The 238,381-nt window shown below is 48.1% G+C and overlaps 13 protein-coding genes and 1 long non-coding RNA gene across 23 annotated transcripts; 7 read left to right on the top strand and 7 right to left on the bottom strand.

Annotated features, from left to right (window-relative positions):
• Positions 1–6,160: 6,160 nt before the first annotated feature.
• Positions 6,161–33,923, bottom strand: CHRDL2 (chordin like 2). Its single transcript, XM_052812969.1, has 11 exons — positions 33,728–33,923; positions 25,579–25,691; positions 25,034–25,127; positions 24,091–24,233; positions 20,539–20,632; positions 19,349–19,404; positions 17,825–17,993; positions 16,711–16,905; positions 13,761–13,943; positions 9,021–9,113; positions 6,161–7,186 (listed from the first exon to the last, which is right to left on the bottom strand). Exons 1-11 carry the CDS (start codon positions 33,807–33,809, stop codon positions 7,107–7,109), a joined length of 1,302 nt encoding a protein of 433 aa, XP_052668929.1. The 5' UTR covers positions 33,810–33,923; the 3' UTR covers positions 6,161–7,106.
• A 12,677-nt stretch (positions 33,924–46,600) lies between these two features.
• RNF169 (ring finger protein 169) lies at positions 46,601–75,109 on the top strand. Its single transcript, XM_052812546.1, has 6 exons — positions 46,601–46,944; positions 59,185–59,261; positions 65,045–65,191; positions 66,111–66,223; positions 66,818–66,917; positions 69,035–75,109. The coding sequence occupies exons 1-6, from the start codon at positions 46,602–46,604 to the stop codon at positions 70,244–70,246; spliced, it is 1,992 nt and encodes a 663-aa protein (XP_052668506.1). The 5' UTR covers position 46,601; the 3' UTR covers positions 70,247–75,109.
• An 878-nt stretch (positions 75,110–75,987) lies between these two features.
• On the bottom strand, positions 75,988–91,729 carry XRRA1 (X-ray radiation resistance associated 1). Its single transcript, XM_052813018.1, has 17 exons — positions 90,443–91,729; positions 89,193–89,347; positions 88,852–88,923; positions 88,004–88,076; positions 87,216–87,313; positions 85,547–85,680; positions 84,813–84,911; positions 83,465–83,724; positions 82,407–82,447; positions 81,512–81,628; positions 80,373–80,466; positions 79,552–79,670; positions 78,864–79,124; positions 78,119–78,284; positions 77,881–77,993; positions 77,178–77,283; positions 75,988–76,338 (listed from the first exon to the last, which is right to left on the bottom strand). Exons 1-17 carry the CDS (start codon positions 90,534–90,536, stop codon positions 76,097–76,099), a joined length of 2,244 nt encoding a protein of 747 aa, XP_052668978.1. The 5' UTR covers positions 90,537–91,729; the 3' UTR covers positions 75,988–76,096.
• An 810-nt stretch (positions 91,730–92,539) lies between these two features.
• Positions 92,540–102,809, top strand: SPCS2 (signal peptidase complex subunit 2). Its single transcript, XM_052812776.1, has 5 exons — positions 92,540–92,635; positions 99,541–99,624; positions 99,968–100,127; positions 101,674–101,809; positions 102,551–102,809. Exons 1-5 carry the CDS (start codon positions 92,597–92,599, stop codon positions 102,735–102,737), a joined length of 606 nt encoding a protein of 201 aa, XP_052668736.1. The 5' UTR covers positions 92,540–92,596; the 3' UTR covers positions 102,738–102,809.
• Positions 102,810–103,644: 835 nt separating this feature from the next.
• Positions 103,645–106,258, top strand: NEU3 (neuraminidase 3). The gene is given in 6 exon segments (XM_052812873.1): positions 103,645–103,681; positions 104,113–104,167; positions 104,283–104,489; positions 104,491–104,517; positions 104,664–105,206; positions 105,208–106,258. Coding segments are annotated over 5 exon segments (1,221 nt in total). The 5' UTR covers positions 103,645–103,681; positions 104,113–104,140; the 3' UTR covers positions 105,625–106,258.
• On the bottom strand, positions 105,750–106,701 carry LOC128153473 (uncharacterized). The gene is made up of 3 exons (XR_008238970.1): positions 106,467–106,701; positions 106,063–106,370; positions 105,750–105,966 (listed from the first exon to the last, which is right to left on the bottom strand). It is a non-coding gene; the product is annotated as an uncharacterized LOC128153473 (long non-coding RNA).
• A 2,060-nt stretch (positions 106,702–108,761) lies between these two features.
• P4HA3 (prolyl 4-hydroxylase subunit alpha 3) lies at positions 108,762–114,703 on the top strand. Its single transcript, XM_052812872.1, is given in 14 exon segments — positions 108,762–108,817; positions 108,819–108,956; positions 109,505–109,647; positions 109,907–110,127; positions 110,891–111,040; positions 111,137–111,188; positions 111,371–111,528; positions 111,613–111,789; positions 112,236–112,300; positions 112,488–112,647; positions 113,090–113,152; positions 113,444–113,512; positions 114,153–114,249; positions 114,443–114,703. Coding segments are annotated over 14 exon segments (1,620 nt in total). The 3' UTR covers positions 114,514–114,703.
• A 1,229-nt stretch (positions 114,704–115,932) lies between these two features.
• Positions 115,933–150,055, bottom strand: PPME1 (protein phosphatase methylesterase 1). Of its 2 annotated transcripts, none has more exons than XM_052812454.1 (14): positions 149,909–150,055; positions 136,217–136,311; positions 133,590–133,681; positions 130,655–130,712; positions 130,069–130,120; positions 128,114–128,268; positions 127,506–127,596; positions 126,684–126,749; positions 125,771–125,903; positions 124,898–125,027; positions 124,158–124,202; positions 123,103–123,167; positions 122,006–122,073; positions 115,933–120,672 (listed from the first exon to the last, which is right to left on the bottom strand). In XM_052812454.1, exons 1-14 carry the CDS (start codon positions 150,004–150,006, stop codon positions 120,654–120,656), a joined length of 1,167 nt encoding a protein of 388 aa, XP_052668414.1. In that variant the 5' UTR covers positions 150,007–150,055; the 3' UTR covers positions 115,933–120,653. The 2 variants fall into 2 exon arrangements, with proteins under 2 accessions (XP_052668414.1, XP_052668416.1); XM_052812456.1 differs by lacking the exon at positions 149,909–150,055 and adding an exon at positions 146,318–146,611.
• Positions 150,056–150,267: 212 nt separating this feature from the next.
• On the top strand, positions 150,268–201,151 carry C2CD3 (C2 domain containing 3 centriole elongation regulator). 6 transcript variants are annotated; one of them, XM_052812375.1, is made up of 33 exons: positions 150,268–150,395; positions 150,509–150,772; positions 151,688–151,845; positions 152,453–152,652; positions 153,093–153,310; positions 154,173–154,305; positions 155,489–155,617; positions 156,859–157,003; positions 157,403–157,563; positions 158,821–159,036; positions 159,503–159,615; positions 161,494–161,612; positions 162,599–162,721; positions 164,840–165,307; positions 166,253–166,404; positions 167,589–167,832; positions 168,394–168,577; positions 169,389–169,569; positions 171,205–171,377; positions 172,318–172,438; positions 173,654–173,922; positions 174,905–174,994; positions 175,902–176,522; positions 177,400–177,717; positions 182,024–182,162; positions 183,667–183,731; positions 185,426–185,631; positions 186,398–186,498; positions 187,437–187,613; positions 188,593–188,810; positions 190,794–191,841; positions 192,511–192,610; positions 200,264–201,151. In XM_052812375.1, exons 1-33 carry the CDS (start codon positions 150,335–150,337, stop codon positions 200,396–200,398), a joined length of 7,050 nt encoding a protein of 2,349 aa, XP_052668335.1. In that variant the 5' UTR covers positions 150,268–150,334; the 3' UTR covers positions 200,399–201,151. The 6 variants fall into 6 exon arrangements, with proteins under 6 accessions (XP_052668335.1, XP_052668339.1, XP_052668337.1 ...); XM_052812379.1 differs by having other exon boundaries at positions 188,668–188,810; XM_052812377.1 differs by having other exon boundaries at positions 187,449–187,613.
• Positions 201,152–201,335: 184 nt separating this feature from the next.
• LOC128153263 (mitochondrial uncoupling protein 3-like) lies at positions 201,336–205,531 on the top strand. 2 transcript variants are annotated; one of them, XM_052812382.1, is made up of 7 exons: positions 201,336–201,938; positions 203,301–203,439; positions 203,601–203,811; positions 204,072–204,269; positions 204,466–204,567; positions 204,647–204,827; positions 205,036–205,531. In XM_052812382.1, the coding sequence occupies exons 2-7, from the start codon at positions 203,314–203,316 to the stop codon at positions 205,139–205,141; spliced, it is 924 nt and encodes a 307-aa protein (XP_052668342.1). In that variant the 5' UTR covers positions 201,336–201,938; positions 203,301–203,313; the 3' UTR covers positions 205,142–205,531. The 2 variants fall into 2 exon arrangements, with proteins under 2 accessions (XP_052668342.1, XP_052668341.1); XM_052812381.1 differs by lacking the exon at positions 201,336–201,938 and adding an exon at positions 202,860–202,975.
• An 814-nt stretch (positions 205,532–206,345) lies between these two features.
• Positions 206,346–211,005, bottom strand: DNAJB13 (DnaJ heat shock protein family (Hsp40) member B13). The gene is made up of 8 exons (XM_052812383.1): positions 210,833–211,005; positions 210,465–210,568; positions 209,968–210,129; positions 209,309–209,466; positions 207,859–207,972; positions 207,303–207,416; positions 207,130–207,206; positions 206,346–206,550 (listed from the first exon to the last, which is right to left on the bottom strand). The coding sequence occupies exons 1-8, from the start codon at positions 210,898–210,900 to the stop codon at positions 206,397–206,399; spliced, it is 951 nt and encodes a 316-aa protein (XP_052668343.1). The 5' UTR covers positions 210,901–211,005; the 3' UTR covers positions 206,346–206,396.
• Positions 211,006–211,665: 660 nt separating this feature from the next.
• On the bottom strand, positions 211,666–225,227 carry PAAF1 (proteasomal ATPase associated factor 1). Its single transcript, XM_052812509.1, has 12 exons — positions 225,104–225,227; positions 224,984–225,024; positions 224,441–224,544; positions 223,936–224,025; positions 219,582–219,680; positions 218,730–218,880; positions 216,397–216,591; positions 215,944–216,035; positions 214,622–214,737; positions 213,475–213,557; positions 212,980–213,062; positions 211,666–212,085 (listed from the first exon to the last, which is right to left on the bottom strand). The coding sequence occupies exons 1-12, from the start codon at positions 225,148–225,150 to the stop codon at positions 212,008–212,010; spliced, it is 1,179 nt and encodes a 392-aa protein (XP_052668469.1). The 5' UTR covers positions 225,151–225,227; the 3' UTR covers positions 211,666–212,007.
• A 17-nt stretch (positions 225,228–225,244) lies between these two features.
• Positions 225,245–226,505, top strand: LOC128153304 (cytochrome c oxidase assembly factor 4 homolog, mitochondrial). 2 transcript variants are annotated; one of them, XM_052812513.1, is made up of 2 exons: positions 225,245–225,326; positions 226,034–226,505. In XM_052812513.1, the coding sequence occupies exon 2, from the start codon at positions 226,046–226,048 to the stop codon at positions 226,316–226,318; it is 273 nt and encodes a 90-aa protein (XP_052668473.1). In that variant the 5' UTR covers positions 225,245–225,326; positions 226,034–226,045; the 3' UTR covers positions 226,319–226,505. The 2 variants fall into 2 exon arrangements, with proteins under 2 accessions (XP_052668473.1, XP_052668472.1); XM_052812512.1 differs by lacking the exon at positions 225,245–225,326 and adding an exon at positions 225,349–225,429.
• Positions 226,506–228,039: 1,534 nt separating this feature from the next.
• On the bottom strand, positions 228,040–235,669 carry MRPL48 (mitochondrial ribosomal protein L48). Of its 2 annotated transcripts, none has more exons than XM_052812511.1 (8): positions 235,577–235,669; positions 234,638–234,690; positions 234,268–234,305; positions 233,211–233,296; positions 232,270–232,442; positions 230,617–230,719; positions 229,709–229,798; positions 228,040–228,296 (listed from the first exon to the last, which is right to left on the bottom strand). In XM_052812511.1, the coding sequence occupies exons 1-8, from the start codon at positions 235,595–235,597 to the stop codon at positions 228,222–228,224; spliced, it is 639 nt and encodes a 212-aa protein (XP_052668471.1). In that variant the 5' UTR covers positions 235,598–235,669; the 3' UTR covers positions 228,040–228,221. The 2 variants fall into 2 exon arrangements, with proteins under 2 accessions (XP_052668471.1, XP_052668470.1); XM_052812510.1 differs by lacking the exon at positions 235,577–235,669 and adding an exon at positions 234,807–235,146.
• Between the last annotated feature and the right edge of the window lie 2,712 nt (positions 235,670–238,381).

Here is a 238,381-nt window from a genome sequence, read left to right on the forward strand (position 1 = left end):
AGCCGGAGGTGGCGTGGGCAGCTCTCCCGCATCCCACGGAGCCGGAGGACCACGGGATGCTCCACCTGCTCCTTTGTACCATCGGTCTGTCCTACCTCCCCTTTGGAAACCCCACGTTTGGGGATGGCCACGTAACAAGTACAGGGCAGAGAGGCCGAGCATCTCACTGGAGGAAAGGGCCCCCGGGGCTGCGGCCGCGCTGTGCCGGTCACATTTCCTCCACCTCCCATCCCTACTTCGGCTCCAGCCCCGCCAGCTGCGGTCTCCGAGGATTTCCCTGTTTTTCTCATCACCCCTTTCTCGGCACCCGTCTTCCAGGCAGCCGGGGGCTTTTTCCAGTGTCCAGATAGTTCTGACTTGCTGGCAAAGCTTTTCTCTGCAGGGATATTTTTGTTTCCCAGTTTTGGGGGTGCCAAGCTTTGACAAAGCTAGAGGCAGGGAAATGCGATCTCGTTTCCCCAGCAGCTTGGACAACCCGCCAGATTAGGTACATCCTGAGCTGCTCCAGCACCCAAAACGGTGCAGAAACAGGAGAAAAGAGTGATTACAGACACATTCTATGTGAGAAGAGACAGGAAATATTAGGACTGTTTAGTCTGGAGAGGAGACAGGTCCACGGTGGCACGAGAACAGCCTGTGAGCCGTGCAGCACGGACGATCCTCTGGTTTCTCCATTTCTCATTGCCGAAAAAGAAAAGGATGTGCAGAGGAGAGCGGATGCGGGGGAAACACTCGCCCTGCGTGGCATGCGGGTCTCTATGGAGAGCTGCAAGCACTGCTTTAAGAGAAATCCCACCCCTTTGGGGAGAAATCCCCCGCTTTGGCTGGGGAAAGGTGATATGAGAACATACATCCCAATTCATTGGGAGATGCTTCATCTACGAGCCAAAAATTCAAACCATCTCCAGAGCTGTGGGCTTCATATGGGACTTTCAGGGCAGCACCAAACCCAACAAAACCTTCTTTTATGTGACTTAATTTCCCCATGACAGAGCCCTAATGGTGCAGTGACACCCCAAATTGAGCAGTGCACATCACCAGCACCAGCTCTCCCATCTTGCCCGGTGGGGAATGAGGCTCCAGCGAACGTAGCCGAGAGGTATTGGCTTCCCCTTCTCTCCTGAGCCGCCTGCGGGGAAGGGGGGCTTCATGCAGATTAAGGTGAAAGTAGATATTTTGCATGACTGAAAATCCGATGCAATGGAAAACAGCAGGAGCCAAGGAAGTGAGTGTAGCTGGCAATTATATAGACATATAGTTTAGAGAAGTGTTTTGACTAACCTGATAATAGAGCATGAAATAGCATGGCTCTGACGTAAGAAAACCCTAAGACCCCAGAGGTAGAGCCAAGATTTCTGATGGTGACTTGCCATCCGTCCCAGAGCACACAGCCACAGGGTAATTCAGGTTGGACGGGACCCCAGGAGGTCCCTGGTCCAATCCCCAGCTCCAAGAAGGGATAGCTTTGAAGTTACATCAGGTTGCTCAGGGTTGCATCCAGGCAAGGGCTGAGTTTCTCCAAGGATGGGATGCCCCTCCTTCCCTTGGTCCCTGTTCCAGCTTTTGATCAGCCTGAAGGGGAAAGCTTTTTTGGCTTATCTTCCAGCTGGACGGGGTCCAGTCTGTCGCTGCCTGCCCAGTACTGGGGACCCCAATTGGACCCAGTGCCCAAATGCTCTCTGCAGAGACCAAAGGTGTCTCAGCACAGGTTGCATCAGCCATGGGATATCTGTTGCAATTATTGCACACAAACCAGATCACAGCAAGAGAAGAGAGGGACTGCAAGAGAGCTGGCAGGAGATACAGGTCCCATAGAAGAAGCAGCAGCAGATATGGGTCCTGCAGAAGAAGTGACAGGAGAGGTGGGTCCTACAGAAGCTGGGGCAGCATTCAAATAAATCACGACATCTTCTCCGAGTGTTGAGAAGGGACAGTGGTGAGGGGACAACTGCCCCAGCCAGGGATGCTGCATTAAACATCCCTTTGTGTTGCTGTTTCCCCCATGGAGCCAAATCCCTTCCAAGGGATGCTGCCGTGGTCCAATTGCACGGATGCACCTGCAAACACCCCGAGGAGCCCACAGTGTGTTCAACAGAGCAGCTACCCAGCAGTGCTCAGAATTAGTCGCATTTAACCCACATGCAAAATGCTGGCAGAGGCTAGGCAAATGAAGGCAGGGTGGCAAAACCCATCGATGCCACCTCAGGCCTCCTGCAAGAGCCCTTCTCCTTGCAGGGCTGGGCATGCTGATGTCCCCCTCCCCTCCTGGCTCAGGCCAGGGCTGGTGTCTGGGTCCGTGCCAGGTTCTCTTGGACAGGACATGTGAAGTCCCAAAGCTCTCAGTGTCATACAAGCTGCATTTTGGTGTTTGCTCTGAGTATTTTTGCTCTCAAGACATCAGGCAACCTCTATGTGACAGCATCAAGGCACGTGCTGCTCCTCCAGCTCGGTGGTGCCACCAGCGGGCGCTGGCTTTCTGCTCACAGGTTTTATCCACATCAGCAAAGGTGGGAGCTGGCTGAAACTCCTTCTCATGCTCTGTGGCTACTTCAAGAGAAACATGGGGAAGGCAGTCCGGAGCAGGAGGACATCAGCCAGGTTATGCAGGGAGGTCTCGGAGAGCTCCACCTTTCCCAAACCTTGCAGCATCTCTGCGGCCACAAGCTGAGGCTTCTCCTTGCTCATAGATGTGCAAACACAGTCAGGATTGCAAGGTTTTGTTCCCAACCCTTGAACGGATCAGAAATGAATCACAACCAGCACAACTGGACCATGACAGGGCTGCAAACCCTGTTAAGAAGCTGTAAGGAAGGTGGCCCAGCTGTAGAGAAAGACTACAAAGGTGCTGAGCTACCTGGGGGTAAGGGGAGCAAATGCAATCATCAGTGATGGTTCATGGAAACTTGGGTCTAGGCATGGCAGGGCCTCAGCTCTGCACACACCGGCAAGGACCGCGTCCCTGCTGGCTCCCCAGCCATGGTGGGATGGGCGCCCACGTGCTCAGGGCTGCAGCAGAGGTGATGGTGGGACACGTTGGATGTCCCCGGGGACCATCCCCTGCAGACCCTGGGAGCAGCCCCCCCCGGCAAAAAACCCTTCGCAGAAAGCCCAGCCCTTCTCTGCAAACTCAGTGTCGCAAGAGATGAAAGGTCCCACGGTGCTGTGCCAGCTCTGCCCCCAAATCAACCCCGTCTTCACGGCTCGGGGTGGAAACGGGGTGATTCCTGCAGAGGCAAACGGACGCAGGGAGGAGGAGCAGGGCGAGGGAGGCGATGCCACCGACCGCGAAACGTTGGCTTCTGATCTGTGGCTGCTGATCCAATTAAAAGGGTTAATCCCCAGAGATGCCCCCGCGGGGAAAGCAGCCTCTAAGAGGTCCCCCGCAGGGAGGTATGGTCATTAGGGCAAGCTCCTGGGACGGACGGGTCTGGCGTATCACTGACACGACTGCAGGAGATTACCCACCGCTTGCGGCCCCGTCCAGCCCCACAGCAAGTCCCGCTGTCCCTCCTCGGCCACACGTCCCCAGGCAGTGCGATGTGCGGAGGTTGGTCGCCAGCCCATGTGCATGTCCCCAGAGCTCCTCTGGGATTTTTTTTTTTTACATTCCTGGGAGAAATGAAGGTCTCCGACACTGGCCAGCATTCAGGGTAAACCAAGCTAAAGCTGATGTTTTCTTCCTCCCATGCCACTGCAGGGAAGGAAAAGCCAGAGGGCCCAAAATGTTATGGCTGGAGAAGGATGGATGGGGAAGGATGGATGGATGGGGAAGGATGGATGAATGGACGGATGGATAAATGAATGGATGGATGCATGGACAGATGGATGGTGAAGGGTGAGGAACCCACCTAAGAAATCCATGGTTGCAGCTCTGCCATCTGAAGGGAGAGCGGAGCCCACCCCTCATGTCCCTGTTGGCTCAGGGATCGCTTCAGATGGGCAAGAGCCCTTCCAGCCTCACCGCAGAGAGCAGAGGGGAGGCTTTTGTGTCTCCTTGGGTGGAGACGAGCTGTTCTGTGCCATCTGTGGCTGCGTCCCTTGGACAGCAGACACCGGCACTGCTCCAGGACCAGTGCAAGGCGAGATGCCTCCGGGCTTATTCCTCCAATCAAACCAGCAAAAATCCATGTTGTCCTGGTTTTCTCTGCCAGGAGCCAGCAGCCGAGATACAGCTCTTGGCTCCTGCCTAACTGGAGCTTGCCCCTTTGGTCTGTGTTGCTGCAGCGAGTGAGGGGGGAACAGCAGCCAAGGTGAAAATGTTTTACTGTTCAATATAAAATTTATGGGGTGCCTTTTATGACAGCGTCCCAAAGCAGGGCTGCAGTAAAGGGATAACTAAAAGGCAGCAGAAAGCCTGACTCGCAACAACAGAGAGCTGGCAGTGGCGTAACGGCTGATGGCAGGGAAGAAGCTGACACCAGAGAAGATGAGATGCTGCTCAGAGGCAGCCAGGGCCAGTGGGTGCAATGGGTCTGGGAGATAAAAGAAGTTATGGGAGGATGGGACAGTCACATCATGCAAATGGCATCTTTGGAGACTTCCACATCTTACTTTTGTGGTAGGTACACTCAGCAGCAGACCCTCTTTGCTAGGATCAACTTCAGTGCAAGGACAATGGCAGCAGCAGGAGCAGTCCACCTCGGAGCATCTGCACCAGGGCAATGCCACCCATGGTTCCCAGGAAAGGACCAGGTGGCAGCATCATCTCTTGCTGGGAAGCTCCTTGGGATGAGAGCACTTCTCCATCTCCGTCTTGCATCTCCATGAAACCTCTCTCCAAAGAAACTCCCTCTTGCCCATCACTGTTAATCTCCAAATTGCCCTGCCCAAGGTAAAGCTCAGCCAGGGGTCCAGGGCGATGCAGCACTGACAGGGCTGATGCAGCTCAGCGGTTACTTCAAACACGCTTTTTAGAAGAAATCTAATGCACCAGGCTCTGGGTAGAGATTACTCAGTGAGGGACGGCAGCCAACCCCATCCACCACCCTCCTGGAGATGGTAGAGGAGCCCTGTGTGCATGGCACTCAGCTGATTTGCACTCTCCTGCCTGTGTCTGGGCTCAGTATAACCTATATGGGCTCAGTATAACCTATACTGGGCTCGGGAACCTATAGATACCTGCAGGAAACCTCACCTGGGCCAGGCGGTGCAGGGTTTGTGCTGGTTTTCTCCAGACCATCCTTAGGAACCCAGCCAGGCAGCTTCATTGCAAACGCCTGCCGCTGCTGGTAAATGAGCGTAAATTGGGCCTCAGCTCTGCTTCAGTTAGAGCATGCGAGAGCGAGTTAATTAGACTGATGAGTGAGGGGTCAGGCTCTGCCTGGGGACTGGCAGCATCCTCCCTGCCAGCACGCGGCTGTAGTCAAGCAGGCGGCCGTGGGGCGAGCGGGTGGCTTCGCCCCACACCATGGGGGACACCCCCAATTCCCAAAGCATCACTGGGATTTTTTTCCCGGTTATATTTAACCGGATCGGCCCTGTCGCCTGGATCATTGCACGGCTCCGGTGAGCCGTGCCGGGTCGGTGCCCACCAGCTGCTCCGATTATCCCCGGTTGCTCCTCGCTGCAGGTCCGCCGGAGCTGCGGACGCTTTGCTCTCTGGCTTCTCTGTCCTTTGGCCGTGCACAGACCTGGTTTCCATCCACATACCGAGCGCGTGGCAGCGACCGCTGTTTTTTGGGAGCATAACGAAGAGAGAAGGGGAAGGCACGGCCGTCCCCGGGGTGGGAGCTGCTCGCATTGATCCTTTTATAGCCCCATGTGAGCAGTTGCCTGTCCAAGAGAGAGCACCTGCACTCACTTAGCAGCTTGCTTGGGCGCCCATCCAGCACGCCAGGACCTCCCGTTTCCTGGCCCGGCTTTGCCCCCAGCCTTCGCGTGACCCCCCGCACCCACTGCCAGCCCCGAGCTCTGTTTTCAGCCCCAAACCGGCTGTGGACCGTAAGCAAGTGGGGCAGGATGATCCCCTGACGATGAGCAAAGCATCCGTGGGATGCTCTCTGCGTGCCTCAATCCCGCATCCCAACCCTGAGGATGTTCCTGGAGTGAGTGCAAGGGGATCAGAACCCACCAGGACGGGGGTCCCAACAGAGCCCCCCGAGTCGGAACACAGACCCTATGGGGAAAGGAGAGCTGGCACAGAATCGAGAAGAGAGACGGCTGAATCAAGAAGACGCTTTAATCAGATTTATCGGACAGATCTGGATCTCCAAATAAATAGATTTATCAAAACAGAATAAAATAAGAAACCAGGGATAAATACATGTACCAAAACAACCTGAAAATCCCCCAAAGCTATTTCCAGACAGGGGGAGGGTGATGCTGCTGCACACCCTCCTCCCCACGCTGCAGAAATGGTCCTGTTCGCCCTTTGGGAGATGCCCCTCCTGTGAATACAGCCCAGTAGATATTATGTAGGATATATATAAATATATAGCATAATAACATGCTTAGTAGCGACCTTAGTGCAGTGTTCTGGGTCTCAGACCCTGTCAGCAGGTGGGTCCTCCCAAAAACTACATCTTCAAGTGACCTGCAAAGAAAGGAAAAGAATCCTCCCAGCTGAAACAGAGGAGAAAAGTCCCAAGATTTTTCAACAAATGCCCTTTGGAGGGTATTCAGCCAAAGAAACCCTTTGCAGATCACAGGGGCTCCAAGAAAAGAAATAAGGATGATTTTTCTCTCCTTGCAGGTCATCTTTATGCCAGCGGTTAGTAAAAAGCATGGTCACATTCTGCTTTACTGCTAGCTCCTGATGCTCTTCAGAAATGCCGGGGTGTCAGGGATGTATCCCACCTCTTCACATCACACCAGGTCTCACATCTCCGCCGTCTTTCCCTCCTCCCTCTGCACACCCGACATCTTCGGTAGCAGGAGACGACGGCCGGCCTCTTGCACTCTCCCCCTGGAGAGAGGCACCTCCACAGCTGTGGCTTCAACGCGGTTCAATTTGGTTCATTTGCTGGAGTTTCTGTACTTTACACTAGTGTATCCTTTATTGCTGTGCCAGTCTATTTAATAATGCAACTTTTTTTTCATATATATGTGTATGTGTGTATGTGTGTGTGTGTGTAGATAAATCAATAGCTAGGTTAAAGTTTTTTTCTTTACAAGTTCTTTGTTTCTTTCTCTGGGCTCTCTGTCATCCTCAGCTCTGATGTCTGGGCTCGGAAGATGTTCCAGTGACCTGGATGAGCAGAGACGGACACTCATTAGCAACAACCCTTGGAGCAGGAAAACACAATTTACCCCACGCATAGCACCCTCTGCACTGGAGGACCCACAAAGACCATGCTGGGAGAGAGGTCTACCCGCAACACTGGCCATGGCCAGAGCAGCTCATCAGTGGTCCCGTAATCCAGTCCTAGACTTTGCCATCTTGCAATTAAAATGGTATTTGAGGTCAAGAGGGGCCCTATATACCTCTTGCAATGCAATTAGCAGCACAATTGACAGCATTTCCAATGCTTTCCCTGGAAACCATTTGCACGCTCTTAAAAGAAAAGGAGCTCAGTCTGAAACAGGGATAAATCCCCCTCTCTGCCTCCTCAAAGGATGCTTTAACATGAGCGGTTAGGGCCATGTCCTCCCTGGCGTGTCTGGGATTCGTGCTGACTCCCTGCCTCTCAGGGGGAAGAAGCATTTTGCTTGTCCTCTGACTCTTCATCAGAAAGCCAAAATTCACGTTTCGCAGGCCATGGGCAGGTATGCTTCTCTCCTCCCTTCTGTCAGCCCCATTTCTTTGGGGTGGGTTAATCAAAACCCCCACATTTGTACCCATTTTTCTGCTGCTGCCCCAGCCTTGGCTCTTCATGCAGGGCTGTGCAACCACATACGGTAGGGGAAGCTCCTGCTGCAGAAGGAGAAGAAACCCCCCTAGAACCCCCCCCAGCCTCACCGGTGAGCTGCAGACTCCCTGCAAAGCCCATGCACTGGAGGGAACTGGGCAATACCCCAAAACTGGGCACAAAGCTCCCCAACCCCTCTCCTTGCCCCCCCCAACCACCATCATCCCCGTATGTGCAGGAGGCGGCTGGAGGTACATTCCCTCTAGGTGGTCACTTCCCCCATAATCCCAGCAAGGATTATGCAGCCCTAATGTCGTTATCCCCGGGGGGGGGCATATTTTCTGGCTGAATTAATCTCCTGTTGTGAAGAAATCACCGGCCAATGCTTTCCTAGAACTTGCGGCAACGGCAGAGGGATGGTTTCACAAGAGGGTTATTTGTCAGGGGAAACTGAGGCAAGAAGAAGGGGGCATGTGCCAGAGACCCCATCAGGGTGCGAATCCCAACTGGGGAGCAGGGACTCAAAAATCCCCCAGGGTTTGGTCAAGAGATGTTGTCTCGAACGGATTGGAGGTGAAAACAAATCTCCACCCTCCCTGGGGCACTGGGTGTGCTGGTATGCACTGGGCAGCAGAGCTGTTCCCGGCTGACCCGATGACCCGTGGGTGCTGGACAATACGGGAATGGCTCCGATCCGAACCTAACCCATTAAACTCTAACCCAGCCCAGGCGAAGAGGCAGCCAGCGGGAAATAGCACGGCAGTTTCACTCCGCACAGGCACTCTCGGCATGTGCACTGGCATTCCTGCTTTTTGTAACATTTACGCACATCCAAGAACATTAAGAATGATTTTTAAAAATATTTCAAGAGTTTATTTTTTTCAAATCCCTTGCATCATTTTTTTTTCCCCTGCAATGCCAGATGGATTAAATATAAAAATCAAACAGTTTTACGGGCTCTGGAGAGACAAAGCCTTTGGATTTCACAAGCGCGCATCCACTTTTAGAAAGCTGGCTGCCCTTTCTGATACCATAAAGTGAAAATGTGACTGCTAACCAGGAGTGTTGCATATGCGTGTGAAGACAGGTCAGCCCCAAGCTGGCTATGTTTGCACAAGCCTTCTCCCTGCGGTTGGCTCCCCACACCGTGCTGGGATTTATGCAGCAAAACACGGGGTTGTTTGGGACAGGGTCTGCCAGAGGAGCGGGGAAAAGGGTTTTTTCTCTCCCTACCTTCGTCCGTCCTGGTGATCAGCCTGAAGTTCTGCGCTTCTTGCTTGAATTCCTGTTTGCTGATCTTCTTGGTCTGTATCAGATGAAATATGCCTGCAGAGGGAAACACAGGGCATCAGACTCTGCGACGCTCAATTTAAGGCTCAGGCAGGTTCGGATGCACACCTCTGTCCCCTCCTGGGATGCAAAAGGGACACTGCCTGCGCGGGATGCCCCAGGGTTCTGGTTCAATGCAGGGCCTGCTGCCGAAGCCTGGTGGGAGTTTGGGAGTGAATCCAGGGCTGGCCAAGGACCAGGAGAAATCTCATTTGAAAACAGTAACTGCTCGCTAAATCAGAACACGGCAGGGACAACTCCACGAAGCAGGTGAAAGCAATAAGATTTTTGTTGCTCCAAAAAGCATCTCACATTGGAGGAGGTCTGATCTCCCCTAAAACTGTAATAGAAATAAAGGTGAGACCAACGGGATCTTGGGATCGCCGTCCTCTCTGCTGACTCTCAACCACCTATCTTCCCCGACCGCAGAGGCCCCTCCATCCTCAGATGTTTTCCTTTCCTGGAAGCAGCCGTGGACCAAAGTTTTCCATCTCTCTGCCCCCAGCCCTGACACTCCTCCAGGACAGAAAAAAACATGAATGACCTCAGCAAAGATCGGTATTTCTGCCTGTGCCAGCATCATCCCGTTAGCGGAGGTGCCTGACTCAGACGTTTGACCCAAGAAAACCAGAACCTGCATTTAGCAACGGAAGCGACCTTTCTGTGGGATTAGGGGTTAGAATATTCATGTTCGCCTGTGAAGCATGACAAACCAGGCAGGTATGCCTGGCATATCCTTCCCCACCTCTCAACCAGGCTCCCTGTGCATCCAGCCTCTCGCTGTCGGCAGATGTGAGAGGCAATGTGGTCCCCCTTATTTGGTTAAGAGATTTTCCCCAATTCCCAGCAGCAATTACACATAAAAAGAGTATGTAACGAATGGGAACCGGCTAGCAATCCATATAAATGAGATGTTATGGACTGTGGAAAATTAATACAGGAAGTCAAAGACATCCGGGGAAATATGTGGATATTTGGACTATTAATAAGTCCTTTAAGTGGGTCAGGAAAAGAAGCCCTACCAGTAACAAAAGAAGATACTGGATGGAGATAATAAAACTGTTAATGACGCAAGAAAGGCACAAGTGTTCAATAAATCCTTCTGGTCTATACTTAGAAAGGAGCAGGAGGGTGTGCTTATAGTCCCTGTGGCTGATGAAGCACTTTCCAGTACATTAGTAACCAAGAGGATATTTTAAACAAGAGCTACAAGAGATAAACATCTTTTAATCAACCGACCTAGATAATGTTCACCCAAGAGCCCTCAGAGAGCTGGCTGAGACCTTTGGCCCCCCGGATGGTCATTTCTGACAGATGCCAGGAGCTGGGAAGCAGCGGAGGAATGCAGACGATGCTCCAGCACGCACAAGGAGAGCACGAGGCAGCGCAGATAAGAATAGCCCACTGCGCCTGCCATCCGCCAAACAGGCATTACAGGATGGGGCTGGTAAAAGGTGACGCCATTTCCCGGCAAGCAGATCCTGTCCAACAGACAGGATCGTTCTTTGCAAAGTTTAGGATGAGATGGAGGGAGGTGGTGGGGCTGTTGGGCACCTATCACCTTCCTTGGTGCTTTTAAAGGGGCTTATAAGAAAGATGGGGACAGACTTTTTGGTAGGGCCTGTAGTGATAGGACAAGGGGTGATGGTTTTAAACTAAAAGAGGGGAGATTCAGACTAGAAATAAGGAAGAAATGTTTTACGCTGAGGGTGGTGAAACCCTGGCCCAGGTTGCCCAGAGAGGTGGTCGATGCCCCATCCCTGGACACATTCAAGGCCAGGTTGGACGGGGCTCTGAGCACCTTGATCTGGTTGAAGATGTCCCTGCCCATGGCAGGGAGGTTGGACGAGATGACCTTGAAAGTTCCCTTCCAACCCAAACCATTCTGTGATTCTATGCTTTAGGCACTGCCTCAGGACCAAAAACCAAGCAGAGTCCAGTAGAGCACGAGGAACGAATTAAGGACCAGCCCCATCTCCAAGGGAGCAAATCATCTTTCCTAATTTTGGAGAGACAAGGGAGAGACAGGCTCTTCCACAGTGCCACTCTACCCATCCTAAAATGGGAGGACAGGACACACCTTCACTGCTTCTCTCTGCCGACTTCGTGGGGAACCAATGTGACTCTTTACGTGTGGTACTTAATGCTGGGCTGGGGAGTGAAGTGAGACTAATTCAAGAAACTGGTCTCAGGACTTCCTAAATCATCTCCAAAACAAAGCCTCAGCAGGTGGATGGAGATGGGAGCATGGGTGTATGAGACCCATCCCAGCAGGACACAAACTTTGACCAGAGCCCTGTACCCCGTTTTGGTCTCTGGACTTCAAGAAAGGCATAGAGACAGTCCAGAGCAGAGCTACGGGAAGGACCAAAGGACCAGAAATTTCTAACATCAAGGAAAGACTGAAAAAAATCAAATGCTTAAACTGTGTAAGAGAGGACAGTGGCAGGGGCTGATGGCTTCTTCAGATGCATCAGAGGAAAGGAGTCTGCTCTTCACATCTGTGGTGGAAAGCATGAGAAGGCATGAGCTTGAGCTGCAGGGAGGCTGCACATTGGGAAAAGTCTTCCCTTAAGAAGGAGTTTGTGGCTCCAGAAGAGATTACATGGCCCATAGAGTCTCCATGGCAGGAGATCCAAGCACATGCCAGAAGAGCGTGAGGATGGCTGCTCTGGAACCCACAGGTCCCCTCCAGCCCAGGTGTGAGGGTACACCAGTGTGGTGAAACACTGGGGATCGCTGAAGGTCCCAGAGCTGCAGATTTTCAGGATAGAAAGGAGTTATTTTTGTTAATTTCTAATCAACAGCCTGGCAGGGTAAACATGGGAAAGAGGTCCGTGGGGGGACCATGCCTCCAGTACAGCCCAGGCCTCCAGCGAGGCAGGGTGAAGGGCAGGAGTTTGAAGGACAGACCCTTCAAGCCATGCTGATCCTGCCTGCTCCTTTGTTTTCCTCACTCCCCATGACAATTCCCGCTCTAAAACATCGGAAAGTCACTTTTCAAAACCCCTGAGGTGTTCAGACCCCTAAAAACATGGGGAAGCCTCCACCACAACTCATGTGGGGGCTGGTCATGCACCACCAGCAAGCTGGGTAAAGCTTTCGGCTGGGTCTTGGCACCGGTTTCTCCTCCCGACTCCTGCCTCGTGGAGGAAACTGTCCCGGCACAGAAATAGATGAGGCCACGTAGGTATCATAAGCCCATACAAAGGCAGATGGACAGGCTCCAGGCGCGACTTGCAGCCTCTTTTCTCCACACACGCTGCTCTGTTGGTAGAGTGATGGACCATGGAGAGGTGGAATCCATATGTGACTGAGCTCATGCTCTTTCCCAATAGTAACACTTCGCTCTGCCAAGCAAAAGAGCTGTGTTGGCCTCGGGGACAAGGGCCTCCCCTGTCCTTGGCTGGCAGGGCTCGGGAGCTCCGTGCAGACGCGAAGCTTTTGGCCTCAGAAGGTGGCAAGAAGGTTTGGGTGGCGACCTCTGCCAAGGAGCGAGGAGAGGAAATGGTGGGGCCCAGACAGTGCAGGCTCAGAGCTGTCCTCCAGCTACAAGGTGCCATTGTGAAGGAGGCTTTGCCGAGGCGGGGGGGAGGACGGGGAGAGGGGCACCATGGAGGATGGAGGGTGGCAGGGGGAGGGTGGAAACATGGTGGCAGCCAGGGCTCCATCTCTGGACTTGATTTCTCCGGCTACTATCCACGTGTGCCCACCCTCGGTGGCTGGGAAGAGCCAGCTCCAGGAGGGCTGAAGTCTCCTTAGGGAGTGAGGTGAGACACAAACATATCCAGAAGACTGGAATATCTGCCTACACGTGTCCAGAAGACACCCAGCTACAGGGGCTGAGAGTCACTGTATCAGCAGGTGGGGTGCGACCAACCTCAAGTGCTCAAGGCACAAGTTTTTGCAAGAGGTAGAGTATGTCCAATGGAGACTTGGGGTTGGGGCACTGCAATGCTTTCCTGGGCCCAAGAGAAACAACACAAATATCTACTGGACCAAGTGTCCCTAGTAGAGACATGCTCCTCTGGTCCATAAGAGTGTTGCACAGCTAAAGGTATGGGGAGAGAGCAAGACGCTGGTGTCATTTGACAGGGTATTTGAGATTCTTTGACCTCTGGAGGGCACACCAACAGGAGCATCCAAATCCACCCATCCAAAAAGTGAACTGGGGGCAATTCATTCCCCTCTGTGTGCACTTTTGCAGCAGCTCTGCAAGCTTTGTTCGCAGTGATGGATGGAGTGGGGGGGGAGAAGAGCAAAAGCAAAAATATGGAGTGACCAGAACAAAGTTTTGGTTTGTATTCCATGTGCATTTGGCATAGAAAAAGATAGGTTTGGAGGAGCAGCCCCATGGCCCTTGCCTTGTTTGCCCACGTGCTGTGCCTCTGGATGGTGTTGCAGCTTGTGGTGGGGTACACTGAGGCCAAAAGTGGTTTCCAGCCCCTGGTCTGCACGCAACTGCAGCAAAAGATTGTGAAAGGGGGGAGTTAGAAAAGCCAACCTGCTGTCAGCAGGTTTCGACTCATTACACAAGGTCTGGAGCACCACTAGAAAAGCCTGAAAAACTGAACAAAGCTTGGAAAGCACCAGTTTTCCACACACACCTCCTCCATTGCTGGCTGGTTTCATTACGGTACTCACCTTTAATCAGCTTCCAGTTGTAGATTTCCACCTCTTCCGCAGGCTCCTTCTCAATCGCGATGGTCCTGAGGATCTCCTTGGAGGTCTCCGAGCTCGGCGGCACAAACATGTACACTAGGACGCGGTTGGGGTTCTTGCCACACCGGGTGGTGACTATTTCATCGGTGGGTTTGACCCTGGTTTCTGGGCAAAAACAAGGACAGAGTTCATTAAATAGGGGCAGGAAGGAGCTTGGAGGAGCCATCTCAGCACCCAGGTCAAGGGAAAGGCATCCTGTTGGGTTTGATGTGGCACAGCTGCATCTCTGAATGGGACCTTGTCTCCCAGGGTCCGATTCCCAGCGCCGAGATCAGCAGCAAAGGGAGATATTGATAAAGGATCTGTGGACCTGCTCATCCCCATATTTTCCATTCCCCTTGATTTTGGCAGCATCTATACCAGCGGGGATGGGGAAAGGGGATTTTCTCCACCTGGATCCCCCGTACCCGCTGCAGGGACCTTGCTGCCATCATCACTGCAAAGCCCAGGCTGGATTCTGAGCTTCTCATCTCGCTCCCATTGCCATCCCGGAGGAGCAATGTCAGCGAAGCGAAAGGATGAGCCCGCAGCACGGGAGCCAGCGCTGTGGCTGGGCTGCCTGGGCAGTGCGCCCGGCTCAGCCCCGCGGGTGGGCTCAGTCCCAGCCCAAGACCCCCCCAGCATGGGGTGCAACGGCGGGGAGACCCACACCAGGAGCACCGGGGGGGACCCTACGTGACTTTTTCAACATCCTTGGTAAAGGAGAGCTGCTAATTTTTTAATTTCTTTTAATGTATCTGGAGTAATTAAGAATCCCCCATGGTTTTGGAAGGAGATTTATTGCCTTTGGTTGTGGTCCTTGGAACGCAGAGGAGCCCAGCTCTGCTGAATTTAGCCTTGTTCTCCCAGTCATTTTGGATGCTGAAGCTTTTTACACTACTCGAAAGAAAGTTTGGCTATAAATAGACGCGTGGGGTTTATTTTAGTAGGACAGTTATTTTAGGCCTGATTCTGCTCTCCCTTGTGCTTTCTGGGGCGGTCCTGAGCTACTCTTCTCAGGGAGGGGATGGAAATTCCAATTTAAAGGGATGCAAAGCAGGGCTTTTTCAGCAACGGGAAGACAAGTGTTCAGGTCTGCAGGCTCAGTGTGACACAAAGGGGACGACCACAGCCCACCACCCTCATCACGGGGTCTGGGTGCAAGAAAACCTCCGTCCCAGACCATTAAACTTCACCCACTCCAGGGCTGCTCTTTGCATCGATCGAGGAAGCCCCACCTTCACGACAGGGAAGGAACCACACGTCCTCGCAGGTACAACAGGTATTTAGCAACCTTGGAGCTTCACGCTGGAGCCACTCCATGGCCAACAGCATTGGGGAGGAGGAGCAGGGACCCAGGGGTCCTGGCCACCAGCTCTGCCCCCAGCAGCCGCGACGGTCTCCCCATCTGACCAGTGCATCGCAGCAATTCCCCTTCGATCAGGATCCCTTTTGCAAATAGAAATCACTCAGCATTTCTCTCCAAGCTACTGGGTACAAAGAAGGAAAGAGGAGGACAGTCATGGAAACTGCCTGGAAAAAGACGATGGGCGAAACCTCTGTGCAGTGAAGCAAAGGACAAGCGTGTAACTTGGCTGAGCAATGTGTATGTGTGTGTGATTGCTATCTATGAGTACTGGAAAGCAAGAAGAAAAACATTTTGGCTGGGTCAGAGTGTTTAACTGGAAATAAATGAAGGCTGAACAGCAGACAAGAGATCCCAGCAGAGAAAGTTGTAGACTTTAAATCAGAAAGACCCACTATAATGGGAATGCAAGACTGAAATGGCTCTGCTCAGTCATCACATCCCATTCCCACCAGGCACCACGTCATAAATCCTGCTCATAAACATATCAGAAACCTTATTAAAACAAGCTGAGCTTCTGCCCTTCGCTCCCTGGGGAGGCCATCCCAGAACCTCCCTGCTCAGAGGCTGGAAAACCTTTAAAATCCCAGCTGAAATTATTTTGCAGCCTGTTTGCCCCCATTCTTAAATGTGACAACGTCCCTTGCTTGTTCTTCCTGGTGAGACCCCTCCACAAAACCACCTTGAAGATGCACATCTGAGGAGATCACCCAGAAACTGCTGCATCTGCAGTTAGGCTCAGAGACACTCAGGTATCTTTAGTCTCTCTAGGAAAGCAGTGGGTGGTCCATCATCTAAACATCTACTGCTGAATGATAGTACAGAGAGGTATAACCTAGAAAACATTCTCCACTGGGAACAGAAGAGCTCATGCCCTGCCACATCTTTGCCAGGTCTGTGGTTTAAGGTAAACAGCTTTCTAAAGACCAAGAAGCAGCTGAGAGATCCAAAACCCATTGAACATGAAAAAAAAAGGTCCTCTCCACCATGTCCCAGTCCCAGCACCAGCCCAGTCCTACCTGGCCCACCCCAATACTTGTGTGCCTAAGCCTCCCCTTCCAGAGATGGGGACCTCAACTCAAATTCAAACAAACCATGAGTGCCACAGATAACCCCGCACCCGGAAAGTGTCCTCCTAATTTCAAACCTACATTTCAGCTGTCACAATTCAACCCTATGATTTCTTGTCCCAGCTGGAGGTCTGGAGAACAGACCATGCCCTCTCCCCAGAAAGCATCTTCTATCTGTCTGAAGACTCTTAGCATGGCCCTTCTTGGGCATCTTTCTCCAACCCACCCAACAGATGCAACCTTTGGGGATGGTGCGGCTTCCTCACCTTGGGTCAGTCCTGCTGCCCTCCAAGACAGGCCAACTCTTACCTCAGTGCTTACCCTGCTGAACTCACCTGGTGTGAATTCAAGTCACCAGCGATGTGAACCCCTACACATCTGTCTGCCTGGGGCTTTAAATCAAGGCTAAAGGAAGGAACTGGAAGGCAGCTGCAGGAGCAGGTGGGATCCTACCTACCTGGACATATTTTACAGCATTTCCCATCTACTTTCTCTGGATAGTCACACGGATACTCCTTGGGGCACGTGATCTTCTGGCAGTCCTGGACACCATCCCTGCAAGTGCAGAGGATGCAGGGCAGGAGGCCGTAGAGCCGGAATACAGGGTGCCACACTTCCCCGTGGGAGTAGGTCTTCCCGTTGTAAACACAAGCTGGAGGAGAGAGAGAAAAGAGTTGCTGGTGGAAATAAATCCTCCTCCTCTTTCTACACCCAAGGTTTGGTGGAGCTCAGGACATCTCACCACCTCGGAAAAGGGTGGCCCTGCTGTCTTGAGGAGCATGGTCCTCTGGCAGCACTTCTGGCAGCAGCAGACACTGGGATCTTGCGGACACTGGGATCTTGCAGCCATCCCACCCGGGAGGTGCCATGGGGCAGGGGGACCAGGCTCCAGGAGATGGAGGCTGCTGGGGTCAACCACCCTGGTGGGGGCAAGTGGTAAGTGTGGGCAGGACCTCACCTGCCTCCAAGCCTCTGCAAGCCCAGGGGCTCTCCAAGGCTGTCACAGGCGTGAAGCACAGTGAAGAGTGCCACCTGCTGACTCCTCCATGAAAATTTTTGGAGGTCCCAAAATTTCCTCCAGGGCTTCATCTCCAAGGTCTGGAAAGAGCCCTTCTGGAGACACAGTGGTGGGAGAGCCCACAAGAGCAGAAGGGACCTGTCTTTTCCCCTTTGGCTCCATGGGATTGCCTCCTCATCTCACTTTCCTACTCTCTCCTCCAGAAGGAGGACCACAGCAGTGGAACAGACCCAGCACGTGGTGGGTAGGTGCAAGGAGGAACATCCTGTACCTCTGCGGCACTGTCCTGGAAGGACCACCTGGAGTCCCAGATCTCCAAAACACCCCAAGGACCAGTCTCCTTCCAACCCTTTTTGGAAAGTGATAGGTTCGTGCAGCCATGGGGCTGTGGGCCACCAGAGCTGAGATAGCTGGGTGAGGCTGGCTGTGGAGGAGTGGGAGGTGGGACTTGGTGGTGGAAAACTGCTGCTGAAACTGATTCCCTGGAGAATTCGAAGTCCTGGAGAAGTCACCTTAGGCCACCTACAGACTGCCTGGCTCTTCCATCCCTTACCTTTCTTGTGCTTCTCTTTCAAGACGATCTTCACAGTCGTGCCACCTCCTCCCTTGGGTTTGAAGCTCCTGGGAATGAACTCCAGGGAAGAACTGAGAACAGTGGACATGGTGGCTCCGGGTGGCTTCCTGCCCATTGCTTCCCCCAAGCACTGGTCTTGCGAGTGCCTCTGTGAGCAGTCAGAGAAAAGAAGGAGACTCAGACCCAGGCAGTTGGGTTGTTCTCACTCCAAAGCATGCTGGAAAAAGCCATGCAGTGTCCTGCACACCTTCCATCAGGAGTGGAAGGTCCAGAGGACACAGGGATGAGCAATGACCCAGGAGCCATCTCGGTGCCTGCCACCACCTAAGGGACCCTGAGCAGTTTGTGCCAATGCCCCACCTTGATGTCCGCCCTATGCTGCAAGCAGGTTACCCTCATTGGGGCAGCACCCTTCTCGTCCCACGCTCAACCCAATGCCCTCAGGTGAGGTCCTACATCACTAACACAGGCAGGCAAATGGGCTGGTCTTTTCTAGATGCGTGCCGGGAAACTGAGGACCAGCATCCGTGCAACCCAACCAGGATCAGAGAGGTAAGGACAGGCTGTATCCTGCCCTCTCACCTGGCTGGCAGCAGGAGGGTTGGTGTGGGACGGCCAGCCAGCAGGACTGAAATCCCTGGAAGAGCCTGGGCTTCCAAGAGCAAACCGCCGGACAAGACATGCAGCACAAAGGGTCCCCTTGTGTCTATTTTGGAGGTTTTATAGGTGGTGGAGGTGTGATGCTGGCGTTTCATCCAGCAGTATGGAAAAGGGCAGGGCCAGGAGCTGTAAGTGACCTAATCCCACAGACCTGGCATGGGCTGCCCAGCTCTGAAATGTCACTGTGAATCAACCCTCAGCAGTCAAGGAGTCACTTTTTCCTTGCTGGGGCTGCCGATAAAAACAGCCTGGGGAAAGCATGCTGGTGGGCAGCTCCAGCACTGGCTGCTCTGTGGGAGCTACGGCTGGGAGGCAGGACACCTTTGAGCCCAGGGTGGAGAGGAGACACCATCTCCTGAAGCAAAAGCCCCCAAAGAGAGATTTGGACCATCTGACCCTATGGATAAAGGTCACATCTGGCTGCCGGTCACCTCTGAGTCTCCTCTGTCCATGTTCCTCAGCTGTTTTAACCTACTGGCCAACCTCAGCCAGGTTGGCCAACAAGGAGGAGAAGTGCCCAAGATTTCCAGTTCCCACATGTCTTTTGCTCTTCCAGAGACATCAGAGATGCATCAGAGGAAGAGGACAGGAGTATTTCCCTGGTGGTCTGAGGTCTCAGCCTATGCTGATAGCCCTCACCTAAAGTCAACTCCCAGACACAATTCATCTGCAAACCAGGTGTCTGTCGTTCTGCTATCCAAGGAACTGACTGCCTTCCTAGAGCTGCTGTGGGTCATTGCTTTGTAGAAGACTATGGCCAAGGGCAAATGGCTTTCTTTGAGCTCTTTAATGGGGCTGTGCTAGAAGTAATAATCTAAGTTTTAAAATGCAAACATCACGTACAACACCTCTGTTTAACTGCAGGGGTTCCTCTTCTGTGGACTTCTCATATGAGCCATCTGCAAGGAAAAAATATTGTCCTGTAAAATGCTGCAGGGCTGAATGAGGATCTGCTCTCTGGGGACCAGCTGACTAAAAGCAGCTCTCTTCAGGGTGCTGGCCCACCTGCGAGGTCTGGAGAGAGAAGAGCTTCGAATATGCAATTCACATCACCCAAAGCCAATTGGGGCCATACCCCAAAACCCCTTTTATCCCCACTGACTATTAACAAGACCTCATCTCCAAGAAAGACATGGCTTTGCAGACTTCTGAAGTTAGGTGGCATGAAAACAGCCCAGAGGTAGAGTATGAGATGATTGAGATGATCTGGCATTAAAAACAAATCCAAAGACATTTTTCACCCAGTCAGTGACATGCCCCACCTGCACCAAAGAAAACTAGGAGAGAGGAACACAAATTGCAGAAGGGGAGAGTTTGGAGGAGGCACCTGGAGAAGGTCATTATGTGACCATGACAAGGAGACCACCATGGCTTTCCAGCTTCATAAATATTTCTCATATTAAAGAGTCATTTTATGCTGTGACTTCATTGTCAGCAAGGTGTGAACCTGCCCATTCGCTCTTGAGTCTGTCTCATCTGGAGACATGGAGCTTGAGTCTCTCCTCACCCTCCCAGGTGTGAGTCAGGGGAAACAGCAGCAAATTCAAGAGTTTCTCCCCCACGGAGAGTTGTAGGAGTGAAACTCAGCCACGCTGTACTGGAGTGGAAGCGGGGGGGTTGTCCCTGACTGTCCTGGAAACTTCCCTGGAACAACAGCAGCATGCACCATCTTTACATGGTCCATACAACCATCTCCATCCTGGTGGGTGAGTGGTCTGGAGGACTTTACCCTCCATGCAGGTCACATCTCTTGCATGATGCACCAGTGGCAGGGCAAAAAGCTCAGCTCTGGCCAGCATATGGGCTGCAGGGAGGCAGGACACAGCTAGGTGTGGGAGGGAAAGCATGCAAGTAAAAAGCTGAGCCCTCATCTTTTGTTTCCTGGTGCAACCAAGACATAGCAAGTGGCCTGATTTACAGCACAGGCTTCCAAAATCCTGCTAAAGTGGCCTGAAACGGCTCCTGCCAGCTGGTGGCAACCAGCTGGGGTCTCCCACCCCTCACTAAGGAGCAGCTCCTGGGCCCCTCATTACCTTTGCAGACCTGGCAGCAGGAATCCGGCACGGTTAGGGGAGAGGAGCACAACAGCTCTGGACAGGTCACCAAGCCGCAGTAAATCTGGCCTTCCTAGGAGGGCAGGAGGAAAAAAAAAGCATTGTCAGCATTATAAAGATCTGGACAGGGCTGTATGTCCCCCGTGTTGGGGTGCCAGCACTTCAAGTTGCAGATCTAGCATAAATCAAAAGACCCCCCCCAACAGTCCATCCTCAGATATCACCAATCATCTAGCAACTGATGAAAGCTGAAAATCTGGTCCTGCCACGCTCTTCACCCTGCAGGGTATAGGACGGTGAGTGGTGTCCTCCCCTGGCATGGCTGGTCCACTGATTGCCAGTCCACATGCTCATGAGTGGAGTGGTCTTCCCCAAAAAGGGGGAGGCAGTGCCTTCCTCTCAGGCATCGTTCGTGCTACTGGATCTGAAACAGCCACAACACACCTGCATAACACCCACCAGTTCGAAGTGGCACAAGAACCTTTTCTCTGACATGTCCCAGGACAAGGACCTGGAGGAGAGAGGTGGAAAGGGGAAGCGTGATGCTGAACCCAGACCCAGGTCCACGGCACAGCTCTGCCTTCCCTCTGTCTTGGGTTATTCATTAACACCAGCGCCAAGCCCACAAAGACATTGGGTCAAGAGCTGTGGATGGACGTTCAGATGTAGACCTTCTTCCACTGACTTGGTGGTTAGTTTGGAAAACATCATTGCTGTAGTGATTCAAGCTGAAAACCACGGGCCAAGGCCAGCTTTGACTTCAGTGCATCCCAGTCAATGGATTTGCACCTGTTTGCTGCAGGGCTAAGGATGTTCAGCAGCCAGACCTCAACAGCAAGGTCCTCTTCTCCAGGCAGCAATTTTCTCTGGGGTATCCCCAAGCTCTCAGTCAACTGAAACCAAGAGGTTAGCCAAGGTTATCCTTAGAAAACCAAACCACCGCAGCTTCTTCCACCATCAAGAAGCCAAGCCGCTGTGCAGGGGACATGAAGAGGAGAAAAGTTTGGTAAATGAGAGGAGCTGGTGGAGGTTGCTGCAAACCAAACCCTGCTCTCTGCTTCAGGGACCTCCATGGGGTTCAGACCTGCAGGGAGCAGGGTTTGGCCATCCAGCCTCTTCCTTCTTTCTCCTTCTGACCGGCAGCTTATGGCAAAGACCTGCCTCGGGCGGGAAAGAGCAAATGTCATAAAAAGCAGGACTTATCCCGGAGGCTCTGGTCTCAGGGCAGTTTTCAAAGAGGTTTAGACCAGCTGTTCACGCAGCTGTTCTAGCAGCTGACAACATCAGACACAGCCCGGCGAGACCCCGCCACTGCAAGGCTCCACAGCCATCCTTTTATTTTCCCTTTTGTATCCAAGGCATTATCCTGCCGAATAAACAGAGCCTGAGCGAAAGCCAGTGCCTCCGAAAGGAACACAGAGCTCCACAGGCTCCTGGGGATGGTGGCAGATGGGGTGGGAAAGCAGGGCCAGGTGGGCACATACAGTCAGATTTGAGGGCTCCTTCCTGGCGTTTGTCCCCAGCCTGGTGGCCTGGCATCCACTTGGGGTCCATAAGAGAGGAACCAGCCTCAAAAGCTGTATAATTTCTACATCTAAGCTATTCCTCTTGCCACCTAGCTCCAAGCCACCTAGCTCCGAGGCTTGCACAAGCACCAAAGGCTCAGAGCAGCTATCCTGGTATCATGGATACTTTATTATCAAGCATCAGCTGATGGTAACCACCATGTGTGTGCTCTTGGCAGGAGAGAGGGAGGTGGTTTGGGCTCTCTCACCCCTTTTTCTTTCCAGGCCAAGCTTAGTCCAATTATTTGCTGCAAGCAAAGCACAGACCAGTGGAGCCTGGTCCCATCCAAGGGCTCTGTACGATGGGCGGTGAAAGCCACGTCTGCAACCCTCTTCTTTTTTATGGCAGAGGCTGCAGCTGGTATGAGCAGTTCCCCACAGCGTCCAAGTCCAGCACTGGAACTTTAAATCCCCCTTCCTCGCTCCCTCTCAAGGAGGAGGAGCTGCTCCATTTATCTCCCAACACTCAGCTCCTGGCACGCACGGCCCACTCCATGCACCTTCCCCATTGCTGCTGGCCAGGCTGCCTCACGCATCCCCAGCAGGGTCAGGACTCGGTTTTTGATGGTTTTTCACAGAATCTCAGCCTGTGGGAGGGGGCTGGGTGGAGTGGAGCCAAGCCCTGTCTCAGGGCATTGCTGGAAGCTCACGGAGAAAGAACATCCCTCCAGTGCTGGCAATCCATCACAGGGATGCACGTTGAGGACCACAGAGCATCCTGGCCACTGTCACAGCCCTCAGGTGGGGCAATCAGGACCATCAAGGAAGATGGGCATGCAATGGTCCTGGAAAGGTCATTGCAACGCTGCATAAAAGGCAGATGCTTCCTGCAAATGTTTTTTGTAGGCAGCCTGGAAAGCACATGCACAGCCCTTCTCCAGGGCACACCTCTGCACACAACGGCCCAGAGGGCTGGTGAACACACTGCAGGAGTTTCCAGACGAGACCAGCTCCTGGTGCTCAAGCATGTCTCAGCCTTGGGTTCAGCTTCCGTTTAAATCCAAGCAAGGGGGATGAAGATGGCTAGATGCCTGCCCATTGGCATCTCTGACTGGTAGGCTCCACTGCCCCGTCTCTCTGCTGTCATCTCCTGGCTGCATCAGGGGGTGAGCTCCAGCCATGCAGGGCAGGAGCTGGCTGCTGGAGGCACCGTGAGACCCAGGCACCCAGCAGCAGTTGGGAGCCACCAAATCCTTTCTGGAGCTCAGCTCAATCTCCCCAGCTCAACACCAGGCTCGACATCCCAAGAACTTCTGAAGCCCAAGAGCTGGCACCTCGCATCTGTGTTGCCTTGCAGGCACACAGCTCCTCCAGGTTCCCCTGGCTGCAAACCCCATCTGCTTTGCAGCAAGCACAAATGCAGAAAAGCTCCCGGTTGTCCTCGCTGCCGGCCATCTGCCATACGATGCCTCAGTGGGGCAGACGGGATAGCTGGATGCTGCGGGAACAGCCCCAGAGCACTGGTCCTCGCAGCAGGCAAATGCACCCACCGGTGTGCTAAATGGGGACAGGGCTGTCCCCCTGCCCACCCCAAGGAGCCCCAGGTGTGTCCACCCAGAACTGCCCTGTGGGCTCTCCAGTGAATAACCCACCCTTGGAGCAGCTTGTTCGTGCTGTTCCTATTGGGGAGGAGATGCAGGTGGGTGCTTTGTGCTCTGACCCCAGGGCCCAGCGGACATTTGCAGCACACCCTACTCGGGGTCAAGGCCAGAAAGCGCATTTGGGCAGAGGGAGAAGCACTCAGCTCTGCGGCGGTCCTTAGTCGCTGGGCAGGGAGGACCCAGCACCATTTCAGCAGAAGTTCAGTCTCCTGCACTGATAACCTGATCCTGACGATAAACCATCCCACCATGGGCTGGTACCCCCCAATGGTCCTCAGGAGGTTTTTGATCTGGTGGGACACTGTTGGGGTGCAGGAGCAGACCCCCAGCCCTCCCCACCTCCCATGAGCTCGCAGGTAGCTTACGGAGCAGCTGCACTGCACACACTGGTTCGGCTGGCGGCTGGGAAAGAGCTCGCTGGTGGTGAACATCTCGCCTTGCTGGTAAGTCGTCCCATTGTACTGGCAGGACTTGACGGGTGCCCGGAGGCCAGAAGGGGAATGTGGCTCTGGAAAAAAAGATGAGAAAGCAGCAGGGTGAGAGCCAGCCCCTACCCGGCTCCCATGTAGTGTGGGCGCTCACGATATTCCCCATCAGTCTGACCCGAAAAGATAAGGAGCTCTTTACACACCACAGTTACCATGAAAAAGTGGCCAGGGCATTGCATGACCCATGGGGATTTATGTACCCAAAAGCTTTTGGAGAATGGGGCTTCCCTGACCATGCTGAATTCATAATAGAGGTAAAACCTGGAAGTATGACCTCCTGGGGTCTTGTCCCACGCCATGCCAGAGTGGTGGCAAAGCTAGTCAAAAACCACATGCGATTTGGGAAATTAGAAAAAAAAAATTAGAAAAAAATGTTTAGCCCTTTTGATCTGACTCCAACTGATGTTGGAGGTCATCACATTCAGGGGAAGGGAAAAATCAAGAATTTTGTTAAAAATCTTCAAATTTTTTTTCCTGTATCCAACACATTTTGCTGGCAAATGATCTGAATAAAGTGCCGGCTTCTGGTTTGTCACTGAACTGTGAACTGACATTTTGTCCCTACAAGGCTCTTGGGATGGGGTGGAGTTGGAGAAAGTGGTCTGGTAGAGAGCCCTTTTCCATCAAAATGACATTTTTTGGGTGGGAAAAAGCAACGCGAGCAGCCTGAGCTGCCGTTGCTGCCGTGACTCTGTGAACAGGGCCAGACCCAGCATCGCTGCACTGCCCCAGGCGTGAGCATTCAAGTGACTGCAGTTGAGGTACGCCCTGCAGGACCACGGCCACCTTGTCACCCCCTCCCCACGAGACGTCCACCCACCGAGACACCGCGGGCAGCACTGCTGGGGGTCTGTGACGGGGCTGGCACACTGCAGAGCCGGGCACTGGATCCGGTAGCACCTGATGTTGGCGTTCTGGGGAGAGACAGAGAGAAAGACGGTTCGTTCAGCTACACGTTCACCCCCTGCAAGAGGAGGAAGATGTTGGATGATGGCCACATTATCACGACAGATTGTGCTGGTGTAGCTCGCCCAGCCAAGGATATCTCCATCCCCGGCTGAAACCCAGCCAGCTCATGGTCTCATCTCTCATCATCAAAGACCACCCATGGTCCCACAGCAGCCCTGACCCACCTCCACCCACAGCCCACCAATGCTACCGAGACAGCTCCCTCACAAGGTCAACCCAACACCCTCAGGGGGATGGGGGCCTTTTTCAAAAGGAAAGCGATTAATCCAGCATTCCTACGGGACTGGAAAGGGCTTCTCTGGTCAAATTAGACACCAGAACCAATCTGCTTAAAAGCTGCCAAAGCGATGCCCCAACGCAGCAGCCACCTCCCGTGGCACCTCACAGGAGACGTGCCTCAGCGCAGCTGCAGCGGATGCAGTACATCAGCCCCTGCGGCTCCAGGTAGGGGTGCCAGCTCTCGCCCGGGCTGTACTTCTTGCCATTGAAGTCGCAGAACATATCTGGCCCTGAAAGTCAACCAGGAGAAGCTATGTCAGAGAAGGGGATGGTCCTTGGGAGAGCTGTCCTTCCTCCGTGATGAGAAGAGCAAGGACAGCTCTGTGCCTTCATGCTCTTTCCCATGAGCGGCACCCCATCCACCAAACCCCAGATGGAATACATTCCCCAAAAGCCTTTTTTTTGGCTATGATTTGTTTTTTTAGGCTGGAACCCATCTGACCCAAACAGCAACTCCTCTGAGTAAGCTGGAATCCCTTTGCAAGCAAGGAACAGAATGGATGTTTTTGAGGCAAAAATTAGAGTTGTCACTCTAAAATAGGTCAGTAGAAGTGCTCACTGGAAGATGGACAGGTGATTTCGGGGCAATGCTATGGGACTGAATTTCCCCCAGGGAGACTGGAAGGGCTGGGAGCGGTGGGGGAGATAGATAGGAGAACCTGAATTTAGGAGACTCTTACCCAAAACAAGAAGAAAAAAAGACATTTTGGGGTAGAAACACATTCTGAAGGAAAATCTTTTGCTCCCCCTAAGAGCTTCAGCTCATTCTCTCAAGGATCCCTGGACAAGCGCGGCCAGCCCAGCATCACGCCTAAGGAGCAGGACTGTGCTGGCTTGCCCCATCCCACCAGGCTCAGGACCTTGGCTTTACCGGGCTTGACATGGCACTGGTCTGGCTGGAGTGGGTTGAACCACACTTTTCAATTATGGGGCTGTCCATGGGGACAGCAAGTTCACCTCATTCACTTTTTGCCCCGAAAAGCATAAAACCATGTATTTTCCTCTTCCTCCTTGATCCTATCATCGTGAAAAGAGCCAGTTTCTAGGTGTGCTCCTGAACTGGAGGTGTCTGTCCCAGAAATGATCCAGCCCTGCCTACAGTGGCATGGATTTAACCTTGCCGTGGCACAGGGAGAGGGATGAGATGGTGCCCAGCACAACTGGTGAAGGAGATCCCCTTCGGAGATCTCCCATCTCCCTGGATTTTAGCAAGTTCCTATCAACCCCCTCCATCTCCAAGTCCTTGGTTACACACCAACCCTTTGGCAGGATGAGCCCAGCCTGCAGCAGGACCTGTGGGACAAACCGTGGCCATAATCACCACCAAAAACCACAGGGCTTTGGCCAGAAAGCCCAATTCAGTCATCCTTAATGTTCACATCAAAAAGCATCGCCTGGTCCTGCAGGACTGAGCTGTGATCCTGGTTGGACCTGCAGGAACCTGGACCCCATAACTCCCACTGCAGCCCGGCAGCTGCTCCTGCTCTCCCATGGCATGTCCCCAAGCCCCAACCAGGCACAGGGATGCACCAGGGCTTAAGCTCTTTCATGAATAAGTACACACCTGCCCACATGTGTTATTAGTGGTTTCAGTGCTTAAAGCCCCACTAAAAACTGAAGGTGATTTAAAAGGTTATGTCATCGAGGGGTTTTGAGGTAGTTTGGGCGATTACGTTGCTCAAAGGCAGTGGAGACATTTACACTCCCTGAAGCATTTATGGGTCTTTTAAAACCTTGCAGTGCCCTGGGGATGCGGAGAGAGGGGAGAGAGCTGTTTTCCAAGGCATGGTGCCCACCTCCCACCACCCGCCACATGAAGTTGGGCAAGCTAGCGGGTGCTGACCCCACTACGCTGCTGGAAGGACTCCTCGATGAATAGCAGAGGGTCCCCAAAACGAGCTCAGTGGCGTTCACCACCTCAATGATGCTAAAAGCCATCCCATGCTCCGCTCTGTCACCTGGGGCAAAGCAGTAGTTTAGAGAGCCTGGCCGGCGTTGTCCCACCTTGCCGAAGATGGAGATGCCACCTGCATAATGTGTTTCTCCCACCAACCAGGCAAAACTCATACAAATTCGCTGTGGTGGGCTGCCATCCCTCCTCCAGCTCCTGACCATCCTCAGGATGAACCCCAGTGATGCTCTACCACGGCCAGACCCTGTGGCCATCAGGAAGGGCAGCCCTATGGGTCTGTCGTGATCCTTATGGGTCCCTTCCAACTCAAGCCCTATGGGTCTGCCAGCAGCCCTGAGCTCCTCGTTGAGCTGATGGCTTCAAGCACATGATTCTCCAAGTTGTACCTTCAAAGGAGGTGGCTACCAGCTGTCCAGACCACCTGGCCCAAGCACAGCAGCGTGCGGCCAGCGTTGCATCTGCAGAGGTGGAGATTTCCAATAACTTTGGGGTGGATGCTATCAGAGGGACAGGCAGAGGCATCTTCCTTCCTTTTCCCTACTCAGGTCTTTACATCATCCCTATAGCTTGCTCCAAACCTCTTGACAAGTCAGCAAAGCCATATTCCGGGCCATGCAAGACATGAGCTTACAGCAAACCACGCAAGAATAGGGAGCATGTGGCTGGAAACTGCAGAAACCCAGAAGAGAGTGAAAAAAAAATCCACAAAACTAAAAAAAAAAAATAATAATCATCATTTTGCAAAAGGGTGAGAAAATGACTTCATTTTTCCCTGCTTGCAGCATCTTCATGAATTACGCTGAGGGTGAAGAAATCAAGTTGCCTTCATGTGACGCGGCCCTGCTCAGCTTGCAGGCTCCCATGCCAGTTGGCTGCTTCGTTCAAACATTTAATCACAAGTGGAGCCCTGGTTTGGGTCCAGCCCTCGAAAGCAGCCTGATTCATGTCTGCAAAGGGCCTGCTGGTAAAATTAAAGCCGACTGGCAGCGCTGGGCAGCAGCAGACACTTGTCCGCATCTCAGTAGCACTATGCCGCGTATTTGGCAAGAGGCGCCGGCTTATTTGGTTAAAAGCAAGCTGGGGATGGATGGAAGGACGAGGCTTAAAAACTGGAGGCTCTGGATCATTTTTTCCCATGCCAGGCTAATAATTTCATTTTCAGAGGTCAAACTTTGGATATCTTCCCAATTCACTTGGAGTGAAAAGCCATTTGTGGCAGTAAATTGCTCCCGTGCCGTTCAGTCTCCTTATTTATTGCGTCTTCGGCAACAGCATGCTCACAAAAGTCACGTTGTTTTACTTCTCATTTTCCAGAGAGGGCTCCTGAGCTGTGGAGCATTTTCAAGGCTGCAGTACCAAAAACCCAGATGAAGCCATCACCTTGTTTTCACTCCCGAGGACCATGCCATCCCTGGACAGGAGAAGACAGCAGGCCAGCCTGGTCCATGCCACCTTGGAGACACAACCAGAGGTTGCCAATTGCAAGCCAGAGGCTCCACGCTTGGAGGTGGCCCTATGGGACCTGGAAGCAGGAGCAGAGGTGGAAAGAGGCAAGTTCCCCATTGCAAACAGCTCCAAGGACAGGTCCCATCTAACCAGTTTCTTCTCAAATACAAGAAGTCCCCGAAACAAGACCCTCCTCTTCCAAGTACCATTATGGGTTGTATGAACCAGAAAAAACTGAAAGCCATGGAAATGATTCCTCTGCCGCCCAGCAGCAAGTCCTGTGGCCTCATGCCCAGAGGAAGGGTGGGAGATGCTGCAGAGAGCAGCTCCTCCACGTGGGAGCTGCTCTGCCTTGCCCACCCCAAGGGGCTCTGCTGGGGACATCATGGAGGAGGAAGGTTTCTTCCTGCCTCCCCCTCCAACAGCCATTTTCTGCCACGGCTCCAGTGTTTTCTTGGGTGAGGACCACCTGGTTACATCCAAATCATTGAATACCCCAGGCCAGGGTCTGGGGCCAGTGGCCTGGCCCTGCTCATGTCCATACCCACCTGCTGGAACCGCCTTGGCCCAGCTGTCCCCAGGCATTTGGCAAAGCCCAATTTGGCACCAGCCAACACCATGTTGGGGAGTGCACCTGCAGCAAGAGCCTGGACACCCCTGGTCAATGCTTGAGGCTGTGCCCAGGCCCTGGTTTACTTTGATTATCATTAATTGTCATTAATTATCATTAATTGCATCCTGGACAGCAAGGAGGGTATGTAATATGAGATGGAAAGTACGATGGGGGGGGAAGGCAAGAGGCTCTTACCAAGAAAAGGGTGATCTCCAGCCACAGCAGGGACAAGAAGAAGCAATCAGCTTGGGAAAAAGCCTGGAAGATTTAGGATAAGTATTGCGGGAAGCTTTCCAGCTACCAGGAGATTGAAACCCCAAGAGACTGTCGCGGAGGCTCTGAGACACTCTATGAATCCGCTGGAGCAGCATCTTCACAAGATCGTCTAGAGACACCAATCCAGGGCAACAAACAGAATGGCGTGGAGAAACCCATCCTGCACTGTGTTCAGTGACTGCTGATGTCTCTCTCACGCCACCAGAATGGCCCCAACGCCTCTTTAGGATGTATCTCAACAGCTTCATACATCAGCCACCAATGAGATGCCATCCCACGTCTTCATGACCTGCTCTAGATCCAGTGAGAGACGACAAAATGAGGGGAGACGAGCAAGACCCCACAGACTCCTTGTTGAACCATCAAACTGGCCGATGTTGGTCAGACCACCCCCAACATCTCTTGGCCTTGGACACAGACAAGTCCCCTTGGGCCAGCATGTCCATGAGATGTGTACCTTGAAGCTCTCCCACCCGCTAGCACAGCCCATTTGAGCTAGTTCCTTGCATCCCTCCACATTTGCAGCAGACAAGGATGTCCCCATGGGTTTCCCAACGTGGTGTGACTCGTCCCACTGCCTGGGCACTTTGACCATGGCTGAACCAGGGGCCAAAACAGGTCAGATGGTCTCCTGCACCGATCCCGAGCATGGCAGCAGGAATCAAGGTGAGCTATTAAACTCGCACGCGTGATGGCTACTGAAAGACCATGTTCTGGTGCCAATTCCTCCTTTGGCTCAGGCTGAGCCGTGCTCACTGCACCTCCCTCTGGATACAGGGACTGATGCTCAACAAAGTCAAGCCACATACACACGTGCAAGACCCTGCCCCTACATCCCCCACTCCCACATCAGGGTTTCCCAGACCCAAGGGTCATTATGGGTTATGGTTGGTTTTAAGCTGGTTTTACATCACTGCTCCATCAGCCCGGGCAACGGCTGCCATTCGCACACCCATTACCCAGCCAGGTGTCCGCACGTAGGGAATCACCACGCATCAGTCCTGACTTACATTGGAGCTCCTCCATGCTACAGGACACTGAGGAGTCCCCAGAGGCGAGTCCCTGCTGCAGGTAAAACCTTGACTCGTGGCTACAGAGGGGCTAATGCACCCGCGAGACCCCAAAGCTTGGAAAGCCCTGTGCCTCAGTTTCCCTAGCAGGGACTTTCACTCCAGGTACCAAACTGGCTCCAACAAGGATGCTACCAAAACATCCCGCCGGTCTCGCCCCACTTCTCTCTCATTTTGTCTCATGGCACAGGGGTTTCTCCCACCTCTGTGTCCCTGGGCAATCCCCCCACAGCTCTCTCCCAAGCAGGGCACATCTGAACCAGGCTCCCAGCCCCAACAGCTTTTTCGGAGGTCACGCACCTGCCAGCCAGCACTGCGCCTGGCGTGCGGGGGTGTGTTTATGCAAACCAGTTTGCAAGTTTTAAGAGCGGCCATAAATAAAGTGTAAAAAGCACTGTCTGGTACAGAAAGTCCAGGCACTCCTATGACAGCCCTGTATTTATGAAGGGCTTAAAATGCAACTTAGCTGAGAAGGGCTGGTTAAAACACACCGGGCCCTTGACATATAGCATCCTAACGACTCCGCTCACATCCAGAGCGCTTCCCATGTGCTCGCCTCACTCAGTCCTGGGCTGGGAATTTCTTCTCAGGACTTTGGGAGCCTGGAAAACTCTGCAGCTCTGCAAATGCAGTCTCATGAAGCATCCCTGAGCTCCCCAGGGTGGAGAAGCCAAGTCCTACACTCGGAGCATCCCCGTGGGCTCTGCGAGCAGCAGACAGGGCCCCGTTTCCCCCCGTTCCTTCCCAAGGGGATGCACGGTTGTCTAAAGCGGGCCATGCAGCCCTCTCCTCTCCCTTACCATGGCTACCGGTAGGATTTATTTTTCATCCTGGTCCTTTCCATCTTGGACTGCTCAGTCCCTCATCACAATGGATCTGAACTTGTAGGACAGATGGATCCCATGAACCCCTTTTTCTCCAGGAACCACGTTGAAAAGAAATGAAACGGCAACTTCCAAGCTCCTGGGGAAAAACCACTGTCCCGCGCTCTCCAGAGATACTGGTGTTTAAATGCCTCCAGCCAAAACATCATTGCGTTCAACTATTGCCGCTGAATTACTCATAGCGGATGGACTGCAGCACATTCGGCCCAGTAACCTGTGCCTCTGATATTGTTTCAGCTGAGAGTGTAAATCCCCTAAAATAGCCTGTTTCTGTGGGCAAATTCTTCTTTTCTGACTTGCCTTCGAGCCCGAGTGTTTCTGCTTCTCACCTATTTTTAGCCACGACACTGTAGGTCTCTTGGCTGATGAGCCTGCTCATAACTAATTTATTCCTGTCTTCATTCTCCCTGAGCGCTTGGCCACAAGAAAAATGTGAGGCAGTGAGCTGCAGAGGTGGATGGTGGAGAAAAGTCCACGATTTGATGAGGACCTTGTCACCAAGACCCCCCCTGCCCTTTACCACAGGGGACCTGGAGCCCCAGCCAAGCCCCCCACACTGCAGGATGCACCCGGCAGCACAGTCAAAGCGATGCGGAGCTGGCGGGCGATCCTGGACCTCCCTGTTCCAACCCTGTCCCTGTCCCACAGTCCCCAGCCCTTCAACACCGTTATAAATCCTGCAAATGGACCCTAGTGCTTCCTCCCAAAGCCGACAAACCCCTACTGCCCCTATTCATCATGGTTTATGCCCAATTTAGGGGCTCTGCTACCATCAGCAGGCACCTCCGAAGAGCAAGCACCTCACCTAGCATCTGTTTCACCTTCTGGAGATGTCTCCATCCTCCTCCTAACCCGGGTACGACAGTTAATGCAGCCCTGGCAGAGGCAGGGAGTCAGACCCACATCCCTCGCACAAGAAACGGATGCTGTGGTCTGAGCTCAGCGGCTTTCGATGAGCGCAGGGGAGGGCAAGTAGCCAAACTCACCTGGATTTTGCTCTCCAAGGCTCTGCACAGCCCCATCCATCCGCCTGCCTTTCCCCCCCAGCACACCCCACCGCTGGGACAAGCAATCCAGTGCTCACATTTTGGGTCGGCGCTCCGGGAGGACGATTATTTGCCGAGTGCCTAATGCACTGCTGGCAGTGGACAAGTCGTAAATCACCCTAATGCAGCCACCGACAGACTCTGCTGGGATTTCGGGACACTAAAGGGGAGAATAAATGTGGGGACATGACGGGTCCTGCTCTGGTTTGCTCGGTGCTCAGGTGGCTTTGTGATATTGTAGGGGTGCCCAGCACCCGCTGGTGGGGTCCCAGTGCTTTGCCCAAGCCAAACCCACCTCCCAGCCCCGATTAATACCTCCAGCACCCTTCAAGCTGCTAAACAGCCCTGGCCAAGTCCTTCAAGCCTTTTTGTAACAAGCAAGTGCTGAGCCTCCCTTCCCTTCCCCATCCCAAATCTTATCGGCCAGCTGGGAGCAGGAGCAAGGAGAGAACAAGGGATGGACATGGAGATGGACCCCGGAGGGACATGGGGAAAAGCCCCAAACTGCCCATGTCCCCATCCACCCTCGGAAGGGAGATGCACCCAGGTGGGGTGGGATCCGTGCAAGGGAAGGGCTGTAATTCACCCCCCCCGCCCTGCACGATTTCTAGCCCACGGAAGGGGGGGTCCCAAACCTTCAGCACGTCCCTGCCAGCCCACGAAACCCCACAGCCCCCTCACCAGCACGCAGCAGCGTGCTCGGCGCTGTACATCCCCGCAAAACAGCCGGGGACAGCAGCAGGTGGAGGGGGACACGGCCACGTCCCCAGGAGCGCAGGATTGCCGTGGTAGGATGGGGGACCTGGCTTGCTGCACGGCTTGGAACATCCTGGCCACGGAGGAGACCGGCACCTGCCATGGCGAGGAGCCTCCCCGTGTCCCTAGCCATGCCGGCAAACCCCCCCCCACCTCCGCCCCCCCGCAAATTTTTGGGGACCCCGGCGATGGGGAAACTGAGGCACGGAGGGAGCCAGCGCAGCCGGGAGGGGAGCAAGGGGGGGGGGGGGGACGGGACTTACGAGCCCGGGCTCGGCTCTCGGAGGCGAAGAGGAGCAGCAGGCACCGGAGGAGGAAGGCGAGGGGACCCGCCCCGGGAAGCATCGCAGCCCGGCGATCGGCGTCCGGGGGGCTTCGGTCCCGGTGCCCGGGGGTGCCGCTGCCCGATGTCCCGGCGCTGGTCCCGGTGCGGTGGCCGGTGATGTCTCGGTCCCGGTGCCGGGGCGGGGGGGGGGGGGGGGGGGGTGTCTTCACTCCCGCTGCCGGTGCCCAGCGGTGCCGCGGTCTCGGTCCCGGTGTCGGAAGCCTCGGGGACGGGGACGGTGCCCCGGGGGTGCCGGTGCCCGGGGGTGCCCGGGGGTGCCGCGGTGCCGGTGCCCGGCGGGGCTCGTCTCGCTCCGATCAAAGGCGCCTCCTTTAGGGAAAGCCGAGGAGTTTGTTTGTTGGTATTAAAGGCGGAGATGGGGGGGGGGGGGGGGGGATGAAGGGGGGGGGGATCCGCAGGGTGGTGGTGGTTTTTTTTTTTTTTTTTAATTATTATTATTTTCTCACTTTTTTTTTTTTTGGGGGGTGTTTTAGGAAATTCCTCGGCGGCGGGAGGGCGGAGGGACGGCGGGCGGGGAGGGGGTGCGGGAGCCGTAGGTTTAACCCCTGCCTCCCTGCAGCCTGGCCGGGGGTCCGCGGTCAAGGCGGGGGGGGGGGGGGGGGTTGGAAGGACCTGCCGGGCTGGACCCCGTCCTGGGGTGCTACCAGCCGGGAGGTGACACTGGTGGGATATATCACCCCCCCTCACAAGGGCCGGCTGCACCCCTTCTCCCTGTTAAACCCCCCCTGGACACCCGGCTCTGAGATGCTTGAGCCCCCCCCCCCCGGGAGAGGTTTAAACCCCACGCTAGGGTTGAGCCCACGCAGATGCATCTACCCCAGCCCGGGGCAAAGCCGGCCCTGTCCCAGTCCGGAGCACCCCATGCTCCGAGTGGGGCAAAGCAGAAATCTGGGCTGCAGCCTCCCCTCCCAGGGCTCCGCTCTGCCACCGAGATCCCCCAGTGCCCTGACTCCTTTCCCAGTAAATCCCAGTTCCCTTCCCAGTGCCATGGATGGGCTCCTGTCTCCCTGGGGCAATGGGGCGTGGGGTGCAGCTAGCCCCCCCCATACTCGCAGCAAGCAAGACAAAGCGGTTGAGTTCCCTCTCCCCACCAGCTGCTTTACATTCCTCCAGCTGCATAAAGCCATCTTAAATGACCAGCGTAGCCCCTGCCTGCAGGAACACCCCCCCCCGGCCCCAAACCACGATCCCAAATCCTCCCTTCCATCACCCCCAGCAGAGCAGAGAGAGCAGCGCTCACACCTCGGCCGCCCTTCGTCTGCGCAGCATGGAGCTGCTGGGCATGAAACACCATCGGTTGGAAAGCCACCGGTCACGCAGTCACCCCTGGAGAAGCCACCTTGCCTCCAGACACGTTGGTCCTGTTCCCACTGCTCCCCAAATCCTGCATGAAGTGGTCCAGCTCTGGCTGCCAGCCCTGCTCTGCCTGCCTGTGGGGCTCAGCTTTCTGCTCTCCAGGACCCTCGTGGAGAAGTTGGGCAGCATCGGATCCTCCCTGAGCAGCCTTGTCCACTCAGCAGCGCTGCTTCCCATGGCCAGAATAACCCAGGGCCACCAGTTTATCATGGAGATGAGTTCCTGCAGTTTCCTTAGACCCCTAAGGCCAGATCTTGCACGGTTTTTCACCCATTTCCCCTTCCCCACCTTCACAACTCATACTTCCAGGGGTGCTTAGAGCAAGACACTTTATTAGCACAAGAAATACAGGCTTTAACGCAGCACTGAATACCTTCATGCCCACGTTCCCCCATTGGGCAGGCTTGGACGGATGTCCCAGACCTCGCAGGAGCCCTGGACTTCTCCTTTGCAAATGGCTTCACCTCTACACCACGGGGTCTCTCTCTTCCCCTCATCTCTTCAATTTCCTCACACCACTGGCCAGGGAGAGACTGTCATCACCTGCGATCCCTTTGGCACCAGCTGACCAGAGAAGATCTCCATCAGCCAAGTTATTCTTTATTTTCCTCCATTAATTCAGGCTTGGGATCAGGCTTTTCAGGGTGTGAGACCTTTGTGCCCGATGCCAACCCACTTGAGAGTGGCACCGAGCCCCCAGTCTGTCAACAGCTCCAAGGCGTCCCCAAACCCCTAATCCCAGTCACACCAGCCACGTGTCTCATTTGGCTTGGAGAGGAAAGCAGTCAAGGGGAATTTCTGCAGCAAAACCTCTTCTTTCCATCCATCTCTTCTTTCCGTCTGGCCCTAGCCCTGCCCCAGGAGCCAGACACATCCCCCTGTACCAAACCACATCTGCAGGTGCCTGTTCCTGGAGCTAGATATGAGACGGGAAAATCTTTGTAATAAAAAACCTGGTTTAACAACAGTTTAAATCATCATCTTTGTTATTTTCTCTTTAAGCTGCTGAGCACAAGAAGTCAAGATGCATTTCTGAACCCGCGTGGGCTGGACACATCTTTCAGGAAGAAGGTGGCAATCACCAAACCATGGCTAGCAAATGCAGACAAGTCCTCACCCCACCTTGGCTCTCTGGTACAGGAATATCTGTGATCCTCAAGGAGCACAGCCCTGTGCGCAGAGCAGGAGACAGAGCTGGGTTATCTGCAGGGATCCTCACAGGTCTACTTGTTTACAAGCTCTAAAAATAATTTCACTGCTCAGTGCCCTCCCCTGGGAATTGTGAGCATGACTCTGCTGAAGGACCAAGTCACTACAGGGGAACGTAAGAGCGCATAACCCAGGGCTGCTCTGCTCATCATCTGGCACCCACCGTCTACAGAAAGCACAAGCAGTACCATTGCTGTTGCATTTCAGGGCTAACCAGAGCAATCCTGACATGACCACACACCTTCAAGACAAACTACAAAGCTGTTTTTTACAGAAGGCAGCAACATGCCTTGTGGATTACAATATCTGATGTGTCAGAGCAACCCAAAGCCCAGGATGGCCCACGCTGCCCACTTCTCCTCTGAGCAATGGGTCGGCACCCCTGCAGCCTCCATGTAGGTCTGGGACAGGGATGCCCAGGTTGGAGGACCTGCATTTTTTCCCCATCTTACAGTCCCCACTGTGTTATCAGTGTGCTGACAGCTCCATGCCTCCATGCAGAGCAGATTCACACCGGCCAGGTTCAATTTACCTAATGGTCCCAGCTTCTCACCATCTAACCCAGCTTCCCTTCTTTCACTGCTCCATTCATTTCCAACTCCCTGCAAATTTTGCTAGCAATGCTCCTCTATTTTCTTCTCATGCCTCGATAAAGATATTAAAGGGGTTTGGGTAAACAGCAGGCTCCTTCCAGCTCCCACCAGGAACAGCCAGTACCTCCTCTCCCAGCTCTTCCCTTGAACAGGGCAGACTTGAAAAGCCCATTTGTAGCATAGGTCTGTGGGCAAGTCATGAAAATGCTTAGAAAAATGGGGACGTGAAGCCCAAGTCAATGAAGTCATTTTGCGTTTCTGCTGTAACAGCAACAGCTGAACTCAGGGCTGTAGATCCTGGCCCCACATCAGGGCTAAAACTTATGGGAAAGTTCAGCCATGTCCTAAGCACAGACCCAGGAAATAAAGGCCAGCCTTGTCAGGAGCAAGGTGCTGTGTTACATCTCTGTTGCATCTCATAAAGAATACATTCACCCTTTGGCAAAAATGAGGCTCTTTATCATCATCTGCAAAGGGATTTGGCTGACAGTTCGATACTGCCAACATCAATCCATCTGTGATCATGAATCAGGCTCCAAAAACCATGGGATTGGCTTGTAAATAATAAAACTTGGGTCCTTTTTATTTGCCTTCTGGTTCCCGAGCCTTTAGGTCAAACTTGCTTCATGTTTTCTGGGCAACTGAGAAGAGGAGACGATTCCTTTTTTTAATTTTTTTTAAATGAAAACTGAGATTCTCCTACAAACTACTGAATAAACAGCGTGGGCTCCAATAACATCCCCCACCACGCAAGCCTCGTGGCAGGATCGTGAGCTGGCCAGACTGCAGGCTGGAGGAGCTGGCTGCACACTGTACTTTTCCCTGGAAGTTTGTAGCCCAATATCCCTAATGCTTGATCCGGCGCGCATCTGGGGGCCAGGAGAAATGCACATGCGAGGGCTGCCAGCTGCAGGTGATGGAGCTGGAAACCTGCAGGACCGTGAACCGTTGCAAGCCGGACTAAAGAAATCTGGCTGCAAGAGTGAGTCCTGTCCCAAGGACAGAGGAGCTGCTGCCTCACTTGACATCGGGCTGCAAAAACACGTAGCCTGATGTGGTTTCTTCTGCCCCAGCATGAAGGCTGCCCATCCCAGGGAATGCAGCAGTAAATCCTGATTATCAGTCATCCCACAGTAAAAAACACAGTCCTCGTTCAAGCCCCGCAGCCAGCCAACCCCACCAACCCTCAGCCAGCTACACAATCCAAGCTGGCACCAACATCCTTTCATCAAGCGGGTAAAATCACCTCCCATGAGTGGATTCTGCTTTTTTTTTTTTTTTTCAAACACGGGCTGTGGCATGAGACCCTGAACAAAACCATCACAGCCTCATGGGAACTGAAGCTGGCGGGAGGGCAGATGCGCTGGCACATGAATTTGGGGTTGCTCAAAGCAGAGGCAAGATTCCTGCTGTAAATCCATAGCCTTCCTCCATCCCCGTTGATGATTAGCGACCATGTCCTTTATTTTTGGCATGCATTCAAGGAGGAGTCGATGCATCCTGCATCAGCATGCCAGAGGCCCAGGCTAGAGTCAGTGGAGATGGAGCCCTCCCATCCCAATGAGACGGACGTGAAATGGGATGACGCCTCTCCACCATATTCCACAGGGTATGGCTAAATTGAGCAAAACCCAAATTTTCTTCGTACTGCAACTTCACAAAACTCCCATCCTATGCTTGGAGCTTCGTGGGTTTCCTCTCCTCGCCTGGGGATTTCAAAGCTGGTTCATGCCACTTGTGCAGAGAGACACAAGCTCACAGTACCTCCCCAGCTGCTGGCTCCAGCCCAGCCTCCCAGGAGGGCACAACTCATATCTTCGAAGTCCCCAAAGAGCAGAAGACATGCCACCGACACTGGCAGCCCGGCCTGAGCCCTGCTGCAGAGTTCAAACCGGACTGAGGCACAGCCCCAACTGATCCCCTCCATCTCCTTTCCCACACCACCTTGTTTCGGTGGGCTTTATCCCTCCTTCCCTCTGCCCTCCTTAAGGAGGGCTCTTCTCACCTTTGTCACTTCTGTTGCACCACCATTGTGCTCTCTCTCTGCAGAAGGATGTTGTCCTGCTAGGAGAGCATCAGCCACAAGCTGGATACCCTGGAAATGCTTTCTATCGGCCTTTTTCCTATTTGTCTCTCTTTTTGGCCTTTCCAGCAGGCAGCAGCTATGAATTCTTCTCCATATCCAAGAGCGGCCACCACAGAGCAGTCAGTCTCCTCCACCCTTCAAAGCCTTGAGCCCACACATGGGTTGAGCAGGAGTGTAAGACTCCTACTCCTGGCCCATCCTGCTCAACAGCCCTCCTCCCTGCAGGCACAGAAGCCACCAGGAGGTAGAGAGGGACATTTGGATAATTGGGGCTGGAGGCTTGGGTGGCTCCATTCTCTGCTGGTCCCTCAGGGCACCATGCAGAGATGGACAGCTGGATGGGGAGGCAAAACATCTCTCTCTGCAGCTTTGCAGAGTCCATCTTGCCTCCCTGCACGATGCCCCGGGAGCTCCTCTCACCGCTGGCTCTGCAGCTCCGATTGGGGTGGGAAGAGGAGAGCTGGCAAGGATCCTTCAGGCTGAGCCTTGGCCTGTTTTTATGCTGTTCCTTCTCCTGCATTAAACCAGTGGTGGAGTAATGCTGCAATTCAGAGCAGTGAAACCACAGGAGAGAAGCTACCTCATTGTCACGACTGACGGTGTAACCCTTGAACTCCTCGCTGGGCTTGCTGCAGCCTGTCTCCTGTGCCACCCCAACCAAGGGCCTGGCTTTGGTTCAGTGATGGCAGGAGATGTGCCTCCAAGCTAGAAGTCAGCATGGAATGTCTCCTGGCGCTGCAAGGAGACACCTCACCTGCAAGCAGCCAGCACCTCCTCATGACACAGCAGCTCGGGGAAGCTGCCTCTGGCTGCAATTCTAATACAAACGTTACTTTACCCAGCATCTGATTTCCTGCTCCCATCCTGATGAGTGATTAACGCCAGCGAGAGCTCCTCCTGAAGGTCTCTTGAAGGCAACTGTGTTTGGGGGACATTCAAGCAGAGCATTCACCGTGGAGCAGTCCCGGAGATTGCTCTGCCCAATGGACCACATGAGAAACTCAGCCTCGCTCAAGAGCTTCATCGCGTCTCATACCACACCTCAAGCTACAAAGACTGTCTACAGAGGACATTACCTCTCCTGAGGACATCACCTCTCCTGAGGACATCACCTTACCTCTCCTGACTCATGCTCTGGGGAAAAGGAGGAGCAGCCTTTTCATCTATCACCCTACAGCGACCTAACGACCTGCAGGACTTGTGCTGGAGGCAACATAATTTGTTACAGCACCTTGAATGCAAAGTGTGTTCCCAAGGGCTTTGTGGAGTTGGAACAGGATCCAGTCAAACCCTGGGACACCACATGCCAGCTCTGGGTTGCCAGCATCTGAGAATGTCTGTTCCCCATGCAAACAGCCGTAACTACTACACAATAAATAGTCTATACTCAGCGGTATAGGGAGGACAGTCAGTAAAAGATTCCCCTCCAGGGATGGAGATCAGCAACCAAATAAGAGGGAGGGGTGAAGAGAGGCCAGGCAAAGCAAAGGAGAAGGACAGAGAGGAAAAATGGGGGAGCACAGTGCCACGGGCCTGTCCATATCTCCTGTATCTGCCGTGACACGTCCCCACCTGCACCCCACGGCAAGTGTCTGGCCAGGGCTGGCATCGTCACTGGGAGGACCACAAAAAGAAACGGTGGTGGCAAAACCCTGCCAGCTCCTCAGGAGAGGTGAGCAGCAGAGAAATGTTCCCTGGCAGGCTGGCCAAGGCAGAGGTTTTGGCTTGGGGTGGCAGGATGCGAGGCTGGAGCCTTGCACGGGCTTAGGATACCCTCTGCAGGCCAGCGCTGAGCTCCGCACATCTCGAATCGTAGGATCACAGAATGGTTTGGGTTGGAAGGGACATTTAAAGATCATCTAATCCAACCCCCTGCCATGGGCAGAGACACCTTCCACTAGACCAGGTTGCTCAAAGCCCTATCCAGCCTGGCCTTGAACACTTCCAGGGATGGGGCAGCCACAACTTCTCTGGGCAACCTCTGCCAGTGTCTCACCACCCTCACCGTAAAGAATTTCTTCCTTGTGTCCAACCTAAACCTGCCGTCTTTCAGTTTAAATCCTCTGCCCCTTGCAGGGGTTTGGGTTGGAAGACAAGCTGCAGACACAGAAACCAAGTTCTGTCCAGGCTGGGCTGGATGCGCAGGCGTGATTTGGGGGAATATCTGGCAGAGATCCCCTTCCAAATCCACTGTCGCTAGGACATCTGCAGAGAGCTAAAGCTCTGCACGGCGGCTTGTCCCATGAGTGGCTTTGGTGGGGAACTGTCTCCCCTTCCCATGTTCTCTGTCCCTCCCTGAGGGCTCCCCAGGCCCCAGCTCCTAAGTCAGGCTGGTCCTGGGGAGCTGGCAGCTTTGTGGGAGGCCTGGGCATCTGTGGGAATAACGCACCCCATCTGACTCTGTCTAGCAGCAGCACCGACAGGACAGGTACCCGAGTTTCTGGACTAAGTCCAGTCCCAGCACCAAACCACTGCCTCCTTCACGTCGTCATTCATCTTAATAAAGTCACTCCAATTTTTTTTTTGTTTCCTGGAGATTAGGGTTTTTTGTCAACCGGTATTTTGTGGATCCCCACAACAGCGATGATCAATGCACTGATATCATTTTAGTCATTCGACAGCTAAATTAGAAACAACTAAAGATAGAAGTGTGGGTGAGATACAGCAAGTAAATGATAACCCCTAGCAAGTTCCTGGCACACATTTAGAGGCTGTTTCTTGGGCACAGATCTTCCCTTCCTCTCTCCGACCATGGGTGTTTCAAGGAGGCCCAAAGGCGTGGGGCTTCACCTCTGTCTCTGCAGCCACATTTTCTCTGCTGCCAACCCAATGTCTAGGGTAGATGAGAGCCTTCATCAGAGAGGGACCTGACACTAAAATATGGTGAAAAAACAGATTGTTTTAGTGCCCCAGTAAATAGATGAAAAGCAGAAGAGAAGCACAAGAGATTTCCATAGCAACCAGTGCAGAGGCTCTGCCTCCTCCGATTCACCTTCCCTGCACACAGATAATCCAGGGGTGCTGGTACGATCACTGACCCTGCTGGAAAGGGATGGCCTTAAAGGAGGTGCGGTGAGCACGTGATGGAGCCAGGCAGACAGAAATCCCCTGCACCAGCTCCTTCGCCAAAGCAAGCACCAAGATCCTCTGAAGGGGGGGGATTCTGAACCTAAGGCTTGCTTAAAAATGCCCCCAAAAATCAGTTCTTCAAGCTGATTCAAGCCCCCGAGTGTAGAAACATGGAAAGCCAAGTCATGCTCTCAGAGTCCTAAGTACAACCGCTATCAGGGTGACATCCAGCCCAAGCACTACTAACATCTGTGTGTCAGGCAATACACAAAAAGCGGAGAGCTCCATTTGACTTTAAAACAAACCACACACAGACTTGATGCACCTTTGGTCTTCCCAGGAAAAAAAGAAAAAAACAAAAAAAAAAAACCACCACCACACATAAAGTCACCCTGGCCAAGCTGAGGGCTAAGAACGAAGTTCTTGCACACCTGAACAAGAACCTGGTAGAAAACAATGTCCTGGGGGAAGCTGCTGAAGCAGCCAGGCTGGAAAGCACAGAGCGCGGAGGGGCAGCAACCAGGGGGCTTCAAAGCCGGACTGTGGCTGGCGCAGCCCTGTGAGAAGAAACATGTTTTCTGAGCTGCACTGGTGTTTGAGATTTCTTCCTCTACTTATCGTAAAGATATGTAACAGAAACAAATACTTGTTCAGACAGGATGGCAGGTAGGGGCAGACATCCCAGAGGGACCAGGCAAAACCCAGGCTTAAATTTCAATAAGAGAAATTCAGACAAAAGTGTGAGATACTAAAAGATTGGGACTGGTCATTTGGGAAGGCTTCAGGGTCCTCACTGCTGGAGACCTTTGAGAAGAGGATGAGCGTACCTGTCAGCGATGGTGAGATGGCCAGGCCTCCTGCCTGCACCGGTGCTGTGCATCTCCCACTCCTCACATTTAACACCCCAACAAGACGTCAACCAACCTCACGAGCCTGCACGCGGCCTCGCTCACGCCAGGCCAGCTCGGAAGTGAGCTGGTGGGCTTTCCAAGCAGATATCCCTCTCAGGCTCATCATGAGGAACCCAGATTTTGAAGCAATTTAGGTGTCTGGAGACAGAGATAGGCACCGGGTGGGATTTTGACAGCATGGAGGCAGTGGCAGCAAGGTGCTCAGCATGGCCACCCTTGCATACCCACCCGCTCCCACTCCTTCCCGGGGTGCCGTGTCATTTGTGGTACATGTCACAGCAATTTGTGGCTCTGCAGACACACAAGCCTGTAGCTGCTAACAAATTAAATAGTCCTTACCCAGGCTAAAGCCACACTGTTAAGAGCTTTTGTCCTTCCCAGAGTGGCCACATCTAAACCACTTTTGAAGAATAAGCTGTGGCCCCAGTAACCTCAAAACCATGCCTGTTTGAGACCAAAACTGTGCCAAGGACCTTTCCAACAATTCACTGGGGATGCACCCTGTGCTCACTTGACTAGTACAGATGTGGCCTTAAAGAGCCGGCTGGCCGAGGGCAGACCTGACTGGGGTTGGAAGTGATAAGGAGGCTGTTTCCCCCCCCCAGTTTCTGGCACAGGGAAGGAGAGGGAAAGCCAGGCTTTGGGGTGTAACACAAAGCCCTTCCCTGGGATCTGACTCACCCCAGCCTCAGGGAGCGGCTGTGCTAAGGTAGCTCCTAGTCTAGACTCCTCTGTTACCAGCCTGAGGCAGGAGGAAGGGATGAGGGTTAACGGGGCCAGCAGAGACACCAAGACAAGAATTATGGGAGATTTATGTCCAACAAAGGAAAAAACCCAACCCTTTGTGATGACAGGGATAGGCTCAGCCAGTCGCCGCACTGAGGGGAGGTGGGTTGCCAGCACCGGAGGTCTTTAAGAACAGGATGAACAAGCATTGCTCAGGAGTGACTCAGGCTGAATTGATCCCGCTGCAGGGAAAGGGGGTGACTGAATAACACCTTGGGGACCTTGCCAGCCCGATTTTCCATGAGTCCTGCACCCCCTTGGGCAATGCCAGGACGTGATATCACACGGATCTGAAACTCCACATAGCATTTGTCTTTAATAATCAGCCACTTAGCTTAGTCCCGTCACCAGCAACGCAGCGGGGAGGTTTGCATTCCCCCAATTCCCGAGGAAAGCACGTGCATCTGGATGCCACAGCTCCTGTCCTCATCTCTTCCCTGCTGGAAGAGTGTCCCTCTACAAACCCTGCCCGGAGGAGGAAGGGGAAAAGGGAAGCCACTGTGAAACAGATCCCAGGAATCTGCTCCTAAGGCAGCTGAAAACCCCACAGGCACGGAGCTGGGGTTCGCTGTACACACCAAGCTCATCCCAGCCGACAGCCAGGACCCCTTGCTCATGCCCACGCCTCACTGTCTTGCTTATTTTCAAAGCCTGTTTGCCTGGCTGTTCACTGCTTCTTTTTCCCTGTCCACCCCGCTCTGGATGCATATGCTCCCCTATGCCAGCTCTGTTTTGCAACCTCTTTCCCACAGCCTCCCTTCCCCAAAAAATCCCCACGAAGATTAAATGTGATTCTGCATCTCTTCCTCCGAGGCTCCCCCATAGGATGTGGCACCTCTCAGGAGGAAAATAGTTTAAAGCCTTTCTCTCTCAGTAAAAGCTGTTTGTTAAATCGTCAGTCTGTTCCATGAGCTTTGAAGCTCTCCTCCTCTTTTGCTAATCACTTAACGCTGCAGGCCAAATGCCATCGGTCTTCCTTCAGAAATGACTGTTCCTCATATTAAGCCTCTGAGGAGTATTTGTTAAATGTCGTTAATGAAAATAATCAACTCTGCATCACTAAACCTTCAAATGCTGACAGCAGCAGATGTACAGCAGTACTGTCCATTCAGCTGCAAGGCTGCATACAGCACCATAGGCAGGAACACGCCTTCATTAAGATTTTTAGCCCGGTTTCTTAGCTTGGGCCAAGGAGGCCTTGCAGGTCTAATGACTTCTTAATCAGCTGAACCTTTCAACTTGCCTGATGGAAAGATAGAAATCTCAAAGATATTGCACGTCAAAATATTCTGTGCACATGGGAGCTAGGTATAAGAAATGTAAATTAGTGCCTTGCACTAAATGGGATACATTACTAGACACTGGACAATCCACAAGGAACAGAGCTTCGTGGGCTCCGTGCGTAAAAGCGCAGCATTTCAACGATGCGGTTTCCTAAACCTCCCTGCCCCTCACCTCCCAGGAGCTCACACCCTAAATTAGGCAAGAGTAGGACCTGCCCCACCACCTCTTTTACCCCTCCTCAGAGAGTTATTTAGCAGAAGTGGAAGACTTGAGATTAATTTTAAGTCCCTGTTTCACACAGCAATAGAAAACGATGGGTTAGGGGTGACCCGAAAGTTTTTGGACACAGGTGTGGGGCTGGGAAGAAGGGGTTAGCCCGAGGCTGCATGTCAGGGATTTGGGTTCCTCCAAACCCCATGGCTGTGGAACTGAGTGCTGCAGCCACCAAGCAAAAACGCTGACTGAATACCTACAAGCAGATATTACCCAGAACGGCTTAAACTAAAGGGTTGGTGTGGTACTGGCCCCTGTGTTCTTGCCAGTTTATAACCTGCTGATCTCTGGAGCTCCTGGGTGTTTACAGCCAGCCAGAAAGCTGAATGGGAGTTCTCCACTGCTTGGCCTGTTGGTGTCCGGGTCAAGCTGTGCTCAAGAAGCACTGAGGAGTCCAAAAAGGAGCATGTGCTGTAGGTACAAGGAAAAAAAATCTGCAAGTAACAGCAAACCGAGATAGAAAAGGATTGTTAGTACACAGGGATTTTGTGGTGTCTTTTTAAAGACCCACCGCTGCATGCTGGTGGAAGATGAAGGGGAGGCTGGAAGCGGCTGGAGGCAGGCAGAGGGCTGTGCCGTGCCCCACAGACACGCTCTGGGGCCGCTCAGAGCCCCCATCCAAGAGGGAGGGTCTTAAAACCTCTGAGAAACCACAGGGATTTGAAGCAGCTCCGTGAAAACTCAGGCCAGCAGGACCAAGCCCAGATTACACCCTTCACCGAACCATCCGGCAAGGCTGAAGTAAAAGAGATCCCACACACACAGCCAAGCGCAGAGGAGGATCTTCCCCACGGCCTAGAGAACAGCAGTTCGCTGAAGGAGCACGCAGCCACCGTGCTCTACGCCCTTCCCGGGGCGATGGAGGGGACGCAGGCCTCCTTCAGGGCCAGTCCCCCCCCTCATGGGGCCACTCGCCCACCACGCAGCCCCTCACACGGGGACCGGGCTCTGTGAGGAGACGCGACCACCACCCCCGCCGCCGCCTCACGGGTAGTGACGGGACGAAGAAGCGGCCCCCCGCCTTTTATAGCCGGGTATCATGAATATTCAACAAGGAGGCGTGGCCGACGCGGAGGCGGGGCCCGCGTGTACTGACGGGGCGCGGTGCTCCTGAACATCAAGCGCGGGGGGGGGGGGGGAGGGGGCGTGTTCCCTTATGAATTATGTGGGTCGTGGGCGGGGCCGCGCGCGCCCCAACGCTCTGTCCCTTCAAAGTGTGAGAAGATGGCGGCGGCGGGCCCCGGCGGCCGGGCCGCGGTGCCGGCGCGGCGGGGGCGGCGGCGGCGTGGGCGGACCGGGGCGGCGGCGGCGGCTGAGGAGGACGAGGTGGTGTTAGCGGTGGCGGATTGCCCGGTATGCCGCCAGGCTCTGGTAGAGGCGGTGACGCCGCCCTGCCGCCACTCGCTTTGCCTCGCCTGCTTCCAGCGCTGCCTGCAGGGCCCGGGCCTCTGCTGCCCGCTCTGCCGCAGCCGCCTCTCCACCTGGGCCCGCCGCCAGCAGGCCCGACCCGAGCCCGCCGCGACGACGGCCGCCGGAGGAGGCGGGGAGCAGCGGCCGCCGGACCAAGGTGCGGCGGCGGCGGCGGCGGCGGCGGCGGGCCTGCCCCTCCCCCTCCCCCTCCCCTCCGGTTCCAACCGCCGCCGGCGGCGCGAGGGGAGGCGGGGGGGGGGGGAGGAGGGAGGGAGGGGGGGGGCGCGGGGCGCGCGCGGGAGTGGTGGGGGGGGTGGTCTCGGCGCCGAGGGGGGCGGAGCCGGCGCGCGGGAGGGTGCGATGAGCCGGCGGGGGCTCAGCCCCGAGGGGGCGGGGCCGGCTCGGCCTGCCAAGGAGGGGGGGGGGAGTGCGATGAGTTTGCGGGGGCTCAGCCTCGTCCCTGCGGGGCTAAGCGGCGGGGGGTGGCGGGGCTGAGCCCGCCTTCCTTTGCGGTGGCAGGAGGGGTAGCCTGGGGACACATACACACGCATGTTTCTCCCCCCACGCCATGCCTGGATCAACATCAGGCTCCCCTCGCCAACAGCATCAGCGATGGGAAGAGGTATGGCGGGGGGCGGCAGCAGGACGGTGCCCCCCTCCATCGAACATCAGCGAGGTGGGAGGCGCGAAGGCCTGGCGGGAGCGGGCTGCTGGCAGCCCCGTTTCTCAGCCCCACACCTGCTTGAACCCCGAAATGGCGAACGGCCAGTTATTTTTATAATAACGTTGCCCAAAAAGTGAATGGTTACGACGGTGCCGCCCCTCGGAAGGGCTGGTAAAAGTCGGGCGGGTTTCTGCCGCGTCGAGCGAGGAAAGCTTTTGCGCCGTGGGAAGCGCCGGTCCCTTGTTGACATCAAAAAAAGTCCATCGTTTCTGAGTTCATGGCTTTGTGTCACGCGTTTCCTCCCCATCTCTCAAGCCGCCAGCCTTCCTCAACTTCTAGAAAACCGCTCCCTGTGTTTTGTTTAAAATAAATCCTCGTTTGAGCCGGTGGCGTGGCTCTTTGCCGCTGAGAGCCAAGGCGCTGTGGAAGATGCCCACCTTGCTGCTGTCAAAACTCCCGGTGCGCCGGGATCTTCTGCCAGCATCGCGGTGCCTGTTGGTCGGAGCGGTGATGCGGCAGCGCTGGCAGAGATCGGCCACCTCCGCTGCACCTACACCAGTGCTTCACTGACGTAGCGACGCTGGTGGGAGCCCTGTAGAGCAGACGAGGCTTTAAGCTACGGATAAACGTCCTTTTAGCCATCCAGCCGTGCCCTAACTGTTCCTTTTTGAGCACGTTACTGGTCTCCCGGTTCATGCTTGTGTCAGCACCCTCTAATTTGCTGCGGGAAAAATTGGCAGGATGAGCTTAAACAGCTTAAATTGGTGGTTTGAACTAACCCCACTAACCTTTGCTGGAAGCGAATTGGGAAGCCTTCGTGCAGAAGGATTTGCTGAATCAATGAACGGACGGGCTGTCCGGAGGGAGCCGAGCCAAACGGCTGGGAGCAGTTCCTCCTCCCCGGCCCAGCCGGAGGAGGGACAACTGAAACTCCCCGAGTCAATCTCTGCTCCAAGGTAGTTGTGTCAGTCATGCTTAAATATACTCGGCTTTGTCCAACCTAGCTTGAATTAGAATATCCAGCCATGCTGCAGGAATGCTTATGCAGTGCCTTGGCCGTATTTTTTTAAGGAAAAGTAGTTTTAATTCTCTGCTTGTCTTGAATTGTCTGAGATGTGTATATTTTGCAGCAAGGCACGCGATCATCTTGTTGGTTGTCATTTCCTGCCTCCCTGAACTTCCTAAAGTTCTGGAAGTGTCTTGGAGAGAATCGTGGAACGTCTTAGCACTGAGAAATGTGGGATGTGACCCCCAAACGCAGACAGACACCTGCACCTGAGTGTCACCTTGTACGGCTTTGTCATGGGCACTCTAAATTGGGCTAGACTAACCCCTACTTGCGCCATACTCTGGTCGCGTTTCGTACCGCAGACCTTGCTGCTGTAGAGCGGTTGAGTTAACAGCCGATGAGATCAGCTAAAATGAGCTGTAATCTTGAATGGCATTCCTGCTGCATTTCTAGCCTAGGCTCAAGCTTGTCCTTAAGCAGCACCAGACGGCTGCGTCGCACTGAAAGCTGTGAAGGTAATCGGCCACTTAGGTTGTAAGTTGGGCTAATGCCATGGAAATCAAAGGCAGTTTATGCATTACGAGTGGTAACCTACTATGTGCAGAGAGAGAGCAGTGGATGTCGTTTATCTCGACATTAGTGAGGCTTATTGGAGAACCACAGAACGGCTGAGGTTGGCAGGGATCTCTGGAGACTGCCTAGTCCAACCCCTGCTCAAAGCAGGGTCAGCAGGAGCAGGTTGCCCAGGACCATGTCCAGTTGGGTTTTGACTGTCTCCAAGGTTGGAGATTCTGTAGCCTCCCTGGGCAACCTGTACTGGTGCTTGACCACCCTGACAGTAAAACGGTGATTTCCTATGTTAAATGGAACTTCTTGTATTTCAATTTGTGCCCATTTCCTCTCGTTCTGTCACTGGGCACCACTGAGAAGAGCCTGGCTCTCTCTTCTCTGCTGTCTTCCAGCAGGTATTTAAACACATGGGTAAGATCCCCCCAAGCCTTCTCTTCTCCAGGCTGAACAGTCCCAGCTCTCTCAGCCTCCTCTTGTATGTCAGATACTCTAGTCCCTTAATGGTCTTTGTGGCCCTTCACTGGTCAAGATAAACAACATCCACTGCTCTCCACTCATCCACTAGGCCAGTCATCTTATCACGGAAGACTACTGCATTGGTTAAGCATGCTTTCTTTTTCATAAATCCAAGCTGACTACTTCCCAAACACCTCCTTGTCCTTGTCTAGAAGTGGTTTCCAGGAATAGTTGCTCCATCACCTTCCCCGGAATCAAGGTGGAGCCGGCCCTGTCATTCCTCCTCCTTGCCTTTTTTGAAGGGAGGAGCGACATTTGCTTTCTTCCAGGCCTGAAGAACCTCTCCTGATCACCATGACCCTTCAAAGATAATCAAGAGTGGCCTCACAATGACGTTGGCCAGCTCCCTCAGCACTCCTGGGTGCAACCCATTAGGTCCCACGGACTTGTGTATGTCTAGTTTGTTTAAATGTTCCCTAACCTGATCCTCCCTCCAGCGAGGGTGGGTCTTCCTTGTTCCAGCCTTTCCCCCATGTCTCAGGGGCCTGGGATTCCTGAAGCTGGTCTTAGAATCACAGAATGGTTTGGGTTGGAAGGGACCTTCAAAGATCATCTCTTTCCAACCCCCCTGCCGTGGACAGGGACACCTTCCACTAGACCAGGTTGCTCAAAGCCCCATCCAACCTGGCCTTGAACACTTCCAGGGATGGGGCATCAACCACCTCTCTGAGCAACCTGTGCCAGTCTCACCTCCCTCATTGTAAAACATTTCTTCCTTATGGCCAGTCTAAGCCTGCCATCTTTCAGTTTAAACCGTTGCCCCTTGTCCTGTCACTACGGGCCCTGGTAAAAAGTCTCTCTCCATCTGTTTTATAAACCCCCTGTATATACCAAAAGGAGGCAATGGGCACAAACTGAGACACAAGAAGTTTCACTTGCCCTAAGAAAAAAACCTTTCACTGTGCAGGTGACCAAGCACTGGCACAGGTTGCCCAGGGAGGTTTTGGAGTCTCCATCCTCGGAGATGGACATGGACCTGGCCAGCCTACTCCTGGTGACCCTGCTTGAGCAGAGGGGTTTGGTCCCCAGAGGTCTTCGCAAACCTCAGCTATTCTGTGATTCTGTTATCAAACACTGACTAAGCTGATGTATTCAATTAAATAACTTAAAATCTGCAAATTCTTAAAAACTGCTTGGTATGACCTCTTGACATACCTTGATTATTCCAGCTTAAATTGGCTAATTAATCACAGTTTCAAGTCTCAATTTTTGTCATTCACTTTGGTATTCGTACATAATAGTGGACTTAAGGAGCTCTCAGACCTTGGCTGAGATTGGGGATTCTGCATTAGGTGCATACAAATACTTATGAAGACAAAGTCCTTGTCATGACACTTGTCAAACAAAACCAGGTAGACGTAAGCAGAGACAACGCGTACTTGCTGCCTGTGTTGTGTCCTAGCGTGGGCTGCGTTTGCTTGCCTGCTCCTGGGCACCAGATGCCCTTCGAGCTGCCCTGCTGCCTTCAGCCTGGCCCTCCAGCTGCTGCTCCAGAAGGGTCTGGGTGGCCCGTAGGTCCCACGTGGGCATCTCGAAGCACCATATAGCACCTGGAAAGGCACCCTAGATGCTGGTATAAAACCAAATTTTGAGCTAAAGATGCAGTAGTGGCTGTAATAATTTGCTAAGTAAGATTTCTTACATTAAAACTGTTGCCTGGTGAAAGACTTGGAAAGCAGAGAGGTGCAGCAGATGGGAGGCTTGGAGACTGTGGGTATGTGTTTGAGGATTCAGCTAGCCAAGAAGAAGAAAGAACATAACATGTTCACGGCGAGGTGCTCAGCCTGCTTTGCAAGAAAATAAGTACCTTCATATTTCTCCCAAGGAATATGGAATACCCTATGAATCAAGACAAAAGAAAAGGGTCTTGTGAAAAAGGACAAGCAGATGAGATTGTGGCTGTATCTTCTCAGGCAGCAGGCACAAGGCCCACCTTCAGTATCAGATACCCGCATTGATAGATTTTTGCCCGTCAGTCCTGACGTTACTGTCCCAGATTATAGATGACTTCAGGGAGCTTGGAAAATTGCTGAAGGACAAGTGTTCCCCCGTGAACTGGGAAACAGAAATTCAATTTTGCAAGGAGAGGGCTTGTTAAGCTGGTCAAGAGCTTTAAACTCCTAATATGAAAGTGGTCTGGGAGGGAGAGAATAAAATGACTGCTTTTGGAAGGGACAGGGGAAGTCTGCTCCCGTACACCAAGGCAGGATCGAGCGTACCTAAACCATTCCTCATAGACATCTGAGTCATCTGTTCATACAGAGGTGGCAGAAGGGGATCCCATGGCCACCTTTGTTTCAGCCTCTGAACACTTGAAAAATTTTGCCTAATATCTAATCAAAATCTCCTTTGTTATAAACGCAGCTGATTTCTTTTGTTTCTCTTCTGCCCGGTAGCTATGCAGAACAATTAATAACTGATGCTTTTATACGAGGGGTAGGGTGTTTTTGCCAGACTTCTAACATGACTTCCCCCTCCTTCCTCCAAGTCTTTTTTTGGCTGTGGTTTCCCTCTTTCCCCACTGGACCAGACCAGTCTAGTTCTTGAGCATTTCCTGGTGATTCCTTAATTTCCTGTCATTTCTGTTCTGTAGTCTGTCAGCAGTTTTTTTGTCTCAAGACCACAGTGCTAAGAGTTTAGAAACAGCAATCCCGATGAAGCCTTTCCCTGCTATGTGAAAAGCAGTGATTTACTCATCATGTCAAGCTGATTAAAGTTGGCACCACCTCTTTTTTCCTCCTTGTCACAGCATTGGTGTTGTATGGCTCTTTGAAGGGGATGGGTTAAATTTAAGATTGCCCAGGAAAAGAAATAAGGTAGGGGTGCCTCTGCATGGACAGTAACAACTGTGCCATGAGACTCTCAGAGTGCTTGCACCTCCGTCTCCTCCTTCGCTGTCCTCTCTCCAGTCATCCACAATACTTAAATTATTTTTAATCTACCATTCAAGCCGTTAATGAAGAGAGTGATTAGGACCAGACCCAGCACTAGCCCCAGCGGCCAATGTGAGAGGCTGTCCTGGCATGGCAGTGGATCATTAACTCTTGGAAAGTAATTTTTCAGCTAGATGTGCATCCATCTGAATAGTGGTTATACCTAGACTAGCTTTTTTTTCTCACTGTGCGTCTAAGAATGTTCTTTTTTATGTGCTTCTAAATGAAAAAGACAAAACATGTTTGGCGTACTCTTACTCAGGGTGCTGAGGACGGGGTTATCCTGCAAAACAGGGATATATCCAGATAATACGGGAACTAGAGGGTGAGCTGGGAATCGGCATGCAAGGAAACCTCATGGAATGAGCCTGCGTCTGCTGGAATTTCAGCTCCGTCTCGGGACCAGCCCTGCTGTACCCAACCTGGCAGCTCTGCAGGGTTGCATGTGTGTCTGGCAGCTCCAGGAGAGCACGCAAGCTTTAGTGTTTGTGCAATGCTGTGCCTGAGCTGAAGTGGTCTCCATGAGCCCCAAGGGTGTTGGCACTAAACTGTGTCTAGCAAAATTTCTTAACCCGTCTTCATGAGGTTAAGAGCTATCGCTCCTTGCCCCGCTCCCACTCCTGACAGCTTCCTCATCTAGGACTCTTGAGCTTCTTCCCTTCGATGCCTTCACACCATACTCCTACCTCCCCAGCCAGCTCTTCTCCTCCTTTCTCCACAGAGGCATCAGGGCAGGATTTTGAGTTCCTTTGCAGTAGCTCCTAGTCTTGTATTTTCTTGCTTTATTTCTTTATGCATTTCTATCCAGAGCAAGTTTTGGACAGTGCAGGAGGCAGTTCCTGCACGGGCTGCTCAAAAGTACGTGGGTGACCCCTAACACAGCGCATCCTGCTAGTCCTTAACTCTCTCTGTAAAGAAAAATTGTGGACATCTTGGTCTCTACAGCAGGTAAAATACCCTCTCATGCCCAAGAGATGAACTCATATTGTTACTTGTTTCCCTCTCATCCCCTAATTATCCCATCAAAGAAGGAGATTGGATTGAATTAATGCAAGTTGTTCTTACAGAGTTGGTGTTAGTTTGTCTGCCTGTTACCTCCCAGATACTTGCTAATGAACTAACAATTGGTTGTAGTACCCGTTCGCATATTGAAACTAAGCCTGCTGACTTACAGTTTTCAAGTAGCTGCTTCCCCTCTCCTTCCCCTACTTCTCCATGACCTTAAAGAAAACCCCTTTGCTCCAGGAAGCCTCGAAGACAACCACAAACAGTTCAGAACTTACCAAGGGGGATTTCACCAGCTTTCTAAAGCCACCTCTTCTCCCTCTTGCATCCCCAGACAGCCTCTCCATCTTCCATCTTCCTTTATTCAAAGCCTCTTCCTGGGGGTTGCTACCAGCAGGAACACATCTTTTGGATTTATACCCAATATGGCTCGAACAACTCCCATCTTCGCCGAGACTGGCTCTCAGCACACCATGCAGAGGCATCGACCGGTTCTCGGCTGCGTCCCTGGAGGGGTCTATCCATTTACAGTCTATTGTATTCTCGAACTTGGTACATTCCTTTTAGCTTAAATGGCCTTTCATCTATTTATACTACCGTACAACTCACAAATTTTATAAATTCTATCCTAAGACCTATTTACGGTACATGCATTGTGTGAATCCCTCAGCCTTGCATTCATTGTTAGCTGTCCATAGAAACCAGGCAAGTCACACCATTCATACGGATGAGAAACAGTATTCAAGAGAGTTCTTCCGAAATACCCTTCCTTTGCACTTTTTGTGCCATCTTTATTTACTTCTTGTTTCTGCGGTCCTGTTTCTTAAAGTACCTGATCACAGTTAATTTTTGGTAAACACCAAAGTATCGCTCTTCTGAATACTTAAGCTTTCACTGTGTCAGTTACTTCTCTGCCCTCTCCCCTTTAACTGATGGACTTTATTGTTTTCTGTCTTGCTTTTAATGCATGTCTAGATCCACTTTTTGGTGGCTTTGTGTGCCTTTTCCCAGGTCCCTAAGCCAAGCTTTTGAAAATGAAGAAACGGAACAAGACGTGTAGGGGAAAGCAATGCTTTCTGTGCCCGGCATCAGTGCTAGGGGAGCCGGGTCGCTCTGTTTGGAACATAAATCAAGGAAAATTAGGTAATTCTCCCTTTGTACTCCGCTCTGGTGAAACCCCACCTGCAGTTCTGCATCCAGCTCTGGGGTCCTCAGCACAGGAGAGACGTGGACCTGTTGGAGCGGGTCCAGAGGAGGGACACAAGAATGAACAGAGGGATGGAGAACCTCTCCTGTGGGGAAAGGCTGAGAGAGTTGGGATTGTTCAGCCTGGAGAAGAGAAGGCTCTGGGGAGACCTTACTGCAGCCTTTTTACCAAGGCCTGTAGTGACAGGACAAGGGGCAACGGCTTTCAGTTTAAAGAGGGTAAGTTTAGATTAGACATAAGGAGGAAATTCTTTACGATGAGGGTGGTGAGACACTGGCACAGGTTGCCAAGAGAAGTTGGGGGTGCCCCATGATTGGAAGTGTTCAAGGTCAGGTTGGACGGGGCTTTGAGCAACCGGATCTAGTGGAAGATCATAGAATCATGGAATCATTTAGGTTAGAAAAGACCTTTAAGATCATCGAGTCCAACCATAAACTTAACAACGTCAAGTCCACCACTAAATGTCCTTACCCATGGCAGGGGGGTTGGACTAGATGATCTTCAAAGGTCCCTTCCAACCCAAACCATTCTGTGATTCTGTGAAAATCTGTTGGGAAGACTTGTCTCAAGGAGATTATTGAAATTATTGGTACTAGCCTATTTAGGATGTAGCAAGTGAGGCAGAAATGACAGTATATTAATAGCTATCAACCACATTAACATTTTTCTAGTGTCATCTCCTGCTTCAGCTGGAACTCCAGGCTCAGAACTAGATTAAATCTATTTTTGTCCCATTTGGCTGTGTGTGAGAACTAGTCTGGAGCCTGTTGTGGTACAGGAACTGCTTTGGGGTGAAAAAACTTCTTTGGAGGGTTGCATTTTTTTTCAGTAGATATTGGTCTTAGCTTGATTGAGTTTCTGTCTCTGGTTTGCTGTGACCACAGATGCCCGTGGCAGGGCAGGAGAAGGGGGCTGGCGATGCCGCATGTTGTCCTACCAGTATGTGACAGCCCAAGGTCTTCCTGCAGCTCCAACCTTACTGATTCTTCCACTTACAAAAAAGTTGCAGATTTGTGGCCGAAATGGTTTGAGTTTTAATTTGTTATTTCCAAATATGCCCCGATCCACCAACGCTGAAATATATATATATGCAGTATGCCATTGGCATATCTTCATGCAATTTAGTTAACATCCTTTTAAAAGAACTAGAGTAACTACTCTTGTTGGAAAACTGTTTCCAAACCTCTCTGTAGTCAGAAAACTTCTAACTTCTTGGTTTATGTTTTGAAAACATTAAGATCTCATCTTCATCTCCAAGTATAAACACTAACTGCTGGAAGTTAAAAGGAGAACCAGTGAAAACCTCAAGGTTTTGATTATCCCTGCCAGGGATAAAGGGGAGAAGGAAGCTACAAAGTCTGCTGAAAGTTTCTGTAGAAGCTGGGGGTGAGGGGGATTCGCAGCCACGGGTGGCAGAGCTTTGACTTGCCGGATGGCATCGGTTTGACAAAACCCAGGAGCCTCTGAACAACAGACAGGGAACCGAAGGGTTTCTGAGTCGAGTTCAACTTATTTTTCTTCAACCCCTGTTGCTGAATTCACCAGATGGATGTTTCTGAATCTTTTGCCAGTAAATATAAAATCTGCTGGTCAGGAGTGCGGATTAACAGTGACGGTGTGTAATGCACGCTTCTGTGCTAACGTTGAAAGGATGGAGTCATTCAAGGGGATTGAGGCTACAAGTCAAATGCCTCTCATAAAGAGAACCAGCGTTAAATAATTAGAAAATCTTTTGTCTTCTCAAATAGTGCAGAAATCAATTGTTTTTTCCAAGATTGAGCACAACACGATGAAACTCTTGTCTGCCAGCATAAAAGAGCAGGATGCCAGGTTAGATCCTGCCACTGTGACTGTTTCAGTGCTATCACCCTGCTTGGAAGGAGCATCCCAGTGCCGACCTTCCCAACAGCCCTTCCAAGTCAGCTTCATTTAGAAACCGTTTCTGTTGACCCACAGCTCGCTTGAGAGGAAGAGCAAGCAGGAACTTTGCTGCAAAATCAAGTAAAAGGCCATATCTTCCATCATCTTAGCCATTTCCGTTGTTCTCCTAGGTTGTAGCACACATCGAAACAGCTGAGCAGCCTTGTCCTGACCTGAACATCCAGAATTAGCACGGGGAGGTGTGCTGGAGGAACACGTGTGATCATTTTGCCTTCCTCCCCACCTGCATCCTGGTGCAAGGACCGGTCTGGTTCGATTTGCAGCGGTTCTGTGCTGATAGAAGCATCCTTGGCTGGGGGCAGCCACCGCGCAGCATCGCTTTGCCCCAGAAGCTACATGGGGGTGTTTTAAACGTAGATATACAGTTGTGCATACATTTTTGGTTTCATCTCTTCTACACAGAGTTAGAAATTTGGGGTCTTGTCTCTTTTGACCCATCTGTAAAATATACAAGTGGTGCATAAAGACACTATAGATAAAATTGCTTCCAACTAGTGTTAGTCCACTTCAGCTAAACCAGCACAACTTTATAGATAAATGTTGTTCCATTATTCAAAATCTCTGGCTTGCTGCACCCATGTAAGCAATGAAACAGTTGATGTGGCTTGTCTTTACTGCTGCATGTTTCCCTCGGGTTAGCTCATATGCTTTTATTACCCTGGAGGAAAAAAATACACCTTTTTAGCTATGAAGGTAAGGTCTGAGACAAGCCTTAAACATTCAGAAGTAATTGAAGTTTGCTGTAGGGGCGTTACAGATTGCTGCTGCACTTGGGACTGTCTGTGTGGAAGTTCAGCTTGATAAAATTCACAAAGAACTGGAACTGCTCAAGGACACAATTGAAAAAACATTTTGAGAAGCCAGTTTCCAGCGCAGCCGGTTGCAGGCGCAGAAGCAGGAGCAAGGAATGCAGCCTGGCCTCCCCAGCATTGCCACCGCTTGGGATTTTTATCACACATGTTGGGACATTTTGGATGTTTTCCTTTAAAAACAAGCCTAGCTCGCACAGGCGTGCGAGTAAAAGGGAATAGCAGCTCTTTCTTTAAAAAAAAAAAAAGCTTTATAATCTTTATGCTTGATGTTTGATTACCAGAGATTTTTTCCCCCCCTTTTAAAGCAAGTATTAAAGAAATACTCGGTGATTTGTTCAGCTCTGGCATTGGCAGCATTCCCTCTCCGGAGCTACTTGAGCAGGAAGCTCCGGAGTTTGCACTCACACTCAACCAGTGAGGTGGGAGTGAAGTTATGGAGCTGTCCTCTAAGAACTTTAAAAGCAAACTGGTAGAAGGCAGGACAGGTGAAAACAGGATTTAGTCAGTCTTTAAATGGCATGTTTCAGCACCAGGACTGTGACCTGTCCCCAGGGAGGATGCACACGTGGCCATGAACCGGAGGATTGCTGGGTGTTTGATTTACATACCCCACCATGAACTTTTTATTTCAGGCCAATGTGTTTGAGGAATAAAACCGCTTTCTAAATAAAACATGCAGTGGAGCTGCTGGTTTATACCCCTTAATTTTAGCAAGCTGGGAAAAGGAAATACCACTGAATTTTCCTCCTTGCTCTTACCCATTTCATCCTGAGCGTAGCACATTGGGATGATGAGCTGTGCTGCACCCTGCCTGGACTTCTGATACAGGCTGAGCCAGGACGGTTGTTCAGGGGTTGTTGTTTTATTCCGGTTGTTCCCTTTTCCATCCAGGCTCCTCTGACTGTAGTGAAACTTGCCCAGACTTGTGCTGCACAGAAGCGGGAGGGAGCTTTGAGGCCAACATAAAGAAGAGAGTCATTTGGGGAGTAACGAACTCTAGGGATGGAGGTTAAACTATAACCCCGTGCCAATACGCTTTTGGTTCCTGAATTCCCGAGGGGGAAGGGAGGAAGCGGGAGCAGGATGGGGAATTCCTGCCGGACAGAGCAGCCCGCCTGCCCAGCTTCGAAATACTGACCTCAGGGAGCGTATTGCAAGCAGAACAAAAGCTGTGCTTGCTCTGGACTGGTGGGACAGCACTGCAAACAGCTGCAAAGGGGAAAGGGATGTGGAGGAGTAAAAACACTGTTTATATACAAAATAGAGAGCATTCTCGATGTGTTCGTTTAAATGGCAGAAGGGCAGGGGTGTGAATTTGGGGTGTTGTGTTGCTGCTGTCAGCCTGTGTTTTTTGGGCGTCTGGCTGGAGCAGACGCTTACAGCCTGGTTTTATTTCTAGGACTCAGGTTCCCTGTGACATCTCAGGGCTGTTACTTAACCTTTGTATTTACATCCTCCTGATACTCCCCTGATTACTTAACTGCTTGTCAAGAACTCTTGAGGATCTCAAAATAAACTATAGAAGTGCAAAATGGTATTACTTGGCCATCCTCCTCCCAATGTTTCTGTATGTTAAACAGAGCTTTGATAGCAGTGTCATAATATAAACATATGTGCTTGAAAAAATGCTGCAGAACCTCTTGTGCAGTCCATGGAGAGCTTACCCTTTTTGGGAAATAATGGACAACCCCAGTCATCATACACTAAAAAGTGTTTCCTTTTTTTCCCTTCTCTTTCCAGACTTCATATTCAGAGCACCCATTAAATTAAGCAAACCAGGGGAACTCCGAGAAGAATATGAAAGCCAGCTAAGGAAGGTACGGTATTCTGTGTAATTGCGGTTTTTCTTCGAGAATAACTTGGATTTCCTGTAGGAATGCCATTCTACCTATAAGGAAACTTGAAGAGCTCTTTATTCCTGCTCTGTAACAAAGGTCATTTATTCCCTTTATGCTGTTCAGCCAGTTCAGGAAAATGTTGGCAGTAATCGAGCAAGTAGAAGCCAGATTTTGCTGTCTTAGGCTGCCTTCCAGAACATGGAAATGTACCTTCCTTGGTGGACCTCGAGCAACTGTTCCGTTGTACAGGGTTTATTAGAGCATCAGTATTTGTGGATGTAATTCCATAAAGGCTTTTGCAGCATAAGGCATCTCCTGCAGTAATGTCGTTCTCAGAAACAATCTATTCCAAACTAGAGCTTTCTGTCTATTTTTAGGCAAGAAAAACAATGTCATTTAAAGACAAAAAACTGAGAAGGGAAGAAAAGCTTTTCAGCTGTTTTGGAGTTAAAGTTTGGGAAAATATTTTTTACATTTAAAAAGGGATTTTTTCTTAATCTAAATCATTGAAATGTCTCCAGTGGCTAGTCATTTATGGAAATTGGCTGCTTTTTAAGTGAGAAAAATTGCTGTAAAAGCAATGACTGCTGCAGCCGAGCGGATAATGATTTCCATTGCAACCCGTCTCGTGAGAGTTGCCCATAACTTGCTAAAACATTCGTGCCTGCCACTCATAGCTCCTGCGTCTGTCGTCCCTTGCTCTGCCTGGACCCGCGCACCATCCTGCTGAAACATGGACTCTGCCCTGCTGCTGGTGTCTGTGTCAATAGATTTAATCACTGTCCCGGGGCCTTGATCTCTGTGATGGTGTTTTGCTTTGAGATGGGTCCAACCTCTTGCTGATTAGTTTACCTGCTGGGGAAAAGGAACAGGGGATTTTTCATCATTGAAGCATTTTCTTTGCGTTTTTCACTTGAAGATCTCAACAACTGTAGAAAGGGCTGGGAAGCTGATGTTTAGTTAGAATAGCCTTGTCCACTCAGTGATGCTAAGTAGGGAAATACTGCTTAGATGATATTTAAAGTAAATAACTTGTCTGGAAAAAGCATGTGTGTGAGGAGACAATGAAAAATGTGGAACAGTCTTCTTTCCTGCTTCTCTATGCATGGAGTTAGCAGTGACACTGATGGGCAGTGTTGCTACAGGTTATTAGGATAACTTTGGCTGACTGTGACCTTTCATTAAGTGATCTTAAGGAATGCAAACTCTTCTCTGGTCCAGGTGACACTTGCTAGGTAGGCAAGCAGGCTTTGTGCGTAAAGTGTTGTGACTTGCAGCAATTTGAGCGACAATGAGACACTTTGTTGAGAAACAGTTGTTTAGGCAGCAGCATAAGACTTAAGTGCACAGAAATCTTATTCATATAAAAATATAGTTTATTAATTAACTTAAACATGCATCACTGTATCTGGCAATTTAATTTTTTTTCACTGTAACCTTCAGGATGAGTATACTCAGGGTATCTTTGGCTTAAAGAAGAAATAAAGCTTTTTATGTAGTTATTAACTGTAAACCTTGCTAGGGTTTTATAAATCTCTCTGTAAAGTGAGTGGGAGACTTTCCGTGATGATATAGGAGCTCACTCATCATTGATCCTGCCAGACTTGTTGCTTGATGTCTTCAATCCATCCACAAGGCCAGAATTTCCCGGGTGTCCAGAGGAGCAGGAACCGCCTGAGTTCACTGAGGCAGGATCTTAGCTCTGCAGTTAGTCCAGGTGCCTCCAGACTGATGCATATCTGGATCTTCTGGAAGGATTAAACCATCTTCTCTCCCATGGTCCATAAAACGTTTATAGGAGCATTGCATCTGTGCAGGACAAAATGGGTACTTTGTCACCTCTTGTTAATCCTGATCATTCCATTACCAACTTTAAATATTATATATAAAGTTCAAGTAAGCACATTTAAAGCATAGTCAGACTGCAGCTGAAGAGGTTTTTGCATCTACTGCTTGTCTTCAGAAAAAAGATACCACATGCAGTCCAGTGCCAACACTTCTCACTTCCCCACCAGTCAAAAGGAAATACTTTAACAAGTTTCTGGCATTTTGGGCATGTTTTTGTCTTGTTCCTGTTCAGCCTGCTGCCTTCCCCTTTTTGTTCACTGGCAGATGGAAGATAGGTTTCTTCCCCTGCTGACTTAAACTGACTTTTTATGAACCTTGTCTGAAAGAGCTTTGGGGGCGGGGAGTTCTCTGAATCATCATCTAAGAGGAAAGGGCAATGTAATTTTGCTGACAAAAAAGGCAACTGATGATGCACTTGCGCTTTTTCCTTATTCCAGGCAAAATTGTGACTGTTGCCACTTAGTGAGAGTTACTTGGTGTCTCTGAACTTCCGAATTAGGCAGGAGGAGACGAGAACTCAGTTTTGGGAATCGAAGCTTGTGTATAACTGGGCTTCCCTCTGTGTCTTGAGGCAAGAGGTTTCATGTAAGCTTCCCTGCCCGTGAAACGAGGATAACCGGTGCTGGCTTTGCTCCTGAGGAAGGGAGAGGAGTGTTCAAAAGCTTTTACATCTCCCAGATGTGAGTTGTTTTATAAATCTTAGCTCTTGACCTGCTTCCCAGCCTTTTGCAGTTGAAAACAAAAGTAGTTACCATAATTATGTACTGAAGAATTTTTATTTGAAGTGGATAATCTTGTAGTGCAATTTTCTCAACTGGCTTTCAGCATGAGATGAAATGTTTGCTCTCTGTGCAGGATGGCGAGATTTTTTTTCCTCTTTTAGGCAGTGCACTTGGTGCTCTTGTATTTTATATTTTTCCAAAGGAGGATGTTGTTTCTGTGTACTAAAAAATCCTGTTAAACTCTTTCTATCACAAGTAGTCTATTGCTTGTAATCACATGCAATCAGGAGGGAAACTCCTACCTGAGGCATGTGCTGACATGCAGCTTTCTAGCAGCATGGGTAGACGGAGCAGGCTCAGGGAGTGAGCAAGCAAACCTGGACAGTTTATGGAGTGAAGAGAAGATGTCAAACGTGAGTTTACCAAACTTTTGGAAATGAATGTTAGTATTAAGAATGATGTTCCTGAAATGCTCATTTCTTGACTAATTCTTGAGCAAAAAATTAGTGATTGCTTGTACAGCATTTTTTCCTGCAGTTCCAGTGTCCAAAAGGGCTACAGACAGGTTAAAATGCATTTTCTGATAACCATGCTGCTAATAGCAACTGATGGTCCTGCATCCAGTATTTCAAAGCTGCTACTCAGATAACCTAAGGTACTTTTCCCAGGGTAGATGTTTCACACCGGCTTGTTTCAGTTTCTAGTCTTCATGTCCTGGCACAGCGTTGCCACGTTTGTAAGTAAATTCTCTGGGAGATAATTTACATTAGGCTACTTAAAATGATTTTTTTTTTAACAAATTTTATCATTACAGTTTGCTTTTGTTTGCAACCTGAATTCAGGACGTAAATTCCTTTTTGTATCCCGTTAATTAGGATTAGGATCCTGTTGTTGCTTTTTTCACTGTCAGCAGAGCCTGTGCTTGCACCTCCCATTAACTGTGCCGCGGGTTTGCCCAAAATCTTTAAATATTCCTGTATGTTGTTACATATGTGTGTGGCTTTAGATTTGGGAATTGAGTATAATTGTATAAGTTAGACAAAAAAGTGAAGATTTCCATATAGCTGTCTTCCATGTGAAAAATAAGGAAGGGACACAAGTGTTGGGTATTATTTCAGCTGGCCAAAAAAAGTAATCTTTATGATAAATCTTGATGTGAACTTGTTTTTCAGATACTTAAAAGAGGCTCCTTAAAGTGCAGAAATACTGTTTGTGAAACGTACAGCAGACTATTCATCATGTCTGCATCATGTGGCCATAATCTATATTAGTCAGACACTGTGTTGTAGTTATTGCTTGAGATTATTAATAGATCAGGAACTTAAAGATACATCTTAAAACAACTCTAAACGAGAAGTCAAACCAGTCTTTGAAAACATTTGCTAAACACTCACAATCAGCCAAACAGTGGGGGTTTTTCCTGGTTTCTACCTTCTCTCCTCCTACCTCTCTCTTCCTCATCTCTGGGTGTTCGGATTCAGTAGGATTCGGGTCCTTCCCAGTCTGAAGATCGTGACGTGTTTTTCATGTAATGCATCGTGAACACTGTTTTCTTTGCCATCCACATGTCCGTGCTTTTTTTTCCCATCCTTCGGCAGGGAAGAAAAATACTAAATATTTTGGGAAGAACGAGGAGTTGTTGCAACCTCACCCTTTATGTGAAGTGCCTTTCACTGCCTTTATGTGCAGTGCTGTAGGATCAGTGCTTGAGCTGCCTGTGGATGCCTTGAGCTTTACTGGAGGGCACCAGGTCCCACAGCACTGCCCTCCTGGGAGGCGAGGGGGAAATTGCGGCGGTGTGAGAAGATAGGAGGGAACGTAACAGGGCAGCTTCTTAAGCATCTGAGATGCCTACACTCAAATAGGAGGAATAAACAGAGGCATTTGAATTTCTAGTGCTTAGCCATAGCTGTGATTCATCAGCATGATGGAGATCTGTCAGTCAAAGGTCAGGCTTGTTGTCCCAGACGAGGATAGCTTATGCACAGAGGTTGGGTGGAAGAAGGAGGGAGGACCTGGTATATATACATATATATGTAGACTATTCATGGCCTATGTGTAAGCCTGAAGTTGAGGAAGAGGTGAGAGACAAGCTGGGTGAATGGCTGGGTAATGAGTGAGAAGGGAGCTGGGTGACGTTAGCCTGGGCAGGGACAATCAGCTGGTGTTATCTGAAGTATGTACTGCAGAGCCTGTTCATCAGGAAAAGGTTGTGGAAAGGAGGAAAAAAGGGGGTTTGTTGGTTCTGAGTAGCAAGTCTGCAGAAAAGAGGTCCTGGCAGAAATGGGGAGTTTGCTTCCTTAGGTAAGGGGGAGCAAAATAATGCAGCAGGACAGGCAGCCCATCAGAGTCATGGATCGTGCTGGGGATGGTCCTTTGGTTCAGGAAGAAAGAAGTCTCTGCAGGGAGAGCCTGGCCAGGAGAAGCCTGTGGACACTAAAGTTGACCTTGGTTGGTTAAAAGGGATCACTAAGTGGTGGATTGTGCTTTTCAGAGGGAAGGAAAGTGTTTGCACTTCTCTGTGTCCTAGTGTCCTAGATCTGGCATTCACCTGCACTTCTCATCCGCATTTGCACTTCAGCTGGTAAACTGAATTCAAGCTTTGGGCCTCCAGTTGGCCATTGGAGGGTTAGGTAATCTCTCTGGATCTTCTCCATCCCAATGCGTCAATGAAACAATAGGATTTCATATAGTGTGTAGGTTTCAACATGGGAATTGCTGTATCTAACCAATTTTAATTTAGGTGATGCTGTCTATATGTCTGCGAGAGTGTGTGTACTGTGTCACAGGCCATTTGAAGACTAAAATTGAAATGTCTTAGCTTGCATGAAACTACTGTTTGCACATTTTTATTTGTAGTATGATTATCTACAAGTAGACAAAAGCTTTTGTCTCTCTATTTTAGAAGGTAGTGTGGCGGAGAAGTCTTTGTCAAACCCTGGACCTAACAGTGCCTTTGCTGTTTTGCAAAGAAGATAATATCAACGATATTTGTGTAGAGTGCACAAACTTGAAACTAGGAACAAACCAATCTTCACATTATTGCGAGAGGGAGGCAGTGGCTCTACTCTAGAGAAATGAAGACACAGAATTAAATTATGTGGCCAGACTCTTGGAAAATCACTTGTTGGCAACCAGGTGTAAGACTTAAAATATTTTTAAATACGCTGTCTCTTTTGTCATTATTTCCAGCTGAGAGAAGAAAAACTACAAGAAGAAAAAGCTTCCGAGGATCTGATTCACAAGTTCATTCTAGATGACATGGAAGTAGGAAAAAGAAAAATGGAAGAACAGCAGAAAAAAGATGAACCTTTAGTGCTTAAAGTGAACCAAGAGTGTGTAAGTAAGCTTGAGCTTCTCTTTCCTATCCACATCATAGACACTGACTGGTAGGTGAAATGCTGCTAAGACAGTCCTGGAACAAGAACTAGGTTTTTTAAAGCCCCTGACTAGCTGAGTATCTCCTGTTCCTGCCCGTTGAAACTGGGAGCTCTCATCCTTTGACATAGGGAGCTTTCCAGGGTTATTTGATTGACTTCTTTATAGACCTTGAAGGCTATGAGCTAAAGATCCATGTTGGTGAGAACTGTCTTCTAAGGTTTGTTATGACTACAGTTGTTCTTCTGGAGGTTTCTGTCCCCCCTTTTACCCACTGCACTTGTGACTGAAGGTGCAGCTCTTCCAAACATAGCAGATACATCTGTAGGGGTAACTGCTCTGCTTTGTATATCCTTGGTCTTCAGGCATATATGCATTTCCATGAACATTTCTCCATTAATCTTCTTCAGTGTAGGCGTACGATACTGTAGTCCAACAGATTCTTCATGCTGAGTTTTGCCTATTTCTCATTTCAGTTGTGAGACTCCGCAGGAAACGTTTTCAAGATTTAAAGACTGATAGGCTCATATGTGGGTACTGAATAACGTCTCATAGTACCTTTCTTGTAGGATTTTCTCAACGTTTCCTTGATCAATAAATTAACTTTCTTCGATGACAGACAGCTATACATAGGTGCTATGTGTTTATTTTTGCGTTATTTATGCTTTTGGGGCCAGCCTCTGAGCTGTTACAGCTCCAGTGAAGAGAGCTGAACGAGCATGCGTATCTGCTGGCAGTTTGCATTCTCGGTTTGTGTCCTCTTGGTGTAATCAGGGCGGGGGCTTTTGGAATCTTTAATATCTTTGCAAGAAAGAGCTTTATTTTCCAAGTGATTCTTTTTGTCGTACGTATCAGCTAACTCTTCCTTGATTGACTTCAGTTTCCTGAGCGTCTCTCAGATTCAGAGAATGAAGAACCATTCCAGGGCAAGCAAACACATCGGTCGGCTTTTGTTTCCAAGACCAGTGCCTACTCCTTTGCTTTCCTTTCAGGGTAAGATGCTGAGACTTGATTCAAACCTATTAATGTCCGTTACAGATGTTCTTTTGACTGTTGTTCTAAACATACCTGAGATGCTTTAAATTTAATTAAAATGGTTTTCCAAAATCCAAAATAAGTAGTATTTTTTCTGGAATTTTAGAACAGACTAACTGGTAGAATATAGCATCTGTCTGATTACCTCCTACCTGTTATAAAATCCTAGGAGTTAAGTTAGTGTTGACAGTGAAAGCTTAACAGTGAAAGCTGTTGCATGATGCAGTGGAAGCAGCTGAGTAACTAAGTGTGTTTTCACATGAGAAGCACAGGGGTTTCCACAGCGTCGTCATTAGCTCTGACCTCAATTAGTTATAAGCCATAGGTGGAGGTGTCAGTGTGTTTAGTGCAGAGCCCTTGAACGCAGACCAGGACTCTGTGGCAGATCCAAGATTCCTGGATCCCTTTACCCCAAGGGCGTAGGAGGCATCTCTTAAAGCCGGGCGCTGCCAAGGCTGATGCTTCCCCCACGGGTAGCTGCTGCCAGGGCTGTTGGGCTGGTTGTTCCTAAGGTCATGAACAATCTCCTGTTTTCACCCGTCTGCTTTTCAGGAACCTAACCGCCAAGGTGGAAAGGAGTCGGAGCTGCAATGACACCATTCAGGAGAGATCAAAGAGCAGGCAGAGATCAGTCCCAGCCAACAAAACAAAGGTACCGGCTGCATCTGGAAGCATAGGATTTCTGTGTGTAAATGTTCTTATCTGTGGTTACACAGCACTGGTAATCTGGAGATAAAAAATACTGTGTTTATGGTGCTGCTGGTGCTGCGTTATCACCATGGGGCCAATCATTTCCTTGCAGCTCACAATAAAAACCGGCTAGGTTAGAAATTACTAAGCAAAAAAGTAGACAGCTTACAGAGTTGTTTGTTAGCATTGGAGGATAATTGGAATTTGGAAGGGTACTCATCATGCTTTTGTTTGCTAATAAATTTTCTTTTCAAGGCTGAATCCTCAGCCAATTAAAGAAAGATCTTTTAGAAGTTTAGAAAAAAATCCTCTCTTCCTCCCTCTTTCTCTCCTGTTCTTTCCAAAGCTGTTTAAACAGAGCAAAACTCGTTGCTCTCCTGATGTTAGGATACTTTCTTTTGCACTTTCACGCTATGGGAAGAGCTGACCTGCTCTTGCTTCCTGTCGCATCCAGCAGAATTAACCGTACCTGTTACCCTGTGCAACAGGCCTGGCTTTTCATGCACTGCCAGCTTCAAAATGAGTGGTGATCATGAAGCACAGCTGAAAATTTGAGCCGGAGGTTTTTCAGGCTCTTCCAGCAGTAATCGCTGGGTACCTTCCACTCATTGGAGATGACCTTTGCAAACACCTTTCCTTGCACTGTGCCTGGCAGCACCACTGACCCCTCTGGCCCTGCCAGCAGAAGCAAATTTTGCACGTTTGCTCTTGTACTAATCTCTGTAGTACGGAGGTCCTCTGCCTCCTTTCCGATGTGCCTCTCTGGCCCGTGGGGTCCTGGTGGCTGGCAACAGCAGCTTAAGTTATGAAAGCTGTGAGTTAGCCTGGAACAGCTCCAGCGCTGCTCTGCCGGGGCTGCTTGCTAGGGTGTTCCACCTCCTCATGCTGACACCCCTGCTTCTTGGGCTCAGTTTCATCCCAGATGGAGAAGGGGAGGGTTCAATTCCAGAGATCCCATAAGGAACAAAAGCCTCTGCAATCCTTTGGAAGGTCAGTTTGGTTGGGGAAATGGTAAAATCCCCACTGGGCACGCTAAGTTGACCCCAGTGATCACCTAGCTACACATCTCTGAGGTTATGGGCACGGACCATGGTCAGAGAGTCTGTATTTAAAAACCTGGTCCAGTTCCCATCTAAGCTGACAGGAGCTGGACTGAGCTCAAAGCAAGGGTGTATAACTGTCCTGCCTCCTCAGGACATTTGTTTTTTAAGTAGATGGTTTATGGACCTGGCCAATTAAGACTTGCACTACCAGGGTGTCCCACAAATTTGTTTTGGCCCCAGAATAAGCTAGTAGAACCAACTGTCTTTCGGGCTAAGCAGGGAAAGGTTATCACTGTCTCAAACTAGCTGCTGGATAAAATAATTTCATCTTGGAGAAGAAAAATACCATTTGCAGTGGTGTATGTGCAGCTTTTATTTCTGATTTTTTTGTGGCTGGATTCTGTTGCATTCCAAGTGTAACAGCATTAGGGGATGGTCTTGGAGACGACAAGAAATGTTGCTCTTAAGCTCTGCTAGAGGCTGTCTCAGGCAGTGTCCAGTGTGGTGGCCGTGGTGTGGTCCAGGACCACTTGTCAAAGTTGCTCCACCAATCTGCCTCAGGCACATACACAGCTTTTCTCATGACGTTTTGCAGTGCAGTGTGTTAAACCTGGGCCAAGTATTCATTCTTTCTCTCCTACAGCTTGGTAGGGAGCAAAAAATCCTTTGGAGATCATTTCCCTTGAAAAGCGTGGCTTCCTTCAGCCATGGTGGTGCAGTGCTTCTCGGCTTCTCCTTGTCTTGCCTTGCTTCAAGCATTTTGCCATCCGAGTGGTTGCCATTTGTGGCAAGAACAGCTCTTACACTGAAATAAATTTGAGACCAAGACCGTGCTGGACTCCGGTGTCCTCTGCTTATGTTATATATTGGCCATGAAAGGTGCCATGACCAGCAGAGGCTGTTCCAGAGAGCTCTCCAGCTGGTCTGCTGCAGGAGCTGAGCGTGGTAGCCACACATTCTCCTGTTCTCCTCCTGCACACTTGTCCGTATTCTTCTCGATGACAATCTTTTTGAGCTGTGGTGCCTTGCCTTGCAGGTGCCACCCGTCACCAGCACGTCGACGCCGCTGGTTGGAGTTTTGTCGTCCACCCAAAACAACCGCTGCCTCTCCGCCCCAGACCTGACGGCAGAGAAGCGCCTGGTTCTCAACCCCGTTTCGTCCCTCTCGGCCCTGCACAAGCCAGAGCGATCCATCAGCCCCGAGAGCAACGACAGCATCTCGGAAGAGCTCAACCACTTCAAGCCTATCGTCTGCTCCCCATGCACTCCTCCAAAGAGGCTTCCTGACGGCAGAGTCCTGAGCCCTCTCATTATCAAGTCTACCCCGAGAAACCTGAACCGGAGCTTGCAGAAGCCGACCACCTATGAGGCCAGTCCTAGAATACTGAAAAAATGGGAGCAGATATTTCAGGAGCGCCAGATCAAAAAGACTCTGTCTAAAGCAACCCTTACGTCCTTGGCTTCGGAGCCCGGAGAAGACGTTATAGTTCCTGACATCACCAACTCCAGCACTTGCACTAAAGAGCAGCCACAAATACAGGATGATCACCTTCCACCTGACACAACAGGAGACCCTCGCCCTGAGCTGGATTTCTTTCCTTCCATCAGTGAAACGAAGCTGGGAAGAGGGATTGAGAAGAACAGAGATTCACAGGCCTTAACAACAGATGACAGTGCTGCCGAACCAGGTGCGAGATCAAATGTCACCTCCATAAACAGACGAGTGTCCGAAGTCCCTGACCTAAAGGTGAACACGTTCATGGACAAATCCTGTCTTAGTCTTGGCCCAAAAATGCTGAGCAGAAGACTCATGGGTGTCAGTGCATCGCTGCCTGACAACAGCACACTAGGAGTCCCCATCAAGCCATCGGGAAAAAAGCAGCTGAAATACCTGAACAAAAGCGAATTGATCAACGTGCAGAACAGCACCTGCAATTCCGTTGAGAACATCATTGGGGAACAGCCCCCATCGCTGAGACGGGGCCGAAAGAGACGCTGCAAAACAAAGCACTTGGAGCACAATGGCTCCGTCAAAAGACTGAGGCACGCGGCAGGGGAGGTGGGCTTGCCTCCGGAGGATCGCTTGGTACGGGAGATGGAGCAGAAGCTCCAGCAAGAGGAGGAGGACAGGAGGTTGGCCCTGCACCTGCAGCGGATTTTCGACAGCGAAAACAGGACAGTGGATAGGCGGAAAGTCAGAGTCGATCGGTATCTGCTGCGGTCAAAGAGCACTCTGGGTGCTAAGTAGCACTGTTGGACAATGTTGCCTTTCTAGAGGACAATGAGGTTTATCAGATTATCTTATAGGAAAACTATTTTTTGTCATACTTCCACCCACAACAATTGTTTTTTGGTTTTGGTGGTAAGACATATGTAGGTCCAGTTCAGAGAGAAGCCAGAGTCCTTTCAGATTAAAAAAAAAAAAGAGAGAGAGAGAAAAAAATCCTCCAGCTTTCTGGTCCATTGGTCTGAAAGAAGTGTCCGTCGTCCTCGTGAATACACTGCAACGCCTCTACATGCAGTCGGTGACATTTGGGTTCCCCAGCTAGGAGGGTTGTGTGAGCAGCACATGGGGTATGGGGTAAGGACCTTGGCCGTTCCTTGCCTTGCTGCTTCAGTAAGCCAAGAGAAATCAGAGCTCTGCTCGTGGAGAGGAAAGTAGGCTTTTTCTGTCCTCTCTGCCTGCCCCGTTTTCTTCCTTACGCTGCAGCTGGCTGCGGTGGTCAGACCGTTACCGACGTCAGCGTGTTCGAGTGACCTGACTCGAGGGCTGTTGGGGAGGGAGGCTGATCCTTATTTCTGCTAGGAAGTACCAAATAGATCCACCCATAGTACTTATAAATGAATGTATCTCACTGTCTGCACCGGCAGTACAGATCATAGGTTACTTTCTTTAAGTAGAAGGCCAAATGCAGTGAAGAAAGACATAAAGTAAGGATTTTACTAAGAAGCCTTATAGGAATTTGCACATTCATGTTAACGACACAGCAGAGGGCTCGGGTAGAGCAGCTGGGAGCCATGCGCTGGGGGCTGTGACCCAGGGAGCAAATGCAGCTTTTCTCCTGGTCCCTGCCTCTTCGGAGGCAAGAGGGTTTCATGTTCTTCCCACTAACATTGAAATCTAGAAAGGGAAACCCTGGCCGGGTGATTTCGGGAAGGACGTTCTCCCTGCTGACACGTACGTACCCTGCAGGTTCTTGCTCAGTTAAGAGATCTCTCAGCACACCTAAGACCTGTCCTTACATGTCCAAGAGCAGCCCGAGGAGGCATCCCAAGGTATCTGACGCATCGCCGTCCTCTCCGAGGCACCTGATGGGTTGGCAGTAGAGCTGGGACAGGAGCCCAGCCCTCCCGGCCCGTGGGCACACAGAGGTGGGCACTCAGGGCGATGCAAGCCTGCCCTGCCCCTGCTCCGAGCTAGCCATCTTCAGGTTCAAACCACTAAGAAAGCTCAGGTGAGCGACGCACTAAAAATTTCCACTTAAAGGCATTAAGCAGGGCACGGCAACCTGGACCAGAGCTAGCTCGGAGCCTGGGCTTGGTGGAGCATGTGTTGTCTGCCCAGATGTGGCCTTCAGTGGCAGCCCACCCTCTGGGCTCTTTGTGTTTCTAACGCTCTTCCCTATCATCCATTATCAGCACAACAATTTCGTTGATTATTTCCAGTAACCGGGATCAAAAAACATCAGCTCAGCTTGATACTTGAAAGCTGCCTTGCAGTGTATTCACTGGGGACCCTCGGTGCCTGCAGGGACCTTCGTCCAGGGCGGAGGCTGCGGCGTTAACGATCTTGCTGACCTCTGTGCCAGATGAGGAGCAGTATTTTTCAGGACGTAACTGAAGCACAGTGCTGGGGCAAACTTGCTGTGACCCATGGTGTGAAGGGAAGACAACTAATGCATTTAAACAGATTAATCTGATCTAAGAGAATGGTCATTGCCCAGTTTCCTCTATCTAAAAAATGGTTTAATTTCTCCCTCCATCTTAAACGATTAAAAAAAAAAAAAATGAAAACTGATTTTCTTTTTCTCTCCTGGCATACTTGCATAGCTGCAAGGACCCTGGCGCTTTTTTCCCAATTGAACTGGATTTTTTTTTAAAAAAAAGAAATCTTATATTTTAATGGATAAAATTTATATATTTTAAATACTATATTTCAACAGATTGACACTTTCGTTTTGAGAAATCTTATAGCAATGATTCCGTAATATATATCTCTATCTCTGTATCTCCTTAACACACAAACTACTGGATGTTTAAAGTCATACCTAGGGCCGGCTAGACCTGGCCTGCTCTGCCTACCCACTGTGGCTCGTGGGTGATGGCTTTCTGTGCCCTCTCACATGCTACAGCCTTGTTAGGTGCTGATTGAAGCAGGCGCTTTTGACCCAAACCGAATCCTGCTCCTGTATCCGGCTGTGAATTGGAAGGAAATTAAGTAATTAGAGCCTTGACAGACCTAGAAGAGCAGCGCAGAGAGAAGTAGTGGTGGCCTGGATCTGCCCTTTGTAGTGAAATAAGCTCAGGAGGGAAACTCACAGCTTTTACTCAGAATTCATGCCATTTTTTCCCAACATTTTGAGCTAAAGCATGCACTTCTCAAGTGCATCTAGATATATAATTATTTTTACAGGCCTCCTTCTCCCTGCCCCTTCCCTGCGGTTAATCCCTTGAGCCCGAATCAGACTTCCCTAAACAGTTTTCCTTTTTTCTTGCGGTGCTTGTGCGGGTTTCATCCAGGCTTGGGCTGCTGGGCGCGCTCTGAGCAAGCCTACACCACAAAAAACTAGATTTACATGCTGAATGTATCCTGTCTTTCCCCTCTTAAAGTAGATTTCGCAGTCCAATGCACCAGGCCAGTGTCTTAAATATCTTCTTTTTAAAAGATTACATAAATATTTAGTTTTTTGTGTGTTAATTTCCTCTTTCTAAATCTGAGCTGGGTGGAAACGTGGGAGGCAATGCCTGAGCTGGAGCTGTCCTCAGCCAAAAAAGATTAATGGGACCCCTCACACCCCCGGCTTCCCAAACCTCGCCTTCACTGGGCAGCCGGCTGCCCCCAAAACAGAGCGCTGCTCAGCTCCCTAAGCATCACGCACAGTCCGTTGCATCCACATTGAAGGAGACCTTTGGACGTGGTGTTGCAGTCACGTCGTGGAAGGGTTGCGGTTGCAGCATCTTTTGGTAAAGCATCAGGGTAGGATCGATCTTTTCTCATGAGGTTGTGCACCCACAGGTTTTTAGTCCGATGGAGCTGCTGGCTGCATTTCTACATTTGCTTCTCCATCTAGTTGCTTAAGGACTGGGGAAAACATGGGCTGTTTTTCAGCCGGCTTGCCTAGACCCTCTCGCCTTCTTCCTGAGCTAGCAAGAACATGACTGCCCTCGGCTGAAATCTACCCGAGGCAGTGTCGGGTTTGAGACTTGAGGCGATGTGAAGCTAGGATGAATGTTTTATTAATTTAACACTCTGTAAGTTTGTGTAAGCTTGCACAAAAAAAAAAATTGTATATAATTACACTTAAAAGAGCAGGAATTCCCAGCCTCTACCCTTTAAAGGTCAGGTGTGACGCTACCTTTGCCACAAGTAATGCCAGCTGAGAAGTAAAATACCTCTTGCTGAACGGTGGATGCAGCACAAGATCTGCAGAGGCCCTAAGATGAAACCAAGTATTTATTTATGCTTACATGAAAGTCATTTCTAATCCTCCTCCTTTCTGCAGCCACCTTCTCTCTGGGATGAAGGCAGTCCTTGCCGGCTGTGGGACAGCACGGGCATGCGAGTATCCTCCCAAAATGGGAAGCTGTCTTCTCTTGTGAGAAAAAAACAGGTCAAGAGATTGCACTGCTGGTAGCGCTGGAGGGGCTGGGGTTGGTTTGACGACAGAAGGACCGTGTCTGCCAAAGATGCCACCGACTCTGGAAAGTTGCTTTCTGACCCTCCGGAGCTGTGTGCCTGGGAAAAGCCGTACGGAAAGGTCCGAGTTTGGAGTCAGTGAGATCAGATAAATGAAGGAAAAGTGCCAAAAGAAGGGATCATGCCAGATGATTGTATAATGTTGTTCTATATTGTCAGTATTTTTCTTCAAATGCTATTGTACATGCAGTGCACAGTAGTCATGAAGTGTAGCTTGAACAAGCGCTTCTTTGTATTTTCTCAGTGAAAGCAAAGGGGGAGGTTGAAGCCTTAAAGACTATCACTGATTTTAAAAACAAGCCTTTACCAATGTTCTGAGGACAGACCCCAGGGCTCCGCCTGGACCCTCCAACAGCCCTGTGCCATCTCCCAGTTGTCCGGCAAAAGGTTGACAAGGAGCTTGTCCCATGCGTGGGGGGAAGCGTTTCACGAAAACCCATCCCCTCTCGCCCCTTGGGGCACCCGAGATGCAAACTAACGACTGTTGGATGCCACGATCTCGTATGGCACCGTGATGGAGACCCATGGGATGTCCCCATGGAAGGCAGCTGGGTGGAACTGGGACGCGATGCCGGTTTGAACTACAGTGCGGAAGCTGGGATGATCCCCACGTGTCGCACACATCTGACACAAACCTTTCTCTTCCCCAAGTCTGTAAAACACCGCAAAGCATCAGCTCTAGAATTAGCTCTTCACTATGCAAACAGAAAAACCTTCAGCTGGTTACAAAGGGGTTTGTGTATGCCTGGTTTCCTTGGTGTTTACTGTCAAACTGTTTAAAACAAATCTAGATGTTGCTACACTTTTTTTCCAATAATGCTTTAAATTGTTGTGCTTTCGTGTTCTCCTCAGCTCGCCAGCGGAGCACTGGGGTGGTAAAAGACTTACGGTCATTTTGGGTCTCAGCTGAACCAGCGTGGCTTCATCCGAATGTTTTAAAAAGCGATGGAAGTTACTGAAGGACTGTTGACTTGCATGTGTAAAATGTGTGGGTAAAATGACATGCAGGCGTCTGTCATGTTGTGGCTTCTGTTATTTGGAACAGAGTAAATCCTGCTTGTGAAAAAATTGTCACAAACCAGAAATATGCCAACTGTGTACAAATAACATGTACATTTTAACGGCAACGAGGACTTTTAACTGCAGGACAAAGGCCGAGGTTAAAACAGAATAAAACCAGGTTCTGACAGTGAACTACCTGTTTCTGCTGAAGTTGCTGCGCTTGGAAACAAGCGGGATCCTACTGCTGCTGATCCCCAACGAGTTACAGTTGCCTTTGGCTGAATGAGGTTGTTGATTACTGTTTTGCAGGGGGAAAAAAAAAAAAAAAAAAAAGGTGAAGGTGAGTATAATGACATATTTTTCATGTAGGTAAGCAGCCAGTGGGAAGTGAGCATCCTCCATCACTCCCCATCGCTTGTCCCACCCCCCCCATTTGCACTGACACAGCTGTTTTTAGGGGTGCCAGACCGGGGGATGGATTTGGGTTTTTGAATAACTATTTTGTGCCCAGCTCGGCTCCCTCAGCGCACTCGGGTCCGGCTGGTTGGGCATGTACCTGCGGCGGGCTGGGGCTCCGTGCTCAGAGCTATCACAAGCAACGCTGGCAGCGCTGCCCTGGCACGAGACAGATTTTCCCCAGCACTTGGCTGCGGGACAGACCGATGCTGGGAGAGGGGGCGAGAGCTGAGAGAACTGGGCAGCTCGTATTAGCTTGCCACTTCGTTAATGATAGTGGTGTTGCTGCTCGCCTGCAAGCCCTCCTTGTACGGCCCGTCAGTCAGTGCAGAGCCCCATCGTGAGCTGTGCTCATCACAGGACAGGGCAGTGGCAGCACTCTCTGCCCTGTTCATTTCTGGGTAAAACCTCCCTGCAATGCCCAGAGAATGCGGTAGTTTTTCTTACAAGTCAGTTTTTGTGCAGGGATGGGTGAGCACACACCTTGTTTTGCAGGAACTGCAGAGTACAACAGGGAGCAGACATGGTTTTCATGTGCTGTCATTGCAGCGTGGTGGCTGTATCGGTGCTTCCAAGCTGGTAGTCGCTGTCGTCGTCATGGCACTGGATTTTCCAGCCTCAGGAGGGGAAAAATAGCTCCAAACAAGTTACAAAATAACATACATGTTATCCAAGAGGACCAAGATGTGGGATGCTTTATTCAACCCCTGGCTGTACTGCGGACTAAACTTTGGGCACCTTCTTGGCCACTCTCTTCCTTGGCAGCTGTAGCTGTTTGGGGCTCCCCTGCTTGGATGTTGCCTCTGCGAGAAGGGCTTTTACCACCTGCACCTCGTCCGACGGCTTGGCCATCTCCTCACCGATGGCTGCAGGGGGGATCTCAAACACCTCCTGGAATTCCTCCATCAGCTTCCGTGCCTCCCGGTATGCCCTGGGTCTGGATTTCCTCTTTTGCAAAACAGACGCTGGAAAAGGCCAGGGGTGAGAGCAAGAGCAATGGGATGGGCCAGCTCCTTGGCTGCAATATTTGATCTTCCCTCCCGTGCCTCTGCCTGCCAGCGGCCCCAGCTCTCTCCCGTCCCCGCAGCACGGGGCACGTCACCGTGGCAGGGACACAAAGGTGGCTGCTGGGATGCAGCTCTATCCTGGCACCCACACAAAACACATAAGCCCCAAAAGCAAAGGCACCGGTGGTCTTGAGCAACTCAAGAGTGAGACAGATGTGCTGGGCTCAAGCCTGGGCAGTGGCTCTTACTATAGCCTGCAAAAAGTGCCTCAATTTCTTGCCTCTTTTTCCTCCTCTCTTCCCCAGTCGGTGCAGGGAAAAGAGAGCACTGGGGAGTAGCCAGGTCCTGCTTGCACTAGCAGTTCAGGATTGTACCACCATCGGAGCTGGGATGGAGATAAAACATGGCCAGTGCTCGGAGGCCCAAGTCCTGCTTCATATCAGGGGGGCAAAACCACTTTTACTCCAAGGCTGTTCTCCCAACAGCTGGGTTTGGGGTGGGGTTAATCCAGCTGTGGATCTAAGGGACCGCAGCAGTGTCTGTTGCTTTTACTCCTCTGTTAACTAGTAGCCGGAGTATCGGGGTCCAACCTCGCGGTGGGCTGAGGATGTTCAGCCGACGAAGCCCTTGTCCTCTCTGCCGGGACATGGGGGGAGGCTGCTGGAATGGGGGGGACCCTCATTCCCAACTCGGCCGCACCCCAGGGCCTGGCCAGCTCAGGGACACTTTTACGTTCAGATCCTGCCCCTGCCTATGCGGTGCTGTCAACAGGAGAGACTGGGAATGCAGGAACATACCCAAGGGGACTTCAGTGATGGTCGAGGTGTTTCTCATGGCCATCAGGATTCCTTCCAGGACCTCCGCTCTTGTCTTGCGGGTGGGAGGGCCAGGCATCCTCCCATGCTGCAAGGAAGACCAGGAGGCTGCAGCGTGCCTCCCCTCCACCCTCCAGGCTGATAATCCTCCACCTCCTTTTCTTGCCCCCTCTCCCAAACTAACATGGGCCTGTGCATCTGCACGAGGTAGGTGAGACAGTCTCTTTTTTTTTGGACCAAGCTGGTGCAGTTTGGACATCAACTTAAGATTATTGAGCAACACTGGATCAGCTTTCCGCAACCGCAGAGCACTGCAGTGGATTCAGGCACTGGAATTCTACTACAACCCATCCCATAGACCCAGCTCGAAGGCCGTTTGCTCCATCTCCCTTGGGACAGGGCTGGCTTTCTCCAGGGGCTTGGTGACAAGCAGTTCCCCTCACGCTGCCCAGGGGATAGCACGGCTCTTGGCCATTTACCAGCCCCAGTGTGCTGAGCTGCCCCATCCCTGCAGGTCAGTTGCCATGGGAGCTGCATGCACTATGCCATGAGGGAGAGAACAGCGAGGCGCTGGGATCAGGAACTGGGGCCAAGCCCACGCTCAGGCTCTCAGCATTCATCCAAACACGTGGGTTGATCCAGATATAGATTCAACCAGTCTGCCTTTGGAACTTTGGCTCTTTACCTTTTTCTGAGGCACATAGGGCTTCTGCATGCTGTCCAGTTGTGGCTTGATGTCCCGGTAAACAAGGGGATGTTTCAGGATGTAGTACAGCGCCTGCACGTTTTTCTGTATCCCTGTGAACCGGAGGGAAAAGGGGACAACAAAAGCCTTTGCTGCTTCTTTCTTCGTCAGTGGACCATACTGCTCATCAACCTGCCAAGGCTTTTCTAAGCAGAAGCCCTCTGCTATCTTCACTCACCAACTGGTTCGATAAAATCTGGGTCTGTATCTCCACCGAGCAGCTCCTCATAGCCTTTGTATCGCTCTGGAACCACCTGGGAGCTTCCTTCTCCCCTCTGCTCACTCCTCTTCTCCAGCCTGCCCTCTGCCACAGGTCTCAGCAGGGGTCTGGACACATCCTCCACCTCAAAGCAGCAAAATAAAGGAATTCACAGCAGCCCTTTCTTACCAGTCAAGCTGATGGAGTCAGCCAGAGCCTGTCATGCTGTGGCCAGAGGTCTCACCCGGTGGCACTGAGCCACGCAGCCACCATCTCATCCCATCTCTGCTCAGCGGCACCGGACACAGAGGAGAGAGGGGCCATCCCCATCCTGGCACAGACTTTTTTTTTTCCCTGATAGTCCCAAGATTTTCAGGGAAATCAAGTCAAAAAGCTGCCCTGGTAAGCTCTAGGAGGAAGTTTTCCAGCAGATGCTGCAGGGACGATGCTGGACTGATGAGCTCCTGCAGTTGGGGCTACCCACCAAGCCAGCACAGCCCTGTGCCACCCTGCGAAATAGGCCACCAATTCTTGTTCTTGGTCACAACGTTGCATTTATGCTTCTTGCTAGTACTTCCTTAAATCCCTTGCAATGAAAGGAGGGTTATAACCACTGGTACCCACAGCACATGCACACAGTTCATTCACTTAGGAAACAAAGATCCATCCGTGGACCATTTCTGGACAAGCCCTGCAGTCCTGAACACTTACAGCCCGGCCTCACCTGCGTCATGAAGAAGGATGCAAAGTCGTCCTCGGCTGAGCCAGGAGGAGGCCCGGAGTCACATTCCCCTTCCCCCAGCGCCGTCCACTGGCTGCCAGCTGGGGTCACGGAGCTGGTGGGGGGCAGCGGCTGGGCCGGACTCAGAGGTGCTGCATCTCTCACAGCTTCTACCGCAGCTGGAAGCTGTTTCCACAGAAAGGTCTTGGCAGGAGCTTCCAGCATCAGCGGCTGCTTCGTGACTTTGGGGAGATGCGACGTGACCTGGGGAGAAGGAATGGATGTCCATGTATGCTGCCACGAGTGTCAGCGTGGGGTCGGGTCTGATGGCTGGAGGCTGCTCCTTACAGGACAGGGAGTGCCGGGGCAGCCCTGGCTCCAGGGACACCCTGGCAGCATCTTCAGTCCCATAGGATCCGTCAGCCAAGGCCGATGGGCAGGCCTGAACCCAAAAACCCAGTAACAAACCCTGCCTGGGGCAGCAATAAGGGGGTGGTTGGACTTCCCAGCCTTATCCTGAGCAAAATACCTCCAATCCTTCTCACCCTTCCCTCCATCCTTCCAAGCCCACTGGGATCCATGTGTCCCACCAGCTCTTCCCATGCTCCCCAGCAAGTTGGTTCCTAGGCAATCCTGCCCTGAATATTTCAGCAGGGGTTTCATCCCACTCCTGAAGCACATCCCTCCTTACCTTGCGGCTGGCTTTGAGAGGGATGGAGAAGTGCCACTTCTCCGGGGCTAGGCTCTTCTGTCGGACAAGTTTAATTCCCAGATTGTGCTGGAGGAGCCGAGTCAGCAGAGGCAGCTGCCCTGGAGGAGCAGAGGTTTACCAGAGCTGCAGGCAGCTGGTGGAGAGCCCATGCCCAGCGCCTTCACCAGCAGCACGCTGTGCCAACTAACCCCAGGCTCAGCTCAGGGACCACAGTAGAAGCCACCCAGTTTTGTAGGAAGGTGCTTTAGCCTTAAGAACATATATCAGACTGGGCTACGTGCCACCAAGGCCAGAGGAGCATTCCCGACCTGTTTTATTTACTAGTCTACATGTAGCTTGTGCAGGGGAGCAACACCATTGCAACGTTTCGTCAGTATCCTTCTGGCTACCTTCGAACATTGCCTGTTGAGGCCACGGGCACGTTTGGGGTTTATCCCTCCTGCTCAGACAGCTGCTGCAGGAGGAAACCTGGACCAACTTCAGACAAGCCCTTTGTGGCATGAACACCATTTGGAGAGCAAAATTTAGCCTGAGACTGCACTGCCGCAGTCACTGATGAGCTATTACGGACTTTGCTGGGGCTGGGAGCAGCAGCAGGGCATTAATGGTGTTTGCAAGAGCAGTGTTCATCTGCGTTGCTCTTTAGAGAGCAGAAATGATTAAAGCATCTCTTTGGGGGCCAGGGCCAGCATGGCTGGAATGTCTGAACACCAAAAGGCAACGTGGTCACTGTCCCAGAGAGCTAACAGTGAAGGAGGGACAGAGAAGGAGTGCCCCACAGAGCTGGGCTCATACTGTACCGCTCCGGGTGGTGGTAAGAGGGTTGTTGTGAAATGTCAGCTCCTTCAGGCACGGGAAGAAAGCTACAGGTAAAAGAGCTGTCTCATCTGCGATCTGCAAGATAAAATAGTTTACTGTTTGCTGTAAGCGCTGAGTCAAGCTGGAGGCTGTTGATTTTCTTCCCAACCCTCCCACCAAAGCGTGTTCCTCTAATGCCTGGGGACCCTGGCACTGGGCAGATACATGCAGTGGGGAGAAGGAGCAGGGACATGGCATCCCTTAACGAGAGATGCCCAGCAGCTCTACTGCCTGTGATTGCAGAGGACAGAGGCAGTGCTCCCCTCTCCCTCTTCCACACTACAGCCAGAGGACTGGTGCCTCCAACGCTCAGAAGAGCTGCAAGGTAGAGAGGCAGGACTTTTTTTTGCAGCTGCAGCTCTTCTGAGCAGGAAAAAAGTCCTGCCTCTCTACTCTACCATCCAAACCACAGCCTGGCCAGGGCATGGCAGCCAGAAACCAGCTCACCAAGGCAGTGACCTAAAACAGGGTGATGACACGTGGGGAACGGCAGCAGAGCTCACTTCGCAAGCAAGCAGAGCCACCCCATCACGTCCCAGGGGATGCCCCTCACTGAGCAGTGGTAAGTCGGCACTGACAGCTCACCCGGCTGGGAAGCAGCATGAGTTAAGCCCTGGGCAGGAGCCAAAAGCACCAGGAAGGGGAGGTTAAATGAATGTGTGTTACTTGTCTGTTGGGGCACACTGAGAACCCGATGTGACTCAGCAGGTAGGTATAACCTGGCACTAAAACAGCACTAAGTTCTTGATGAGGCATCACCATCCACCATGCAGCTCCAGCAAAGGATCAGTCCAGGAGGAGGGCGGTCCTTCACATATCCCATTCTCTGATTAAATCCCTGAATATGCAAGGCTTTAGACAAGCTGGGTGCAATTCAGCTGCCCAAATAGGTATCCTATCCCACCTGAGAGATCCTGGATGTCTGACACATTCCCCTGGGCTGGCAGATGGACACAGGAGCAGGGGAGAGCTGTGCCATTCTGCAGTGGCAGCTAAAGGCCAGGATGTCTCCCAGGGCACTAATGCCACGCTCAGGCAGCTGAACCTTTACACCTATCCAGAGCCACAGGACCCACGTCACCTTGTTGAAGGCCAGGCTGAGATGCTTCAGTTCAGGAAAGGGAGCACGAACATCCCTGTGCATGGAGGGAGCTGGCAGACTCTTAGAGACAGATGGTTCTCCCTCCCTGGGAACAACCTTAAAGAGAGGAGGAAGAAGGTGAGCAGAGACACTACTCCAGAGGCTCTGGTGGCAGAAGACACCTCCAGTGGCAGGATACCACCCTCCTGAGCCCAAACAAAGCTATAATTTGAAGAGCTTTTGGTTCAGACCCACTTCAGAGCTTGCCTTGTGGCAGCTTGGTTTGGCCTCTGCATTACTGTGGGAGCCCTGCAGGGAGTCACGTCAAATGCACCAAACTCCATCATTCAGCACTGAAAACATGCGCGGGCATGGGAGGAAGCAGCTATGCTCTCTGGCAGTGTGCGTGTGCATGCACGTGTGTTACACTAGAACATCCTGCAAGTGCTCAGCATCTCTGAAGCTCAGCCCCTTACTCAAGTTCTAATAAAAATCGGGGTCTTTGGCTTCAAACATCTCATTCTGAAGAGCATCATGTAAATAAATCTGAGGGGAAAAATTACAGGGCTAAGAATGAAAGAACTCCCAGCTCCTGAGCTTCGGTCCCCACCTGAGCCACAGAACACACTTCCCCGTGCAGGGAGGGCACACAGTCACAAGCAAATGGCAAACCAGGTTTTATTGGAAAGTGATATGAGTTTAAGCTCTGGTGTCCCTTGGTTATGGGAAAATTTGCTCCTGATCTCCCTGATGAGAGACAATACTCACTGCAAGCCTTGCAGGCACCCAGGGTCCTGTCTGTACCCACAGGCTTATTGAAACTCAGCTGAGAGGCTTGGGGAAGGAAAGTTTTGGAGCTCACACCCCAAATCACAGATCAGCCAACGGTTCTTACCAGCACTGGGCGTTCCTGAGGGTCAGAACTGAAAACAACCTCTGCAATGAAACACAAGCAAAATGAGGGTTTCTACGCGAAGCTGAGTGCTGGGCCAGCCCCAGCCATGGCAAGGCTGGGATTACCCTGGAAAAGCAAATCAGCATCAGGCAGGATCTGGCTCAACGGCAAGATGTGCCCAAGGTGAGGGGGAATCAGACCCACTGTAGCAGGCTTGCTGACTGCTCCTTCACTCCAGATGAGGCCCACATCCCTCAAACAATGCAGAAACCCTGCTACTGGCCTCAGGGCAGCCAGGAGCTCCCCACAGGTGGATTTTGATTTGGAGTCTCACCCGTGAGCACAAGGCCTTTCCCACATCATGCTGCTACCACCAGGCTAGCACCAGAAGTTGCACTGTTGCCTGCTCCACAAATACCTAACAACAGGCACTGCTGCAGCAAGCCAAGAGACAGGAGAAGTGCTCAGAGGAGCCCCACCGGCAGCCTCCATCACAGCCTGGTCTACACAGGAGACACCAGGCAGCCTCTGGATCCATCCCATCACGTGGCCCAGCATCACGCTTCAGTAAAGACATCCAGAGGGGAGAGCTGACCTACCCCAGGAATGCAGACCTGTGCATGGGCGACCTAGTCACACAACCTTCCTGCCCTCTGCCTGTCCAGCATCCACAGTAATCCACTTCCTAACCTGAATTATTTCCCCATTTTTACCAGTTTTCCTCCCAGTCAGCATGAAATGCCTCCTTTGGAGCAAGCTACCCTGGAGAAGGCCAGGAGAGAGAAAGGGGCGCTTCTACCCAAACCATGGGAGATTGTCTGGTTTAGGGTGATTCATGTCCAGTAAGCACCCATTGCTCCCAGGAAATTCAGAGGGACTGTACACATTTGCTGAACTAAAACGGTCCCATGTATCCCTCCCTCACCATTTTAATTTTGTCAAGCAGCTTCACTTACTAGTAAACATCCAGCAGACCCTTACCCTGACATAACTGAGCCCTCTCCCACTGAAACATCCCACGGTTTCAGTGCAGGCAAAGAGAGGCAGGCGCTGCTCACCCGTCCTGTCTGGATCCCTGTTGTTCTGTAACACGACATATTCAAGCTCTACTTTCTTCGCTTCCAGCTCTGCTGGCACCTCCATGTCCTCCTGCTGCGGCAGCCGGGGCTGCTGCCAGAGGCTGCTCAGAGACTTGTACCACTCTGCTCTGAAGCTGTCGCCGTCCAGCGCTGGGTGGAGGAAGAACTGCCGGTTCTCTGCTTGGTGCAGGTAGGGGACAGCCAAAATCCTGTTCCTGTCCAGATTCAGCTCCCTCAGGCTATTGGAAGAGGAACTGCATGAGAAACTCCACAATTGCTATCGGTGTACGCACCCGGCCATCTGTTCACCCTGGCACCTGCAGGGCAGGGAGCTGGCCCTCGACCTGCCTCCTCTCTGAGCTTCCCAGCAGCAGTGCAGAGGCATCCGTGACACCTCTCCAAACCCCAACCACAGGCTCAGTTCTTGGTGCAGCCTGGCATTGCCCCTGAAGCCAGTAACTTTGGTCCCCCACACCAGCCTGAGGGTCACCTAGCTCTAAGTTCACCTCCTGATGAGAATTTAATGGACAAGGAGACGTCCTGGCAGTTCATTAAATCACCCAGGGCTCTGAGGAGCTGTGGTCCTACTGGGATTCCATAAGAATGTTCCACCTTCCCATGGAAGTATAACATCACCAGTGCACTTGCCCAAGGTCACAAAACAGCTCAGGGAAGAGCAGAAACCCAAACATCCAGACTCCAGCCCTGCAGTCTCGTGCCTAAAGCTCGCCCACTCCCCCTCCTCTCAGGAACACTGTGGACAATGTGCAGTTTCCTCCAGGAACGTCTTGGCAGAGCCAGGGCAACAAGCCAGATCTAATTCACAGCACTGGAAGCACCAGGGGAACATCAGAAGCTCTCTGCACTGTCCCCAAACTCAGCCCAGCCCAGCTGAGGGGCATGCGAGTTGTCCCCCTTCCTAGTGACTCGTCTCTGGCTGAATCACAAAAGCCCACATTAAACAGAGGGACCTGATCTGCAGCCTTTCCTAGTGCTGCTGTGCTGAAATAATGATGAATCTGGGATGAAGAAGGGAAAAAGGAGAAAGCAACTGCCATTTCTCAAATCAGGCCTGGAGATCAGCAAACACCCAGGGCAGGAGCTGAATTACCAGCCACCTGCTGGGTTTGGCCAGCTTGTGCTTTGCAGCAGGCTGTTTTCTTCCGTTCAGTCCCATTTGCAATACGAGAGAGACTAAACAGGGAAGTATCTGAGTGAGTCACAAAGATTTTGTTTTTCATTTTAAGCCTGCTACTGTGCAACAGCTGACAGAGGCAGCTGCAAGCCCCCAAAAGCCAGAGCCATCTGCTGCCAGGTGCTTCCTTACCTGCAGAGATGAGACAGGCTCACAAAGACGCTTGGGTCTGACAGACGATTGTCATCCAGCGACAAGACCTCCAGAGATGGAAACCTTAAATGAGCAGAGCTGCAGATGCAAAGAGGCTCATTAATAACATGCTCAAGCAAAGAGAGGTGAAAAACACATCATTTGCTGTCACTGCTAGAAGATGTATCCACTGAGAGACTGGGCTGGGGCTGTTTTCATTCTTTTAATAGAAAACTGATATCCTACCTCAAAGCAGCTACATTGAATCAGTCCAAAGGACCATTTAGCTCAGCACTGTATCTTCAAGGATGGCAAACAGTGGATACCTTGGCATGGCAACTGTGGCTAAGCTATACGTGAAGGGTCTAATTAACAACAAATAAATAGCATCCTACTCACGTGGCTTGGCCACACAACAGGCCTCCTGAATCACTGTCCAGAGGTTCCTCTCCAGCTGCTGATGACAGCAGATACCTTGGGTGATCTGGAGCTGAGCTGGGATAACACTTCCCTGCCACCCAGCACCAACCATTAGGTTATTTGATCTTCCAGTTTGCAAGGGAAGAGCTCTGCTGCCTGGACTGATAAATCAATTCCAGGCTGCCCACCCTCACCGCTCACCACTGCCTTGCCAGCGTCACTGCTCCATCACCCTGCCTGCCTGCCCGGTGCATCCTGCCGGCATGCCGGCAGCTCCCTACCAAACCGAACCATCACTTGCTGTGTGCACTTACTCCCATGAGCCTGCCAGGTCCAGAGGCAGGGACCGAAGCCCGTTGGCTGTCAAGCGAAGGACTTTGAGCTGGGACAAATCTCCCAATGTCCAAATGTCCTGGGGGGACAAGTTATTGTAGGAGAGATCCAGATCCTGAGGGAAATAGAAGAAACAATCCCCTGGAGTAAAGAACAATCTCTGTTGGCTTTCCCCAGGTAGATATTAAATATTTACAGGACACTTTCAGTCATGCTACCACCTGCCCTAGAGTGATGCCATGAACATCTCTGACTTGCAGGGACTTACAGCGGTGGGACTCTGCACCTTGGCAGAAGTGCTCAGGGCTGGTCCCCCACTCACACATGTGACTGATGAGACAACAGCCAGGAGAAAGCCAAGGAGCAGACCCTGCTGGGAGCGAGGACAAGGATTTCTAGGATACGTGAACAGGAATAGCTTTGCTGGGGCATTAAAATAGGCTGCATTTTCCTAGGAGGAGCTCAAAGCACTTTCCAAATCAATTTAATATGAATTTCCAATCAGCCTTCCCAGGGCTGATTTCTCTAGGCTGTCAGTAAATGAGATCCCGGACACTGGTCATCAATGAAGCTGAGATCCACGGGGGCATGGCAGGAAGGAGAATTTAGGTAGGTCCCATCCCCACATTTCATAGCTGATGCCAGTGACAGGGCTGCTCACAGAGAGGCACACAGGGATAGACAGGATCAACCCTGGCCTCATGAGCCTTGGAAATTTGGTTACCCATCACCTGGGCATGTGCCCACTGACTGAGTCAAACCCTTGAGTGGGTTACCAACAATGCATGGGAAAAACGTGAGAGAAGCTCTCCTACATTTCATGGATTTGGGGACCTCCCAAAGCCTGCAGGCAGGAGGGAGGCCAGGATCCAAGCGTACAGACCTGACAGCTGAGCCACCAACAATTCTTTGAATAAGACAAGAAGAAAGAAACCTTTTAAGACAAAACTTTATATCCAGCAGCAATCAGAAACCAGAGAAATCCAGACAAGGACACCTCAAAGAGAGCAAACCTAGATAAAGTCAGTTCAGCTGAGCCAGAGCCTGAGATCTCTATAGCAGAGACCCACTCCAAGCTGGAGGGAAAGGACGACTAAAGCCATCATACCAGGCACAGTTGCTTGTTCTTAGGACCTGCTTTGTCTCTTTTTTAAAGAAAAAAACAAACTGACCCCTTTGCTGTGTTAGAAATGCAGCCCATAAGTTGGGGAAACTGCAAACACCTATCTGAAGAGGAGGAGGATGGAACGATGGGATGCAGAGAGGTAGAGCACAGTGTGGAGGGGGATGGGGAGCTGTCGGGGACCACACAGCATCAGGGAGGCGAGGGATGCCATGGGTGACTGACACACTGCAGGGAGAGGATCCTACAGCAAAGGGGGTAGCCCATCACAGGGGAAATGATTCCTGTGGCAAGGGGCTGAGCAATGGGGATCTGTGAGGGATTGCTCTGCAGGAGGAAGCAAGATGTGAAGGTCCTTGAGGGACACAGTGGAAAGGCCTTCCTGGAGTCACAAGGAAGCAGGAAGAGAGAATGACGCTGCAGTTTCAGAGAACTCATGCTGCAGGGACATACGTCAACGCTATATGTAGGCTTCAGCATGACAGCTGGTAGGAGATGAATAAGGTCTCAGAGCCCACTCATCTTACTTCCAAATGCAGGAAGTCTCCAGTGGTGATTTTCAGATTTCTTAGTCTGTTCAAGGAAAGTTCCAGTTCCCGCAGTCCTGGAAACTTCCGAAATGGCTCTGCAAGGGTGGAAAAGAAAATGCTCCAGTGAGTGAAGAACAGCAGTGACAGAACAAACCATGTCTTATCTCGGCCTGGAATGGACCAAAACCAGCAAGAACGAGAGTACTAGTATTATCAGTGGGCATGTTTGAAAGAAAATGCCAGCTCAGTTAGATGGTTGGCCGTACAATACACGATGCATCACCAACCTACTCCTTAGACATCTGGTTTGCTTTCATGCATTTGCTCTCCCGCCCAGATTGGATTATTGCTTGAAGCCACTAATGACACATTTAGCTTATATGTTTTACTAGTTATAAACGGATTTCCATTTTTTCTTCTTCAAATTAACTGAGCCCATGACACTGGATTTGGATTCACCTCCCAGTTCTACCATTAACCTTCTGAGCCTTTGGGACAAGTCATTTCATTATTCCATGCTTCTATATATTAAATGGGGATTTTCTTTGTAAAGAGCTTTGTTTTCTAATAATGAAAAGGATACCACAGTGGCACACAATTATCATTACAATAAAGGGAATTAGCACAAGGATTTCAGCTCAGTAACAGGAAGGAAGCAATTCTGCAAAAAAGTACTGCATGCGTATCTTAAACCTCTTTGTAAAGCTCTAGACCTTTGTTCAGACAAGCATAAGCTTCCCCAGCTTGAAATGCAGCGTCTATTTTTTGGTAATGCAATCCCTTACCTAGTGTCAGCAGGTTCTCAGCAGCATTTATGAAAGCAACGCAATCAAATTTCTCAAAATCATCCTCTTTAGCCTGAAAAATACAGAAAAAAGAAATCATCCCACTCCAGCCCTAAACGGATCTGAAACAACTGGATCTCTCCTTTTCTCAGAATGCTTAAATCATAGCATTTCCCATAATTAGGTCTTCATTTGTTTTTCTGACTAAGGAGAGCACCCCTCAGAGTATGCATTTAATGCACAGCTGCCTCAGCGACCAACATCCAGAAGACCTGGATTAGTTGAGCCCCAAAGCAAAGTGTGTCCTCACTACTGACCTCGCTCCCCTACGTGTGTCGCAGGGCTCCTGGGCCATATCTCATACCTATGTGTGACCCAACAAACGTAGCCATCCTACGATTTAGCACATCTGTCCTTCAGAGCACCAGGAGGGAAGCCTAAAAAGACCCTAAAAACCTATCAGCACCTCAGCTCATTTTCTCTTTGCACTGCAAGTTAGTTATGAACCCAAATAAAAGTCGCTTCTCAAGCTGAAGTTGAACTCCTACCAAAGCTGAGATAAACATCCCTAAACCCAAAGAAGAGCATTTTTGCAAGGGGATGTAAGTGGGGAAGGATCTACAACTGATGAAGACCAAGTTAATTTATGTTATGAAGACACGATCCAAAAGTTTGTAGGACAAATCCTCCAAGCCTGTTCACAGCTGTCTGGCCCACCTTCCTGTACAGGAAATATGCCTGCTTCTAATGTGTGTCTTCTCTGATCTCTGGACACTCATGTGCCAGCATGGTGAATTTTTCAACTTTTAAGGCAGTTCCTTAATGCTTCCTGAGTCTCTGATACTCACAGAGACCAGATTTTGGCTGCTTATGTTCACAGAGCACAGGTCAGAGGGGTTCTTCAAACAGTGGTGCTTCATCTGGGAAAAAAACAAAGAAAACCCCACAAATGGTTAGTCCTACAGCAATTCTCTATGTCGTGTCCTGGGACCTGAGCCCCAAAACCAGACCTCAGCTACCCCCAGGTGAGGGGGGCACCTGGTGCCTTGGATCATGGGAAGGGGGGAGAAGGTGGCACGGAGATGGGGAGGGAGAGGCAGCTGCAGAGTCCATCCACCAGCAGGATCTCCCCAGCTGCACAAAGTGCTATCAGGAAGTTTAGGCAATAACAGAGGAAATCTGCACTGACCAGAAATGGCTCATCTAGGACACTGTCTTTGTTATTTTCTTCCATGGAGGCAGACTCTGGGGGCTTTCTCCTCTGCTGTGGTGTCTTCCCGGTGGTCCCCTTCTCAGTCCAAGCCCTCGGGGTAGCTCTGCGTGTCAGCACCCAGCGCCCAGACCCTGGCACAACAACGGACCAAGGCAGAGGAGATGGTATGGTGAACATGCAACCCTCTAAATGTGCCCTTCTCAGAGTAGCTGCACTCTGCCTGGTGTTTCAGCCTAACACTGAAATCCATCATTTTAAAATCCCCTATATTAGGAAATACTAGAGTATAAAATGTTCAGTGACCATAAATTTAAGGTAGGAACCTTAAAGCTATAGCCAGATCCACGGAAAAGGAGAAACGTGCTACTTTATAGATGGTAATAGAGCCATAGGTTGCAGACATGGAAACGTGGGCTGGAAGAGCCTTCTGGAGATCTCCAATCCAAACTCCCACCCAAAGCAGGATCATCAGCAATGTTAGATCAGTCAGTTTTGACTTTGTCTAGTGATTCTACCACCTCCCAGGGTAACCTGGCCCAGAGCTGCACCTCCTCCCAGCAAAGAATTTTCTCCTAACGTCCAACCTAAACCTCCCAAGGTGAAATTTTTGGCTTAGTTATGCCATCTGCCACCATTAAGAGGAGTTTGTAGCTGTCCTTCAGGTAGCTGTAAGCCACAATCTCCCCTTGGACTCCACTTGGCCAGATAAAAAACAAACTCAGCACCCTCAGCCTCTCCTAGAAAGTCTTGTGCTCCAGACACCTGACCAGCCTGGTAGACCTCTCCACCATTTCCCAAATCTTAGAAGACATTTCTGCTATTTCTAAGAATTTCACCAATGTAAGTCTCAAAGCCCAGAGAAAAAGGAGAAGCTCTAGCTCAGAAAAGCTGTTGGAGAACCACGCCGTGCTAGCCACATGCCTGCCTGAAGCTTCCCTCCTGCTGGCATGTGGAAATGGCTGCTGGACCCCTCATTTAACATGTGTCCTAGACATCCTGCCCTCTTCATTTCAATGAAGCATTAAACAATTTTAAGACTTTCTGGGCACTGTTTTAAGTTCTGTTATCAACTGTTATCTGTCATCAGCTGGGATGTTGATACGAGAAACCACAGCTGAATGTACCCTCTATCTGGCCCAACAACAGGGTGGATGGTGGACCTGCCCCTATGGACACAACACTGTTCTGCAGGGTGACTTCACCAGCAGCACTTGAAGAAGCGTCACCTTCTTTACTTGCACACAAAATGTTCCTGGCAGGGAAGCAGTTAGTTGCATAGTTGCTTCCATCACCCATTTTATACTGTCCTGTCATAGCCATCTTGACTGCAGCGTTCCTGGGGAGAGTGAGAAAGAAATAAATGGGTTAAAATTTTCACTGGCTCTAATATTACTTTGATTTAAACAGCTTTTTCCAAGTGTAGCCACAAATGAAGTGTTAGCCTGTAGGCAAAGGAACGCTGTCAGGGACACATGAGGAGCATCACCTCCTAAAACGGAGAAGTAAATGAGGTGCCAGGAATACATGCATTATTTTCCACCTCAAGATAGCAAAACGCAGACACCGGCGTGTGCGTGAGTCCAGCTGTGTGGACAATGACTCACGGGATTTCTGCTTTACCCCTCATTCCTCCTTCCCCTGTCTCCTTTCCCTTGGCACTTGTGGGGATTCCGGGAAAAGAACCACACCGGTCACCGCTCCCCACACCTCAGAAATAAACTTCAAAGGCACTGCATCGCTCTCATCCTGTGCCCCTGTAGCGGGACATGGTCTCCCAGTGCCATCTGATGGTGTCTCCACACCCAGACACCGCTCTGACATACCACAGCACAGTTTGACTATGGTGTTTTTGCACGGTGCCGGTATTTGGGGTAGCTTTCCCCTGCAACAGGCGCACGCTGTGTGTTCATGCACCAATATAAGCGGGAGGGCAGCTGTGTGCAACGTTGCCATGGCATGGCACTGGCGCTGGCCGGGCAAAACGCTGCTTTGCCACCACGCAGCGACGCTCAGTGCAACACAGATGCTGGCACTGCCGGTACACCGAGATGGCATTGGCATGAGGTACACCAGGACACCGGCTGGGGCACACACCTGTGTGTCCTGGTACACACTCTGATACACACGCAGAGCCCCAAATCTACATGAATCTGTACAACCCCTACACACACGCTCCCCACGCATACCCCACTCACGCGCACACCCCATCGTGAACACGCACCACCCTCACTCCTGACACACATCCCCGTGCCGGTTCCCCTACCCTGACACACACAACCACCACACGTACACCCTCACGTGGACACCCATACACACACCACTCACACAGCCGCACACGTACTGGATACACCCCCACACGTGAGCCCATACACCCACACATCCAACACACGCTCCTGCAACTACACCCCCCCCAACACACACCCAGACACCCCAGCTGCCCACGACCACCCTCGCACACCCCTTTCCCACATACACTCCCACTCATCCCGTTGTATAACACCCCCCCAGAAACACTTAACACACGCATCTATACACCCTGCTGACGTGTACCCCTACACACCCCCACACAGTTACACGTCCACACCACCCACCCCAACAGCCCCCACAGACACACACCCCCAAACCCACCCATGAACACCCTCACACACCCCACTACGCACATACACCTTCCTCACATGCACGCACCCCCCCAAACCCACCCATGAACACCCTCACACACCCCATTCTCACACACACAAACACCCCCCCACTCCTCACATACACCTCCTAAATACACCCCACCACACACACAGCCCACGTCCTTAACACCCCAAAACACTGACGCTCACACACACACACACACCCGCGACACCACAGACACCCACTCCTGACACCCCCCTCACATACACCCCACTCACGACACCACAGACACCCACTCCTCACACCCCCCTCACATACACCCCACTCACGACACCACAGACACCCACTCCTCACATACACCCCACCACCACCATAGAGTTCACGGTCCTCCACGGCCCAGAGAGACCCCGCAAGCGGCTTCCCCCTCACCCTCCCCGGGCCCCAGACCCAGGCAACCCGCCCGGTCGGCGGTGCCCACCCCTCACCCCGCGGACCGGGGGCCGCCCCAGCCGCTCTCCCGGCCCCGTTCCCCTAACGGGCCCCGCACCGCCGCCGCTGCCGCCTCCTCCTCCCCTCCACGCCGCTCCGTCGCCATAACAACAGGGAACGCGGGCGGGGGAGGGCGGACTACAATTCCCAGCGTGCAACGCGGCGGTGAGGCAGCGGCTTTTCCGCCCGCCCGCTCCCGTCGGCCCCCGCGCGCAACCAATCAGGAGCGAACAGGTTGCGCGGTGAGGGCGGGGGCGGAGGGTGGTGAGAAGATGGCGGCCAAAGGCGGCAGGAACGGGTTGCTCGATAAGGTACCGTGCCGCGGGCCGCCTGGGGCCCGGCCCTGCCGGGGTTCCCCTTCCCGGCGGTGCCGTCTTTCTCCTCAGCGGCGTCCCTAGAGCCGAGCCGGCGCTGGGCTGAGCCGCAGCCGCCCTGAGCTCGGGCCTTAGTGTCCCGTCCCGTCCCCCCCCCCACCCCGCCGCCTTGCTGAGGGGCATCCCCCGCCTCAGCTGTGGGGAGCTCCTCCGCCCGGCAGCGCCGTACCCCGTCGCTGCCACCCGTAGCTGCCTCCTTGTAGGAGTTGGGCAGTAGTAAATGGCAGAAGAGGCCCCGGGGGGGGAGCGGGGAGGAAGGAAGCGTCCCGCGGGTAGGGGACCGCTTCTTTTCTTTTTTTTTTTTTTTTTTTTCCTGCCAGCATGGCTGGTTTTAGTCCAGCCGTCCTGACAAAAGCCCGGCTAGTGGTACAGCTGCGCTCCTCCCGGCGGGTGTTTTGCCAGGAAAATAACGCTGGACATGGCAGAGATGTCAGGTGGAGCAGAGCGTACCGTAAAAGTCTGTTGATAAGCCTAGTCTTGTCTCAGTAGTTTAAAGGAACTTGCTTGCGGAGCGGCTTTGATCTCGGCTGAGTTTTAAGCGGTTGTGTCACAGCTCTTTGTGGTATTTGGCAGCCTGGTAGCTGAAACCGAAGACCTGGAGGCATTTTTTTTTCCCACAAGAAGATGGAAGCAGTTGCATCTGTATCTCTGGGTGCAAGAGGGTGTATCTTCAGAGTGGTATATTTGGCATCTTTCATTGAAATTCAGAATACAGGTGCCTGCAATTGAAAACACTGATTTTCATTCATTTATGTATATTCATTATTTCTAAAGGGTATCGTTTTCTCGCATCTGTTTTAGATGACGTTATCCTTACTATCCCTACGAATTTGGTGGTTTTTCTTTAGAACAGTAGATCAAGTTGTTGAGCGAGTGCTTTTAGGGAAAGGTGTGCTAATTAATTATTTCTGGCTGTCTCCTGCAAATGTGCTCAGCTTTCGGTTTTGAAATGACAGCGCTTTGTGGTTAAACTTCAAGAATTCTGGAAAGTATCACGCTCTCGAGGCATTCCTGTTCCTTCTGCTGCGCTCTGTGGATGCTGAGGTGTAGTTATTTCAGAAGGAAAAGGAGTCGTTGGTGAGGGAAATACGCTGTTGGTGTGGGAGCTGAATCCTCTAGTGAGAAACCATTGAATAGTTTCAGCAGGGCTTCTAACTGAAGTACATACACACACTTGATAATATTCTGTCTCCTTTTCCCTCTCTCCTCCATGCTGATCTGTGTGCCTTCGTTTCCTCCCCCTGGATGATTTAAATGAAATCTGGTCATTTCTGTGAACCGGTATATGTATTTCTGAGGTATTATCTGGAGAATTGTGGCCTTAGGTCCATAATTTGCTCAAGCTTTTCTCAAACGGAGAAATAATGGGTTATCAGTGAGGCTTTGAAGTCTTAGGACAGGTTGCTTGTTCAGTGTATCTTTTCGTACTTTGCTAGTAAGCTAAATCAGATTGAGATCAGGGAGATTTGTGTTTTAACTATCCCATCTTTTTGTCCTTCTCATGTTCTTTAAGTGTTTGTGATAATCGGGTAGCTCCCCCTGACCTCTCCTCACTTTACCAGGACCACCTAAGAGTGCACACCCTCTGAATTCAAAATGGTGTGCAGCAGCGGCTACAGTCATCTCAAACACCCTGAGATTTCACCCATTTAGCACAACACTAAGTTATTAACCACATTCTGCCCCTACTAGAGCAGAAACTTCTAAGGTTTTGCAAGTTCCAGGACTAAAACCACTTCCTGGCTACCAACTGCTGCGACTGCCTTCCGCTCCTGTGCGTCAGAAGGAGCTGTCTGGTACTAGGGGACGTTGACTGTGAGTACAGTCAGGCAGCACTGGTATTTTGGGGAGAGCGAGGTCCAGAGTTCCTTCCTCTGAGATAATTGGAGCTGAGAATGGACGCACTGACTCCCTGGAGTTTGCTACAACTCTTCCTTCAAGAGGAAGAGGAGGGAACTGAAGTGCAGTGAGGTGTCCCTGGACTGCGCCACTTGCAAATCCTGCTTCTGCTGGGGTCGTGGTATGCGGTGTCACTTATTTTAGAATTTATGTCGGGGGGGTTGGGACCTGTGGTTTGGGACTCGCTGCTCTGTTGGGCTGCAGCCCAACCTACAGGAAAAGGCAATCAGCTGCAGTGTCAGCTGTGTGCCTTCAGGGAGTCGATGTGCATCATCATCTGAGGCTCTTCCAACCTCCCTCAGCTGCAGCATTGCGTGTCCTGGTTTGAGGAGTTTCTGATTTTAGGCTTTAGGAAGGGGAGGTTACTTTCTTTTCATCCTTGCAACAGAAAACACAGAACAGATGCAGAAATGTTATTCCCCTTGAAGAGTTTATATAGTCTACACTGGTGCTCCTCTTGCAGTGGCAACAAATCTTTTTTACTGTATGATTTGATTATTTATGTTTGTAATACCCACAGTGTGCCATAAACTTCAGAGCAATATTTGAAGAGACAAGCTAGCTACCCAGAAGATGTTGCAGGCTAAAATTGGATGTGATATAAATGAGGCTGACAGTAGCAGCAGAAGGAATAAGGCAGGGGCAAAAAAAGTTAAGTTTGTGCCATGTCTGTCTTCTGTGATGTGAAACATCTTGAAATTTCTCCCGTAGGATTTTTCTGTGCCTTGTGCTTATGAGGGCGCTTTGTGAGGGGATTTAAATGAAGGTGATAGCTTGACAAATGAGCCCTGTGAGCTCTCAGATCCTGTGGTGTCTGCTGTGAAAGCAAGCACTTGTTTTGCTGTCCCTTTTTTTGGAGCTAACAGCAGAATACTCCCCCGCTGCAATCCAGCTGCAGGCACCATCTTTACTTGGATGTGAACAGCTGGGGCCCTTGTGTGCTTCTGGTGTCAGACTGGTTTTGCAGCTTTCTGAAATTGCATTTCTGACCACTGGCTATATTTCAGCCTTTCCTCTGAAACCTTGTTCTTACACGGGTATGCTTTCAAGTACCAAATCCACTTCCAAGCTGTGCCTCGCTGTAGAACACCATATTTGCTTTCCATTCATAGTATGGGATGTGTTCAGGACAAGTATGATAAACTTTCACTTGGTTTTTAAAAAGGAGTCAAAACACACCCAAACTAAAAAACTGTTTCAAACTGGTTGGGTTCCCCCCCCCCCCCCCCCCATCAGGCTGGAACCAAAATCTGAGCTTTTCTTTTGAAGCCTTTGGAGCTCGCACCTGAAGTGCTCAAAATGAATTACTGGTTGAAAAATACCATCCACTAGCCAGAGGAGCAGATGTGTTTGCATCTGCCAGGCTCCACAGGACATCGGTGCAGCTTCACCTTCCCTCCCCACCTCCGCAGGCAAGGCGGGGCAGTTCTGCAGACTCAAGAGGGGGTGGAGGCTTTCCCCCCCGTTTGAGGGCGAGCACTTGGTGGTAGGGGCCAAATCTCTGTCTCTCTTCCAAGCTGAAGGTGGGGATGGCCATCAGTCAAAGGTTGTGCCCACAGTTGCACTGGTGTATAGACATCAATGTACAGATGTGCATATGTTTCTGTGCACATCTGGACACAGAGGTGGCATGGATGTTGATTGTTTTCTTTGAGCACCTCCTTGTGCTCATCTTCCACAGCACTGGCACTCCGGGTGCCAGTGCAGTGTCCCAGCCTCTCCCTACCTCTTCGGTCCTGCAGATCAGCCTGGAAGAATTAAGAGAAGCAGCAGCAGCACTGCGGTGCTGTACCGTGTTAGAAGTAACCTCATGGGAACATCACGACCAAGGTAAAGGGAGGGCTAAAGCTTCTCCCTGGCTGAAGTCCCAAACCACAGATGTGTCCCCATTACAAGGTCCCTTCTGATGTGAACTGCCCTGAGATTATCAAGCTGTTACTGTCTTGAAACAGAACAGCCTTAGTCACAGGGAAGCCTGAACAAGAACTGAAGAACTGCTGGTTCAGCTCCTTGCTTTAGGCGGTCTAAGTTTAGATTTTTTTTTTTTTTTTTTCCCCAGTAACAGCTTTATTTCAAAAAATATGTCATGTGGGCTTTACATCTACCCCTGAAAGTGCTGGTTCTCTGTTAGAGATTGATATCAGTTAAATATCACTGATGTTATCTGGCAATTCCAGTGTCAGGTGGTTTGGGACAGAGAGCAAGAAGCAAGAATCCAGTTCTCGCTCTGTCACGGGTTTCCTGGATATACGTTATTATGCCAGTGTCTCATATATGTTATTACGGCAGTGCCTTGACTCATTTTACATACAGATATTCCCCTCTGTGCAAATCCCTTCTGCAAGTGAAGTGTTAGCAATCCTGTGCTCCAGGGCTGGTTTCCAGGGTGCCTATAAAATAGCTTTAAAATGTTGAGGGTTTTTAAAAAAAAAAAAAGCCTGGGGCTTTATTTTCATTTATTTCTTGATTCCCAAGCTTTTCTCCTTGGTGTTTTCCAACTATTCTGTCTTCAAATATATCTAGAAAGCTGTTAGTTTTATTTGGGAGGGGAGGAGGAGAAATTTTAGCATAAGCCTTGATTCCATCCTCTTGGGCTTTAGGAATTAAAACCAGACATAATAAGATTGATTAAAAACTTGAGCATTGACAAGGAGATAGTTGCATTGTGCTTTAATACCAGGAAAACTGCTGTTGCCAAAAGCAAAGATTCCAATATTAGATATTTAATTGTAAAACATATCACAAAAACACCACTTGAGTAATATCTTCTCAAGTACCTCTGGATTCTTGCTCTCGCTTAGGAACAAGCTGTAGAACACTGTCATATTTTATACTAAGGATTGTCTTGTTTTAGCCCTAGAAATGTGGAAAACTTATTCAAAATATTTGCTCAGATATATTTTTTACTTCTTCAAAATGATTCCTTTAGTGGCTGTTGGAAGAAAAACATCACAGCTGTACTTAAAGGCAGATCTGGTCTGAAGGAAGGCTTCAAATGGCCTGTGGAGGTTCCTTGCGGTGTCAAAAACTTTTCACTCATTTTGTTCTTTATTACTTGTAAAAAGCATCAGGGGGAAGAGTTAACCAGCTATAAAGACTGAGCCTCTTCATGGAGTTTTATCAATAACAAAAACAAATTCTGCAGGCTGAATGATGCCTTCCCTCCTGGGTAAGGCTTGCCTTCGCTTGACCTGTACGACTACAATAAAGGACAGAATATTTCCCCACAGTTGCATCCGAGTTCAGGGTTCAGTTATTGGAGTATCCAGTAGTGAATCCAGCTGTGCTGTGTCTTGCATGTGTCTTACTAGTCAGTATTTTTGTCTTTTAAAATAACAGGACTTTTCTGCACCCTGCAAGAATAATTCTGTAGCTGATGCTGTTTCAGGAGAGTACTCTGTTTTAGGGTTTTGCTAAGCAGAGTACATTTTCATGTTGACAGGCTTGTTGGCTTTCCTTCCACTCCCTCATGAGAAATGGAGGCTGCACCTGGGAGCAGTGAGGTCAAATCCGAATGAGTTTCTCGAAAGCTTTTTTGATTTATCTGTAGGATAAGGAAACAGGGATTGGGTGTTGGTGTTATTACTTAGAGATTTCTGACTTCCAGTTCACTAATTAGGAAAAAAAGGTATTTTTCTCCTCTCCCTAGTCTAGCTCTTGATACTTCAATCTTCGGGAATCTCAAAGGGCAAGAAATAAAACTGTTGTAGATGCTTTTATAAGGAAAAATAAATAGTTGAAAGAATTCTTCTGTATCCTTTCATGGCAAAGTGTTTGGCTTTCAATTGTTATGTGTAATGTGTCAATGTGTCAATTAACCCTAGAAAAAAATGCTACAAAAAGTAACCACCTAAAATATTTTGTAACTTTGTTGCGAGTGCTCTTTCCCAGTTGTCTGTGTCTTTTAAATGCTTCTGGCTGTTACTTTTGTCCCTCATAAACCAACTACTGCATGTGCACACACAGCGATGCTTGTTGTGCACCTAATAATTCATACCTGCAGAGCCTGAAGGATAATCAGGCTTTTCCCTGTGCGAGTGTAGGGGAAGTAGATCAGGTTTTACATCTTACTTTAAAATGGTTTCATTCCTGCCAGAGAAGGGAAATGAGCTCTTCTGACAGGTAGTTAATAAATCCAACTTCTGAGCTTCAGGAGCAGGAAATAAAATGAGTGAAGTTGAGAATTGCTTCTAATGGCAGCTAAAATTCAAGCTCTGACTTAAAATACACACGGCTCAAACTCATGTGTCTGACCGTGGCTAAAAGGAATAGCGTCACCAAAACATAATATAGTTCAGAGGAAAATTAACCCCTTTGAAAAGCTGAGCTGTTGTATCTGAGATTCGTTATTGATGAAGGACCCGCTTCTGAGGAAAATCTGAATATGGAAGAGCGACAGAGTCTTTTGCTTTCGTTCTGGAGGATAATCTGACTGAAACTTCATTTCTTGTTTGTGCCTTTATATTCTTGCCTTGTACTCGGATTGTTAAGGGTGCCCTGAAATTTTCCTCCTCTCATCAGTCCCCAAAGAGTCTGTTTGTAACAGCTTGGCTGAAAAGCGTGAACAACCTCAAAAGCAAGAATTAAGTCATAACTGACACTTTCTGTGGATGGCAGCAGGAGCAGCAAAACACAGAATCGATATTAGGATAGAACTGATGTAAAAAGTCACTTCACCAAATACCTTCAGTACCCACGACAAGATGTATAAGCTTAAATCTGCAAGGGTAATGACACATTGGTGCCATGGTAGAGGTGATTTTTGGTGCGATACTGCTGTGTAACAGGCCCTGGATTCCCTCCATCTCTGGTCAGGTTTTCCCAAACAGGTAGGTATTTTCTGGGCTGCCTCCTATCTTTGTGCTCACGACAGGAACAAGCATATTGAAATGAAAGGCTAACCTGTGCCAAATTCTCTTAACTCCATTTGGTTTCCATTGCAGTGGAAGATTGACGACAAGCCGGTAAAAATTGACAAATGGGACGGTTCAGCTGTGAAAAATTCTTTGGACGATTCTGCCAAAAAGGTATGTTCTGCGACTGCTGATTTCTCCCTCTTGGGAAACACTCTATTTTTTTAGATTTCTACATTTAGTTTAAAAACTCTGTAAACTTTTTTGATTTGATTGTGAAGTGCCCATAGTCGTGCTGGTTCTGTGGCATCTCTTCTGATTCCCATGGCTAAAGCAGTGGTTGTTCTTGGAGTATCAGCGATTATTACGATGTCTGAGGAAGACATTAAATCTGCATAAAGCTTCTGCTTAGTTTACCCCTATAATCAAGACTTGTTTTATCTAAATCCTTTCCAGAAGCGGTTTGTCAAATTTATGAAAAGCCCAAAATAAACTCAGCTGCGTGTTTCTCCCGCAGGTTCTCCTGGAGAAGTACAAGTACGTTGAAAATTTTCGTTTGATCGACGGCCGCCTCATCATCTGCACAATCTCTTGTCTCTTCGCAATTGTAGCTTTGATTTGGGACTACCTGCACCCTTTCCCTGAATCCAAACCTGTTCTTGCCTTTTGTGTTGTATCATATCCTTTACATATGTTTTCTTTTTTATACCGGAAGGGTTTTATTTTCCCCATAAAGCACAAGAAAACCCTTCTCTGTATTCTCATTTTCAGGCCTGTGGGAATTTTACTGCCTGTGGTGTGGTGATCAGCTGAAAATCAAATAGTTTTCATGTGATGGCAAAACTCCGGCCTGTCTGGGTGCAATGCACTTAAATTTGGGTGATCTGGGGGTCCAGCCTTCCCCTGCAGCGGCGTGGAAGCCTGGACAGCACTTCAGCTCACGTCAGAGGAGTCAGCAGCTGCTGGGCAGCTGATCTGCTCTCCAGGCTCCTGACTGGGTTGGGCAGATTCCTCAGGTCTCGGACGCCAACTGCGTAGAGACTCCTCCACCTAGGTGTGTTCATCTCAAACTGAAAATCAGCCCTTGAAAGCTTCGGCGGTTTGCTTTGTGTTTTGGTTTGGGTTTTTTTTGTTTGGTTTGTTTTTTTTTTTTTTTTTCAACTTTACCTATAGCCTGGTTACAGAGACACCTGCTCTTCCCTAATATGACAGATCAGGTACCAAGAGTGAAGAGTAAAATGGAGGTAATTCTTGCCAGCACCTCTGCTGAAAAGGAGCAGACACTGCATTTAGGAGGGTAGCGCTACAAATTGGGGTTTAAATGTTTAGATACCAACTCCGTTTAGAATCAACTCTTAAATTTCCAGTATTACAGCACGGCTGGGGTGGGGGTTTTTTTCCCTATTTAGGCTCAGAGTGTCAGCATGACACTGATTTCCCTGCAGCTCCTCTAGCAAGACAGACGCCTGTAGAGGTTTTACAACAAATGTATGTGACAGATGAGCGGTGCTTTCCAAGAGCTGCTGACGGGCCCGCTTTGAAGGGCGGTTTGGATGGTACCAGTGAGATGGTGTGAACTGGTAGCCTGGAAACTTATTGCTGGCCTGGGAGTCACTGTACCGCTAACAGCTGCGTGATCGTGGGCAAGTCATTTCGTTGGTCCAGGCTACAGTTCGTCTGGTTGGCTTTGGGCACAAATGTTGAGATAATTAGTCTTGCAGCCACTTAAAATTATTTAATTCCAACAATGAGAAAGATTAATTGCTTTATCTGTGCTTAGGAGGAATGCACAGCAATTAATTCTGTGACTCATTTGGTCTCACCTTTTCCCACCATCTCCCAACAGATGTTGCTCCAAAAATTTAGCAAAGTAATTGAAAATAGCATTTCGTTGTTGTGATTTCCGCTTTACTTCATGGTTTCACGAACGAAGCATTTTATGTGGCTGGAGAGATCCCTTTCAGGAAGGGGTGTAGGGAGTTGTCGCTTTCCCCGCCGCTTCCAGGCATCGATTTATGCTCTTGTGCAACAGCAAAGATTTAAGAAAGTGTCCCAATTATTATTTAATTTCTCATGCTAACAAGGCATCAGTCAAGCTTCCTGTTTGGAATGGTAATGTCATGAGAGGCGGTTAAACGATGGTGTCTGAGGGGATCCAAGCAATTTCTCTGCCTAATTTCTATTTCTAATTGCAACTTCTTAGTTTCCTTAACTTTTTTGGCACATATTTTGTGATGATGGGAATCCTGACTATCTATACCTCATACAAAGAAAAGAGTATTTTCCTCGTAGCTCACAGAAAAGACCCTGCGGGGATGGACCCCGACGACGTTTGGCAGCTCTCCTCCAGCCTCAAACGGTATCGTTGGCTCTGGCAGACCGGGCTTAGCGAGCGGGAGTGCGGCGGTGCGGTACCGGCACGGCTTCGGTTTGCCTGTGCTGCGCACGGCTGTAGCTACCGCATGCTCTACGGTGGGGCAGAAAAGCTGCATTTTGGATAACTCCTAAACAAAATGGGGGAAAATATTGGTGTCTTTGCAATAGTGGGGTGTCTGCACTGGGCATGTGAGCTTTCTGCAAAGGATCGGCTACTGTGCCACGATCTTTGCGGCTTCCCAGGCAACTCGTGATTAATACTCACCGCAGAATGTTATTACTCAGAAGTAACAGCGATCTGTGACGGGCTCGCCGGTCTCGTGTGCACTGTTTCCATCCGTATCTCTCTGTAGGATCACCCTAAATATTTTCCTTTATTTTTATACCTACAAATCTGTTTCATTCCATCAAAATCTAGATGTCCCAATCTAGAAATGGGAACAGTGCCAAGGCAGTTATCTGCCACAAACGTTCACATTTTGCTTCTCTTTAATTGGGGCGGGGGAATTGATCACAAAAAATATAAAAATACTGAATTGTGTTACAGTTAACACCTGCATGTTGTAGCTGTTAGTGTCCATGTGGGGTGCTGGGGGCGGGGACCTCCATTCCTAGGGGCTTTCCCCTTAACAAAGATGAGGATTTCTCGTCAGCTTTTTCTTGGTGTCTCAGCTGAGCCAGACTTAACAAATTCTGCTCTGAAATCTCTCTGCCCTTCCTGCAGGTTTGATGACAAGTACACCCTGAAGCTGACTTTCATCAGCGGGAAAACCAAACAGCAGAGGGAAGCCGAGTTCACCAAATCCATCGCAAAATTCTTCGATAACAACGGGACGTTAGTCATGGAGGCCTACGAGCCGGAGGTGTCCAAGCTGCACGATAGTCTGGCCCTGGAGAGGAAAACAAAATGATTTCTGACACCGGCTGCCTCCTGGGAACGTGCTAAATTAACACCAATAAAGTAAAATAGCAAAGAAAGTGAATCATTGCCTCTGTTTTTGTCCTGAAATCCTATTCCGTTTTGGATGAGCAGGGTTTTTAATCTTGGATCCAAGGTTTTTGAAGCTATGGAAAACCTTGGTCTGTGTCCCTGCCTTTCTTGTGGTGGACCGCAGAGGAGGATTTGCCCGTGGGGACCCTCAGGAGGGGGGACTTGTCACCCACGATGCCACCCTGGCTTCCTCCGTTTTTACCTGGCAGTGCTTTATCGGATGGCTCCATGCCATGTAGCGCCTGGGATTTACCATTCGCATTTCACTAACGTCGCCTTTCCCTTTTGCGGTAGGAATTCAGGACAAAACCCTTCTGTAAAGCAACTGTCTGCTTGCAAACAAGTTTTCTTTATTTTTGTATTTATCTAATTGGGGGTAGAGGACTGTTTTATATAAAAAAAAACCTTTTATGTGTTGGGGGGGGGGGGAAGACAAATATGCTACTTCTGTATGTTCTGCCCGCGATGCTTATCTACAAGGTAAAAAAAAAAGGAAAGCAAAGGGCTTTTCCGAGCTGTGACTGTCCCTGTTGGTCCCGCTGCCCCTTTCCTATTGGCATACCCTTCGATAAAACGTCATTTTCTTCCAAAAAAAAAAAAAAATTATTTTTTTTTCTCTTTTATTTTTTTCTTTTTTTTTTCAATAAAAGGGAAGAACCGACGTCAAACCTGTTCCGGAGCATCTCTGGGGCGTTTCGCGGCTCAGGACAAGGGGGGGGGTGGTTCATGTTAAACCTCTTCCATCCGCGTTTTCCCGTCCCACCCCCCCGCCATCGGGGGGGCCGGGCCGGGAGCTGCAGGAAGGGGCGGGCGGGGGCGGAGCGGGACGGTCCCGGCGCGGCGGAGGCTGGTGGAGCTGGGGGGGTGCGTGGGGCTGGTGGGGGGGGGAATCGGGGAAGGGAGGGGGTGTAGGGGAAAAGGGGGTGCATGGGGGGGAGTGGGAGCATGTAGGGAGTCGGGCTGGGGGGGGCGGAATGGGTGCGCGTAGGGGAGGTTATGGGGGGGGGTTTGCAGGGACGGGGGGGGGGTGCACGGGGAGATCTGGGTGGGAAAGGGGTGTATGGGGGGATTGGGGGTGCGAGGGGGGGAAGTGGTGGGATGGGGGCTCTGGGATGCTAAAAGGGATGGGGGATTGGGGGGCCGGGGGGGTGCAGAGCCCTTGGGGACAGCCTTGGGGGGGAAGGGGGAGTAGGGGAGCCCCTCTGGCACAGAGGGACACTGCGGAGGGGGGGGGACAGTGGGATGTGACCCCGCCGAGGGGCTCTGCTCTCATACTCCCCCCCCGCCCTGCTCAGTCCCAGCAGGGCCACTGGGGGGGCCACCATGTCCCGGGCCATCACCTGCCTCAAGGTGAGTCCTCATCCCTATCCCCCCATCTTGGGGGGCATGAGGGCCACCCCCCCTCTTTTTTTTTTTTTTTGGCCAGCGTTTAACCCTTTACTATCTGACCTTCCCACCCTGCCAGCAGCGGGGGGATGGCGGGGAGAGCCCCCCCACACCACCTGGATCCCCACTGGTCTTCCCACGGGAGACGCTGTTTCGGCAGGCGAGCGGGGTCACCTACCGCATCCCGGCTTTGCTCTACGTCCCCCCGGCCGCCACCTTCCTGGCCTTCGCCGAGAAGCGCTCCTCGGCCAGGGACGAGGACGCCAAGTACCTGGTGCTGCGCCGGGGGCCGCTGGCACGGCTCCTCGGTCGAGGTAGGAAAACCAAGCTGGCTATAGGAACAAGCCGCGACCTCCGTCACGGCGAGCGCATCCCCGGGAGCGACGCCGAGCGGTTTCGGGGTGCGGCGACGCCGGCGCGTCCGGCGTCTGAGCCCCCTTTTCCTCCTCCTTGCCGACAGTGGGGTCCGGTGGAAGAGCTGTCGGCGTTGGCGCTGCCCGGCCGCCGCACCATGAACCCCTGTCCCCTCTACGACGCGAGGAGCGGCACCGTCTTCCTCTTCTGCATCTGCGTCGAGCGGGGAAAGACGGAGCGATGCCAAATCTGGAGGGGCTGCAGCGCCGCTCGCCTCTGCTACGCCACCAGCACCGACGGCGGCCGCCGCTGGACCCCGCTGCGGGACGTGACGGACGAAGCCGTCGGCGCCGACCTGTCCCGTTGGGCCACCTTCGCCGTGGGGCCGGGCCACGGTGTACAGCTGGATTCGGGGCGCCTGGTCGTGCCGGCGTACACCTACTACGTGCATAGGTGCTTGTGCGGGGTCGTGCCGCTGCCTTGCTGCACCCGGCAGCACGCCCTCGTCTTCTACAGCGACGACGGCGGGCGCCGCTGGCGCAAGGGTGCCTTGGTCGGCGGCGGGCAGACGGGCGAGTGCCAGGTAGCCGAAATCGGTGGGAGCGATGCCCGCCAGCCCTTGCTCTACTGCAACGCCCGAGCGCCGCGGGGGTTGCCGGGCCGTGGCATTCAGCACCGACTACGGGCTGCGGTTCGAGCGCTCGGCGCGGTGCGAGGCGCTGGGCGAACCGCCGCGGGGATGCCAGGGCAGCGTGGTGAGCTTCGCCGCGCCGACCGGCAAGGAGGACGTACCGACTTGGTTACTCTACTCCCACCCCACCGACCGGCACCGCCGGCGCGATTTGGGCATCTATCTCAACCCCTCGCCGCTGGACGAAGCGGGTTGGTGGCACCCATGGGTGCTGCACCCAGGGCCGTCCGGTTACTCCGACCTGGCTGTGTGCCCCGGCGGTTTTTTCGGCTGCTTGTTCGAGTGTGGCACCACCAGCGCCTGCGAGGAAATCACCTTCTGCCTCTTCACCCTGGACACCTCTGACCGCGGCGAGCAGAACCTCAAAACTTCCTAAAACAGACCCATTTTAGCAAGGGGGGGGGGGGGGGGGGGAGTGTCACTCCCGACCGCCAGGAGCCAGAGCTGGCATGCACAGCAACGCCGGGACCTCACTGGGGACATTTTGGATGCACTGGAGGCTCGGCATCGCATAGCTTTTATTTGATTAACGCTTGGCTTTTTAATCACCCATCAGATAGATGTTGTTGGCAACCTGGGCGGGGGTGGAGGATCTGCTGCGGGTTGGCTGGGGGGATGCCGGCACATCACCCGAAATGCCGCTGCATCACCAAAAATCGGCATTTTTCACCTGGTAGCAGCAAAAAAGCAGAAGGTACCACTGAGAGCAGCTGGTCCCCTGGGGAAAAAATACCCCAAAATGGTGGTTTAGTTAAAAATACTGGCAATTCCTGTGTCCTCCCCATGTGGCAGAGAGACAATTCCCCTTTCTTACCATTTTTTAATCCCGTTTTCGTCACTTTCCTGGTTGAGGCTGAGTTTTGCCCCGTATTCCCATGGGAAAAAGCACTCAAATCTCAGGGGGGGGGTTTATTCTGCTCCTTAGGGGACAGGTTGTGGCATCCCGACAGTGACAGCGACCTCACGTCCACGTGCTGCTGCCAAATAAAATCCTCCCAAAACGGGTGCAATCCAGCCAATATTGGGAAAATCCCAAGGGAGATGACCCCGCCGGGGAAGGATGCGGGACGGCCCCCAGCATCGTCACTTCCATCCCGCCGCTACATTTTGGGCACGCAGCACCTGGAAGAGAAGATGACCCCCCCCCCACAAGGTCATGGGATTACCAGTTATTTTGGGGAGGGCAGGGGGGGGTCAGTCCCGGCATCCCCGTCTTACCGGTAGCGCCGGGGGACAACCGAAATGTCCCCGCTGGGTCTCGTGGGCGAAGCAGAAGCGACGGCAGCGGCCGGTGTGCTGGGCGCAAGGTCGGGCGCTGGTGGGGACGGCGTCGCGGGGGGGTCCTGGGGGACGCCGGCAGTGGGGGGCCGGGGACCGGGGGCCAGGAGCAGGGCCAGGAGCAGGGCCAGGCGCGGGAGGGTCATGGTGTGGGGACGGCGTCACCTGGGGTCGTATTTATGGGGTTCGGTACCGGGGAGGTGGGGTTTGGCGGCGGAGGGTGCTGCTGGATGGGGTTTAGCGACGGGCGACGGCTGCGGCGGCTGCCGGCGGGGACCCGGGGGATGCAGGGGACGCAGGGGGTGGGGGAGGGGACCCGTGGGAAGGTGGGCAGGGGGGTGGGTAGGGGGGAGGAAAGCACTGGAGTTTTGGGGGGGGGAGTGTTTGTCTGGCTTCTTGGGGTGACTGGTGGCGGGGGGGGAGAATATGGAGGGGGATGATGTGGTGACGTGGAATATGGCTGAGTGGTGGGGACATGGGCCGTGGAGTGATGGGGACGTGGGACGCGGCTGAGCGATGGGATGTGGGACGCGGCTGAGCGATGGGGATGTGGGATATGGAGCGATGGGGATGTGGGATATGGAGCGATGGGGACGTGGGACGCGGCTGAGCGATGGGGACATACAACATGTGATGATGGGGATGGGGGATGGCTGAGTGACAGGGACACGGGAGACAGCTCAGCGATGGGATGTGGGACATGGCTGAGTGATGGGGATGTGCAATGTGGAGTGATGGGGACACGGGACGTGGCTGAACGATGAGGACGTGGGATATGGAATGATGGGGACGTGGCTGAGTGATGGGGACACGGGACATGGGACACGGCTGAGTGATGGGATATGGGACATGGAATGATGGGGGTGAAGGACACGGTTGAGTGCCGGGGACAGGGGACATGGCTGAGCGATGGAACATGGTACCCAGACCCTGGAGCAGAAGATCTCAGAGCAATGCCCACCCCAAGCCCTGCACCCATCATGTCCTTGCACCCATCATCACCCCCACCGTGGTGCGGGACAGGGCTGGCCCCTCGGCGCAGGCGCAGCCACCCTGAGAGAAACGCACACTCCCCAACTTCTCTTGGCCTTTCCTTTGGGAATTCAGCCAATTCTGGCCCATTTTCCCTGGGAGACTCCAGGGAGGCTGGGAGTGCTCAGCTTGGGGGGGGGGGGTTTGGTATTTTGGGGTGCCATTGCGGTTCTGTCCCCGCAGATGGGGCACCTGAGCGCCCGCTCCGACGAGGTTTTCTGCACAAAGGGGTTTTTCCAGGGTGAGAAAGTGTCCCCAGTGTTGGTGGGAACCCAGCGGGACGTCCCCGACCCACTGCCCTCACCCCACTGGGACAGGACGGGATGGGGACAGGGACAAGCGGGATGGGGACAGGACGGGATGGCAACAGGCAGGATGAGGCCAGGGCAGTTTGGGGACAGACAAGAGGGGGACGAGACAGGATGGTGACAGTGAACAAAATGGGGACAGACAAGAGGGGGACAGGCAGGATGAGGCTGAGGCCAGGGCAGGATGGGGCCAGGATGGTATAGGGACAGGCAGGATGGGATGGGGCTGGGCAGAATGGGATGGGGACGGGCAGAATGGGATGGGGACAGGCAGAATGGGATGGGGATGGGCAGAATGGGATGGGGACAGGCAGAATGGGATGGGGACAGGCAGGATGGGATGGGGACAGGCAGAATGGGATGGGGATGGGCAGAATGGGATGGGGACAGGCAGAATGGGATGGGGATGGGCAGAATGGGATGGGGACAGGCAGAATGGGATGGGGCTGGGCAGAATGGGATGGGAACAGGCAGAATGGGATGGGGATGGGATGGGGATGGGCAGGATGGGATGGGGGTGGGATGGGGACAGGCAGGATGGGATGGGGGCGGGCAGAATGGGAATGGGGACAGGCAGGAGGGGGACAGGCAGGATGGGACTGGGACAGGCAGGCTGGGGGCAGGCTGGGATGGGGGGGGGCAGGCTGAGGGGCAGGGAGGATGGGGGGGGGGGGGGGACAGGCTGGGATGGGGACAGACAGACTGGGGACCAGCAGCACCACGCCCCCCCCACCCCAGCCAGCGTGGCGGATCCGGGGCACCCCCCCTTACCCCCCCCTAACCCCCCCACCCCCCAAGGCGGGGCCTCCCCGCCCCTCCCTCCCTCCCTCCCTCCCTCCCCCCCCCCCCCCCCCCCGTCCGCCCTCCCCCGGCCTCTCCCGGCGGCGGCGGCTGGATGCGGGCGCTGGGGCTGGGGCCGGGGGTGCCGCTGCTGCTGCTGCTGCTGCTGCTGCCGCCCCCCCCCCGCCCCGGCCGAGACTTACACGGCCATGCTGAGCGTCCGGAGGGCTCTGGGCTCCGAGGGGCGATTGCTCCGCCGGCTCCGTGCTTACCTGCGGGAGGAGAGCGCCCGCCTCCGCCGCCTCGCCAGGTATGGGACACCCCCCTCCCCCCCCCCCACGCACACACCTGGTCGCGATCACGCGTGGGTGCTCCCACGCAGCGCTGGGAGCACCCACTCCCCTCTCGGGAGCCATATTCCTCCCCGCCCGACTCCTGGCAGGGAGGGGGGGGGGGGGTAACACAGCTACCCCCCCCCCCCCCCAAGCTGCCGATTTTTGGGGGTGGCCCTAAATGGGAGCTTGGGGGATCGTGGCGGGGATGGGGAGCACTGCCCGGACACTGGGCACCCCCCCCCAGCCATGTCCCAGGAGGGGGACATACTCCCCCCCCAACCCCGGGCTGGGCACCGGGGACGTGGGTCACGGCATCGCCAAGGCACGGGCCACCCCCACGTCCCCACCAGGGATGGGGTCCACCACCCACGATGGGGTTTCCTCACCCTTGGCTTGGCCAAAAAGTGGATGGATGCTGGGGCAAAGCTGCCCCACTATGGGGTGGGGGGCGAGACCCTGGACCCCACCCCAGGGGGGTCACCACCCAGGAGCATCATAGTGTCACCCGGTGGGTGCCTTGCAGGTTTTACGAGAAGGTCCAGGCGCTGCACCAGGACCCCAAGGCCTCGGTGGACAACCCTTTGATGGCCTTCAGCCTCATCAAGCGTCTTCACTCCGACTGGCCCAACGTCATCTACAGTGATGAGGCCACCGAGAACACCCAGGGTACGGGGGGGGTGCTCGGCCGCGTGTCCCCTCTGTCACCTGGGGAGAGCCAGGAGGTGATGGGGAGTGGATGGAGGAACAGAGGAACGGATGGAGGAGCAGGAGAATGGGTGGTGGAGCAAGGGAGTGGATGGAGAAGCAGGGGAATGGGTGGAGGAGCAGCATGTGGAGTCCCCAGGGATGGAGAAGGGCTGAGAAGGGTGACTGCACCCCAAAAGCTCATTAATCTCCCTCCGTGCACCCCATTACCCACGCTCAGCACTCCATGCCGGCTTCAAGGAGGTGGAGCAGGAGCTGCCTGGAGCCGAGGACCTGGATGGGGCAGCCCAGGCACTGATGCGGCTGCAGGACGTCTACGCGCTCAGCGTCAAGGGCATGGCCAACGGCGTCTTCCAGCCAGCCGGCGCCAGCCGACCGCCCCTCTACAGCCCTGGCCGGCGCGTCTCCCTCTCCGCCGATGACTGTTTCCACGTGGGCAAGGTGAGGGCAAACCCCGTCAGCCCCCGCAAATCTTTTCCAGCCCGGGTTGTTGCTTCCATAGGGATAGACTTTGGGTTTTCTTCCCGCGTGGATGCGGAGGGGCCTCTCTGACTCAGCCCGCAGGCATCCTCCTGCCTGCCATCGCCTCTCGGCTCTCGCCCAAATAACGAGCCTTCTCCCTGCTTTGTGGCTCAGGAAAGGGAAGAGGAGAGCTGGTGGCTCGGGGGGGAGACCTCCCACCCCAGCATCCCGGTTGGGTACAGGGTTGGTCCCCGCCCAGGGGGAAAAGTGGGTCTGTAAATCCCTGGGAGGGGATTTGGATACTTTGATAGAGGTTTTTGTTCAGGGCAGAGTCTTCTGAGCATCACTGCAGAGCTGAGATGGAGTGTTAGAGTGGGATGGGATGGCATGGGATGGAGGTGAAGATGGGGACGCGACAGGAAAGGAAGGGATGGGGCAGGATGGAGATGGCATGGGTGGGAATGGGGATGGGAATGGGGAGGGGACAGGATGTAATGGGACAGGATGGGTGGGAATTGCAATGGGATGGGATGCGATGGGATGAGACAGGGTAGGGACAGGATGGGAGGGGATAGGGATGAAGATGGTGATGGGGATAGGATGGGGTAAGAAGGGGATGGGATAGGATGGGGGTGGGGATGGGATGGTACAGGAGAGCATGGGATGGGATGGGACAGGGTGGGGATGGGATGCAGGCCAGGCTGGCCCAGCCGGTGGGTCTGGGCGGTGCGCTGCCTCGCAGGTGGCCTACGACACGGGCGACTACTACCACTCCATCGCGTGGCTGGAGGAGGCCGTCAGCCTCTTCCGACTCTCCTACGGCAGCTGGAATCCCGAGGACCGGAGCAGCCTGGAGGATGCTCTGGACCATCTCGCCTTCTCCTACTTTATGGTACGGCCGTGAGTCCCATCCCCATCACCCTGGTGCCCGGTGGAGCCGAACCGTGGGCACGGGGATGCTCATGGGCTCTCTGCTCCCCCCATCCAGGCTGGAAACATCTCCCATGCCTTGAGCCTCTCCAAGGAGTTTCTCCACTACGGTATGTGGGGCAACCTTGGAGGTGGGGAGAGGTTTTTGGAGTGTCCCCATCACCTCTTCATGGCACCAGCCTCCTTCGCCCCATTTCTTGCCCCCACGTGGGGTGATTCTCCAGGGACTGATGCCGGGGGAAGGGGGATGATGGGGACATGGCGTTTTTGGGTGACACCACCTCTCCGGCAGACCCCAGTAACCGAAGGGTGGCAAGGAACGTGGCCAAGTACGAGAAGCTGCTGGAGACAGGGATGGTGGCAAGCGCCGGACCCCTGCGGCGTCCCAATGGCACCCGCCTGCAGAGCCGCGATGCCTACGAGGAGCTGTGCCAGCGCCCGGGGGGGCAGGTGGGGCTGGTGGGGGGCTGCCACGGTCCCCCACCCTACCACTGTCCCCCTCCTCATACCCTCCTTGGCCGTCTCTCTCCCCAGCCGTCCCCGGAGCAGCTTCTGCGCCTTAGCTGCTCCTACGAGACCAACGGCAGCCCCTACCTCCTACTCCAGCCTGCCAAGAAGGAGGTGGTCCGGATCCGGCCCTACGTGGCATTGTACCACGATTTCATCAGCGACGCCGAAGCTGAGACCATCAAGGGGCTGGCGGGACCCTGGGTGAGCCATCCCCAGGGTTGTCCATCTCCTGGAGGAGGATGGCCCAAGAGCTGGTGGTCCAGGGTGGACCACCCTGAGCATGCAGAGATAGGAGGGGTTTTAAGCCAGGGCTTAGCCAAAGCCTTCTGTGGTGGCACAATGGCGGGGGGGTGAGCCCAGCTTAGCTCCGAGGCCCCCCCCCAAAAGATTCTGGGGAGAAACCAGGTCCATGCATGCACCTGAACCCCTTCCCAGCCAGGCTTGACTTGGTGACACCCAACTGCCTTGGATCCAGCTGCTATCACTGCTTCCATCACCCCAGTGGGACACGCTGGGGTGGGGATGTTTGGCCACCAGCTGGTATAAACCACCCCCCCCCCCAATTTTGACCCCGATTGGGGTCCCTGCTTGGGGTGTGGGGGGGTCCCCATCTGCAGTAACACCCCCCCACACCATGTGTCCTCCAGCTGCAGAGGTCCGTGGTCGCCTCTGGAGAGAAGCAGCAGAAAGCCGAATACCGGATAAGCAAGAGGTAGTAGCCACCCCCTCCCTTGTCCTCCAGCCAGCGGGACCACCATGGCCCCATTGCCACCACCAAGGTGGCAGTGAAGCCATGCTGGGGAAGCCTGGGTCCTCCACACCCAGCAGTGCCACGAGGGTTAAGCCCAGCCCCGTGTGAATTTGGGGGGGGGGGGGCTGAAGGTGGGGTGTTCCCGCAGCGCCTGGTTGAAGGACACCGCCGACCCGGTGGTGAGGGTATTGGAGCAGCGCATCGCTGCCGTCACCGGCCTGGATCTGCGGCCACCCTACGCCGAGTACCTGCAGGTGGTCAACTATGGCTTGGGAGGTCACTACGAGCCACACTTCGACCATGCCACGGTCAGGGAGCTGCTTGAGTGGTCCGTGGGGTGGTGCCCAGGGTGGTTCCTGTTGGGATGGTCCTTGGGGGTGATCCTGGGATGGTTCCTGGGGTGGTCTCTCACACAGTCACCAGGGTGGTCCCTGGGATGTTCTTGGAAATGGTCCTTGGGGGTGGTCCTTGGGGTGCTCTCTGGGCTGGGCCCTCAGATGGTCCTGGAAGTGGAGCCTGGGGTGGTCCCCGTGATGCTCCTGGGATGGTTGCCTGAGGGGGAAGGTCCCTGGGGTGTCCCCATGGTGATCCCTGGGATGGTTCCTGGGAAGGGAGGGAGAGAAAAGAAGGGAGAGGGAGAGATTTTCCCTGGGGACAGCTCAGCCACCAGCTCTGTTAGGGTGAGGTACCTCCAGGCCAAGCCGTGTCAGCGTGGGACTGACTGTCCCCACCTCCTTGCTCTTGGGGCAGTCCAGGAAGAGCCCCCTTTACAGAATGAAGTCGGGCAACAGGATCGCCACGGTCATGATCTACGTGAGTTCTCCCCCCATTTCCGAGCCTAGAGAGACTGTACTTGCATGGTCATCAGTAGGGTTCAGAGTGAACAAGGTTTGGGATGGGTGAGGGCAGCCCTAAACCAAACCATGGTGGGGTGTTAAATGACAACATCTGCAGAGCATTTAAGAGCCTGTGCCATGTTGCAGCGAGGGAAGTGCTGTGGGGAACCAAGGGAGGTTCTGTGCCTCAGTTTCCCCATGGAAAGCAGCCATATCACAGGGGAGAGGGGAGGTAGAGCTATGGCTCATATTTTTGCTCCTTTTCCAGCTGAGCGCAGTGGAGGCTGGCGGCTCCACCGCCTTCATCTATGCCAACTTCAGCGTGCCCGTGGTTAAGGTAAGGGAGACCCACATGAGCCCCCCAGGAGCAGGGAAGGGGGGGGGGAAGCTGCTCTTTTGTGCCTCATCTCTCGCAGGGAGTTGTGGCCGAGCCTGTCCGGATGCCAAACCCCAACCCTGGGGCTCCCCGATCTGTTTTGGGATGCCAAACCCCCACCCTGGGGCTCCCATCTGTGTTTTGGGATGCCCAAATCCAATCTCGGGGATCCCAGCCCTGTTTTGGGATGCCAAAACCCCAACTCCAGGGGTCCCAGCTCTATTTTGGGGTGCCAAACCACAATTCTGGGGCCGCTGGCTTTGTTTTAGAGTACCAAACCCCAACCCCAGCATTCCCAGCTCTGTTTTAGAGGTTCCGAGCCCCAACCCTTGGGCTCCTGCCTGTTTTGGGGTGCTAAACCCCAACCCCAGGGCTCCCAGCTCCCTTTTGGGGTGCCAAACCCCAATTCTGGGGCTCCTGGCTCTGTTTTAGGGGTGCCAAGCCCCAATTTTGGAGCTCCCAGCTCTGTTTTAGGGTTGCCAAACCCCAATTCTGGGGCTCCTGGCTCTGTTTTAGGGGTGCCAAGCCCCAATTTTGGAGCTCCCAGCTCTGTTTTAGGGTTGCCAAACCCCAGAGCTCCCACCCCCTCTCTGCTCCACAGAATGCAGCTCTCTTCTGGTGGAACCTGCGGAGGAACGGGGACGGTGACGGGGACACCCTGCACGCCGGCTGCCCCGTCCTGGCTGGGGACAAGTGGGGTGAGGGACAGTGCCTGGTGTCACCCCGGGGTGACATGGGGTTGGAGAGGCAGCTCTGCCAGCAGGGAGGCGAGAGGGGCTGGGAACCCAGAAAAATTCTGGGTAATAGGGAAAAATATGTCACCAATACTGGAGCGGGGTCGGAAAGGGGTGCAGGGGGACGGAGGCAGACGGGGGTCCTTGTCCCTTCCAGTGGCGAATAAGTGGATCCACGAGCACGGGCAGGAGTTTCGGCGGCCGTGCAGCACTGACCCACGAGACTGAGCTGCCGTGGGCTCAAGGACGTAGCACCCGTGGGTGGCAAAGCCACCCTCGCGCAGTGTGTCCCCAAGGCTGCCAGCAAGAGGAGGGAGGGACGGGGTTGGCAGCGGCGCGGGGTGCTATCAGGGGTGGTGGCACTTGCTCAGCCATGGCCGAATCTGGTGAAAATAAAGTGAAAAGACACTAAACTGGAGTCTGGGGGAAATACCTCAGTGTGGTACCTGACGGGATGATGCGGGGGTGTGTATGCGTCTGTGTCTCCCCACATCCCCCCCCCCGATTCCAGCCTGGACTCTAAACGCGCCCTCAAGCCCCCTCCTCCAGCCCTAGATGAAAAGTCTCTCTGCTAAAAGGACTGGTGGTTAGTGACGTGGCATTTCTACGGGTAATCGGTAGGCTTCAGAGTGAACAGAATGGCCATAGAGGACCAGAGCAATGACACTACACTATCCTTCCTCAAAGAAACCTGCCGCAGTGCCTGGCTGCATCTTGGGCCTGATCGTGCACCCCCACACTCCGCTCTCATCCCGACAACAGCATGGGGCCCCCCCTCCTCTGCACCCCAGAAGGGTGTTTGGGTTTTTTTTTCAGGGCAGTCGCTGCAAGAGGGACCTTGGGGAGGGAGAAGGCAGCCACTGCCTTCCAGCCGCCCTGGCCCCCAGCCTGCCCGTGCTCGGACCACGCTTGCGCAAGTGTCGCTCCCCCGGGGCCCCGCAGACAAGCTCCCTTTCTCCAGCCTGACCACAGCACCTGCGTGACTGGAAGGCAAAAAGAGGCAGGAGGGCTCTCCGGCAACTCCTGGAGATCGGGCAGGGAGCCCACGCTCCACGCTGCTCTCCTCGGGCGCTTCGGAGGGGGGACAGCCTAGATGAAGTGAGGGTCAAGCTGGAGGACATCATCAGCCCCTACATAGAAACTCCCCGACTCCACATCCATCCAGCCTCATCTGTGCGACGTTTGGACGAGATTAAAATCCTCCTGGATGGAGAGGCTGTGGGTACCGCAGCCTGGGGAGACCCAGCTCCCCAGGGGGGTCCAGGCCACCCCGTCACCTCTCAGCCTTTTTGCTAGCTGGAAGAAAAAGGACAAAAATTGGGGAGGGGGATAGAAACACCAGGCAGACCTCTCCCAGGGCTCTCCTGCTTGCTTTGGGTTAAAAAATGTGCATTTATCACTCCCTGGCTGTGTTTATCCAGCCCCAGATTAACCCTTCTGCAGACACACAGGGGATGGGCAGGGAAACAGGAGCTGGAGGACCAGGAGGATGATACAGGACCCCTTTTGGGCTCTGTTAGGCCTGCTTGAATGTAAAACAGCCTGCAAAATTTCAGAGCAAATTCCCCCAAATTCCTGCTCTTCAGATAGGAACCACCACCCCAGCATTCAGGGTATTATAAAACAGACTGTTCAACACAGCACAGGTTACTTAACAGCCAGAGCGCCGTGGTTTATTACTTTCAGATGTTTCTGTACACGTGGGAGCCATCGGTCACAGAGAGGAGGGGAAAAAGCAAAAGCTGTGGCTAAAGCATCCCCCCTCCTCCCCACCTCAGACCACGGAGAAGGGATGGGGGAATATTTCGGATGATGGGAGGCTTTCGTGAGTCACCAGAAAAACCCAAGGCTTGGGTCTGGCCCTGGGGATCACAGAATCATTTAGGTTGGAAAAGACCTTTAAGAGGATGTCCCAGGAACAGCCGGATCGACACCCTTCCTCCACAGGCTGCTCCGAGGAGCCCGAGTACCGCAGCTGAAGGGAAAGAAGGAGTTCCTACCCCAGGCTTTTCACAACTGCTTTTATTTGTAGGCGAGAGAAACGGACACCGAACAAGACACAAACAGGATGAGGCTGACAAGGGACACAGAGCGCGGTCTCCGGAGAACTGACATACACACATACACACACATTTTCCTTTTGGAAACAGCAGCACGTGGAAGAGATCACCCTGCCAGACTGGGAAAGCTTGGCCTAAACCAGCCAAGCATCCACCAGCAAAGCTCAGAGCAAACACCCAAGCACTATCCTGCAGGTTTCGGATGCCTTACGGCCAATGTGCTGAGGGTGCGGCGTTACTGGACGGATCAGGGCAGATGATACAGCCAAGGGAGGCAGGTTTGGGCAACAAAACCGGCAGTTTCAGGTTGTGAGAGGAGCGCCAGGCTCAGAGACGGGTGTTATAATGCACCAGGGCCAAGTTTTCTTGGAAATAGCAGCCCATAAACTATTTTTTTTTTTTTTTTTTTTTTTGGACCTTACCTGAAGATCTAGGTCTAGATTTTCAGGAGTGTTGAACACCAGTTCAAACCAGTGAATTGCTGATTGCCAGACACCTCTGAACATCTCTCCTCCCAGGCCCTTTGACACTCAAAACAAAAGGCAATAGCGGAGGGGAGAAGAAACATCAGCGCTAAAGTCAAGGAGGTGGAGAACATCAGCACAAAGCTGTTTGCTCTCTCCTGTTCCAATACCTGCCCCGCTGCTCCCCCGTTCACTGAAGACCCTGTTGAATGTGGCAGCACACTAATAAGGAGTCCTGGGATGGTCTTGCTGAGCGAGAAGCCAGCAAGCGGCTCTGCCCTATTGCAATCACTCAGCCCTAACGCTGCTGAGAGGAAAAGGAAGGAGGTTCTCTCTGAACTGCCCCAGCACGGTATTTACTGGGCTACTGGTGTTACCAATGGGATCTCTCACAACACCACCACCTCTGAGAGCTCCCCAACCATGAGCTCAGTTTAGAAGTCACTCCATGCTTTACTGTAGCACTTTTTTTTTTTTTTTTTTCAGAGGGTGTCTTGGTTGCAGAGAAAGTGACCTCCAGCTGCAATAAGCATCTGTGGTTTTAATTGGCTTTGGTATCATCTCCCACCCACTTCACATCTGGACCAGGGCAGGCTGAAGACAAAAAGAGACAAGGCTCAAAAGAAAAGTGAGCTCCATACAGCAACACGATTCGGCAACCATTTCAAGACCAAGTGTCTGCGTCTGTACATATCGATTGCCCCGGTCACTAACAGTGTTTTCAAAACATCAGCACGGAGGAACTGTGCTAGCTTAAGCATGTGCGAAGACACGCAGCCAAGCTCTGCATTTTCAGGATCTGTATTCAAGGCAAAACTACACACTTCTGCAATACAGGAATTGTCTTTTTCCAACAATCTCAATGCTCCTGGAATCTACAAGTCACCCAGGGTTTTGTCCAGTGCATATAATCCGGGAGTTGGCAAAACCCGCCCTGGGTCTGATTTGAAAAATTTAAGAAGCCAACCCCACAACAAACCAGCCTCCCAAACTGCATCTTCTGCTCCTGCCGAGCCTTGGGATTTTCCACTGTGAAAGTTTCCACCAATCCTCAATCCAACAACTGGAACAAAAGCAAGAGAGATTTCTAAATAATCAAAACCGCCAGCATAAAACCAGCATCCTTTCAATTCAGACAGCCTCCTCCTGTTTATCTGCTTTTACACAGAGAGAGTACAATGCTGCAGGCTGTGGGAAAATGCAGTGAAAAGCTGGTAGTTATGCGGGGATTTTCTAGATGTCCTCATTTTTCATGAGTCAAAGAGAACATTTCTTCTCTCTGCAGTTACTTTTACCATGGTCTGTGCTATCCTTCACCTAAATACCATTTACCTCTGCCTGTAGCTCCCTGAAAAGGCAGAAAAAACTGCAACAGGAGCGTTAATATTTTTCAAAGTACAGTCTCAAAAATGTCTGTGGCTCGACAGAGCCAGAAGGAATTCCCCCTCCACCCACCCACACACTATCGCTGCTGTCCCTGTAGTCGCCTTTTTTTGAAGCCAGCACTACATGAGTCCCTGAACCGCTACCTATTCTGCGCAAGTCAGGACTGAGAGCTTGGCACGGAGCAACGCCACATTAAATAGGCTGTTGAAATATTTATTTTTTCACTCACTTCTCAAATGTTAACAACAAAATATAATTCTGGGGAGCCCACAGGATTCAGAAACAGTCATTCATTTTCCAGTGGTGCTTCTACAGAATACAAAACTTATTTTCTTTTGCTTTCCATGGAGGGTTTTGTTTGGTTTTTTTTAAGATCTCACAAACTGTAAAAGCAAATGAAAGGGATAACAGGAGAGGCAAACGCAAGGAGTTACCGCAACGAATCACTCAAAGCCAGATCCTCCAAGTTACTTCAGCGCAGAGGAATGTGACTTCACCGAGATCATTCATGAGTACGACAACAGGCACATGCTTAACTATCCCGTAAAGTGATACTCTGGACATACACACTGTATTATTTAATCTCTAACAATTTGAACGCAGGAGTAATCTGGAAAGGACCGAGAATTTTGCCAATCTTCAGGATACAGCTGGGGAAAGTGCTATTTTGCATCTCAACTACTGAAGATCCATTTAATCCATCAGCAACTAGAACAGGGGTGGACATTACATCAAGGTCACAGCAAACTAATGCAATAATTAACACTGCGACTTACAGAGGGAAGCGCTGGGAGCCAGCAATTGCTCTTTTAACACCTGAGTGCTGATGGCCAAAGTGCCAGGAGAGAGGAGAGCTCTCTGGAATGAGGCTTTCTTGTCTCTAATTCAGGCATTTCCCACCCCATGTGTCAGGGAAGGGACACAAAGCAAGGCCATGACTGCCGTGTCCAGGGCTCACATGGGAATGCATCAGAGGAGATGAGCAGCTCTCCATCAGGGTAAATGGCAACGTTAAACCGGGCTTTGTCAGCTCTTCACACCATCTCCCTTTGCCCCACCTGCACCTCTCAAATGCCAAGAATTCATGATGGCTCTTGTCACAGGACGTACGCATAGATGCACATCGCAGCTCCCAAATCAGGGCAACAACAGAACTCTGCCTCAGCAAAACAGCATTAAAATACTGCTTTCATCATACAGCATCGAGGGGTTATGGACACAAGGCAAAAAAAAAAAAAAAAAATTTCAGACACCCACCAGCAAAATATTGAGGATAACTGCTCCAAAACGTGTCTGCTCTTACGCTCAAGAGTGATTCTTAGGTGAAAGCAATCTGACGAACTGTCTGTGGATAATTTAACCCTGAAGAAAAGCTCTCCGTGCAACTACTGCATTTACATGGAAATATGGAAGGCAGGCAGCGAAACAATCTAGGAAGCGACAGTGAAGACAAGGTCTTTCCTCCAATACTGGGGGGAGCATAATGCAGCAGCAGCTGCCTACACCTCTGCATCAACATCAGCAGGACTGACTCCAAGCTCTTCCAGGGTTTTATCTACTGCCCTTTTCGCATTTTTTCATCCAAAAGGTGCTGATCTCTGCTCAGTTGTGTGTAGCAGCTACAAGATGGGAAGCATAAACACATTCCAGGCACAGAGAATGGCCAAACAGGCAAACTGCCTGCAGACCACGTTGTTACTGCTGCTCTTGGGTATTCCCCATAAACGCAGGCCCAGAGTCCCCTGCCTGTTATGTGTCTGCAGTAGACAAGAGTTATCCAGGCTATTTTTCTCAGTGAGAACTTGAAACAGGTATTAAGAAAGCCGCAAGACTGAAATGGAGCTCACGGTCCCCCCTCGCTTTTTTGTTTTACAATCCTGTCTAACTTTGCACAGGAAAGTAGCATCTAGGCTCCTCCTGCAGCTTAACCCATAAGGCTGACACTGGTGAGACGAAACCTGAGCTCCCAATGAAGCCGATTCCTCATCTGCTTTAGGGGAAAGAAACATGTGTATATAAAAAACAAACCTAAGGGGCACTTCAAAGACGATTAGACGATTCCATGGAGAAATCCTGAAGCCTTTGGCTATACTGCAATGCCCTCGGTGGATCTGGACTGCCAACAGCCCCTTTGCAGTTGGGTCCAAGAAAGCCTGAGAATTGATAGAGATCGGTATGATCGACTACTTGGGATTTCAGGAGGTCTTTCCTTGTGGCAGCAGAGAGGAGCCCACTTCCAAGGGCCTGAAGAGCTTTTCATGGTCTTCAGTACAAGCTGCTTCCCAGCAAGGAAGTCCCTAAGCATTTACACATTCTGGAGAACTAGTTCTAGGGGATGAATCTCACACCAACTTCTCACTGCTGCTGAACTGGAGAGATGAAAGGATATGGATACATCACAGTGGCCTCTGGTGCAGTTTATTTACAACAGGACTCAGTGCTGGAGAACACCAGGGTATTAACAAGCAGGAAACACACTAGGAGGGAAAAAGGAGAGTGGAAGAAAGGTCACACGTTAAAATCAAGGTATTCTCTGCAGATATTTGGCTCTGCAACACCCTAAATTTAGTTGATTACCCAAGGTAAAAGAAGGCCAAAAGGAGTCTATCATGCAGGTTAAAATCAGCATTGATGCATTCAACAATAACTTGTAAGCTACGTAATAGTGAGAAGCACAAAAGCTTAATATGTTGCTGTCTGTGGCTTAAGGACACAATAAAGCCAGCAAGCCACCTCACTTTCTCCAAGCCTCTTGTTTTAAAGCTGCTTTTGCTACAACCATAATAGCAGAAGCAACAGGCTACCACCTTCAAAGACTCACAGAGATAGCACAGGTTGCCAAATACCTGGTGGGGATTCAACATTACAATGTAGTACAGTCCTTTCGCCTTCTCCCTCTCTCACCATTTACGCATTAACCTACACTATATCCTTTCACTGGATTTAAAATATGCAGTCCACAGTCCTACATTTCTACTGTTTCATCCCCAAGGGCACAGGTTAAAGGGGAAAAAAAGAAAGGGAACATCCAGCAATACCCCTTCAGCATTGCCAGTCCTACAGCATTACACGTTTTGGGGCTTACAGCTTTTGTTGAAGAATTCTTAGCTAAAAGCGGGAAGACTTTTCAGGACTGCCACAGAAACCTGTTTGTTTTACCATTCACCTGGAAGATGATCCTAAAACAGATTAGCACCTTCCATGAGGTCTAAGTGTTGGTTTAGTTATTAGCTTTATGGTACTGTAACTAAGACTTTGAGAGTTTTTCCAATCAACCTTATCAGTCACAACCTACTCTCACCGCTGTGTGGCTGAGTGCAGAGGCCTGGCTTCTACAGTTCATTATGATATGAAAACACGAGATCAGTATGGAAAGTCGGCAACATGAAGCACACAGTTTTATCTGTCTAATCTCACCAGTATTTCTTGGCCAAAGAAATGTGGTCCAAGTTGTTTCCAAAACACAGGGCCTTGATTACTTAAATAAAATACTATTTAAACTAAATACCATAAAGCTTGTAATTCTGCCTTCTGGCAGGCTATAAAGAAAGGAATCGGCTGGGGAGGATCTGCTTTGCTCCTCCCCTCCATGGAAGGTTTCATTAACACAAGTTAATACGCGAGTTAGTTTAGAGAGAACACATAAACATCGAATATATTACTGGCTGTGATTCAAAGCTGTTTGTTTACATGTGGTTTTTAGCATTATGCTAAAACTCCAACATCCCACATTGAGAGCCAAACGCGCAGGCAGTAAGAGCAAGAGCTCTGCTCGAGGACTGCACAGCTCAAGCACCCACAGAGCCTTACCACTGGAAGCCACCGATGGGCTCTGTAAACCTGTGACGGATCAGGAACGTCGCAACAGCTTCAGCAACCTGAGGGAAAAAAAAAAAAATTGGTCAGAATTTAAAGGGACACAAAGATAATAAGAAATCCAGTCAGTTTCCAAAGCCTGCAGCATTTCCAACAACAGTTCATGTCCCCAGGATCCTCTTGCTGAATCAAGTTTGCTCCTTCAAAACTAAGAGCTCTGTGTAACACGCTTTTATATAAAAAAAGGAACTACATGCTTCCATCTTTATTCTGACACTGATCTCACAATCAAGAACTGACCAAACTTTTTCTCCACCTCTTTCAGTAATTCTTAAAACAATGCCCAAGTTTAGCAGGGAAAAAAAGATCTGGTGAAATCACAATGCAAGTTGTTCCTATAAAGAACAAATCAAGACAGTAACCTGACAGTAATAATACCGCCTAGAACGTTTAAAAAGAATAACAATGTAAGAACTCAGTATGTCTAGATAAAAATCTCTATTTCAGATTGGTAAAGTGACGCACAGAAAGGCTGAGTTTTACACTCACAGCAGTCAGTGTAGAACAAGCTTTAAAACCAGACGTGTTTCCAACCACAGGCTCCATGGGCTGCACCACATTCCTGCTTCTATCTGGACACTAACTTCAGCAGTACTCAGAAGCAGCACTGCTCTGTCAGTCTGTAAGCTGTTTGAGTAACATTTGTTTTGTATTTGGAAAATGTGAGCCACCCAACTCAGAAAAACAGAGACCAACCCCAAAAGCTGCAGCGTAGTACAAGGGAGAGTGGAGAACTGAAAGAGGAAAGGCAGGGAGGACAAATCCACACTCCACATGGTAAGAGTTAGTTATATCACCGCTAGCCTGAGAGTTAAATCTGTAACCTAGCCAAGCCCTGCATCATGTAACATCTCAGCCCAGGCTTTCCAGCCAGCTTAAAAATCCAAGCTGTTTTGCAAATAGCCATTTAAGATACGTCAAAAAATGCCCCTGAAGTATAATCTCTGCTTCATAGTAAGCAACTGACCCCTTTTGCATTTAAGCCATGAAGACCGTGACTTATCTAGCTTCAACCCTACAGTGGGGCTCACCTTGTCTGGAGCATCTTCATGGACTGCATGGCCACATTGTGGGAGGACCTGCATCTGAAACTTCCCTGCAGATCAAAAGAGTCATCACTGGAGCTGCTTTTTAGGTGGTCTTGATTTCTAACAGCAATAGTTTAGGCAAGCAGTTCTTGTGTACACAGGAAATGTCAGACACTACACCCCTAAAAGCACTGTGAATTTATGAACTCTTCTAAAAAAGGTCTCACATTCTTTACAAACAAACCTCACTAAATCTCACTGTATGCATCTGGTGAAGAGGGACCAGGGAAGGCACAAAGTCTAGGGCAAACTGTACAATACACACAGCAGACATCTTTGCAAAGAAAGCAAGAACTGGCTGCTTAGTTCATCTTCCCCACGTGTAACTAAAGCACGTTCCCAGGAGTTAAAATGAAGTTAGACTTCTTAGAGCTTCTCAATGCAGGTGAGACTACTTTTCAGAGTTGGAACCATTATCAGATCTACCGTAATGTAATGTTTACCCTGCTACCCCATACTACTTTCCAGTGCTGGCTGCCCTGGAAATCAGTGAAGATGGGAAGGGGAAAAAACCAAAAAACCAAACCACAAAACATTAATGCAGATGCTGAATCTTGGTCTGATGTCTGCCAGAAACACCGGAAGACCAGACAGTTTTGGATGGTCCCAAGTGTTCTAGCTAAGAGCATCAGGAATGTAGTTACAAAGGGAAAATACAGATTAGAAAGAAGCCCTTACAATCATTTTGATCCAAGAGAAATGTGATAGCCCCATTGCTGGAAACATTGAACACTAGACTGAACAAAAACCATGGCAACAGCCCTTCACAACTTTTAATCCAACCTTTCCCTTCTCAAATTCTCCACTTTTCCTACAACCACAGACAGCTAAGAGAACACTTTGGGATGGACTAATTCTTTAAAGCACATTTGTTTCGATATAGACTGCACCTGCTAAAAGGCCATTCCAGCTATCTCCCGTTTGTGTACCCATAGCAACAAGCTATCATCCAAAAAGAGCATTACAGTAAGGATAGAGTAACAATATTAAATATTTACCTTGCATCTGTCCAATTGTTAGATCTTTATCCAGCCTGTCAACACCTACAATCAAATAAACAGATGTATTGGAGAAAAGCCAGAGAGAACATGACTGTCTAAGCAGGGCTTTACTTCACATTTTGAAGGCAACATTTGGCTTGAAAAACTCAAAAGAAACATCATCTCTGACACCCACAAGGACTCTTCACTGCTGCACTGCAAGACAGTAAAGTGACAGGAAAGAATCCCAGCCAAAAATGCAAGAACACATCCTTCCCAACAACTTAAAAGGGTGGTTATCTTGGCTACACACTTAATTTCCTATCAGGATACAAAAAGGGTCTACAGCTGGCTCTAAAACATCGATAATTTGACTTTCAGTTGAAAAGTTCAAATTACATCCATATATACAGGAAAATATCATAGTAATGGAGGCTGAAGGGTAGCTTTGATCTGTCCTGTTTGCTCTTCTTCCACATCCTACAAGTAAAACATCCACCCAACAGCAGCAATACACAGTATGTCATTATGTGCTATTTTGATATTAAGAGGCTCTGAAATAATTCCAGATCTGCAGAGATCAAATGGACTGGTTTGTGGTATTTCAAGACACATAGAAAAGCCAAGGTAGAAGAGACAGGTCCGCTATTCTCGGAGAAGGACATTAGCCAAATGCTGGCGTATTCTCTAAAATACAAGTAGGACATCACTGAAGTGAACAGTCACTGAACCTAAGCAGGACTGGAAGAGACACGTACCAGCTAAAAGCAAAAGCTTTGGAGTTGGACAGCTTAGGAAGAGGTTAGATAAACCCCTGAACCAGCCATCCCAGTACTTTTCTGTTTTCGCCAGTTCAATTCGCCACGTGTATAAGTGCTCCTTCTTTGTCTGCAGGGAGGAGAGAGAGCTCTGCATTAGTGATCAGTAAAACAGCCAAAATAAAATGAACTCAGAGTGCCACTTGGAAGTATATATAAAAAATACTGGCTCCCTCTGGTGGATTACACACCTCCAGGGATGACCCTCCTTGCTCCTAAATTTCTCTCCAAATCACAGCCAAAGTACACGAGTAGGGAACAAGAAAGTGAGCAGGAGCTACACCTATAGATCAAGAGAAAGCTGCAGTATTCAAGGCACTCAATTTGCTATTTTTACTTGCACAAATAGCTCACAAATTGTCTGAAAGTTCAGACTTGGCTCTCACTTAGGTGACAGAGAAATACAAGGGGCTAAGCTGGCTACAACGATTTTCCTTGAGGAATATACATCCTTAGGTTGCAATTGCCTGTAGAACCTCCTGCATGCCACTGTGCCTTGGAAATGAACAAAAATAGCACAAAGACTCAGAAATGAGCATTCCTCATTCAGGCCAGAAGCACCATTTCAGGCCATAAGCATTAAATCTGTGAGCGTCTCAGGAAAGAAAACCAAACACACACTTGCAGGTAACAGTTCAAGATAGAATCAGCGGCACAAGACGAAGAAGAAAAACAATAGTCACAATATAAAGTTTTTGGTCTCTGGAGTTGCTCCTTTTTATATTAGAACGATTTGGATAACTACTGGTGGCTACTCTTGCAAGGGACCATTGTGCAAACACAAGCTGAAAACACAGTAAGAAAATTCCCTACCTCTGTGTCATCTTCTTTCTTCCTTTTGTTGACAGAGCCTCCCCCTTCCTCATCCTCTTCCTCTTCCTCCTCTTCTTCAATAATACCCTCCACTATGGCTTTAGGACATTCAGGACTGGCAGCCCCTTCACACCTGTGAAAATAAAACCAGAAACTGATTCCCTGCCAAAAAAAAAAAAAAATTAAAAAATCACAGGTTTTAACCTAAAGCGTTCAGCAATTTCTCAGACACTGGCTGAAAAAAACCCCCTCAAGTTTAAAAGTAGCTGTGGATGAAAGATACAGTCATGACTAGCCATGAGACCAAGTGCCTGTGCAGCATATGTATCCCAGTGCAAATATAAATGCAAACAGCTACTTAGAGGAGGCAGAAGTGGCCAATCAATCAACAACAGCTTCTCTTAACGGAGTATGAGACATTTGTAGAGGCTCCAGGTATGTCAAAGATTAGAGTGGTACAAGCAGGTTACTCTGATCCCCCCCAAAACCCACCTCAGATCACTCCTGAAATGCAACAGATAATTAAACAATTTCTAAAAGTAAGTGGAAGATACCATACCCAGAAGGCCAACCCGATTTAGGGCAAAATTTCTGAAAAGGCATCAAATTAACACTTAATGTGAGCAGAAAGGTAGACAAACCAAGGAATACACAACCAGCAGTAGTTAAAGTTTTTAAAACATGGCTCTTGGCAGATTTTGTCCCAGGGAAATTTTGGCCAGGTTTTCTCCAAGTGCCATGATTACGATTCAGTGCTGCCGCTGGTATCAGCTGTGATCAAATGATAAGAAATTTGTATTTGCTAGAAGAAATTTTCACTTTCAAGTGCATTTATGCTCTGTACTAATGGTATTGTAAAACAGGCAAGATGATTTTAAGAGCTTTAAAAAAAATGAAACCAAAAACCACCTACTGTTTGACTTGACCGACCATAGAAACTCTGGCAGATTCAAGATTTCTTATTTGTCCACTTTTTACACTAGAAAAAAAAAAAAAAAGAAAATTCAGAAGAAAGGCAGAAATATTTACTAAACAGAGTCAGGAACTAGCAGGCCCAGAAACAGGAGCAAAAACCCTTTATAGCTCATGATTTCCACAAGCCATTCCCAAACCCTCTGTTCTCAGAAAGTGTTCAGAGTGGCTCACGCTACATGCCAACTTACTCGGAACGCCCCGTTGTCACTGTAACTGTGAATTTAAAAGACACGTGGGAGAAGTGCTGGTGGGCAAACAGTGAAATAGTGTTATACCCATTTTATTGCAGGGGATAGGGGGAGGTCAGAAACTACATGGGTATTTGGCAACAGACCTGGGCTTTCTGTAGTCCAATCTTAACCACAAGACCTCTCCCTTTCAAACTCAGCTGCCAAATGTGTAACTAATTCTTGCTGAATCGGAAATAAGTCCTGTTTCTTACACATGGGATGGATATCTCAAGCTTCTTCTGTAATAGTTGGGACACTTACAAGGAAGCTGCAATTCATTCCATGAAGCTTTCCATTTAGCTGAAGGTCTTAGAGGATCCTTCTCCAATGCCTAGCCAACTTTCCTAGGAAATTAATTATCTTTGAGACCTCTCTCTCCCTGTCAAATCAGCCAAGGAATTGGTGAGAACAGTTGGGGAAAATGAGCACGAAGGGAGAAAACAGACAAATTATATAAACTTTGTTTCCTTCAGGAGACAAGCTACAAAGACCAGTGATTTTGGAGACTACATAATAAGCCAATGCATTACCTCCACTCAATGGCATTCTCAAGTGACTTGAATGTTTTGGGACGACTCCTTAGGAAGTTCTGCATGCTGTTCAATGCATCCATGGCTGTACCTAAAAACAAGCATTTTAACTTTATGGCATCTGATGAAATAATTGCCACATCCCCTCTATACAGAACTGGCTACCAGGGGGACACTCTCAGAGAGAGCTGGAGCTCATTGGGGATTTAATGCTTTTAAGGAAAGTACAGCTTAGTACTCCTAAGTCCACAGTCACACCTCCTCCCACATTAGAGAATTAATATTTGAACAGGTAGGACATTCAGATAGTAAGAGAAGGCAGTAACCACTCATCAGCACCATGCATTATATAAAAAGCCACCCTTCTCCCCACTAACAAGAAAGTATTGCAAAGAAATTATGAGGAAAATAGCAAACAGAGAGCCCATCTGGGAAAAGCAAAAGAGGGGTCACACTAGAAAGACTTTTGCATAGGTAGCATCTGTTAGGAGGATGGAATTGGCATTGGTTTAAAAACTGGGCAAAACTTTCTGTATTCAGGGATTTGGGGATAAAAGAAAAAGATCAATGTGGAAGACAGAACCCTATCCAAGGATATACACACTTACCTTCCACAACATCGATCATGCACAGACCCAGTAAACTTGGCACCAAATTTGCAACCGCTGTGTGCACTGCGATGGCACCCCCCATGCTGTGCCCAATCAGCATGATAGGGGGAGGAAGGTCCCCATACAGAGCTTCAACCACGTTTCCAACGTCTCTGCCAAATCAAGATAAAAGCGTGGTCGGCATCTCTACCTTGATACATTTCTGAAGCAGATTTGTATAATGGGAGGAGAACGTACACATCCAAGACAGACATCCGGCTCCAAACCTTGTCTGTATGATCATTTAACCCACAGGTAATTGAGATAAGCTTATTCTCTTACCACTGTTTCATCTAGGTACCAATACAGGAAATCATTCAAGCCAATAGTTTCCTGAACAAGCAAGTCACTTCCATTTTTACTAATGGAAAGTGCTCATTTAAAAGAAATCCCTGAAGAGAACATTTTACATTGACATTAGCTGGTGAGAATTTTAAATAAAAGGTGAGAAAAAGCTGTCAAAGCCTCTTGCATGGAAGCATAGACTAAGAAATTCACCGTTCTGAAAGGAGAAACTGTTTGCAATTAAAGAGAGAAAATAACTGAGCCCTACTGACCAATGCAAAGATAAACAACATTGAGCACAAACAACAAGATTCAGACTCTCTATGAGCACAGATACTACAAGGCAAGGGGCAATTTCCCTATCCTTTCCATAAGGCACCTACTTTAAACTGAAGTTGTCACTGCAGTGTGTGAAAGCTGGCTGGTGCAATTCACAAAACCCAAAACAACAGCAGAGCTAATGATGGAAATCTGCTGAAGAGCACTGTAGTTTAAGACACCCAGACTGGCTTTCCTGACTACAACTATTCAGAGGAACCGGAGACCGGAGCAGTATTGCAACTAGAAAATGGAAAACAGGTCAAAAAAAAAAAAAAAAAAAAAAAAAAGGTTGACCAGCTTGTTTGCTCTGTCAGAGAAAATCGCTTGAGGATTTGATAAAAAAAAATGAAAACCAGCTATAATTTAACAGTCCCATTTAAAGGCTGTTCTGGAATAACTTTCAAACTCATTGCTAAGAGGAGAGAAAGTTTTAAAAACAAAAGGCACTTGTTTTCCCCCCACAGTAGTGCTGCTCCAGATCTAAAAAATTCTAATCATTTCGTACGGCATCTCCTCAGGACAATAACGCATCAGGATCTGACAAGCCGTAAGCAGTAGCAATAAGGTATACAATGGAAGTCAGAATACATTTCACACATGGCCTCCCCACAACAAACCAAGTGGATTTGTTCATATGAAGGTTACAAAATCCTTCGTGATTTGATTGTAGTCATAGCAAAGAGTCTCTTTGTATTAAATGTGGACATAACGTAATGTGCTTAGCAGTGGGTATTTGCTTTTCTTACAGCTTTGTCAAGAGGGGGATTTGCATCCCAAAGCAGGTCGTGATAGTTTGAAAAAGCAACTCTCTCCACGCTTGAAAGTCTCAGTCTGTGACCCACACTTTGGGGATGCCGCCAGTCCAAGGCGGGCATGCTCTGAACGCTCGCTCGAGGAGCTGAAGAAGAACCAAACTGGTGATTTCAAGCTAAAGTGCCCCAGTTGGTTATGTCCAAGGAAAGCATTCCCCTTCTATTAGGAAATCTCTAGCAAGTGTTACAGCATGTTGCAGGTTTAAAGTGTTCTCTGCAATGAAGCCACTGATCTTTAAAGTGAGTTTAAAAACTGAGGGCACCTAGAGAATGACTCCAGTTTGGAATCTGACTTGGCTGGAAGAGATAATTTCAAACTGTCCCAAAATGGAAGGAAAAGAAGGGATAACTACCAGAATCATGTGGAATGAAACTATCTTCAAGCTCCCTTGAATGAAGGTTGTGTGTCCTCAAGTAGTTTATTGTTCATTCAAGGAAAGAAAATAAAGGTTTATGAAAAGAGAAATACTGAAGAGAGAGCATAAGCTTCCTTACTTTGACATAGTCTCTGCAGACAGATCTTCAGGATTCCTAACTTTTGTTTCTCCTGAAAGAACAGAAAAAGTAAAGTTCATGTAAGCTGAAAACCTTCAGATCCCTCAGGAGTTAGAGCAGCAACTGTACAAAGCTTTTTGGCACAGTTATTAAAAGCGAGCCTACTGCAGTTAACATGAATAATTAAGAAACCCAGAATTAATAGGAACAGTTAGTACTTTATCGCATTATAGCTTACGGGTAGGAAACGCTCCCCATAACTGTTCCATATTTGCAATGTATCTTAAAACTAAAGAACAGACCTTATTTCTAATAGTAAAGACCACCTACAGGTTATGAAAATATGAAGGAGGGGGTTGGTGCCAGTATGTAGGAAGGAACAAGTCCACCACCACCTTGCACAAAGGCACAGCTTCTGGCACGTGAGGACAGGTGGCTGCCAAGCTCTAGAAGCCACTTTTCCATCCCTGCTTTTGAATAAAAATTGGGATGCCTTAGGGATGCTTTCTTAGTCATCTTGGGAGGGATTCATTACATCATCTTTAAAAAACGAGAGCATGTAACATGCTTATGTGATTTTACTTACCATGGCCTCGGAGATCTAAAGCCACAATCCTACACTGAATCCTGTTAATGATTGCAGACTGCAAGAAGGGACAAAGATAATACAATTTGCAAAGTGCCACACCTCATCTACAAAAGGATTAGCAACATTAAGGACTCCCTGAAACAACAGCAAAGGCTTGGATGGTGTGACAAAAACCTGCTACTGTCAACAAAGTGGCTGAACCTGGATTGCATAAGGTGTCACAGAAAGCAAGCAAGAATATTCCATATAAGCTATCCTTAATTAACCAAAGCTCCATCCTTTCTACCATTGTTCACGCCATCTTTGAGGACATTTATTTCCCTGTGCATAAGACATTATGCGTGTTTGCTCTGTAGCACCTCTGAAAACTGAAATGCAGCAGCGGGATTACAGACACCACAGGGATGCCCCCCTTCCCCAAGCCCCACGTTACAAAATTAGCCTTAGCTATACAGCAGACATGAAGATGAAGCAGCTGCTTTGCAGCACACATTTAATTTGCTCTCAAAGAACAAAATTTTACAGTAAGGCTGAAATGTACAAAAATTGATTAGTCCAAAGGGGTCGGGGGGAACAAATGAGGAATCCTTTCAGTGTAAGGTAAGGCTGCAATACGATTATGGCTCTATTTGTCCCTGACAGCTCAATTTACGTAAGTTATTTCAGGCATCACAGTGATTAAGTGTCATTCTTTGTTGAAGACTTTTGTGTTAAAGAATCATTGATTATTTAAACAACAGCCCTGCAGGAGTGGGGGAATTTGTTGAGGGATTCTTAATAGAACCACCTACATAGCAGGCAGAGATCTGAAAGCTACCCAGTCCTCATATTTTGATTCTTCAGCTATTCAACTCCTAAATGACTGTAGCAGTTGCTCTCCCAAAAACTACTGAATCCACAAGTTAATATTTTAGAGCCCCTAAAGACACCCTGAAACCTCAATCTGCAAGGTGATTATGCACCTAAGCAATAATTTAACTAGTCAGATGAGCAATCTGCTGCTAAAAATCAAACTATTGTCAGTAGAGAGTAAAGAAAGAGGATCATCAACCTGATGTGAGAGAATGGGAAGCTTTCCAGTGCCCCAAATTTTATCCCAATAGGAGTACTTTGGCCATGAGAAGTACCAACACATCATCCAGGAAGTTACCAGGCCAATAAGCAAAAGAAGAAAGGAGCACGCCACTCCTGCAGTCTGTTATTTTATTTATAGATGGTTACTCTCAATGCTTCCCAGTTCGGGTTTCTTCTTGTTTTTTAGGTTGGAGGGGTTGTTTGGGTTTTTTTGGTTGTTTTGTTTTTTTTTTTTTTTTAAGTTCTGGTTCATCCCAAACATTTAACACTTGATTGCTTGGGACAAACTTCCATGTCAAAATGCACAAAGGAAATAGTTCTATAGCAGCCACACAAAGGCATGAGCTAATTGTTGTGGCAGTTTCTTTCTCCAAATGCAGTCTCAAGTGCAAGGCGTAAATCTATGTGAATCTTGTATATTATCTAACTTTGTTAACTGCTAACAGTAACATAAAAAGCCAGCAACTGTAAGGTACAGCGTCACAACTGCAATCACTCTGCTAAATTCAGCTCTGGAGATTTTTAAATGTAAAAATGGTATTGGTGTTGTTATTGGAAAAAAAGAGCTCTAGAGACGGTGGAAGTGTCTTGTAAGAAGCCCTCTCCTTAACTCAGAAAAACATGACTTCATAACTCTCCCTCCAATTAAAACCAGTGACCTTCATTACATCTGTTTAAGGCACTCGTATACCATAAAAAAACCCCTAAACTAGCAGAGGAAAAGACATCCATCCATCTTGGCAACTCGTGAGCTACAAGCAAGTAACTACAGGATTTTGTAAGACTTAAGACTTAAAGTTCAACAGTTTCAGAAGACCTGTATCTGCACCAGTCTCTGGGTCAGCTAGTTACAAATGAACTGTTAGGTGTAAAACTACTATTCAATACCAAAATTACAGCCCAGGTGGCAAAGAATTTTTCTAATGTGTCTCATCATATTATAAGATGGTTTATGATTACACCATCAGGATTACTCAACAGTAGTCATGTTGGGAATTCAAGAGCAGTTGGTAGTGACTCTTGTAAAACATTGGTTCTTGTTACTCATTTGAATCTCTGCTTAAAGGCTAAGTGATCTACAGACCACCAAGCTGCCAAAAGGTAACAAATATGACACAGCCAAAGGCACAGGGAAGACACAGAGACTTCACCTGTCCAGTTGCACTTCCATCAAAGTGATCCTATAGCATCTTTCTATTAAGGGCACTAGAGAGCACAAAGAGTTCCTGGATTAAAAACATCCCAAATAAAAATCACACACTGCAAGTGATTTTACTTTTCTTGAAATCCTTTAGAAGTTTTCTTCCTTAACTCCCCTTATTTTTTAAAGGGAATGGGTGGGAGGGAAGAATTTTGGTTTGGTCAGTCCCCACACTCACTCCTATTGCCATCACCTCAGTTCGTGTTTCAGAGTTGCCTGAGCAGCAAATGAGATTTCTCGACAAGTCAAACAAGACTGCAACCATGCAAAGATAATATTGTTATGATGAGATAAAGCTGTTGAACTTTCACTGGAAGTCATGAAAAAGCAGCCTTCTGAAAAAAAATGGCTATGCTATGATGGGAAACGTCTTGGCGCTTCATTAAAACAGACAAGCTATTTGGCAGATGTAGTTTTGGTTACTGCTGATAATTAAAACCTAGACGATAAACCTTTGCATGTGCTTTGCCTACTTAATAAATACACTGACAGTGAAACATTTAGAAGACTTGAGTCAGGTGCGCACCAGGAGATTATAAGACAGTTTTCTGAACTGATTTTCCTGTGCTTAACATAGCTGAAAGGTTAGTTGCCTTCCATGCTCAGAGGACTATATTTGCATGCATATATACTTCTATAAAGCAGCAGCTTACTTACAGTAAATACAGCCCAGGAAAGAGCAGAATGGCCTCCACCGTGTAACAGCAGTAAGACAGGCCCCTCCAATCCGCTTTTGTAAATTCGAAAAGTGTATGAACAGTTAAGGACATTTCATAGACTTATTTGAAGTTACTTAGCTGAATGTATTTTGGAGTCTGCAATGCCCAATACTGTTTTGTTTCTACCCCTGTGTACCCAAGGCCTCATTTCTCCCTCTCATCAACAGGCATGTGCAAGCATAACCTGGACAAAACTTAACCCTCTTTATTTAAGCTTCAAGAGTTGTGTTGCCCAGGTCTCCTCCTCCCCCGCACCCTTTTCCCCTAGTGCAAAACAGTGAATTGAACAACTAAGAGAAAAACCAAACCATGATGAGCATGCACTTCGGAGTGTGTAATTTTGCTCTGGTGTATTTTCTTACTAATTCAAAGGAAAAACGTAAGACAAACCAGTAAACAAGATTTTTAAGGCAATATAATTACTCTCTGGAACACTCACAGCAAAGATGCTTCACTAGGGTAGCTAAGGTCACCTTACAGTATATATTTAGATAAAGAAAAATCAGTTTAACTATCGCTAAAACTGATGTCAGTTAGGGAAAGGCACAGAACTGGGAGTTGTGAGATATGTGTTCAGTGCCCGAAACTGTGACCAACAGATCAGATAAGTCACTTCACCTCCTTCCACTGTTCTCCCTCTGGTCTTGGGTGGACTAAAGCACTCTTCTGAATCTAACTGTGCTAGCTGCAGTTACTGATGAGGCTGTTCATCGTTTTTCTGCTGAATACTGCAGTGCCCTTTGGATCTGCTGGTTGCAAACAGTTCACACAGGTGCTCCCTGCGCTATTTCAGTCACAGTGAGCTGTGTCAGCTTAAAACAGTTTTCATCAGCTGGGGTTTGTTCACACAAGGAGATCTGATGGAGCAGTAACAGGTAACTGGGGCAGAACAGTGGGCACCAACTCCATTCATTAATTCAGCTGCTTCTACAGTACACATCTGTCCACAACCTTTCATATGGGAGCTCAAGCTTCTGTCAAAGGTCATAGGTAGCACAATAAATCCCAAACAACTAAGATTTGCTTAAATTTGGGAAGCTTATGTACACCACCTATTCAAATAGGTCTCTTATACTTTTTATTTTATTACTCATGAAGCCTCGGGGGCGTGCACGGCCCTTACATCAAAGGCAGACAAGGTGCAAATCATGAAGAATTCATAGGATCAGTTGGACAAACGCAGTTAATAAACACAAAAGAATGAGAAGCTGAGCAAAACAACGAGGAGAGACAATTTTCTCATTTCAAAGCATCACATGCTACCGGCATTAGAGAAGTAATCAGTAAATTGGTATTTGGAGAGAAATAGCTTGAAAGTTTGGGTTTCCTAGTGGCCAAGCTAGAATATGCATGCTTAAAAACTATGCAACTATTTAAACTACAAGGTTGTGTTATTTAAACACAGATTAAAATGTTTTCATTTCTTAATTAGGTCAAGAGACCTGGAAATACCTCTCAAACCTGCTTTTGTCAGAGCTGTAGGCAGAGGTAGGACTGATGGGAAGTCTTGTCCCAGTACCTTCACACACTGTACTTGTTGGAGTGCTCCCAGTTAGCAAATGGCCTGGATACAACAGCAGTTTGAGCACGTCAAAGAGGATGACTGCCATCAGCTGAATTAAACAGTACCTGGAAGACTGGCAAATAGGAGTCAGCTTGAAAAGAAGTATGAAAGAAACATGAACATTTGCAAAGGGGGCAGAGATCTTGGGGAGGGAACAGCAGCGATCAAAACCTAGTTTGACACTGCCAGAAGACTCTCTGATGGCATCACCGCCTCCGCCCTGGCCAGAGAGAGAAGCTTCCCTGTCTGCACACCAGCTAGCGGACTGACAATCTGGGGTACAACAAGTAGGGACCCACACCTCAGGTGTATATATGTGACCTCATGTGGTGCTTTCTCAGTGTCATTTGCATTCGTGGGAGCAGCATGGGCAGCATCCACATCTCCCACAGGAGATGTGCACAATTAGGAGATCCTGCAGTCCCAGAAGAGAGCGCGTGCGCTTGTAACCCACACTTCTTGGGGGTGCGTATGACTGTGCACATATGTTTGTGTGTGTACAGGAACAGAACTTCCTGGGACTAGTTGTAGAAAGGCGTTTAGAAATTTGCAAGTATTTATTAACATCTAAGTATTTAGTGTTGAGGCTTACCTGTTGTACTGCTGATACTGATCCTGAACATACAGTTCACTGATTGCCTGTTAACTACCTGTGTTAATAAAAATCAATAAACAGCTTTGATCCTGATACAGTTTAAACTATGGGAACTGATGAGTATTTCCCTGCAAAATATGTTATTGAACTGTTGGAAACACTTTTTTAAATTTATGATTACAAAAGAAGCAATACCAGGAATGGACCTTGCTAGTACATCTTAACTGTCAGCTTAGAAGGTATTGCGCTAGTTACTGATACTGATCCCTACAAAAGAAAAAATGGAAGATGAAAAGAAATACATAAAAAAAATTAAGAGAAGCCCAATAAACTCAACGACAAACTTAAACATGATAATGCCCCAGTCACTGAGAATACGAAAAGTTCAATTGGGGAAAAAAGGATATATCCTTGCCAGTTTCATTTTCTACCACAACGTCCTCCATAGATTCAAAGTACTGGCTCCAAAGCACTGGCGAAAAATCACGCTTTCTTCCAGGGCTGCAAGACACACACACACACAAAAAAAAAAAAAAAAAAAAATCAGTAAGAGGGATTTTTAAAATCTTTCATTTAAATTGGCATACAGGCATCATTATGTACACTGAAGAGAACACACTGGTGTTACACAACAGTTTAGGACTGGAAGCAAATGATGCATCAGTGAAATTCCCATACAACTACAGTATTAGCAATTTTATGGTCAATAAGGAAATCTCCCTTTTTTTTCCACCTAATTGTTGCTCTTATTGAGGATATTACAAAGATGCACAGGAAAACTAGTGGAGACACAGAGAGAAGAGTATTTTCCTTGTAAAGCAACACCAAGGAAGACTGAACAATGGCCATTTAGACTACACAGACCTAAGACAAGGGAAAAGAAAAAGAACAGGGCACATAGTGATACTGTCCCAGTACAATCTTCCAATTTGCAATGCCCCATAGATCAGATGCTTCAAAAGTCAGAGTCAAAAGTCACTAAATACCTTTGTATTTAATGGTCTTGCTCTAGCCTTAAAGCAAGCCTGATGCTGACATGACTGGGAGCACTCCAGTGCCTGGAACACAGGAAGCCATCCTAAATTTATGACTCAGCCCATGAATCATAATTAAAAAAAGAATATGTCCCTCTCTGAAATCACCTTGACACCACAGCATTGAAAAGCAGAATGCCAGCTATTTACTGAAGGTTACTACCAATCTACCGTGTACTACCTGTCATGAGATTACAACTTTCCTAGAAATCTCCTCTAGTTTTTGGAAGAAATATAATTCAAACAAAGTCAACCTGCCCTGACGGCTAAGTGGCTGGTAGAAAAACTCTGGAGAGAATTGAACAGTGTCATATATAGAAAAAAAACTTAGAAACACTGTTGGGAGCAGAATAAATAAAATCCACCAGGTTTAAGTTAACAGCAGCAAGTTTTAATTACAGCTCAAGTTTCCTGATATTTATTGCAACGGTTAAAACTTTAACGTATCTGTAAACAGATCTAGTATTTAAATACTGTATGTAGGGCAACATCAGGGCTGTGAAGGAAAAGAACAAGACCAAATTAATTCGGTATACGCTTCCGTATCTATCCTGCCTCAGTTAAGTATAAGGACCATGAGAACAGCATCACAATAAAGACCAACAAACACTCCTCAAGCTGCCTTCTTCCGTGTTCTTAGAGCTACACAGGCAACCGTCTGTGATTCTGAAAGTATCCGATAATAAAACCATTTCGTTAGGAAGGATGCTATGAAGTCCAGCAATGCAAGTAAAAGGTACTGGTCCAAAAGGCTAAAGTAAAAAATAAAATTAAAAAAAAAAAGCAAAAGAAAAAAGTAGGACCTTTAGAAACCTGCATTTTAAATTAAGGATCATAATGACAAGACTGTGTAACATAGATGCTGGCAGAATATTTCCATGCGAGAATGGGCTTTCAGGCTCCAGTATGCTCCAGGCTTTGCACCTATTCCCTGGTTGCTGTAATTGCTTTAGAAGTCATAATCTACCCATACAGAAACACTGCTTTACCATCATCAAAAAAAAAAAAAAAAAAAAAAAAAATCAAACAACCCAGAAAGGTAAAATCTGGCCAACCACATTCCAATCACTGGAGACTTCTGGATGCCCAATTCTATCCAGCACAAACTAGGGAGCTAGTGCCCAGAAGCAAGATTTCTTTTTCTATCACATCGTTTGCCAAATACTGATGAACGAGCACTGCACAGGCAAGAAAATCATAATGGTGGACACCAGGGGAAGAGAAGGTGCTTTAGAGATGGACCGAAACTATTGTGTTAAAAGAGGACCTGGTGTGATGAAAGATTTGGACATCAGCGCTACCTGTGGACTGCTTCGTGTCTAGTAACTACTTCTACCTGGAGAGGTTTCCTCCTTTTGTATAAGCTGGCATCTTCCTGCCAGTGCTCTGCATGCCCAGGGAATAACACCTGAACAGAGGCAGTAAAAAAAAAAAAAAAAAAAAAAAAAAAAAAAAGCTTAGTTTTCCCAGTAACACATTTCCAAAACGTGAATCACAGTCATTATTCCCCATAAGCAGTGAGACTCATCTCCTCTTTATAGTAAGGCTAATTTCTGCTGCAGTTTGTTAACAGGTACATCACAAAGCACTGCAACAAATTACATCTTAAATTAGCTGCTCCTGTAGTACTAATGTCAGGTCGTATCCAGCACCTTAGGGAATGAAATTCCTCTAAATTATTGGGTGAACAGAGAAGACCTGTTCTGCGGACATCATCTAAACCAGGACTCTCAAAGGTGCCCAGTGCAAACCAATTTATTTTTTGCTTCCATCAAAAGGTGCAGCTGTGTCCTCTCCTTGTATCCCCATTACTAACAAAAGGCTCTGCAATCAGAATTTTCCTGATGACTCAGTTGATGCAAAATCTGTTTCTCAGGCTGATATTCACTCAGTAAGGCTAAAAGAGTAGTGCTTAATTTCGGCAGTGACATAATTAGACTAGATTCAAGCCCAGTATACAGGATGAGTAACAGTGCACCATTTTAACAGGCTTTTTGCACTTCAACTCTTCTGGGGGAGGCAATCAGCACAGAATATTAAAATCAAGCATGGGCGTGGGGGGTGAAAGACCTCCACAGAAGAAAAATCTCCTCCGTTGAAGGGAGTTTCTCCTGAATTCTTGGCTTCCTAAAGAAATAGAAAGGAACAGACAAAGCAGCTTTTCAATTTTGTAGAAACAAAACTCCTATTTCCCCTGATATTTCTAGAAAATGAAACATAAAACAACCACCCCCTGAACGGTCCAAATTCTCTTCTGTGGGTTTCCAGACTTCAGTATTGCTCTTGTCAAGTTTCAATTAAATAAAATGTCACACACCTACGTAAATCCAGAAAATATTAATCTCTTTTACTGCCTCAGCTTAATCTTTCTCTGATTAAAGAAAAAATACCACATTCAAACCTTAGCCTTTCAAAGAATGCTATAGATCAGGAAGAACAAAGTGAAGTAATATCAAGATGATGAGTTGTCATAATATTGGGAAGAACCAAGCACACCTGCATAAGTGTCCAAGTATCCAAGGAAGGGAGACAACATTTGCTGTGACACTGATAAAACATCCTGCTAGAAAAAAAACAAACAGAAAACCTCCCAGTGCAGATCAAGATGAAAAGAACAACTAATGCTGAATTTCCTAAGCAAGATGTTGGTACGAAATACAGCAAACTCTTATTATTAATCAGAGCTTCAAGCTACCTGTCTTACAATTGGTTTATCTTCTAGGACCACAAGAATCAGTATGATGAGAGACAGCAAAGGTCCATCCAGCTCTGCAACGTGTCACCGAGAGATGCCAGTACAGCAAATACTCTGGAAAGGGTTAAGTAAGGAACAGCGTATGACCTGCCTCCAAATTTTCACTATTAACAGGATGGGGATCTCCAGAGGCTGCATCCTCAGCACTGTGTTGCATTAAGAGAGGGCAGTTTCCTTTAGCTTGTCACATAAAATACGAATTGCTTCCAGCCAGAGCTACTTCCACAACATCTGTGACAACAGTGCCACAATTTAATTAGGCTTTGAGCAAAAAGGATTACTTCTGTTTGCTTTTAAGCCCACACTATAATGTTTGCCTGCTCTTCTCTACAGTATTAATGATTGTATACACCCCTATCATATTTCCCTTGCCTGGGCCATGTATTTTTCAAGCTGAGAATCCTACTTTATTGATTGTCTCCTTGCCTGGAAGCCATCCCAGCCCCTATCATGCTCTCTCTCCATACCATTCCTGGTTCTTCCTGGAGATGGAGAGAACTGCCCACAGCTTGGACAATTTCCCTTCACCAGTCTTTGAATAGGTAGGATGTGCAGTTAGTGACAACAAATTTGATCGCCCTTTTAAAATGCAGCATTTCAGCACAGTCAGACTTTTCCACAGCATGTTACAGCTGGTTTTAGGTTTGATTGTCCTGAGTAATTCCAGGTGATTAGCAACTATCATCATCCGCCTGGCTACACCCCTTCCAACATAATCCATAAATCCGGTAAACAGCAGGAACTCCCTGGTAACCTCCCCTGTATCGTGAGACCAGAAAGTTTGTAAGTGGACTCTCTTACCCATAAGGGAGGCAGAACATGGGGAAATCCTGGAGCAAGTTGCTGATTAATTGTATCATGCCAGACGAAGAGTTTTGGTTGTGTGACAAATTAATCCACTTTTGTGAAAGCAGGGTTATAGTATGGACAGCCACTATTGCACAAGGCAAGGGAACACAGTAGCCTGTTGACTAGTGCAAGGACATTAAACCCGTATTGTGTATGAAAGGTATGAAATCACATGAATCATCATGTAGCACAAGTTTGGGGTATTTAGCATCAAAGTGAATCATAACAAAAATAAATGAACTTCTCACAGTTGCACACCAATGCTACAAGCCCAAGTTGCAACAACATGAAATAGCTTGAGCTGTCACTGATGACATCAGACTCGGGATCTGTCACAAACACCAAACCCCACGTCATAGTTTCTACCAGTAAACTCACTTTTTTAAGCATTCAAGACTGCCAGAGGGACTATTAAGCATAGCACTAACCAAATCAGCTACCGATAGCCAAGCCACGTAGAAAATGTTCATTAATCCTACATGGGCAAGAGCAGGTGTAGAGGGACTTGGCATTGTTCTTTTTCTGACAGATGAAGAACATATCTCAAAACCAACAAGGTGAAGTTATGTTCCAAGGCACAAGGCAAGAAACGGCATTAACAGCACGGGGCACATACTCCTGTGATGCATGGTCTCCGGAAAGCCAGTGGTTCATCGGCTGACTGCATAGACCAAAGTGAGAGCACGGTGACCCCGGTCGTGGCGTGATTCTCAGGCATCTAAGGACAACCTCGACTTGGAGCACAGATTCTACCGCTACTGCATAAGGCGCTGGTGCCACCATGTCTGGAATACTGTACCTGCAGCTGGATCAATAATTTAAGGATATAACTGAGGAGGATTCAAAGAAGTATAGAAATGATCAAGACTGGAAAACAGAGCATATAGCAAGAAGCTTTACAGAGCCCAATCTGTTTAAACATACCAAGACCAACATGGGGCAGGGTGGTGGAGGAGGAGTGAAGGGGTAAGCTAACTTCATCGCAATTGCTCAGATCGAAGGGGATTTTTAGCTCGTTTTCTCAAGCAGATGTCTTCAAGAGATCAGATAATCTGGAGAACTTGGTATTAGCCTCAAGCCTCTTAGGCTGACCTGATGCAGCTCTTTCTCCTGGAACTGGCAGACAATCAGAAAAGGTGACCCTCCAGTTACGGAAAGCACTGATACACAGTCACTGTAACATAGAATAAACCTGTGAGGCTAGTGAAGAAGACATCTCCTTCCTTCCCCATTCCTCCAGAGTTAACCACTCCCTGTGAACAGATCTAGCTGAAAACAAAAACGGTTTTCATAGAGTCACAGAACAGTTTGGGTTGGAAGGGACCTTTAAAGATCATCTAGTCCACTCCCCCTGCCATGGGCAGGGACACCTTCCACTAGACCAGGTTGCTCAACTCCATCCAGCCTGGCCTTGAGCACTTCCAGGGATGGGGCATCCACAACTGCTCCGGTCTTTCCCAGATCTTTCAGCCAGATCTGTTCCCTACCTGGCTAACCGCGAGGCCACCCAAACACAGTACAATGGAGAAGATGAAGACAAGTAGCAGAACAGTAGGAGACAAATTGCTCCGTTCAGTAGCAGCACAAACCCACACAGGGTTGGCCTGATCACATTGCCATAGTCTGAATTTGTGAAGCAACTATTGACTGAAATGGTTAAACTTTGCTCAGTTTCACAAAAGCCATCCATAATTCCTAAGCAAAAGTGAGATTAGATTGGTCAACTTTCCACTTTGCTTGGGGCAAACCGGAATGGGAAATAAAAACAACAAAAAACCCAACAAAGGCACAATCAAAAGACTTGAGTATTTTTGTATCTCCTTCTAACACCATTTCTGACAGCAGAGGTCCAACGCAAGGATTACTGCTAAAATTCTCATGCAAGAGGCAGGCACATGCTACTACCAAGACAGATCCATGCAGAGTAGCTCCTAGATTGCAAGAGGAACCCATGAAATCAGAGCCAAGCCCTTCCCTGGGAAGTTGCCACTCTACTTCTTGCCATACTGTTTGATTTAGTGGCATTAGCAAATGCTTCAAATTCAGCTTAACAAGAGTTAACACCTCCAGAGAAAACGTTAGTAGTTCTGTGTCATATGAAATGTCTGGGAACAATATATACCGGAACTCCTATGTTTGTGGGAGAATTGGAGCAGAAAGTGAAGAGGAGCTGGGAGTTAAAAACTATTGTCACCTCCAATACAAATACGTGCAAATTGCAATTTAAAGCAAAATACTTGCCTCCAAACAATGCTTGGGAAAACATAAGTGACCTCTCATTTAATAGTGAACCCCGAGAAGGGCAGAATAAACATGTAGTTTTCCACAAAACACCTGGCGACCGCAGGAAGCTGGGCAGTGGCTGATTTCAGAGAAAGATTTCTCTGAAGAAAAGAATTAGTATCTTTGATTTGTTATTTTTCCCAGAGCTGCTTTTTTTAGCGATACATCAACACACATTCAAAATTAGAAGCAAGCCCAATAAACAGCAGCTGTGATTTTTGCACCTTCCTATGCTGAAGCAGTATTTTGCTGACCAAATATTTAAACTGACAGAACTAATTACTGCTTTTTAAAGTATCCGGCAGACCAAAACAGAAATGGATCCAACATAATAACTTTTCTAGAACGATCCTTAAACTCCAAGCCAGCCAGCCAGCATATTAAACTGGAATCACAAAACAAATTCTGGGCACCCTCTACAGCTAGTTTTATCCTATTGTGCAGTTTGTCCTCTTCATCACGTACTGAAAATGTGCAAATACTGCAAGCGATCCCAGAGCAACAGGAGCCCACGCGGCTCAACAAATCTTTCACCAATTTTTAAAGGGGTTTTCTTGCAGGTATTTTTCCTAAAAAGAAAAAAAAAAAAAAAAAAGGTTGTACCAAGCAGGGAGAACCATTTTTAGAAATGCCTTTTTTTGTTGACCAAGAGTCCATATTTAAAACTATTAATGCAATTAAAGAACATCACGTGCATCAATCAAGATACGTAATTCTTGCACCACATTTGAACCTGACCAAAGCAAATCAAATATAATCTATATGAAAGAACTGCCATAGTTGACAAGCTATATTTAAAAATTCTATTAATTGACAAGGGCAATATTTTAAGTTCTGCCTTGAAGATACTGAAGACATACAATGTTTCTTTATTAAAAAAGTTGCAGGGAAAAAAATGGATTAGAAAGGGAGAAATTAGTTGAAATTGTCATGATTGAATTACACAGATCTGATCCAATCAAGCCCTTCTAGACAATCAAAAGATCTCAGGAGATCATATGTAATTTTTATTCACATATTGGGAAAGAACAGCAAACTGTCTCTCATTTTCAAATCCCAACCAGATCCTTAACTCTGAATAAGCTAGTTCTGTAAGCAAAGTAGTGAAAAACTCAAGACAAAAATTAAGACGGCAAGTGCAGCAGCTGCTACAGCTGTCACGAGCTGCTGCTGTAAGTGTCGGTCCTTTTGCTTCACTAGTGATTTTGCAAACTCCATTATTTGATTTCCCCAAAAAACTCTGACCATAAAGTTTCACTTTATTTCCATTTCAACTGAGCAATTCAAATGAATCACTTTCAATATGCAGGCAATTTCAAACACAGCCTTAGACAGATTTGCTCCTTAAAATAAGTGGACGCTGAAAAATGAACTTCAGGTTCCTCTCACTGGTGTGATTTTCACGTACTGCTCAGGTCAAAGAGAAGCACCACCTTCCTTTAAGAACAGCCTTTTGGTAACATCATTCAGTGGGACAATTCTGTCGGAGAGCACTTAAATAGAGGCAGGAAAGCGCTACACCAGCAAAGGTGGGTGTTGCTGGAACGGTGCATGCACACGTGTGTGTCTGCAGGCAGGAAGGGGCTGTAATTTAGAGGAAGCAAGGTAGCAGAAATCAATGCGATGTACTGTGAAATACGATGAAATTCTAAGCGTACATCTTGTGCTACCGCAAAAGCCAGTCAAAACTATGTTGCAGCAGCCATTTTAACTATTCAGTGGTTTTACTTAAATATTAATATCAGTATTCCACACAATCAAGGATTCAACATCCCTACTGTTTGGATTTTCACGTGTGTCATTACTTTAATAAACAACTGGAAGCGCGGAAGAGGCTGCAGCTGGCAGCAGAGCTAAGATTCACAGTGACGGAGCAGAGCACTTGGCCTCGTGTGACAGTCCCATGGGCACAGCACAGCTATTTGCTTCGGCCACTTTGAATTCTTGAATGAGACTCCCCAGTAAAGAGACATAAGGAAGCAATTGTACTGGAAAATGGCAAAAAAGAATAAAATAAAATAAAAAAAAGAAAAAAAAGAAAAAAAAAGAAAAAAAAAAGAGAGAGGTGAGTCTATTTTCACCTATTTCAAGGCAGTAGTAGGTGCCATTTTATTACAAACTACCGAAACACGTTTTAAACTTTTAACGATGTATTACGAAAAAGATGGTTAAGACATATTTTGGTTAAGACGTCCTCAGTAAAAATGGCAAAATCTTCTCTTCAAAACAAATAATCTCAGAGTAAGCTTGAAAACGATGTTTTGAGGAAAGCATCCTACCCTGTAACTTGCCTTTCCGGTCAAGGATGACTGAAGCTTGAGAAATTTCAGTGCTGCAGTAAATTATTTTTCTATTTTCCTAAAGCAATCTCACTTGCTCCACCCTCTGCTTATGATCTGCTTTCAACCACACCATACAGTCACACTAACATGGCCTGCCTGGTTGATAAAAGAATAAAGAATAAAAAAGAGACTACCCAGCAGCTAGTCAGAGGATCGGTGCGTACGAAGCAAAGCATTTAGCCATGGAAAAATCAGCTTACCAGCACTGTTGGATATTAAATTTAAACCCCTTTTAATAGCGCTGCTTCCAATTCAAGAAATTTAAAGTGCAGAAATAAAACAGGTTTATAAACACAAGATGCTTAACACAGCAAACAAATGTTTCTCTAAGTTTAATTATTTTTTTTCCCCGTAAAAGTTTGAATTTTAAAGGACTATTTCAGTATAGCCCTGTACGTTTGCCAGCACCGTAAGTCACACACTCATTTTTCTCTGTAAAATTAATTACATTCTCTTTTGGTGGCCTGACTATAGAATCCTGCGCTTGGTTGTATTGAACTGCATCCTGCTAAGACTAAACTTAGTTAAGCCTAAATTAAGGCCAGGTAGAAATAATTCACACAAAAGCAGACAAGATGCAAGCAGCCACACAGCAAAACTGTAGCCCACAACCTGAGTAGAGGGGCAGAGTCATACCACCAAAAAAACCCTCAGTTCTGCTGAGATGTATGAATGAAGCTATCATCTACAAATGTAGATGAAATAATCTTTCTAGCTCACAGATGTATGAAAGCCTCTGTTGAAGTTCCACATCCAGTTTTGGGCACTGCTGTCCAAAAATAAAAACACAGCTTAAGATGAGGAGAGATCAGAGATCTTGGGGGAAGAAGAAAAGGTTAAAGGAACAAAGTATTGAGTCTACAACTACTCAAGTTCAGAAGCAAGGGTCTAGATGATGCTGACATCCAGCCACCCTTATCTCCTGCCAGCTTCATCAGCAACCAGAGACAAGTAAATGATACAATCGCACAAACGTAGGTTGACAAGTTCGATCCCATGCAGTCCTGGCATTTGAACGCTTCGACTAAAAATCTGAGCCAAAGCTTCTGCTGCAGCAGCATCCATTACCCACGCTCCATGTTCAGACAAATGTTGGAGCTCTCCTACGCACCACCCTACCCACTCGGGAAGGACAGTCAACACCTATTTAAAAAGCCACCTCACCACCCTGCCAGATCTCCCTTCCAGCCCTCCTTTGCAACAACAGCCATAAAAGTGTCTACAGCACGACAGCTTCACCTCACCATTACTTGTACCTTGCTGTCTATTCCACTTCTTCTTGTCTCCTTTTTACACATAAGTCACAAGTCTCTCCGGATGACACCGTTCTCATGTCAGACGTGCAGTGCCTCACACAACGGGAACATCACCCGTAAAGGGATTTACTCGATGTCAAAGCGGTAAACGAAACATAAAACTGCGCCATGCAACTACAATGTGATTATGAACTATTCCCTGCTGCTTCGAAGGGGAAGGAGAGGAGAATTCTTGATCCTTAACTGCAACATTGGATTTCTTATCAGTGCTTCCAGAAAGTATGTGAAAGGGAAAAAAAGAGGTTTATAGCATTATAGAACAACAGAAAACAAACTTCCCTTCATAATCATTTCCCTAACAGAGAGGGTTCAAAAACCCTCCCAAGATCAGCAAGATAGGAAGCATTATATAAATTACTATATAGAATTGCTACTAATGAGCACTGCATGAGCAGAAATATTACTGACCTGCAAAAATACCCCAGAGGCGTACATCATAAAATCCATTTAAAAATCCCTGGAAATGCTCAATTCTAAGTTGCTTGTTTACCTGAGATGAGTAAGCAAAGTAACAAATATCATGGGGGTTTTGTCATCACCTCATTAAGGTAGTAACTTAATGGCCTTTTGTCTTTTTTTCTAATAAAAATCATCACAAGGATGGATTTTCAGAAATGACAACACTGACATGGAAAATACATCCTGCAGTACAGCATCACTTTGCAAGAACACGGCCAATTAAAGGCACATGAAAAACACATCAGCTCCTTTAGTTTACCAACTCTGAGGTCTTGCAGCAGAGTACGGATCACCCTATGCTGCAGGAAATTGATTTTTGACTTTTTATTTAACATGGAGGTACCTGTCTTCAGGAAATAGCTGACAGAAGTTGACACCAGCAGCAAGACAAACTGCAACCTGATTTTCATCCTGTGTAAGGCCACCTTAACACCAATGTTGGAAGTTTTTAGATTTATTATTAAAGTCGGAATACCTAACTGAACAAGCAATGTGTCATGGTGTTTGTTTACAGTGCCATTGGTGTATACACTGTTGTATGGAAATAATTAGATGAGCTGCTGACAAAGTTTACAATGCATGAAACCAGTATAAAGTACATTCAAAATTACACAAAATAACCACAAGGGAGAAGACTCTTAAGTTAAACAGGATAAAACAAGAGGGAGAAATAAAAACTTCATTTCTTCACCTAAAATAGAAAAATTGTGTGTTTGGCAGACTTTGTACAGCATAAGGGTTTGCTTGGTTAACTCTGTTCTGAACAGAGCCAACATAATTAAATAATATATTTAACATTAAATCTAGCCTTATATGTACCACGTAACCTTCAGCACACTCCTGTGAAATACAAGACTCTCCACAACACAAACGGGTGAACTAGTGGTATAGTGACTTGCTCGTAACCCCACAGTTAACACAACAGAGCCCATGAGTCCCAACTCTCAACATCAGATAACCAAGAAATACAGGAGAGCACAGCAGTCCTGACAGAGAGCAACCCCCTCTGAAAGTCATTCCAAACTGCTTCCTTCTAATTTCTATGCCTATTTCCATACTAACAGTACAAATTAATCCTTGAATACAACTTTTTTGCTTAGCCTCAAAGCCATGCCATTAAACACTTACATGAAGCTTAGCTTTAAAATAATTCATATTAAAAGAAATAAGTATTTGATGAAGATTTGTTAGTATTAGTTCATATAATAACAACATCAATTGTATTATATCTGTTCAAATATAATAGAAATAATAAGATGTAAAATAAATGTTTTAAAAGTATGCTTTAAAGGAGAGGAGAAATAGTCCTCTCCCATCCATAAATACCTAAACAGTTTATTTCAGTCACAGCGGAGTAGCTGTCTTTTTCATTATTTCTTTTAGTTATCTGATTTCATGCATCAAGGCAAAGGAGATTTCCTGTAGGGATTGTAGGATATTTTTATCCTCCAAATAGAGCACTTCATATCGTGCAGAAATCATGCAGCGCACACCTGGACCTCGCAGAGGCTCGCTCTTGCACGGAGGCTGGCGTTCCTCCAGAGGATCAATCCCTGGTCTTTGTCACAATCCAGACCTCAGATTTCGTACTTCAACAGCCAGCTACATACAAAAAGTCATACAGCCCTGAAAACGCCTTTTCTCCAGATTTAATAAAATTTCCATGTTTCTGCCATTCTGCTTAAATCTACACTTTTGCACAGGGCTGCCAAAGAGTTCTGTTCAGCGTCCTGAGACCGCACCTCTCCTGAGCTCAAGTCCCCATGATTATTGCCAGCTTCCTTTGCCTAACTCTGCAACCATAACTTTCCTACAATCTAGCCATAACCCTGCTGCAAGATCATCTTCTCTCCTTTAACCATAATTAGGTACCTGCTTGCAAGACAGGCTTCTCCCTCACACCTCTAGAGGTGAAATGACTAACTTCCCTTCAAAGCCATCCCATTTGCAACCCATTTGCTCCCTCTGACTCATCGCTAGAGAATAAAGCTTTTGCCGAGGTTGTTCTTGTCCAGTCAGTCCTTTTTAGTTGCCATCCACACAGCTAGACACTGGTCAGTCTTCTCTCACAGCTTCCAAAACATGTTCTCACTCCTGCTTCAAAGATTTGACACCTGTACCCCAGATTTTCCACCATCTGAAGCAGGGACTTAAGTCACTTGGCGGAGTTCACCTACTGTACAGCTTCACATAAGCGTCTGCTGCTGAGAAAAAACATTTAAATATACCTCTCGCCCCAAACCATGCTTTCACCGACTTTGAGGTACCACTCGGACAAATTACGACGCATTTGACCCTCCCTTCAAACACAGATGACAAAAGGACTCGGAGAAAAGGGCTGCTGAAGAGCAATCCCAGCACCAGCCACCTTCCCCCAGCACTGAGAATACTCTCGGTGCGGTAACACCCTTGCCTGCCTCCTTGCCAGGGAGAGGCGGCTGGACCAGACGCTGTTCTCCTGGGGCACTGGTGAGCAATCCCCCCCACCCCGGGGGCTTGATGGCCTCTCGCATCATGTCATCGTCCATGGAGACCCACCACGCTGCCGGCCACCTCCACTGGGCTGCCACCCCCCCACCCTAACCCCCCCCCAAGCAAATAGCACCCACTTTTCTCCCTTTCCCTGCCAATTCCCCCAGGAACAAGCACCCCACCCACGAAATCCCCTCTCCCACAGCCCCCCCTCCCTCAAACACCCCAGCAGCAAACACCCCAGCCCCCGGTGTCTCCCCCCAGCAAGAAGTCACCCATCCCCCAAAGCACACCCTCAGCTCCACTCAGGAGAGAACACACCCCCCACTTTGTACAGGGCACCCCAACCTGCCCACATAAGGGTGGCTCCTCTCTCCTCCACCGACCACCCCTCTCACCAGCCCCCCCCTCCCCAATAACAAGCACCCCCTCCCTCCAGAGCCCCCCCCCCCCGAACTGCCAGCGAGACCCCCAGGCCCGCAGCAACAAGCATCCCTCCCCCACCGCCGTTAGCTTCTTTCCCCTTCTGTCCCCCCCCCCCTCAAGCCCCCCGGTCCCCTCAGCCTCTCCCGCCCTTCCCCCACCTACCCCATACGCATTTTGGAACCGGACTGGCCGCCGCCACCGGGTAACGGGGGCCGCGGAGGGAGACGGCCCAGGTGTAGCTGCTTCTCCAGAGCCGACATGACGGCGAACGAGGCACCAACAAGACAAAAACACACGGCGAACACCCACCCACCCACCCCCCCAAAATAAAAAACCGCCCCCGCCGAGCGCCTCGGCCGCCGCCAACCCCCGCTCCGCGCCGCACCGCCCCACCGGAAGCGGCCTCCCCCCCGCCGGGCACCCGTAGCTTCCCTCCCGGGGCCTTCTGGGAAACGTAGTCCTCGCCTCCCTGAAGGTGCTGCCTGTGCTCGCGGTGCATGATGGGAGTTGTAGTCCCGGAAGTGCGGCTCGGCGGCGTCCCGCTCCCGCCGAGGCGGCGGTTGCCGGCGAGGCCTGAGGCGAGGCGGGATGCGGCAGAGGAGGCCGAGGGTGCTCGCCCCGGCGGCGGGGGGTTCCCGGCGGCGGGGAGGTGGGCCGGTCCCTGAGGGGGAAAATGAAGGGTGGTGGGAACCGGCGGCGACGGTTGAGGAACGCGCCTCAGCCCGGCTTCCGCTGACGCCTCTCGGTCCCTCGTCCCCACAGGTACCGGCGACATCCCCGCTTCCACCAGCCTGCCGCCGCTTGTGGAGGGCCCGCTGCGCTGCTTCCTTCGCTGCACCGTCTCCCGAGTTCTATGGACGGCCCCCAAGCCGTTCGCCGCCCCCTTCGTCCGCCTGAGGTGGTGGGGGGAGACCTCCGACGGTACCGTCTTCCAGCCCGCCTCCCGGCCCGGGCAGCCGGCGGGGAGAACCACCGCCCGCTACGCTGTCCGCTGCGGGCCCAGGCAGTTCGCTGCCTACCTGACAGGTAGAGCCGCTTCGCCCTGGTCAGGCAGGCCAGGGCCGGGCTGGAGCTGCCGGGAGACCCACAAAAGCCGGGGAGTTATTTGCCTGCCAAGTAACCCCGGTCCTGGTTTCGCTTTACGGCTTTTTAGGTCGTTTTCCTGATTCGGGAGGCTTTTGGAATTGCTGGTATCGGTCTCTCTAGTATTCAGGTTTAGCCCTCAGGTCTGCAAACTGTTGAAGCCTCCTCTAGTCCCCTTAGTGTCAAGATCAGATGATTTTTACTATTGTACATATCCCATTAAATAGGCATTTCCATATTTTAAGGGCGGGAAGAATAAAAAGATGCTCAGGTGAGCTGGTAATATTGTTAAGGTGATTAATTTAGTGAAAGATCTGCAGGAAATTAATGCAAGCCTGATGTCTAGAGTCTGTCTGTAAAACCTGTGCCTGCTATTGCTGCTCGTAGAATCACAGAATGGTTTGGGTTGGAAGAGACCTTAAAGATCATCTAGTCCAACCCCTCTGCCATGCACAGGGACATTTCCCACTAGATCAAGTTGCTCAAAGCCTCGCCCAGCCTGACCTTGAACACTTCTAGGGATAGGGCATCCACAACTCTGGGCAACCTGCTCCAGTGTCTCACACCCTCATCATAAAGAATTCCTTTCTTACATCTAATCTAAACCTACTCTCTTTCAGTTTAAAACCATTACCCCTTGTCCTATCTTCAGTAGTCCTTTTGTGGTAATCTTGTACTTATTTATCATAATTTATTATCAGTATAACACTTCTTTACCTGCTGCCTCATCATAATTTTCATGATACAACATTATGTTAACCTCTAGCATCTCTGTCATTTTAACAAAAAAGCTTTAGTTGTGTTTAACTGTGACCGTGTTCTGTGAGACTGAAATGAAGCTGTTCCTAATTTTCGCAGATATGGGTGTGCTTGTCCTGGAGGTAATGACCAAACTTGACCATCTTCCAATTGGCAGAGTGCAAATCACTGGACTGTCCCAGCTCTCTCCCAGCCATCCAATCAATGGGTTTTTCACCATAGTTTCACCAACATCTGATAAACTAGGACAGCTGCAGGTAGTCCTTATATCTTTGCTCTTTATAATAAATTGTATTGCTGTAACACTTACCAGTATAATCAGGTGCCAGGATCAAGCTGTACTAGGTGCACTACAGACCTGGTTTCTGTCCAAGGCATTCGTGAACTAAGGTAGCAAATGAAGAATGAATACTGACGGTGTTGACTCTCTTTTGTTTAGAAGGATGTGTGGCATTGGTAGTTCAACTTGATTAAGAAAATCTGTAGTCTCTACGCTGAGAGTGAGTTTTAAGAGCGGATTTAAAAACAGATACGCAGTTCTGACGCTTCTCCAGAGCCTCACTGGGCTCAAATTGTAGCAGATTTTGAAATCTGGGGTAAAGAAGGTGGTGTTCTGTTCTGCAGCCCTGGCTCTGGACAATTTATGCTGAAAGATAGTTGCCTGTGATTTGAAAACACAGAATGTGAAATAAGTAGTTGTAAACATGTCAGAGTTTTATGATGTTACGTAACTGCATGATATAAATATTACTTTGCATAGAAAAGCAACAGTTTTCCAGAGCGTGACAAGTAAAGTTGAATACGGTATGTGTTGCACTTAATTAAGAAAATAATGAAATACTGTTTTCACATTCTGTCTTTCAGGTCTCACTAGTTCTAGAACCTCTGCCAGAATTGTATGACACCAGCAGCTCTGTCCCAACCACAGATGCAAGTTTAGATGTCGCTGCTGCTCAGGGAAGCAGCAAGCCCCAGGTTCTTGCTCCATCACAGCAGCCCAGGCAAACGCGGGCGACTATTGCTGACCAAGAGTCCGTTAACAATAGCAGAGACACAACTCCCAGGTATCTTTTTTTCCCCATGACAAAATTCTGGTTTATTTTGCAGTTCACAACACTTTTTTTAAGCAATGGCTATACACTTGTAAGTTAGGGAATACTTGATCTTTTTGAATGTGCATTTTATATGAAATCCAGAACGTTCAGGATTTCAGAGCTTAGAGGGCCAGTTTCTCATCTGATATAAATTTGCATCCTACATTGACTTAGTTCAAGCTATGCTAATTGACACAAGAGGTACCACAGATCTTGTACTTACAGCGTGAGTCGGTCTCTCTGATGGTATAAGTGGAAGATAAGGAGTCATTAAAATAATGTGTCACATTTCTTTTTGGAGCTTGTACTGTAGGGGGGCAGCTGCAGTGCTAGGGAGAATTTGAAGAGGTTTGAATCCCTTTACCAATCCATTTTAGTTGTTACTGAAATAATGTTTCATTTTTCAATAGAGGAAAGGACCATTTGCTTTTCCAAGAGAACTCTGAAAACATAAAGGACGCTTTTTCTGCTTCTCATCACCGTCTGATTTTACCAGATGACTGTCTGAAAGTGAATCGTTCAAATTGGCAAGTGTCGTTTCCCACCAGCACTGATCCTGAAGCACCTGCTAGAACAAACACGCGGGTGCTCTCTTTGCATAATCCAGCTACAAAAGACCTGCTTTCAGGTTTGTATACAATTGTCGTCATCTTTTAGATTTCACAATAAATAGTTCTTGATAATATTGCAGGTGCCTATCTAGAAATAAAGACTTAAGGAAAAGTGATACACTATATTATTTCAAACAGAAAATGATAATAAAATGGTCTTTACTTAAAAAGTACTGATTTAGTCTTGCTGGAAGGTGGCTTGAGTATCAGGATCAGGCAAAACATGCTGCCCTAGCAGTATGCTTGAGCTCTGACCTGGCTAAAAGAAAAAGAAGCTCAGCTTCACAGCCTGTTTAATCATTGACATGTCTTCCGAGATGGTCATCAAAGGTTCCGCTCACATTCAGGTAGGTCTTGGGAGGATTTCTATGCCATTGGCATTTTCAGATGGAAAATAATTTCTTTTCCATCACCTGCCAGTTAACATCCCTTTTAGATCACAAGCCGCCTGGACTGGATTCAAATGAGCATCAAAGTAGGGCGCATTTCCATGTGTGTTGCCTTTTGAGTTATTTTTTTATATTTACAGAGAAGGCCTAAAATTAGACTGCTGTTGAGACATCCTAAGATGACAAGCTGTTCTTCCATACATTAATCTTGCTACTGTATCTTAATAATGCCCCTCTAATGCCTGACTCGTTGCCTGCAGATGAGTTATTTGTACAGCTCTGAGTGGTAGAGGATTACTCTCACTCACTCCCAGCTGTGCTATCTGTTTTACAGTGTATAGCACGCACTTAATCTCCAGTATGTCAAGATCTCTTTATAACAGCAGAGAACAGAAGTTTCTTGACTGTAGCTGGCACATTTATTGTGTTTACACGTTGCTTTTAAATTGCATTTGAATGCTGAGATTTAATCCTTCTGCTTATTTCTCAGCTCTTTTGGATCAAGGCAATAAACTCCGTGATGCCATGGTTGTTTCTGCAATGAAGTCTAGCCCGGACATGGAGATTGAACTGAATGAAGTGCCTGCTTTTATAGAGAGGGACAACTTCAAAGCACCAGCAAAGTGAGCTTGGAAAAGGGGGAAGTCATATTAAGTTCCAAACCATAGATTTTGAGACCCTATCAGGAAAACTTGAAATACTGAGATTCATGTGATGTATATTAGGATTCTTGTTCAAATGGGAAATTAACTTCTACTTGTGAATAAAATGCTACATTTTGTGAATTGTTTTTAATCATCATGTAGTAAGCCTTGATTTAAGTCACTGATTTTAATTTTGTTTCACAGTATATTTCTATTTAGTACAGTGTTATTTAATAAGGAAATGTTAAATGTTGATAAGGAGTAAGAGTATGATAAGGAACATAGCAAATTAAATGTTTCTTGATCACAGAGAACAGATTTTTGAAGAAATGTAAGTAATTAGTGACATAAATTGAGTACTTTTGCATATTCTAGTTTGCATCTCTTGATGCCAAAATACCCATGAAAATTGCATCTATAACTGTGTTCTCAGAATTAGTAGTCATTATCTTCTTCCATATGATATTTCTTAGCAGACTGAAAAAAAAAAAAAGTGTTTGTGCCTTTTCAACTTCTAACTCCAACTTTGTTTAGTACTAGGCTTAGTAAATGTTCTCAATTGAACATTGACATTTAGAAGTATTGAGACAAATGCATGTTTTTTACAGGAGAAACTTCAATTCCTTGTTTTTGGAAAAAGATTATCAATGCCTTTTGTTCCACTATAAACCAGAAAATACTGTCACCATCTTTGACAGTCAATGATGCTGTTGCAAACACAATTTAAATTATTTCTGCTCAAACTATTCCAATTTGTTTAAAAGTAGATGATTTTGGACTTTCCAGGAAAAATTGGTAGTGTGTCATTTATAAACATCTTGTTTGTCTTTCTCAGGCCCCCTCTCCTCTTGTTTGCAGTAGCTGTGCTTAAACTGCAAGATTGGGCCAACCTTTACGGTTGGGCTCAATGATCTTAAAGGTCTTTTCCAACCTAAATGTTTCTATGATTCTGTGACATGTTGCAAAGTATAAGATTTTGGATGTGACTTGCAGCAGACTGCAGGGTTGCAGAAAGTTTTTGTGTATCTAGAGATTAAGCTACAAACTGGAGAAGCCTGTACATAACCGTTGGTTTTTATCCTTGATGGATTAATCTTGAACATGCCTTAGTATCTTTCTTTTTCCTTTTACTGCTGTCTCTGCTGCAATCGCTGTTATCCAGGAGCCCAAAAGGCTTGAAGTCAAATTTTGTGCCCACTCCTGAAGATCCGCATCTCTTCACATCTGAAGTTTCAGGTCAGCAGTTTGACCTAAACTCTGAAGAGAGAGCAATACAGTTACTATTGGGCAGGTGAGTGTAATGCACTGGGGGTTACTGCAAAATTGTCCTTATTTGAGCACTTTATACTGAAAAATGCCTCTTGACTCTTCAAGTTCTGCACATTTCTGGAAATGTAACCAGCGAATCATATGTGCAAGAGATGGAGGTGTTTTATACCTCAGCTTGCACTCAACTTTAATATATGACAACCTAGACAGCTCCAAGTACCTTGATGTAAAAATTATGTGAGAAAGAGTAACCACAATCTTTGATAAGAATAACTTATTAAATAGTTGTAACTGTTGTGCCCTAAAATGTTAAGAAGTACATAAAAGAAATACAGTGTTTCTTTGAAGAACTTGCGGTCTGTAAATTAAAAATAGCGAGAACCAATAGTTATTTTTAATCTTTCTCCAAATATTAACTTGACCTTTTTCTCTCATTTTGTGAGAAGTAGTAAGAGTACGAATGATGATTAGGTTGTCTTTATCCAAATCAGGGATATGAAGCATACAGCCTCTGTGTTGGATATGGTTCAAAATTTCAGATCATATGTTTCATGCCCTGCACTTATTTTTTCCCTGTGGTTTATCACTGGATGACATTGAAGTGTTTGCAGATCATAAAATGGTTTTGAACTCGCAGCACAGATAGAAAACCCTTAAACCAAACAAAACCCAATTTTTTCCAACTATGTTCTAAAGATACTTGTATTTACCTACTCAGATATAGCTTGTATTTATTTTTTATTAAAGTAAGCTGTCCTTAAGTATTACTGGTATCTTAAAGCATTACAAAAGTTATATAGTACTTATGGATAAAAATTATAGGTTGATATTAATAGATATATTTTACGATGAAAGTCGTCAACGCCTGGAACAGGTTGCCCAAAGAGGTTGTGGAATCTCCAGCTTTGGAGATACTCAAAATCCAACTGGACAGTTTTCTTATTTGCATCCTCTGCCTTTGAGCAGGGGTTGGACTAGATGGTGTCCAGAGGTCCCTTCCAACCTCAGCTGTTCTGCAATTCTATGGATATATATTCACATGCACTTTTTTCACATTGGGTCCAGAGATGTTATCACAAGATAACCCATCAGGTCACAGACATGTATTAGGTTGGGTACAGTGCCGTGTAAGCACAGTTTGGCTGTATCTGGAGCCAATATAGCACAAATCCAGCATAGAATAGACAGTATTGTCAGAATTCATAAGACATTGACTGCAGAACTTGCAACACTAAGTTATGTTTCTTTCTTTTGTGTCCACAGTGCTGATTTATCTCCTGTGCATTTCTGGGATCGGTCAGGTTCCATTTTGGATTCTCTCTCTCTCGGGAGTGAGGTGTATGACAGTGAACTCAATGATCCGCATTATGACCAGAGTCTGCTAGAGAGTCTTTTTTACACAGCTCCTGTAAGTGGAGATCAAAAGGAAGGTGCTTAATATGTAGCCCCTGAGATGAAGAAAATCAGAAGTCTGCATCAAAAAATAAAGGCTACAGATTTCAGTATTAGTAAGGCTTAATAAGCATTAAGTATCATACAGAAGCTTGTGAGAACATTGCTTAAAATTAATAGTATTAAAAGAATACCATTAGGACTACAAAGTCAAGCAGTGAGTTTGGAAATAGCTAGGATTGAGTCAGTCCATGAAAACTTTTTTTTTAAACCTCTAAAAAATTTTGATACAATTTTAATTGTTTTGAATTATGCAATCCGCAAGTTGTTTTTTCTTTATGTACTATGACCATTATGTATCTTTCTTGACAATGGTAGTTAACTTTTTATTTTATGTGCATTATTTCTGTTTCAGAAATCTGATTCCAGTTTAAGTGATTTCCTCAGTGATGATGATGTTAACTCCTCCAAAAAAGTAACCAAGACAGAAACTCTCAAGAAAGCTGATCCAGTGAATCCACAGAAGGATTCTAATGCCTTTGATGAGGGTCAGAAGGTGACAGAAATTAAACCCAGGTAAATAGTTACATTAGTGACTTGTTTTGCAGCTTCTTGTTTATTGTGAGTGAGTATTAGCAAGAATCACACTATGTTATCATGCTCCATTATTATCACACAATTCACTGAATAACCATTTTGGTGGGGAATTTTCATAGCATCGCTGGGAATGATAAGCCATCAGCATCACCCAGGCATTGCTGTATGTTGTTAAAGAAACTATTGAGATGCAATCACAAGTTTGCCAAAAATGCAATAAGCCTAGTAATAATGTTTTGAACTGTGGAAGCAGAATTGCTAAAGCCTGAGTGGGCCTCTCAACTGAACTCTCGCCCTGTCTCCTGAAACAATAATCTCTGTGTAATCTTCATGCTAAATTAGTCCCTGTACTGAAAAAAGCAGACTCCAGACGAGCTTTGTGCAGTTCTGTGGCCTTGTGTATGTAACAGATATGAAATAACTCACATCCTATTATCTGTCTTTGCACAATGTCTCTATGTGTATAAAATTTGTGTCTGCGTTACAGGGACAGAGTTCACATCAGCAGAGTCTGTTTCTCTGCTGATTTGTGTTCTCTCCTATAGCTGTAGTAAATAAACTTCTCTTCTGACCTGATCTAAACTGTGTTCCCTTTTTTCCATGACAGAACCAATAAAACAGTGTCCCTAAAAATCCAGTTATCAAGCTTTACTTGTACAATACCAGTTAGCATTAAGGTTTTATGACTTCTTTTTTCTAATTCACCTTCAAACAATTATTTCTGAAACTTTTCTTACAAATACTGCTATTTTTACATTCAGATAAAATTCATATCTCCAGAGGTACCAACACAAAACCTTTTACAAGTCAAGTCTTACAAATAAAGTGCAAGTGAGGTTTTAAATTATGACAAAAATCCTGTTGCTGTTCCTCTGCAGCAGTGACTTGTCCATGTGTATAACTGTATCTTCTCCCTTTTTTTGTTTATGACATTGAATGAGGCTTTTCCTTTTGAAGAGTGAAGAGTTAGACTGCATAAGCTTTTTTCAAAACTCCAACAATGTGAAACACTGTTGTATTTTTTTTTTTTTTCCAATTATGTTCCCTAGATATTGTGTATTACAAGATTTCTGTTACGGAGACCACCAAATTTGTTGTAAAAAATACATTAAAAATGTGCATTTTAATGAACCATGAGCAGTTTTTAAATAATGTCCCACCAAGCTACAATTTTCCCTTCATGTGGTTGTGTTAAGAATGTTTGTGTAGTCCTGATTCTCAGTTTTATCTCTTCAGCCGCTCTCCTACTAGGCCACTGGTTCCTCCAGAAGATCACACAGAAGCAGCTCATGTCACATCCTTCAGTGCAGACAGGTTGGCATTGCTGGAGCGAATACACCTAGCCAGAGTCATCATTGAAAGCTTGAAAATCCCTCTTGAGAGCATCCAGATTACACCAAGAAAGAAAGGTTTAATGGGGAAGCCTCCAAGGCCTGCATCAGTTAATAAGTGGTAAGGGGGATTGTTTCTCACCAGCTTGTTACTTGTGCCTTCAAGGTAGCTTTCTCTGAGGTCTGTTGTGTAGTCCAGCTTACCTAAGCTCTCCAGGCTTCTGAGGTCTTCCGATTTCTCTGCTCCTCTCAGGAAATTGTATACCATAGACTTCTGAAAGTTAGAGATGTGAATAATTTATCCTGATGCGGGCTCACTTCAGGTGGTGCTTTTTCTGGGATTTTGGGGAGTTGCAAATGTGCACTGTGCATGGCAGTACATTGGAAACAAAAGGGGTTTTTGTTGGAGGAGAATCTGACATATATGTAATCTGTTGAAGGAATTCATAAAATAGGTAGTTCAATTATTCTAAAAAAATAGAGTAACAATAAATTCTGGATATGAAACTTGCCTGCTATGTTCAGGTTCATTATGTACATTAGATTTTTGATGGATTATGATCATCCATTCACTTTTTCATTCATAGTACCTTCTTTGTTGAGTACCACTTTCCTGTGGGAGTCTCCAAGGATGAAAAAAGACAGGTCTCCATAAAAACAGAAGTAATTCGAATAGCTTCAAGTAAAATCAGAGATGATGGTAAGAGCATTATTCTTCCCCCTTGTATTTAGTATTGTTGACTCCTTCATCTCTTAGAAATTATTTAGTAGCGTTTTCTATGTATTTTCTTTGCTGCCTGAAAAATACAGTATGATTAGTGGCACCTTTGCCAACAGAGTTGCTTCGCTGCAGGTAGTGGAATGGTCCTCTCAGGGAGAAAGAAGCCAAGAGACTTTTTTTTTTTTTTTTTTTTTGGCTTCCAAGAAGTATTCATGTTGGGATTTTCAAATTTCTTTTCCTAGGGACATAATAGCAGGTCAGTAAGCGCATTCCGTCATTTCAACATAAACTCAATATCCTTTCTGCAATAGTATGAGGATGATAAAGTACTTTTAGAAATATCAGAGATACTTACATCTCAAATAAATAATTTTTCCAGATGTTGAAGTATGTCATGTAATATCTGCAAGAGCTCAGAGACTCTGCTGGATCCAAGAGATCTTGAGTCCTGTGCTCAAATCAGTAGACATTAATCTCTTTACTGAGAGTAACCAGTGTTTGTATCCCTGAGAACAATTGATGTTAATGTTTCTCTCCTCAGTGAGCAGAGAATGCTGTATGAGCAAGATCCTCTCTGCCCAGTCTTCCCAGAAACTGGAATGCCATGGTCGCTTTCAAATGCCTCTCCCATATGGTCATTCATTGGCTTTGCATCTTTCTGGGTGGCACTTGAGAGATCTGGGGGTAATTCTCAATTCTCTTGTACATTCTCCATTTGTGTCCAGACAAAACATCTAATTCTTCTGAACCTTAGCTCTTTGTAATACAAAAATAATACAGCCTGCTGCACTTTGTCTTGTGTGGTTAGATTCCAGCTCTTTGGAACCTAGAAAAAGAGGTAGGGCTGAAAACAATTTGAAGAAGCCATCAAGTCAATCCACTGTACCATTATCTTTCCTGAGAGCTGTTTATCTCATTTATTAAAGATGCCCAATGGGAAAAATTGCACAGCCGTCCCAGGCAAGTTGTAGAAGTGCTGTGCTTCCTGTTAGAAAAGCTTCCGTATGTCTAACCTGAGTTTTTGTCATCACAAGAATACTTCCTTTATCCATTGTGAACAAAAAAAGCATACTATTTCAATACTGGTCTTGTACTTCTTGTTCTTCTCTGTTCTAGACTAAATGCCAATTCATTCAGTCTTTTCTTGCAGATATTGCTTTTCTCCTGAACCTGCAATTATTCTTGCAGTTCAGCTTTGACTCTCTCAAGATATGTCTTGAAATATATTGCTTAAAATGAGACAGGGTTCTCCCACTGAAGAAGGGAAAGTCTCACTGCGTGCTAGGATGACAGAGACTTGGTATCAACTGCAGCCTTTAGATGCTGTTAAAGTACTCATTTTGTTGTGCTGCCCTCCTGCTGGTTTTTGGCCTTGGAAAATGAAGAATGGTTTACTTTGGGCTTGGTGTTAATAAGTAATGCAAAATTAAATGATTGTCTGTGCACCAGAGCAATCTCCACAGGAAAGTTTATTTATATTCAGTTAATTTTGAATATTTGTTGCTCCTGTGAATAATAATAAAAAAAAAGTAGTAAGTTACCCACAGACTTGTAACATAATTTAATAGATTGAAACCTTGAGAGATTCTTGTTGAGGGTTCCAGTGACAGACCTTCCCCCTTCAGCTCCTAGCCTTGCTTGATCTCTGATTCTGGCAGATGTGCAAATGCTCTCTGTTTGTCAATCCTTCTCAGAAGTGCCATCACTTTCCCCTCATACCTTCTGAACTGCATGTGTCTCTACTCACCCTGCATGTTCTCTGCAGAGACTGAAGATTTCTCTGTTCCTGATCAAGCTCAAAAGACAGGTTAGATCTGAATCCAGTTAAGAGCTCACAAGTCTCTGTCTTCCTTGCAGTTGTGAAATTTCAGCAGCGGTTTGTGTTCCCTGTCCGTTTTGGTGGAACAATGATAGAGCACTGGTGGAGCTCTGACCTTGCTTTTAAAATCTACATGAGAAAAAGCACACAGAAAAAGGTACTTATTAAAAGTTGTTTATACTTTGTGTATTGAAAAGCAAAGAAATTCTTTGCATTTCTGTTTCCTCCAAATACTTATGCAGACAACAGTGGCTTTTCTAAGTCTTCTGCAATGCTTCATTGCAGTTGCTGCCATCTCAGCCATCAGAGGCAAAACAAAGTAATGTGGCTTGACTGAGCCACTTCTTAATCGACCATTGCCAGATACTATGAAGGGAAATGACATTATGTGCGGATACTAGATGTTGAACTAATTGCTGTTCAGTCTTGTTGCCCAACTAAATGGTTTTCTGAGTTTGAGACTGACAGGCAAAAAAAATTGTCCTTCCCTCATCTTTAAAACTGATCTCTTGCTGTTGAAGCATAGTGGATCAATTACAAGCATTAGTCTTCAATGACAACACAGCTCGTTTAGCAATATAGAACGAGTTAACATGGATGCAGTTGATATCATTACTCTGCCTAGGGTAAGGGGAGTAATATGAGGTGTGAGAAAGTGGTGTAACTTGTGCATATGGAGGGGAAAAAAAGGTATCTTTTGTTTGGGTAAAAATATTTGCATAATCATCTGCTTGTGACGAAGTCAGTGAGAGGTGTTAACTCAGCTTATGTTTTGTTTTAATCATCACCAAGGATATCTGCCCATCTGTTCTAATGGGAGCTTTTCGTTTAAGGGGTGAATAAATTGCATCTTAAAGTATGGAAAGTTTGCTCAGTTACTAGGATTTGGAATGTTCATTTTTGCATTATCCTGGAACTGTTTACTGTAGGTACTGGGAGAATTTTCCTTATTGTGTCCTAGTGATACTTGAAACTGGAACTAAGGGAAACTAAGGGAAACTTTCCTACAAATCCCTATTGGTAAAACTAGTGGCATAGGACTGAGGAGTGGCTGACCATGGCTTCCCATTTGTTTCATATTACGCCCTTAGTTCTTTAAACCTGGCAGAAATCTTGCAAAATTGATTCTTTTTCTGCCCTCAGCCAGTGGCCGTTGGCTCGGCAGCACTTCAGTTACGCAAGGTTATCCAGTCTGAGTTGCTCACTGTCAGCTGTGAAATACCTGTGGAAAAAGAGAGAGATCAGACACAAGTTGGACCACTAAAGGTATGTGTTTTACCGTGTGGAGTTTGAGTTACATGACGTGTTGTTATTAATTTTGGCTGCATATTATCTCTTTTTTTAATTTTTCCTCCTCTTTCTTTTCTCTCATTGTTTTAATTTGCCAGGTCTCAGATAGGAAGGTTTGTAAGACCAATACAAGATGACATGAACCCTTTTTTTCCTTTGGGTTTTGGAGAAATATTTTGAATATATGTCCTGCATGTCTAAGGATGTTGCTGTGTGATGTTCCTCTGGCTGCAGGGTAAAATGAGGGTCAAGAAGCTAGGGCTTGGATACAGAAACCACTCTACAGGCAGATTTTGAGTGGCACATGTTCAGGGCTGGGAGCTTTGGCTCCTGCTCCACATGTGACATGAGCTGAGGTCTCTCCTGCCCCAGAGGCCTGATGCTCCCTGTCATTGGTACCACCTTGTCACTTCAGGAGTTAGCTTCTCCAGCCAAAGTTTCTACTAATGCTCAACTTCTGATTGAGAAGAATTAACAGTTCTGCATAGCACATTTGAGAGATATGCCAGTTCTGAAGATAAACAGCTCTCTAGATTAGCAAGTGAAGGTTTAAGAGAGTATTTAGGAATTTTACATTCAGAGCTCCTAAATTATTCCCAGAGAACATGATCATGGACTGCTTCTGTCACTTTGTAATTCATGGGTTGAGCAATGTTTTCTGTCATAGGGACTGTGAAACTTCTTCCAGGGAAGCCATTCAGCAGAGCTGCCAGTAGAGGAGCCACAGAAGGGTGAAACATAAAATGTAGAGGTTAGGTGTGGGAGGAGTTAATTGAAGGCAGGAGGAGAAATGGTGTGTTGTGGAGGAGAGAATGGAGTGGAACAGGGTGTGAGGGGAGAAAAGTGGAAGGAGGTGTTGTGGGGAATTAATGAACCGAAGTTCCATGCAAGAACTTATGGAAGGGGAAGCTAATACTTAAAGAAAACTGATTTTGGTCGCCCTGTCTCTTAGGTTTCACTTGCTCAGTGTAATATACCTGCCTATCGGAAATACATGTATGTCCAGCTATTCTGGCCAGGGCATGGAGGGTAAGGGATGTCAGCTATTGAGTCCACTTCACATTTCTTGGGTTCTTTCTGACAGATGGCCTTGAACTCCTCATCTTTGGACATGTTTTTTATACACTTTAGGAGTAGATACTGTTTGGGATCTTTTGCCGCAATATCTTGTCTCATCCCTCCTAAGTTATAGGCAAAATTCTTGAGTCTGATTATTTTGTTTTCCTTATTTGGGCATTTTATGGCTCCAGTCCTTTTCTTTATCCTGTTACCTTATGTTCTGGGCTTCAGTTTGTTCCTCCGCTTCTTGCTGTCTTGTCATGTGAATGAATCCAGCAGATCTATGATGCTCTAGCAATTAACACTTGCAAATTAACACTTGCAATTCCTTTAACCTTTGTTCTCATGTTTCTTTCATTGCTTTCACACACATATTTTCATTCATACCAATCTAACTATTTCGTTTGCAAATCTTGACAACATGAAGAGGCAATTCAAATGTAGGACAGAGTGTTAAAAAATAAAACAAAAGCCAAAAAACCCAACCGCAGAAAAAGAAGACGACAAATGCAGTGGAATATGTAGACTGTTGGAGAGAAAAAGGACCCCACAGAAGGGAGAGGAGTTAGGGACAGCTAAAATCAGCAGGGAATGTAAAAGCGAAAGAGCAATGAAAGAAAACATTTTCAGAGAAACACTTCTTTTTAATAATTTTTCGCAAGCAGCAAGTGCTGTAGCAAAGTGGAACAAATGATAGTTATGATACTTTGTCACAGTACTTTTCACCTTGGCTAGGTAGGTGTTCGTTTTTCAGTCAGCTTTGTGATTGGTTTTAATTTTTTCCTTTATTCGGCTGTAATTGTATGTTTTTGTACTTGAGTTACTGCTTTATTTGATAAAACTGCATGTAGTTTATTTTGCAGTGACAGTTGTAGCTTGTAACCAGCATGTGTCTAAAAGTAAGCCTTCTGGGTGATGATCTAACACAGTTCTTGAACAAAATATGCCATGCATTTTCCTGAGTTTATGTTGCAGTCTCTTGTCTTTGTATGGGGCATGTTTTCTGATCAGCTCGCTTTGCCTTGCACAATGCAGGTATCCTTAGAGCTTGCAGCTGACAACAAAGACTTCACCTGCACCGCTGCCAGGTCAGCTGTGGCTGTGCAGCAAGTCCCAGCTCATGCTGTAATAAGTCCGCGGCTGGAATTCCAGGAGCCCAACAGGAAGAGTGTAAATGCAGAAAGCCCTCGCTGCTTGAAACTAAACAACTGTGAGGACTCACAGAAGACAGGAGCAGCCAGCATAAACGTCATGCAGCCATCGCAGGCTGTACCAACCTCTGTAGCCCGTAATCTGATGACACAAATAACTGCATCTGAAGAGGATGGGTTGTTACTGCATGTGCTGTTGATGGTGCCTGATGGAAAGGATTTTGTTGCTGAAGACTATGGACTCCACAGTTCTTGTAATGTGTATTTAAACTGCAAGCTGCTCAGCTCTGAGGAGGCAACAAGATCTGCTGTCGTATGGGGCACAACACAACCTGCCTTTAATTTTTCTCAGGCAAGTCACATGTCTTCCATTTAACACTGATTGAAATGTGCTATTCCACACTGACAAACATATTTCAAAGCTAAGTTACTTTTATATATGTAGGAACTTCTCTTCTTGGCCCTGTTCAGTATATTAAAGGTATTTTCAGTATTGTTTTGGCTGCATTGCACAGTTTGAAATGCAGTTCCTTGAATCATCCAAATAATAAATGGGACTTTTGAAGTACAAAAGAAAAATAGTCAGAAAAGTGTAGGTCAAAACTGAAAAGAAGTTGATTTCTCCTTTCTTCCATTTTGGCAAGAAAACACATTGTTAATGGCATCTTCATGGCATCCTAATATGTAGATGTAGATTTTTTTTGTTTGTTCCATTGCTCGGTGTTCTTTTTCTTCTCAATGGCTATATGAGCACAGAAGTGTGGGTTACTGTCCTTATATGGGCCAGAGCCTTCCCCAGGCAAACAGCAGAATTTCAAGCATTTAATAATGTTATGAGTTTGTAATTTTATTATGGACATTTTCCTTTGGAAATGTCAGGATGTTCAAATGCATTTGTTTTATTTTTAAAAACACCTAGTGATTTGTGAGACTCCTTAGTCTTTAGCTGAAAGAGTGAAATGTAAAAACATGGCAAAAGACATCTGAAACAGTTGTCTGAAATTATTTATCTGTTGTTTAGTGAACAGGTGTTTAAAGATAAAAGCAATGTTTTTCAAGATAGCATATGCTCTTATGTTAAAATTTATCTAAACTGCATTTACTTTCCTGGCTAGCTCTTTTCCAAGCTTACCAGTTTTCTGAAACTTGTTAGGCAAGTATACATTTAATTTTTAATTACCATATCTAAAGAGCACAGTTCTATAGACTGGAATAATGTAGCGTTACCAGAATGCTCTGTACTTCGCAATAGCTTCCAGTGTATTCTGTGTACTAGTTCTGCATTAAACTCTTTCAGGTGATGCCTTTTTCATTGACTTCCAAACACCTGGAGCGGCTGAAGAACAATGTCATGATTATTGAAGCATGGAACAAGATGGGAAGTCCTGGCTGTGACAGACTGCTAGGATTAGTGAAACTTCCTCTGCATCAGTTTTACATCTCATTCAAGTAAACATCTTTGTTCCATATTTTATTGGGTTGCAAAATATCCTAACTGATGCTCAAAGAAAGAAGGGAAGGATGGTGTCTATGGTTTGTGTGGAAGGGTTCATAATTATACTTTATAGCAATGGGCATTTTTGTCCTGCCAAGCTTCCTCTGGCACTTTCCTACACTGAGCACTATATAAGTAAGTTACACTGTCCTCATACAGAAATACAAGTAGACTGTGAGAAATAAAGACACTGCACTGCATCAGGCTTGGAGACAGGTTAACTTGTGGTCCTGTGAAAGAGTAAAACTGTAAGAGATCAAAGTGACTGCATGGGAAAAGTAAGTGTGGTTTCCCACTGGTGATTTTCCAAGGTTACAACTGATGGAGTGATTATGCTCTGCATAGATCCCATTGCTAGGGATGCTGTCAATTTGCACAGCACGTGATAATGCTTGTGGTATCTAAAAGGTCTCTAAATAGTTCATGTTTTAATTGTCTTATCTGATGGGTCTCTCCAGACCTCTTGTTCTTTTTGGTTCAGTGTTTTGGCTTCTTGTTCAATAAAACACCTGCTTAAAGCAATTTAAATTGATGGAAATACTGGACAGAAGAGATTCTTTCTAATGGGAAGGATTAATTCCTTTTATTTTGGTCAGACTAGTGATAGGTGGAAATCAGATGGTGCTGGAACCAACTGGCCACTACTTTGTTAATTATTAGTATGTCATTTGGATATTTTTTCAGTAATCCACTGTAGTTTACTTGTGTGTATCTTCTGTGTGTTATTAGAGGTTTTTACATTTCTCTCGGAGACTGTCCCTGTTCCTTCTTTTCTTCCTGCCCAAGTCCATTCCCAAAAGCGTATAACTGCCTCATAAAAATATCATATGGCTACAGTATATTAATGGGAGTCTTGTTGTAGTTCATCACCTTGCTCACAGATTTCTAGGCTGGCTTATAGCTAAGGCCATGTTAGGTTTCAGAGAGCTGTGCTCTCTTGTTGCTGAAAATAGCTCACAGATCTGTGCTTTGTGAAGACTAATGTAATTAAGATGGATTTTTGAGGAATGGAGATAGATTGGTTTCTAACTGCATTGAAAGTCCCATCTAAAATGAGCTTTGTGTGATCATGTTCATATTCAGATGGCTCATTCTCATGTTGGGTCTTTTTCTGGTTTTTTGTTTTAATCTCTTCTAGAGATCCAAAGATTTACCACCTGCTTCTTCAAGCTCAGTATCCAGTGGTTGCTGTGGACAGCTATATGCCTGTGATAGATGTTTTTACTGGCAGTAGAAGTGGAAGCCTGAGGGTCATTCTGGCAATGGGGTCAGCTGATCAAATAGTGGCACTGCAAAGGCTAAAAAATGAAGAAGGAATGGTACCTCCTGTCACACAGCGCCCTTCCCACTCTCTGGACCCTCCTCCTACAAAGCCTGCAATGGTATTGTTCAGTAAATTCCCTTACTGTTAGGGACACGTGAAAAGGAGTTTACCAGTGCGTTCATTAACAGACCAGTGATCCCCAATCTCTTTTGATGCTGTAGCCAATTTTGTTATAAATGATCACGTTCTTTGCAGAATTATATTGCTTTTACTTTTTTCTTACCCACTTTCCCTCACCAGTCTGACATTTATTGCCCTTTTTACTGCCCTGCATATCCATTGCTTCTATCTACATGACAAGTGCAGTAAAAAAAAAAAACCAAATTGGAGAAAAATCTTAATTCTCACAGCCTTATTCTGTACCATACAGGTTTTGCCACTACGTTTGCATTGGATATGTAGGAACCTTCATGCTTTTTATGTGCTGTGGTTTTTTGGCTTTTGCAGAAAAAAAAAAATTGCTATCAGGCTTTTGATGTTTCTGTGAACTTTAGGAGGAAAATGGCAGATAGTGGTTCTGCCCCGTCTCAGGCTTCTTAGAATCTTATGTTCCCAGTCCTCTTGTATGCTGTTTCCTAACGAGTCATCCTTTCCACGTGGATTTCCTTTGTTTTATTAGCAGTTAGACCAAGAAGGGGAAGGCCTGATGGAACATGTGTTTGAGATCCATGTGGAGAGTGTGAAAGGGCTCACTCCCTTACAGTCCACTGTCTGGGGAGAGGCTGACTGCTATGTACAGTACTATTTCCCAGTTCAAGAGTCTGGTTGTGGTGCACTGCAAGGAACTGAATTGCATGAAGATGGTAAGTTTGTTTTATGATACATCCGTATTTAGAGCATTGCTTTAGTTAAATACTGTTTAGTAATGTTCTCTCTGCTTAAGTAAGAGGGTTTGTATTTCTCTGAGCTTCCATAATGCAGCCAGTGCTTGCTTTCCTCAGAAGATCTGCATACAACTGTACGTGGTCTGTGTCAGTAAATTAAAAGCCTGCTTTGACTGAGGCAGATGGCAAAGTTCCCAGCAACAAAGGATACCTAGTTCTGAATCTCTTCACTTGGTGCCTTTTTGTTAAAGATCCTATAAGAGTTCACCAACTGATCCTGCAAAGATGCAAGAACAGAGTCGCAGGGAATACTAAGATTGTATACAGTTAAATTCAACAAAGGCTTTACATACACAAGCCTTTCAAGATGCTCATTTTCATGGATGCACCAAGAGAAGTCTTGCGTGTTTTAGATCATTGGGATTATAAAGGAGTATTTAAATAATTGCAATTGTAGAAAAGGACTTAACGTTGTCTTTGAGTGCTTTGAATCATTAATATCTATTTCCTCTGAAAAATGATGGTCTGTAACATTGTTCCATAGCAGCTCTGTGGACTATGTCAGCTTCTAGCCACATTTAACAGTAGTTTTCAGCCTGTGGCTCACAGGTTCATGGGACTGTGTGAATTGTTTGTAAAAGATTTGTGAAGTGAAACTCAGAAGAGCTAGTCTTCTGGTGGGAGGATTTAACTTATTGTCTCTGGGTCCTGCCTCCTGAAGGACTGCAAACAGGAAAAGGTTGAAACTCCCAAATGCAACCATTTTTAACCAACTCTGCTTGACTTGTAGGCATAAAATTAAAGGCGTTTCGCACAGCAACCACTTTGTGCGTCCCCGATCCCATCTTTAATGATGAGCATCATCATTCTTTGTTGGTTCCTGCTGATGTCCCAGTCCAGAGGCTCCTGGTCAGTGCATTTGTGGCACCAGGAGCGGCTGGAGGAGGAATCCAGTTTGAAGTCTGGTGCAGGTACAGAATAACGTCCTATTTTTTGTAGATGTCACAGCAACACAGATGGAGACATATCTGGTATTGAAAAATCTCTAGCTAGGGGATGGATATTTAATAGTAAGTGAAAAAATGGTGAGCTCATCAACATTTGGTGACTAATATCTGCATTTAAGATTGCATTTAAGACATGTGAGCCCCCCCCCCCCCCCAAGAGTGCTAATTACACTTTTCTTCTTACAACGTCTTTAAAAAGTGTGTGCTCTTAGTTTGCTTTCTTCCACTTTGTCATCAGCATAGGGATCTAAAAGTAGGTTTTAAATGCTTGGCACATCTAAATTTTACTTAATAGCACCCTGGCAGTATAATTTCATTTTGGGGGGGGGGGGGGTTCCCCTAATAAAAGTCACTGATTACAAAAGAAAAATACTATAAAATGTTTGTAAGTTCAAATTGTAGTTTCTTTGGCAACTGAAGCTAATTACTAGTAGTTGAAAGCAGAGACCATGAAGACAGATAGCTTTAGAGAAGCATAATTATAATGATCTGTTCATTCTGTAGTAAGCAAACCAAGCTATTTAAAATTTGTGAAGTCACATGAGAATTACTACATGCTGGATGTGTTTACATTAGTGTTGGTAATGACCAGAGCAGTTGAAGTGACCAATTGTTAGTACCTGGCATTTCAAAAATGTGCTTTAGCTCAGTTTCCTGAGGACAGCTAGACTTTGGTTTAATCTTGCCCTGACCACTCACTGATAGTGGCTGGTAAATTTAGGCTGTTCTGGGTGAAAGGAGCAAATTACTGAGCTGGAAGCCTTTTAAGAATTCTGTAAACATCCTTTTACCAGTTTGCAATATTTGAAATAAAAAAAGCTTACCAACAGATCTTTGTAATTAGGAAGGAGATTAGATACTGACTGCCAGATTCCAAGTCAGAGAGTTCTTGCTATGATACTGCCAGCATCTTGAATTACTCCTGGAAGTGTATGGGGAAAACATAGAAACCAACAGGTGTAATATTCCAAGATATTGGGACTACTGGTCAGGCAGTGCTCTACCCAAGACTCAAACAGTAAATTAATGTTCAGGATTTGTCCCAAAATGGAAAGGAAAACATGAGTCTATAGCACTACCATGTTACTCAGTTACTGCTACTGAAAACCCAGTGGATGCCTTTCTCCTGATCTACCTGTTGTTCATTAGATAGAGTGCCAAAACTTGCTTTAGGATGAGTCTGAAGCCCAGTAGCACGGTGAGAAGCAGTCTAGAGTCTTTTTACACTCACAAACTGGTGCCACAAATCTGTTCTGCAAGTAGCATTTTTATCTATTAATGAAAATTGAGAGCAGAGAGTGTTTGGTGCCAGATCCTTCTCTTGTTTTTCTTTGGGATGCCAATTTTTTGGTAGAGTTTCTGCTAGTTGACTTGCTAGGACTAGTGCAAAAGAACATTTGTAGCATTATCTACTTGAGCACTTACTGTTTTTTTTTCCTCTGGAAATTCATTTACTTGAGTTTATCCCTTAGCTATCGGGAGATTAACTAGTGTTAGAAGACACACAAAGTTGACTTATGTACAGACGTGAGAGAAATGATGATCATTTTGTCGTCATCAAAACAGCACGATTGATGCTGCTTGTTTGTGTTTTACCAGGTATTATTACCCAAATGTCAGAGACCAAATGGTTGCCAAAGGGACCTTGCCTTTGTCACGGCTATGTGCCATGGTGACTATGCAGCATCGTGAAGAGATAGGGTTACAGACTTTTAATCTTCCATTGGTCCCCAGGACTGATTCCTCAGAGGAATTTCATCTGCAGTCTTCAGGTAAGGAAGGCTTGTGGGTTTTCACTTTATGTGTAAAAGTGAAGATCTGTGTATTTGCTGCCAAGGGAAATAAAAATGCATATTTGTGTTGGCAACTGATACCAACCATGAGAGTTTTTCCTCCCAGCTTTCACTGTCACCATACCTAGTGAAGAATCAGTGATTAAACATGAGCAACCCTCAAACTGCTAACAAGTTTAAAAAAGCCCTCCCTGTGTATTGAACTGCTTAGTTGCCAATAAGCCACAGTCTGTAGTTAAGCTTCCCGTGTAAGGTAGGGAATGGGAGATCTGAAGAAGGGCTGTTTATGGTACGTAGTGTGGGCAGAGACATCTTTCTGTTCACTGTGGTTCCTTCAAATGATACAAACATCAGCTCTGGGAAGGGCACTGAGGAACTCTGAGGCAGTTTCTTGGAAAAAATGGCCTTAAAAAAAGCTGGGGCTGGAGAGGGAGTTCAGTATGCTTCAATTATTTTGAAGGTTCGCCACGTGCAGCAGCAGAAAATCTGTCTCTCTGAAGATTTTGTCACTGCAGTGCTATAAAAAAGATGTGTTGAAATACTGCAGTGGGCTATTTTAAAAGTATTACAATGAATGCTCACATGAGGGCGCGGCTGGGTTAAACAGCCTCTCCTATTTTACTGTGCCATAAATTTGCCAATGAGAAGGAGCCATTAAGACCATCTGATCTGATTGCCGGTAGGTCAGGTTGCAGGATGCAGTCCTTTATTTCCTTCTGTGCTTCCTGTATCAGGCTGTAACTTCTGGCTGAAGTACAACATCTTGCACAGTCAATCTCAATGGATTTCCTATGGAATTATTTTTTTGCATGAATAGAGTAAGTTTTGTATTAAGAGGTATAACTAAGTATTGATTATATTGGATGTAACTGTATAAAAAGCTGACCATTTCTTTCCTTTCTTTCTTTATTTAATCCAGGCTTGCTTGATGTGAGTGTGAGATACCAACGATCCATGAAAACAGCAGCAGGAATAACTGCTCAAGCTGTTTCTCTTTCTGTACAAATACACAGAGCAGCTGGTTTGCAAGCAGCAGCTAGGTAAAGCCTAATTCTAAAAGGAAGATTTTTCTCTTAAAATAGCTTTATCTGGAGGCAGCAGGCTGAGACATTAGATTAGAACAAATTGTAACTGGCCAACTTTCCATCTGCAGAGACAGAGATTCAAACTGGGTTCTGATCAGAAGTGAAAATAACTTTATAAAGAACATCAGTGGTTATTTTTGTCCTTTAAGCTGCAGTACAGTGTGGTAGCATTTGTTCTGCAGAGGGATTGAGACTGTAAGGGCACATTTTTCTACATTTCCACATTTTTCTACACCAAAGGCTGATATAAAAATTGGCTGATATAAAATGGTACATATTTGGGCATTGGATCTTGGTGTTACTGATGCTATTTAAAAGCTAGCTGAGATTTGTTTTCTGGAATTTCACTGTGGAAACATTGATAAACTAACTAGTAAATGAAACATGTTCCTTTTCACCAGAAGGCTGCTGCCCTAAGTGCATGGTATCACCTGAACTTAGTTCCAATACGCGATTTTCAAGAATTGAGAAAGGAAGGGCTAGAAGAGAGGGAGTCCATTCCATAAGAGGACCGCTTCTGTCATTCTAGACCAGTGCACTGACCCTTTCTCAGTGTTGCTGAGCTCCTGATCCATCTTAATTCAAGTAGACTCTGTAAGATGAGGATCACTACCGTATGGTACTTGGAGAAGTAAAGAAAGTAGAATGAGCTCAGACTCCTCATCCTTCAGGTGTATGACCTGAGTAATACCTGGGTCTGATTTACTTGTAAATAATTCCACCTGTTAATTTCGCCTCCTTTTGCTTGTCAGTACTAGTTTGTAAAAATAATTTGGCTTGACCTTTTGCTTCCTTCTAGAGCAGGTTCTCTGGGAAGTTACCCTACAACTTTTTCTACAGTGTGGGATATTTTTAAAGGTGCTGAGTACTTTCTCAACCACTTTGGTCTCAGATCCTGACAATAATAAGAGTGCAGCCACCAGTGATGGACCTTGTGACAGTTACTCTCACCATTTCATATCTGTTCCTAGTATGTTCAATTGAAAAAAAAATGGTGAAAAATAATGCGCAGCCAGAACCCACATCTCTTTTGACTTACAACATTCACTGTTTTGTCCCATCTTTTCATCATGAAGACTTGAAACCTGTGCTTTAATTGCATTAGTTCCTAGATTCCTTGTACATTATATTCATTCTCTTTCTTCTTTTCTTTTTACATACTAAATGAAGAGCTGTGGCACAAAAGAACCCTTCGGTCCAGTACTATGCAGGTGTGGGAGTTAATGCTTACGTCTCTGTGCACCTCTCCTTCCTACCTGAGGCAGAGAGACGCAGCACACGAGCTGTGGCTTGTACTTTCTGCCCAGAGTTCAAGCATCACATAGAGTTTCCTTGTAACCTCATCATTCAGAAAAGTAGTGGAGAAGCCACTTGTCTGGGGGAACTCTTGCAGTCTGCCAGTATCGTCTTCTCTATCTACCATCAGAGCACCAAGTCAGGTAAGGAGGACAAGTGATTACAATGGCTGAATGCTGTTGCAGAATGATCCAGCCCCCTTAATTTTTGGTTTAGAAGAGAGACTATTCATGGAACAGTTTGGATTGGAAGGGACTTACAAAGATCATGTAGCCCAACCCCACTGCAATGAGCAGGGCCATCTTCCACTAGATCAGGTTGTTCAGAGCCCCATCCAACCTGACCTTGAATGTTTCTGGGGACTATTCTGTGCAGTTGCTAATAGATGTAATTACCTAAACTGTCTTCAGATGAGGCTTTCAGAGATACTGTTCCCCTTGTGCAAAGAGTTAAGGTTTCTAAGACTCCAGGAGATTAAGATCACCTCTTAAATAAAAAGATAATGCAATTAACAGTAACAGCGCTTGACTCTCGGAGCAGCCTGCCTTTGTATGTGCATACCTTATTGCCTCCGCTTCATGAGAGGTAATGGTAGTTCAGAAAAATGATACCTTAAAATCCTCCAATGATCCTGTGGCAGATAAGCCGGATTGTTTTACAATGTAACATGATGTTGTAGAATTATTTTGAAAACAAAATCTAGCTAAGGATGACAGTGTTTTTTATTCCTGGGGAAGAAGAGTCAGGAGTGGCATGCTGTTAGGGGTAACTGACCACTAGCTCCCCACTGGTTACTTAATGTTCATCTGTGGAAATGCCCCCTAAAAGTTTCTCCAAATTCAGTGGTGGTGGAGTGTGTATCCTGTCATGAATGTGCACTGGCAATCAATGCCCACAGACAGGTTTTATTCACACCCCTGTTTCTCACGGATTTTGGCCTGATATGTCCCAGGCAATTTTTTTAGCTTTTGTCCTTTTTTCATGGGTTAACAGCATTCTCAGTATGACAGCTGAGCTATTTGCTGTTGAGGCGATACAGCTTCCTTTCAGAGGAGATGCTGTCTCAAATAACTTCTAAATCTTGTGTTCCAATTTGGTGTATTTACAAAATTATTTCTTTTCCAGCCACTGACACATTGGCAGCTCGAACATCAAGAGATTATCTTCTTGGGACAGTCACAATTCCAACCAGAGACCTCCTGAGAAGAAGATCAGGTAATACAACAGTGTTAAGCTGCTGACATACAATAGTAAGTGCTATTGTAATTCCTTAAAACAGTCTTCATTCTCATTTTGGGTTTTTTGTGGATGTTTTGGTTTTGGGGTTTTTTTAGACCAAAGTTCTTTCAGATATTGCACATCTTCATTAAAAATCCTGTATTAGAAAACTCATATAAAGGTTGTTGTTTGAAGATCTGTTTTCAGGGTGTGGGATGTATAGTAGCTAAATTAATATTCTGTAGCTACTATGAAGACATTTAACTCCATCCCAGCTAAAACGAGCATACCTCCTTAGTATTTTATGCAGTGCTGTTTATTTTCTACCTTAAGATGGGAAGACCCAAGGGTTGTAGTGTTCATGGAGGACCAATGATTGCTTTTCAGATGTCAAAGCTGGAAACAAAGGCTTAGATAAGTTAGAAAGAAATTGGATTAACTTTTTTTAAACTAAATGTAAAATACCTCCTCTATGTAGTCTTAGTTTGTGATGATTATGTCTTGTAATAATAATGTTTTCGTTATCATCTTGGTTATTTCTGCTTTAATCTCAGTATAGTGCTAGTTTTCTCCAACATGAAGTTTTGGGTTTATTTTTAATGGGAAGAGAGGAGGAAAAAACTGAGAATGCCTAATTTTATATGGAGATATAGTTTTGTTGTAAAATAAGTGTCATTAGTAAAATGGAAAGTAAAATGCCTTTGGGATCAGAACCACCGGTGAGGTTTTCTGAGGCCTAACAATTTGCTGCTTTTTCAGGTTAGAAATGATTTGACAAATTCCAAACTTTCACAAAAAATAAACACTTCAAGTACTGCTCCTTGACTAATGACCAGAGAGCAGAAAATTCTTTACTGTTTTTCAAAAGGTAGGATAAGTCTAATTATGATCTTTTCTCCTGAAGGTATTACAGGCTGGTACCCAGTTACCCTATCTGAAGATTTAATGCCTTCACATTGCACAAACATCATGCGGGCCATTGTGGGAGGACTGGAACTTTCTGTTACTTTTGCTCATCAGGATGACAGAGAGCGTGTTTTGGAAGCCGCAAAGCTTTTAGGATGGAACAGTGAGGAGAGCCGTGAAGACAGCATGGATGATAGTGACGAATGGGAGCAGAGTGCCAATCCAGTGACTGTGACCATCTCAACTCCAAGAGTATGGCTGCCAGTTGACTGTGTGCTGCTTGCAGGCCAGACACACCTGAATAAAAGCACTTATTGCTACCTCAGGTATAAGCTATATAATCAGGAAGCCACGTGGACTTTGCTTCAGAGGCCAAAATTGAGTGATGACACAAAGAATGTTACAGTGAACTTTAAGAAACCAAACAAGGTGACTCTCAGAAGGAGTCAAGGACTGCTTTGGTTCTTCAGAGAGGAGAAATTAGAAATACAGGTGTGGTGGGCATATGGTAAAGAAAATGATGTGGAAAGACCACTTGATACAGATCGTCTTATTGGATGTGCCTATGTTGACCTTGCAGCATTAGCAGAGAGATCAAGGACAACACTAAGTATTAGTGGTAAGTTCCTAAAGAACATTGTCATGTTTCATTCCTCTTTATTGATGTTTTAGTTTAGTTACTTCTCTAGTCACTTTAAGCAAAATATTTACAGCTTTGTTTTGTCCTGTGTGCAACATGCACTCAACTCCTCCTTTCACTGAAGATAAACAAGGTTAAAACGCTTGCTTCTCTGAATTCAAAACTTAGCAAGTTTAAATGAGTGCAAAATTGGCAGTAATAGGGACAGCAATTAGCCTACATGGATTGGTTGAGAACGTTTCTTCAGAATTACAGATTGGGCATCATGATAGAGGGAGATGCAGTAAGAATAATGTCTCTCAAGGAGGCTGAATGCCTGCAGTCAGAGCAAATGACTAAGCACTGAGAAGGTCATGGAAACTTCTGCTCTATTCAGTTACTTAGGCTTCTGTCATCTACGTGGTATCCATCAGCCACCAGCTTACAGGTAGATTTGTGGACAGGTCATTGGCTCTTTGTTTGAGTATGCTCAGAGAAGGAGAAGGAACAAGAGTTAAAAAAAAATTTTATGCTGTGTGTATGTTATATTCTCTGTATATGTATATAAAATTACTCAGAGGCACTATTCCCAGAGCTCTCAGGAAGTTGATGTTCTTTAAAATAGTAATTTGAGCTGCCAGCGGGAAAATGAAGGTGTACCCAATTGGGGGGATTGGTCAAATGTTTTTAACCTTTACAAACTGATACTTCTAAAAGCGCACTGGGTGATACCCTGCACAGAAATTACATTGAAAATCAAAATTCATTCTGCTGGTCTGATGTGAGATCTCTACCATAATGAACTGTACCAGCTGTTTTCCAAGATCCTAGTTTTTCTTTGGCTTGTTTAGCTGGTTGTTTGTGAATTCTCTCGCAGGGGTTTACCCGTTGTTCAGATGCAACGCTGCAAATCTGGCAGAAGCTGCTGTACGTGTTCACATCGTCCTTTCTTCCACTTCTGCTGCTCTGCCCAGCAGACTTCACTGTGCTGAGGAATACAGCAACAGTGAAGACGAAGGCACAGAGAAAGCCCCTGATCTGAGCCAACAGGTCTCTGAAAATCAGAGTCAGAAACTGGATATCATAAGTTCAGAAATCACCAATGGCAAGCCACAAGAAGACGATGTGATATTTCTGGAAAACACAGTTGCTGTCAATATCCTTGTGGAAAGAGCAATGCATCTAAGTTTAAAAGGTAACATCACCACCACCCCCTTTTTTTTTCTTTCTTTTTCTTTTTTTGCGGGTTTGGTGTTGTTTTTTTTTCCTGGGTTCTGTTCATAACAGGTACTGCATGGAGCAATTTAAAAACAAATCCTCAAATGTACTCCAGCACAGTGAATGGACGTGATGGGTTTTGAACTTGGCTTCGTAGTGTTGCAACCCCGAGAGCATTGCATCATTGTATAAGTACAGGGGAAGCAGGAGGTTAAACTATTCAGCTATCTCTATTAATAAAATCCAAAATATAAATAATATAATGTTCACTGTTACAGACGACAGCTGAATTCTGAAGTTAAGCATTATTTGAATAACTTAACCCCAAGACACTCATATCTCAAAGACTCTTGCAAATTTGCATTTTTAGCATATAATCAGTTTTGTAAAGCTGGTTTACTTGTGCTATCTGGAGGCTGCCAGACACAGCAGTGAGGAAGGGCAATGTAAGGGCAGAGCAGTCTGAGCTCACCCAAGCTTGACATGCTGCTTCCCGCTCTGTAAAGTGGGAATTACAGTTCAGTGGCTAGTCACTGTGCTGAGGGTCACCAAAGAATTGCTCTTTGCTTTTAAATTTATGCTAAGTGTATTAAAATATTCCTTCCTAGCAGGTGATGTTTGGTTCTTGATGTGCAGCAATGTAACACGCTTGGTGAATTTGCAGGGTTTTGGAGCCTTTTGTTTTTCCCTCAAGTTGCAGTCTGTAAATGAATATCTTTGTTAAAGATGAGTTAAACCCTTTAAAACACATCAGGTGCTCTACCCTTCATCTTGGGCACCTCTGGCACTGCATGACTTGATCACTTTGTGTTTGCTCAGCACTTGGAGTGATCTGATCTTGTTTGGGCCATTGCATGCTACCTAAATACAAATGGGAATAAGGAACTGACCCGAGGTGAGTTTACTGGAAACGTCTCTGTTAAGATCAACAGTTTCACAGTCCAGGTGATATGCCAGAAAGGAACACTCAGCATCTTATGGCTTGATAAGACCACTGAAGGAATCAAATATAAGCCATGATTTAAGTGTAAGTAATTCTGACACATACTGAGCCCTACAGATGGCTTTTTTATAATGATTCTATAATCTTCTGGAATTCACGGTCTTTGGAAACCTGATGCAACATTGTTTGCTACTGCAAAGTTTTTGATGGGATAAAGGAGATTTCTTTTGATGGCGTACACTATTTGCAATATTTCCATCTTCAAACAACTTATCGTTTTAGGGGATTTTTAGAAATAACTAACTGAGAGGCAACTTATACACTGAAACAAATGCTATACAAGCTGGTTTCAAGAAAAATTTTCATTCTTCATGATAACATTTTAATTGTTGTGTTACAAATAAAAAGGCTGGAATACGTTTCCAGTCCAGTATGTTACAGATGATAAGCTTCCTGCATTTTTGGAAGAATTACTTAAGAAACACAATTTTCAGAAACTGAGTGAAGATACAAAATGTTTCCCCAAACCTCTTCATATTTTTCGTGGTCTAAAGTCAATTTTCCTGTTTTCTTTTTCTTCATCTTCCAAATAATATAAAGAAATAACCTAAATTTCATAATGTTGGAAAGGAATGAAATTAATTCTATAAAAATGCAGAAGTTCTACAAAATGCAGAAGTTCAAACCAACAAGTCTTTTCTCTAACTTAGTTCTAACTGTTTTGAACACTGTTTTGAACAATATTAGAACAGAATTTCCCATGCATCTTTTAAGGACTGAAGTCACTTTAATTTGCAGTCGCTAACCTCTTCCTGCCATGTTTTTCATCTTTTTCTGTACGGTTCTTGCATCCCCATGGAATAAATGTCTGTTAATTTTTTTCTATCTGTGGAAGCCATCAGCATACTATGCTGCCAGTCCGGACCATGTCATGCAGGAGGTGCCCTAGGCTTAAAGCTTTTGTGTTTTACCACCTGCTTCCTGAACTGTCAGGTCACACACCTCAATTCCTTCTCTCACTTCATCCTTCAAACACTGCTTTTGTAAAGCAGAAAGAAACTAATATTTCAAGTGTAACTTCTTTGCAAAGTGCAGGCATTGGGAGTTGCTAGGCTAAATCAGGCTCTGTAAGACTCCTTTGATGATGGCTGAGCTTTCCTATTAGAGCCAACAATTCTTTCTATTATAGGCTTTCTTTTCCTAGAAGAAAAGGAAACTAATGTTTGAGAAATGCTGGTTTTGCCTTTGACTACAGATTGATCTTTACATGCAGGAGATGGTGAGCTAGTCTGGACAGGTCTTGCTTGTTTCTCTAAGCTGAGCTCACATTGCCCACGTCTGTGTTTGAATTGTCACATCTACAGTCTTATCAAACTGCAAAGAGTTTTTTGTGGCATGTTTTAACTGAAGTCATTGTAGATATGGTTAAAAAAACCAAACCTTGTTCTCAAGCAAATCCTCAAGGTCAAGGCATAAATGAGCTCAGTACGCTACCATAAATCAGTCGTATTTGATCATATTTTCACAGAGAATCAGACTCCAGGAGAAAAGAGAATTATTTTTCATTAAATCAGTTTCGTACTCATCAGTTTTGATGATTCTGGCCAGCAAGGTCTTGGAAAAGTCCAAAGCCACATGCTGAATCCTTGGAATGCAGAAAGGAGGAAACAGTCTGTAATAACTGAGTGATAGTTGGTTGCAAAGTCTGACCTTTTTTCCCCTTGGCTAAATCCATTTCTCCTAGCTACAAATTCACCATCTGAACAGCTCCATAAGCAATAAAGTGCTACTACAGCTTTACAAGCCATGATACGCTGCAGCAAATTAATCTCACTGATGTGAACATGTCTAAAAGGGTCCAAGCCTGGAGGAAGGGTCACTTAGAGAAGGGAAGAGGCCCTAAGCATCTCTCGTCCTTTTTGGGCTATAATTCAGTGCAAGTGATTGTATAATTTCTACAGCTTTCATTCAACAATCCCTAATCTGTAATATCCAGCAGCATCTGGGGAACATCTAGCTCCACCCCTTAATTTGACCTTGCATTCCTCTGATGATAAACTATCTGCCTCTGAGTGCAAACATGCCCAATTAAGTCAGACTAGTTAATTCGTTATCTGTTTTCTCACAAACCTTTTCCCAGGTTATTTCAGGATGAATGAGGGATTAAATGCTTATGGTTCTAGCCCTATGGAAACTATGTTTACACAATGAGTTTTGTAAAGCTTTCACTGGTGTATTGTAGAATGAATGCCATCCTAGTTGCTTAGCTTGGCAATCACAAAGGTCTAGTTTGTGCATAAATTAAAAATGGTATTTCCTGAAGCTATTTAAAAACAATTTTAGCAAAGCCTACCTGCTGCGCCGTGTATAGCTCCCTGGACTAGGACATGAAGGCAATTGATTTCCCCCCACCCCCCAACTCTGATAAAAACTTTGATGTTTTGGTCAAAATGTTAAGGCCTCATCTACAGTAGGCTTTCTTCTCTCAAATTTCCTGATGGTGTCAGAGCAGGGCTAGTGGGAGCACATGTGCACTTCAAGTAGTAATGGTGACCGGTATTTTATTTTCCGTGTGCTCTATCCCTGCTCAAAGCACGTACCATGAGAAAATACAGGGGGCTGTGACAATTGATCTGTAACACAAACTCCCACTTCTGCAATGGGTATGAAGGGTGGTGGGAAAAGTTGGGAGGGAAGCCAGCAAGAATTTGAAGTAAAATTTTATATACTGCTTTTTCCTCTGTATTTAAATCTTCATAACAAATGTGAGTGGTACTTGTTTCTACTTTGCGGGAATGTTGAATTTCTCTTAACTATTTTGGTCTTTTTGAGAAGAACTAAGAGAGGCTATAAGAAAGTTTATTAAGCCTTGGGTATCGTTAACACCAGGTTTACGTTTTCTTATTCAGTCAACACAAGTGAGCTTCCTCTCAGCAGTCCAGCTCTTAAGTCAAACTGCCTTTTGTAATGCTGAATATTTTCTGTGTTTGCAGCTAGGATTGCCAAACTGTGGCCCAGCGTGGAGGGTAGATCAAGCACTGGAATAGGGACCTGGGGACCCGGGGTTATTCCTAGCTTTGCCTCTGACTTCTCAGATGATCTCGGGCAAATGTTTTTTCTGTTTCTCCCTTGAATATTCTGGTTTCTGCTCTGTAAAAGGTTCATGTAATATTTGCTCCCATTGTAAATATTTGTATTTTCAGCTCCACCAATGAAAAGGATTATTTCCTAGGTGGTGGATTTCTTTGTTAATTATCTGGTTTTAATTGCTGAACTGCTTTTAGATTTGCTTTTTAAAATTATTAATAACAAGTCTGTATTTAATTCTGTATAATTTTAGGGAGTCCTTTGACAGAACGTGAAGTAACAGCACCCAGTAGCTGTGTATCATTTGCTGTTGCTGGTGCAGATGCTCCAATAACCACTTCAGTAATAGAAAATACAGACTCACCGGTCTGGGACTTTCAGCAACAAGCAAGGTAAGCGATGTGGGCTCGCACAGACACACTTTGCGTCTGACAGCCAGGCTAGGTATGAAAAGGACATATCCCGTTGAGAGGGGTTGCTTTTCTACTTACTAGGCCTGTACTCTCAGCTAAAAATGCTTGTTTCCATGTTTTACAATCACCACGTGCTGCTCATATTGGGTGAAAAGTTGTTTGAGAAGGCTTGGTCTTAAAGCTTATGTGAGGAAGGGCAGTTTGACGTGCACAGAACCTTGGCTGCATTGTATTTTGGCTTAAGACCTTGGGTGAGTCAGTCTGTTTCCACTCATCTGTAGTTTCCCTGTCTAGAGGAAGGGGCTGCTAATTGCTAAAGGACTCTTGGCAAGGTTAAGTAAGACTTGATCCAATTTTTTGGCTTTTTCTGTATGTTTTACTTAGTTTCATACTTAGAAATTATGCCCTGGTTCAGGACCAGAGCTCTTAAGTTTGGATTCACCTACTGAAAAGTTAGGTTTCTGACTCAAGAGCTGTTCAGCCTTGGCTTCCTCTGCAGTCATTGGAGAGACGCAGGCCCCTCCAGACAGTGAGTCACTTGATCTGTGTTAGAGACCCAGCTTAGGACAAAATTCCCTAAGGATGCCTATTTCTCTCCAGTGACTGCCAAAATAGTGTAGGGAACATAGCTCGGACTTAGATATCTGAACCTAAATTAGAGCAGATGAATTGACCACTCCAAGGAACCTCAGCAGATCAAGTCATACATGGTAATATTCAGAAATAAACCTGTGTTTGCAATCTTATTGCTTCCCCAGTGTTTCTATACCAGATTTTAAATTAATTCCAAAGCAGTAGCCAAAGGCTTTTTCTAAACTAGGTGGAACAAGTCTGTTACAGGCAACAAGAAAGCATACTGAATTTATTTTGACAATCACAAATATATACCAGTGCCTCCACAGGACTGGTCTTTTCTGCCATACTGCTGAGTTGGGTTTTTGGCTTTAGGGAATTTGTAATATGAAGATTAAACCATTGAAAGGCTCTGATAGCTGAAGTTTAAAAGTTTTGTTTCAGAGGCTGCTTATGCTCAGAGTCATATCCGAATTGCTTCAAGCAACTTAAAAGCTGTTCTACATTTGACACCTCAATTTTCAGGTTGTTTTTTTTCCAGAAATCAACTTCAAACATTACAGCTTTCAACCATAACCTCAGTGCTTTGCTGTCACTGTATTATTGAGTCATGAGATAAATTGTATTTCCATTTCTTCATGGTTTTATTGTCCTGTCTTTTAAATTTACAAGAAGAATGAGGAGAGGGAAATACTTCCTGAATAAGCAAAAGCCCAAACCATGTGAAGATAGTTATGCTTTTGAGGGCTCAATGATTTGGGTTTTGGTGTGTTTCGCCCCTGCCCCATCAGTCCAGAAAGAAGCTGATTTGTCTGGATAGATACAATGGCATTGAAACTTCAGAGGCATTTTACTGTACTTGTTCTTTTCCCTACTTTGTATAAAATATTATGATTTTTGTTCCCAACAGATTATCCAAAGAGCTTCTGCTGGATCCACAGCAAACCTTGGTCTTCAAAGTGTGGCATAAAGCAGGTAAAGTTTGTAGTGCAGTATTGAGAGGAGTGTCTTTTCTGCATTCCTTGCAGACTTGTATTTAATACAAGTAAAGTAAATTCTATTACGTAAATTGGAGAGTAGAATTGTAATAACATTTTTTACCTTGCACTAGAAGAATGCTAGAGATAATACCCACTGATTTCCTGCCTCTTGGCATCCTCCTTTTCCCCGTTAATCATCTGGCAAGGTTTGGTTCGTTTATATTCTTTCTGGTTTTAATTTGACAGTGTTTTAGAAGTTGGATTTTCCTAGTGAAGGAAATTCTTTACTGTGTCTTTCATATGCTGTTTGTTGCCTCTGCAGTTGGTTGAAGTATGGCCAGCCAATTGTAATCAAATACTTTTATAGTGGCATGGATATATTTTAACAATTGCTCCTGTATCCAGTCTCAGCATTCACTGGGGGAGCTGAAGGCCTTGGGTTTCAAACCTAACAACATAAAAGCTCTTTGTAACCATATTTACTGAACCTGCTGTTTATTATTAAATGATAAAAGATGCTGCTAATAGTTCAAACTGGTGTTTGCTTGTTTTGTTGCTAGCCCAGATCCTCCAATATTTAATTGGTACCAAGCAAGCGCAAAAATCCATGTTTGTTGTTGGGAAGACAGCCCTACTTCTTAAATTCAAACTGCTAGGATATGATCTTTACTGGGGTTTTCTCCTGCTTTTTACATATTAAAGTTCAGCTGTCTGATTTTTGCTTCAAAAACAAACTTCCTTTGTAACTCAGCCTTTCCTCTGTATTACAGAGAGTACTGTGTGTACACAGTGATTCTCCTGGCAATCCCTCTCCCTGTCCTGGTCTTTCATTATCTCTGCAGGGACATTTTTAGCTGAATGTAACTGCTAAAGTAATCCAAATAATATCCTCTTCTTGGATAGGATTGTTTGTTCTGTACTTCAGATAAATTTGCAAGACAGAAAGGACAAAATGTTGCACAAAAATGCAACACTGTAATGACAAGTCAGCATTTTTTGAAAGTTTTGGCAAAGTGAAAAGGGAAGAAACAGGAGTTTCTGAAGAGAGAATGCAATTCCGGAGGCGGAATGCATTTGCTGAGGTTCCCGGGTTGGCCTCCAGGTTTATTTTTTCAAGTCTCTGATTGTCTCTTATTTCCAGCCCATTTTCAAGTTGAGTATCTTTCCCTTTATTACAAGCCTGGTTTAACTAGTTCTGCTGATTAAGTATTACATAGGGTACGTAACTCTCATGTCCTTTCTTACACCTGCAGCAAGGCACTCATTCTGCTGTGAATTATTACCAATGTAGGTGTTCAGGTTATCAACAGCTGCAGTAGGGACAGCTGTTCTGGCAGATCCTTAGGGAGGAAGCTGGTTTAATTGCTTGAAACAATTTTTCCTGCTTCTCAATCAGGCACCATAGGTCTCTTAGTTTGAAGCATGTTAACAACCAAAATCTAAGTCTCATTTCTGTTGTCTTAAACTGTTTTCTTTTTCCTCCACTTTTTTGTTCCACTCTTTAATTACTCTCTACCCCATGAGAGCTGTCAGCTTTTAAACCATTTTTTCAGTTTTATAGGATGTCTTTCCCTGTAAAGTCTAAGCATATTTCAAGGGCTGTATAATTGGCTGATTTTTAGCATTCCTGAAAATGTTTTGTTTACATGCAGTTGAAATTAATATCTGCTTTTTATTCTTCTTCCCCAGAGACTGAGCGAGTGATAGGATTTGCATCAGTGGACCTTTCTCCTCTTCTTTCTGGCTTCCAGCTCGTGTGTGGGTGGTACAATATTACGGACTTCAGTGGACAGTGCCGAGGGCAGATCAAAGTAGCAATTTCCCCTCTTCAAAACATAAATAATCTCAAAGAAGAAAGGCAGGCAAGAATCCGGACCCAGCCACCAAGTTCTTCAGTACGTGCTTCAGTTTCCTCCCCTGTGCATATCTGATTAGATTGCTAATAATCAGCACTGACTCTGGGGGTTTCTGAAGTAATGAGCAAGCATAGCAAATTCAGAGTACTGTAATGGATCAATCTGTGTAAATATACCAGAAACACTTAATCCCTTGTTTAAGAATGCTGCTCTGTGTTTCCATGGTAGCTGCAGGCCAACACTACTTACAGCACTCATTCAAACTTAGGTCATGATGATCTCCAGTGGCTTCACTCTGTTGTTGCTTCATGGGTGTCTGAGGTTTTTTATTGTTAGGAGAATATTCTGTGGTTTTGGATGCCTGGGAGCCTGGCATTGTTCTGTTTGCTGGTTTGGGTGGCAGCAGATGCCCCAAAACATACTGTAAATTCAGCCTTTCGTTGGTTAGGAAATACGTAGTTTGGCAGAAATCTGTTTTTCTGGAAGATTTGCCATTTCTTGTGTTTTGGGGTTTTTTTATTCTCTAGACTTTCCAGTTACACTGGGGTGTGATATACACATGTAATGGAGCCCCTATACCCTACTTTTCATCAGTTTACTCTTCGGTAGTGTAGGGGGAATTAACAAATGTTTCTGAAATAAGAGTGTTGTGACATGGTACTTTGGCTCTGCTGGAAAATCCTTTGAAAATTTAAAGCTATTTAGAAAACTTAAGTTTTTGTTTGTTAGCTCAGCAAGATACTACTTTAATTTCTCTGTTTTCTTGCTGTGGAAGACTCATGTGCGGTGTTCCTCTTTATTCCAGGTGAAGGTCAGCTTTCCAACATTTCCTAGTTATGCTACAAGCTTTTCCAAGCAGACATTGAATACCTTGTCAAAAGAAGTCAGTGTTCCTACTCGAGAGCGGTAAGTCTGCTGGCTATCAACCACTTTGATTATTTTCAGGGCTCAGAAATCTACCTATCTAAAGCCTATTGACTCTACTGAAAAATATCAAACCCTGTCAAAGGTCTTTCCCTGTGTTTGGGCTGAAAGATTATACCAAATTCCCTTTACCAGTGAGAGGGTGGCCCAGGAGATAGCAGTCCTGAGACAGGTTCCTTTCTACAAAACCCAGATCATCTTCTCACTGATATTTCCCAATTTGTTTCATTTACACCCTTCTACATTAGGATTTACACTATGCCATTGCTAAAACTGGCAGGTACTTCTTCCAGGCCTTTATAACAATAAGGGTTGTGTTTGTATTTGGTTTTATTTTTAATAAGGATAATAGGCGTAAGTTAGAATAGAGTATTACTGATACGTCCCCTCTATTTTGCTGTGACTCCTGTCCATGGCTGGTGAATGACAGCTGGTGAAATGTTGTAGTATTGCATGTTCCAGGACTAGGACCGTCAGATATCCTGCAGCAATTCCTGCTTTCTGTCCCTTAAAACAAGCACCAATGTTTATATATTTAACTAGCAACATGTGAGAGAACATTTTAATGCACGGTTTGTTTATTTAGCATACACAGGAGATGATACTTTTCCTGTATGTGTCTTTGAAGTTTAGAGGGACCGTGGGCCACCGTTGTGTGGTCTGAGCAGCTGGCTTGGCAGCTCCCAGCAGACGTTGCAAATTCCCTATCAGCCACACTATTAACCAGGGCAGAGAGGGTAGTTGCGGTTTACTTTATTTTAGTCTAAATCTGAAACAGTAAATGCCATTCTTGATGACATTGGAAAGAGCTAGTTTCATCCATCGGTGCCTCTTTAGTGCATTTAAAGATGTTGGATAGTCTTAGTTGGCAGACTTTTCACAATTAGAGATTTCAACCTGTGTTCTGTTGTTAAATGTAGGCCTGTTTCTAGCAGAATTAATCCCCCTGGAACACACACACCTCGTCATGAAGAGCATATGCAGAATGTGCGCAGATTTCACGAATCCCTGCAGCAAGCAGAAGGCAACGCGCACCGGGCGGCAAAGATGGACTCATTATCGCTGTCATCACGCGCTTCTCTTCTAACTGCTCTCAGGTAAAGCAGAGATATAGCCAACAAGATAATTCAAAGCCTTAGGTTTGCAAAGCAGAGCTTGAAAGTGAAGAATTCTTGCATCCAATTTTAAAGGAAGTAAAAATGAAAATATATAGTAATTGTATATTAATGATTAAGAGGTATCAGTGAGATAGTGTCATTTACAGCAGGATGAGATGAGATTGGAAAAGCAGGGACTAGGCAGGGAACTCTGCATCAGGGCTGAGGTGCTCTAGTGATGCTGTGAGTTTCTGAAGTGAAACAGCAACAGCAGTGTTTTCAAATCTGGTTAGAATGCTTTGCTTTGTCCATCTTTGTACATCTGTAACACAACACACTCTATTAAGCCAATAGTCTCTGAGTTGGTTCTCACAGACTCAAGAACAGGCCTGTAAGCATTTTCGTGATGCATGGAGCAGGATGTCCTTTCCCAACAGGATGCCTTTCTCCTTACTGGAAGCACTTTTCTCTTGACTAGACTCTAGGTTTAAATCAGGTATAAATTTTAGAAGAATAATATTTATTATCTGTAGGAATATAGGACTGAAAGAGACTTTCTGAGTTATTCCATCCCTTCCCGTGCTACCACAAGCAATATATCATAAAATCCTTAGATCTTAAGCAGGTAGAAATCCTTAGATTTTTGTCAAGCTCAGTCATAAAGGCAATTAATATCCTTGCCTTTATGACTTCTGTTGGAAATCAAATCCAACTTTGATTAAGTAAGTTTAAAACTAGCTCTTTTTTTTAACTTCCAGCCTAAATTTATTCATAGCTGATTCAGCATTTATTCTTTAGTAGGTGTTGTCCTTTTACTTAGACAGAGCAACATGAACACTTACCTACTGATCTGTTTTTCAATACTAAACCTTAATCTTGTATTTGCATGTTTACACACTGTTGTCTGGAACAATACAAATAGAACCAATCTGCCGCAGGCTTTTTTTTCTCTTAACAAATTTCTTACCACTGCTTACAGAAAAAACTTGAGTGAGCTGGATGAGGTTCAAAGATACTTCAGTCAGAAGCTGACCAGGTCTTTTCCTGACTTCAGTTATGGTAACGCATCCAAACCAAGTCGTGAGGAGCGGGAGAGTGATCATCGGGGCTCGATGAGCAGAGAAGTGGATCCCAATAGATGCCATCTTTTGGAAAAATCTAGTCAATTGGTGTCTCAGGTCAGCAGCCTAATCAATGGTAAGTTGTCACTTGGTTTGGATTTTTTTGTCAGAAGCTGCCTTAAAGTATCTTGAAATTTCTTGCGTAATTGGGACCAGTTCCTGGTGTCGGTAATCAGCGTGTGTTGGTCCGTTGGGAGAATGCTTCAGAGAGACTTTCAAACTCCCGTCAGTAATGGTAGTGTTGAACTGAAACATTTAGAAGGAAGATTAGGTGGGAGTTAGGGCCCTCTCTAGATAGCCTAAATTCTTAAATTCCAATGTCTGTTCAGCAGAAGGGAGGTCTTGCAGAAAAGGAATCCACAGAAGGGTACAGAGCTGAGTCTGTGGTTCTTTGCTAATAGGAACTGGCATATCTCTGTTTTCAGGTGAAATTTATGCCCTATTATGAATAGCTAAAATAAGGCTTTTTTAGGATATGTAAGACAAAGCTCTCAGTGAGCAGCTTCTTTTCTGTTTATCACCTTCAATACATTTCCTCTTTTAGAGGCATCAGCACAATTAATTTTCCCTATCATTAGTGCTGTTGGACACAGAATGACATCCTTAATAAGGATGGAGTATGACACAACAGGGAAGGTAAACCGTATCTCTTTGTACACCTTGTTTTCAGATGTACGTTTTTTCACTCTGCCTGGCATTTCTAACAGCTCTGTTGTAACCGCTCTTCATCTCAGCACTAGACTGCTCACTGACTGCAGTTAATTTAATGTTAGCTTAACTGTTCATGCCACTCTGATCTCATACCAAAGGTGCTGTGAGTAGCAAAATGACTAGGAAATCAAATCCGTGCTGGTCCTTTTAAAATAGTTTATCAGAGTGGAGAATAAACCGTGGCTCGGAGTGCTGCCAGCTGAAAAGTTATTCAGTGCTGTTTCTGCCTGTGGCTACCTACAGGGAAGCAGCGCTTCCAAGAGACGGAGTTGAAGGACACATTTCTATTATGCCAGAATTGCCATTCTTATATCACCACCTTGATCTTCTCATTTTGTTTCTTTTTCTTCTCCAGGGTTTTGCTCTTTTTGTTCCCCTTCTCATCAGTTGTTTTTACTGCTTCTTTACATGCTGTCCTCTACAATCTGTCTCAAACTCCTCCTTTTCCAAATGTTCTCCACCATTACCTTATAGCAAGACTTTTTCTCTTGCCTCGCAGTAGCAGTAGGTTGCCATTTAACCTAATAGTGGTGAACTAATTTCTCAAAGAATGCAAGAAATGAATAGGATCTGCTAACTTAGGAACCAGAAATAGGTGACTGTGGCTTTTTAAAGAATTTGTAAAATCCCCAGAGATTCTCAGGATTGTATAGATTTTATTAATGTTAGGCTGCTAATACAATCACCTTTTTTCAGAGCCTGTGTTAGGAGCACAGGCAGCTCTCTGTTTTCAGACTCTACAATTTTACCACCACAACTGAGCAATAGCCTTGAGTGAATTTCTGTTTCACAAATATTTAACAATTGTCTGTCATTTGATTTGAGTTGGTAAATTGAACTGAAAGCTGGAGAATATCAGTAGGAACTGTGTCTTCTGGGCCCCTACATTAAACTGGGGAAGCTATGAGAGGAAAAGGTGGTAAGATTATCTATCTTTCCTGTCTAGATTATTCCTCTCTCCTTCCCATGTGGTCTGATCTGTCCAGACTGTTTTTAGCCACTCCAAGCAATAGGAATTTTTTCCATTTGCTTTAGGTGTACTCTGTATATCAGAGTATTTTCACTGTCCCAATTTTTTTTCTTTATATTGATGTAGGTATTTCTACTTATTTCCCAGTAATTTCATCCTGAACATTTCCTTTTTTCATTAGCATTTCTGTCCTTCTCCTGGCCTTGTCAATAGTAGAGAGCAGAATGTGATCACATCAGCAGAGTGTTTGACAAAGCTGTGCATGTTTAACTTCTAACCATTCTTACATATCTGATTTTCTGCAGAAAGCCCAAATAAATCAGGTAAAAGGTGAGTTGTTGTTCTGTGCATTTACTGATGCTGTTTTCTGTTAATCAGACTTACAGACTATAACTAAAAATAGTAAAGAATCTTCTAATGTGCATCAAGACAGCAGCAGAAAGCTGGGTGCTACGTATGCACCCAGCCAGAAGGATGAAGAAGCCAGACCTGAAGTATGTCAAGGCCAACCTGAGTTGGACTCACCCAGTGTTTGCAGTGATACGCAGCAGCCATGCTCTTTTGGGAGATCTGTGTTTGAGAGACACATGTTGCATGAATTTCTAGACCAGGCCGTCCCTGAAGATGAGCATCCTTTGCCAACGGACTACATCCAGGAAGATGAAGGTGCTTTTGCCGTCCAGCCACACAGTGAAGAAGAATATGAAGAAGACATTATAGAACCACGAACTCTTAACGAAATAACAACCATAACAGACAAAACTAGTCCCTGGTCCAGTGTGTTATCTGAAGTGGAGCAGGCTGCTGACCAGCAGCCCATAGACTTGGGGCCTGAAGATCAGCGCTTGGTGGATATAGACTGTTTCCAAATAGGAAACAGCAGACAGAGCAGCACCTTCTCTGGCATACTACAAGGTGACAACCAAAGCACGCTCACCGCCCTTAGCCCATGCGTTAGCCTCCAGACAGACGAGAGCAGTCCTTGGGCAGTAACAGAAGGCTTTCAAAGCTTGAGTAGTGGCACAGAAACAACGGAGAAAGAGCTGTTTCGGCCTACTCATTTGTCAGAAGTGCATCGAACAGCCAATGGCCATGTAGAAAATGGAAATTGTGATTGGGATAGAGCATTTAACACTAAACCTGTAGAGCAAAATGTAGAGTTTCATGCAGTCTCCAAAGAACTACTGGAATTTCCACCAGGTGTTGGTTTAACCAATCCAAAAAACACAGAAAGAGAGAAGGAGGAAAACAGTGAGGTTGTAAATGAAGATCGTCAAGATGAGGAAGAAAGTGGTTCCGATGAGATCTGTGTTAAGAGTGTATCAGCCCAAGCAGGCTCGGAAGGAAACGGTGAAAGCTTTTCTGATGACAGTAGTGAAGACCCACTGGAAGAGTTAGAAAAGTCTGCCAAACCAAAAATTGTTTTGTATCCTTCTTTTCTTAAGCACACATTGCATTCAAGGAGCCTGTCTTATTTCTTGGTTAGAATCTGACTGGCCTCAGGAAAGAGAAATTCACCGTGTGGAGCTCTTCCCTGGGAAATGAGTCTAGAATTGATGACCTGGGAAGGTACTGGAAGACCTTGTTATGTTGTGTTTTGCACAGCGTAGTGATGATTTCCTTACCATTTGTAACCAATATATTCTGTGATCCATGAGAGTTATTTCATTTGGGGTAGTTTCAACAAGTCATCTTGCATTTTTTTTTTCCCCCCATGTTGGCACTATTATAGCTCTTGTGTTTCTTCTGTATTAAAAGAAACATAGTTTATTTTGCATTTAAAACACTTGCCACATTTCTTGCACAGACCCCAAATCTTGCATTCAGTTTCACTAAGTCGTGTTGGAATTTTTGCAGGATGAATTACTCTACAAACATGTGAGGTATTACTGTAAAGCAAGTTGTTGTCCATGCTCTGTGAGGCCAGGTGAGAGAAAAAAGTGTTCAGAATGATAGAATATTGATTAAATGAATGAGATTCAGTATCTGGGATCCATTAACAGCTGTTAGAGTGAGGCATTCCAAATCTGCAGCTCCTGTGGAGCTCTGTGCAACTACACACTGCCAAAGGTTGTTCCTTAACAGTTCTGCTCAGATCTGATCCTGTTGTTCCCAACTTCTTCCTTCCACCCCAGCAGATGGAAGCCTCCATGAGACTGCTCAGCATTTCTTCTCATCCTTCTGCAGCTCTGAAAGTAAGTATGGGACATCCTTTACTTTATTGTCCTAGCTTAACGGAGTCTGTTTGTCAAAGCAGGAACAAAAGTACTTCTCCCTTTCTTTGCCTGTCTGCGCTCAGGTTAGAGGTGATGGTTTCCAAATCAAGTCAAGGAGAATCTTTCTGATACCTCTTCTCTCTGTGAGAATCATTTTTAACATTCATGGCTGCGTTGTCGGTGATACTTATGCATTTATGTTAACCAGTTTGTCTATACAGTAGCAAATGTTGCTCTTCTCCATTGGGGTCAGTAGAAGTGGCAGGTGCTCACTCCAAACTTCTCTGTGCTTTAATGGGAGGTAAGGTGCCTAATTTTGAGGACACAAGCTGTAACTTGTAATTATGACTCCAGTTTATATCTTTGAGGTCAGGATGAAATGAGGGAGTTTGCAGCAAGAGAGCCTCTCCTTGAGAGGTAACAAGTAACTGTTCTTTGGTGGAGGGAATAGTAAAATAGTTGGAGTGATCGTTCCTCATACAGGAACGCTGTTGATTGCTTTTGCTGTTTCATAGGTGGTTTTATGTGCATAAACATTAATTTACTGCAAGAGGTTTGTGGCTCAGTTGTTTTGAGGTCTACACATTATTCTTTTCCAGCCATAGCTTTGCTGCGGATGTTGATGTGGACCTGGGCACTGCAGCAGCTGGGCTGTTTGTTTACCACTCCCAGAAAAGATAACGCGTTGGTTCCCCTCCTTATGACCTATGAAACAAATGCTGTAAGGAGCATTTATGTAATTAGAAACAGCTTGCTTGATTAAATAGAACAGAAACAGGCAGGATCTAATGGCACTGAAGTAATGGAAACTACTTTAAATTAATGAACATGTTTACAGCTCAGGTAAAATACCTGACTTTTTGCTGATTTGTGTTGTAAAAATTATTTTTCTTCTGATTTATGTAACATTATCTTTTCCTAAAGCCCTTGAAACTTATTCCTGATGAAAGCAGAGACCTCTATGAGGGAGTCTTGGGCATAGTATGCTTCAAGGATCCTAAGATGTATCTTGATTATAGCACCTAGACTGCAGTGTGTCTTAGTGTTTGTTAAGCATACTTTTCATGTTGTGTCTAAATATTTTGGATTAAATCAGAAGCAGAATCTCAGATGTGTTTCTCCTCTGGAATCTCCTTCAAATTCTCCGTGTTTGCCTCTGTCTGTCGCTGATACCCCCTTCCCCTCTGTCTCGCTGTCATGCCCCCGCTTCTGAGTTTTGCTTTCTCTGCAGAGTTAGCTCTGGTTCTTCCTGTGGAAGCACCATGTCTTTCTGTGCATCTGCAAATCATCACTCAAACCTACGGTTTAATATTAATACCAGCTTTACTTGAATTCCCTCTCTCTGCAGTGCTAAGCTTAGTGGCTAGAAACACACTCCTGAAAGTGGTTAATAATTAGGGAGAATATTAGCACTATTTGGATATAGCTGACCTTAAACCAGCTTAATTCCAGGATTAGCTACAGCTAATCCTTCACTGTAGCACTTGTAGGGGTCTTTTGAGACAGGACTCAGTTGTGCCTTGTGTTGTGCCCCCAGCATCAAACACCCTGTATGAAGAACAAGAAGTTTATGCTGATGGTAAAACAGAGTTCAGGAAAACTGCTTTCTCACAGTTTTGTCCTTAATTACCCTTAAGAACGTCAGTTTCTAAATCCGGGTTTGTTTGGTTTCTGTGCCATTCAGCAAACACGGAGCGTGACAGCAAGGCTGAAATCGGAGCTGTTCTCGTCTGAAGATCAGCAGTCCCCTCTCGCTCACGTGGCAGCTGGCAAACCTCTCTCCTGGCCTCCCTAGTGTTCCTGCCTCCTCTCCCTGTCTTGTCTGACTCCCCAGTTGCCCTGTCTTCCTACGCAAAATGATGAAGAAACAGCTAGGAGGAGAAGCGGGCAGCCACGTCAAGTGAGCTGGCAGCATTTTGAGACAAAAGGGTTTTCTCATCTCGTGCTGTGAGGACATGGGGATCTGAGAAGGTGCTGCAGCAGCTCAGGCCTCAGCCCGGATGCTGTGGTCACCTTCCAGGGACCTGAGTTTTGCAGAGCCTCATGAAATGGGAAATTTTTTTACCATTTTCTCCACTCCATCAGACTCAGGCTTCCAGTTCTTGAGGTCCTTCCCAGCTCTCCTCTTCCACACTGGTCACCTGCTGTCCTGTCTGATCCATAAGTCCTGGTTCAACTTCTGATGCTTTACAAGTTCAGTGAGCAGGTTTGCATTTTTCTTCTCGCAGCCCTTCTCCAGGCAGTTCCTGATACAACTTAGGGAAAATTATCCAAGTTCATGGCTGAACTTAACAGCATCCAACACTGTATCGTATTTACTGTAAAGCTACAACTATTTTTTAGATGAGTCTGAGCCACTGTGTAGGTGGCCCAGATTACTGTCCAAATCTTATTTCTAACTGTTGCACCTGGCCTCCCTTCTCCTCCCTCTTTGCCTTTACTGCGTTCATACGTGCCATGTTGTTTTATATACTATTGCTGATTTTTCAGGGCAAAAATTTAATCTCTCTAGGTGTGTGTTTCACACAGAGGGCACTGCAACATCGATTCTGGTCAGGGTTTGGGGCAATCATATGCTAGGGTAAAAACATTTAAATGTGATTCCAATGAGATGCTGGCTGGGAAACCGATATTAAGGCTTGCTGCCTTTCAGAATTGGCCCAGTCTACTGGTAATGAAGCTGGGTTTTTGCAGGGCAGGAGGAAGTATTTAAAAAATTGGAGAGTTAATAAACTTTTCATTAGAATATCGTGATTTTTTTTCCAGCCTCACCTCTATGAATATTCCAAAAGCATAGGAAACTTATATGGAAACCAGTTTTACTCAGAATAATTAATACTTGTATATACATAGATCTACCTTCAGTGTAAATTATAAATAACACTTTTATAACACAGACTTAGGCAGATTCAGAATAACAGGCTTTTATCTGTTCTAAAAATACAGATAGCTAGCAACGGTCCAAACATCCTTTCCTGGTTGTAATGCTTCTTCTTGATCTGCTCCCATTTCAGTCGCAGCCACTAAAGCTCTTCTTTTTCCTTACTCAGCTTACCCAGAGAACAGAGCTAAGGCTTTGACTCGCTAAATTTGTCCTTCTAACCTGCTGAACAGAAATGCTGACGTTGTCTTTCATTTTCATGATCAGAAAAAAAGAAAAGGTGGCTGTGTTCTTCGCATCCGTTTCGGAGTTGCTGGCTGTGGTCCGTGATTTCATACAAACCTTTTCCTGTGCAGAAAGCAGAAGTAGGTGCAAGGTCACTCCAGGGGTAGGTTGTAGCCTATTAACACAGATCTGTTTTCACTCCTTCATCACTGTACACAAACAAAACTAGCCATTAAACTTACTGAGCCACAGGGCTGAAACATTCTCCGCCTTGGTTACCAGAATTCTTTGACCTTGAAAGAAGCAACACACACCCCCAAGATGTATAAAATGCTAGTAAATCTTTTTGCTTTACTCCAATCCCTGGCACACAGCAATTAGATAATCCTCAGCTGGTTTAAGTGTCCTGCCGTATCGCTGCCATTTCTATAAAAAGAAAAGTGAAGCGTGATCTTCTGTGCGCAAGTCCTCTTTCCTCTTGTATCTTTCTGATTAAATGTGTGTGCTTCATGGCTGAGCATCAGATACTTGGAGTGTGTGACTCCGTTGGCTTAGAAGTAGGAGAAACCCAGGGCAAGCACTGCTTGTGCTCAGGTCGTATCTGAACTGGCAAAGCCTGTTTCGGAGGCAACAAACAGTGTAAACATGACATTGCAGTTGTGTGCTCTCAAAACTATGCAGAAGGTTAAAACTTTTGACTGTTTGAAACAGCCTGTTTGATGTATCAAAGGAGCATCTTAAAAATGGAGCATTGAGGCTAGAATGTCTTGCTAAATGTTATATGTGTGAGGAATTTGCATATTTCAAAGAAAAATAGCTTTATACAGATGTAAGTATAGAAGTGTAGCTCTTTCCTATAGCCATATCCCAAAACTGTCAGTGAAGCTAAACCTGCAAGTGTAATTTCATAAGGCTTCTGATCATCTGTGTGAGCTGCGAGTGTTAAATGTGCTTTTAAACTCCTCTCATTTTGGTTCACACCTGTGCCTGTAGAATAGCAGCAAGAAATGCTGCTAAACCTTTCCCACAGCTGGAAGTTCATTTTTAGGAAGGTCCTTCGGATAGATACATGCCTCTTCACACCTCTGCTTTGCTGCAAATGGACACGGTGGTTTGAAAATTGGAGGAGGAGTAGTATTTTAGCCACTTCTATCTGAAACAGTATGCAAGCGGTATGTTTTCCAAACACACCTTGTTTACTGACAGTCCAGAGCATGTGAACTGCTATCCGTCGCCTCGGTGTCATCTGATAGCAGCAGACACCTGCTCTTCTGTGGTATTTTCGCTTTTAGAGTACAGTGCTCTTCCAGGGTACATTACTGCACTGACAGCAAAATGTGAGCGAGGGACAGCATTTTCTGCAGCAGCCTCTTTGGCCGACCAGAGTTGATCAGGAACAATTCGGTTTGTGACGTGCCCCTGGCTTCACCTGAGGCAGGAGAAGTACTGTGGCACCTCTGGATTGTTAACTCCAAGAACAAAAGAGAAAATCTCATTTAATTTCTCATTTAGAATCAATTTTACAAATTCTTACAACCAGGGTAAGATTATTTTACAGCTGTTTTGGGTCACTGGGTTTGTGCAAGCCAAAAAAAAATGTCGTTTCATTTCTGCACAAATACTCAGCTGTGCTGTCTCTGGTATGGTAGGTGGGTCTGGGATTCTTAAGGTAATTTGGTTCTATTTTCCTTTATCTTATCCCACATGATATCTTACCTTCTCTTCTGAGTTGCAGGACACGCAGCTGCTCCCACTGAAATTCGTTAGAAATGTCCTGTTGTGTCAGTGAAAGCCATCTGTGTTTATTTCTTACATTCAAAATGTGAGTTGCTGTCTCAGTTCCCAGCTGTGCATGAAGACGTGTATAGCACAAGTATGCGTGAGAGGGGCATTGTGAGAGGTAGGAAGTGCGGTTTCGTGACCCTTTGAAATAGGGTTAATTGGATGGTTTGGAGAATTTGATAGGGAGCCATTGCTACAGTGTAAACCTGCTTCGGTTTTAATATTGCAGGTAGTTCCTGCAAGCTTTTCACATGCATGTAGTTGTTCAGACAGTCTTTTTTAGGTGTAGCCTCCTCCAGGGTAGAACAGGACAAACAACATCGCAACTGGAAGGAAAGGAGAGTTTCTGAAGTACAGTGCCAGTGCAGAGAAGCAGCGCAGGGTTGTCTAGCTGCAATTTGGCCAGTGTATCGGATTTAAGAGCCAGAATTTCCTTGGGTTTTTTGGTTTTGTTACAGTTACAGACCTTCCTGGGCCGAGGGATAGGGCGATCCATACCGGTTCTTTGCAAATATATAAAACTGGTGTTCAGAAGCGAATGCTGCTCAATGCACTAAAACCAGAAGCGTTTTACCAGTCCTCTGAGCTTTCACTTTGAACAGTTTTTCTCTATGAACTGCTTACGAATGCTGTACAAAGATCAGGGGCCAGCACAGAGCCAGCGTGAGCTGGTTACTGTCCGTCTCCAGCCAATACTCATGTTTCAGCTGTTTCATAGACAGTTGGCACAGAAAACAGCATGGGAAGAATAAGCTACTGACGGGGTCTTCTCTGGACAACCTTGAGCAGCATACACTGTCAAAGGGAGTTGGTTTGTCCAACAAGCATCTCTCTCTGGTGGTTTTTAAGCTCCTAATGTTGCCAGGTCTGCATTTAATCTCTCTCGGCGTCTTACATTTTGGTTTAGGAAAAATCATCCTAGAGCAGCATTAAGGAGAAAGAAAAACAAAGCAAGGATTCTCATAAATATAGATGTATATTTTTCAGTATGATAATTGTGGGCACTGTTTTAAATTACTACAAGCCATAGCATTTTCCTGGATACAGTTTGAAGTTTTTTGCAGCACTATTCACATAATTTATGCAATTAGCCCAATGAAACTAGGAGATGGTATTTAGGGTATAGGAATTTATGGTTAGCTTGTTGGAAGCCTTTTCTGCACTGTTGGATGTGAAACCACGCGAGCTGTTCCCACCCTTGTCATCCTTTTTATTAACCAGCCAGCCAGCAACCAAAACCATCATCTTTGTGAGCATTGATCCGTCTGTCTCCCAAATCTGGCTGCGCAGGAGCAGGCTGGGTCAGCGTATCTGAAAATGGTCCTTTAGGAAATCTTGGTCTGTGGTTATGGCCTCTCGTGGTCTTGTCTGTTTGCAGAAATTGTAGCTGATGTTAAATTAGCTTACAGTTAGCCTCTTGTGCTTTGCCCTGGCTCTAGCAAACACAGGATGTATATAGATCAGGGTGTGTTTTTTATCTGCAGGCTGTTTTCCCATAAGGGTCTTTACCAGCAATGCCGTTGCGGGGCTAATACTCAATGTCCTTGTCATCTGAGCCTGTAAAGTGCAGGTAACCAAACACAAGAAATCTCCAAACCCACTTATTCCTAAAAAAGCCATTTCCCCCCCCCCAAACAGTGCACATCAAAGCAGGGAGTGCACATGAACAGGATCCTGGTGCCGTTTCTCGTGGGAGGGAGCTGATCACCTTAGGAGACCTTTCCACTGCGACTGTGCCCAGCAAGGCTGAGCCCGGCTGGGATGGAGAAGCAGCCCAGCAATGTAGGGGAAAGGCCAGACCATCGTATCGGCTTTCCAAATCAACCCTGCTTGCCAGGAGACTGTCCTGGCCCTGCAGCTAATGAGCAGCGTGTCCTAAATGAGCACCACTTGCTTCAGCCTCTAAAGCCAGCTGAGGCTGGATTTCTCCTTTCTCGGTGTTTCACAGGCACGACCTGGCTCTAAACTAGTTGGGGAGAAATGCGAGTTTCTTTGAATGCTGAAATTATCTGCCTTTAGTGCTACTGTAACATCTGGGAGAAAGCCTGACTGCTGGGAGGATGCATGCAAACCAAGGATGATGTTAAAATGCTTAAAATGGTGGTTTTCATCTCATGGGCTGCTGCTGCTTAGGGGTCCCTGCAGGCAACTGAGACCGGCCCATCTAGTTTGTCAGCAGGCTTGGATTTGCTGTGTAGGAGCCTTTCCTCTCCATTGCAAGGTGGTTCTGCAAATTAAAAATAAAATAATAATTGGAAACCAAAATTCAGAGAGCCAGAGCCCAGTGAACACACTGGTGTAATTCCTTTTGGCTTTATACAAGACGACTTTGGCTAAGGATAGAGATTCACAAATTCAGAGTTCACTTGCCAGAGCCAAACTGTGTGGCTTGGACCTTTCTAATTTTGGTCTTCAGCTTTTGCTTTCTGCAGCATTGAGAAAGAATAGCATTGCAGCATCTAATATTGTGTTGGGCAGGGAAATATTTCACCATGGTGGATTTTTTTCCAAACAGTTGGAGCAAACAGGTCTTTTTCCAAACAGTTGTCTCTCAGCGTGCAGAGCAAGAGAAAAAAAAAAATCCTCCGAGGAGAACCAGTGAGCAACAGAAAACACATCATGAGGGTTTTTTCCCGTGTGTCCAACTCCTCACACGCTGCACGACCCCGCAGTTTGCCACAATCAGAAAACAGGCGCGGGGCAGAACTGGCAGGGCTCTAATGTCTTGTTCCTTCTCTCCGCAGAGCAGAAGCGGAGCAGTGCCAGAGGGGATCCCGTACCGGAGGCCGAATCGTCCCAGGCCCGCGGCTGATCTCTCAGAAGAGGAAACCAAAAGAATCGCCAGGATCTTCTCTGCTCAGCTGTCCAAGAAGGAATAGCGTTGGCGAGAGGCCGTCCGCAGTGGCTGCTTCCCGAGACACAGCCTGACGCATCAGCAATGCCGGGGCCTCCAGGGAAGAGGAGATGGAAGCCATAGGTTTCAGGATCTGATTTTTAATTTGCCTAATTGGTATCCTGTTAGAGAGACTTAAAGCCTGGTGGTCGACCAAGGGGAGCTGAGAGACTTTGTGTCTTGCAAGGGCAGGTCCCCAATGAGTCTCACCACTTTGGGTAACCGATGAGCTGTTATCTGGTCTCAGATAATCCATTTTTGGGATTTATTCATTTGAAATTCATTAGCCTTTTTTTTTTTTTTTGAGTAAACACAAAGCATCCCATTTTGAGACAGCTCGGTTTTCTTCAACCAAAGGATGGAGAACGTGAGAAATTTGCCATCCCATCGGCAAGCAGAGAACTGTTGCCTCCCTGCCGGCGTGTGCTGTGGATGCGGAGGGAAGATGAGCTCCCTCCCCCAGTGGCCTTCCAAAAATAGTTGGTGGGAAGTGTAACTTGCTGATTCTAGAGGAATGTATGTGCTCAAGGTGCTTGTGTAAATACAGGCCAAGGATACTGTAAAATACTGGTGTGTGTACAAAAGGGTTTTACTAGAAATATGGAACTTTTATATTCTAAATTATTTTTGTACATTTTTACATCAGGTACCTTTTGGATAACGGACTTTGATGCGAACCGAGCTAAGTTATTTTTGTACTGCTCTCCGGTGTTTGTGTTTCAATAAAATTCCCTTGGTTTCTTGTCAGCTGGTGCAAATTGTCCCACTGCCAGGTCACGAGCTTGTCATTAACAGGTGGACGGGACTCCTTCCCCCAAGAACCTCCAGTAACGAGCAGGAGAGGACATCGTGGAAATGCTTCCTGGAAGATGGTGTGGCCGGGGGCAGACGTAAAGGGCACTGCTTTGCAAAGTAATGGAATACCGCTGTATAGTGCAGACCACGTGGAATGAGTTGGATCTCGGAGGCGAGCGAATGCTCCAAATTAGAGCTGCTTTTCAAACCACGCTTTGAATTCAGGATTTAAGGAACCAAAGTGTCAGCATCCCTTTTTCCTCCCCCCTCTGCAGTTTTGTTTTTCACAGAGGAAATCCTAAATGCATTAACACATAACTTGCCCGTGCTGGGTTAGACCCCAGCGGTAAAATCCGTTCTGCCCTGCCCGCAGGCTGCCTGCAGAGCTCTGAGCCTCCTGCAAGCTGCCCCTTTGCAGCCTCAGCAGCCCCCATCCTCAATCCTGCAAATGCATCCCCTTGCCGGGCGAGGGTCGGGATGTGAACATGCATCCCGAGTGTCCCCGAAAACCCAGGTGGGGTGCTGGCTGGGTCGGGAACACCGTCACAGGGGAGGAGACGATGTTGACTCGCGTTGTTATATTTCGGGTGTGAGATAAACAACTTCTTTCTCTTGCGTTTAGGTCAGTGGTGGAGCATGGTCCAGCCAGCCAGGAAAACATGACGGCCGCCAGCTGGAGGAGTGTCAGCGCCATATGTGCTTCTGCCTGGAGCCCGATCGAGGGAGCAAAGGTGACTTCAGGGTATCAAACCAGCCTGAAATCCCTCCTGCGTGCTCATGCGCAAGGCGAGCTCGCACGCAAGAGTGAAAGCTTTCTGCACGTCAACGGGGACGTGCGATCTCTTGCGAACGTGTCCCTTTGGGCTTTGTGCGTGTAGTGCTAAATAGCATGAAGGGTTAAACACACTGAGTTTTAAGAAAAAGGAGGAAAAGGGGAATTCCTTGAGCTGTCACCCCACCCTGGACCTCCAGCCTCGTCCTGACCCCTGTCCCTCCTGGCAGCACCTTCCCCTTGACCACAGACCCAGCACACGGCCACATGTGAAAGGGCATCACGGTTTTCATCATGCAGAGCACAAACACGGGTGGGATTTACCTCCGAGCCGCTCGCGTGGCCCCTGCCCTCGGGCTGCTCCACACAAGCTCGGGGGACATGTTGCACCATGCAGAGGAAATCCCGCCGGCAAGCTTGGCAGCTGCCCGGGATGAATTCCGGCTGCGTGGTCCGTGCCGGGGCAAAGGGGTCTGACCTGCCCCGCGGTGGGGGGGGACAGTGTTCGGTGCTGCTCTGCCTCTGAACCGCTTGCTTTTAAAGCCTCGGGCAGGTGTTTTCTGCATCTTGTCCTTCCCAGAGTGCATTTAGGTTAAAAAACCCCCAAATGACTCCCCCATTCCTGAGGTCCCAGCTGCCACCAAATGGGCAGGACCGCATCGTTGGGTGCTGCTGCCCCACAGCTTTACTCTGATGGGTGCTGGTGGTCTGGGCAGGACACACACACCCCCACACACACCCCCCCGTGCCCGAGCCCTGGGGGGGAGCAGAGGGCTGAAACACAGCCACCTTGTCATGGGTGCTGGGTGGCCCCACTCTCATCGGCTCAAATGCCACTGGGGGAACTGGGTTTCACTGTCACCTGATCCTGGTGGCCGCTGGAATCTCCTCCCGGGTGCTATATAAAGGGGGGGCCAAGGAGCCGGCTCTCAGGGCAATGGCTGCGCAGAGAGGGGTGTAAGGCAGGAGCCAGGACACGGTGCCGAGGTCCCTACGGTGAGGCCACGGGGGACCTGGCCCTGGGCAGGTCACCCTGGGGGAGACGCTCTCACCGAGCACCCCCCATTTTGGCTGGGGGGCGGATAGGGCGGGGGGGGCAGTGGTGAATCCCATGCCAGCCCCCGGCTGAGCGAGGAAGCGCTGTGCCTGAGTTTCCTCAGGGATGCAGGCACGGAAATGGGGCAGGATTTGGCTTTTGGGGTTGTCCAAAGCCAGCAAGAGCCACCACGGCACATTGTCACCTCCGTCCCCAAACCGGACACCTGTTTGAAGCCGCCGCAGCATCCTGGCTCCGCACAAACCCCCTCCCCTTTCCTTCCAGCCCCTCTGCCACGATGGTGGGTCTGAAGCCCCCCGAGGTGCCCCCGACAGCCGCCATGAAGTTCGTCAGCGCCGGGATGGCCGGCTGCATCGCCGACCTCTGCACCTTCCCCCTGGACACTGCCAAAGTGCGGCTGCAGGTACGATCTGCCAACCCCCCCCCCCCCCAAAATTCCACAGGTGGAGGGAGCACCCCACAACGGTCAGCCCCCCCCCCCCACGCCAGCTCCACCCCAGAGCTGGTGGCATTTTTTGGGGAGGTGTGGGCAGAGGGCAGGGTGACGCGGTCGGCATCCCGCAGATCCAAGGCGAGGTGCGGATCCCCCGGAGCATCGGCACCGTGGAGTACCGGGGCGTTTTGGGGACGCTGAGCACCATGGTGAGGACGGAGGGACCCCGCAGCCTCTACAGCGGGCTGGTGGCCGGGCTGCAGCGGCAAATGAGCTTCGCCTCCATCCGCATCGGGCTGTACGACTCGGTGAAGCAGCTCTACACCCCCAAGGGTGCCGAAAGTGAGTGTCCAGGCGGTCGGGACCCCATCCCTGCGCACCCCCCCTCTCCCGATGCACGACCCTCTCCCAGAGCACCCCGATGGGAAGCAGCCCACCCCGGGGTGGGGGTGAACAACCCACCCTGGGTGCACAACCCCCACCGAAACGCACCCCCTGCTAAGCAACCCCCCTCGCCCCGGGGGTCCCCACGCAGCTGGGGGGTCCCCACGCAGTTGGGGGGTCCCTGCAGGGCCGGGGGTCCCAGCGCCTGCCCTCTCCAGGCACAGGGCTGGCAGCGCGGGTGCTGGCGGGCTGCACCACGGGGGCGGTGGCGGTGACGTGCGCCCAGCCCACCGACGTGGTCAAGGTACGGTTCCAGGCCAACGGGGCGCAGCCGGACGGCGTCCGCCGGTACAGCGGCACCGTGGATGCCTACCGCACCATCGCCAGGGAGGAGGGCGTCCGCGGGCTCTGGAGAGGTAGGGGAGGATGGGGACAGGGAGGGGATGGGAACAGGCATGGGAATGGGGATGAGGAAGGGGACAGGGATGGGATAGGGATGAAATGGGGATGGGGATGAAATGGGGATGGGGACAGTAAGGCTGGGGCACCCATCCGGGATGCTCCAGGAGGGGATGTGACCGCCCTCCCCAATGCCACCACCTTCCTGCGCAGGGACGCTGCCCAACATCGCCCGCAACGCCATCATCAACTGCGGGGAGCTCGTCACCTACGACCTCATTAAGGACGCGCTGCTGCGGACGCACCTGATGACAGGTGAGGATGGTGCCGGGCAGGGGGGGAATGCGGCCGGGCGCCGTCCCCGCGACCTTCAACCCCTGCCTCTGCCCCGCAGACAACGTCCCCTGCCACTTCATGGCCGCCTTCGGGGCCGGCTTCTGCGCCACAGTGGTGGCGTCACCGGTGGACGTGGTGAAGACGCGGTACATGAACGCCGGTCCCGGGCAGTACCGGAACGTGCTCAGCTGCTTCCTGGCCCTGCTGATGCAGGACGGCCTCGCCGGCTTCTACAAGGGGTGAGTTTGGGGACGTGCCCCCCACTGAGCACCGCCAAACTCAGGGCAACGATGCACACGGACACCGTCGTGGGCCGGCTTCGCTTCACACCGCGGCATCATCCAAACGTCCTAACCCGTGTGCCGCCACCGGAGCGCCAGGCAGGGCGTTGGGGACCGCAGGAGTGTCCCCGCGACGTCCCCTCCAGCGCTGCTTTTCCTGGCGCAGGTTCGTCCCCTCCTTCCTGCGGCTCGGCTCCTGGAACGTGGTGATGTTCGTCTCCTACGAGCAGCTGCAGCGTGTCGCGGTGCTGGCCCGGTCAGCCCAATCCTGACCCCCATCCCACCCCAGCCCCTCTCGCCAGCGTTGGCGAGACACAGGAGTAAATTATATTAATTGCTGAAGCGGCGAGGGAGCAGTGACGCTGAACACCCCCAGCCCGACAGGGATCCCCCCAAAAGGGACCGGCGAGATGAAAGGACAAATGACGATGTTTGTGGAGAAATGTGGAAAAACGGAGGTTTCCAGAGCGGAGTTGAGGGAGGAAGAAAAAAGTTTATGGGTTTTCCAGGCGGGAAGAGCATCGCTTCCCAGTGGCAGCGGCAGGAACAAGGCGAGCAGCGTGAGCAGATGGAACCGATTCGAAGGCTGGGGGATGCGGCGATTCCTGTTGTTCCTTAGTGACGCTTCCAATAAACCGCCCCTATGGGGTCTGATCACAGCAGGGCTCGGGGCTCCCTCGCCTTTTTTTGGGGGGGTAGGGTCATTCTCCCAGCCCTGGTGTGCTGCTGGAAAAGGCAAACCAGCCTTTATCTGAAAACTTCCCCGAGTGTCGCGTGCCGTTGGGGGATCAGCTTTAGCAAAGATAATTTTTGTGATTAAGAAAAAAAAAAGTATCGAAGCCAGGTGTGTGGGTGCAAAGAGCTACTGCCCCCCTCCACGTCGGATGCACTCCCCCCAGCCCCAAGGAGGGCTCATCCCCTCGCGATGGGATGTGCAGCCTTGATGCCCTGGTGATGGCTGCGCCCAGTCCCGGGACCCCCACCATGGGGGACCCCCGCCTCTGTCCAACCCGCCGCCGCCAGGTCTCAAACCCGCGCTAGAAGAGCCGGGGTGCAGCGGGGCCCCTCCCGCTCTGTCCCCATTACCAGCCCCACAGCAGCTGGTGAGTCCCTGGGCTGTGCTGGGGACCCCCATCCCTGGGGAGACCCCCGCCATCCCTCCCAGGCTGTGCTGGGGACCCTCCCTGGTGATTCCCATGTCCTTGCTGGGAGACCCCCCCACACACACCCCTGCACAGGGTTTGTTGGGGACTCCTGTGTCCTCTCTTGGGGAACCCCAATCCCCTGGCTGCCCCAGGGAGCCCCCTGCCCCTTCCCCCCCCCCCCAAGTCCTTGTCCCCGCTCCCCCTGCTCCATCAGCCCTGAGTGGGGTGCAGGCAGGGGGTCCCCCCCTTCCCCAAGGGGGAAGCTGTGTTTTAGGGTGATCCCGCATTTTAGGGTCCCTGGTACCTGGAGCAACCTCTACCCAGCCACAGCGCTGGCTGCAGAGCTTTATTGGTGGGAGGAGAGGGGGAAGGTCGTCGTTCCCTAGGACAGGAGGGCACTTTTCAAGAGCATTTTCTTGTCAGGAGTGAGCTTCTTGGGAAAGGAGATGTTGAAATAGATGAGGAGGTCACCCCTGCGCCGGGGGTCCTGGAGCAGCGGCATCCCCTCCCCTGGCACTACTTTACAGTACTTGGGGCTGCAAAGCAAAGGAAGGGGCTGAGAGGAGCCGTGGGATGATCCTGAACATGGGGGCCACGGCCCCGAGCCCCGACGTGTCCACGTGCAGAGCCCCACGCGCGCTTCTGAGAGGGTTTCTTAGGGCAAGTTTGCTCCTCCAGCTTCAACCGGTGGCCTGCCCTCCTCTTCCAGCCTTGCGTCCCCACGTTCCTTGCCCTGCAGGCTGTACCATCCAGCCCTCGTCTCGCTCGTGCCTTCCACCCACCCACGCCAAGCCCTCTCCCTGCCTCTGCTACCACCAACATGGCCCCCAACCAGACGAGTAGCCCACAATGGGCATCCTCCTCCTCCTCCTCCTCCTCCTCCTCCTCCAGGCTGGGACCCCCCCGAGCCCTGAACCTGCTGGAAAAGCTTTTGAAGCACCCCAGTAATTCAGGCTACAGGGACGTGCTTAGGAAGTGCCGAGCTTTTGCCAAGAGGAACAGGCCAATGCTGAGGTTCCTCCCAAGCGTCCGTTGACCTCCTTGGCCACCAAGCTCTGCAGAAAGGCCCCAGCCGACCGCCTGAGCCCATCAGCCGTTTGCCCCGCGGCACTTACTCCACGATGTCGTTGATGGGGATGTTCAGCAGCCTCCCGTCCAGCGTCCTCACGTCCACCGTGCAGCCGATCAGCGCCTGCGAGGTACGGAGGTGGGACCCGGAGCTGCATTTGCAGCCCCAGAGGGGAAACATAAGCTGGGGCTGGCTCCGTCCCCTCGCTTGGCTCTTTACCTTTCCCAGGGGGATGGTGGTGACGCAAGCGAGGTTGTCGTTGGCTCTTTTAAACCTCGGGTGGAGTTTCTCTTGGACAACGAAGGTGATGTCAGCTGGAATGACGTTTGGGCCCTAAAATGGAAGGAAAAAAATAAAGATACCTGGAAATGGTTTGGTGTAAACCAAATGATTTTATACAGGGAAAGGTGACACGCATGCCTGTCCCTTTGTTGCTGCTTTCAGCTGGCTTCAGAGAAGGGAAAGGTATTTTCTTCCTTTAAGAAAAAAAGGAAAAAAAAGGAGTCTTTTATCAAAGACTCCCGCTCAGCTAAGGGAAATCAGACTGGGTTTCGCAAAGGTGATGCCAGGCAGAAAACCACCCCTTTCAATTATTTTTTATCTATCCTAAGGAAAATCCAGGCAGGAAGGGCTCCTTAGAGTGTTTCTGAGAACAGTAACGCTGAATCACCCCGTTAGCCGTGCTGCCAACTGCCCACAGCAATGGGAAACCTGCAAAGAGTGTGCAGTTGATCTCAAGGAAACCTGGCCCAGAACGTCACGTCACGGTCACTACCTGGTCTCCTTCCTTCTCAAAGGTGATCCTGGTGCCCTGCTTCCAACCCGGCTGCACGTCAATTGTTAGGATCTTATCTCTGATGGTGCTCGTTTGACCATCTTCGTTCATCACCTGGGGAGCGCACAAGGGGGTGAGAAGAGCTGGGTCATAGAATCACAGAACGGTTTGGGTTGGAAAGGACATTTAAAGATCATCTCGTCCAACCCCCCTGCCACGGGCAGGGACATCTTCAACCAGATCAGGTTGCTCAGAGCCCCATCCAACCTGACCTTGAACACTTCCAGGGATGGGGCATCAACCACCTCTCTGGGCAATCTGGGCCAGGGTTTCACTACCCTCAGCTTAACAAATTTCTTCCTTATTTCTAGGCTGAATCTGCCTTCTTTTAGTTTAAAACCATCACCCCTTGTCCTATCGCTACAGGCCCTACTAAAAAGTGTGTCCCCATCTTTCTTATAAGCCCCCTTTAAGTACTGGCAGGCTGCTATACGGTCTCCCTGGAGCCTTCTCTTCTCCAGGCTGAACAACCCCAACCCTCTCAGCCTTTCCTCACAGCAGAGGTGTTCCAGCCCCCTGATCATTTCGTGTCCCTCCCCTGGACCTGCTCCAACAGGTCTGTTGTCTCTCCTGTGCTGAGGACCCCAGAGCTGGATGCAGAACTGCAGGGGGGGTCTCACCAGAGCGGAGCAGAGGGGCAGAATCCCCTCCCTCGACCTGCTGGCCACGCTGCTGGTGATGCAGCCCAGCATACAGTTGGATTTCTGGGCTGCAAACACAGATTGCCAGCTCATGTCCAGCTTTTCATCCACCGGTACCACCAAGTCCTTCTCTGCAGGGCCCAAGGGACAAAACAGAGTGGTGACCTGTGACACTGAGGTGCCCAAAGAGAGGACGTTGTAACTGCTCTGCTCATCCAGCTGCGTGCGAGCCAGCAGAGAGGAGAGCAAGGACAGCTCGCGCTCCACAGCAAAGTGGCTGCGGGAACAAATGGGGACAGATCGATTAGGAGGAACTCCGGGCTGAAACCGGGAGACCGGGACAGTGAGAGGGGGGGATGCAGGTCACTGAGAGTACAAAGGACACACAGCCCCATGTGAAAATGAAATCAGGGGAGCGCAGGAAACACTGTGCTCCTTCTCCACCCCACTCTGAAACCAGCCCTTCCTTCCCAGCAGCTTTTGCATCACCTCTTGTGCTGAATTCCTTTCGCCAAGGCAGGAGAGGAGGGTACCGGTTTGGATCCTGCTGGCGTTTCTGCTGTGTTTGGCTCCGACCCCTCCCCGCAGCACAGACACAGTGCCGTGGTCTGCTGAGCCCCCGGAGCGGGACCAGCCCTAAAGCCTCAGGTTCTGCTGCCGAAACGTCCTACACAAAGAGGAGGAGAGCCCAGCCCCAAATTCCTCACGCTGCCGAGCATTCCCCCCTCCTTCACCCCCACTGCCCCTACCCGGCGGGAGATCTTAATCTTCTTGGTGCAGCCGTAGAACAGGTCTTCAAGGGAGAGGTAGAGATCCCGCACGATCGGGGGATCTTGCTTCATCGCTCCTCGTCCTCGCAGCCCTCCAAAGGGCAGGATCAACTCCGAGCCGTCCTCAGCAAAGAACTCTACGTGAGCAAGCAGAGAGGGGGTCACCTCACTCGGATCAGAGGGTCAGGGGTGTCCCCCGGAGCCTCCTTATGGTGGAAGCTGAGCACCCCAAATGCTCAGCACCCAGAAACCTCCCATCTGCTTCTACCTGGGACCACCTTCCTCCTTTAGCTGAAGTGTTTTTCTCCGGGAGTGTTTTTATCTTGCTCACGTGTTTACGGCAGTCTCGCCAACCTGACCCCTCTTTTTGATGGAAATCCTCCAAGAAAAGGGTCACAACAGTAGCTGGGGAGAGCTGACAGCCTGAACACGCACCCCTCGGGCCTCTTGCCCACCCAGGACTGGGGGAAGTCAGGATCTAACCTCCAAGCACTGGAGACCAGCAACCCCAGAGGAACCTGAGAGTAGCTGGGCAGGGAAACATCCCCGTAAAGCTTAAAGCTCAGAGCTGGCAGTGGCCACAGCACCACGACAGCCACAGGCTGGCCTGGGCCACCCCCCAGAGCCCCCCTACCCACCTGCAAAGGGGTTGTCTCCACCAAAGAACTCCCTGAAGACTTTGTCAGGGTTATTGTGAAACACGTAGCCGGCGGTCCAGGGGTTCTCGCCGCCAAACTCCAAGGGGATGCCGCCTTTCAGCCCCTCTTCTCCAAACTTGTCGTAGATGCCTTTCTTCATGGCTTAGGGAACAAGGAGGAGTTGGGAATGGCCACGTTCCCCCCATGCTGGGTGCGGGGGGAGAGCCCCAGTCTGAGATCCAGGTTTTGCTTGGATGGAGGCTGGAGAGGGGGGGTTCCCCGCCACCTTGTGAACAGCAGCAGGTGGGATGGAAGCAGGAGCATATGCCAGCTCTCAGCCTGGCTGTGGGTCGCAAAGCTGACGCCACCTCCCTGGGTGTGCCAGTGACCGGGGGTTCAGACCTCAGCACGCCTCTGGCCCCACCAGAGACGCTTCACCCCCCGTCCGACCCCCCCTGCCCCTTAACTGCGTGGAAGAGAACCGTCTCCCCACTTACGGTCGCTGAGCACATCGTAGGCCTCCGCCAGCCGCCTGAACCTCTCCGGCGCCCAGGGCTCCTTGCATTTTAAAGGATGGTTCTTCAAGGCCAGTTTCCGATAGCTATGAAGGGGAAAGGAGGGGAGAGCCCAGCCTCGTAGCCAGCCCCGGCGCCCCAGAACACACACACCCCCCACACACCCCCCACCCCAGGCTGTTCCCTCACAGCTTCTCCCAGGTCCTTTCCCCTCCTCAGGCCCCTGCTGTGAGGAGCAGGGGGAGGCGAAGGGCAGCCACCCACAGGGCCCCCCCCCCCCCCACCTCCCGGCCCCCCAGGTCTCTCCCCGACCCCGGGGCTCCCCCCCCGACAAGACCAAGGCCCCTCACGCCTTCTTGATGTCGGCGTCCGTGGCACCGCGGCCCAGCTCCAGCACGGCGTAGTAGTCCTGCCCCATGGCGGCCCGCTCCCCCGTTGCTATGGACACCGCGTCCGGGGGGCGACGGGAACTTCCGGTCCCGCGCGGGGCACCACGGGAGTTGTAGTTCTCCCCGCGCACTTCCGGACTCCACCCGCCCCCAGGCCTCTCTTCTTTTTTCCCCTTCCCTTTTTTCCCCTTCCCTTTTTTTCCCCTTCCCTTTTTTCCCCTTCCCTTTTTTCCCCTTCCCTTTTTTCCCCTTCCCTTTTTTCCCCTTCCCTTTTTTTCCCCTTCCCTTTTTTCCCCTTCCCTTTTTTCCCCTTCCCTTTTTTCCCCTTCCCTTTTTTCCCCTTCCCTTTTTTCCCCTTCCCTTTTTTCCCCTTCCCTTTTTTTCCCCTTCCCTTTTTTTCCCCTTCCCTTTTTTTCCCCCTTCCCTTTTTTCCCCCCCTTCCCTTTCTTCCCCCTTCCCTTTCTTCCCCTCCTCCTTTTTTCCCCTCCCTTTTTTCCCCCTTCTCTTTTTGTCCCTTCTCTTTTTGTCCCTTTCTTTTTTGTCCCCTCCTCCTTTTTTTCCTTCCCTTTTTTCTCCTCCTCTTTTTGTCCCTTCGCTTTTTGTCCCTTCCCTTTTTCTCTCTCCCTTTTGCTCTCTTTTCTCACTCTCCTCTCCTCTTTCTTTTCTCTCTCTCTTTCCTCATCTCTTTTTCCTCTCTCTTCTCTCTATCTCTCTCTCCTCTCCCCCCCCTTCTCCCTCTCTCTTTTTTTTTTTTAAAAGACATTTTCTTGGAAAATTTCTTTTCCACACAGGTGTTATCAAAGCAGTAGCTTTATTTCAGTCCATACCATGATACAGTCGCCTGCATCGTCCCCTGCCCCCCCCCCCTTAGAAACAGCAGTTTTTCAGCAGTGAAAAAAAATTATTGCAACACAAGATCCTCTCTAACACCTCGAAGATGCTCTCAGAATTAAAAAATGATCAAAGTTGTGTTGTAGTAAGAAATATTACCTGTCACCAAAAACCTCTGTATAGAGCCTGGTCATCACAACAGCCTCAAAAACTTCTATATACACATCTCAAACACACTGTACAGGAAAACAAGCGTGGAAGAGCTGTTTGGACACATCTCTCCACTATTTGGCTGATCTGAACACTTAAAGGTCGGAAAGTTGGTATCTCCTCACTATCCCGTCTCTGCAGCATGTGTAAATTTGCTTCTCCCAAGAAGCCACCTGAAAAAGAGTCGGGGGGTGGGGGAGTAGTATTTAAGCATAGTATTTCCCAAGTGACAGTTAAAAGTAAAATTCTCAGAGATCAGCTTTCCTTTTGGGCTTTTACAGAGGGAAGAGGAGGCGAGTGTCCCCTGAAACAGCATTAGCAGGTTTTCAAGAACATTTCAAGGTTTTACTAGGAGCTTAGGGAGCAGGTAAGTGCTCACACAAGGGTTCTTCTGTTAGATCTGAAAGGGAAAATAACTTTTTTCACAACTTTCTCATGTTTTGCGCACGCCAATGAGTTGTGCAGGTCAAATCTCAGCCTCCACGCGAGGCTGAATGTTACCCTTGAGGGTGCGCGTTGGCTAGGATGGGGGGGAACTGGACCGCAGAGCTGGCCCGGGTTAAAAAAAAGAGCTAATTTCCACCAGTGCCACCAGGTTGAAAGCCCAGGGAACCCAGGTCGCCCTCCCCGATGTGCACAAGCGCAGGGAGGCATCTGGAAACATAACAGCAAGACCCATTTTCTGGTCTCGAGTCACCAGGGGACAAGAGAAGATGGGCAGCACTGCGCAGCCAGCTGCTGCTTTTACCCCAATGATCCTCCGAGCACAATTAATTCACGCTTTTTACAGAAACACAGTTCTGCCAGAGCTACTCCAACCACCAAGCTACTCCACTGCTTCAGTTTTGCTCCTGCGTGATGGAGATAACGCCAGAGTATACCACAGAGGATTTGTTTACGCAAAATATTAAGATTATTCAGCTAGAAAAAAAAATAAGCTTAAAAGCCAACTGTGTGAAGGAACCCGTTGTGCAGGCTGCCAAATCCTGAGATAAAGGCAGCTGCCTGCTACCTGGCATCACCTTTCCCTGCACCCTTTACCTTGGGCGATACACAGTATTCCTTACCTTGTACACAGGGTCGCAGTCAGCTTCTGTGAGATCGAGGACATAATCAAGGTCTTGCTGAATGATAAAGCAGGTTCCATCACCTACATGAGCAGAACAGGTATGAAGCAAGGAAAGAACAGCGGCCAATTAGTGAAATAAGCCACACTCTTAATTACAAACAGCACTAACAGGCCCATCAGAAACGCCTGATCACAGGGGACAGAGTCCCCAGGAAGAGGGAGAAGTGCTGTGAGGATGTCAGAGAGATGGGAAAAGGCTTTAATCATTGAGAGGCAACTTAGAGGCCCTATTTTGGAGGAACACCGGAAAAAAAAAAAAAATCAGAAGGCAAAAAGCAACCATGTAATATAGCTCCTACTACATCCCCTTTTTGCCACAGACACTCTGCCCAGCCAGCCAGTGCTTCTATCTAAGAGAGCAATACCCAAAGAGCAGAAAACTCCTCAATTCGATTATACAATTCCTACTCGCACAATACAGGACTTGAGTTACCTTGGCTGGCAATAAATCCATCTCGGTACGGGAGCAGCGAAAGCACCGGCGCTCCTGATCTATGGATGACCTGGATTGGAGCGCTAGAAAAAGGAGCAGAAACAAGGGATGAGTATTATGGTCTATAGTCAAGAGTCCATTCCAATGTGCAAACACTGAAAGAAGAGTGTGAGCTCGTGGTTAAAAGATACATGAGGAGAATGTACAGCACACGGGGACTTGATCAGTGGTTAGCAAAGAGTCTCTGTCCCCTAGAAGCAGATGGAAGTCAGCACTGGTTTTCCTGCAGATGTTGCCAAAGGATGGAAATGGGAGTAGCTAGCAGGTGAACATCAGCATGCCTCCATGGATCATAGACAGGAATTATCTTTACCAAGGCACAGACAAAAGCTTGGAGCTCATCCAGCATGAAAGACTCTTCAGATGTTGGTGCCAGCCTCTCCAGCCCCGACCCAAAAGCACCATCTGGATGCCTCCCTGCTCGGAGCTCGCCTTTGACACCAATAAAAACCAACTTAGAGCAGCTCCTGCCCTCAGCGACAGCTCAGTTCCAGTCCTATGCTGGAATGAGGATCAGGGTAAAGCATAAGACCTTACAAAGACACTTAGGTCTTATTGGTGAAGGAGAGGAAGGGCCTGTGCTTTTGGTGGGAGGAATACTGCTGTTACGCTTGTAGATAGATTTAGCAGAAAACTTCCTTATGGACATAGATTATATATAATCACACAAATACTCATATATAACATACTATGCACAGTACACGATATATGAACATAATTTTTATATATATATTAAAAAAAGCAATAATCTGAGAGGTCAGGCTATGCCAAGAGCACCCCTGGTCACAGATCAAGACTGAAAAGCTTTTCAGTAACTAAAGGAGCCCACACAGAGCCTATAGTCTTTTAGAAGGCACCTCCCAAAGAACATCCCATCAGATCACTAACCCAAGCAAAAGTATCCTCCCCAGTGCTCCCCAAGAGAAAGAAATGGCTGCAAGAGGCTCAGGAGCTGACAGTGCCATGGCTTGGGCTGTATCCACCCTTCAGAAGGGGCATTGTCTGCCAGCACCCTCGATCCGGCTCTCTTTCCCAGCCAAAAAACTAGCTGTCATTTAAATACTTGCAGCCCCAAGCACACACTCACTTTGTGTTTCTCACATCCAGCTGATATATGTTCCCATCCTGAGTCCCTGCTAGGATATAGGTACTTGAGAGGAATGTGCAGCAGTTGAACGCATCAGATCCGACGAAGAGGAACACCTGGGAATATAGGAACAAATTCAAGTGTCAGACACTCATGGATGAGGACACAGGACACCCAGGAGAAGGAAGCAATAATTTATTTAGAACTCAGTACATCAATTCCACGAGTCGCGGCACAAACTGGCAAACCCAGAGGTTAATAACCCCTCAGCTCTGCTCCAAAACACAGAAGGGAACAGTGCTCCAGGGTCAGTTTTGCCAAGTCAGCAGAGACACTGCAATCAGTGAATGCTCCTGAGTCTCCTTTGGATAAAGGATGTGTCACTGTGACAGGCGAACCAATACTGAGCTCAGATTAATCTTCAGACACCCACGGAGCAGCGAGACCAGATCTGCACGGCAGGTTGGCAAAGACCACTCCTTCCTCCCAGAGCTGCAGTCATCGTTACAGAGGCTGTGAGTTTTCTTCCAGGTGAGCCTTTGCCATCTCACTGACCGGCCTTGGTGAGCTTATCTGTTCCACCCAAATTTTACTCTCCACAAACACCACAAGCAGTTTAATCTGCTACATCACCAGGAGTGCCTGATAAGATCTTCAATACCTGAGATCTACCAACTCCATCTCCCTTTGCCAAGAGGAAGGAGATGGACTGGTGACCACCTGAGGTCCCCTTCACACACTGCTTAAAACACCTGCCAGAACAAACAGCAACTTTACACCTTGGCTGGATGAGACAGCCTGCAGTTCCTGCATTCACAATGACATCTACTGGCCACTGTTCAACTTTAAATACCGTCTCCTCCATACCCAGGTTAAATCGTGAGCGATTCCTCCTCAAACCCCCACATAAAAATCTGGCCAGCAGGAAGGAGAGAAAGCATCCCTTTATTGTACCAGGTTTTAGTCTCTCCTCCAGGGACTACATACAGGGGAGAACACTGCAGCGTAAGACCAAAGGCAGGCAGATCAGCCCTCCCCTGCCTCCAGCCTGGTTCTGTCCCCTTCTGTGCCACATGGTGAACCTCACTGGGGAATGGAGCTGGAATAACACTGAATAATTAGATAGGTAAACTATCTAGGTTTAACCTGGCTCAATTCCTCACCCCAGTGCTCCACACAGCCATGTGAACAGCAGTGTACAAACTGAGGAGTTGCTGCAGCAGCAACAGAAACAAAGGGACTGGGGCCCCGGAGCTGATTTTATAGCAGCGTCTCAGAGCACTCTCCCAGGCAGGTACTTCTGAGAGTCTCAGACTCCTTACCGGCTGCCTGCTCTGCAGTCCCACTCCTTGAAGCTTCTTGTCTTCTCGAGCCAGCAGCAGGATTTTCCCTTCTGTCCCAATCTCACGTTCACCTGACAAAAGGACAATAGTTAACTGCAGCAGTGGCTACGCAACAAGTCTTGATGGTACCAAAACCTGACAGTTTGGATCACCCCTGCTGAACCTGTAACACCATTCCTCCATACCCTACGACACCAGATGCAGCAAGGCAGGACAGTAATCAAAGAGACTCCTGTCTCAATCACTCAAACTGCTTGATAAGGCTCAATTCCTCTGCAGGACTGGAGTGCTCTATTTTGGCGACCCTAGTTCCCTTCCCTAGGTGGTACAAGGGCACACAGCAGCATGTCAAGCACTCAGGATTATTGATGACAAACCCAAGCAGTTTGGGGAAGGGGAACAAAGGTTGAATTTTAAGAGAAAAACCCTTACTAGGAGCTTTTTCAGGCGTGCCCAGGTTCAGCGAGTTGTCAGCAGTGCCCACAGCAATGCCGTTGACAGGAGAGCCGCAGTCAGCAATGACACCCAGACAGGCGGATTTTCCACAGTCCCAGAGGCGGGCAGTGCCATCTCTAGAGCAGGAAAGGACATTTCTTCCCCGATCCACAATGGCAGTGTCCAAAATACCTGCATCAAAGCAAAGACCAGGCTCAGACAGCCAGCATGGAAGGCAGACAGACAAAGCATCTCATTTCCCAAGGTGAACTCAACTACAAGCCCCAAGCCACTGTCCCCAGAGTGCCACCAGTCACACACAGCCAAATTGTGTGGTGTGCGACGTGGGGCAGGGAGCCACTGCATCTAGAAAGATGCACATGGAAGGCAGCAGCTCCCAGCAACTCACATGCCCAACACAGAGGCGAGATATTACCAATAAAATGATCGGCAACACCTCACCTCGAACTGAGCTGATACCGCAGCTGCTGCTGAATTTCTACCTCCAAAATTAACCTCTAACTTGGGCAGAAAACAGTCTGGCCCAGCACTCTTAAAATGTTGCCAAGTCCAGCTCTGGATAATCCCAAAAGTTGTGTGGGGCAAGCAGCATCCACATTATCCAGCTACAGCAACATCAAAAGAGCAGTCTTTGCAGGTGCCAATATCCCCTAAATACTTCATTTCACTGCGGGCTGTTGAGTCTAGATCTGAAAAATGACGCAGTGTTTTTTTGGAAGGGAACAGTCAGATGGTTAGAAGATTTAATTGACACTTTCCCTACAGAAGCAGTCATTAAACATGACAAGCTCAAATGACAGGACAAGCCAAGCAAACCAACTGCAGCAGTTTGGGCTGGAGTTATAAGCAGCAAATAAAGTCAGCTTCAGAGTCATCAGGAGCCAGCCAGCCAACATCATTCTGACCAAAGCTCTGTTACACTGCCTGCCGCATTTTGTTTACAGGACATTTGCAGCAAAGTATTTTGAATCCACACAAATAAATCATATGAGAACAATGGCAGGTTCAGCACAAGACAAGTTTTCAAGTTAATCAAGTTTTGGGCAGCCAGCCACATGGCTTATTAATTAACCTTTTCAATAAAGCCTAGCATCTTGTGAGACAGGGAAAACGAGCCTGTATAGAGCAGTTAGTTTCTCAGGGAGGAGATAATTAGGAGCAGGATTTTGGGCATCTGATGCCACATCCACAATTCACTTGGACTTGCTCATGATCACCCAAGCATTCAAGTCAGCATCCCTTAGGAAGCAATCACCATGACAAGACAGCACCACCAGCCACTGTGCTGTGGGCCAGGTGTAAACAGGAGTAAAATGGGAGCCTGCTTAAGCATTACATATAAATCCACACTGCTTCTGAACGAGGGGTCCTGGAAACCAAATCTTCTTTCCAGAGATTAACAGAGGCTCTGTCCAGAAACTTGCTTCGATCACAGCTCTCAGGAGCCTTTCTGGGTAGCTCATTTGCCTTCCCTTGCAGTTCTTCTTTAGGACTAAGACAGCATCAACTGGAGGAGTTTGTAGCGCAGACCCTGAATGCAAGGAACAGCACTAAACTCAACCATGTAAGGTGGCCAGTGCATCCTCTGCATGAGGACACAAGGAGGGTGAAGAATTTGCTCTCATTTTCAGCACCACGACCATCAGCAGGGGCAGAGCTGAACATCTGCCCTCGGTACAAGGGTGAACAAGCTTATTCCAGCCCTTCTTAAGAAATAATCACTTAATTATCTTTGCAGCTCCTCTTGTTCTCCTTTACCCACTTTCAACAGCACATGTCCTTGAGGCAGGTAACTGCCTGCCTGAGTTCTGCAAGACCATAATAAACTGCTATATGCTTTTCTGGGCAAGAAAAAAAAAAAAAAAAAAAAAAAAAAAAAGGAAGAGGCTGTGGAGCAACTGAATGTAAGCAGGATGATCTGGGTGCAAGCAGGAGGCATTCTCAGTGCAGGCAGCAAGGCTACTGAATGCAGATCAGAGCTTTGGAGAGCTGAGACTGCCCTGGAGGAGCAGAATGCCCTCTGCCTCGACCTCTGCCACTCACGACAGACTAATGGACTGCATCCTCCCTCCTTTTAATTTAATTAATGAGGAAAACACAGGTTGGCGAGTGAAACAGTTTCATCTGTCTAATACAACAACTACTGATCTTTTTATTCAAGTTCTGGGAGCTTGAAAAAGATACTCTGGACATCTAATACAAATGCAGAGCACAAAGGGCAGTAGGCTGGCGACTGAACATTAGTCCTCGGATGCAAGGCAATTATACATACGGCAGATCAAACATGTTAAAGGCTAAGTACTCTGTACCTCCTTTGTGACCTTTAAATGTTACTACGCAGCTGGCGTCTTCTGCTGACCAGATCTTTAGCTGGGCATCCATTCCCCCACTCAGAACCACGAGGCCCGATGGGAAAAACCTGCAACAATTCACATCATACACATGGCCTTCCAATAGTCTCTGGAAAAACAAAGAACTATGTGCTAGTTCCATTGTTATCAACCTTATGCCGAGCAATTTTTGAGCTATGACACTGGAAAACCTGGCGTTCCCACGTGGGCAGAGGATTAAGTTCAAATCCTCTGGGTTTGTGTTCCTGGAACAGACTCATCTGAATTTGAGGCAGTCAAAGAGGTAGCAGGTACACTTTGCACCTTCCCTCTACCATTTGAGTAGCTAATTACATAGCAAAGGATACTACATTTGTTTCTATTACAGGTTAAATGTCTTTATCCTCTGCCAAACAAGCAGCGGACAGGTCAAGCTCCACAAGAAACACCTTAACTGGTAAGGCAGATAGCCATGATGTAGTTAATCCATCACAGGCAGGAGTCTTTTCTTCCTCATCTCTTCTCTACTGCAGAAGAAATTCAGTGCTTGTACCATGCAGGTTAGGAGCTGTCAGTTACCTTCTGCACTCTAGCTGTCATTCCTAAGTACCCATTCTCATTTTCACCCTGGGACTCCTCTCCGGATTGCTGAGCATCATTTCCCTTGGGAGAAGTCATGTTTTCCAACAGTTTTGACTTAAAACCACCGAGATGTCAAATTTCAATTAGCTTTTCAATAAAAAGTGTGTGGATAGCCTGACCAAAGTCACGGCCGAATGACTTCAATAATGTCACAGACAACACACAACGTCAAAGCTTAGACAGTCTTACTCTTATTTCTCCATTCGCAGCCTGCCAGATCTTCATGGTCCCATCTGTGCTGGTAGACACGCCAAGCCCTCCACCACTGGAAATATCAAGACAGGTAATCTGCAGGAGGGTAAAACCACCAAACATTAGCTTTATATGAATGACCCTGTATATAGGTATTTCTGCTTAAGACCCTAACTCTGTACTGGGGGACATCTGCCAAGTACATCATTCAGCACTATTATCTCCCCAAGACACACTGCTGGACTCATTTAAAACACCCAAAAGAGCTTCCATAGTCCTAGCTAAACATTTTCAGCCTGATAATATCCTAACATTAAAGGAAGGACTTCACAGGCTTTCTCACCTCACCCTCTTAATATGTTTTACAAGATATTAATTAAGCCCTTAAGAAATCAAAAAACAAGCGGATCCTGAACAGCAGGGTTGTTCTAGAGGACAAGGGCAGCACAAAAAGAATTCCTCCTCAATTTATCTGTTTACACAGATTGCTGCGTTCCTCCTTCAAGAGTGAGCTGCTGATCTGGGCTGACCCGCAGCCAGGGCTCAGACAAGTTGGGTGACTGGAACCTGGCACAAAGCACCCTAGATTTCTTGTAATTGCCACCAAATTTGACAGAGAAATTGTTATTCTCTGCCTGTGACTCTGCAGAGATCTGCAAAGCAGGGAGAAAAAGAAATGCTGAGTCAGAAGCCCGCAGAGACAGCAGCTGTATTTCAGGTTTACCCCAGGTGAAGCAGAAATCTGGATTTTTCTAGCAACTCCTGTAGACAGGTAAGAAATTGAGCCAAGCTGTTCCACGCTAGCTCAAGATAACCGGCCAGCTTGAGAGAGCCCTGACTCACAAGCCCACAAGACATTGTTTGAGATATTTATGAAGCCAATGGCACAGCCTAAATTTTCTGAAACACTGACTCAAAACTAGTTCCTTATGCAGGCAGGCTAACTCCTCACAGTCTATCACACTAAGGTATTAACAACTGCCTGCTTTGCATAAACACTGGGAAAGCTGAATACTTCTGAAGAGAGCAGATGTTGATCTTATGTTCTTGCAAAAGGGTAGCCTTTCCCATGATGCCAGACATTATTGCTGCCTTTTGAGAAAGGCAGATGCATTTTAGTTGTGGATAAATGCAGCTGGACTAGATGATCATTGCAGGTCCCTGAAATATTCTATTCTATTCTAAAATAATTTAAGATAACAGGTATTCTAGCCTCGAGTGAAACAATTACATCTCCCAAGTGACAGAGGTATTTCCAATACGGATTGCAGCAACACTAAACAGGCTGAAAAAACAACGATATAGATTTTGTTAGAACAAAGGTTAACACTAGTGTTGCATCCTGCAAAAAACAATAAAACTATCACAACTATGTAGTGGAATAGCTGCTTTGTCTTGCAAGATTTGGATACTGGAGTCATGTTGTATTACCTCCGAAAGCTTCCTAGTAATTGCATTTGCACTCCATGGATTAGAAGAAAATACTACAGTGGTAAAATCCACTGACAGAAGTGAGAAATGCAGATCCACCACAAGAAATGCAGATTACAGTTCCGTCACCATTCCAACCCCCTCACCAGCACAACAAAGCACAGGTTTCTGGTCTTAACTTGCACAGTCCGTCAGTGCGCTTGCAGGTCGCAACCACCTGGTCAGGTATGTAAGGGATGAGGCTGCTCATCTTTATGCCAGGCTTCAGATTAAATGCTTTTCTAAACAATTATCTATTCTCAAACAGGACTGGGCTTTGTCGACCCTCTTGCACATGCTCAGCCTTAGCTAGCAGCCAGCCTGGAGAGACAGTTAGATTTACTACCATGTTCACAGGCAAACCCAAAGATATGAGTAGATTGAGAGACTTTGCCAAAAAAGATGACAGCTAGGGGCCCGAGATTTAAGGATGATGTCCTTGGGCAGACCAGGTGCATAACAGACCTGCATCAATCTCCAGCTGTTTCCCCATGTTAAGGAGGACATCCTATGGTATCCTATTCCTGCATGTGCATCAGCCAGAGCTTGTGGGGACATGATATGCCACATTTCAGTCATAAGTTCTCCTGTCCAAGCCAGGGTCAGACCAAACTCCTCTCCTGAAAAGCTCTGACAGCTCAAATCACAGCTAATTTTAACAGGGTGCAGGATCAATACCCAACCTCCACTTGAAAAAAAAATCGGGAATGGAAACAGGAATTAGAAGATTTAAATAAGAGCACAAGGTAATGTGCTCTTATTACAACAGCCATTAAGTACATTTACTTACATATCTGTAACATGAGAAATACATTGGTAACATGTACTCAGCACTAGTGAGGTCACACCTCGAATACCGGGTTCGGTTTTGGGCCCCTCACTACAAGAAAGACTTTGAGGTGCTGGAGCATGTTCAGAGAAGGGCAATGAAGCTGGTGAAGGGTCTAGAGCACAAGTCTTATGAGGAACAGCTGAGGGAACTGGGGGTGTTTAGCCTGGAGAAAAGGAGGCTGAGGGGAGACCTGATCGCTCTCTACAACTACCTGAAAGGAGGCTGTAGTGAGGTGGGGGTCGGTCTCTTCTCCCAAGTAACAAGCAATAGGACAAGAGGAAACAGCCTCAAGTTGCACCAGGGAGGTTTAGGTTGGGTATTAGGGAAAAATTTCTTGACCAAAAGGGTTATCAAGCCTTGGAACAGACTGCCCAGGGAAGTGGTTGAGTCACCATCCCTGGACATATGTAAGACATGTAGATGTGGCGCTTAGGGACATGGTTTAGTGGTGGACTTGGCAGTGTTAGGCTTATGGTTGGACTTGATCTTAAAGGTCTTTTGCAACCTAAATGATTCTATGACTCTAACTTGAGTGGCATTTTATATAACAAATCAATCTGTGGTAATTTGCTCCCTAGTTAAAAAAAAAAAAAAAAAAAAAAAGCCTGTGAAGGTCATTCAAGGAGGAATGAAAAGCCTCACTGATGTTTGACATGTCCTCAAATTTTCAGGCGGGATACATAAACAGGCAAGGCCAAGCACGAGTGCTCAGAACAAGAGGCAGCAGGTAAAAGGATAACTGGAGCTTAGTCCACACCAGCTTTAAACTCATCTACATATTAATAGATATTGCTTCAGCTGCTTTCCAGAGGAGAGATCTGCAGTGCAGCTGTAACCCATCACACCCATTTGACAGCAGACTAAACACTTACGCCTGCATTTCCATTTTGCTGTGCTTTGAATGTTGATTCCATTTATCACACAAAAGGGCAGCTGGGGACTCTTAAGTAGCACAAAGCTTAGAGAAGTGATTCACCTCTGTCTCTGGAGCTGCCTTACTGCCAAGCTCTGTCTCTCAGCAGAGCCCCACTTCCTCTTAAAACAGCTGTAGAGATGCGGAATTGCCTTGATGTCAAAACGCACCTTGATTTATACCACTTTTGAGCTTTATTAACAGAGACTAACTTTTCAGCATTTTCAGCTGGGTTTATCACAACCATTTACTTAATAAATCATGAGACAAGTGTACTAAAACATCTCCAGCAGCCTTCAGGGGACTCCCTTTAGGGCAGCCGGCTGTACCTGCAGGCTACACACTCCGTAGTTTCTTGGATCATTTCCACGTAGGGTTAAGTGTTCAGCAAAAACACAGACTACTTTCCAGCAAAGCCAAGTTATGTGCTTCTCTTGAGTGAAGAAATGAAATTTCAGGTCAGAGTCAGCCTTTTTGTATCACAGTTTAGTGACAAGCTGTTACTTGTTGCACCCGCAGATCAATGGGGGTGCAATAAGAAAGATTTTTCAGCAAAACAAGTAGGACTGCTTTTAAATAAGTGAGAAGTTCATGCAATTTATTTATTTTTTAAATAAAAGCTGGGCCTTTCTGGTGTCTGAATTCTCACCAGGTCAATGTGAGTTTATGCAATATTCAATTCCCACCCCCACAAACAGAAATTCATACAGCAAATATCAAATACAGACAACTTCATTACATAGGAGCAAACAGCTGCTATAAACTGGGGATAGATTTGAACCAGTCAGAGATGAAGAGAGCAGTGCCTGGAACCTCCTATTTTTATCTTGGTTTTTGACACACTAATTCACATATCTTATTCCTTTACAGGAGGATCTGTCATGGGCCTGAAGTGAACACAAATTACATCACCTGCAAGAAAACAGTCTAAAGAATTTTAGAGATTATGTTTGGGGGCTAAACGTAACCATCATCAAGTTTCCCAAGTTCTTACAGTCTGATATATTTCATTACCTAGTTCACACACAAAGTCATGCTGCAGACCACCCCTCAGAACAAGCACGCAATGGTCAGAGACATGTGAAAGTTCACGGTTGCTTCTAGTTATTTCTCATTCACTTCACAAGGTTACTTACACTTTTCTGATGAATTCTACAAAAAGTTGTGTATGGGGCCAGGAACTTGGTGGACACATTTTCGTGAGGACAAGAAATGAGAATGCTTTTCTAGAGGAGGAAAGAAAGGGGAAAAGAATTAGAAATGTTCTTACACCTACTGAAACACAGAGGCTGCCAAGGTAGAACTACAATCTGGACCCAGCTGTGGTCTCTCACAGCCTGAAGACTGATGGAAGGTGCAGCGTTGGGCTCGTCTCCTTACACCTCCTCAAGATGCAGTCCCCGGGTGGCAAGGGATGGCCACTACGGCCTGGCCAGCCATGACACACAGCCCCAGCCCGACTACGGAATGCTACAGACCAAATCCAGGACACTGCAGAGGCAGTAGGCCCAGGATAGCTGGACAGGACCATGCAAGGGCCTGGGCGACAGCTTTAGGCTGCTATTTTGACTGTTGTAAGAGTATTGCCCTTTTGCACATGGAAGGCAGTTACTGACCCCCGCTCCGCCCCAGCCCTGGCACCTTGGTGACTTTCCCAACCACGAAGCCCTCGGAGGCAGCGATGTCAGGGACGCCCTCAGTGCTGAGCCCGCGGCGGGTCAGGCTGCCGTACAGGGTCGGCTTCCCTGCGGGGAGGGCAGCCATCAGCTCGACCACCCCTCAGACCCCAGACCCCCCCCCTTCAGTTCACCTTCCCCTAAATCACAGGGCACCCCCCAACCGCCCTCACCCCCTCCTAACCCACAGGACAACCCCCCCAAACGCCCTCAACCCCTCCCAAACCACAGCACACACCCCCAACCACCCTCAACCCCTCCCAAACCACAGGACAACCCCACAACCACCCTCACCCCCTCCTAACCCACAGGAAACCCCCCCAACTGCCCTCCCCACCCCCCCAAACCACACAGCACCCCCTAACCACCCTCACCCCCCCGGCCCAAACCACAGGGCATCCCCCAACCGCCGTCACCCTCTCCTAACGCACAGGGCTCCATCGAGCCCCCCCAGACACCCCCTCAGCCCGCCTCCCTCCGAGGTCACCTCAGGCCCCTCAGCACTCACCAGGGCTCCGGCAGCTCAGCCAGGCCTCTCCCTCATCCCTCCTGCGGAGAGAAAGAGCGGCGGTGAGTGCGGGGAAGGGGACCGGGACTAGGGGAAGGGGACCGGGAGAGCCGTGCCCACCTCAGCGCCTGGCTCCAGTCGCTCTGGATCCGCAGCGTCGCCGCCATCTTGCCGAGGCGCCCACAACCTCTTCCGCCTCCTTCCTTCCCGTCAACCCCCGCGGGGCGAGAGCGGAAAGGGGAAGGCGTCCTCCAATGAGCGAACGCTCCCACCGCTACGCCCCGCCCCGGTAGCGTCTACCCTGACGCCAGCCTTAAAGGGACCGCGCTGCGCTGCTGGACTGGTACGGGGAGGGGGGGTGCTGGGGGGGCTGGGTACGGCATCGGGAGGGCAGGGAGGGGGCTGGTGAGATGTAGAAGAGAGATGCTGAGCACCCATGGGTGCGGGTAAGGCGCTTGGGGGGTGCTGGACACTCAGGGAAGGATGTTTGGGGGGTACTGAGCACCCATGGGTGGGGGTAAGGCGCTTGGGGGGTGCTGGGCACCCATGGAAGGATGTTTGGGGGGTGCTGAGCACCCATGGGTAGGGGTAAGGCGCTTGGGGGGTGCTGGGCACCCATGGAAGGATGTTTGGGGGGTGCTGAGCACCCATGGGTAGGGGTAAGGCGCTTGGGGGGTGCTGGGCACCCATGGAAGGATGTTTGGGGGGTGCTGAGCACCCATGGGTAGGGGTAAGGCGTTTGGGGGGTGCTGGGCACCCATGGAAGGATGTTTGGGGGGTGCTGGGCACCCATGGAGGTGTGGGGGCTGCATGGGGGGGTTGCTGAGCTCCTTCTAGGGGTGCATGGAGCATCTCAGGGCACCCGTGGGGGCACGGAGGGTGCTGGGCACTGATAGGGGTGGTGGGAGGGGGGTGCGGAGGGTGCTGAGCACCCATGGAGGTTTGGGGGTGCTGGATCACCCTGGGGGGTGCCCCCAAAAAAGGGGGCAGTGACCCACGCAGGGCTGTCGAGAGGAAGGCAGCGCCTTGACGCCTGCCCCCTCCCACCAGCCCGGCTCAGCAATGGCGAGGCCAGGACACACCAGGAACCGTCCGTCGTTGGAGGAAGATGAGGATGAGGAGGCCGAGGACCCGCTGGACGCCATGATCTCACGGACAGGCTGCGCGGTGCAGCACCGGGAGCTGCAGGAGTGCATGGCGGCACGGCAGGACTGGCGGCATTGCCAGACCCAGGTCCGGGCTTTCGGCGAGTGCATGGCTCGGCGGCAGCGTGCCGAGGAACCGCGCCGAGCACCCGGCTCACGCCAAGCCCATCCTTCACCTGCCGGGGATTGAAATCACCGGGGAACCCCCACTCCTGGCACCGCCGGCCAGCCCACACTTGGTACCCCAGGAATGGGGTAGCTGCACCATTTGACCCTTTTTTGGTGTTATTTTTTATTCAAGCGGGTGGACGTGCCGGGTAAATCCACGCTACGTTGTTGGGAAATTAAATCCGGTGGCGTTTGTTGTCCTGGCCGAAGCATTTGTCTCCATTTGCGCCACTGGGGATAACTGGGAGCTTGGAGGGGATGGTTGTGGGGTGAGATGGGGATTTCTAGCCCAAAATGTCCCAAACCGGGAGCATTCATGGCACCCAGGCTGGGTCTCGGCTCTGCAACAGCCCTGCTGTGGATTTCCACTCCCTGTCCTTCCCTGTGCCATCCCACAGCTTTTCCCGGCAGTGATATCCTCGTGTCCCACAGGACAGGACTTTGGGGGGGAATTTATCTCCTGGGAAGCCGCAGGAGCATTAGGGATGGGGGATAAAGGGGCTTTTATGGAGTGGGATGCTCATCTGAACATCACCTCCTAGGGAATGAGCTATGAAAATGAAAATAAAATCGCTTTTTGTAGGCTGGAAAGGGAAGTGCACCTGTGGTTTTTGCCAGGGGGAACTTCCTGGGAAGGTGGGTGCTGGGGCTGCCGAAGGGCTGGGTTTTGGCACTGCTGGCCAAAAATCACAGCTGGCACAGGACCTCAAGTGAATATCTAGCAATGCCCGAGCAGCCCCAGTTTGGGGGGGAGTGTTAATGAGTTATTTTCCCTCTTTTAAAGAGCTGGTGCTTAGGAAGGGGGAAAAAAACCAACCCAAATCAACCATTTTTTGGGCAGGAACAGAACCTTCTCTTAGCATCCATCAAAGTAGGGCTCAAATTTGGTTATAACATACTTCCTAATAGGATGGCATGATCAGGTGTCATCTTAGCTCCAGCCTAAGCAAAAACAGCCGCATGCACCCGATCCCAGAATTGAAAGAACAAGTATTGGAGCAAAAACCCAGGCGCCATAACCCATTCGACCCAGCACCCGTAGGTGCACCCAAAAGCCACAGCTCCCATAGGCTCTGGGTTTTGCAGGACGGCAATAAGTGTCTAATTCGGTCCCACATCACTCAGGAAAAGCGGCAGTCCTAGGAAAAGCATCTGGCACCATCCTGGGAAATTCTCCAAACAGCTTTGCGCTTCTGCAAGTTGTCCTTCCAAGGCACAAGTAATTTCTCCCTTTCCAAGGGGCTGTTGTAAAAAGTAGATTGACTTCAGGGATCCAGGGGAAAGTTTATCCTTTATGGCTTGAAAGGCAAATCAGAAATTAAGGAGAAATTTTGCACACACTGCCTGACACAGCTCCAACCTTCCTGCCTCTGCCCTCTGAGGCTTTTTTCTGTTAAGGAGCGGTTGTTCAGCTACTCGGGGACAATCATCCCCAACCCTCCCAGGGCTCTGAGGCTCCATTCATGTTGATGAAGCTCTGATTTAAGCAGCTCTTACAAGAAGAACACATTGCTCCAGCCTTCAGCTGAAGAAAGGAGCAGGACGGTCACTTCCACATCAATAGCATCTGGGAGAGTTGCAGTGCAGCATTATTAACTTGCAGAGATTTCTGCAGACTGAAACTTGTAGAAATCCTCACATACCAAAACCAAAACATGCAGGAAAAAAAGAGGAAGAGCTGAGAAAAGTAACCCACATTTCATTGTGACCCCCCCTTCTCTCAGAGTACTAATCAGTCAGAAATAAACACATGTATTTGTCTTTATTAAGACAAGCTGCTTGACAACAGTGGAAATTTCTTCCAATTCACCAAATTATTGGTACAGTGCTCATGAAGTTGCCTTCTGGAGGCTCAAGCGGCCATGGCGGAGAAGGCTTGCTTTCCCAGTGGTGGCTCTGAAATGGATGGAGCGTTCTTCCTCACTTCAGTTCATCTGCGCTAGCAGCTCTTCAAGTTCTGGTCGAGACTTTAATCGGCTCTTGAAGTCAGCTTCTGTGTGCTGTGGAGGGAGGAAAAAAAAAAAACCCTCAAGCAAGTCAGAATCACCTCTTGAGTACTTTTGGAAATCAAGAGGAATTCAAATCCTCTCCCAAAGAGAATCACTTAAGAGCAGTAAAATAAAAGACTTAAATGTCCACTGAATCCAGGGAGTGGGAAGCACAAGTGGAAAGTCACTGCAGGCTACGATCTTGTGGGCAGCTCAACCTGGAAGCACAGCAGCCGTGGACATGCTTGGTCACTGCACGCACTACTCTGAAATTCAGCCTTGTAGGCTCCTCCTCACCTGGGTAACTGCTTTTGGAAGAGTGAGCAATGGCACTCTGCTCAAGAAGTCAACTGGACATCTCCAACTCTGCCACTGCCTATCATCGTAGCATCTACTTTCCTGACGAGACCTGCCACTTTCTCCAGAACTTTGCAGGAGCATCCCAAAGCTTTCACCTCTCTTCTGCACTGCCAGTCATATCAAGCCAGCTCAGGTCTCTCCCCTGGGCTTCCTGCATCAGACTGCAATGACTTTGCAAATGGCACAATGTCACAGTTCTCCCTCCAGACACAAAGCCAACAGCCAAAATTAAAAAAAAAAGACAAAAAGGCAGCCCTAAGGCAGAGACGGGACTGTGACCAAAGCAGAGAAGATTACTGGACTCAAGAGACCTCCTGTATTCCTTCTGGTTTTGCAGAGCTGGAGATAACTAAACATTCTTCAAAGGCCACTTAAGAAGCCAGCTGTGTTTTCATGCTTGAATTTAGCGTGCTGCCTTTCCTTTCCAGCCGCAGAAGTCTTTTAGTCCCTGAATAAAAAGGGCCTCCTGGGACTGTTCTGTCCAAATGTAAAGTGACAGAAGTTTAAATATCTCCTTATGCCTGGTCCACCAGTGATTGGAGTTCTGTCCTGAAGTCCTCAGTGCTGAGAAAACTGTTGGGCCTTTCTGCAGGAAACAAGCTGAACCCCTCCCAGAGTAAATTCCATCAAAACAGGGCACAGCATTTGGGTTTCCAGTCTCAGCTTTGCTACCAACTGCTTCATGAAGTTCCTGGTGACTCCCAGATAAGAAGCAGTGAAGCACTGCTGAAGGAAAGCGTTCCTCTCTGAGTCGCAGGGAATCTGCGGCAGCAAAGGAAAGCAACTTGCAACCTGCCATTTCCTACAGATCTACGGGATTGGCTGGGAAGGTACCTTCTGTGGCACTAATTATAGGAGGCTAAAAGGAAAATGAAATGTTCATCAAGAATTAGAGAGAATGGGTTTTGATAGACCAAGTGAGGGCCTGGTTCTGGGAGATCCTGAGTATCCCTAAGTCTAGATTAGACAGTAGCCTCAGGACCAGGTCTGTATTTTCAAAGCAAATTCATGTCACACATCATATTGCTTCCTAAATGCAAAGGCATTGGTAAAATTAAACATACCTCTTTCACTAACAGATGGACCCCTTCAGGCTGATTACTCTGAATAATTTCCAAGAGTATCGGAGCAAACGTTGAACTCAAACCGCTGATCTGAAAGAAGAAATAAAAGTGCTGCAGGAGCAGAACACCACATACAAAATGGACTCATTATATTAATGGCACAGGAAGAGAGTCCATTTCAGTATGAGCCTGTGGCAGTCAACCACTTCATTAGAGAAGCACTCCCTGCTTTGTGCACACACCTCTCGCATGCAGCACAGCCCAAAGCTCTCGTTTTGGCTCTTCTCTATGAACACTCTGCTTCCTGCCCCTTCCTGTACGCTCTCCTGCACGTAAAGAGACTTAACCACACACGAAGACCTCAATTTAGGCGCGACCCTAATACAAAGGCTGCCACGGCGAACCTGCAAGCCCCGGTGTTAGCCACCATCAGCTCTCTCCAGTGGAAAAAGTCTACCTCTAGGTTTAAAATGTAATTCAGCAGAGGTTTAGCATATAGCAAGGGAAGACACTGTAAAATAGGAAAAAGTCACTTAGGTGAAATACCTGTTTACCTCAATCAGCTGTACACTTTCGATGCTGGCCCTGATACTAATAGTATTTTAATATTTCATCAAGTTTGTCCAATCATTCATCCTTAAATATGACTTTTCTACCCATTGTATCAAGTATTCTGCATAAAATAGATAATAAATCTTCTGGCTGAAATACAGAATCCAGGAACCCCTCCTCTGCTTCTACTTTGTGAGCAACCTTTAGCAAAAAATCTAATTAGACTTCTTTGCGCTTCAATTTACGCCTTTCAGTTGTTCAAGGGACTTAACTCCAATTGTTAAGGGGTTTTGAGAGCCTGAGATAGGAGGTGCTGCACAAGAGCTGCAGCACTATCAGCAAACACCAGCTCATACCTGGACAACCCTCTGATGGGTAGTGAGGACCGCATCCAGCTGCATTTTGGAACCTCGCTCTTCCAAGAACAGCACTTCATTGGTTTTGGTGGGCATCGCGTAGCTGCAGGAACCACAGGTCAGTGCTTAGGACAGGGAGGATAGATTTGCACTACTTTACAGGAATGAATCTACCTCCAGCAGCAGAGAATGTGGAAGGAAATTAACTTTTCATGAGAAATTAATTATGCAAACAATGTATCTTGCAAATCAAGCGCTGGCAGAAGCCGGGTGTTTTACTGGAAAGAGATAAGGGAGAAGCTTGCAGCAGTATTGCCAGCAAAAAAACCGTTTCAGCTACAAACACCAGCTTGAGAAGAGAACTTCTAACTTCTTTATAGCTAAAGGAGAGCTTTAAAGCAACAGTTCTGGCTTATTTTGTAATCCGTTCATTGGGAACAGAGCTAAAAACCACTGCTGCAACGCACCACTCAAAAGACATTACTTTCACCTCTGAATTTAAGAGGAGTATGATCACGCACTGGATCAGATTCTGCTCTCCGGTTAGCTTTACTCCAGAGACCTCAGCCTCCCCATCTCCATTAGCACAGCATCAATAACAACAGGCTACATCCTACTGTCCACGTTTTACCCTACAATTTTTGCTCATAAAGGGCAAATAATTTCTTTCTGTACATACTGAAATCTGCACACCCCTTCAGACCACAGTCCAACCTCAGAGGGCACAAATACGATACAGGGTAATAATGCTTTACACTGAAAGTGCTATCAACATTCTCAGGCCGTGGGATTTCTCTGCGAATGCTTTCTAGTGCGTTGCTGCTCATGAGACTACAAGCGACTGATCTATGGACAAAGGATTTCAGATCCATGGCTGACAGTTCATCAAAGTGGATGAACATAAAGAAAATGATAGGTTTAATTGGCATGAGCAGGAACCAGTGTTTATACTCAGTGTTACAATTAAAGATACACATTTTAGAGAATCACCGCGAAGTGTTTTTACTTCCTTACAGCAACGCAGTGCTTCTCCCAGTGACTACAGCTCCTTGGGTGCACTGCAGGCACCAAGAAGCTGTATCACATTCCTCAGACTCATTAAAACCAGCAATGCTGCTATCAGGGGTACACCTGCTTTGGAGATCTAGTGTGCCACTGAAGCATCCCCTACTAATAATAAGCTAAAGCAGTTGGTAGCTCTCCCACAATCTCCAGGGGTTTCCCAAGCTCATTCTAGTTTGTATAATCAGTATCATTTGCTTACTGCACAATATATGTGCAGAGCCTGGATGAAACACTATAAAGAAAAAACAGCAGCAAAAGTCAGCAATACTTAAGCCTACGTTCCCGGGGTCAGCACACACAGGCTTAAGCCTTTTTCTCAACGGAATGAAAAGTAACAGCTATTTTTTCCCTTGAGATCTGTTCAGTCAGTGCCTGAACAACTCCATTTCAGACTTCCTTATATAAATAAAGCATACAGACACACAAAAAGAGAACACCAGGCAGATGACAGAAGATTTGGATTTACACGTAGGAATCTATCAGAGAGATTAGACTGCACCCTGCAAGGTATCATCATCTACAAGCTTCACATGGCCTAACGCAACCTGACTGCAAGGGATGACAAACACAGAGCTGTGTTCCTCCTACCTTTCATTCACTCTGATGGAGAGTCGGTTGCAGAGTTTATGCACATACCGAGCAAAATGCTCCACGAGACACATATCATAGGAAGTCATCTGGATGTTGACATCTCCATACTCATATTCGGTTCCAACATTTATCTCTTTCATCTGTACTTTATCCTTTCTCTTCTTTGGAGCCTGTATTTTTAAAAAAAAAAGAAAAAAAATAGAAAGCCTATCTGTTTTGAACAAAGCTGGAAATAAAAAAACATTAACTCTTGCTCCTACACAGGAGACCATGCTAGGGCACTCTCTTCTGACAAAGGTTTGCTGAACTATGTCAAACATATCACAGCCCATCTGTGCTCACTTTCCCCAACTGCAAAACTGGGATGACATTATCTTAACAGATGTTCTCAAGTTGAGCAGTTCAGTTCTTGGATGGCAGCACCACAGAAGTCACACAGAAAATACGTGCATACCATGATTAATTTCTTCCACAAGAAACCAAGGAGTAGAAAACAACCTGCTTTTTATTTCAGTTCCTGCCTTCAAGGCAGCTGTCTAGTTGAGTTAGATGTTTCCTCCTTCCACAAAAATTGTCGTCTTTCCAAATTTCAGGGAAAGTAAAAAGTTTAAATGCAAATAAGACCTGCTCACAATATTCTGCAATAATTTGAAGTTGGGGTGTTAAACTCAGCATCAGGAAGAGATTCCTCCCTCCCAAAACTACCCATTAACTTAAACAAGAATGTACCGGACAAAAGAAAGTATTTATGCAGTGTTGTGAGTGGGTACTTCATGTGACATAACACTCTCTACCAAGAAAAGTAGCAGTAAACCACTACATTATTCCTTTTTAATATGATTCATCAGCCATGGAATTAATAATACCAACATTTAAATCAGACTGTAAAAAGACAGGTCAGCTGAAAGCAAGCACAGTAGGGGAGTTCTTATGCCTACCTCCTTCGGGAGCAGGTATTTAAACCTCCCAATACCATGCGTAGGATGGGATCTGTAATGTCTGTGGCAACTCACAAGTGCATCACCTTAAAATCAAAGCAGAGCAAACATGTTTCCAGCTGAATGGCAGACAGCCCTTCTTTTAAAAAACATACTTGGGTGCTTTGAGAGCCCAAAATCCACACCGGGGACAAGAATTTGTCCTCGGTTCTTTGACACAAGGCAAAGGCAGGCTAAGGCTTCGGCCAATCTCTGCTCAATGCAGGCAGCCTGTTCATCATAGCAAGCCTGTTACAATTCACAGTTGGTTATGGTTTAAATAAGGAAGGAAGAGATTAAAAATTACTCATTTCCCAGGTGAATTCTCAGACAAACAAAACCAAAAAAAAAAGACAGACTTGTCAGCACCAGTGGATGGTGAGGATACTGATGAAATATTACATCTGCCTCCTCTTATGCGACAGCAGTGATGCTACTATGATGGATCTGAGCCCCACTTAATTTTAAATCCAGTCCTGTTCAAATATTCATATGCTAGGAAGCCAAATCAAAACGGCATCAGCTTTTATTTATACTTCCTTCTCCACAGTAAAATGAAACCCTCAGTAACCCTCATTTTAATAAACGAAGCTCAGAACAGCAAAGAAAAACTGAACACCAAGGATCTAAGCCATTCAGTTACACTTTGCCTCCACATCAAAATAAAATTCTATTTTAAATTGTGACAGCAGACTCCACCAGCTCAATAAAAGTTAAAGTGGGACCTCACAGGGGTGTAAGTCAGTTCCCAGGCAGTGATGCAGTGAAAAGCATGTGGCTGGTGTCACTCCACAGCATAACACCATGACTAGTACCACCTGCTTAGTCAACAACAGGGAAAGAGAAGAAAAGGTTAGAAAAAAAGGTATGGAAGTGGAAGAGCACCTGCTCAGGTTATTTAACCAATCCAAAATTGGCTAAAAAAAAAAATCAAAACGAGACACAAATGCTCAAATGTGAAATATTTATTTTGGGTAAATGAAGTTTTGCCTTGCACTGGATTACTAAGAGGCCTTACCTGCAGCACACAGACAGCTTTCTCTGGGTGTTGCTGCTCTGTAGGAAACAAGATGATAATTAAAAGCTCTGATTTCACACACCTGTGGAAACACAACATATCTGGCTGATCTCCTTGAACAAATGCTCACAGCCCAAGTCCCTCAGACACAGATAGATCCCATTAGGAAAGAGACCTTCTCTCCTTCACATCCTACAGCCCTTTCAGCTCCCAGACATCAGCTGAAAGTCTTCCCTCCACAATTAAAAGATTTTCCTTAGCAAAAAGTACTTTTTTTGTCATGTATGTTTTCTGACAGTCAGAAGTGACCGAGCATTTTTAATGCCTTATACTGTGTATTACTTACTGGGTTTGATTTCAGACCACTCACCTGCTGAGCGCAAACACCTGCTTTAGCAATGCTCCCTTCCTCAAGCACAGCACCTGCAACAAGCCACAACGGTCAAAACACAAACAGTATAGCGGATACTCAGTGAGTTTTCACTCACACTTCCCAGAATACACCCATCAAAACAACACCTAAGACTCTCTGAACGTACCAATAACCCTCCACTGCCTCCAGCCACTATCGCTTTCCAGAATACCACCGCAACACAGAGGAAAGGGATGAAGGAGGAGGAAGATGATGACTGTGGTAACCTCCTCATGCACCCCCTCACTTTGCTTCAGGATCCAACAAGTGGGGGTGGGCCACCCTCCTCCCCTTGGTTACAGACCATATTCATCCCTCGCACCGTCCCACCACCTCCAGGTTACAACAGCCGCACGAACAACCCTCGTGCTTGTTCCAGCTCCACACGGACAGAGGGAAACACAGCTCATCCATCTCCAGCGCAGCGCGAAGCAAAGCGCTTTGCTGTCACCACAACCCTGGCAGGCCAGGAGCTGCATCACGCCAACCGGCGTGTGGGGGGGATAATTACCAATGTCCCCAAAGAGTGACCAGAAGGACAGGGAGGACCAGGGATCTGCCGCTCCCCGAGGGCAGTGACATGGCGGGGGGGGGACCTTGTGTCTCTGGGGTGATCCCTGGGTGCTGCAGGAGGAGTGGGGGTCTCTGCCCACGATAGGCGACCCAGGGCACTAACTCAGGGTCAGGCCTGTGTCCCCCCCAAGAGACACAACCCCCCCCCAATCTAGTCCCAGGGCCGGGTCGGGCCTGTCTCCCTGACCCTCCCGTCCCCGGTCCCAGAACTAGGCCTGTCCCTCCCCAGGAGCCGGGCCTGTCCCTCCTCTCCCCACCCCGTCCTCCGCCGGTAACCGAGGCCGGGCCCGGTGTCCCCCACAGCCGGTCAGAGCCCGCCGGTACCGTCGGTAACGCCGCGTTCATCCCTGCGCCTCAGACAGAGACGCGTCCGTCGCTCTAAAGCGTCCCCCCCCTCCGCCGCCGCCGCCGCGGCTCGGTGCTCCCCCGCTAAGCGTCCCCGCGGCCCGCGGCTCTCCGCCCCGCGTTCCGCCCACGGGTGCCTCCCGAGTTGCCCCAATTTTTGGACACCCCCCCCCGCCCCCAGTGGTCGCAGGACTCCGGTCTCCTGCAGGAAGGGGTGGGCAATGCTTGTTGTGTGGATGTGGTGGGGGGGGGGAACACAGTAATGGCGGACACTTTGTTCCTGCCGCCCCACGGAGCCCCGCGACGTGGCAGCGCGGCTGCGCGGCGTACCCAAGCCTGCGCCCCAGCGCTACGCACCTTACTAGCCGCGGCCCGCCCCCCGCCCGCTCCTCGCATACTGATTGGCCTTCCGCCGCGTCCATCGAGGCACGGCTCGGCGGCCATGTTGAGTGTGGCCTGGGTGGACTCGCACCTAGCGGGGCGAGGCGGTTGTGCTGAGCGCCGTCTGTCCGGCCCCGCCCCAGCGTGTTGCGGCGGCCATCTTGAGTGTGGCCTGCCCGGCCCCGCCTTGCGGCGGCCATGTCAGCGGAGGGCGGGAACGCTGTGAGGGGAGAGCGGGGATGGAGGGTGGCCGGGGTCAGGCAGGTGATCTGCTTTTATGAGCCCTCAGTCAGTGCACGTTATCCCTGCTGGCTGTGGGATCGAGGCAGGAACCCAGCGGGGGTTCAGCAGGCCCCTGCTCCAGCCTGGGGACGGGCCCTGTGGGGTGTGAGGGCACCTAGGTCTGGCTGGGGTGTGCAGGCCTGAAGCAAGGGCCAGGGGATTTGGCACTAAACCTGCCTCGTTTGGCGCTGCCACCTGGTACAAGCACTGCAAAGGGGTTTTCTTTGCGGTTGCAGAGGACGGGCTGGCCCTTAGCCTGTAGTCACCAGCCGTGTAATGGTCCGGGGTTGGCCGTGTCCATGCTGGCAGGCCGCCATGGACCTTGAAGTGAGGTGTTTGGGCCCCACGGCAGGCGTGCTTTTGGTTTGTGGGGGAAGCAAAGACAAACTCCTCTTTCTGCAGCAACTTTTCTCTGAGGGGAGAATCCTGCCTTACTGCTAGCGCTTTGATCCCAGCCGCTCTGGAGGCAGTTCCCTAAAACGTTTGAAGTGGGAGGACTGTAGGAAGGATGGACTGACGGGGACCTCCCCAATCTGCAGTATGTGTTTCCCAGCGGGAGAGGAGCTGGGCAGGGGGGTCTGCCTGGCAGACTGGGGTGGGAAGAGATAGGCACTGCGTGGCCCTGTGCCCCCCAAACCTGGCAGTTGGGAGTTGGCTCAGGAAAAGCCATCCTGTTGCAAACTGCCCTCTCCTATCTCTTCAGCCCTCCTCCTCTTCACCAGGCCATCTCCCATACAAACCTTTATTTCTCCTAGGCTCTTCCCCACTTTCTTCTCTCCTGCCTCCGCCCCAGTTTCCCCCTTCTTGCGTGGCAGATAATCCTGCCCACTTCCCTGAGCCCCCATCTTAGAGCTGTCTATCCTGGGCAGCAGCTGCCTGGCAGCTTGATTTCAGGTCAGGACTTCTACCTCTGCTGACTGATTGCTGCTCCAATTGCTTTTGGCTGGAGCTGTCAGGGCTCATGATGGACTTTCTCTCTCCAGTTCATCTGCGTTCATTGATGTGGCAAGTCTCCTCTGCTGCAGACCAGGCTCATGCATTTGATTCCTGCTCCATGATCTACCCTGCCAGGCCCTGTCCTGCTTTTCCGAGTGCCTGGAGCTCCCAAGACACACCTGACACCCCAAAGGTTCATCCCCATTGTGATCTGATGCATGGAGGGGAGAGGAGGAATGTGAGATGACAAGGTTTGCCCAAAAGCAGAGCCTGGGTGGGCTCTGTGCCGTGCACAGGGCTGTGCTGTTTCCTCCACCCGCTCAGCATATGGAGTAAGCAGAGGGGACCCGTGCCACCTTTGATCTCTCCTCCACGCTTTGCAAGGACGTGGGCTCCCAGCTCTGAGCTATGTTTTCGTGGCGCTCCCTGGACATGACAAAACTGCTCACGTGGAACGGATGTTGTACTGCCCTTTGATCTCACCTTGCAAGCCCCAGGCAGGGCCACCCTGGCAATGACACTTGTTTGATAAGTCCAGGGTGCTTCGAGCAAGGAGCACTGTGGGAGTCTGACCTGGGTTAATACCGGCACTCCCATTCCAGGAAAGCTGGGCTTCAGCTCCCCTGAACTTTGAAAACCTGGAGGAAATTCCATGCTTGGGGGGGCTGCTGTGACTGGAGGGGGACTGGCTGGTCCTGCATTTGTCAGGGGAGGCTGTGACAGGCACCACAGTTAACAGCAGGTCATGCTCGCGATGACCCCTTGTTCCATGACCTCAAACACTGTGTGCTCGTGGAGGGGGGCTACACCCCTTAATTTCCTCTGACCCTCATGGGGAGTCATCTTTTGGCCACCCACAAAAGGTGGCTGAGGAGGGGGCATTACCCCAGACCAAGTTTGGGGTACAGCAGTCACTGCTAAACGTGTTGCAGGAATCCCACTCCCAATGACCATCATTGTCCTACATGTCTCAGTGAAAAACGAGTCCATCTCTTCATTGTGGAGTTTCTCCAACATCTGTCATCGATGGATACGTTTTAAGGCCAAAAGGGACTGTTAAATCATGTAATTCAGTCTCCTGCACATTGCAGCCTATAGATTTCCGCTGACTTACAGCTGTATGGAAGCAGATCACTCCTGTTTTGATGAAAGCATCTTTCTCATAAAGGCTCCTGCTCTTGATTT

The sequence above is a fragment of the Harpia harpyja genome, chromosome 17 (assembly GCF_026419915.1).
Source record: "Harpia harpyja isolate bHarHar1 chromosome 17, bHarHar1 primary haplotype, whole genome shotgun sequence".
Lineage (NCBI taxonomy): Eukaryota > Metazoa > Chordata > Aves > Accipitriformes > Accipitridae > Harpia > Harpia harpyja.

Coding starts and splice junctions, on each gene's coding strand:
- C2CD3 (XM_052812375.1), top strand. CDS start 150,335: ATGCGGCAGAGGAGGCCGAGGGTGCTCGCCCCGGCGGCGGGGGGTTCC. Junction 150,396..150,508: donor GGGTTCCCGGCGGCGGGGAG/GTGGGCCGGTCC, acceptor TCGTCCCCACAG/GTACCGGCGACATCCCCGCT. Junction 186,499..187,436: donor AGTGTTCCTACTCGAGAGCG/GTAAGTCTGCTG, acceptor TGTTAAATGTAG/GCCTGTTTCTAGCAGAATTA.
- CHRDL2 (XM_052812969.1), bottom strand. CDS start 33,809: ATGCTTCCCGGGGCGGGTCCCCTCGCCTTCCTCCTCCGGTGCCTGCTG. Junction 17,994..19,348: donor TGCAGTTAAACAGAGGTGTT/GTACGTGATGTT, acceptor GACTGCTCACAG/AGGCACTCGCAAGACCAGTG. Junction 13,944..16,710: donor ATGCTGTAAAATATGTCCAG/GTAGGTAGGATC, acceptor GTTTTTGCCCAG/AAACCAGGGTCAAACCCACC.
- LOC128153263 (XM_052812382.1), top strand. CDS start 203,314: ATGGTGGGTCTGAAGCCCCCCGAGGTGCCCCCGACAGCCGCCATGAAG. Junction 204,270..204,465: donor CGTCCGCGGGCTCTGGAGAG/GTAGGGGAGGAT, acceptor CTTCCTGCGCAG/GGACGCTGCCCAACATCGCC. Junction 204,828..205,035: donor CTCGCCGGCTTCTACAAGGG/GTGAGTTTGGGG, acceptor TTCCTGGCGCAG/GTTCGTCCCCTCCTTCCTGC.
- PAAF1 (XM_052812509.1), bottom strand. CDS start 225,150: ATGGCGGCGACGCTGCGGATCCAGAGCGACTGGAGCCAGGCGCTGAG. Junction 224,026..224,440: donor TGGTTGGGAAAGTCACCAAG/GTGCCAGGGCTG, acceptor TTCCTCCTCTAG/AAAAGCATTCTCATTTCTTG. Junction 212,086..212,979: donor ACTGCGACCCTGTGTACAAG/GTAAGGAATACT, acceptor ACTCTTTTTCAG/GTGGCTTCTTGGGAGAAGCA.
- RNF169 (XM_052812546.1), top strand. CDS start 46,602: ATGGCGGCGGCGGGCCCCGGCGGCCGGGCCGCGGTGCCGGCGCGGCGG. Junction 59,262..65,044: donor ATGAAAGCCAGCTAAGGAAG/GTACGGTATTCT, acceptor CATTATTTCCAG/CTGAGAGAAGAAAAACTACA. Junction 66,918..69,034: donor TCCCAGCCAACAAAACAAAG/GTACCGGCTGCA, acceptor CTTGCCTTGCAG/GTGCCACCCGTCACCAGCAC.
- MRPL48 (XM_052812510.1), bottom strand. CDS start 234,914: ATGAGGAGGTTACCACAGTCATCATCTTCCTCCTCCTTCATCCCTTTC. Junction 234,306..234,637: donor CAGGTGTTTGCGCTCAGCAG/GTGAGTGGTCTG, acceptor TGTTTCCTACAG/AGCAGCAACACCCAGAGAAA. Junction 229,799..230,616: donor CCCATCAGAGGGTTGTCCAG/GTATGAGCTGGT, acceptor TTCTTCTTTCAG/ATCAGCGGTTTGAGTTCAAC.
- DNAJB13 (XM_052812383.1), bottom strand. CDS start 210,900: ATGGGGCAGGACTACTACGCCGTGCTGGAGCTGGGCCGCGGTGCCACG. Junction 210,130..210,464: donor CTACGATGTGCTCAGCGACC/GTAAGTGGGGAG, acceptor TTGTTCCCTAAG/CCATGAAGAAAGGCATCTAC. Junction 206,551..207,129: donor CCCATCAACGACATCGTGGA/GTAAGTGCCGCG, acceptor TTTGCTTTGCAG/CCCCAAGTACTGTAAAGTAG.
- LOC128153304 (XM_052812513.1), top strand. CDS start 226,046: ATGGCGAGGCCAGGACACACCAGGAACCGTCCGTCGTTGGAGGAAGAT.
- XRRA1 (XM_052813018.1), bottom strand. CDS start 90,536: ATGGCTATGACAGGACAGTATAAAATGGGTGATGGAAGCAACTATGCA. Junction 87,314..88,003: donor TGAGAACCTGCTGACACTAG/GTAAGGGATTGC, acceptor CCACCCTTGCAG/AGCCATTTCGGAAGTTTCCA. Junction 84,912..85,546: donor GACCTGGCAGGCTCATGGGA/GTAAGTGCACAC, acceptor TTGCATCTGCAG/CTCTGCTCATTTAAGGTTTC.
- SPCS2 (XM_052812776.1), top strand. CDS start 92,597: ATGGCGGCCAAAGGCGGCAGGAACGGGTTGCTCGATAAG. Junction 99,625..99,967: donor TGGACGATTCTGCCAAAAAG/GTATGTTCTGCG, acceptor TTTCTCCCGCAG/GTTCTCCTGGAGAAGTACAA. Junction 101,810..102,550: donor CTCTCCTCCAGCCTCAAACG/GTATCGTTGGCT, acceptor CCCTTCCTGCAG/GTTTGATGACAAGTACACCC.
- PPME1 (XM_052812454.1), bottom strand. CDS start 150,006: ATGTCGGCTCTGGAGAAGCAGCTACACCTGGGCCGTCTCCCTCCGCGG. Junction 133,682..136,216: donor AAATGAAACTGGCAAGGATA/TATCCTTTTTTC, acceptor ACTGTTCATACA/CTTTTCGAATTTACAAAAGC. Junction 130,713..133,589: donor TTTCCTGGGCTGTATTTACT/GTAAGTAAGCTG, acceptor CCCTTCTTGCAG/TCTGCAATCATTAACAGGAT.